The 255000-nt window shown below is 41.1% G+C and overlaps 5 protein-coding genes, 4 non-coding genes and 1 pseudogene across 10 annotated transcripts in view; 7 read left to right on the forward strand and 3 right to left on the reverse strand.

Moving 5' to 3' along the window:
* Positions 1 to 1481: 1481 nt before the first annotated feature.
* On the reverse strand, positions 1482 to 3117 carry LOC146328038 (uncharacterized; annotated as a pseudogene).
* A 14250-nt stretch (positions 3118 to 17367) lies between these two features.
* Positions 17368 to 22172, forward strand: LOC146328039 (sterile alpha motif domain-containing protein 3-like). The gene is made up of 4 exons (XM_084716331.1): positions 17368 to 17469; positions 17835 to 17993; positions 18841 to 18933; positions 21728 to 22172. The coding sequence occupies exons 1-4, from the start codon at positions 17368 to 17370 to the stop codon at positions 22049 to 22051; spliced, it is 678 nt and encodes a 225-aa protein (XP_084572457.1). The 3' UTR covers positions 22052 to 22172.
* Positions 22173 to 69732: 47560 nt separating this feature from the next.
* On the forward strand, positions 69733 to 198654 carry plekhg2 (pleckstrin homology domain containing, family G (with RhoGef domain) member 2). Its single transcript, XM_084716881.1, has 21 exons — positions 69733 to 70196; positions 93931 to 94008; positions 113142 to 113665; positions 126540 to 126640; positions 148718 to 148784; positions 151960 to 152006; positions 166060 to 166210; positions 168803 to 168934; positions 175051 to 175233; positions 175960 to 176052; positions 176141 to 176227; positions 177605 to 177638; positions 177836 to 177928; positions 181835 to 181936; positions 182343 to 182389; positions 184562 to 184711; positions 185399 to 185530; positions 187021 to 188995; positions 189777 to 190227; positions 191732 to 192586; positions 195485 to 198654. Exons 2-21 carry the CDS (start codon positions 93960 to 93962, stop codon positions 198105 to 198107), a joined length of 7896 nt encoding a protein of 2631 aa, XP_084573007.1. The 5' UTR covers positions 69733 to 70196; positions 93931 to 93959; the 3' UTR covers positions 198108 to 198654.
* On the forward strand, positions 78799 to 78890 carry trnar-ucu (transfer RNA arginine (anticodon UCU)). The gene is given in 2 exon segments: positions 78799 to 78835; positions 78855 to 78890. It is a non-coding gene; the product is annotated as a tRNA-Arg (tRNA).
* On the reverse strand, positions 88892 to 88963 carry trnae-uuc (transfer RNA glutamic acid (anticodon UUC)). The gene has a single exon. It is a non-coding gene; the product is annotated as a tRNA-Glu (tRNA).
* trnar-ucu (transfer RNA arginine (anticodon UCU)) lies at positions 91072 to 91163 on the forward strand. Its single transcript is given in 2 exon segments — positions 91072 to 91108; positions 91128 to 91163. It is a non-coding gene; the product is annotated as a tRNA-Arg (tRNA).
* trnar-ucu (transfer RNA arginine (anticodon UCU)) lies at positions 95605 to 95696 on the forward strand. The gene is given in 2 exon segments: positions 95605 to 95641; positions 95661 to 95696. It is a non-coding gene; the product is annotated as a tRNA-Arg (tRNA).
* Positions 198655 to 208782: 10128 nt separating the features above from the next.
* il15l (interleukin 15, like) lies at positions 208783 to 225557 on the forward strand. 2 transcript variants are annotated; one of them, XM_084716883.1, is made up of 5 exons: positions 208783 to 209600; positions 209745 to 210786; positions 220484 to 220531; positions 222552 to 222686; positions 225047 to 225557. In XM_084716883.1, the coding sequence occupies exons 2-5, from the start codon at positions 210646 to 210648 to the stop codon at positions 225182 to 225184; spliced, it is 462 nt and encodes a 153-aa protein (XP_084573009.1). In that variant the 5' UTR covers positions 208783 to 209600; positions 209745 to 210645; the 3' UTR covers positions 225185 to 225557. The 2 variants fall into 2 exon arrangements, 1 of the variants encoding a protein (XP_084573009.1); XR_014769967.1 differs by lacking the exons at positions 208783 to 209600; positions 209745 to 210786; positions 225047 to 225557 and having other exon boundaries at positions 220441 to 220531; positions 222555 to 222687.
* Positions 225558 to 242795: 17238 nt separating this feature from the next.
* Positions 242796 to 243516, reverse strand: triap1 (TP53 regulated inhibitor of apoptosis 1). The gene has a single exon (XM_084716332.1). It carries the CDS (start codon positions 243351 to 243353, stop codon positions 243129 to 243131), a length of 225 nt encoding a protein of 74 aa, XP_084572458.1. The 5' UTR covers positions 243354 to 243516; the 3' UTR covers positions 242796 to 243128.
* A 1031-nt stretch (positions 243517 to 244547) lies between these two features.
* Positions 244548 to 255000, forward strand: part of supt5h (SPT5 homolog, DSIF elongation factor subunit) — a 35014-nt gene continuing 24561 nt past the window's right edge. The window contains exons 1-7 of the mRNA XM_084716884.1: positions 244548 to 244576; positions 244788 to 244892; positions 246930 to 247086; positions 247231 to 247299; positions 250675 to 250680; positions 254076 to 254087; positions 254184 to 254253. Of these exons, the coding sequence (XP_084573010.1) occupies positions 244806 to 244892; positions 246930 to 247086; positions 247231 to 247299; positions 250675 to 250680; positions 254076 to 254087; positions 254184 to 254253 (401 nt within the window). The 5' untranslated portion in view covers positions 244548 to 244576; positions 244788 to 244805. The remainder of the gene's footprint in view (positions 244577 to 244787; positions 244893 to 246929; positions 247087 to 247230; positions 247300 to 250674; positions 250681 to 254075; positions 254088 to 254183; positions 254254 to 255000) is intronic.

Genomic DNA, 255000 nt, shown 5'->3' on the forward strand with positions numbered 1-255000 from the left:
TGTATAAGGGGCTTGGACCCTATTGGAGCATCGTGGAGACATCCCTGGTGTGAAGGGAGGTGGTAGCCTCGAAGACTCAGAGCAGCCGCACCATGAGGCTCAATCCCAATGCCAGCCGAACATACGCAGGCGCAGCGCGTCAGCCGGGAGCACAGTGTCCAGGCTGCCGCAACCAACCAGCGACGGTCACGTCTGACAGGAGAGCCAGCATAGCGCAACGGCATAAGAGGGAAGATCACTCCCTCGCGACCGGCCAAAGGTTCGATTGACAGTTATAGTGGAAAGAAAAAAGACACAAGCCCAGGGACAATACCTTAAGGAGGGCTTGGACCTCCGTCGAGGTATTGAGTAGGAGGGGCTCACGGGCCACGTACAGACTTGTACGGAATGAAGGGGGGTTTGCGTGGGCAAAAATCACAACAAGAGCCCCAGGAGGCCACGCCACGACCCAAGTCCCAAGTCGGCCGAACCTACATGCGGGAGCACGCCAGTAGGGAGCACTAGTGACGCCACTGTCGCAACCCTCCTCAAGGGTCACAAGCCTGACAAGGGGTTCAGCGCAGCAAAGCCCCCCAAGGGTAGGGCAGTCTTCGCCCACATGACAAGATAACCCCTTTGGGAACTGGGGACACTGCAATTCAACGGGCAAGAAGGGTCCTCCACTCATGCCCCTTCGTGGGCACCGTGCCCAACCAGGTTAGGAGAGCAACGAAACTCAAGCATCACGGGGCTTCCGGGGGATAAGACATACGCTGATCCACTCAGTGTGGCGCGCGTGCAGCCCCGGACATCTAAGGGCATCGCAGACCTGTTATTGCTCAATCTCGTGTGGCTGAACACCACTTGTCCCTCTAAGCAGTTGGACGCCGACCGCACGGGGCCGCGTAACTAGTTAGCATGCCGGAGTCTTGTTCGTTATCAGAATTAACCAGACAAATCGCTCCACCAACTAAGAACGGCCATGCACCACCACCCACAGAATCGAGAAGGCGCTATCAATCTGTCAATCCTTTCTGTGTCTGGGCCGGGTGAGGTTTCCCGTGTTGAGTCAAATTAAGCTGCAGGCTCCACTCCTGGTGGTGCCCTTCCGTCAATTCCTTTAAGTTTCAGCTTTGCAACCATACTCCCCCCGGAACCCAAAGACTTTGGTTTCCCGGGAGCTGCCCGGCGGGTCATGGGAATAACGCCACCGGATCGCTAGTTTGCATCATTTGTGGTTGGAACTACGACGGTATTTGATCGTCTTCAAGCCTCCGACTTTTGTTCTTGATTTAATGAAAACATTCTTGGCAAATGCGCTTGCTCGTTTGCATGTATTAGCTCTAGAATTGCCACAGTAACGGTAGAGCGACCAAAGGAACCATAACTGATTTAATGAGCCATTCTCAGTTTCACTGTACCGGCCGTGTGTACTTAGACTTGCATGGCTTAATCTTTGAGACAAGCATATGCTACTTTGGCAGGGATCAACGAGGTAGCCCTCAGGCACCAGCCCGCGCGGCAAGGCCGCTGGGACAGACGGGGCGTCTCAGCCTCGCTGCCCATGGGATTTTGGCCCGGCCCAGGATCGAACAAAAAGACCCCGGGGGGTGTGGGCTGTCGGAGGCGAACCCGCAAGGGCCGGAGGAGCCGTCCGCCCGAATGCCGGCGCAAAGGGCCGGCCGGTGGGGGCCCTCCGATGGCAGGTCACGTTTGCCAATCGGTTGGTGGGTCCTGTGGGGGTGGGAAAAGGGTTAGGTCTGGGAGAAGCGGCCAAGCGGAGACCCCCCGCCCACCAAGGCGAGGTCCCCGCTTTGTACCCCGGACCTGTCCCCATTAGTAACGTAAGCCGGTATTTCCCGAAAGCGGACGGTGAATTTCCTACCGTGTCTTGCCGCCGACGTCCCTGGGGGCGGGGAAAGGCCGCAGGCTCTCGCAGCCACCCGTCTGACAGGTCTTAGAGGGAAAAAACAAGAAAGGCAAAAATGACTCCCGGGCACGCTACCGTGGCAGGTAGCGTGCCCGGGAGTCTTTTTGTTCGATCCTGGGCCGTTGCTTTTTGAAGGCAGAGATGGACGCCCCTGCTCTGGTAGCGCTTGGTAGGTCATTCCACCAGCGTGGCACAACCCATGAAAAGAGTTTGGATTGTCTTGTGCAAGGTGCCGGGACGGCTTTCCTTTGATGACCGGAGTAGCAGAGGGGTAACAGGAGCTTTATTGAGAGCATTTAAGTAGGTAGGTGCAGAACCCTGCCTGCAGTACTCTGTAGGCTAGCATTAGTGACTTGAATTTGATGCGGGCAGCCAGGGGTAGCCAATGTAGCTCAATGAACAGAGGGGTGCCATGTGCTCTTTTCATCTGATTGTAGACCAGACGCGCCGCCACATTCTGGATCATCTGTAGCGGTTTCACAGCACAGGCCGGGAGGCCTGTTAGAAGTGCATTGCAGTAGTCGAGGCGAGAGATAACCATGGTTTGTATTAGCAGTTGGGCAGCGTGTTGGGTTAGGTATGGTCTGACCTTCCTGATATTGAATAAAGCAAAGCGGCAGGACCAGGTGACAGAGGCAACATGATCCTTAAAGGTCAGCTGGTCATCAATCATGACACCTAGATTTCTAGCTACTTTGGTAGGAGCAAGGGATAGGGAGTCAATTTTGATGCAGATGTTATGATGTATGTATGGTTGGCTTGGCAGGGAAAACCAGCAATTCGGTTTCTGAGAGGTTAAGCTGGAGATGATGGGCTCTCATCCATGCAGATATGTCAGAAAGACAATCTGAAATTCGTGCCGAGACAGTTGAGTCACCAGGTGGAAACGATAGATAGAGCTGGGAGTCATCAGCATAGCAGTGATATGAGAAGCCATGTGAGTGGATGATCTGGCCCAGCGAGGTGGTATATATGGTGAACAAGAGAGGGCCCAGCACGGATCCTTGGGGCACCACTGTGACAAGGTAGTGTGCAGATGTGTGACCTAGCCAGGGCACTTTGAACGACCGCCCTGTGAGGCAGGATTCAAACCAGGAGAGCGCTTTACAGGTGACGCCCCTGTTTGAGAGTATAGTTAGTAAGATACTGTGATTGACTGTGTCAAATGCTGCTGATAGATCAAGCAGAATGAGTACAGAGGACTTCATTGCTGCTCTGGCTTCCTTTAAGGCCTCAGTTACAGACAACAATGCTGTTTCAGTGGAATGGCCACTTTTAAAGCCAGATTGGTTGAGGTCAAGGCGGTTGTTTTGAGCGAGGAAATCTGTCACCTGTTTGAAGACTGCCCTTTCAATGGTCTTAGACAAGAACGGGAGGAGAGAGACGGGCCGATATTTCTCCATCTGAGTGGGAGGGAGCAAAGGTTTTTTGAGTAGCGGTGTTACCCGAGCCTGTTTGAATGCGGTAGGAAATGTTCCAGATGTCAGTGAAGCATTAATCACATGTGTGATTGCTGCTGTGACAGTGGGGGCTATGGATTGCAGGAGGTTGGTTGGAATAGGATCCAGGGGACATGTAGTAGGACGGCTACATGCAAGTAGTTTAGAAACCTCACTCTCTGTGAGAGGGGTAAATGAAGAAAAAGATGCACTAGGGCTTCTGCATGTTGAGTTGATTTGAATCGGCTCCGTAAACTGGCTGCTAATGGTAGCCACCTTGTCAGTAAAAAGTGAGGCAAATGTATCTGCTGTCAGGCTGGTTGCTGGTGGTGGCAGCGGAGGGTTGAGTAGAGTTTTAAAGGTTGAAAATAGTTTTCTGGTGTCAGTGGCAGTGTGAATTTTTTCATTGAAGAAGACCTTCTTTGCAGCAGTGACGCTGGATGAGAAGGATGCCAGTACTGACTGGAGTGTGTTCAAGTCGGACAAATCTTTTGTTTTGTGCCATTTTCTCTCAGCGGCTCTGAGGTTGGTGCGCAGCGACCGGAGGGTATCATTGAGCCAAGGGTGGGACTGGGAGGATCGAGCGGGTCTGGTGGATAGGGGACACAGCCTATACAGACAAGAGCTCAGTGTAGAGCACAAGGACTCAGTGGCATCATTAACCTCCAGAGAGGAAAAAGTGCTGGGTTGTGGAAGGGCGGAGGCTACAAGGGAGGAGAAGTGGGTGGGAGAGATGTTGCGGAGGTTACGGCGGAAGGATACCATGGGGGTTGGGGTAGGGGTTGGTTCAGGGAAGCATACCTTGAATTGAATGAAGTAGTGGTCAGATAGATGTAGCGGTGTAACAACCAGTGTATCTATGGCACAATTTCGGATGAGGATAAGATCAAGGTCTTTGCCAGCTTTGTGAGTAGGAGGACTGTGAACCCGTTGTAGCTCAAATGAGTGTATTAATGATAGGACGTCTGAGGAGCTTGGATTGTCCAAGTGTATATTCATGTCCCCGAGGACAACATGGGACAGTCATGCTCTGGGATTGATGAGAGTAATCTCGATCTAGTTCACCTAGAAAGTCTCCCATTTGCCCTGGTGGGCGATAAATAACGATCACATAGATTTTGACTGGGGCAGTTACCAGTATGGCATGGTATTCAAAAGAGTTGTATTTGACCAAGGGTACCAGTTGATTATATTTCCATTTCCTGGAAGGTAACAGGCCTGTCTCACCTCCTCGCCCAGATGAGCAAGAGGTATGGGAGACAGTGTAATTGGTTGAAAGTGCAGCCAGGGTAACATTGTTTTCAGGTTTAATCCAGGTCTCAGTGAGAGCCAGGATGTCAAGTGCTAGGTGGTTAGTATAACCAGCAATAAAGTCTGCTTTGTTCACTGCAGACTGGCAGTTCCACAGTCCTACAGAGAGGGTAGAGCCTGTGAGGGAGGTTTGCTTTAACGACCGGAGGTTAGCAAGATTGCGGTGCTGTTTGGTAACATAGAACCTTCTGCGTGAGCCGGAGATAACAGGAGTGGGGTAGAGACATTTTGACCCGCCAATTTTGAGTGAGAGGACTGCCCATCGAGAGACAAACAAAGGGAATGGGATTGCCAGTTCCACTCCTTAGTGTCTCTGATTGCTCTGATTGCCCAGCCGTTAAGGCAGTTTCACCCACTGATGGTTCTCAGGTGACCTGGTAACCCACCACAAGATTTCTCTAAGCAGAAAAAGCAGAAAACTACACTGCACACACTCTTTCAAGGCCCTTTCCTGTAGCTTCATTATACACTGTACAGTATAATACACAACTACACTCTGTAGTCTGGCTCATTATCCTGCCTACAGCAGCACATCTGATTGGTTAGAAGTCATGATCAATCAACAGACACACTGTCACAGACGGGGTGAGACAGAGCTGCACCGGTGAGCAGAGAGGAGCTGTGCAGAAGTTAAGACAGCTGATATCACCAAAGTTTCAAGGAACATCACAGTTTTATGATCTGTTTCTTTGGTGATAGCATAGTTACATCAATGAAAAAAAGTTATGGTCTGGATTTCACTCAAGGCGATGTGACGGCTTTTAAATCAGAGATGGGTGATCCATTGCTTAGCAGCGCTTACTACAGGGCACGTCAGGGCAGTGAGGGCAAGTCATGGCCAAAAATGTTGAACAGATAACATATTTAAAACAACATTGAACACAGAGTCCACGACAAGGGCAGTGATCAGTGTGTCAGTGCTCATTTGTGGGTAAGTGAATAGTGTCATGTATGTCTGTGTGTTACATGTGCAGCATCGTCATTATTGCATGTGTTTTCTTTTGGGCACTACCTGTTTGTGTCAGTGGTGTGTAGAAGGTAAGTCTGTATTTGCATAAGCATTGCGAGAATTGGGGCCGTGTTCGACTGAAATGGTCAAGTCGCACAATCTTTGACGGTTCGAGGGTTCTCTTTTAGACACAACTGTGTGCCTGTATGAAAGTAATGACAGCAGGCTGTTTGTGAAAACCACAATGTCATATGCACAGTTTTTCTGTACAGAAATACGCGTTGTGTGCGGCCAGTCAGGCATGGTTTGTGAGTAGTTTTGGCATTTGTATTTTGTTTTTAATCACACCGAGAGAACGGTGGCAGACGTGATTGGTTAGTGAACTATCTGGCCTTGTCACTGCTGTGCCAAGTTGTGAAAGTGTCACAGAAGCATAGTTTTTGGCGTTGTATGTTAGACTTGTATATGCTGCGGATAATTTTATTATACAGTATGTTTTAGTGCAGCAATGTCATTAACAAGCGTTTTATGTGGATTGTTGTAAGCAACGGTGTCATTATCATCAAGATGTGTGCATAGGCAGGGTTACGGTTGCTGTGAGAACTGGATCACGGGTGGATCAATATGATGGGAAGACGCAAAATGCGAGTTAGATGTCTGCGGTTTGCTTGTTTTACACTTTGTTATTGAAGAAAGTCAACAGTCCAGATACAGATAGGGAAAGTGAATCACACGTTTTTTTTTAAAATTTATTTAAGGTTCATTTGTAAAGGGACAAGTATGGAGCATAAATCAATGCCACACACCATAGCATTTATAGCCTAAGCTAATTTGCAATGCCCATCCCTCACTGGGCCTTAACATACAAAAGACTCAGCAACAAAACACAAGTAACAGTGCAGTACAAACAATGAGAAATACAGGACCAGATATGCACTCTCTTGTGGGACTGTTTGAGGACATTGAAGAGGCTAATAAAGTCTTGTTTCAGCAGTTCAGACCGCTGTTTTGTAATGTCGTTTGTACTGACATGTATGACGACCCTCAACCTCAGGGTAGGATTTTATTATGTCTGGGACTTTATCCTTGATGGTTTGTACAGTAGCACCTGGAAAAAAGACAGTATGAGCTCTGTGCACTCTCACATTCCGGATTATTGAGTTGCCAATAATGAGCGTTGATAGAGGAGGCTCCTTATTCGGCTGACGATCCCACTCCTCCGGACGCGGCCTTTATGCTGCCCGCTGCCACTCCAGCCACAGGCACTCGTACACCCACACCTGTTTCTGCTGCCGCTCCGGCCGCTGCTGCTGCTGCTCCGGCTCCGGCTACCAGCTCCACACAAGCCGCTACTATGGCTCTGGCCGCGGGTTCCACTCCACCCGCTGCTGTTGCCGCTACTCCGTTGATCGGCTCTACGCGGCCCGCTGCTGCCGCCCCAGCTGCTGGCTCCACTCCACCCGCCTTCCCTGAGGACCCCTGGCTTCGGCTCAGGGCTAGACCAAAAGCCCCAGTCAGCTCCGCTCTCTCACACTCGAATACCTGGGTTGTTGTCGGCGACCGCAAAAGGAGACGGGGTCTGTCGTTTCATGCTCCCATGGCCTGTAACATCCAGGTAAACAACTGCTATGACATCCTGGATTTACATGAATTTCCTCCACTGGCTGGGAACCCGCGGCCTCCTCCTTCACCTCCCATGACTTCAAATGAGTCCAGCGGATCTCCACCACTCCCAGCCTGCGTGATGAACATGCCAGGACGAACCAGTCGCCCCACGCCTCGCTGTGCACAGCCGAATTTCACCCCGGCTCAGCGGGGCTCTTCTTCGGCCCGTCCTCCACCATCCGCTCCCGTACACAGTCCCATACTGCACCACAAGCTGTGTCTCCTACCACCCCGGTCATCGGGGATTCAATTATGAGGCACGTCAGGAGATGATCAGTGAAGACATTCTTTTTTTCCTGGTGCCAAAGTGGCTGACATCCAGGCGAAAATCCCCGGTCTCCTGGCAAAGTATTGTAGCGCTAGGAATGTTGTCATCCACGTAGGATGAAATGACGTCTCCAACCAGACTTCTGAAATTTTATCTGAGGGATGGTATCCATCCTAGCAGGCTCGGTGCACGTATCTTAACGGACAACATATTTTACTCAGTTTTAAGTGCGCCCGCAGTTTGACTGTTGTCTACCGCATGCTCAGAGGACCAGGTGTGCTCGTCACAGGTCACTTCCGGTCAACAACCGCTGGCTGAGTTCTTCTCTGCAACACTATCATCATCCCTATCAGGTATTGGCTCACCAGCTGCCCCTTGTGCTCAGGTTGTCTCAAGACCATTACAGTCTCCTCTACTGGTATGCTTATCAAGGCCTTCCTCAGTTTCACAGATGTTAAAATCTGACCTCAGTGCTCCTCCAGAGTCACGTGTTTCTGAGGTGGCTGCAGCTCCATGTACTAATGTTAATATTCAGGTTAAAGCAGCTAAACCACAAAAAAGATTATTTCATCCTGGAAAAAATCTACTGTCACTCAACTTGGCAGAATTCAAGGTTTTAAAATTTGCCATCTAAACACTCGAAGTCTTGCCCCAAAAATTGACGAAATTAAGATTATGCTCATGCAAAAGCACATATAATGGCAATTTCAGAATCATGGTTAACCCCTACTATTCCTGATACTTTTCTCTCAATAGAAAATTACTATCTGTATCGGAGAGACCGACTTGACAAAACTGGTGGCGGGGTTGCCTTTTATGTGCATCAGAAATATGCACATTCCAGAACAAAAATTGAAATAGAGACATTGCAACTGGTTGTAAATCTTACATGTCAACAAGCAATTACAATTATTGTCACATATAAGCCTCCAAATGCAAATACAAGTACTTACTTATCGCAGCTCACTGATATCATAAAATCAGTGACATTAATATGACTGGAATGACGGCTCATCAAAACCATTGAAAGCTGCTGCAACAAAGTTCAGTCCTCGATCTCATCTTTACAAATCAACCATCTAAATATGTACTGTCTGGCATAATTCATACTGAAATATCAGACCACTCATTAATCTATGCCATTAGGAAAAACTGTAAAAACCCCCGAGAAGCCATACTTGTTGTTCTTTCTCAAAAATCCCAAACTCAAAACCATCTCAGTTTAATGCTGAAATTAATGATATTGATCAGAGCAATGAACTAACTTTCTAACTAACTAAAATCCAGAACAAATCCTGTCTCAACTCTATGAAAGAGTGGAGTCAGTACGTAAAAAATTTACTACTGCATAAAAGGTACAGTCGACAGAGTACATTACCATGGGTAAATTACGAAATTTTGCAATTATTAAACAGAAGGCACTTTCTCTTAAAATGTATAGATCATCAAAAACATTGGAAAATAAAACACATTTTATTGAGATCATAAATAATTGTATGACTGAACTACGTGAGGTTAAAGCTGCTTATTTCCAAAAACAAATTACTCAAGCTGCCTCTAAATCTAAAACACCGTGGCAGACACTTAAAGTCATTACTGGGGAAAATGAGAAAAAAAAGAGTGACAATATTCAAATCTATCTACAGGGAACTCTTGTCACTGAATGTGAAAAAATCTCAAGCGCTTTCAATGAATATTTTGTTTCATCTGTAAGAGAATTTGCATCAAATTTTGATACTCCCTCTTGTCCCCCATTGGTTTCTTCTCCTACCTTACATAATTTTTCATTGTCTGAGATTACACAAGCAGAATTGCTCAAACTACAGGCCAATATCAATTCTCCCAGTTTTATCTAAATTATTGGAAAAAATCCTCTGTAATCAATTAAGCAACCATCTTGAAAGTAATAACCTGCTCAGTGACTTCCAACATGGCTTCCATTCCACCCGATCAACCATGTCTGCATTATTATTTTTCACTGAACAAATACATACTTCACTCAACAAAGGTCATGTCACTGGAGCCATTTTCATTGATTTTTGTAAAGCATACATACAGTGAATCATCAGATTTTATTGCACAAACTTAGCTAATTTCAACTCTCTTCTTCTGTAGTAATGATGCTCTCTTCTTATTTGTCAAATAGGTCTCAGGTGGTTAGAATTGGTCATGTAACATCGTCCCCGTTAATGTGTGATATGGGAGTTCCACAGGGTAGCATCCTGGGTCCCTTACTCTTTCTACTGTACATCAATGATCTTCCCAATGTGTGTAAATACTCCAATTGTGTGCTATATGCCGATGACACTGTCATTTTCCATTCTGTCCCAGATCCTATTATTGTAAACTCTAAACTCTGCTCTGATCTTGGTATCCTACACGACTGGTTGAATGCTAACCATTTAACTATTAATGTCAAGAAAACATAATGTATGTACTTCCACTCACCACAGAAATCTATATTCATCTCAGAACCAATTCACTTTGCCAGTCATAAACTATCCACTACAGAAACCTATAAATATCTTGGAGTAGTTCTCGATTCACATCTCACTTACCGAAATCATGTTCATTATTTAACAAAGAAACTCAACCAGAAACTGTATATATATACCAAGATCAGACCATATCTTACCAATGTTGTCTCCAACACGTATCTTCATGCACTAATTCTCTCAACAATGTCTTACTGTCTCCCAATCTGGTCCCTCACCACAAAGGAAACCATTGAACCTATAACAAGACTGTACAATAGAGTTTATAAGATTCATGGTAAATTTCCCCTCTGGACTCACCACTGCACTGCACTTTCTCATTCTAATGCCTTGACCTTTCAGAACTATACAAATAATCAGGCTATGAAATTTTATCATTGGATTCAAAACATTAATACGTCTCCAACACTCACTGATCTGGTTCCAAGACACAACATAAGACAAGAACGCATCACCAGATCAGTCTCCCAAGCACCTATCCCAGTACCAGCTTACAAAAATAGTTACGGTCAGAGATCATTTTTTCACACATATACCCAACTCTGGAATGAGATACCATATCATATTAGAACAATAACCTCTGTTATACATTTTAAACAGACATATAAACACTATCTGATGGAAGGATACACTTGCAACCACTAACCTAACCCATAACGCGAGCATACTTCATTCAAGTCCCTGCCTCTTTAAATGTTTTATGTTGCTGTTTGTTTTGTTGACTGTTTTGTGATGTGTTTCTGTCTTTCATGTGCTGTAGAACAGGAACCTGCTGTAAACCAGTTTTAACTGGGTCAGGCTTGATTAATTGTAACTGATTTTTCGTTACTTTTAATCTTTTCCTGTATAATAAACAAATAAACAAACAAATAAATACCTGCTCCCAGGGCAGTAGGCGATTGAGAGTGATCAGGCTGTAGGTTCTTGTGAACCGGGAGGAAGGCCCCACCCGGCTTGTCTAGACCAGGTAATGCTCGTCTGTGTGGCGGGCGCACGGTGAAGTTTACAGGTGACCGAAATCGTGGGTTTGTTCTGGAAGATGGAGGCTCCATGTCCCCAGCCAGTGGAGGAAATTCCTGTAAATCGAGAACGTCATATCGATTTACTGCCTGGATGTCCTGGATTACAGAAGCATGGACAGGTGGGCAGGAGAATCTCCCCCTTTTTTCTGGTCACCAACAACAACCCAGGGCTGTGGATATGGCTCCGGTTGTATTGGAGTAGAGCTGACCGGGGCTTTGGGTTTAGCCCCGAGCCGGAGCCAGGCGTCCTGGGAGACGGCGACGGAGGCAGAGAGAGAAGCAGTGGCTGGAGCCGTAGCAGCGGGCGGAGTTGACGTTGTAGCCGGAGGTGTAGCAGTGCCAGGTAGATATGGAACAGTGGCAGCCAGATCTTCAGGAGTGATGACGGGGGCTTGTGCAGAGCCAAAGATGATAATGTCCACTTGCCTTTCCGCTTCTTGGAATTTGTACAGTGTGAGATTCTTTGCTCCAATTCAGCGATCTTCTGGTGAGGTGAGTGGAGTCATGGTTCCTTGAACCCGTGCTCAGCTTGTTTCTTTGGTAACTTACGATCCAAACATCCGATGGTTAAAATCCTTTATCCAGTTAAAAGATACTGCTAAAACGACCAGGGCCTAAAATGTGTATCGTTAAAAAGTAGCTTAAGAACCAGATAAAAGTTTGTTTTATGGGAGCTTGTCTGACTGACAATCACAGACGCCGACACATGCGCAGAGCAGTCAAGTGGCTACATGAACATGGCTTTAAAGGGTCTTTCCTCCTTCACATGGAACAGCAGCTGTGGTCAGCTTAGACTTGGTTTGTGTTAGTTGATTCCCACATGCGTGTGTATTGTTCGTGTGCGTAGGGGGAGCTGCATTGTCGGAGATGTTGCAGCTGTGTGATGTAAGTGTTGTAACCATTCAATATTAGGACCCAAAAATGAGCACAGCCTGGAGACAAAGAGGTTTAGACAGTTTATTCTGTACTCTCTTAATGGTGGTCCGAAGGTTTGGCTGAGATGGACAGGATTCAGGCTGCACAGGACTGAGATGAGGCTGGTAGGAGACTGGCATTCTGGCAGAGCTGGCTTGGAGGATCTGAAGCACAGGGAAAACAAAGAGTTACTGAGGTCCAGGAAAAACATCCAAAAAACACACCGACAAAATCTTCAACAGACTAGAGCCTAAATGTCTGTAGCACAAGGAGACTGAACAATCTGGCAGAGTCTCGAAGTCTGAGCCGGGGATATGTGATTAGTGGATTGGGTGCAAGTGAGCCTCTGCAGCTGCAGAGGATCAGATAGATGAGCAGGAGGAGGGAACAAAAGAGTCACATCCAGCAACACAGACAGAGACACAGACAAACATGACACACTAGGGAGAGGGAAAACAGGAAACACAAGGAAAGGAGAGACAAAGCCCAAACTCTAACAGTAAGTATTTGAATTGGTATTTTAATGTCCGCGTAATTTGGTCTGTCATAAGTTTTTTTTATGTGGAACAGCGTGTGTTTAGACGTAGTGTATTAATTGAATTATTTGAAATACTGGAGGAATGGTTTTAGTCATAAATAAGCTTTGAGCAATAATATGCGATTTTGGCAAAGTCATACTGTGGGTTGCATTGAACGTTCTGGCGTGCCAGTTTTGGGCCGTGGAGCGTAAGTGTGGTACTTTTGGTGTAAAGTGTAAGCAGGTTTGAGTTTTTTGTTTTGCGTGGAAGTATGTGTTGGCAATATCATTAATTGGATGCAGTAAGTGATGTGTCAACGTGTCCTTGGTGTTTCTTGAGAAGAGGAGTAGTATGTATCTTTACATGTGGGCAGATATTTAGACAGGTGTGCGTAATACAGTGTATTGTGTGGGATTGTGCACAGACAGTGTGTGCATGTGCTGCAGCGCAGTGAAAAGGGAGAGAGACAGAATGAAGTGTATGAATTGTGCGTATATCTGAATGAATTGGATAAAATGTTTGGAACGTGGAAGACGGGCACATGAGTAGTGTGTGCTACATTTTATTATGAGATTGTAAACAGTGGCGCGTTTTTCGGCAGAAGTGGGAGGCGGAGTTGTTGTGGTGTGGTCATGGCTACTGTAATGTGGTGTAAGGTTTTTTATGAATGAGTATGTGTTGTACATGGTTGTGTGTGATGTTACTGTTGGTGTGTAATGTGTGTTTACGGGCTTTGCAGGCAGATACAGATGAGGGGGAATTTTTGTCAAGGGTATTTTTAAAGCATGAGAAATTGCTTAGCAGGCAACTCGCAGGCGCGAAGTTGCATTAGGCATGTGTTTTAGCAGGTAAAGATTTATAGCAATTGCAGCTGAATGTTGTGATGTTTCAACAAAGCGTGAAAGCGTGGTAGTGCTAGTGGAAGACATGATTCGTTTGAATTTATAATGGTCAGTCTGTATTACAGTGTAGCAGGGAGAGGTAAAATAAACAAAGGTAGAAAAGGAGAAAGCAGGACAGCAGCAATAGTTATAATTAATAATTATTGCGGTGGGTTTGCAAAAGCAATGTATGTGTTTATAAAACTAATGCTGCAGTTGTGTACATGCACATGGGTGGAATATGTGGGTTAAAGTTGTGCACTGTAAGTTTCTTATGCTGGAAATGTATTTGATGAAGGTATAGTGACATATTTGAACTATTGTCGTGTTGTTAAAGTTGGGTGCAGTACTTTTTGTTGTGCAACGCTGAAGGCGGAAAACAAGCGTCTTAGGGAGCAGCTGGATGTCCTTCAGGCCTCTTTGCAGTTTGTTGATCTGTCATCACATTCCCTTTGATGACATCACAGCCACCTAACATTCTGATGTGTTCACTTGTGTGTGTGTGTGTGTGTGTGTGTGTGTGTGTGTGTGTGCAGACAAGTTATGGGGGTGCAGAGCCTGTAGAGACTCGATTGTGGTACCGTTGGATCCGGAATGTCCACAAATGTGGGTGCAGAGCTTGGTGATAACGACATGGTGCTAGGGTTATAGCCTAACACTGATGGCATCACAGAGACCATGCTAGATCAAAGCACAGGATCTGTGACGTCATCACATTCCCTTTGATGACATCACAGCCACCTAACATTCTCATGTGTTCACTTCTGTGTGTGTGTGTGTGTGTGTGTGTGTGTGTGTGCAGACAAGTTATGGGGGTGCAGAGCCTGTAGAGACTCTATGGTGGTACCTTTGGATCCGGAATGTCCGAAAATGGGGGTCCAGAGCCTGGTTTCAAGTCTGTATCACTTTCCCTTCAAAAGTTAATCCACAGAAACCCATCGAGGTATGCACCAGAGTCCTCGAGGTTCTGGTTGACCCACTTCCCGACCTCGTAGAGACTCGATGGTGGTACCGTTGGATCTGGAATGTCCGCAAATGTGGGTGCAGAGCTTGGTTTCAAGTCTCTATCACCTTCCCTTCAAAAGTTATCCCCCGAAAAACTGTTGAGGTATGATAATGACATGCATTGTAAATACTGATAGCTTCCCTGACGTACATACATTAGTTAAATTTAGTTAAAGTTAAGTTTACTCAGATATCAACAATAGGCACTCCTTACTAGTTTTACTTAAGTAATAATTAATTGCAGGGTGAATTATTCACTTTACTCATTGCTGCGAGTGATGGTGACTTAAAACTTCCAAGTAGCAACAATGGAAGCCATAACGTTACTTCACCAGTGAGAGGCAGCATTATACTAAACCGTGCTTAGTCTGCCGGAAAGAAGAAGAAGAAGAAGTTCGGTTCTACGCAGTGGCCAATTTTCACTTCACATCACGTGCCGAGGTCATGCCCCAGGCGCCGACTCGGCACAGGAGAGAAGGAGGAGAGGGTCTGGTAGAATTTGACAGCACCATATTGTCAAGAGATATTTTATGTTTTGAAGAATAATAAGGTAAGTTATCAAGCAAGCAATATTTGTGCCTGAAGTTGTTTCTGACTGCCGCCAATGATAGCTAGCTTTAGCTAACGTTTGCTAAACGTTGGTCAGCTAACACGTAGCTAACAGGCACATGTTTGGCGGTGGAGAATAATTTTTCCGCTCCGGTTCATCTGAAAACCTATTTTTACATTACCAAAAGGAGCGGGGAAAGCGCCTAAATTGAAATATTATGGTTAGTTTTGAGTTTCCATTGTCGACAGCGAACGCATCCTGGTTTTGTGTTTGAACTTAACAACACGGAAATTCCGAGTTACAAGTGAAGGCATCATGAACTGCGTTTGCTGAAAAAGCCTATACTGAAACAAGGTTTGTTGTAATGCACAGAGCCTGCAAAGTCAGTAAGTTAACTTATTTGTCACTAAAGCTGGTGGTGAATTGCAGACAATTGGACTCGAGTCATAGGGACTCGCAAATTTGACGACTTGCAACTCGACTCGGACTTGGAGGGTCAGAGACTCGAGACTCGACATGTTCAAGAGGTAACACTCAACCATACTACTGTCAGACATCATGGTGTTAAAAATGGGTGTCCACTGAGTGAAAATTTGAGACGCTTTCATGTGGTGGATGGGTTCCCACCTGACATTCTGCATGATTTTTTGGAGGGTATAGTACCAGCAGAACTGTCACTCTGTCTTCAGGATTTGATTGTCAAGAAGTATGTTACTTTGGACGCTTTGAATAAGGTTATCAGTTAGCAGTTTCCTTACACCTTTTCTGATAAAGCTGACCAACCACAGATCATTTGAAAGACCTTCAGCTCTAAGAGAACCATTGATGGAAATGGCCACGAAAATTGGTCTCTCCTGAGGCTGCTTCCACTGATGATAGGACACAATGTCCCTGAGGGAGACCCAGCATGGGAGATACTGATGCTTCTAAAAGATATGCTGGAGTTGGTGATGTCATCGTGCTTTACGGAAGAGTTAATCCATTTCCTGGAATGCAAAATCTCTGAACATAGAGAAGTACTGCAGAAAACTTTCCCAAACTAGTTTTTCAAAAAGGTTGTGCATGACACTCGGAACTTCAAGAATGTATCCCTCACCTTGGCTATAAGACACCAGAAGATGATTCTATTTAGATTCCTCGACATTCTTTAAGCCATCTTTGCAAATTGATAAAGTGAGGCCAGTTATGGTCACATCTTTCCCCAAAAACGTTCAGAGCTTGCTACATCAGCGAAACACTAAACAAAGTACAGTGCTGGTTGCATCCTCTGTATCTATTCATGGTGTTAAATACAGTGTAGACATGATCCTTTCAGTTGGCAGTTGCTCAGGGCTCCCAGAGTTCAGGCAAATAACTCACATTGTTGTCATCAACACAGAAATCATGTTTGTCTGCAGGCTTTTGAGCTCTTGGTATGTTGAACTGTCTCTGGCAGTAACAAATTTTTCTGAGCTAAATGATGTTTTCCCCTTATCCTCCTACCGAGTGAAAGGCAATGTGTATGTGACACTAAAGCGTTACATATTGTGTTGAATAACAGCATGTTGAATGGGTGCTAAAGTGATCTCCCTTTTTCTAGGACAATGGAAACCTATAAACTCGTCATAACTGAACAGGATATACGGAAAGTGTCACTGGATGGAAAACCAGAAACGGTTGATGAGCTGAAGATAAAAATCAAAGAAAAGTGCAAGCTGCAGTATGACTTCAGCATAATGTATGAAGACCCTGAGTTTGATAATGCCCTCTGCAATCTTGATGATATAGGTGACTTGCCAGCTACAAGAGTTACTGTGAAGGTCATTCCATTGCTGGAGTCTGCCTCCACCACTCTGTATCATCGGATGCCTCCATTGCCTCCGATGATACAGAGATTCTTTCCACACGCAGCTCATCATCATCAACAAGACAAGAAAAATGGCCAGAGTTAGATATTCCAAATTTCTTGGTTGATGTGGAATACCGACTGAGACAGGCTAATCTTGCGTGTCTACGAGACCAGACAAACCTGAATGCACCAAGAGACATGAAGCACAGTATTTTGGAAAAACTTGCTGAAACGATTTACAAGTTTGATGCCTATCCAAATGAAGAGCGGATCCATTCTGTGGCATTAGCGCTCATAAGCAAACATCCTTGTCTGAAGGAACCAGGCTCACCAGATGGGTGTTCTGGCTGGAAGAATAGCCTGAAATTCAAAATGGGAAACTATCGCACTAAACTGAGAAGAGCAGGGTGTATTTAAGTTGGAATAAATAGGGGGAAACAAGGTGCCCCAGAGATGGCATCAAGAGGCCTCAAAAGACCGAAAAGATATGAGGTAAATTACTTACCGGAATTCCCTGACGGACAGAATGAAGACAACCTAGAGACCCAAAGAAAGCTCCTGGTCGAAGAAATGAAAAAACAGAACCCCAGTGGAACTGTCATTGCATCAAAGATGGACCAGACCTTCTCACTACGGAGAAGGGAGATTGTGGAGGACGGACCTCCAGTGAAAATATTGAAGGAGCGGTGGCCAGCTCTTTTTACAGAGAGACAAGTAAGTACTGATTCATATGCTTTTTTTGTTTTCCACTGTGAAACTGTACATTAGTTTTAGGTTTGGGCCAGTGACCAGTGTGGTGGTGACCAGCTGCTATAAATTGAAAAATTTTTTATTAAAGTAAAAAATCTGTATTTCATGTTGAGCACAGCACAGCACAGCTGTAAGCAGCACCAGTGTGCTTTATATGCACTCGAGTTATTAATTATTGGGATTATTACTTAATAAGGTAAGTTCCATAGCTAGCTGTAGTAAAATCAAATTTTGCTATTTGGCAATTACATTGATGTGGACGGTTGGGAAGATATTATTGATTTCGCACTACTTCTCAAAAAAGTCTGTTTTTTCACTGTGTGTTGTAGGTGTTTGCAGAGTTCAACCGGATAGCCACCACAAATCTGCAGAATGAATTCTATGATGCCATGGACCGCTACACACCTCGCCTTGTCACAATTTTCAAGTCCAAGAAAGGAAGCATTGGAGAGACTTTGGCTGAGTTTGTACAGCAAATTGATCCAGGAGTAGGTATACTACAAGAAGGCATGGAACGATATGAAAATTTCATGTCACAATTATCCTGTCCAACATGACTGCAATTCACAATATTGTCATGATCATCATCAAAATATTCTTAAATTGCACTAAAACATGCTGGAATAAATTTAAACTTACATTTTGTAAGGAAACATTTTATTTGATCGCTTTAGCAAGTAATATTATAAACTTAATGAGTTAAAACAATATAAGTGAAAAGTTGAATCTTTGAAAAATGAAAAAGAATATATTACTATATTATGTAATATATTATTTGATTTTTGAAGACTGATGATCAATTGTCATGAAAAAAGCAGTATTAAATTTGAAAAAAAAAAATGCAAAATAGTAGTATTTTCACTAGTGGTCTCGGACTTCCCAACCCTACTGTATGCACATACATGCTTGCTGCAGAATAGCTGCTAATGGTATTGTAAGACAACACTGACTCTAACAAAAAGGGAGTTGGGGTAGGAGGCAATGGGACAGATAGTGTATACTATTTCCAGTATTACAAAAATTCATCAGTGTATTTATGCAGTATTTATAGAATTACAAAGTGTATAGATAATGACCCCTACAGAGCTTATGTTGCTACCTATATTGTTTTGGGTATTTTAAGTAGTGTTGGATATTTATAATAGTTTGTCAAAGAGCTGTTACCAGTTGCTGTACATAACACTATAGCCGTGGATTAATAGCTGTGTCTTAAAAATCATTTCTCTAATCAGTGTTTGCAGCAATGTCTCATGTACATTTTGACAAATGCTTCTGTACTGTAATGTTTGAATGTCGCATAATCTTGAACTTTATTTGTTCATTATCCACTTGTAGAAATCGGATGTGACAGCACTGCGCACCCTTGTCCTGCGAGGCCTCCCTGTTCTACTTGGTGATGACCCCAGTAACTTTTACCACACCTGTTCAGCAGACAATTGGACTCAAGTCATAGGGACTCGGACTCGAGTCGCAAATTTGACGACTTGCAACTTGACTCGGACTTGGAGGGTCAGAGACTCGAGACTCAACTCGACTTGAGAAAAGATGACTCCCCTCGACTTGAGACAAGATGACTGCCGCCCCCAACCCCCGCTCCGCAACGGGGAAACGACAAACAAGCCCCTCCCGCATCACTCTTTCACCTGACTGCTGCTCTCTCCTCTCTCTGCCTCCCCCCGCCCGCTTCGCCACGGTGCAACGAGCCCCTCCTTCACCTGATCACAGCGCTCTGCTCTCCTCCTCTCTCTGCCTCCTCTCTGACAGCATACTGAACAAAAAAAATACAATGTCAAAGTTTGATGGCCAAACCATTTGTGTGTGTTTGGGGGGGGTTCTTCACTATATTTAGTACGGGGGGGCTATTATGATAACTCAAATATTAGATTTTTTTTCCACAAATAGGCCTGTTTTGAAATATTTTAAATAATTACTCCATAATTTAATGAGGTCCCACCCATAGATATAGAAATAGAAGTATATAATTTCTTTATCTATGGTCCTGGCACCCCCTGCACCCTCCAACCTGGGCCCAGGAATGTAGCCTTTCCCCATCTACCTTGGTCTAAATGATCAAACATGTAATGTAAGAATAGATAAAATTAACAGTTTTATGCTTTAATCCATGCAGACTAGACTGCATGCTCTTTTTTGGATGAGGAACAATAGTGAGAGACTTGACTTGACATAATCTGCGACTTGACTTGACTTGACTCGACTCTACAACCTTGTGACTTGACTTGACTTGCCCATGACAAATAAACTTGGGACTTGCTTGAGACTTGGACCGAATTACTTGATACTTGCTTGGGACTCGGATTGGAGGGACTTGTGCAGTTGTCTGCTGTTCAGTAAGTTCTCCTAGTTACATCTTAAATTAGCACACAAAGTTGTGGGTGGATTTGCTTTATGTTTGCAATATCTTACTGAGAGTCAGATGAAAAGATTAATGCTGATTATATCCCTGTCAGTTTAGTACAGAGATGGGCATAACGTGCATGATAACTGTGACAGTTTAGTGCAGGCCAGCTGGATGAGGCTACCAACCTAGCTTCTGTGAAATGGAAGAAATACACCTTTCATCTCACAAACAGGGGCTTGCCTTGTGGTTCACCTGGTAGAGGTGCATCACATATCAAGGCTGAGTCCTAACTACAGCAGCCTAACTGTGATTTTTAGGGAGCCCTGTGCTGCATGTCACCATCTCTTTCCCCTGCCTTTCCTGTCTCTACTGTAGGGCTGCCCAAAGTGGGGCCTGTGGGCCAAGGCCCACTAGATGTTTTGAGTGAGACATTAATAAAGAAAAAATAAAAACAGTGGTCTATGCTGTTTTATTTGTTGAGTTTAAAATCATTATTATAAGATAAAAGTTCATCATGAGAGAAAGTCAAAATTGTGAAATTGAAAGTCAAAAGATCGGTCAAAAGAAAGTCAAAATGATGGTGATTAAAAAGTCAATGCAAGATAATGAGATATGAGATATATAGTCAACATTTACTTCATAATTTTGAATATGTTTTTCAAGGCTAAGTTTTAATTAATTTCTTTAATTGGTGGAAATGTGCTTTATTGTGTGTTTTTGAAGTACCTAACTTGAGTATTTCTATTGTCTCCTATTTTTTTACTTCTTTTCCACTACATATATTTGATAAATTTTATAACTAGTTACTTTGCAGAATTAGGTTATTCAGTGTTTATAGGCTATTACTTGTGACATGTAACCAATCAGATGTTGTTGTTTGTGGGACATTATGTAAGAGGATGCTGCATTAGTATGAGGGGTTGAAGTAACAAAAATTAAATGATAAAAGTTGATAAAAATGCATGTGAATTGAAAAGTACAGTGATAAACTGTTAATTGATTTGATAAAACTGATTGACATTTTATTTCGAACAGTATTTCTTTGATTATCAACTACTGCCTTTCATCATTCACACTGTGCTGATTTATCATTCACACCACCCAACGACATTTATCATTTACAGCAAGCAATTTTTGTTGCTTCTGTTTTTATTTTGTTTTTTGACTGGAAGTAACACAAATTGCTTGCATGATAAATGCAGTTGGGTGGTGTGAATGATAAAACATGGCTCTGTTCTCATCAAATCACGTTTTTAAATAATTCAGCTTTAAATGAATCAAATCACTTGATAATTTATCAATTCATTTTTCAGTTCACATGCATATTTTACCACCTCCATTTTTGTCATTTAATGTTTGGCTTTAATATATGAGGGGTGGAAGTAACAAAGTAGCACATTTTAAATGAATTTGTTCCATCAGCAATCCAAAGAATAAATAAATCGCTGATTCTGAGAAACAGAAAAATGTTGAATACTGGCCCCGATAATCAGCCAGGCCGATAATAGGTCTACTTCTACTCATAACACATAAGATAGACTAATAGCATCACTCATACAATGCTAAGCTTACTTGCCATACTGTGGTTTAGTATTGTGCATAAAATGTAGGAAATTTCTCTCCCTCATATATATCAGCTAGTACAAGCCAACGAAGAAAGTGAAGGAAATTGGTTGTAAGGAAGACTTTTGATACTTCATTTCTTCACTAGATGTGTGTGACCTGTTTGAAAAATGTTTAAGGCTGACTAATATTTATGAAACTGCTAAGTGCATTGCAGGCAGAACAGATTACTCGATGATAATTGATCATGCTCATCAACATTTCACTGTTGTAACTTTGTTTTTGTTTGGTTTTATACAGGTTTCTGACAGTGATGAGGCCTTGGCCCAAGTATCTGTTGAGGTGCTGACTGTTGTTGATGACGATGTACCGCTCTCTCCCACTAACCTCCACCTTGAGCCAGTGTCAACTGCCATCATTGTTGAGGGAGGTATGGTAATAGAAGATATCCAAAATCTACCTCAAGCACTTTGCCTCTTGTTTGGGCTGTCATATGCTCTACACTTGGACTATCCTAAAGCCATGAAAAACACTTTCAACTTCATTCAAAGAGTGATACGTGGGTTGGGACAGAACAAACTCCCACCAAAACTGCAAAGTCTCAAAAATCTCCTGTTGAGTTAGAGTGGTGGTTTGGTATTAGATCTCACTTGTTTATGACAGTGGATCTGGTCGATTTTTATTATGTTAACTAAATCAAGGTATTCCTTTCACATTGTCATGGGTTCATCACCAAGTTATGTCTACAGGCAGTGGTATTAATACATGCGAGATCCATTACCAAAGTCATTACTCTTTGATATTGTTAGGCTAACTGAATGAAGTCACTTTGCACTTGTCAGCTTGTTTGTTTAGAAAGTTTGGTATGTAAATTGTTATTACTATAACAGAGTTAATGAGTTAAGAAGTTCAACATTTGGCTACAAAATTGGAGGTTCTATTAAATTTTGGTTAACACTTTATTTGCATAGTCTGCCTACAGAGTTTAGAGTATGTATAACCTTTCAACTGCATATTACTTGAGATTCAACAATTCAATGGTGTGTAACCTTTATATGTAGGTGTTTAACATATTTATATGCATGACTATTCTGGAACATACAGGGTATGTCCAGTGATTTTTGTGAACTCACTGAACCTGTTAAAAATATTCTGTAAACTCTCTGTAGGTGGACTATCCAAATAAAGTATTCCCAAGTTTTAGTTTGATCCAAATGAGATGTCAGTTTATTGTCATTGCATAGTTTTTTAGTTCAATGGACCTGAAAAAGTCAATTTTGGTTGGGTTTACTTTTTATACACTGCTGATGGTGTACAGATGCCAGTATTTGCTATGGCACATTGTATTTTAAAAGAAAGTGTGCTTTGTGAGTTTTGAGATATGACATAAGCCAGCGATACTTTTGTGGTTTAACACTGTTTTCAGCCTTTTGTGCCTGTTCTTTATAGAACAAAGAAATAAAAAAGAAATTAAAATATGCACATTATTGAAATTTGAACTGTGTCACTATCATGATTCATCACATGTATCTGTAAATGTAATTATTTTGGGAAAATCAAACCTGTTTCATTAATAAGTAATGTATGTTTAAAGCACTTAAGTTATAAGTACAACTTACTTGGTCTTTTTAAGGCAATCGGTTTGCATGGTTTTAATAAGTAAATCAGAATTCTGTTCAAGTAAGTACGACAGAGACATTCTAAGTTGCAGGGCATGTCACATTAGTTAACCCGACTTAAATAAATAAGTTGTTTAGAATATAGTATGCAGTATATTTAAATTGAAATCATGTAGTTGTTTGAAATAGTAATTTTGAGTAGTCCATACTACATCAAGAGTATATCTTAATTAAATTTTCAAGTACTGTCTGCTGCGGTTGAAGTTAATTGAACTCAAATATTAGTGTACTATACTAAATAAGCAGTTGTTAGTACAACATACACCTACCTATTATACATTACTTAGTCATTTTAAGGCAATCGGCTTGCATGCTTTTTTTAAGTAAGGTTAACTACTTAGAATTTACAGTGTGGTAGTAGGGTTATAACCTAACACTGATGGCATCACAGAGCCCATGCTGGATCAAAGCACAGGATCTGTGACATCATCACATTCCTTTTGATGACATCACAGCCACCTAACATTCTGATGTGTTTTCACTTCTGTGTGTGTGTGTGTGCAGACAAGTTATGGGGGTGCAGAGCCTGTAGAGAGTCGATGGTGGTACCTTTGGATCCGGAATGTCCGAAAATGGGGGTCCAGAGCCTGGTTTCAAGTCTGTATCACTTTCCCTTCAAAAGTTAATCCACAGAAACCCATCGAAGTATGCACCAGAGTCCTCGAGGTTCTGGTTGTCCCACTTCCCGACCTCGTAGAGACTCGATGATGGTACCATTTGACCCAGAATGTCTGCAAATGGGGGTGCAGAGCTTGGTTTCAAGTCTCTACCACCATCCCTTCAAAAGTTATCCCCCGAAAACCTGTCAAGGTATGCACCAGAGTCCTCAAGGTTCTGGTTGACCCACTTCCCGACCTCGTAGAGACTCGATGGTGGTACCATTGGATCCGGAATGTCTGCAAATGTGGGCACAGAGCTTGGTTTCAAGTCTCTACCACCTTCTCTTCAAAAGTTATCCCCCGAAAACATGTCGAGGTATGATAATGACATGGTGGTAGGGTTATAACCTAACACTGAGTGTTTGGCCCGGGGATGGAGTTCAGGATGCAAGTCCCTGGTGGGCACCGTAGGTATTGTGGCAGGTGACGCCCGGCCCCCGTCACGTTGGGCGTGGGTGTCAGTCTCCTGATGGAGACCACCACCATCACCATCGTAGTCATGGGGTGGCCTTGACTGTACAAGATGAGTGCGGTGCCCCGGTGTGCAGGGCCAGGGGAGTCTGTGGTGGCCACCGTACGAGCCGGTCCAGGCGGGCTCTGGCCAGGGTAGGCCGTCGCAAAAGTCCATAGTGATGATATGGTCGGCCGTTCTGCCGGGCCGCCGCCACCGCCTCCCCGACAACAAAGCTGTCATTTGGTGGGCTTCTCCGGGCTGAGTCACATGGCGGGTGTCTGCTGCGTAACTTGGTAGGTCATGCGGAGCACACCAGTAGCCGACGTGAGGGGCCAGCGTTGCCCGTACTAGATGAGTGTTGTGCCCGGTGGTTGGAGGTTGCCCGTGCAAGATGCTGCTGGTCAGGATGGGGGAAGTATTCCTCCGCCCTACGAGGAATGGGGCGTACACGCTCCATCCACCCCGTGGACCCGTCCCTTCCCCGGTCCCTGAAGGGGCTGCAAGCCCACTGGCATTGTCCGCCACGCCGGACCAGCACCCACTCGTCCTCAAAAGCACCCATTAATGGGTATCAGCAATGTCCAATTTTGTAAAAATGTAAAAACTGTAAAAAATGCTGTTTACAGTTTCTGCCGCCATATTTATTATAATTTGTTAACGGAAACAGGTGGGAGTTAAATGTTTCGGCCTTGTGTCGGCCTTCCTCGGTCAGGTATGGCTGCTCTTAAGAGATGTTCACACTTTGGCATCCAGGCAAGAAATGAGCTCTCTCTAAGGCTCTGCCTCATATAACCTCTGTTTGACAATATATGTTTGCCATTTAGTAAGTTGATTAGAAGTTTACTTTTGTCTTTTTTGTTCTTGTAATTTTAACCTTGTATTCCCCAACAGAAATTAACCATACACTCAAAAAATGATTCCCCTAAAACATTTACAGGAAACCACATAAATTTTTGTATCCAAACAAATTATTGTAACCCTATAATGTCCAAAATCCATTAAAAACATTAATAGCCCAATTTTAATTTGGGTGATTATGAACTTACTTCCAATTATCATCAAATTACCTTAAACCTCATACCAAACAAATGTAATTAACCCCTTCATTGCCAAAATAAAATTGAAAAAATTATTATTAATTTTCAAATTTTAGTGATAGTGATTAGTTAATATAGTTAATATATTTGTCTTTTGCAGTCCTTCCAGTGGGGCCAGCAGGACCAAAATTGACACCTTACATGAGTAGGATGGCAGGTTTAAGCCACGCGTGGTTTCAAGTCTCTATCTCATTGTATGGCTAAAAATGCATCATATAAAAAACTATAAATAATAATTAAATAATAATAATATAATAATAATAATAATTAAATTTAAATAATAAAAAAAGAGATTAAATCACACTTCTCCCACAACTGGACATGGTTCTGTGACATTTTTTCAGTCAAATTCTGAAAAAAGACAGATAGAGGCACGGGACCTTGTCTCACACCCCAAAAGTGTCCCACAGTAAGGGGCTAGGAGCACATTTCAGGGCATTTGAACTGTCGATTGGGCCTGCTTGTGTGGGTCCATTTTGCAACACTGATACCACCTCTGACTCCTGAAGGAAGCCAGACAGAGTCACAGGACTTTGACCTACCCCCCATGTGTGGCCCTTCTAAATCCAACGATACCACCCTGGAGTCTCTATGACTTATGGTTCCAGAGATATCACCCATTTGTACAAACTATAGTAAGTGACTGGGTAGGCTCCTTGACCTCTTCACCCCTGAAATTGCCCTTGGAGATAGGGGTCTGACTTTGGCATATGTTGTAGGGCTCCCCGAGAGCTTCCGGGAACGGCCAGCCCTGTGTCCCTAGCCCCTTTCCTTCCCAAGTTATGGCCTCCCAAAGGCCAGGGGTCAAGAGATCAACCCCTGCGCAGTCTTTTTGGGTCCCATTCGGCCATACGGTGAGGTAGAGACTTGAAACCACCGCTGGCCGGAACTGCCCCTCCCCCCAATCCAGGGTGTCAATTTTGGTCCCACTGGCCCCACGGGAAGGGCTCCACAAGGGGGCCTCAGAGTCACTCGGCCTCTTACGCAGATTAAAAATTGGAATCCCCACCCCCATAGCTGCAGTCTTTTTGGGGCCTATTTGGCCATACAGTGAGGTAGAGACTTGGAACCACCTCTGGCTGAAGCCTGCCGCCCCACTGATCAAGCGTGTCAATTTTGGTCCTGCTGGCCCCACGGGTAGGGCCCCAGAAAGGGGCCCCTAGCGCCCCTCCAAAGTAGACTGAAAATTGAACCGTCCACTATATGAAAATGTGGAGGTGAAGTTACCTCCCACATCACCTGACGCGCTTGGGGTAGGAGGACACTGAGGGCACATTTGCGCCCACCTGATGGGGGGCTTTCAGGCGCACCACATCCCGTGCCTCTGCCCCCTTCCGTGGCAGAGTTTTCCCCAGAACGGCGCCACCTAGATAGTGCTGACATATGTGATAGAGCTCTCCGAGAGCTTTCCAACCGTCTTCGTCCCGCCGCCCTGGCTGCTTGTCTTCAAGAGATATGGCACTTAACGAGGCGAGAGATCTCAACCTTTGGCACCCTCTAGCTCGGGGCAGAAGGGGGCTGGAGCTCTGGTTCCAAGATTCCCTGGCTTGGCTCGTTGGGGCCTTTCCAACGAGGCCTGGCTTGTGGTTCTATGGTCAAGTATGGCCAAGTTGGCTTCTTCCCAAGTCGTCAAGCAGGAAGGCCTGAAAGGCTCTGTGTCCAAGAGGGCCTTGTGCTGCACGAAAGCTCAGTCGGGGGCAGGAAGGCAGAGCTTGGAGGTAGGGGTCTGATTTTCGCATATGTTGTAGGGCTCCTTGAGAGCTTTTGGGAACAGGGTTAGGGAAAGGGGAGAGTAAGGACTTGACCCTGCCTTCCCCACTCTCCACATTTGCTCTGAGTGCGGCAACATACTGGCTCACAGTCTCATCCACATGCTGAACTTGCTGCCTGAACGTGTGTCTTCTAGCCAACACCTTAACTCTGGGAATGAAGTGTTTTCAAATGCAGTCATGGCTTCTGCAAACGTACTTTGATCCGACAGTGTATAAAACAGCCGCTGTCCCTCCAGTGTATAAAACAGCCGCTGTCCCTCCAGTGTATTAAGACAGCGTAGCCTCTCGTTTCCCATGACATTTATCACAAGCATATAGTGAAATAGTTTCACCATGTTTCAAATGGTATCGGTGGCTCACCGGTCTAACGCAGGAAGGGCGGTGGAGCCGGAACTGAAACGCCAATCCTCAGCGCCAATTTGTTCTGTTTTCGGTTCACAGAGGAGACGTAGTAGCTTTTTAGGCACTTTATTAGCAGAACTGTACTCAACTACACATGCACTCCCTCTACCTCACATTACACACATCGGCACTTCTGGACGCATGTAAACACAACAAAGAAAATAAAATCGGGTTTGTTTTTTCCTTTAAAAATTGCTCCAAAGTCAAGAGGCTAAAATTCAGTTTATTTTATTATTTTTCTACTAAGTGAAGAGCAGGGAGGGAGGCCTGGAGCTGCCTGTGACCCAGGGCAGCGTCTCATGCCTGGGGAGAAATGCAGCTTGGGTTACTCATTTCATTCATTCAGAAGTCAACGATTGTTGTACTTTACTAGACTTGTCAGATAAAGACCTTATCGTCAGATGTGGTGGTGGTAAAATCACATTTACTCTGGAAAGGAAACAAGTTGTGTTTTGGGGGCACTTTGGTTAGCCTGTGTGATCTTTAAGCCTCTGAAAAATATCCAGAGACTCTAATATCACAGGCTGTAAGCCCCCACGCCACATCAAGGCAGTGCCCATGTGGAGGTAAAATAAAATGACAAACAATAACTAAAATAAAAAAAAATGAGAAAAACCACAGATGACAAACAATATATACACATAACAACAACAACAACAACAACAATAAAAAATCACACATTTAAATAAAAAAAATGTAAACAAAATCACATACAAAAAAAGCAGGGGCAGAAAAGGAACCACCAGATGTGGTGGTCAGCAGCAGAATGTGGGGCAGCTTCCTCTTCACTTGTACTCAACTGGGTAGAGAGAAAAACAATAATAAGGCATGACTGAGTTACATACTTTGGCATTAGGCAAAACCATTATGGTATCTTATTACACTAATCAATTATCTTCTCACTTCGGGGACGGGGGGCTTTTTCTCCCTGCTTCCTTCTTGCTGCTGGGGCTGCTGCATCGGGGCTTCCTCCCTGCCTCCTTTGTGCTGCTGCTGCTGGGGCTGCTGCGTCAGGGCTTTCTCCCTGCTTCCTTCTTGCTGCTGGGGCTGCTGCGTCAGGGCTTTCTCCCTGCTTCCTTCTTGCTGCTGGGGCTGCTGCGTCGGGGTTTCCTCCCTGCTTCCTTCGTGCTGCTGGACCTGGGGCTAACTGTCCACCACCGCTCTTGTTTTGAAACTAAACAGAAACAAATGCAAAATGGAACTGAGTGAAATCAGCTACATGTGCTGAGCAAAGACGGACTGAACCCTGACATGGACAAAGTGCGAGCCATACAAGAAATGCTTGAGCCAAGAGACAAAACAGACCTTCAGAGATTCACGGGCATGGTGCAGTACATGGCCAAGTTCATTCCAAACCTCAGAAGTATCTGCAGCACTCAGGAAGCTGCTGGAAGGAGAAACCACCTGGCATTGAGAGAGTGAACAACAAAAGAGCTTCACACGACTGAACAACAAAAGAGCTTCACATGACTGAAAGAGCTGGTGAGTAACACTCCAGTGTTTAAATATTATGATGTGGAGAAGCCTGTCACACTATCAGTTGATGCCAGTTCTTGTGGGTTGGGAGCAGTGATCCTACAAGAACAACAACCTGTAGCATATGGCTCAAGGACACTAACAGGATGCGAACAACGATATGCTCAAATAGAAAAAGAGCTGCGCGCAATCGTATATGGATGTGAAAAATTTCACCCATATCTCTGTGACAGACATGTTCAGGTTGAGTCAGATCACAAACCTTTGGAGACTATCTTTAAGAAGCCACTCCACAAAGCTCCTGCAAGGCTGCAGAAAATATTAACGAGGCTACAGAAATACAGCCTGCAGGTGACATACAAGCCTGGTAAGGAAATGCACATTGCGGATGCATTAAGCAGAGCCAGTTTGAAACACCAGACACAGGGCAGATGGAAGGATGAGTTGGATGCAAGCTATGTAATCCAACAGTTACCTGTTTTGGAAGAAAAGTGTCAGCAGTTCAAAAATGCAGCAAAAGAGGATGAGGAACTTAGTCTGGTCTGACAAGCAGTACAGGATAGATGGCCTGAGTCACGGAGCCAAGTTCCAAAAGACAATCCAAAAGTACTGGACTTTCAGAGAGGAGCTGACATATTCAGATGGATTATTGTTCAAAAACTCCAAATTGGTTGTTCCTACAAAAATGAGAGAGGAAATACTTGAAAATTGGGAATTGTGAAGTGTAAGGAATGTGCAAGAGACATTCTGTTTTGGCCAGGAATGGCAAAACATATTGAAGAAATTGTGCAGAAATGTGTGTTACAGGCCTCAAACTGAGGTCACCTGGTCCCAGAAGATAAATGCCCTGTTTTCACAGGAAAAGAAGAGACAGAAGTCATTCCGTGCGTTCTCCTTGGCAGGCTGGTAGCTGTCTTTTATTAAACAGATTTTTACTATTTTTCTCAGGTTTGAACTTAACTGTTTTTTTCGCTAACCATACTCCATAAACATGTCAAAAATCATCAAACTGTATCATGTTCCCAACAAGGGATGAAATCACAAAACACATTTGCTTTCACAGTTACATTTCCACTGGTTTTAACCAAAATAATCATGTTTTACTTGTGTTTTTAACACCTTGAAGCTCTTTATAGCCTCTCTACTGCCCTTATGAGCACATGCTATGAACGCAAACAAAAGTATAAGCAACGTGTCAGCATCCTCTTTTAACCTGACTCAACACTTCAGTATGAACATTCACATAACAGTCACAACAGTCAAAAGAAAATTAAAATAAATGCCCAGGAGCCCTACAAAACCGAGCGAAAACATTGTCAGTCCGCCATTTGGTGTGGTTGTTTTCTACAGAGGAAGCGCAGCTACTTCGCTTTTACACTTCTTCACAGTTTACATCATGATTTCTACCTCAAAACTTCACTTATACATCCAACAGGTTTTTAACAGTCCTTATACCTGAGTTGTGGTCTTTTAACACACTTTACTAACCTGTTTTCACAGGAAAAGAAGAGACAGAAGTCATTCCGTGTGTTCTCCATGGCAGGCTGGTAGCTGTCTGAGGAACGCCAGTCTGACGCCGCATACCACAACAAGCGCTCACACAAGGGGATACTCCCCCTTGTGGTGGAATTAGGGACCTACCCTCTAATACTCTCAGTAGAAAACACATCAAATTGGCTCATTATTTTCATATAAAAAAACACATAAAATATAATTCAAAATTTGTGACCATACACTTTTGTAGGCGTCTCACATGTGCATTGTGCAACAAACACAGAAACAACAATCCCAGAAAGCCCTTGATACCTCATCCAGTTCCTAACTAAAAGTTGGAATCGATCTGTTACTACAAGTAAACACATCATTACGGCACCTAAGTCTGTGTTTGCCAGACACGGTGTACCTGATGAACTGTTTTCTGACAATGGGACACAGCTGGTAAGTGCAGAAATGCGAGACTTTGCAAAAAGCTGAGAGTTCAAACACACTACATCGAGTCCAGAGTTTCCACAGTCAAACGGACGAGCCGAGAGAGCTACACAAACAGTAAAAAATCTGCTAAAAAACAAAAAAAAAGCTCAGGAAAGTCTCAGGGACCTATACATTGCTCTTTTAGAGTACAGAAACATGCCACTGGAAGGAGTAGGCTACTCCCCTGTGCAGCTCCTTATGGGAATGAGGCTGAATGAGGCACCTGTTAAAGCCAGAAGTGTACAGACATGTACGGAGCAGATTGGTGAACAGACAAAAGAAGCAGAAACGCTGCTTTGACTGTGGAACAAGGAAACTCCCTGTAGTGGGCATAGGAGAAAGAGAGAGAGCTAGACAGCAGAATCAATGGCAACTTGCTGTCATACTGAAGAAACACACACAGATCAGCCAAGGTCATACATTGTACAGACTGACAATGAGCAAATCAACAGAAGGAGCAGGAGACATTCTGAAAACCAAGGAAATGTCTAGTTCCCCACAACAAACACAACATGAAACTGTTGAAAGTGTTCATGATTTATTGCCCCTGATGGAGAACGGACAGCAGCCAGCAAGAACTCAAAAAGAACAGAGTGACTACCAAGAAAGCCACATGCCTGCAAAGCCTCCACTGCAAACACCAAAGTCATCAGTGGTAAAAGAGACTGTGAGCACTGATAGTTGTGAAAAAGTCTCACGTTTTGATGGACCTGTAAGAGTTCCTATTAGGTACCGGGAGAAATAGCAGAAACTGTTAAGGTCTATCCTGTTTATTGAGAAGAACTGAGTTAAAATAAAAAAAATCTAAAGACAGGAAGATGTCATGGATTATGTTGTAGTACTGGGGTCACCACTAGGTGGTGCTGTGAGATTACAAGTGCTGTGTGGTACATGTCGACGCTGCACTAGTCAACACTGTTCAGTCTGATTCAAGCAGTCTCCTCATTGAGTCTCATATGTTACAGCACCCACAATGATGACAATGTATGTTTAGAAAGCACTATTACAATAAGACACACTGGACAATGATGTGTAACTTGGATGAGACTTGACTAGTGTGACACCCTGGACATATTTCACTGGTATTATTTGTCACTAACTGGGCCACCCCCATTCATTTTTCTGATGAATTGTTATTGCTTGTGTGGACATGCACCTGATTTCAAGAGACCAGTGTAGTTGCTACTTTTCGCCCACAGGTGACAGTAGAAAGCTGGTAGCGCCGCTGTTTGCCCGGTAGTCATGACGATGGTTTTCACGGTCGAAGAGGAAAAAGGAGTGGCATGTGGCCAAAAAAGACACAGAGAACAGAAATGACACAGATGTAGGCTAGCCTTCACAATCACAACCACAATCAATCAAGGGAGCGAGGCAAGTTGTCGTCCTGGCCGGCCATTTGAATCTCTCGGAAGGAAGTGGCAGGGAAAGCCAGCCCAGTCCAAAGCACTGCCGCATCAATAGAGCCTGGCCGCCGTGGAGCCCGGGATCCACCTCGTCTTGTCCGGCCAATCACGTTGGCGTGACGGCACATCCTGCTTTGCATACTACAAACTGAATTACCACGGGTGGGACACTTGTTTTATTTATTTGTGTGTTTACAGGTGAGATAAACATGTTCACACACACACACACACAAAGGACACCGCTTCCCGGGCCCACAGGTAAGGCTGCCAGCTGGTTCTTTCCGTGCGCTCACTGCATTTGTGTTGTGTTGTAGGGCTGCTGCATGTGTGCTGCTGCTGCTGCTGTTGTTTTTTAATTGGTTTTAACTAGGTAAGTGCCCCAACCCCCCCCCCTCCCCCGGAGAGTGCATGACCTTGTGGCCACAAGCACACAAATGTGAATAACTGCAATTAGCTTATTGGAGTCGCTGCTGCTTTGTCTTTGCTCCACTCTGTCAGGTGTAGTAGTGTGTTTGTTGTGGTGTGTGTGTTTGTTGTGTGTGTATGTGTGTGTTTTCATTCAAAAGTTTTTTTTATAATTTTACAGAAACCAAAGTCAGAAGGAGGATGCTCCTTTGTGGGAAAGTCCTGAAACTGGTCTCCAAACACTTGAGGACATTTGAGGGTTGCCCGGGAAATCCGGGCCCTGAAGCGTGCGTCAGGTTTGAGATTTAATCAGTGTTATTTTTTTGCAGGGTTTGTAATTTGAGTTTTCACTAAGTTTCAAAGAGATTTCTTGACATTTATGTGTTGTTTAATGCAGCCTCTGCAGAGGCATTTGCAGGGCGAGCCCCGGCCTTGGCCTCGGCCCCAGGCCTGGACTCAGGCCCAGCCCCAGCAAAGGCCCTGACCTCAGCAGCAGCAGCAGCAGCAGCACCACCACCACCAGCAGTTTCAGCAGCAGCAAAATGCTTCCTCTGGGAAAAAGAAATTTAAGGAAAGAAGTAGCACCTGGTAGGGGTCATGACATCCATTAGTGACAGTCATATATACCAAAGTATTTAACTCAATATGTCTTATGATCTTCTTTCTTTCAGGAGAGCCAGAGGTTGGAGCAGCACCTGGAGGAGGAGCAGCAGCCGGAGGAGCCGCAGCATCAGGAAACCCAGGAACTCCAGCACACTGTAAACCCGGGTAAGTTGAGTTTACTTAAAACATTTTAGGAAACCGGTTGCCCTAGAAAAATTAAGTCATGTTTGATGAAAACTTGAGTGAATTTAACTTAAAAAAATGAGTGGATGACATTGACATTTTGAGTTCAATACACTTAATACCAAGTTTGTTTAACATAAAAACATTAGTAATATCAATTGCTTTGCATATTTATTCTACTTATGACTTTTAGCTGAATAAACACTGAGCTCCAAGTTGATTTACCTTTCATATTCCTTTGCCCAATTACTCCACTTAGTATCTGAAGAGTAAAATAAAATCTGTTTAATAAAAAAATAAACTACACAGCTAAAATAAATTAAGAAAATAAAACACAAACCACAGAAGTACATTCTTTTCATGTTTAATTAAACTTGTCTTTATCATGTTATCAAACCAAATAGGTTTGCAATCAAAAAATCTTATAGGACTCTTGAATCAAGATGGCATTAAACTGCAAAATCAATGCCAATGCTATACAACATAGTTAGCAATAGGAATTAAACTAGATAGAATAACACAAATCATAAACCAATCAGGATGGAATCAAATAGCAAAATCAGTGGCAATAAAAAAAACTTGCATATCAAACAGTGCCAACAGTAAACTTGGTATTTTTAAAGTGCAACATTACAAATAACCAAGCACTCAGATCCAGAGCAGTGGTATATGTGTTCAGACCCCAGATAGCTGATTCTTCAAAGATTGAATTTTGGGTTTCAGCTCACCTCTGCCCAGGTTGAGCATGACCTGTTGAATAAAGTGGAAGGTGCTTTTCATGCACTTGGGGTAATCCAAGTGCAAGGCATATATCAGTCCAAAAAGAACACAGAAAGCCTGTGGCAGGTTGGCCAGCTCCTCCATCACCACACTCCCTTCCAAGATGATCCTCACTCACAATGTTAATTTGTTTGTAATTTATAGTAAATAGTAGAATTTTTTTTTTTAATAGTAAATTCATATGAAATGGTCGTGTTGTGAATCAATAATGCAGATATTCAGAACAAATTCAGTTACTTAACGAGCAGGTTTTGAAGAACGCAGAGGGGTCATCCCCCAAGACGACTGGCAGTCCCCGAAGACAAAGGCACCTGATGTCTGTCATGCAAACAGTTAACATTTGACCAGTGATTTACTAACAATTAATGGCTGTCATCTTGAGTGAAAAAATACACAAAAAATATCCAATTAACATGGCAAGAGCAAAAAATTCCAATGCTGAAAAAGAGGAGCTTCGAATGTCTAAGCCACCTTTTCAACTGCCCACAACTCCTGGAGGTGAAATGTGTGGAGCAGATTCAAAATGTTGCTTTAACTGCTTTGGGGGGAAAACATATTCTTCACTGCACACTCTAACAAGTGAAAATATCAGTGTTAATACTTAAAATGTCATGTTCACTGCAAGACAGAGGTTATGTAAGGCAGGAGCTCCATTTGGAGCTCATTTGTCATTTGGACGCCGAGGAGTGAACATCGCTCAAGCCATACCTGACAGCTCTAGTTTTTAGTGTGCCTGGTGACGTGAGGAAGGCCTAGAGGAGGCCGAAACGTCATCTTTTTAGTTTTTCTTATTTTGGCACACCTTCCTTAGTTCTTTATACACACTTTTAGTTTACAAATTACAATTTATTTTTTTTCCTTTTTTTTTTTTTTTTTTACATTGTTTACATTTTCACAAAAAAAACAACAATGGACATTGCTGATACCCATTAATGGGTGCTTTTGAGGACGAGCGGGTGCTGGTCCGGCGTGGCGGACGACGCCAGCGAGCTCGCAGCTCCTTCAGGGACCGGGGAAGGGACGGGTCCACGGGGTGGATGGAGCGTGTACGCCCCGTCCCTTGCAGGGCGGAGAAATACTTCCCCCATCCTGACCAGCAGCATCTTGCATGGGCAACCTCCAACCACCGGGCACAACACTCATCTTGTACGGGCAACGCTGGCCCCTCATGTCGGCTACCGGTGTGCTCCACATGGCCTACCAAGTTACGCGGCAGACACCCGCAATGTGACCCAGCCCGGAGAAGCCCACCAAATGACAGCTTCGTTGTCGGGGAGGCGGCAGCGGCGGCCTGGCAGAACGGCCGACTGTATCATCACTATGGACTTTTGGACGGCCTCCCCTGGCCAGAGCCTGCCTGGACCGGGTCCTACGGTGCCCACCAGAGACTCCCCTGGCCCTGCACACCAGGGCGCCGCGCTCATCTTGTACGGGCAAGGCCACCCCATGACTACGGTGGTGGTGGTGATGGTCTCCATCAGGAGACCGACACCCACACCCAACGCCGACGGGGGCTGGGCGACACGTGCCACAATACCTACGGTGCCCACCAGGGACTTGCATCCTGAACTCCATCCCCGGGCCAAACACTCATCTTGTCCGGATAACCCCCCCCTCCCCAACGCCGGGCCTACGCCCAGGAGCCTGATCACTGAGGCAGACACCTCAGGCTTCGAGGCTACTGGGCAAACACCCGCCGGGCCTCCCCGGTGAAGGGCCAGCAGACACCAGCCACGAGGCCCGCTACCTAAGGGGACTCCCCCTGGACCTGCATCCCCGGCCCAACAGTCACCTGGGCTGGGCACCACACTCATCTTGTCCGGTCACCTCCAGGGACTTCCCCTTGACCTGCATCCCTGGCCAACAGCTCACCTGGCCAGGGCAAGGCAAGCAAGACGCCCGGCCTCCTCCAGGGCTGCCCCTGGAACTCCGTCCCCAGGCCAACAACTCACCTGACCCGGGCACAACACTCATCTCGTCCGGGGTATCTCGGGACTGATACTTGACAAACCACATGACTCTGACTCCAACTGACCACCCGCAAATCGTCAAAATATGACCACTCAATTCTATTTGGGCAAAGGACACACAGCGACAATTGATCATCCTCACCTGGGCCTCCCTCAGAGGAGGGTGTCTAGTGTTAATGGCCGAAACACCCAATGATTCTGAGGTCCACTACTGATGATGCGTCCTACATTTCGACAGTAATAAGAAATCTTCTTGTTATCCATGGGACCCAATTTTCTGGGTTTCCCACGATTCCCTGAAATTTATGCCTCCCTACACAACCACAACTGAACCGGAAAATCACTTACCGTATTCCCCACCTATAAGGAAATAAACCAACCCAAACTGGACTGACACAAACAATAGCTTGCATAAAAAACAATAAATAACAAAAAAACACAAAAAACGACACAACGTAAAAAACAATACCCACCCTATGACTAACTCTACATCTAACATCTCTGGTTTCTGTCCCCTCCTACCTTTCTTCCTCTTCCCTCTATTTCCCCTCCTTCTTTCCCTCCTTCTCTGTTCCTCTTGGCTGCACCCAATTTTCTATTAGCCCCTCCCCATACCCTCTCCCCTCTTATACCCTTTCTTATTCTTATCCTTAACCCAACCTTTTCTAATTCTCCTCTTTTCCCTTTCCCTTTTCTAATTCCCCTCTTTTTACACCCATCCTAATTCCTATCCTAAACTCGACCTCCTTCCACTCCCTTCTTATCACCCTTTTCTAATTCTAGGGGAGGTGGCCAGACAGGGGCCAGGCGACACCTGCCACAATACCTACGGTGCCCACCAGGGAATCCTGAACTCCATCCCCGGGCCAAATACTCATCTTGTCGGGAGAAGACCCAGCAGGACTCCACCTCGGTCCCCAGTGTACCTCAGTCCCATCACCACCACCACCACCAGCACCGCTCTGCTCCGGGGAACGTACTGCCAAAAGTCCCTGGGGCGTCCCCCCCCCACCCATAGTTTTTTTTTTTTTATATGTATATATTTTGTCTTCTTCTTCTTCTTCTTTGTTTAGGCCTTTAGGCCTAGGTAGCGACGGGTGCAAACTGGTGGGCTCCGGGTACGGCAGGGAAGGATGGGGTTGCTGGGGACCCTAGTGGGAACTGGAAATCGGGGAACTCTTGGCGGAAACCAGTTCCATCTCCATTACCCCAGCGGGCACCGGGAAACACTGGGGGAGCTTCTCGCCCTTCGGGGGGGGAGGGTTGGGGAGTCTCCCGGGAGGGGGGAGGAGGAGGGGGAGAGGGGGAGGGAGGGGGTAGAGGAGGTTAGGGAGTTAGTTACGGGAGGGGAGTGGGGGTTGCGTCGCTGTGGTTCCCTTCCTATTCCAAACTGGGCTAGTCATCGGACTGGTCCGGGGGAAGGCATCGTGATATTTTTCCTTCTCCTAACCCCTAACCCCTTAACCCTAACCCGAAGCCCGATCGTGGTTATCACCCCCTATCCTAACCCTTTTTATTCTGTTGTTGACATCATGGTGCTGCATTTGTGACTTTGCCTTGAAAGTTTCTTTTGCATTAACATTTTTTTTTCCCACAAAGTCCCAACTGTTTTTTTTGTTAAGTCAAAAAAATGAATAACAATAAAACAGAAACAGGAGAGAGCTCATTTCATGCTTGACTCTCGACCAGGCACTAACAGCAGAGTGAGTTCTGAGTGTGCGCTTATTGGCCGTTTTGGGGGGGGTTTAATTGAATACGCTGAGCACATCTCCACAGCTCAACACAAAGCCAAGTTTAAGAGTTTGTTGTTTAGAAATGTAAAGCCTCCTCCTCTGATGAAGATTCTGAGCGCAGAGACCATGAGTCAAATCCTGTAGAGAAACAAGCAGCTGAAGCAGCAGGAGAAGAAAGCTGAAAAAAAGAAGAAAAAGAAATTGAAGCAGCTAGCTGGGCAGAGGGTTACTTTTAGTCCTTAGGAGGTCCAAGACCCCACAGAGTCGGCTGTCGAGCTTGGCACCGGGCGTGCATACAGGGTCCTGAGTTGAGGCCCATGGACTCACATGTGGAAACAAGAACAGACTCTGAAACTGGGACCAGCCTCCTCCTCCCCTGGGACGGCAGGACCAGGCTCCTCCTCCCCTGGGACGGCAGGACCAGGCTCCTCCTCCCCTGGGACGGCGGGACCAGCCTCCTCCTGCCCTGGGACGGCGGGACCAAGCGGTGCTCTACGGTGCCCACCAAAGACTCCTCTGGCCCTGCATACTGGGGCGCCGCGCTCATCTTGTACGGACAAGGCCACCCCATGACTACGGTGATGGTGGTGATGGTCTCCATCAGGAGACCGACACCCTCGCCCAACGCTGACGGGGGCCAGGCGACACGTGCCACAATACCTACAGTGCCCACCAGGGACTTGCATCCTGAACCCCATCCCCGGGCCAAACACTCAAACACTCCGCATGACCTACCAAGTTACGCGGCAGACACCCGCCATGTGACCCAGCCCGGAGAAGCTTATCAAACGGCGGCTTCGTTGTCGGGGTGGCGGCGGCGGCGGCGGCACGGCCAACCATATCATCACTGGTTGTTGGGGGGGGCAGCGGCGGCCAGACGTGGCTCTAATAGCCATGGCTATATAGAACACCCACAACCTCCAAGGCATATGCGGAGCAGGAGCACAGCACCACCACAACGACCGCTGGTCGGCCCCGGGGAATGGCTGGACAAACATCCCCGGGGCCCCCGGGTGATCCTCCAGGGACTCCCCTGGACCTGCACCCATGGCCCAACAGTCACCCGGGCTGGGAAAAGGTGAGACTACATCACGACACTAACACCCAGCTATTGTTTATTTTATTTATTTATTTATTTATTTTGCTTGCTTGTTTGTCTGTTTGTTTGTTTTTTAAGAGGATAAAGGTTTTTTGGGGGTTTTTTTTCCCTTCCCTTAACCCAAAAGCACTTATATTTATTATTATTCTTTATTTGAGTATCTTTATTGATGCCTTGATGTCTCCATCAGGAGACCGACACCCACGCCCAACGCTGACGGGGGGTCCCCTGGGCGACACCTGCCACAATACCTACGGTGTGGGACCTGCATCCTGAACTCCATCCCCGGGCTGGGAAAAGGTGACACCCAGCAGGGCTCTCCCCCTCCTCTTTATCCTCCCTACCTACTCCTATTCCCCTCTATCCCTGTTCCTTGCCAGGATAGTCCTGATACTACCCAATTTTCTCTCACCCCGCTGTTCTTTTTTTCCCCTTCCCCTTCCCCCCTTCCCTTTTCGCATGCCACAGCAAGGCGAAAGGGCTGCCACAAACCAGGTGAAACAACACAATAGCAGCAGGCATAAAGACATTTTTTTCTTTATTTATGTATTTATTTATTTATTTTTTTTTCTTAAATCTGGGAGCCATATGGCTCCAACATTCAAATTATCTGGACTAATTTAATCTTTTGTGACTCTCTTTTCCCCGATAACCCCTCCCGTGGAGCTTCTCATCATTCTGGCCCTGGCCCTGGCTCTATCTGCCTGCCTTCAGGAGTGGTACAAGATTTGAAAAAGTGGCCTCCAGAAGCATGTGCGGTCCACTCCAAATGCTCTCAATCCTTCTCCTAACCACTTTCTGTAAGACACTTGTTGCCTGTGACACGTGACACAAATTCTCACTCTCCCATTTTATTTTATTTTGCCCTGCTTTTACCCCTTTAATCCTCTGTTCTTTTCTATTGCAGACCCTGTGGGCCGTATCTCGGGAAGTGGACGTGCTAGAGACTCGGCAAAGGTACCGTTGGATTCGGAAGGTCCACAAATAGGCGAGTAGAGCGGGGTTCCATCTTAATGCCGCTTTCCTATCAAATGTTATACCGGCTTGTCTGCTTGGCAACTTGGCCGTCCTGTCCCTGTTCTCCCCTTTTCTACGCCTGTCCTTGTGCTTTTGCCTAAACACAACCTCACTGACCTGCGCGAGCAAGTCTTTGGGCCTCTTTTCTACACCCATCCTTGTGCTTTTGCCTAAACCCAACCTCACCGACCCACAGACAGCCCGTAGACTACATTGTCAGAACCTGCTATAACACGCAGACTATAGCAACTTCTGACAGGGCCCCTAACTCCAGACTGCTGAGTAATTTTCTTTTGTACATTTTGTCCAAGCTGCCTGAGAAAACTTTGCTGTTTCTTTCCGGAAGTTTCTTTTCTGAAATTGTGCACTTTTCTATATTTAATTCTCACTCTGACTGTCAGAACCTGCTATAACAGGCAGATTATAGCAACTTCTGACATGGGCCCCTAACCCCAGAACGCAGGGTCCCAGAGGGCCGGGGGTGGCCTCTGCAGATTCGGAACGGGCCAAAACGGGGGGCCACGGCTTGCTTTCGAGTCTCTAGCGCCTTCCTTAGACACAGACAGCCCGTAGACTCCATTGTCAGAACCTGCTATAACACGCAGACTATAGCAACTTCTGACAGGAGTTAAAATTCCCATTCACTTGTATGTATGTTTGGCCATAACTCTAGAACCGTACCTCCTAGAGACTTGTGGGTGGTGCCGTTGGACTCAGGGTACACAAAAACAGGGGGTTAGGGCAAGGTTCCATGTCTCTATCTCACTTCCCTGAGTTCGGCAACAAGTTGCCGTCCCTGCTTTCACCCCTTTAATCTCACTCTCCCATTCACTTGTATGGGAATTTTATTTTGGCCATAACTCTGGAACCGTACCTCCTAGAGACTTGTGGGTGGTGCCGTTGGACTCGGGGTACACAAAAACAGGGGGTTAGGGCAAGGTTCCATGTCTCTATCTCATTGGACTTAGGAGTTATGGGTGTTACAATGTCCAAAAAACTACCTGTGGAACCATGTCCAATCGGAACAGAATGGCCTGAAACGTGCTCCTAACCACTTTCTGGAAGACATTTTTGGGCAGTGACACTTAGTGAAATTTTCACTCCTCCCATTCACTTGTATAGAAATTTTATTTTGGGCATAACTCAAGAACCATACATTGTAGAGACTCAACAAAGGTACCGTTGGACTCAGGGTATGCACAAATAGGTCATGGTCCCATGTCTCTATCTCACATGTTTGGCAACACCTTTTGAACAATAAGTCCTAGAGACTCGGGGGTGGTACCGTTGGACTCGGGGTACAGACAAATGGGGGAGTAGGTCATTGTCCCATGTCTCTATCTCGTTGGACTTAGGAGTTATGGGCGGTCCAATGTCCAAAAAACTACCTGTGGAACAGTCCAATCGACTCAGAATGGCCTGAAACGTGCTCCTAACCACTTTCTGGAAGACATTTTCGGCCTGTGACACTTAGTGAAATTTTCACTCCACTCATTGACTTATATGGGAAAAGGTTTTCGGTCCATAACTCGGGAACCGTACGTGATAGAGACTCGGGAGTGGGTTGTGTCCCACATAATTCGGCCACGCTGAACACGCCAGTCTTGGTCTTGTGTCTCTATGACCTTCCGTTCCCGAGATACGGCCAAAATAACTTTTTTTGGACAAGTTACGCCCACTTCCTGACGTCGTACGGCGATGCGACAGGTACCGATGGAAAGCCCGTCCCGGATAATAGGGGGGTAGGAGTTGGTTCCAAGTCTCTAACACTTATGGATCAAAAGTTATTTCAAGAAACGTACATGGATACACCCACTGCTCAGCTGCAATGCATTGTGGGTCTCAAAAAACATGGTTTTTTCCTTAATAACTTGGCTCAGGAATGTCAGATCTTCATAAGAAATACATTTTTGGATTCCTGGTGACCGGCCGGACGCGGTGACGTACATATCTCGAATTTCTCGAATTTCTTTCTGTTTCTTTTCATTGGATTTGTAAGCATGTGGCCCACCATATGCGTGCCAGTTCCAACACTGGCACTCACATGGATGCACATCCATGCCAGTTCCAACCCTGGCACTCATAAGCATGTGGCCCACCATGGAGTTCTAACACTGGCACTCATAATCTCCCACATGGATGCTCATCCATGACAGTTCCCACATGGGTGATCAACCTTGGTCATGCATGGTGCATGTGCCTGGCCATCCACAGATGGATGGTAATGCATGGCAAGATGCATCTGAGTTCCAGCACTGGAACTGATAGTCTCAGTAGATGGCTATTCATGGTCATCCGTGACCGAGGGGGGTGGATCCTTCATTCCGGCTTTGCCGAAGGAGGGAAAAAGCTTATACAATTGAAAATCACGCTTCCCGACCTCGTAGAGAGATGAAAGTGGCACTATTGAATTCGGAAGGCCTGCACATGGGGGGGTAGTTGAAGGTCCCATTGCTCTATCTCGCTCCGTTGAGGATGGGAAAAAAGTCCCATCGTGGTGATCATAACCTTTTGCCTAACCCTCTGAACCATATTCCTAACCCTAAATTGCTTACCCTAACCAAGGCCATTTCTAACCCTTGCCCTAAATAAATAAATAAATAAATTAGTAAATTAATTAATAAAGTTAATACATAGTTCATTAAAGGGTTAAAAAGAGTTCAATTCATAGTTAAAAAAAACAATTTTAGACAAATTGGGAGTCATAGGGTTAGATTAATACTACATTAAATTCTAATTGGCTATGTAAGGGTTAAAAATAGGGATAGCATAATTGATATTTGTAATCTGGTTCATTTCATTGTAGGATTTATTAAAACAAAAATTTGAATAAATTTATTTAAAATAACAATTCATGTTAATGTTAAAAACTTAATACTTTAAAAATAGTTAGTCAACATTGTTTAAAAAGACACATTCTATTGTTCAGTTTCTTTAAAAGAAAAAATAAGTTAAAAACTAATGTGGTTTTGGGAGGGTATAAATTGAGTTACATCCAGAGCTCTGTCACTTTGCCTTTGACTAGCGAACGAACAACATCTCCTGTGGAGCATTAGCAGCCTTACAAGTTTTTTTTGTGTGTGTGTGCCTAGGCCTGAGGAAGACCCTACTGGGGTCGAAACGTTGCCGCTTCGGCACACGATTTTTGTTTAAAACTAGTTGATTTTGTTTCATTTTTTTTATTAAAAAACAAGTTTATTTCATTCATTTCATTTTAGTTTATACATTATAATTCATACATTTCTTAATAAATAACAACTCGTATTATCACATATATAACAAAGGCAAAACCGGGCAATAAATAATACACAATAAAAAGACCCAAGATGGGTCGTTGGGATAACCATGGCTATCAGGCTATGGCTGGACAGTGGTGCGGTACGGGCAAGAGTGCCAGCGCTCCCGCCGACGCAACCAGGATTTGGGTCGCGGTTTTGACCAAGGGATGGACCGGGCACCGCCTGGCCCCTCTTCGGGGCGGGATCGTAACCTTTTGACTCCTGAAAACTAAAAGAACCAGAGTGGTGTTAGGTCCAAATCATATCACCAAGACCATCCGAGCAATCAAACGACGAAGTCATGCACCAGAGAAACTCATTTTTATTGTTGTCCTTTAGTGATCTGAGGGATGAGGAGGAAGGAAAAGACTGAAACAATATCTTCATCATGATGGTGAAACATTTATATTTAGCACTACAAACAGACAGCAACGAAACATGAGACGTTTCAAAATGTTTTTGAAGTATCAGTTGGTTCTAGAAAAAAATGTTAATATAAATAAGGAACAGGATTTCATTTTTGATCATGGGACACTGAGTCTAGTTGAAGGCTGGAGTACAGGGATGTAAAGGGAGTATCTTTTGTTTGTGTGTACAGACATGTTGTGTTTACATGCAGGTATGATCTGTTTGTCTGCAGAAATATTAATCAGTATGGTTTCTGAATGGGTGGATCCAGATATGTGCATTAATATTTGCATATTAATGTGTATGAATCAATCTAAAACGGTTTCTTAGAAGTAACGAAAATCTTAAGATACAACAGGAACCCTTTCTTTTTTTTAGATTTTTTTTACTATTCCTTCTTTCTTTTCTTTTTTCTTCTCCTGTATTTGTATGTACTCCTTTGACCCTGTGTAATAATAATAATAATAATAATAATAATGATGATGATGATGATGCAGATGATACTGTCATTTCTGTACATGATAAAGATGGACAAATTATCATCAGCAACGGCTAAATTTTACAACTGGCTCTCAGAGTCTTGTTTGACACTTGATGTGAGATAAACTGCTTTTATGCACAATTTTATAAGGAAAAGTCAACTAAATCATTCAGACTCACATTTTAAATAGCCATGAATTATCACTGACTCAGAGCTGATCTCTGACAAACACATGAAGTAGGTGTGTAAACCTTAAATTCAATCTGAGAAACTTTTATGTTTATCCAAAACCAGCGACTCATAGGTGCAAAAAGTGTACTCATCTCATACTGTATCACAAGCTCGAAAAACAACACTTGCACAAATTTTGAGGCAGTCAGTGAGAAATTTCACTATTTTATTTTTTTATTTATGGCACAGACAAATGCAGACTTCACAGGCTGTAAACAGCTGTGAACTGTCTGGAAACAGGGACGTCTGCAGGTGTTTACGTTGCAGAAAATCTGTATTTTCATGCACTGTTTTGTCATTTTGCAGTTTAAATGATTAATCAATTATCTGGGGGAAAAACTGGCAGAACTCCATCACTACACTACCTGTCTGTTGGCAGTAAATAAAAGGATGAGTAATATTTTTTTAAAGTTAAATGAGCACAAAACTGAAACAAAATCGGGGGAAATTGACAGTTACAAGTCTTGGTTTGTCCTCGATTCAGATCTAACTTTCTTGTCCCAAATTATCTTTTTTTTTAACCTGAGAAATGTAGGACCATTTATAAATCAAAATGATGCTCGTCTACCACTAACAAGTTACCAGGATTAAAATGTCATCTGTCTTTGCAGGAGCAGCGCTACCTCAGCTGCTCGTCTCTGAAAAAGGACATCAGCTTGCATTGGCACACCCTCACCGTGTTCCTCAACACGGCCCTGTTCCTGAACGCCTCCGCCGCCGTGCTCCTCTCCAGCAGTGTGACTCTCAAAAGACTCCTGGGCAGTCGCAACGACCCCAAACTCTGGGTGGATGCCAGGCGGGGAGCGTGGCAGCCATGGCATCGGCCTACATCCTCAGCTTCGTGCCGTACCACGTGGTCTGGACGCCGTACACGTTGGCCCAGACCGAAGGCATCACAGACTGTCAGACCAAGAGGCGTCTCTTCCTGGGGAAGGAGTAGATGCTGCTGCTGAGTGCGCTGCACCTCTGCTTTGACCCGCTGATCTACTACTACCTCTACATGCTGTTCAGACAGACGGTCTGCAGGATGTTCCCCTGCTGCAGAGACCAGATGGTCAGCGAGACGGAGGAGCAGGCTGCAGAGGAGATGATGCAACATACAACCTCTGAACAGCAGGAGGACGCTGCCTGACCACAGATATACTGTCTGCACAGCCAATCAAAACACAGTTTATTGCTAAAGACTGAAATAAAGAATCATGCAGAGACTGGACATGTAACCTAGCTTAGCACAAAGACTGGAAGGTAAAATACACTCCTCAACCCAACGCCTCATCTCCATGTTTAAAGATGGCTGAACTGAGAAGTAAAAATGCAAACCTCAAATATACTTGATTTAACGTGTCTTCTTTGTTAATTTTACTGTGTATTCTTCATGTAAACTGCATGTGTGATCCTTGTTTAGGGTTTGACAGCTGGGTTTTAGTTTCTGAGAATTTTTATATGTATAATCTTTCATTTAAATTGATTGACAGGTCTGTGAATACAGGAACTAACACGAGACAACATCTAAATCCAACTTATTCATGTTTGCTGATGCTGTTACAGGTTTTTTCATCTGTAATAAACATTAAAACTAGAGTGAAACACACCTGCTGCAGGTTCTTCTTGTAAAATCTGATGTAAAAACACAAACAACTGAATAAATAAATAAATACAGAGATGTAGGGTACAAATTAAGTGAATAATAGAGTTTTATGTGTAATTGTGTGTTTGGACCAGCAGATGACAGCAGCGATCAGTGTTCTCCATCAGTTACATTCATGCTGTCTTTTTACAATAAAAAAACTTTATTTATTAACTTTATGACAACATGATAATCAGACAGCTTTAGATTGTTTTTTGCTGTAGGGGGAGAATTTAACAAGGTGTCATTCAGATCATATTATTTCAATAAAACACAGATGCTTTGCCTGATTTGAAAAATATTTGTGTGTGTGTGTTTGTGTGTGTGTGTGTGTGTGTGTGTGTGTGTGTGTGTGTGTGTGTGTGTGTACTCCAAAGAGCCTGGACTCTTTTCAGTTTCCCTCTATCAAAGATAGGAACTGATTCAATTTAAGTTACTTAAATAAAATTCTACTTATTGATCGATTCCTCTATTGATTCCTGAGCTTCTGTCATCACCTAAAACAGATGAACTGAGAGAATATTTGTGCATTTGTGCTGTGCGGCAGTAATGATATTATAAGATGGTATATTGACCTCAGTAATGTGTTTGCTGCTCAGCTGTAATCCACAACACATTCTGGAAGTTAAACTCATCCTGCTAAGAAAGATGTTTCATCATATAGCTGCTGTTTCCATCCTGACAGTTTCTAGAGATTACAGACGACACTCTCATCATCTTTCTTCATGAGATGACCTTTATGTCTTCTTCATCTTTTCATATTGTGTTATTTCTTGTTACATCTTTTATCTCGTTTCCGTCTTGTTATGTCTTGTTTGGACTTCTACATCATTTTTGTCTTGTCGTCTTCGTATCATTATGTCTTTTTACATCTTTTTTAAAAATCTTGTACTGTCTTTTACATCATATTCATCTTTTTATACCTTTTATGTCATTTTGGTCTCGTTATGTATTGTTCTGTCATTTTCGTATTGTTACATGGTTTTGTCTAGTTGTGTCTTTTACGTCATTTTCGTCTTAAGTCTTTTTTACATCGTATTCATCTTCTTGGGTGTTTTTCCGAACATTTTCATCTCACATTAAAACTAAAGTGACAAGCCTGTTTTGAAAATGTGAGGAGCAGAAAGTTCAGATATTTGTTTGAAAATGCAGGGAGGAAAAGTAGAAAGTTGTCAGAAGAAGAAATACGCAAGTAAAGTGCGTGTTGGCATTGATGAAAGGAACTGATTAACTCAGCATAGCAGGCATAAAATACTGATGAATCTGACAATTTGGAACCAGTTCTCAACTGATCTGGTTCTCGATTCCAGTTCCTACTCAGGAGAGTTCTTAAACATTACATGCTGAGGATTTACCTGTAAAAACCCTCCAGAGTCCAGAGGCTGTTTTAGAGCAGTCAGTCCCACAGGTGAGTCACCGGGGATTTTATTTATATAAGCTGTACTGCTGATATAAATCTGACATTTGCTGAATTTCTTCAACAGTCTTTCAAAGTATTTAAAAAACTCAAAGAAAAACTCAAAGAAAAATATTCTCAATTAAGAAGCTGGAATCAGAGAATTAGGAGTTTTTTTCTTTAAAATAATCACTCAAAACAATAATACTGCTGAATTAATTTGGTTTTACAATGTCCACCTCCTTACAAATATGTGATGATATCACAGCGAAGTGTCAAACTGTGTCTCTGAGCTGCACACAGCTGACTACAGGATGGATCTGTGAACAGACCAGATACAAACAAACTAAAATGAATAAAATAAGAGGAGAAATACTGTTAGTATTTGACAGCAGAATCAAGGACCTCCTGATTCTTTCTGTGTGTAACCAGAGAGGATTTACAGGATTTACACCCACGCTCCTCTCAGACAGAATATTTTAAAAATGTAATGTTGGGCGTCGGGCTGAAACTGGGGTGAACAGTTGTCTGGAGATTCGGTAATGTAGGATGTGAAAATGTGAGGGGGAAGCTGAGGAGGAGCAGAAACTCTTTCTCTCAGTCACATCACCAACTCGAGCTCAGCAGCTGACAATTACAGGGAAATAACGGCTCACCCTTCAGTCCTTTTCTCTCTGGCAGGGTAACGTCACGGTCATGAACTGCAGAGTTAGTGTTTCATAGTTAGTGATAATGTGGTCATGTATGCAAATCCTTGCCAAAACCAGGGGTCAGCAACCTTTACTATATGAAGAGAACCATTTTTGGCCAAAAATGTGCAAACAAAATCTGTCTGGAGCCACAACTATTTTCCTCAGAGACTTCTTTTTTGGATTTGGACCCGTAGCTAGCCTGTAGAGACTGAAGACGAGCCACAGCTAAGTTTAGAGGAAAAGGTGCTGAGCTGTAGACGGAGGCTATGAGGTTAAAACTCTTTTTGTTTGTTTGTTTGATTGGTGTATAGACTGCACTTTTTAATGTAAGAATCACTTTAGACCTCCAACAATGATACTTGAAAATTAAAATGTTGAAAAAAAGTTACATTATTAATTTTCATTTCCATTAAATCCACATGGAGCCACTGGACAGAGGCAAAAGGGCCACGTGTGGCTCTGGATCTGCAGGTTGGACACCCCTGGTCTAAACCCATTGATTCCACAGGGTACAGCTCAGCTGCACCGTGGTTTTGTTCTGTCCTCACCACAGCTGCATCCGAAACAGTGAAGTGGTGCATTTTAGTCACCTGATTACGCTGACGTGCTCAGATTTTGTAACCTGACACAACGCATGGTTTATTACACAGAAACATCTGGGAGGTCATTCTTAGAAACGGTTTGGAAAAGGGTAGGCACTTACAAAGAACATTTGGTAAGTGATTGGATGAGCCATCTGTCAAGTCTAACAAGCACTCAACTCCAGCCAATCAGATCAAACTCTTGTCAAGGGTGGTTTTTGAGACAAGTTGTTTACATGGACGTCTCACTGTTGTCACACCTAAAACCACGCCCACAGCTGCCAGTAGTCCCTCTGAGGATGCTGATTGGCTGCACCTATTTTGGTGTGGACACAAATGGAACATTTGAAACCTGGAGAGAGAGATTCTCTGTGATCTCGTGAATCCAGCTGCCTCACAAGTTAACAGATGATGTTGATTTGGTCCTCTGTCTTTGCTTTGTGTGCTCCTGCCGTAGGTCAGTCGGCTATATAGTTATGTTATTTCTTTTTTGTTTGCTTTTATGATCATGAGTCTGCACAGAGTATTTTGAAAATTGACTGGATTCTCTGTACCATTTCTGTGTCTGCAGATTGATTGATGCAGCGTCCATCAAAAATAAACTTGGAGTGTATCTGAAGCAGAGCGAAGTGGCGAGCTGCTTCTGGGACGTGCTCCAGAGCTGATGGTGGAATTACGCTCCTCAAACAAGCTCACAGACATGATCACTGTAGCTATCTAGGCTAACATCCATGCTGTCGCTCTCCATGCTAATGATGTTGACCTATCTGGTTGCCATGGTGATGAATTACATCAAACTGCTGAGAAAAATCATGCACCTAGAATCAAGAGTTAACATGATCTGCAGTGAAGCTTTAACGTTGTTAAGTCGGGAACATTTTAAGAGTTTTGGAGGTGGTAACAAAAGTCAGGTGACCTTCGTCATCATGCTGATCTTTGTCATTGTTAACACTGTGAAGGAGGACATGAAAAGTAAAAAAGGTGTTGTGACGACACATGAAATGACCTAAAACATTGATGTGTTATTCATGAGCTTCTTAATGAGAGCAGACCGGGGTCTGCAGCTGCAGCTGTAAAGTCCACAGAGGTCCAGGATTTACAGGAGACATCAGGGAAGGATACAAAGCTGATGATGACAGATTAATCAGTCACACAGGGACATTTTCAGTGCAACTCCCTTCCAAAAATATTTTGGTATGATCTGCCCAAACAATTGTCAGCCAGTGTTCAGCTTTAAATACTTGGTGCAGCAGCAGCTGCTGCTGGTTTTTGGGAAGGTCAGCGAATCAAACATACCTCAGAGTCTTGGCCTGTCTGTCCCTGTAGAGGAGGGACCACAGATCTTAACTCTCAGATTCAAGGAGACACAGAAGACATGTTCCCATCCAAGTGTGTCGCAAACCTTTACTGAATTTGGTCAGAATCAGCGGAAGACTATGTGAATAAATGTTTGTTTCCATCCTCTGCAGTTAAATGACCATTAATCAGTCCCTCCAGGAAGTTGTGATGTTGTGATCACAACAATTCACACAGATTCAACCAACAGAACAGAGTGTGGTTCTGTTCTCCTGGAAACACATTGCCTTTGGTTGTAATGTGTTGTTGCAGCTTCCTTTTGCAATTTTAACCCTAAAAGCAGATTTACCAGTTTAATTCTTTTCTACATACTGGGTTCTAATAAGGTCAGAAAAAATATTTAAAGGAAAAATTGTTTACACTTCCAGTTTGTGAGCTCCGTTAATTCTTTATTGATTCACTGACTGATCATTAATTAATGCCCACAACACAAAAGGTGATAGGACCCAGAATAATGGACAAGCAGGGTGTTATTTTCCTCTCTGGGTGGAGCTAGGCTAGCACTTTCCCCTTCTATCTGGTCTTTATGCTAAGCTAGGCTACATAATCTCTATACTGGACTCACAGATGAAACTAAAATCTGACAACAAGGAAAAAAGACAAGAAAATTTCCCCCAAAATGTCAGACTGCTCCTTTAAAGGGTTGGCACATTATTTATCTTTGTTTTTTAGTTGTGGTTCTTTGTTATTTAAGTCTGAACAGTCAGTTTTTTGGAGCAGTGTGTACATTTCAGCATCAACATGTTATTTTCCCAAACTCTTTTCCTGACGCAGGTTTCTACATGATGACGTTCCATACAGACGCTGCAGGTCGATGGAGGACAGGACGTTATCACTCTCGTCTACGTCACGGCTCTTTGCTAACAGCTGAGTGGGAGTTTCCATTTGAAAACACCAGCAAAAGAACACAGACGGAGTCGCCCTTTAACTGATCCTGCACCTTCCTCCATGTTGGAGATGCAGCTTTAACAGAAAGCCTCTGTGCTGTGGTTCCTCCATGGTTTCCTTTTGGTTCTCGGTGTCATAGTTTCAGCTCAGCTGGCCGACCGAGAGCCGCTTCAGTCTCCCTGGACTCATCCAATAGGAAACATCTGGACTGAGTGTGTGTGTGAGTGTGTGTGAGTGTGTGAACACTCTGTGTCCTTGGTGTTGCAATAAAACACACAAGTCTAAAATTAGACCCTGAAGACTCTGATATTAGCTCACTTCCCAGATATGGAACTCAACAAACAAACACACACACACACACACACACACACACACACACACACACACACGGATTGAGTCAGCTGGGTTTATCTGTCCTGACACACAGATACCAGTCACTCCATCACTGACTTCATCTGAAAAAATTCTGAGAGAACGGAAGAAGAGAAATGTTGTAGTTTACATTCCTTTAAAGGTGCAGTACATAAGAATCTTAGTTTAAAATATTGAGAAAAATATTCCAGAAAAATATTCCTATCTACGTTAATATCCAAATAATTTACTTAATCTCTTAAAGAAGCGAGTTTGGAACGGGAAGGTCACTGGTTCATTCCCCCGACCAGCAGGATAAATCGGAGCAGGTAAAGTGAAAGGCACCACTTGCCCCTCCCTCATTACCACCACTGAAGTGCCCTTTAGCAAGATCCTGAACTCTAACTGGTCCAGTGCAGCTGCTCAGTGTCCGGCGGGTCACACTGGGTTTTGGAAGGCAGCTTCCAGGTGTGAACATGATGAAGGTGTTCCTGAAAAAGTGAACTGTCCTCTGAGTAAATAAAGGTTAAATAAAAGTTATTATTACTGCAGAGCTGAGTGTCACAGCTCAACATCTCACTGTCCTCTCTGGAAATCATTCAAGTTGTATTTATATTTATATTATTTATAGTGTGTTCTACTCTGTCTTTTTTCCTTTTCTATTTTCTCTCTTTCTGTCCATCCTTTTAATCTTTCTTTTCTCTTTGTGTATATATTAACAAATAGTTAGGTGAGCTGTGGAGGTGTTGAAACATGCATTTTTTAATCTTTGAACAGTCAGGCTAGCTGTTTCCCTCTGCTTCCAGTCTTTGTGCTAAGCTAAGCTAACAACAGACTCTGACATTAAGATCCATCTGAATATCTCACACTCAGGAAGAAAAAGACTAAACCTATTCCCCAAAATGTTGAACTGTTCCTTTATTTTGAGGCTTGTTTTCCTCCTCCTTCTTTCTTTCCTTCTTTCCAAATATTTTTTATTCATTCTTTTTTGTCCTCCCTCTGTTTCTCTTTCTTTCCTTTTTAAGTTCGACTGGTCACAAACTGCCACCAGACGACCCATTTATAGAGAGAGAGAGAGAGACGGAGGTCATCTGGTGTCGTGGGAACAGCTTGAAAAAACACAACACACACACACACACACACACACACACACACACACACACACACACACACTGCTCCATAACTGCTTTCAATTTTTTGACTCGAGGTCAGTCACATTTCAGTCCTGTCCTCCAACACACATCCTTTCTTTTCTCTTTCTTCTTCTCTCACCCTCTCCTCCTCCTCCTCCTCCTCCTCATCTGCCATATTTGTTTTTTTATCTTTATAGACCCTGGCATAGAATTTCATGACAACATTTCAATAATAATCTAGTTAAGCCCAGTTAAAAATGTAAGACCAAATAAATTTGTGAATATTCAGCTTCATTTGGCTCCAGGCTCCAACACACTTCTGTTTATGAATGAATGAAAACAAGAATAAATGCATCTCACAAACAGCTCGTGAGAAATGACTTTAAATCAGAGTGTCTTCTCCTCCACACAGTAACAGCAGCCAGATGTGCCCCGCTGGACCAATCAGCACCTTCCTTTCAAATGTGTTAAAAACAGGCACATGCACTGAAAATGATTTTCAGGATTGGTAAATCACAGTGTGTGTGCTAAATTAACTTATTTGCATTTTCTCCTCCCAGTATTTTACATCTTAGGGTAGAAATGCCACATATTGCATATTCATTAAGGCAAACGTACAGACACAACGTCTGATACAATATGTCCACTTTAAAATCAGCACACTGACGTGACAGAAATAAATCCAACAGAGCTTAAGAAGAAACAGAGTGACAGCAATGGAAAGAGAGAGAATGGAAAGAAATGTGAAGAGAGAGAGAGAGAGAGAGAGAGAGAGAAAGAGAAAGAGAGACAGAAGACAGAGGTCCACAGTGAATCAGAGGTTGTTTTCTATAAAGAGCCTGAGAAATATTAAACTGCTGAGATGGAAAATACTTTAGACTGTGTGTGTGTGTGTGTGTGTGTGTGTGTGTTGAGTACCCAGTTGTCTGACCCCTCTAACCGTCTGAATAAACCACAGAGAAAATAACAGACAGATATTTGATGGTCTGAGTCATCAGTCTACAGTTTCAGCAGATCTGGGACCTTCAGGATGAACTACCCCCTGAGAATCTGTTCAGCCCTGTGAGTCACTCACCTTGATGATGTCATGGAGGTGAGCTGGTCCTCAGTAACCACAGTGAGAATCTCCATCAGCTCACTTTTCCATTTATTCCTCCACCCACTGGACAAAATCAAGTATATCTACATCTTGTTGTTGACATTTTTAATGAAGAACAGAAGCACTAATGAAGCTCCACCACAGCTCCAACAGAGAAAATGATCAATAACGTTTGTTAATCTTAATAATGTTTGCATTCACAGCTGTGCTGAGATGTCAGTATGCAGATTACAGGTGGATGGAGCTGACAGACTTGGAGCATCTCAGGTGAGGAGAAGTGAATGTGTAGCATTTATTTAAAGGAAGAGGTGGAGTCAGGTGACCTTTCAGCTCATTGGGTGGATTGTTTTCTTGTGAATATGTCCAAAGTGTACAGGTGTTATTTACACCTGACTGAGATCTATACAGAGCAGGACTCAGTCACATTCATCCACATACAGATCATATACACCATGTAAAACATACAGAAGAACGGTGCTTCAGAGTGTAGAGCAGTGACAGAGCTGAGCTGCTGATTGTTGTGCTGCTTTATGATCATCCAACATTAGACACACACACACACACACACACACACACACACACACACACACACACACACACCTGCTGCTCTGTAATCTGGTCACATGTGATTAGAAGCTACGACCCAAAACGTTTAACAGGTCTGATCCTCTCAGCCAATCACCTCGCAGCTCACCTGGCTGCCACAGTAACAGCCAGTCCTGTCATTACTGTCTCACTGGTCGCTATGGTAACCAGTCTGGTAACCTGTCTGGTTTACAAGGTGATAAACAGGAGACCCAAACACACACAAATGGCTCAGCAAAGACCACCCAGGTGATGTGACATCACTCCAGGAGCTGTGAATCCAAACAGGAAGTGATGCAAACGAGTGAACATCAGATTGATCAAGTTCAAGGACGGATCAATACCGTCTGTGACCAGCACGTCAGAGGACAGAGTACAGAGGAGCGAGGACGGGAGGAATCAGAATGATCAGAATGGAACGCAGCTGCTGATTCTGGCCAGGAGTCGTTCTTCCTCAAAGAAAATCCTCAGCAGTTTATATTTCTGGTTCAGGTCCATAAACTTTAAAACCCACATCCTCTCATCCACAACACAGAGACACGTGCTCACAGAGTTTGTGTTGACCTGTGGAGGGACGTCTTTCATCCAGACTGTAGGAGGATCATCTGTCAGGTCTGTTTTTAAAACCATGAAAACATTTTAACATCTCAGGGAACTCTTTTCTGTTGGAAAGACATTTTAAAAATGACTGTGGTGATCAGTGAAAAGATCTTTAATTAAAGTGAAAGTTTTTTTTCACCAAGTGTTTGAAGACGTTGATTGAACGTTGTTCACATTTAGACCATGAACCACCAGGATTTGCAACAGTGACATATTTCATCTTCTGTGATGTGCACAGAACAGCCGAAGAAACTACATCCAGATTCATCACGTAAAGCCAGAAAAAAAAAAACATTTCCACACAAAGGACACAAACTGTGGTCAGCTGATGTTTCACCTGCTTGTCCAACACCCACAAAAACTGTTTGAGAAGACACTGAAAAACGGCTCACAGACGTGTCTCAGAAATGTTTGATTTTGGTTGAAAGTTAAAGTACAACTTCTTCATGTCATAAAAAGACAATCATGTAATTTGCAAGAAGTCTTTTTAATGTCACTGAAAAGACGATAGTTCAAGAGTGTCCATACGTCTGGTTGAGACGGACAGGTGACAAGACGTTTATTTCATACAGTTGTTTAAACACTAAATAAAAAACTTAAGGGTTCTGCAGCCTTTCTGTCACATGAGGCCGTTTGTGGCTGAAAAAGGACAAAAAGAAATCTGTCTGGAGCCGCAGCGATTAAATTTTCTCTTTTCCTCAGAGACTCTGAAGAAGTTTTGAAGAAAAGGCACTGAGCCGTAGACTCAGGCTGATGCACATTTTAGTTGATGAAACATTTCTTTTTTAAAAATTCTATTTAGTGTATTGGCTAGACAATTCTTTTATAATTTGAGAAAGTAGGAATCACTTGAAACCTACAACAACAAGTGCAAATTAAAATGTCTGTTTTATGTCAAAGTTACAGAGTTTAGACGAGCAGAAGAACCTCAGGTGGTTGTCAGCAGCACTCAACCAGTTTACTTCATATTTATGACATTTTTTATGAAACAGTAAATGATTTTTTGTCTTCATGTAGACAAGATTTTACCCACCAGTGAAATTTGTCTTTGGTTAAAAAACGGTCACACTGATCAACATCATCTCTCTTTCAACCTACAACTAAACAAATGATCAATATTATTGAATGAATTTGTATTTTGTGACACAGTGTCATGTTGTAACTGCATTTGAGGTGATTCAGAAAAGATTCAAAAGACATTTTAGATGTTTTCTACTAGAAATCAACACTGAAATTCCAGTTGCTGCTGAGTAGGATCATCCTCAACTTTATTATACAACACATTACAAACACAGGACGACACAACACGCTTCACATGAAGCAACAATACACACAACAATCCAAACAAATACAAGATAAAAATGCACATCAAGAAGTGTACAGTTACACAAAGTCAGTGCAAAATATACAAACATCAAGAACATACAAAACACACACACACACATACTGCTCATACACATATCAAAAATACACACATGCACACGTTAAAGGTACACACACACACACACACACACACACACACACACACACACACGGAATGTGTCAGGTTTTTAAGCTGGTTCAGTGTCGGGGGTCAGTCTCAGGTCCTGAGGGACGTGTTCCATTCAGGTCAGAGAAACAACAGGACGCCTCCTCAGCTTCAGTGTTTGTGTGAGGACTGTTTAAAGTCCGCCGTCTGTACACCTGAGAGTTCACCTGGTTTGTATGTTACCAGCTTGTCTTTAATGTACTGAAATGAAAGGCTGTTTAAGATTTTAGAAACCAGGAACAGAATCTTGAAGTCAGTTCTGGTTCTGACTGTCCTTGAATGTGATTGGCTGAAAAGTGTGGCGGCTGACTGATGACAGCGTCACTGACATTTGACTTTAAATGTCAAATAAAAATAAAACACATAAAAGAAAACTGACTTTTAAAACGCAAAAACATTTTCCTGAAACTTTTTGCCAGACAGAAGTTTCAACAAGAAGTTTATTTATTTCCTTTTTCACCACAGTGTTTTTGTTCCTTTATGTATTTGACACAATTTATTTATTCATTATTTCATAATGTCAAAAATGCTGCGGGTGTGGAGTGGCCTTCAGTTTCCCACAGAGGAACAACAAGCACTGTGTGTGTGTGTGTGTGTGTGTGTGTGTGTGTGTGTGTGTGTGTGTGTGTGTGTGTGTGTGTCTGTGTGTGTGTGTGTGTGCGTTCATTGTGTTGAGTCACTTGTGGTTACAGATGACTGGCACTGCAGGGGTCAGACTGTGCGTGTGTGTGTGTGTGTGTGTGTATGTGTGTGTGTTGCCTCCAGGCTGAAACAGTAGACATGAATAAAGACATAAACATGAGACATGAACACGCACTCTGTGTGACTTTAGTTACACACACACACACACACACACACACACACACACACACACACACACACACACACACACACACACACTTACCTCACTCTCCAGGGGCTGACTCAACAAAAACCCAGAGTCATTTTTTCTCATCTCACAAAGACGCACACACACACACACACAAACACACACACAGACACACACACACTCTTGCAGCAGCAGCTAACATATCTGTGTTATAAGACCACTGCCAGGAAGTTGACGTGTCTGTCAGGAATGTGAGCTCACACACACCAACACACACATTTGGTGTGTGTGTGTTAATCTGTTACTGATCTGTTATCAGTCAGTTATGAGCTGATCTCAGATCAGTGATGTTTTGTGATGTGATGATGGACCAAACACACACTCTTCTCTCTAATAAAGAAGAAGGAATGTTAGTGAAATGTAAAATGTAGCTAAAATATATCAAAAGTTTATTTTTACAAAAAAGGTAAAGATTATGTGAAGATGCTTTGCATTTAAACACATCAAGTAAACTTTATGCACTAGACCATTCATTCCCAAACACTGGGTCAATATTAAATATTGATATATTATAAATATTATAGTATTAAAATGTGTCTGCTGTTAGTGCTGAGAGGAGAAAACAAGAGCCTGTTGATTCTGCCTGAATGCATGAAGCAGGTTAAAATGTCTGACACTGTAAAAATGACAAAGTGGAGAAAACTCAAAATTTCAACTTACTTCAACAGATTTTTGAGTTTTGAGCCCAACTCAAATTCTTTAGTTTAAATACAAAGTTTTACCAGATAATAATGTTTTGTTGAGATCATTTACTTTTCTTCTTTCGATAAACTTCAATCTTCTCGTTTTCAGTTAAAAACCATTTAATTTTCAAGCATCCAAATAATGACAAATCTGTTCTTAGCTCACTGTGGATCATTTATGACACAGTTTGTCTAAAGAAGAAAAGTGACGCGCTTCTTCCAGACTGAGTCGCTCCTCTCCTGCAGCTCAGGTGTTTGATTGGTCTGACTGGAAACCACATGACCACGTATGAGGTCATCCACAGGCACGTGTGTGTGTGTGTGTGTGTGTGTGTGTGTGTGTGTGTGTGTGTGTGACGGTGTACAAACAACATGTTGGGACTTTAGGAGAAGTATGGAGGAGTTTTACGTTTTGTTTTTTCCCTGGTTGTTTTTTACATTTGAAAACTGGTCACCATTCACTTCTACTGTTTGTGAGATTCTGTTTTCCTGTGAAACTGCAGCAGTGTTTTATGGACTAAAAAAAACTAGACATGACCCTCAGTCAGCATGAGGGTGAGTAGAGAATGACTGAATTTTCTTTTTTAGATGAACTATCCCTTTAATGTAAATAAACAAACAGAGAGACAAGATCTCATGTGGAGCTCTTCTCATCAGCATGAGGGTTCAAAACAAATCACACTTTATTATTTAATTCATTTAAAGACATGGTTGAAATATTTCTAGAGTTCATTTCCGTGAAATAAAGGTTAATAAACCAGGTTTGTTCTGACCCGTAAAGGAAGCCGCAAGCGTCATGTTTCAGAGGTCAGGGTCGCTTCCTGTCGTCTTCCTGGTCATCGACCCGTCAGATTGAAGAGGTCAGAGGTCAGGGGTGGATGCCCTACATGCTGTGAGACAAGAGAGACGAGATGGAGGAAGAAGAGAGAATCAAGGTCAAAGAGAAGAGAAGAGAAAGAGACCCAATGATGGACGGGAGACAGAATGAGTCGTTCAAAAGATTCAGAGTCGCTTAACACTTTAAAATAAGTTAGAGGAGCAGAGCTAACATTAGCAGCTGACGAGTGAGCGACTGTTATCATGGTTAAAAGAGCAAACTAAAAAGTCTGTCATGTTTGTCATGTTTCACCGTGACAACAAGCAGACTTTTAATTTGAAATAACGAGTGGATTAGACATGTTGTTTCATTCAGCAGGAGGGGAGAAACAGAAAACCTGGACATGTTTCACCGACTGCAGCACAGGAGAGAAGGTTGCTAATGTTACTTATTAGATCAGACACAAAGTTTTGTTCTGACAACTCATAAATTGTAAATTATGTTTAATTTATAAACAACAAGACAACATAAACATCTCTCAGTTCTGCATGAGTCCAGGTTTAGGTGTGAATCTCTTGGATCCTCACAGTTCAGTCTGATGCTATAAAATGATTATCGATGAACTCGATGCATCAAAACTTTTTATTAGATCTTTTTATATGATGTTTTTTCTCATTATGTGTGTCACACTGGAGCCAAACGATGAAGGGCTGAAAACACGAGGCAGATAAATGAGAAGTCTTTTGACCGTAGAAGATACTCAGGCAGAAACGACAGGCCGAGGCTGAGTCGAGTTCACAGGAAAAAGATCAAACCCACTGAGGATGCACGAGGAAATAAGACCGGAGAACGTAGAACTCAAGAAACTGAAACGAACTGGCAACAGACAGGGACTGCACACACACGAGGGAGGAACAGGTGAAACCAATCAGGTCAAGGCAGGTAATCGCAGTCTGACCTTCAGGTAACACGGCAGCACCAGCACTCGCTTTTCCTGTTTCTTATCTTTAGCAGCTCATTTTTCTCGGCATCTGGGCTCTTCACCTGTGCTAACATACCCAGTCAGGGCTTAACAACTTATCTTGCTAAATCCCGATTTATCGTGCTAACCCTGTATGTCATAGTTATAACGTTAAGTGAGCTTACCTGAAGACTAGTCCTGGTTGACATGAAGTAGCCTCTCCGTCTCCAAAGCCTCTCAGTTCCGTTGACAGTGGCCCCAATTGGATAACGTGCAATGTATCGATCCACAGCCGACCTATCGCCGACTTTGAAATGGTGCGCATAATCCCGCCCTCTGGCAAACCGTGTCCCTGCTATGGGCCGATGCTTCTCCGATGTATTTACAGACGTCAGGAGGAGAATGCCGACGCACGATCTGAGGCTGACGTCGGCGAGACGTATGCGTGCTATCTGGGTAGGGGTCTCGTGCACGTGCACTCAAATACACACAGGTGGATCATTTACACAAGTTTCTGAAGTTACAAACGTTTGTGACGTGGCGTGTTCATACCAAGAAAAGTAAGAGAAATTTAAGACAAGTATGAAAATGTTCTTACATGAGGCCCACTGTGACCACAGCATATTTATAATAATCCAGAATTACTTAGTCAGTCTTTAGTTTTGTGAAATGTTTGAACTTGCAACAGACTAAAAATCTATGAGCAAAAATAAGACTAATTTAAAGTCTCTTTGTAAAACCTGCAGGTCCAGTTCAGGTCCAGTATTTACACGTCGTTTTGGATTCAGACATGAATTTTTCTAGTTTCCATCTGACACTGCTGCAGACAAACCTGCTGCTGTCTGTGAAAACAGGACAAGTCTCACACACACACATACACACACACACACACTGACATGAATAAAATTTCACAGTGGTTGCATGTTTGTGTTGTGTGACAGTGTGTGTGTTGTTCTGATCAGTTCTTATCAACAGGAAACTGTTGATCTTTACATTTTCTTCAGATGTCCTCATGGATCATCTGTCAGTGCCACAGTGTGAACCCAAAGACCCTGAACACACACACACACACACACACACACACACACACACACACACACACACACACACACACACACACACACAGTGACACAGTGTAATTACTGACACAGCTGATTGGTGTTAAACATGTCTGCCAGAAACCACACAGCTCAGATCCAACACTGCTCTCCTATTTTCATTTCTTTTCCTTTTCTTTTCTTTCTTCTCTCCATTTTCTTCCAGTTGTGTTTCTCTTCTCATTTTTCTCCTCTGTCTTGTTTTTTCCTCTTTTATTTCACAACAGCTCATAAAAATATACAGAATTTTGAATTGAGAGATTCTTTGTCCTGAGTCTGTTAGTCTGATATTTCAGCAAAATGTGTCCAAGAAAATTACTAAAACAGGAACATCATAAATATAAAGTGTTTTCAGACCTCAGGAACTTTTCTCCCCTGTTTCTATTGGTTCTGCACCACAGGAGCAATGAAGGATCATAGTTCTTAGAACACAGTTTTGAAGAACTGTTAATAACTGGGTGACCCGTCTCAAGGTCCGCTGCACTAATCGAGTCCCTGCTCTTCCTTTTCCCACGTTAATGAGTGTATTTCTGTCATCTATCATGTAGATATACCTGCTGTATTTCACCATCTGACCAATGTTTGCTGAGATGTAAGCTAGCTTTAGCCTCAGTCTGTTAGCATTAATGTTATATCATGTACACAGCTGTTAGCTAACTTTACATCAACACTTTCACAGGGTTCTTGTTTTAAAACGTGTCAGATGGAAACATTAAAACATCAGCTGGAGACTCTCAGCTGACTCAAGTCCAGTTAGCATTAGCTTTAGCATTAGCTTACATCAGTCAGCTACACTCATGAAATCTGCTTGTGAGTCATTATTTTAGCCACAAAATCCACCGTCATCAGCTAGAAATGAGAATCTGCTTTAGTTTCCTTCTCTAAAGAATCACAGAGCTCCTGTTTCAACAGTTACTCTCAGTTTACATGTTAAATCTGCTGCTGTTATCACTGTAAACTGAATACATGCAGAGTGAGGATGGACAGTTTGGCAGGCTTAGCAACAGTAACTAAGGAGGGCGGGGCTCTCGTGCTGCACAGATGCTGTTTGCAGTGATAATGGTGGCGATGTGATGAAGGACAGATGGCAGAAAATGCTTTGTGTGATTTTCTTTTCTTTTTGCCTTTTTTTTTGTTTTTTTGGATGAACTCAGACCTGTTTTTAATCTCCCACAGTTTGATCAGAACAACGTGGCGACTCACACGTAAACACAGACACTAATATAGCAGGAAGAGACCAGATGTTTGTTGATCTTTAGCTCCACCAATCATTTTTTCTCTGTGGCCTGTAGTGCTATTTTTATCCATCATGATTTTTTGATGTCTGCCTTCAAAACCAGTGTCTCTTTCCAAAAAAACATGTTCTGTTTGCCCAAAATAATCCACACACCTTGTCAGCAGAAGTTCCTATGTGAACGTAGGAACTACTCTCTGCAGTAGAATCTCAAAGAACTACTTTAGCATCTACCAGGACGACTTTCTTTCCACCAGAAAGAAAATAGTTCTATTATATTGGAGAGAAGTGAGACATCTCATTGCCAGAACTCTGCAACTCACACCAAAAAATGTTGATGGAGAAACAGCACAACAGGCCAGAGGGACAATATGTATTTTTGATTTTGGGGCGAACTGTCCCTTTAATGTCTTTGTGTTGCCACTGTGTGAATAGATTGTAATTTTCTTGTTTGCCAGTCGGTTGCTGGTCAGTCATGTGTGCCATGTGATGCTGATGTTTTGGCTGTTAGCTAGCTGGCTAACAGCAGCTACAGTTAACTGTCACTTTAGCCACAAATAAAGCTATCTGTCCATAAAGACGCTCCGTAAATCACTGACTTTTGAGGCAGAGAGTGATGCCAGTGATGCCAGGAGTCAAAGCCAGCCAGAAAACCACCACCACACCGCCACCACTGCCAAGCTAGCTGTTCCCCTCTGCTTCCAGTCTTTATGCTAAGCTAGGCTAACAAGAGTCTGACTGCAGCACAGTAATTAAACCTCTACATCTCTGACTGCACCCAGATTTTTCCTCGTGGTGTTGAGGCTCGTTCAGTCCAGAAACCACAATGCAACTGACATGTAGGTCACACACACACACACACACACACACACACACACACACACACACACACACACACACACACACACGAAACATACCACAGCTGTAAGTGCTTCTTGGCAAAGATACGGAGAGATTAGGACAAAATGGTCTGGCCAAAACCACACACACACACACACACACACACACACACACACACACACACACACACACACACACACTCTGTGAGTCTGTAATCAGCAGCAGGGTTGGAAAGCGTCTCTTCTCTTCTGCTAATTAAAGACCATAAAACGATCTGAGCAGATTTCTGATTTAATGAACAAAATCTGCTGTGTGTGTGTGAGAGACCGAATCGCTCCAGAAACCATTGACTGGATTCATCAGAGAGAGAGAAAACAATAACATCAGGCTGCTAATAACATTCAAACATCTGGAGCGAGCGACAGGTGAGCTGGAATCTGCAGCAGGCTGACGAGACAATGAGGTTCTGACCTGATTTTTCTCTGCAAAAAAGGTGCAAAAGGTGTCTCACCTGTTCTACACAGAAATGAACGAGGACGGGGTTTTGGTCTGACTGCAGCTTTAGACAATCTAATGATGCTCACCTGTCCTCACCTTCACTGATCCGTCAGAAGAAGAAGAAGAACGTCCTTCATCAGGGCCACATGGGGGAAATAATCCAGTGCAGTTTTTGTGGGAGAGGTGGATGCTTCCCTGAGCAGTTGGGGGTTTGATGTCTTGTAAGGTGAAGTGGCACCTCTGCAGCTACCAGGCCACTCTGTACTCTGGTCTGAGCTGGACCTGAACGAGCCACCATCTGGTCCCCGAGCCAAGACCTGACGGACTGAGCTCTGCTGCTTTTCTCTGTTTTAGATTCATCTTTCAACACAAAACTGCCCTCTGTGGTGTCATTTAAAGAAAGTAGCCTCAGGGATGAAAGTAGTGATGAAAGTGTACGTGAAATGAAAAAAAAAAGTGATAAATTGTCAATCGATTTGATAAAGTTGATTGACATTTTATGTGAACAGTGTTGCTCTGATAATCTGTTGTCTATCATTCATCATTCACAGGATTCACCTGACATTTATCATTTAAAATGAGAAAGTTTTGTTTTTCTGCTCAGAAAGTTAAACCACTGACTCACTGACCAGCTGATGAAGGTTTGACTCTCAGCTTTCAGTCAAAAAGATCGTGAGATCTACAAAGTTTCTGCAAAAAGTTTTTGTACGATGAATTCTCCCACTTCTCTCTCTGGATTTGTTGCTGCCAAAATGTCAAAATAAAAGCTCACAATCAAGGCAGGCCTCCAAAATGAGAGTCACAAAGGTCGATCAGTTCGTCAGTGGGCGGGGTTTGACATTTTGAGCAGAATAACAAAACTCTCTCACAGTAAATGAACAGAGGGACACTGTTCCAAATAAAATGTCACTCAAGTTTATCAATTTATTTTTAAATTCACATACATTTTAATCACTTAAGATAAGAGAAGATAAACCTTTATTAATCCCTGGAGGGAAATTCAAGTGCCACAGCAGCAACAGCAATGAGAGGCATATATGTTTCATATATGAGTAGGACTGAGTTTATTAATGAATGAATGTATGTTAGAAAATGTGCAAGAAGTTTAAAACTACGTAACAGACTCGTATTTTTATTTGTCAGCACTTCTACTTTTAGGGTCTGAGCACCAAATGGTCACATGGGTTGGCCACGCCCTCTAAACAGCAGCCGCACGTTTCACCCACACGCACAAAAGTTGATACACACACACGTGTCACACCGAGACACACAAAAAGTCTGTCAGACTCAGATCACAGTGAGCCATCTGGACCAGTTTGTCATCAAAAGTTATTAAAGTTATAAAGTGATTTAGCGCCTGTTGAGGGGTGTGGCCATGGCAGCGAATTCTGATGTCTCGCCATGAGACATGAAATTGCGTTAACTTTGGTGTAAATGATCTGATCTACACCAAACGTCACGTTTGATCAGAGTCCCACCCTGAACACAACAACAATCACTCACAGTCACAGCGCCACTTGGTAGAAACAGGAAGTGACATCAAACTCTTTCTGCAGTGTCCAGTCGACTTCCAGCAACGGTGCCGCGGCCCCCACAGGCCCCGGCGGACACTGGGGTGTGAGCGCCCATCCAGTGCTGTTTACAGCTTTAATTTTTCCATTTTTTTCTCACTTCTACACTTGAGGCAACTTTCCTTAAATGATAAATGACAGTTTGTGTTGTATGTGATTAAAGTTTTAAACGGATCAGCTTTAAAGGAACTGAATTACTTGACAGTTTATCTCTCATTTTTCATTTCACATGGATTTTAATCAGCTCAGTTTTTATTATTTAATTTTTGTGACTTCCACTCCGATATGTTCTGCTGGTCTGCATTAAAAAAAAAAACTGATGCAGCTCTCAAACATAAATGTCCTTTACAGGAGAGGACAGTCTATTTACTGTGACTCTCTGTGTCTCCTCCTCTGAACACGTCTGTCTTTTAAAAGCCACCTGCGCTCTTTAACACTTCGCGTCTTCCTGCTTTAAAACACACACACAAACACTCACACACACACATTTTCCTCCAGCTGATGACCTCTGACCTCTGACTTTCTCCTGATGTGTTTGTTCATCTCTCACACACTTACACATAAACACAAGCACATGCACAGACTCTCTCTCTCTCTATCTCTCACACACACACACACACACACACACACACACACACACATACACACACACACACACACACACAGGTTTGGAGGTTTGGGCGCGTCGTGCCGCCACGCTGCCGTCAGTTTCTCAGATAGCCTGTAATGAGGCGGCGAACAGAGCCAAGATGGCCGCCGCCGTGTCATTAGCAGTGGAAATGTGGTCGGTTATTAGAGATGGAATATCAACATGAGCCACGCTGACTTCATGAGACGCTGCGAGCTGATCCAGCACACAGGAAGCAGCCGAGACACGAGAGCAGAGACAACGGTTCACTGTGAATCCAGCAGGATCTGAAGAGAAGAAGAAGAAAAAGTCCTGATGGGCAGAATCTGTTGTTGAAGTGATCACAGCTGTCTGTAATGAGTCTGCAGGAGGAGACGGTCCTGGTGGACGTAAGGTTGATGCACCGTCTGATAGGTTTTTTTTTTTTTTTTTTATTAAGCTGGTTGAAGTGCAGAGATATTTATTAATATTGGTGATTGACCGATTATTATCCTGAAATTCAGTTGTTATTGTTGTTTGTACTCTGGGACTGTCAGGTCAACTGAGAGACACTTCTGTTGTCCTGAGTCCTCAACATTCAGTCCCCTTCCCTTCAGGGACAAATAAAGTTCAGCTTTGAATTTGATAGATGCAGAATATCATGTAACTATACAGCAGTGTCTCAGGTTCAGATCGGGCCGAGGATGTTTGAAGCGTCTCCATGACAACCTCCTGTAGAGAAGAAGACATGACAGCATGGCGGGAAAATTTCACTTTAATTAACAGCTGAAAGTGACATTCTGCCTCATGGAGCCTTCAGTTTTCTCCTCTCATTTTCTCACCTCAATTAAAAAAAAAAGTTCAAATCTACACAAAAATCACAAAAACTTGAATGCACTCTTTTAAAACAACGGAAATGCCAGGGGTCTCCAACCTGTGGCTCCGGAGCCACATGCAGCCTCTCCAGTGGCTCCCTGTGACTTTGACAAAAAAGTTACATAGAAATTAATTATTACTATTATTATAGTCATTTCTTGAACATTTTAATTTATTATTGTTGTAGGCCTAAAGAGATTCTTATTAGACACCAACTTTAAATAAAATGATTTATTTGATAAATAAAATATGCACCACATCTTCATCTACAGCTCGGTGTATTTCTTTCTAACTGTTGTCTGAGTCTTCAGTCTCCTTCAGCTCACTGTGACACCAAATACAGAAAAAAAAGAAAGAAAAGGTTTTGAGGAAAATATAGAATTAAATATAGAATTAACTGTATTAAATAACTTTTTTAAAACAATGTTTATTTATTATTTATTTCCTATTTCTAATAAGTGCTTTATATTGAGCACATCAACTGTTGGTCAGCCTTTCTGAATCACCGTGTGATGAACTGTGGGTTCATATTTTGTTGTCAGCATCTAAAACCTGATGTTTTACAGTGAAGCATGCAGGCTGCACACAGGCTGCAACAGTAGAAGAAGAACAACATTAACAACATGGATGTTCAGCACTGAGTGAATCAAGTTATAAAAGATTCAGTTCGTTATCTTTACCAATGAACGAAACCTTTCAGGGGGCCACATCTGGCCCCCGGGCCACATTTTGCCCAGGTCTGTTTTACACTGTTCTCATTTAATCATTTTTTCAGAGTAAAGGTTGCAGACGTGTGTTAGACCTTAAAACAAACAAACTCTGATGTGTTTCAGCAACCAGCCTTTTTTCAGGGAGTCAAATTTACAGAGTTTCAGAATTTAACAACTGAAAGTGAAATTATTCGTATATAAACATAATTTATATATTGATTCTGACACACCAGAAATCAACCAATCATCAACATCACCATCAAGTTTTTAGGTTATTGTTTGAGTTCTGACACACTGAACACACACACACACACACACACACACACACACACACACACACACACAGGAGGGTAATTGTTGGGAGGAAAGTGAGTTGAGGAATGTCTGACTTTGGAATAACTCTGTCAAGACCAGTGCCAGATCAACACCACTGTTTACCCTGCCTGTGTGTGTGAGTGTGTGTGTGTGTGTGTGTGTGTGTGTGTGTGTGTGTGTGTGTGTGTGTGTGTCTATATTTTTTAGTGTTCACACTTTCTTACATCTGCTCCTGTTTGTGTATGCATTCCATCAGTGTGTGTGCGTGTGTGTTTACCTCTGGTTGTGTTTGTCCAGTATAAAGCTCTAACTGGTCCAGACTGGTAAACTGGTTGCTTAGAAAGAACAGATGTGGTGAAGAATGTCGCTCTTTGTGTGTGTGTGTGTGTGTGTGTAAGGTTGACTTTAATGACTTTAAATGAATTTAAAGTGAAACTACAGGTGGATGTTTAACATGTTTTATATTCAGTCCCTCCAGGATTTTTTGTTGTTTGTTTTGTTTTGTTTTTTGGGGGATTGTTGCATCCTAAAAAGTTGTCTCAGGTCTAAACCGGATTAGCTTAGCTCTTAACCCGGCTCTCTTCCTGTGGTGATCGTGGTCCAGCTGGTCTGGCTCGGTGACCTGTCTCAAGGTCCGCTGCACTAATCGAGTCCCTGCTCTTCCTTTTCCCACGTTAATGAGTGTATTTCTATCATCTATCATGTAGATATACCTGCTGTATTTCACCATCTGACCAGTGTTTGCTGAGATGTAAGCTAGCTTTAGCCTCAGTCTGTTAGCATTAATGTTATATCATGTACACAGCTGTTAGCTAACTTTACATCAACACTTTCACAGGGTTCTTGTTTTAAAACGTGTCAGATGGAAACATTAAAACATCAGCTGGAGACTCTCAGTCGACTCAAGTCCAGTTAGCATTAGCTTTAGCATTAGCTTACATCGGTCAGCCATGATCATTAAAACCTCTTTGAACTGAACTGATGACAGCATCTGAAGCTGACTGACTTTTCCCTCTTGTTTTTTTTTTTTAATCTTGTACACATCATACACTTATAGCATGCAGATGTGTAGATGTCAGTGATGACTTTCATATCTCAATAAAAATTCATTATTAATCCAGGATACAAATCTTTAATGTTCTGGGGATGTGTGTGTGTTCAGGATCTTAATGAAGCTGAAGTTGAAAAGTGTGACAGTTTTTGCTTTTTAACAAGGTGAGTTTCCTTGAAATTTTCCACCTGTGGTTGCCATGTCAACTGCCTCTGTTTACTGTCTGTTTCTGCTCATTTGTGTGTGTGTGTGTGTGTGTGTGTGTGTGTGTGTGTCATCCAGTAGTCACAGATAAGACACATGTAAACACACTCTTCATATGACAAAAAGCCACATGAATCACAACCAAATCAGATCAAAAAGAAAATATTAGTTTTAGTGACCTGATTGGTTAAAGATTGGGTGCACCGCCCCCTGCATGGTCACTCGCTGCCATCAGTCTGAGTGAGTGAGTAAAATAAATTGTTAAATAAATATGGATAAAAGCAGCAGAAATTCATTATGAAATGAAGAAAAAAACTGTTTGCAAAAGTGAAAAGATGTTTGCAGAAAGAGCAGGAACACTTTATGTTTGTTTAAATCAACAAATGTCATGAGAAATGAAAAATGAAGCAGGTCTCTGTGAGATGTTTGTGGGCGGAGCAGAGCCTCAGTTTCACACAGGAGGTGAAGTTAAAAAACAGGGTTCACTGATGGAAAACAGCAGGGGCAGCACAGGTGTGGATAATCAGAGCAGGAAATGAAATGACACCTTAGTTACCAGAATAAATAAAGGAGGAGAAAGCCATTGGAAGGAACTGACGCTGATACCAGCAGCTGCTCTGCAAAGGAAAAAGGCAGGAACTTTTGAGTTTTAATCATTCTTGTGGCGTCCTTTGTCACGTGGACAAATATGTTCTCTGAGATGTGTTTTATTTTGGAGAAAATATGGGGTCGAAATCATGGCGTTGTCTCGAGGGAAACTGATGGTGGACAAACATGTAAAATATCTGAATTCCAGACTGAAGCTGCTTCTTAGAAAGAGTTCAGAGCAGCTGGACGCCTGTCAGAGGTCCGTCTCTCTCTCTCTCTCTCTCTCTCTCTCTCTCTCTCTCTCTCTCTCTCTCTCTCTCTCTCTCCCTCCCTCTCTCTCTGTGTCTCTGATGTTGTTTGGACCTCCCTCTGTCCCCTCTTCCTCCCCTCCTCCTCCTCCTCCTCCTCCTCCTCCCCCTCCTCCTCCTCCTGCAGCAGCAGCAGACGGGTCGAGTCGACTCTCCGCTGCTCGGAGCTCATCTCCAAACCACCAGATCACATCTTTAACCGGGGGACAGACCGTGTGAACTGTCCACAGAGTCCCTGGAAAACTTTACTTCTTCTCTGAAAAGTTTTTAAATGTTTGGACGCAGAGTTCACATGAAGACCTGAGGACAGATGTTGGATTGTGTCTCTCTTTTCTTGCGTTTTGGTGCGTAAAACTGTGAGTGGACGAACCGGAGGACATTTTTTGGACAAACAGAGCGGATTTAAGTAAGTGTGAGGAAAGTTCTCATCAGCTCGGAGTGTGTTTGATCCAATGCGTCCAGAGCGGCCGGTTGAACAGCAGGGACACCGGAGACAGACGGACAGAGGGACAGAGGACCAGCGGGTCTGCAGAGACTCACCGGCTGCTGGACATTCATGTCTCCGCTCCTCATCGGCACCGAGGTACTGTCATCACTGTGTTCACTTCCACCGGTAAAAGTCCATATCAGTTTCTTTACATTTCAAACATCATGAGAGCAGAGAACGTTTACAGCGGACTGTTCCTTTAAATCAAGACAAAACGTGATTGAAAAGGTAAATATGGAAAATAAATCACATTGAAAATAAAATGAAAGAGAAAAATAAAATGATAAAGAAACAAAAGAAGTAGACAAAAAAAAGTCTTCCCGGAAAGGATTTTCACAATAAAAGCCATAAACTGATCATTTTAAAGGGTCTCGTTCATCCTCCTGGTTTTTAGACATGTACACTGACTGTGAGCGCGCGTGCGTGCTTCCTGTCCCAAGTTAAGGGATGCGCGTGCATGTGCGCGTGCAAGTGATCCTTTATATCTCCTGGAAATGTGTAAGAGTGTGTGTGTGTGTGTGTGTGTGTGTGTGTGTGTGTGTGTGTGTGTGTTTCATGTTTGCGCAAGACAAGTGCTGTCTCCTCTGTGTAAAACTGCAGTTTATCAAACTACTCAACAAAAAGTACTGAAACATCTGAACTGCTCTGAAAAATGAAACTTGTAGGGATGAAACCAAAAACTCATGAAACGATGAAACCGCCATACAAAGTCCACAGTATCACGATATTAGAAACAAAGAAAAATGACAGCTTGAACAAATGTCCTTTATTAAATCATATGTCTGATGCTTATGAGTTTTTTGTCAGTATAAAGTTTTTCCTTTAAGTTAAAGTTCTTCCAAATAAAAGTAGCAGCCATGATGTTAGCATGAATTAGTATGAACTGTCTTTGGCGATGAATGTTTGAATTTTGTAGTATGATTGCAAAACAAAAAACAGTGCAGCTATCCTTTAAAAAGATAAAAATTACTCATAACATCATGGTTTATATCGTCACAGAGAGATTTTTTGATTGCAGTATCACAGTATTCTGTATATAGCTGCATAATTAATCGCAATAAAATCACAATATGACCAAGTGTAACATCCAAACCACAGAGCTGTGACCAAACCACAGTTTCTTTGAAAAAAGGCACAATGTGAGAAAATCTGATGATAATGAGTTTCAGTAGAGCTGCAGAGACGAGCTGACCTCCAGGTTTTGTTCTGCAGATGAACAGAAACATGTTTGTTTGGTTCAGACGCCACAAACTTTCACATAATCACAATTTTAATCCTTTTGTTTTCCGGTAAAAATGGCAGTTGTAATGCAAAACTGATAATTTCTGTTAATCTTATTGCATGTTGCAATTTCAGTCTCTAAAATAACAACATGACTTTTCACCAAATGGTGCAGCACTGTGTTATACCGACGTACCACTGAAGTGACACTGAATCATGTGACGGCGTGTTGTTGTGGTGAAATCAAGAAAATGCTACGTTTCATTTTGAATTTGTTCATTTGATCACAAACATCATGTGATTTTAGTCACATATCAGCTGATTGTGTTTAAATAATACCTGCGTCCAACGAGCTGAGGTGTTTGTGCCAAACTGTAGAATAAAATATTCTTATAAGTGACTACATGAGCCAAAGTAGTGAACTACTGAAAAAGTTACTGAGATCTGAATGTAGTTAAACTTCTAACTGTAGCTAAAGAAATGATTGAACTACATGTAACTCTGCATGTTATTATATATTTTATATTATTATGTCACTGTATGATTCTTCTGATTGTGGCCTTGTTATATACTTTAAAAAAAGAAAACTCCATAATTTCAAGGCAGTGTTTTAAGATTAAAGTCCAACTCAAATTCTTAATTCTACTGATATTTAGTTCAGCAAAACATTTTAATGTTTATTCAAAAACATAAGAGTTTGAGTTGAGCTCAAAACACACAAATCTTTTTCAGTATGATGCCTTGAAATTTAAAATTGTCTGATCTCCTGTTTTTTTTTTACAGTGTAAAGTTAACAGATCATAAAGTGTGTGTGTGTGTGTGACCTCGTGACCTCTCCTCACTTGAGAGAATGTGTATTATATTTACTGATCCACTGAGGATGGACGTCTTCGGTTCGAGCGACCTGCTGACCTCCCTGAACAAACATGTTGTGTCCTCTGGTCCCTGCTGGAGGCTGTAGTGAACATTACAGCCTGTAGGGGGCAGCAGCAGGGTTTTAACTCTGTTAGATGAGTTTAAATCAGGCTGAATTGATGTGATGTGGTCGCAGAACTGCTCAGTCATCTGTTTGAAAGCGTTTGAACATCTGCTCCTCTGGTGGTTTTCAGTCTTTATTTGCAGGCTTTCGGTCGGGTCGATCCGTGCTGCATGTCGAGACTTTGAGGAGAAGCTGATTGGTCTGTCTGTGAGCTGTGTCTCTGAGGACAGACAGACATGTTTTTAACTGCAGAAGGAGAGTGAGGGAGATAAGATGAGTGTGATCTCCCTCCTCGTCCTGTTTGCTCTCTCTCCGTCTCATCTTTCAAACTTTCTTTAAAAAACAAACTGACCACAGAGAAAAATGTGGAAGGAATGTCAGTGAGACGCACAGAGAGACGGAGACAGACAGAGACAGAGGGAGAAATCAGGAAGTGATTATAACACAGACAGATCTGTAATAAACATTTACACTTTTGATTAAAAGACTGAATCTGCAAACAAAAACATGGCAACATGTTCAAACCAGCAGTGAATATATCTGCTAACATCTACTGTGTGTGTGTGTGTGTGTGTGTGTGTGTGTGTGTGTGTGTGTGTGTGTGTGTATCACAGCCTGATAGAACGTAGAACTCATAGAACTGTGGTCCACAGATCAATGAGACACAATTAAAGTCTCAAGTCTTTGCTGTCTAGTCCCAAGTCAAGTCCCAAGTCCTAAACCGGGCTGCATGATTTGGATTGTTTTGACTGAAACTGTGATGTGTGATTTGATTATTATTCGATATAATCAGTTTTGCATCATAATTTTCATTTTCACTTAAAAAAGAAACCAATTAAATCATGATGACAAACAAACATGTTTTCTTTCATCCTGAGAACAAAGATTTTTATCTCATCTTACTGTAATGACTTAAAAAAAGCTATTCAGATCTGTGATTTGGATATTGAACTTTGTTATGTTATGATGTTATTGTGATTAATTGTGCAGCTCTAATCCTAAACTTGGAGTTTCAAGTCAGAAAAAGTCAAATGTGCCTCAACAGAGTCTCGACTCACTGTTCTTTGTGCAGCGTTAAATGTTGACTGAAGTTGGACGTTGTTGTGTCTCCGTCTGTAACCCACACGTTTTTCATACTGCACTTCATTTTTTGTAGTTTTTGCACATGAACAAAATGACCTTCAGTTTTAATTTTTTCCAACTGAAGCTCAGTAATGTAACGTTAGTTCTGCACGTAGACGGGACATCAGTGGACAGAGACACCGTTGGTTTGTGGACCACTGTTCTGAAGCCTGAAAGGTCGCCATCCTGATGTTTTGTGATCAGAGCATGCTCAGTACCGCTGAGAGCGAGGAGCTGGTGGGTGACCTGCTGCAGGAATTAATGGCGACCTGCGTGACTACATCTTTCTCTTATTACAACTAAACTGTCACTAAAATATGTTTGTGAAAGTGATAACTTGATTCCATGTGGTAACTTGATTCTTATTTGAGTGACAGTTTGATCTAATTTGATCAGCTGAGATTGACTTGTCAATCACGGGGTAGCTCCGCCCTAAAGTGTACTCCATTTTATAGTCTGACCCTCTGGATGCCAAAATCCTTTGAGCTGCAACCTGCATGCTGCTGAAAACAGTCCTCCACAAACACTGTTTCCTCCTGCTTGTTTGATTAAAAACTACAGCTGCAGCTGCAACCTTTATAAAGATGAATCTAAATGTCTGTGAGGTATTTTTAAAGATTCACATCTTCAGTAGGAACCAGTGAGCTTGAAGCTGAGAGCCACAGACAGGAAGTCAGAAAATACTGATAGACAAACAAGTGTGTTGTTTGTTTGAAGATTTGTTGACAGTAGTGTTGCTTTCGTCAACGAAATTTATGACGAAATATCGTCGTCAACGAACCTTTATCACGTGACGAAAACGAGACGAGACGAAACGTAAATGGTGGTTATGTGACGATAACTATAATAAAAATATATAATGCAATATTGTTGACGAATAAAAACGAGACGAAATGTGGTTTACAAAATAAAAACCCTGCTAAAATGTCTCTTCATTTTCGTTGACCAAAACGAGACGAGACGAAATAACTTTTTAATGTTCAGTCGCGTTTATTATTTTGCAGTGTTTCTGTTTCCTAGGCTGTGTGTCGCACTGCGCAGACGCAGGCGACGTCACTTCCAATCCCCACTCGCGGCATTATTTAGATGCAGCTGTGGTGGGATCATGGCCGGGCAGCCGCGGAGAAAACAAAGACATGATCTATGGACATACTTTGAGTACAAACAAGTGGAAAACAAAACGGAATGTGTTGTGGAAAAAGATGGGGAGAAATGCGGCCACAAAATAACGGGGAAAAACACGACAAGTTTATAAGGTAACAATATAAGAATAAGATAACCATGTTTGATTTGTGAAATGGGTTTGACTAAAAGAAAAATCTGGTTTTGTCTATACCAGGGGTCGCTAACAGGTGGACCGCGGTCCGAGTCTGGACCCAGACGCCGTCCTATACGGACCCGGACTTATAACCAATAAATTATTAAGAGATTTTAAAGACGCTTCTATTTTAACTGGCGCAACTTTTCTAGTGTTTCCGTCGCTGGTTTATCTGATCAGGAAACACACAGACCAACTGCAGAGAAGCTGCGTGTGGAGGAGACTGTTGTTAATGACGAGTTTATTACAACAGAAACTAATGTGATGGTTAATGACATCGACACCAACCAGATGCGCTTATAAAACGAAACAACTGTATAAGGAGGCCTAAACGTAAAACAGGAGAGTCTGTGTTTCTCTGTCAGAAACTTTGAGATCTTCTCACAGCAGAGTGAACAGGTGAAGGAGGAGAGGAGGGCAGACTGATCACTAATCAATCACTGATACTGTCGTCCTCTCGGACTGACTAAAAAAATAAAAATGACAAAGTTGGTGACAAACCAAACCTGGATGTCCACACAAATAAAGTCTTTGTGTGAAACACTGCAGAGTGTAACATCGTGCTGTTTACAGACAGTCTGCTGTCTGTAGTTTGACAGAGACAGAGGGTCGTGTCTAGAAGGGAACCCTAGACCCGCGAAAGATCGCGCGAATTTGATTATTTTAGTAGAAATAACTCGCGAGAGTTGTGCAAATAAAGAGTTACCTTCTAGACACGACCGAAAAAGGTGCGCAGCTCAAAAAAATAGAAAATCATGTCTCGGTGTCGATGTTTTTAATGTGGCGGGCCGCCATAAATAAAACACTATTCACTGATCACTGACCTGCTGTGATGGAAAAAATACTCACATTCTTTACTTAGGTATTTTTACATTGTGGTATTAGTGTTTTTACTTAGTTACTAAGTTAGACATTATGATGTTTTGGACCTTTGCTTTAGGAAATTTTCTCTAACTGGACCTCTTTGAATTTTAGTTGAATACCCCTGCTATACTGATTGGATTAAATAGAATTAGAATACTAAAAAGAGAGTAAAATACAATTTTCATTGACTAAAACTAGACTAAAATGTCATCAGTTTTCATTGACTAAAACTAGACGAAAATAGTCATGTGTTATTCTGACTAAAATAAGACTAAAATGCTCAGACTTTTAGTCGACTAAAACTTGACTAGACAAAAAAGAGTATGAAGGTGACTAAAACTAATAAAAACTAAAATGACAGTTTGACACAAAGACTAGACTAAAACTAAAATTAAAACAGGCTGCCAAAAACAACACTAGTTGACAGTAAGAAACACCAGAACACCAGAATTCTACTTTAATTGAACACTTTTATTCTGAAAGTTCAGGCAGGAAGTCAGAGAACATGATCCTCTTCTGACAGATGAGACAAAACTCTGTTTTTGGCTTCACACCAGAATGTTCAGGCATTTACACAACGAGCAGGATGTCAGTGAAGGCACCATCAGTGGTGACAGAGTCACTTGAACACATCAGTGTTTTATAGAAGATGCTGAAAAAAACTTCACAGTGACAGCAGATAATAGATGAATTATTAATAATGTGGTGGTGTGTTCAGGTTCCCCCTGAAGAGTGGGACATTTATTAGAAAAAGTTTTCATTTTAATGTCCACTAAAAGTTCAGAGCTGTCACAGTGAAAATCTGAAGCTGATTTCCAGACATGCAGTGACTAATCACACACCACTTAGCTGAAGGGTGTGTGTGTGTGTCTTGGCTTTATATTGTGTGTGTGTGTGTGTGTGTAGGCCGAATCATTTGGGATTTTCTGCATGTCAGCCAATAAGACCCTCCGAATACTGCCGAAGAAAAACACTAATATAATAATAATTGTCTGTCAGTGTGTGTGTGTGTGTGTGTGTGTGTGTGTGTGTGTGTGTGTGTTGGCAGGCAGATGACAGCTAAGTCCTTCTGAGCATCGATCTTACTAATAACACACTTAGTCAAGAGCAAACACACATGTCATGTCTAAACTGGGTCAAACTCACTTCCAACTGATGCAGTGTGTGTGTGTGTGTGTGTGTGTGTGTGTGTGTGTGTGTGTGTGTGTGTGTGTGTGCACGTGTGCGTGCGCATGCGTGTGTGTGATTTTTAAGTGTCTTTGATTGAGTTATTGCCTAATTATTGGCTGTAAATGAACAAAGAGTCAAAAAGACTCAAATAAGACACAATGTTTGTTGTTTGTTTGTAACAGAACAGATGAGTTTATTTGTGAGGACGCTGCTGGTATCAGTCCTGCCGCTGGTCGTTTGCTCCAGGCAGCATCACGGTGTCTGGATCTACATTTTCAAAATCCCCAGGAAACAACAAAAAATCCAACCTATACAATGAAAACAGCAAATTAGCACCTGGGATGCTAATGTTACAAACATAAACAAGCTAACAGCTGTTAGCTTTTCTTTTGCAGTGATGTAGACATTTTAATACCAGAGTTCACCTCCTGATGTTCCACCAGAACAAGTTCCCCCTCGACAGCAGCACCATCGTTGCTTCCTTGGCTTAGCTCCGCCCAAGACATTTGTGATTGGTTTAAAGAAATGCAAAGAAGGCAGTGTGTTTTTTCTTCTGTAGCAGAATGTCAGAACTGAGTGCTGTGGAGAGACGTCTGACTATGAGAGACTAAATGTACTGTGAAGAGCATGTGAGTCCACGTAGGGAGGATGACAGGGTGGTTGAACGGGTCAATCACAGGACTGAGACACATGAGACCGGGGTTAGGTTTGAGGAAATAGTTCATTCAACTCAAACAGTGATGTTTTCCAAACTCTAATCACCAAGTTTTGATGCTTAAATCAACCAAACTGTGGCCATCACCTGAAATGCATCTCGGCAAGTTTTATTTTGAAAGTCCAACTCAATGTTGCATATTGTATATTATTGCTAACTTTGTCTCACATAGTCAGACGTCTCTCCACAGGTCTGTCTCCACATACACAATCTGCTGTAGGGGGGAAAAAAACAATCACAAACGTCTTGGGCGGAGCTAAACCCAGGACGCAGCAATGGGGGTGTTGCTAAATAGTGTTGATGGGTAACTTGTTTTGGTGGAACATTTGAACTTCAGGAGGTGAGCTCTGGAGTTAAAATGACTACATCACGGGTGTTAGCTTGTCTATGTTTGTACCGTTAGCATCCCAGGTGCTAATTCTCATTATGCAGGTTGCAGCTCAGAGGCTGTTCATGTTTCCCAGGAACTCTGAAAATGTAGCTAGCAGATGCTGTGATGCTGCTTGAAACAAGCAACCGGTGCTACCTGCAGTGTGCACCTGGTGAGTCAGACTGTTGCTAAGTTAACGTGGAATGAGAACTTGTGTACTTTTCACGCAGAGTTGAAGCAAAAGGTTCTGGATTTGAGTCCTGAACTTCAGAGGGCAAACTTAAGGTTTTATCTTTAGTAATGCTTTCATGCCACGATCAGCCTTTTCTGCATTCCCCTGACATAAAACGCACTAAATTTGTTTTTTGGCATGTTTATTTGTTTATGGGAACCAAAAATTGAATTGAAACCACAGTTTGATCCAGTAAGCAGGACTGTCTCCTGTTTGCAGTGACTCTGTAATCCTCAGCAGAGGGATTCAATGATCAGAGAGTCCAAAAGAACCAGCTGAAAACTTTAGACAGGACCATAAATCATCTTCATTTAAAACCAGTTTAAACCAGTTTGAAACAAAGACGAATTGCAGAGAAACTCGGGGTCCTGAGCTCTGACTGTAGAGGGTCACAACTGGACTGAGAGGACAGGACGAGGGAGGGAAGAGCAAAGGGGAAAAGTTTGTCAGAATAATAAACATGAAGCAGAATTTTCAACATGGAGTCAGTTTGTTTGGAGCCTCCTCCTCCTCTTCCTCCTCCTCCTCTTTCTGTGTCATCCCTCCTTCTCTTTCACACCTCCTCTCCCTCCCTCTCCATCAGTCCAAACAAGCTCTTTTAAGTTCTTCCAAACAGGCTTCTACTCTGGTTCCTGCAGAGTTTCTTTTGTCTTGCTTGTTCTCTGCTTTCCCTTTCCTCTGTCCTCTCAGAGTCTGTCTCACAGTGAGGCTCTGTGGCGCAATGGACAGCGCATTGGACTTCTAGTTGTTCACAGGAGAAGTGACTCAAAGGTTGTGGGTTCGAGTCCCATCAGAGTCGATATTTATAATTCCTCATCAATCATATGAGGAAGATTCAGACTGCAGGATCTTAGTGTTTCTGCTGGAACGATCAGCTTTCTACAGTTCTGGTACAATTATTGATTTGACAACAAATGACATGTTTGTCACTTTTTGGAAACTGGATGCACAAAACGAACAAGAAATCTAATACATCATTCTTAAACGTAAAGAATAATCTGAATTTATTCCTTTGTGTTTCATTTTTTTATAGTCAGTCTGAAGTCTGAATCTCTTTCTATCAAGCAGTGGCTCTGTGGCACCACGGTCTTCTGGCTCCGTTGTAAAGAAGGCAGTCGAAGGTTGTGGGTTCGAGTCCCACCAGAGTCAGAGGAACACAGGGATGTATGTCTGTGTGCTCCACATGTTTAGACCTGCTGTGAATTCTTGTCTCAGAGAAGGCTGTTTTCTCACACAGAACAAGTTTAGAAATGAACATTAGTAATTCATATCCTCCTATTTCCAGATTGATCAGAGATGGAGCGTATGGATGTGCAAGACTGTGTCCTCTTGGACTTTAATCAACATCTTTAGACATTTTATGGACCAAACAACTAATTGATTAGTAGAAAAAATATTGCCAGTTTGATCTCTGGAAAAATAGGACATATGTCTGTGCACTCCGCTTGTTTTCACATTTCTGAACCTATTTTTAAATGGACAAAATTGTGATAATACTTTTTATTGGTACTACTTGATCTGTCCCAGTTCTCTAGAATGGACGTTCTATGCTGAGGACAGTTCACTTACCTTGGATGAAGGATTGTTATGACTGTTAACAAAAGATTAAACCTTGTGGGCTCTGTGGTGCAGTGGACCTCTAGATAAATACAAGAACTGATATTAAGAGTAAGACACAAACTGAAGCACTAAACATCCAGCAGGCTGATATGAACTACACTGGCTGTCCTCAGTACACAATCTGTATGTTTGAGGTTTTTTACCCTCGTCACTCTGCTCTGTTTCATCTCCACACAAGGAGCCATTGATTTCTGAGGCAGAGCAAGAAATCAAACGCACCCCAGCATCTCAACTATTTGGAAGCAGTTTTAATATCGAGCCAACGCAGGGTAATTATGGGATGTGGGAGGATCGTTTCCTCGGCGACCACTGTTTGTCGTTTATAATAATTAGTCTGACAATTTAGTGTAGTCTGAGGTCGGACAGAGGCTCTACTGTGTGTGTGTGTGTGTGTGTGTGTGTGTGTCAGGCGACAGATGTATACCGCAGTATTTCCGACCTCAGAGCAACACAGTAAACAACATAAACAGCACACACACACACAAATACATGGATACATACAGTAAATATACATGTTCATCACACACACACACACACACACACACACACACATCCAATTCTACATAGAACTACATGTACCAGAACTGAACTACAGAGACAGAACAGTGTTGTTTGTTGTTATTGTGTAGAGGAGACACAGTGAAGGACAGCGGACGGTGTGTTGGACTTGTAGTTGAACAGTGGAGAAGTGATTCAAAGGTTGTGGGTTCGAGTCCCACCAGAGTCTGACCTTATAGACATTGGAGCAAAGGAACAGGGAGTTGAAAGAGTGTTGTGTTTCATATTCAGCTGTTGCATTGCATTGTTTCCCAACCTGAGGTCTGAGTACCCTGGTGGGTCCTGTAGGGGCTGATAATTTTGTGTGTTTTCTTTAACCAGTAGTTGAAAATGGTAACACACACACTGTATAAAACATGGACACAGTGCTGGCTAACAAACAGCTGATTCAAACAGGTGAGTTATATAAAACTACAGTTATGAATGGGACAGTTGTTGCTATGGTGACCAGATGTCCTGAAAAATTCAGAACTGTTCTAAATTATCACCTGAATCCTGAATCCTGTCCTTCTCGTCCCAAAACTGAACCATTAAAGTAACAGAAAACACTGATCAATTCATTCATGTAGGATATAATCAGGTGGTGTCAGTTTGTAAAACATGTCCTGTTCATGTTAGTAAGATTTGTCAAGAGTATCAGTGATGTTTTCACTCCTGCCGACAGTTTTACAGACGTCTCTTTTGGGGCTCGTGGGGAATTTTTTGCTGCAGTACTACGAGTGGCCACTGGGAAAAACTGGTGCCAGAGTTGAGGGTCGGCAGCCCGCCTAGTTCCAACATGAGTCTCTGGTGCCAATACGTTTCAGCAGAGACACCAGTCCTTCTTCTTCTGTTGTATCTCTAACAGAAGAGCTTCTCCATGTGTGTTTGCTGCCCCCGGTGGTCGACACACAGCTGACGTCTGGGACCTGAATCATTTTAAACTCCTAAAGTTCTTTTTATAGTCTGGCTCTCATGTTCATGTTTTTAGTCATCAGTTTTGGTTAAAGTGTGTTTTCTGTTTCATTGTTGAGGTCTGAAGAAACAAAGCTCTCATGTGTTCGTTGTGTTTATGGTTTAAAAACCAGGTGTGTGTGGTTACAGTCGGTTCAGGTTGTGTGTGTGTGTGTGTGTGTGTGTTTGACACCTCCTGCTGTCTCTCTGTACATTCCCATCATGAATCACTGCCCCCCCACCCTCTATCATTCCAGTGTTCCCATAAAAACTCCTCGTCTCTGTCATTTTGTTTCTTTCCACTAATTTAAGACACACACACACACACACACACACACACACACACACACACACACACACACACACACACACACACACACCTTTCCTCCAGCAGCAGAGTACTTTGCTGTGTGTGTTATTAGTCAGAAAAAAACATAAATAGGCTGCATAGAGGGAATTTCCAAACACACACATACACACACACACACACACACACACACACTCACAGAGTGAGTTTCATCAGCAGATGACAGATTTAAAGTCTCATCTCAGTGGTTCAACTGTCCTCTGAGAGACTCGACTTCCCACAATACAACACAGGACAATAGAGGAGAATAAAATAGAAGACAGCAGAGTTAAAGGTTGTGTCTGTATTTACTCTGCAGGCGTATCTGAATGTCTCTTGTTTTTAAGGAGAAGTTTACGTGTTGAACTTTTCAGCCACAGCAGCTGCATAGCTGTAGGGACGATATCGTCCAGCTGTCGGTCCTCGTCTTTGGTCCTCATTGAAATATCTCAACAACGATTGGATGGATTGACATGAACTTTGTTATGCCAGTGGACTAGAACAGTGGTTCCTAAACTGGAGGGTGAGGACCCCCTGGGGACGTGCAGAGCCACAGCAGGGGGCACAGAAGAGCAGGGAAACGAAAAACTGAAACAAAGTAGAATGAATATCATCTCTGTTGGGGAAATAAACAAACAAGACTTTACTGTTTCTATTCCATTAAACTTTATTTCACAAAAATTAAACGTTTGAATCCTTTTTTATGAGTTCCTTCCCAGTTATTGTTAATAATTGTAAAAACTGTGGGTTGGGGGTGCAAACGTTTGCCATCTTCTGACAGGGGGGTGTGACAGTAAAACCATTGAAGTAGACCAACAGAACGAAGTCCAGCTCACCATCTGTCAGCTTTTTATTTCACCAAGTTCTTACCACCAACTAGAAACCACGCCCACTCTTACTTTTTTTACCCTCTACTGTCACTCGAGCTGCCGGTGTGTTGTCGGTTTGGTGCGTCTCGTACTGATGCTGCTGCCTCTGTCTCTGTCAGAGACATGGAGAGCTGATGGAGGCGGTGAGGCAGAAAGAGTCTGAGGGTCCCGTCAGTATAACCTCAGTGTCCACTCACTAATTCTAAGCAGACTGGAAACCTGAAACAGTCCATCTGTTTTTTTATTTATTTATTCAATTAGCATTCATAATACACCCTCAACAAATACACAGAAGATTTGCCCCAACAACAAACGTAATACGAGGGATGAAGCTAATTGAAAAGGTATAGGCTGAACTTTAACAAGGCGACTTCTTTAGCTACACGGTCTGAGTTATACCAGAAGTCTTCAGAAAAAATAAATAAAGAAGAAGAAAACAAGAAAAAAACAAAACAAAAATCAAATGCTCAGACATGTTACAAAAGTAAATAAAAAATAAGTAAAGTTCCATAACAATAATACAAGCAAACACAACCAAAAGTTACAGTATTTTCATTATTACTCTTCTTCATACCCAATTTATATATTTTTTTTATTTAGTTTTATACATATTTTTAAATGAGGAAAATGAACTGGACATTTTTAATTCATCCTCACAACTATTCCACAAGTTAACACCTCTAACAGAAACACATCTCTGCTTAACATTTGTTCTTGTCTTAGTTTTTTTGAAAAAACAGCCTCTGAGTCTAAAAGACGAACTTTTCTCATTAGATTATAAATCTGTAATCTTACTCAGGTCAAATTCCAGAAACATCCTCCTCATAAAAATTGTTCTTGTCCTGTTTTCACCCCTCGAACGGACCGGAAGTGGAATAAACTGGACTCCAAACAGTTTAACGCAGCAGTTGAGAGGACAGATTTTACTGTGCGCTGACAGACAGAGGTCAGAGGTCAGAGTGTCTCTGACTCACGCTTCATGTTTCCCTCAGGAGGAGTTTCACAACACTGTGTTTTTGTTTTTTTTTGTTTTTTTTTACCTCATTCTTCTTCTCTTACATAAGCTCTGATTGTGTCTGTCGTACTGACAGCTTCAGTCCTTTCATCCTCTGCCATTTCATTGTTGAGTCTAATTCATTAGTCTGGAGTTTAAACATTTTGCACAAACCAATTGTGTTGCTGCTCTCTGCCGACGTTCCCCTCCGGCCCTAATCCCCCTCAGAACGTTCCCTCTTTCTCTCTGCAGCTGTCACTGTCCAATAAAAAAGAGTCATAATCAACTGGTAACAAGTGCATTAATTAACCTTAACAAACACTGATTATTAAGGGATAAATGTCTTATTATCTCACAATAAACATGTTTATTATGCTTATTAACACTTATATAGTTTCATTGACACATACCAATGTAAATAAGTATCTTATGATGGCCTTATTACCTATGAACACGTATTACAAGCATCTTAATATAAAGTGTTACCAAAATATCATTTGTAATATCTGACACGTGAGAACTCAGTGGCTCAAAGGCTCATGGGAGATGTAGTTGTTGAAGGCTAAACATATTTTTAAGAGTGTGATGGTTTTTCTCATAATCTTCAGTTCTACACGCACACACAGGCTGATGTCACTGTGTGTGTGTGTGTGTGTGTGTGTGTGTGTGGAGCTGGTTGACACCATGAGCACAATGGAAACAGCAGTACAACAGAGTGGAGCTATTGTGTGTGTGTGTGTGTGTGTGTGTGTGTGTGTGTGTGTAAGAGACACACACAGTGAGACCACACACAGTGTAACTGGTCTACATAATGTAATGATGTGAATGTGTCAAAAATATCTGAGTGGAGTCACAGCAACAATTTATGAGTCTATCTTGTTATAACTTTGTTTAAGGAGAAAAATATCAAAGTGTGATTTGTAAACAGTAAAAGTCTTTTTCCTCAGAACTTTCTGAGTAAAGTAAAGTAACACTGGTTAGACACGGTGTCAGATTTTAGATGATAATCACTGTAAAACTTCCTGCTCATATTGTTTAACATTATGTTCTGTCAGTTCACACATGATAAATTCAACAGCTCACTAATTACTTTGATCATATATTAATCATTTAGAGCCATTTTTGATAAAAAAAACCTCCTTTTTATTTTTTATGAATTATATAAAAATGATTATAAGAATTTAAAGACTGTAACTTCTTTTACAAATTTCTTTGCAAAAAACACCAAAAAACATACAATACAATATACTACAATATACTACAATATAATACAATATACTACAACATAATACAATATAATACAATATACTACAATACAATACAATATAATACAATATACTACAATATACTACAATATACTACAACATAATACAATATACTACAATATACTACAACATAATACAATATAATACAATATACTACAATACAATACAATATAATACAATATACTACAATACAATACAATATAATACAACATACTACAATACAATACAATACAATACAATATACTACAATATACTACAATATACTACAATATACTACAACATAATACAACATAATACAATATAATACAATACAATACAATACAATATACTACAACATAATACAATATAATACAATATACTACAATACAATACAATATAATACAAAATACTACAATATACTACAATACAATACAATATACTACAACATAATACAATATACTACAATATAATACAATATACTACAATATATTACAACATAATACAATATAATACAATATACTACAATACAATACAATATAATACAATATAATACAATATACTACAATATAATACAATATACTACAATATACTACAATATAATACAATATAATACAATATACTACAACATAATACAATATAATACAATATACTACAATACAATACAATATAATACAATATAATACAATATACTACAATATAATACAATATACTACAACATAATACAATATAATACAATATACTACAACATAATACAATATAATACAATTTACTACAATACAATACAATATAATACAATATACTACAATATAATACAATATACTACAATATACTACAACATAATACAATATAATACAATATACTACAATACAATACAATATAATACAATATACTACAATACAATACAATATAATACAATATACTACAATATACTACAATATAATACAATATACTACAATATACTACAACATAATACAATATACTACAATATACTACAACATAATACAATATACTACAATATACTACAATACAATACAATATACTACAATATACTACAATACAATACAATATACTACAATATACTACAATACAATACAATATACTACAATATACTACAATACAATACAATATACTACAATATACTACAATACAATACAATATACTACAATATACTACAATACAATACAATATACTACAATATACTACAATACAATACAATATACTACAATATACTACAATACAATACAATATACTACAATATACTACAATACAATACAATATACTACAATATACTACAATATAATACAATATAATACAATATACTACAATATAATACAATATAATACAATATACTACAATATAATACAATATAATACAATATACTACAATATAATACAATATAATACAATATAATACAATATACTACAATATAATACAATATAATACAATATACTACAATATAATACAATATAATACAATATACTACAATATAATACAATATAATACAATACAATACAATATACTACAATATAATACAATATACTACAATATACTACAATATAATACAATACAATATACTACAATATAATACAATATACTACAATATACTACAATATACTACAACATAATACAATATACTACAATACAATACAATATACTACAATATAATACAATATAATACAATATACTACAATATAATACAATATAATACAATATACTACAATATAATACAATATGCATTGCAAATCTTTTTTTTAATGAAAGCTGCTGTGTTAGGCTGCAGTGATCTGTGTTAATAACCAGTCACACACGGCTTGCTGATCAAAACTGATGAGTTTAGAGCTGCAAGAATTTATCAGTCATTTGATTTATCGGTTATTAATTGACTATACATTAATTGGCAACTATTTTGATCAGTGATTAATTGTTTTTAGTATTTTTTAAAAGAAAAAATGTCCAAATTCTTCTCATTCTCATTTTTAGTATCATAGAAACTGGTTTCAGCAGATTGAAGCGCTGGTAAATCTTGTATGTGATCCATAACTTCTGACTGTGGTGGGACTCAAACCCACAACCTTTGACTCACTTCCTGTGTGTCCGTTGCTCTACAGAGCCTCTGTGATCAAAGCGTCTCCTGGACTCAGTTTGGAGAAGCAGCAGGAGAACCGATGTAGGAAGCTGAGTAACGTCCTGCTGTGGACAGGAACATCAGGAACACAGATTTGAGATCAGTCTCAGTTCAGGTTATATTTAGAACATTTCACCACTTTACCCTGCTGTGGAAACCAGTTTTAAAGACTAATATCAGTGTCACAGGAAACTGGAGCTGATGGTCAGCTGCTGACTCAGCATGTGACTCAGAGAGCTGATTTCAGCATTTCAAAGTTCACCACTGTCTTTAATTGTCTTGTTTTAAAGGTTGACTCTGGTTGGACTTAAACCTTTGAATCACGTCTCATGTGTTTAAGTCCATCGTGTGGTTCTTTGTTCTTCTGACCCTCTTCAGTTGGACTTTAGACTGTAGTTTTCATTAAGAGTGGCACCAGTGTGAGTCTGCATGTTTATTCACTTCATTTCATTTTTCATTGATTTATGAACCAGCAGCTCTGATATGATTTGCCTTACAAACAAAAAACAAGGGTTCAGTGTTTTTTCTTTTCATACAAGTGAAAGTGAAGCAGCTCAGAAATGAACTTCCTCTGTAGAAACAGCAGAGACGTAGTTATCAGTGTAATCTAATAATATTATAATTATAATTATATTATGTCAGAAACTTGTGAAAAATGTCTGTTACAGAGTTTCAGAGTTCATGATGATGTCTTTAAATGTCTAAACTCTTCACAACAATATATAATATATAATAATTTGATGTTAATGTGAGCGGCTGAAAGCATCATCTTATGACTTTTTTTCATGAAAACTACTTTAATGATCAATTGATTATCTCAACTGTTTATTTGCTCGACATAACATTTTTTTTCCCTGAGTCGTGGAAATGAGAGTTTACTATGAATTATTGTTTTTAAAATGCATTTTAAATATGAAACTTTCCACGTCCTGTTTGACCTGAAAGTCAGACAAACAGAAAAAAAACAGATGGACGTTTATTTACTGTATTTACACACAGACACACAACATGTTCATATGATGAGTGCAGTTTGTTGTGAGCAGCAGCCTGTGAGGCGACTCTTTGTCAGTGATGTCATATAAACATGAACCCCAATAGGAGCAGGAGAAATGTAAACACACACACACACACACATACACATACACACACACACACACACACACACACACACACACACACACACACACACACACACACACACACACACACACACTCAGTGGTTCCTGGCTGTGTGTTGTGATATTTTTCAGACTCGTTGAGGCTCATTAAGGAAAAACTTTGACTAATAATTGTAATTATTGTTTTAGATTTGCTCCTCAGAATCTGTAATTGCGGTCATCAATCTCTATTTTCTGTGATTTCTGTCTTCATGATGTGTTTGTTTGAACTCAGACACAATAGAATACAGGAGGCGGTGAGTCTGCTGGTTCTACTTTCACTGTTCTCTGATGGCCCGCAGCTCAAGTAGTTCTGGAGGAACGAGGTTCATCTCTGCTCTGTGTTCATATGTTTCCTCTGTGAAGCTCGACTCTGGTCACTTACTGTTTTGAGAAGTCCTCTGTGATGTCCACTGGACCACAGAGTCACATGATGATGTCACAGGTATAAGTCACATGGAGTGGGATGTTATTATAACCAGTCACTAAAGTTCAAGTATAAGTTCCCATGCTGGGAGTTGAACCGGGGCTGTCTGGGTGAAATATGAAATGAATATGGAACAGGGCTTTTCAGAGCCAGCTTAGCCTGAACTCAGCATTCATCATGTCACGCACTGAGTGATACCAACAGCAGCAGCTATTGTTCTAAGACAGTTATTTAAAGTTTCAGAAGTACAACATCATGTTTTTGCAGTTCAACAAGAAGTCCAAAGTGTTAGGAAGCCATATGTGAAACTAATCCAATCCTAGTCACTCTAGTCTGAGTTCAGCTGAATCATGTCATGTTTGGTGACGCTGTGCATCACCGACCACACGGTTTGACTCAGGGTTCTTATGATGATACTGAAGTACTGACTCTGGTAGGATTCAGACCTACAGTCTTTGAATCACTCTTGTGTGCTACAGACCGATAGTGTCATGTTCTGTCACCACTGAGTCAATAAGTTCCATAAGTTCCCATACCGGGAGTTGAACCCGGGCCGCCTGGGTGAAAACCAGGAATCCTGACCGCTAGACCATATGGGACCATATCATGGGTCGTGCAGAGTAAACGTGTTCATAATGCCTCCAGTAATATTTCTAATATCCCCAGTGTAAGAAACAAGCCTGGTTTAGTTACTCTGCATGATTTAGTACTGAAACACCCGTTTGATCAGATTTCTACTGAAGTTATTGAACAGAACGTAACTTTGTGATGGTCCAGTATCAAGTTCTATATCTCTCAACATATCTGCCCACTTTGGTCCTTTTATCACAAAACAACTGTAAGTTCTGGTTTCTGTTTCTGATGTTCGTCACAATAAAAGTCCATGTGTGTGTGGGACTCGGAGCAAAGAGAGGCTCTGCAGAACTTTCCTGAGAATCATCATTCAGCAGACTTTTATTGGAGACAGTTATCCTAAATTTAAACAATTATATGTTAAAAAACAAGGATCAAGTCAGAGCTAACTGACGGATTCATTAGACTTCCTGTTTATATCCACAAACTCCCCAGGTTCAGCGGTGGACAAGTGTCTTTGGAGGTTCAGTTGTCTCAGTTTTGTCTGACAGTGTTTGAAAACCTGAGCAGGAAAAAAGAACACTGATCATTTATTTCTGACACTTTATCGACCAAACAACTAAATGATAAGAGGAATAATTATTGTCAGATTGATCACTAGTTGAAAGGACATTGTTTGGACCTGTTCAACAAGATTGTGACAGGATCAATTAATTGATTTTCATTATTTTTTTCACTGTATGGACTAAACAACTCATTGATTATTTGAAAAATTGTTACCAGATTGATTACTTTTTTGAAAATCATGAACATGATGGACAGATTGACCAGAAATAAATTATTAATCTTGATGCATGTTATTGCAAACATATACACATGTTAAATGGCGACCCAAATAAAATCTCCTGTGACCCCCCTGTGGGTCCACGAGCCAGTGTTTGGAAATGACTGCTGCAGAGTTTGTCTTCTGCGCAGCTCAGTGGAGACAAACAGTCGGCTCAGCGGACTCCGGCTCCGGAGAAAGTGAAAGTATTCGATGGCTTTGTTTGGTCGCTGATGGCTGTCTGTCATTTATCACCGTGGCAACGAGATAGGGCTTCAACAACACACACACACACACACACACACACACACACACACACACACACACACACACACACACACACATACACACTGAGCCTGCTATTGTGATGTAAGTGAGAGTGTTGGTCTGCTGCCATCGTCACTCACTGAGGTGTGTGTGTGTGTGTGTGTGATGAGGTGTGTTTGAAGCGGATGCACCTGGAAATGGTAAAGAATTGGTAGGTGATGATGAGGTTGGCCAAATTACACACGCACACACACACACACACACACACACACACACACACACACACTTTCTGTTCTCTTAGCGTGGAGTGTTTAAGCACTGACGGATGATTCAGAAGAACACTCTTACTGCACATCTTGTGCTGCCTGGAGCATTTAAAGGGATAGTTCAGATTTAAAGGGGTGTTGTATTATGTGTGACAAAAACAGTCATTTTATCTCACAGAACACAGGAGTCGCTGGTCGACCGCTGCCTCCATCTGCTCGTTGGTTTGTATTATTGTGTGAATCTGGTGTTTTAAAGGGTTAGTTCAGATTCGCTGTAATCACACAAGAACACTTACAAACTAATCAGTCAAGGCAGCAGCTCCTTTACCACTTTCATGGTAAATGAGTGGTATTTGAAATTTCTTGGAAATTACCCCCAAATTTCATGGTAACCCATGTGATAATGTAATGATAAAACTTTGCTTTTGCTTTCAGCGTTCATTAATGTCCCCTGGTTTTCATCAGGGGGCATTAATCAACAGTTTGCTATTTCTAGTTTTTGTTGTTAATTATGAAGAAAATATGATATTAATGTTAACAAGGAAGCACATCTTCAGAAATAATGCACTTTCTTTCAGTAATTGAACTATTTGAAGGTCCTGACAATAATCAGTGACCCCAAGACATTTTGAGTTTGAGACCCCTGCTTTATGCCACTAAATGTTTTACACTTATTCTCCTTATTCTTTTATTGTCAGGGAATATTTGTCTGCACAAACATGTCAAAGACCAAATGTCATAAATTATCCATTCCACTACACACACACACTTCAACAGGGGCTCTGTGGCGCAATGGACAGCGCGTTGGACTTCTAGTTAACTTGTGAAGAGGTAATTCAAAGGTTGTGGGTTCGAGTCCCACCAGAGTCAGTCTTTACATAATGAATTGATTCATCCTTTACTGTTAAAATCTGTTAAAGGGATGGTTTGTAAAACACAACAACACCAGCATCCTCTGTTGTGTGATATGAAGTTACTCTTTCTGTGACTGTAGTTTGGTGGTTTTGTAGAGGGAGATATTTGTCTTCTATAACAGAAAAGTCTGTCTGACAGAAAGATAAAATGGGGAAATTATTCTAAATATACTGTACACTTAAAGTTATATTGATTTTTTTAAGTGAAAAGAAGAAATATGTTTTGCTGCTGGCCAACGCTGCACAATTAATCAAATATTATCAACATTACAATGGGGCCAAATGCAACATCCAAGTTACAGAACTGTGCATTTTTAATAAAGAAAAACTGTGTGGCTAAACATCATTATCATGCAGTGCTGCAGTGCTGCAGAGATGTCCTGGCTCTGATTTATAGATCCAACAGGACACTGAGATACGAACTTGCAGCAGATATGAGGTAGTTTGCTTGTTTGTTCTCCAGCGTGAGTTTAACCCACATAACACAGCTGCCAAGTTAAACTATGACTCTGCTGGGACTCAAACCCCAAACCTTTGAATCACTGCTCCTACGTGATCGACTAGAAGGCCAGCGTACAATCATTGTACCTCAGAGACTGACATGTCCATGTTGATATTCTCAGGAATTCCAGTTTCCCAGGAATCACATCGATATCAGATGATTTCATACCTCAGTGTTTGTCCATGGCCAGCCTAAGCAGTAGTGCATCCTTTATGTAGTGTGTGTGTGTGTGTGTGTGTGTGTGTGTGTGTGTCACAGAGCTGTAATCACTGTAAAGTAGTGAAATCTTCCCCTAATCTTAGTTTCACTTGCCTAAACCTAACTGTAGCCATATGTTAGCATATTTATCATTATTACAATATAATCACATAGTCACAAGTGCAGACAGTCACAGTGAGAACTGTGAAAATGTCAGTATGGGATGACCTTGTTCTTATAGAGTTCTGACTTAGTTTATTTTAGTGTATTTAATTAATAAAAGGACAGTGTGCAATCACACTGATCATTTACAAGAAATGAAAAGATGGTTGCACTAGGTTTACTGATCTGTAGTCCTGCACATAACAAGCAGATGCAATAAATAAAATTTAAAATGCCACACAGACTACAGTACATGCAGGTGCCTCACACAATAAGAACAGTAGGTACACACTGCACAGTACTGTAGACTTATAAGGTGAATGAGCTGTATAGTTGTGTTCCCACCACAGACAGCTCTTCTACCTGTGATTGGACGACCAGATATTCATGTTAATACGAGGTGTGAACATTTTTACATCACTGTGACGCCTTTAAAGATCAGCTCGAATCTGCAGCCTTTGAATGATCTCTCTTGTGTTCAACAAAAAGTCCAAGGCGTTATCCACTGTGCCACAGAGCCTCACACTTCCTGTATGTTGGTATGTCAAGTCATGTGGGCAAAAAACAAAAACACCTTCACTTCTCCAGGGACGTGCTGGGAAACAGATGAGATGTTTCTTGGTGTTGAGAAGCTGCAGCCTTTAATAACAGACACACTGTAACCTGAACTGTACATTTACTGCCACACTGACAACTGACTGCTGAGCTTTTCCTCTGCTCTGCTGCATTCACTGTCACTTTTCTGCACCCAATCACTCAACAGCACAATATGCATCACAGTATTTTAGAAAAGCTGCCATGAAATCTAATTCTTGCATTTCAGGCTGCAACAATCCCAAAACCAGCCTGTGAAGTCCTGAGGGGACTCTACATTGGTTGAAATTAGTTGGTTTTTGAGATATATTGTTAAACAGGTGCACAATCTGACCAGAGATTTGATCCAATCTGATCATCTTGACTTTAAGTTTAGCACTGACGTGTGAAAGGATTTGGAAGATTTGATCGAATCCTGAAGGAAAAAAGTTTATTGTTATTTTCTCATCCAACTTGATACTAGTGTATTTGTGAACTGCTTTACACTTTTAGTTTACTTTCTAATTAAATGTGTTTATTTACAGCTGCTGTTAAAAAGCAAAAGTAAGAAAATTCACTTAATGTTCCTTTAAAACTGGAAACTCAGATGAAGGAGAATCTGCAGGGATTTTAACCTGCAACCTGTTGACCTGCTCTGCATCTGGCTTCTATTACTGACACCCCCGACTGCCCTACACTACCCCCACCACCCTCACCCCCTCCACCCCCTCCACTCTCCCCCCTCCTCCCCACCTGACCCACATCTCTCCGTCAGTTGTTCAGCAGCTGCAGAAACTGCCTGGACGAGAACGGACTAATTGGGTCAATCTGTGTTACTGTATCAATGACTTTGTAGGAGGCTGTTGTCCTCCAGTGGACACACACACACACACACACACACACACACACACACACAGCAGTTAAGAGAGGAGAGCACATTCTTGTCTTGCAGCCAAACATTACACACGTCCTCGATCTTTTTACACAAGAAAAGAAAAGAGAGGATTCTTTTATGTGCACCTCCTCCTCCTCCTCCTCCTCCTCCTCCTCCTCCTCCTCCTCCTCCTCCTCCTCTTCTTCTTCTCTGCTGTTAAACAGAGACGTATTTAAGTGTTTCTCCCTCCTGTCTCTCCATGTTTGACGTCTCTCTGTGCCACTGCTGGGCTTTTATGTCCTCACTTTTAGAAAAAAGCAGCACTTAGAAGAAAACCATGCTGGGGTGCAGAGACAGAGTCGGTGTTCAAGTGGAGACTGATCAGAGTTTTCTCATCATTTTCTTCTCCTTCAGGTTTCTACTTCCTGTGACATCATCGCACCATGCCTGAGGGGTCACGGCGTGGCAGCCAGCGATCGCCTAGCAACACAGGTAAGAGTCGGGGCTTGTTGCTGTGTTGAAAAGGGAACTTTGTCACACTTTGAGGAACATTTTGTGCAGATTTTAGCTCATCATGTAGGACTGTCTTGTTAATGTGTCTCTCTGGAAGGACCGTCTTCTGTGGGTGGAGGTGGAGTCGACCAATCAGCAGCCAGACAAAATCGTTAATGAGCTGTGAATGTTTTCCTAACAACCAATCCCTGCTCTCCATTGTATGTCTGAGAGAGTCCTTTTCTGTTTTTGTCCTGAATGAATGAACTCGAATCCCCAACAGAAAGTCAGTATTTTATTACATGTTGACATCAAACACAAAATGTAAATGTTTGGTTGATAACTTTTTATTCATTCATGTAATTCATATCAATGTTTTGCTTACATGTGATTTGTAACATGACATCAGGTTGTAACAGTGAGTTGGTGTCCACACATATGAATTATTAGCATCAACCCTGATATCAGCTCGGTAAAACTTCAGTGCTTAAAGGAAATTCAAATGTTGTTTCCTCTTTGCTTGGAGCTCAGTCTGTAAGTAGTTGGTTTGGGAGTTTAATGGAAGCTGGTTCAAGTCTAGCGTGGCTCAAAGTATGGAGCCTGGACTGGTAGAGAGATCCCAGTTTCTCTGAGTGAGACACCAAACCTGTAAGGACTCAGGTGGCTGACTGTGTGCAGACCCCTCACTGACGTCCTCTTGGTGCATGTGTCTTTTGTTCTTTGCAACTTAAAAGCTCATGAACACAACGAAGAGCAGGTTTCCACCTTGGGAAACGGGGCAATCCAAGGAGCTCCTGAAGGTTTAATTCATGTGTCTCCATTCAACTTTGGTTTTTGGAGTCTTTCATATTTTTGGCTGTGGTTCACCTGTCTTCAGATCCTAAACTGCAGCTGTCCACCAGCAGACCTCAGAGAGACGAAGCTGAGCGAGCTGGTTGAGGACTTTGTCTCTTAGTCGTTCACTCAGTCAGTTGGAAAGGAAAGAAAGGAGTCACATGTCTTGACTTTAATATGTGAGGCTCTGTGGTGCAATGGACTTCTATATATCTATAGTTCAACTCTGGAGAGGTAATTCAAAGGTTGTGGGTTTGAGTCCCACCAGAGTCGATCTTTAGAAGTGACCTACAGATCCTGTTGACACCTGCTGGATCCTGATCTGATCACATGTTCACACCTGGTATCAGGATGCTGCTCACTGACTGTCTGTGATCAGACCTCAGGTCTGTGTTCTTGTTAACGGTAGCAGCCAGAACTCTGAGACAAACTGACTTCTTGAAAATGTAATGTACAACATTTAATACCAAATTTACAAGAATAATGAAGACTTTATTGAAGACATTGTTTCACAAAGTTTCTCCAAACTCAACAAATGAAAATAATGGGTAATTTTTTTGAAGAAGTCTGGAGACTTTCTCTACAGGAGACAAAATAAAGGCAGCAGCTTACAGAGTAAATTCAGTTAAATGTACGTTTCAGCACTCATTCCTTCACTAAAACAACTTTCATGTCATAGTCACGACTGCATTTTCTCTTTCTGACACAAATTCTGTTTTCCTGGAGTCACATGTCTCAGTATACATCAGTTTCTCACAGTGAGGCTCTGTGGTGCAATGGACAGCGTGTTGGACTTCTAGCTAAATACAAGAGAGGCAATTCAAAGGTTGTGGGTTCAAGTCCCACCAGAGTCAATCCTTTAAACACCCTGTTCACATGTGTGACAGGATAATCAGATCACAGGTGGAGAGCTCTGAGTATGTCAGTTCACACCTGGGACTAGAAAATATCTCCAGTCCTCACAGATTTCACTTCTGATAAATATCACGGTTTTTCATGATAATAAATTCAATATAATGTAGATTTCTACAGCACAGTGTCATGTTACAGTCACATGTGTTCACATACCAAATGTTTAATACTATGTGGTTCTGTGGTGCTTTGGACTGAACACAGCAGAGGCAGTTCAAAGGTGGTGGGTTTGAGTTGATCTTCAAAAGTTTCACACTGATTCAAAGAGGCTGTTCACACCTGTTACTAAAATGCATCTTGTGTGATCTGATCACAAACGGACGTCACTTCACAAGCAAATAAATACCTGTCTGGATACAATGTTAATGTATGTGTTTGAATTTACCCTGTGAGCCTCTGAAGTGGGCTGTTTTTAATTGCATCATTTCATTCCTTGTAAAAACACTGTGTCAGTTTGCAGGGACACTGCTGGACACTGACACTAAATTCATGAAAGAAGACGCATCACAATTACAGTAATCAGTAACCAATATTAGCTACTTCTGCCCCGTGTTCCTAAAAAAAACTCACAGAATTTTGTGAGTTGTTGATTTCCGAGAAAACTTTATAAAAGTTTGTGAAAAGCTGTCTGTGACAAATTCTAATCTGTGAAGTCTGACAAATACATGAAATGATTTTTTCTTTGTCCAAAAAACATTTGACATCTGCTGATAGCAAATCACCACTGGAGAAGCGTCTTCAGAACTGTCCATTTGTGATCAGATCACCTGTCAATGACACATGTCAATACCAGCTACAAGGTGACACCTGTAAAGATCCAGTCTGGTGGGACTCGAACCTACAACCTTTGAATCACCTCTCCTGTGTTCTGCTAAATATCAGAGAGTTCGCTCATCAGACATGTGACTCCTGGAAAACAGGATTTGTGTAAAAAAGAGAAAGCATTTAGCCACACCCAGTGGTCCAATTTCAAATTTGATTTCAGTAACACAGAAAATGAATATTTTTACATGTTTCACTGAGGTCGTATTAAACAGGCGTCCCTTTCTTTTAAACCTTCTCATAAAACCAGGAGTCTCACCAGAAAATCAGGAGAGTTGAAGAGTAAGAAAAGTACCAATCACCTTTTTGAAGTGGGTTTAGTTGCATTAAAAAAAAGTGATGATAGGATATTATTTGCACACTGAGGATGAAAAAAGTCCAAATGTTCAATCAGTGTCTTGAAATCATTGGTAAAACCAAACAAAACAAAAACTGACCTTTGAACTGATTCTGAGCATCTTTTCACCAGTGAACATGTAGGTTTTTTACACGTCTTTTTAATGGTAAAATGCTGACTGTGTTCCATGTATCTATGCATTGTTTGTTAAAGAAAATTCTGTGCATTATGCCTTTAATCAGCTGTTCAGTTACAGTCAGAAAGTGAGTTGTTGTTTGTTCCCATGAAGCCGGAGCTGAAAGTCATTTTAACCAGATTTATTTCAGTGTTTTGAGTCTCGGCTCAACTTTCTCCCTGAGCTGTGACTTCCTGTCACTAAACCAGAGCGAGGCCGAGAGAATGAACTGCTATTACACACACACATACGCGCGCACACACACACACACACACACACACACACACACACACACACACACACACACGCAGGGTCAGTAATGATGTGTAATTACACACAGCCACCATGCTGTTTAGTTGCTCTGCTGTTATATTGGCTTCCATAGTTAGAATTCACACACACACACACACACACACACACACACACACACACACACACACACAATCTGCACTGATTGTTGCGTTCATGCAGAATTGGCATGTAGGCACGCACACACACCAATATACTCTGAGTGCAGGAAGTTGGTTTGTGGTGATAAAGTGTAGCACTGAACAATGTTTCTGCTGTGACACACACACACACACACACACACACACACACACACACACAATAAAATGCCACAGCAGATCTGTTGATTATAACCATAGAAAAGAATGAAGCAGAAAATAGAGAGAACGCCCAAGATAAGACTGCAGAGAAACGGCAAGATGCACGATAGAATAGAACCAGAGAGGAAGAGGAGGAGGAGGAGGAAGGGGAGGAGGAGGAGGAAGAGGAGGAGGAGGAGGAGGAAGGGGAGGAGGAGGTGTCATATGTGATGAGGGGAAAGGGAGGAGAGCACCAGGACAGAGAGGAGAAGAAGGAGAAACAAGAGAAGACAATTATTTTTAGTTCTGGTTGTGTTTCTGGTCTGTGATTGGCTGGTTTCTGCTGTTATCACTGTGATAATAAACCGTCAGAAAGAAGAACATACATCTGTGTGCTCCACCTGTTTTCACGTGTTTGGACCTATTTTTCAATTGACAAGATTGTGACAGGATTCATTAATCAATGAAACACTTTGAGTAAATTTAATTGAAAAAGCCAAATTCTCTGATTTCAGTTTCTTAAATGTGAATATTTCCTGGTTTATTTCCTCCTCTCTGACAGGAAACTGAACATCTTTGAGTTGTGGACAAAACAAGACATTTGAGGACGTCATCTTGACTATCTGTCCCACGTCCAAAACTCATAAAAGGTGTTGCACTACTGTGCATTAAAAGACACATATAAAAGCCTTAAAAGATTTCATGTATGCCAACATATACTTGATTAAAAACAGCTTAAAGACGTGGCAGACATATGAATTCATCTCATGGAAAAAAGTTAAAGTTAAGGAAATTTGTAGACGATATAGAAATGATATAAAACCACCAGACTTTTAAAGACTCACTCAGTGAAATGAGTGTAAAAGCTGATGGATGTTTGAGTTCAAACAAAGAGATTTAAAATTAGCAGATTGTTTAAGGGAGTTCACTGATGACTGAATGTAAACACGAGGAAACTGTGTGTGTGTGTGTGTGTGTGTGTGTGTGTGTGTGTGTGTGTGTGTGTGTGTGTGTGTGTGTTTGGCACAGTGCTGTCAAGGGGTCAGGGGTCAGAGGTCATGTGGGCGCACACACACACACACACACACACACACACACACACACACACACACACGTTCCTGGTTGTGTTTCTGTGTTTAATTTCAGTTGATTCACTTCAGTTGTGCGTTGCAGGAAAATTAAGGAAAATTACGACATTTTGGGAAATTCAATTATTTCTGATAAAGTGAAATTAAATTACTCTCCAAAGCTCCATCAAAAGAGGAAAAATACGGGGCTGCCTGAGGGCTTTGAAGCTCTGACCCTGAAATACAACCTTTGCAGTTTAAATCTGTCAGGGTCATCTGCTGTCGACTCTCTAATGAAGACTTAAAATGACCCCAAAATACTTACAGTAGAAAACATGCAGCTGCTGTATGTCCAAAACTGAGTCCAGCAGTCCAGAGAAAGAGTTGGAGCCACAGACAGGATGTTAAACAGTTTGTAATCCTGTTTAATACACAATCTATGGTTGTAACGAGTTGTTTCCTCCTGCACACAGCAGAGACAGGCAGGCTGCAGGAGCTCTGCAGGAGCTCTGCAGGACGCATGCAGCATCATGAGTTGACGAGTCCTCCACTGTCAGCTGATCAGCTGCCTCACTGCTGCCAAACTCCATTCACATTTCAATTAATTTAACAGTTAAGAACATCAACTCCTTCTACAAGATTATTAATGATTTATTACGACTCATAAACAGACAATCCTAAACATGTTTCCTTCATCTCACATGAGGTCATTGTATGATTTATTACAGTAAATATATTACAGATTTCTCCTTAACAAAATATCAATAAACACATCCATCTTCTTATATGAGTTAAACAAGCGTCTTTTCCAGAATGTTTCTAAACTGACTGGGGTACCTGCAGACCCACACTTGGAAACCCTCCTGATTTTCCTGGAAGGCTCACATTTTTTTGGCCTCATTCATCCTGATTTATAACAAATTTTCACACCATTAAATTTTTAAGGAGTGTTTTAAATGAAAGGGGCTCATTTTCAGCACCTTAATTAACATACCATCGTAAAATATTCATCATCTGTTATTGTAATTATATTTAGAAATTGGGAAAAGTGAAAATTAAAATTTGACACAGTAAAACTAAATACTGTGAAAATATAATAATTGTTACTTACAAGTCAACTGCAGGCATCTATATGCAAAAGATGTATATGTTACTTATTATTTTCATTCTTTAAAAGTGACCAAAATGCAGGACAAAATGTTCAGAAACTCAAAATTTCCACCTGTTTTGGTCCCAGAATCCTCTCTGTTTTTCAGGTCTGCAGGTTGCCAAGTATGTGCAGACCTCAGAGGTATTTTCTAGGTACTTTCTTACCTCACAGACCCAATTTCTCAGGATTTTCTCAGTAAATATAGTGTTTTTTTAAAAGAAATCCTGATGGAACCAAACATCCAGCTCTGCCTGCTGTTTTAACAGATGGAACTATTTATTGATTAAGTTTGTGTTTGCCAGGGGAGCCAGTTTAAAGTAACACACAGAAGATGTTTGTTTGTTTAAGACTGTAATGAACCTGACATATGAATCTGTTTCAAACACATGAAGAGCTGCTGCTCTGGAAACTAAATTAGCAATAAAGGCAATCAGTCGCCTCAGTTGAAACATTTAAATAAAGAGAAATCTGGTCCATATTTCACTGTGAACACTTTTTAAAAATATGATTCTTAAACTCAAAGTTTCAGTTTTATCTAAAGAAGAAAAGTAAACTCAACAAAAGATCAGAGGTCGGCATTCAAACTTGATTTAATTTATTTCAAAACTTTGACTTTTGAGAGTTTGAGATTGATTCAAACTTCAAAATCAAGTGACTGCAGCTGATGAGTTTAATCAACTCTGTGCAGGTCAGAACTGATTCATTTAAGAATAAAAAAACAGTTATTTCCTGTTCAGTAAACTTCCTAACAATCAAAGCAGTAATTTTGTCTCTGGTCAGCTGTTTATGGTTTTTAATCAAAAGATGAGAATATTACAAAAAAATAACTACAACCTGAATATGTTCATCAAAACCACATCAGGACATGAATCAGTGTCTGAAAAACAGCAACATCAGCAGTTTGAGAGTTCAGAACCAGTTTTCAGAAACTTTTCCACCTTACAAACCAAACTCTGTGCTCCTCCTCCTCCTCCTCCTCCTCCTCCTCCTCCTCCTCCTCCTCCTCCTCCTCTTCCTCCTCCTCTGCCTCCCCCTCCTCCTCCTCTTCCTCCTCCTCCGCCTCCCCCTCTTCCTCCTCCTCCGCTTCCTCCTCTTCCTCCTCTTCCTCCTCCTCCTCCTCTTCTTCCTCTTCCTCTTTCTCCTCTTCCTCTTCCTCCTCCTCCTCCTCCTCCTCCTCCTCCTCCTCCTCCTCCTCCTCCTCTTCCTCTTCCTCTTCCTCCTCCTCCTCCTCCTCTTCCTCTTCCTCCTCCTCCTCTGGTCAAACAGTCTCTTCCTGTGTTTGTCTCAGTGTTTCTGATGTGGTCAGCTGATTGTCGCCTCAAATCAAACTCCTCTTCATCTTCCTCGCCACTCGTTCTGCCTCGTTGAGATTTTTGAATGTTGGTTCATGGTGTTGTTCTTCAGGCTGCTGAGTGATTTTCTGACTGGACGGCTGAAGGGCGGCCGCTCGATGTTTACTTTACTGTAAACTACAAACAGCTGAAAACCTGACAGAATCAGTGTTAAACTTTAGTGTGAATATAATATAATATAATATAATATAATATAATATAATATAATATAATATAATATAATATAATTGTGGAAAGAAATTGATGAGTTTCTCTCACTTTTATCCTAAAGTTGCATGTCTTTAACCTCTTATCTTCTTTTTTTTTTTTTTTAAACTTAGTCTTTTATTGTTGATTTTTTCATCCATATATTTGCATGTACAACAATCCACGTTCAAGACAAAACAAAATTGTAAAATAAAAATATAAAATACATGTTTGGGAGTCGCATCACCAGCAGTTCATCTTTTGTCTTAGTGTCTTAATCTATATCGGTTGTTTCTGTCTGTTGTCTTTGTCGCTGTTTTTAGCTTTGAATAATGTCCATTTCTCCCACTTTTCTTCCATCTGTGCTTGTTGTAGTCTCAGGCGATGTGTCAATTTTTCCATTGTGTAGATTTCTTCTACAATCCCAATCCACTGGTCTTGACTGGGAGGATCTTCTTTACCCCATTTCCTCGTAATAGCTTTCTTACCTGCTATCAACAGTATTTTGATCAAATACTTATCCCTTACTCTTATAGTCTCTTTAATAAAATTAAAATTACAGAAATATAGCACCATGTAGCTCATAGGAATGTCATACTCCAAAATCTTTTGTATAGTTTTGTGTACCATTTCCCAAAAGTTCTGTACTTTATAACATTTCCAAAATATGTGTGAGTGATCTGCACTCACTGCTCCACATTTCCTCCAGCATGTTAAGTCGGTACCCTTATACTTGCTCTTGACCTTGGGTGTAATAAAAAAACGAATTAAATTTTTCCAGGAAAATTCCCTCCATATCCGTGAATTGGTGGATGTCTGATGATTTTTCCATATATCTTGCCAATCCTCATCTGAGATTTTCACGTTAAACTCTGATTCCCATTTGTCTTTTATATACTTAGTTGAGTGTTTATACACCATCAATTTTTGGTATAGAGCAGATATGATTTTAATTTTTATTCCGTTGTATGAATTTATTATAATTTGAATCACACCATTCATTTCCATGGAGGGATCCACCCTGATTTCCTTTTTATAATAATCTCTTAATTGGAGGTACCTGTAGAACTCATGCTTATCTAAACCATATTTATCTTTCATGTTTTGGAAACTCTCCAGCTCCCCGTCCTTCTGTAAAGTGTACCATGCTGTGACTCCTTTGTTTATCCACTGTTTGAACCTTTTATCATACATTGCTGGTTTAAAATTACTGTCAAATGCTACCCATTTAAGCACATCTCTTTCTTTCTTTATCCTGTAGTTTTTCAGTACTCTGAACCATAATTCCAATGTAAACATTGTAATTGAATCCATACAATTTTTAATTTTCTTGTATGCATCCTCATCTCCAATTATGCTCTGAATTGGGTATCCTCCAAATTCTTTCTCCATGTCTTTCCACTTGGCTGTATAATCTGGTGTACACCAGCATACGATATGTCTTATCTGGGCAGCATAAAAATATTCTTTGAGTTTTGGGAGTCCCATACCCCCCTTATCCTTTGGTAGCTGGAGAGTTTCATACCTTACTCTAGGTTTCTTACCTCCCCAAATGAACCTTGATATTATCTTATCCCAGGTCACAAATTGTGTTTGGGGGACCTCTATAGGTAAGGACTGGAATAAATAAAGAAGTCTTGGTTGTACATTGATTTTAATAGTCTCAATTCTTGAATTGAGGTCTAGGGGCAGAGTAGACCATCTCTCAATGTCTTTTTGTATCTCCTCTTATCTTCTTTTTCAGTATGTTAAGGTTCAAACTAAAACTGGAGTGAGTTGCTCTGAAACTTGTTTCAGTAGTCAGTCTTTCCAGGATTTTGTGGATTTTTTGTGGATTGCTGCAACCTAACCCTAACCCTAACCTTGACCCTGGTTTCTAGCTGCTTTTGCAGCTTTTTCTAAAAATTTGCGATGCATTCTGCAATATTTGTAGGTGTTTTTGCAAAGAAACAAAAGCTCAAACTCAAAACCAACACAAAGTTTTAAAAAACAAAGGTGCACAGGGTGTTGATTGGTGTTAATAACTTTTCAGAAAAATAAATAAAAAAGAAATACAACAAAAGAGTAAATAATAAAACATTGAGTTGCTTTATTGAGACGTACATGTATGATTTTAACGTGGAGGACTGCTGTGATTGGTAGAACTCTGGGATCATCCGTCATTCTGATTTACAACACGGGCCTTTCACAGCACCACTCTCTTTTTATAGATATATATATATACAACTATAACTAAAGACAAGAACTGACAGAGAACAACATTCAGAAGCAAGTTCATTAAAGAATCAAAAACAACAAACAACAAAGAAGAGAAACAAAAACTTTTTTATTGTTTACACACAAGAAATAAATGAGAAAATTAAACCCCCAGGTTCTGTGGTGTTTTAATATAAATGTTGTCATGTTCCTCTGCATTCGGTTCCTCTGCACGTTCTCGTGTGTCACTTTGTTGTAAACAGCCTGTGATTTGTTCTTTTCTCAGAAACGTTTCGTGCTGAAGCTCCAACATGTTGCATCACCATCACAGAACACATAATGACAGCAGGAGCTGCTCTCTTATTACTGTAATCACACACACCCACACACACACACACACACACACACACACACACACACACACACACACACACACACACACACACACACACACACACTGGAATCTGCTCCACCTTATAGTTTCAGAGCTTGTATTTAAAGGGGAATTCCACCTTAAACATGCATTCACAGCTCACTCACTGCAGGAACAAAAAGACAGATCCAGATTCAGCTCATATTCTGTAATGAGACACCAGAATTTTGTCTCATTCAAACTTGTAACTGTCATCTTTACTGTTGGTGTTTTATAGATAAAAAGATGAATATTGATTGATTAAAATGACCATGGTCTAAACTTGAGTTAAAAAAAAAATTTCATGTTGAGAAAATTTTATTTTCTTCTTTAGATAAACTTTTAGAAACTCAAAAATAATGTATTTCAAAAACTTGTTCACAGTGAGCTGTGAACCTGAGTCATCATTATTTGGGTATTCGAAAATTAAATGGTTTTATTTGAAAATGTTCAAATATTAACCATTATTCCCTCCCACAACAACAAGTTTAATCATTTTTGGAGTTTCTAAAATTCAAAGATTGAAGTTTGTCTAAATAAGAAAAGTTAATTATCTCAATAAAAGATTCATTTGAGTTTTGCTCAAAACTCAAAAATGTATTAAAGTAAGCTACATTTTCATTTTTACAGTGTAGGATGTTTTATCTTGCTTCATAAATGAGACAGAATCAGTGTATTTAGGTGGAAATAACAGGCTTCTGTTTTTCCTCTCATCAGTAAAACAACATATTTTAAAGACTTGATAAATGCTGTACTGCATATCTAAATCTTAGATTTTCAGCCCCAGTGATGATGTTATCTCTGTGTATCTGTGACCGGAGCTCCCACAGGTCGTCCCTCTGTCTCTCTTAGTGTGTTTTGTGTTTTTCGGGTGGATGTCTGAGTCCCTCTAACTGTTACGTAACAGAGACAGAGTTCCTCCTGATGTGGAGTTAAAGGTTCATGTTCGTGTCAGACTTTACAGCACTGGAACATGAAAATAAGCAGGTGGCGTTGTGTTTGAAGTGTCTCCACGTGTCCGAGGACGGTGGAAGAACGTCCAGGTGTAAAAGACTACAGGAAAGATGAAGGAGTTCCTCAAGGAATGATCCTGGGTCCCCTCTAGTTAGATTGGACTGAAAATAACTAAGACCAAAGCTGCCGTGTTGGAACACGTGACACTCACTGAGGCCACCTGCTCACACATATTTAGTTTACACATCTCTGTCTATACGTTAATTTGCCATCAAACACACGCTGCTAACGGCTTCGCCAACTCACATCCCGAGGTAGACAGTTCAGCCTGGTGTAGGAACAGCGAGGGCAGACAAATGTTGGCTCCGCCCTCTGACTGCTGGACAAATCGTACTGCTTTATTTGAAAATGAATCAAAACTGACATCTCTAGTTTGAACAGACTCTTAATTTACCCAGAATGTCCAGGAAGTAAGCAGACAGAAAATTGTCGTGTGTTGTTTTGTCCGGCTGTTCTGTTCCACAGTCAGTGATGTGATGAGTCCAGGTCACAGAGTGATTTAATAGGAACGTGATGCGGCTTTAGGCCGAGCTTAAATACATTTTTGAGTCTGGACTGAAGATGTTTAACGACATGGAGGATTCATTTACACTGCAGAGCACTGAGTGTGTGTGTGTGTGTGTGCGTGTGTGTGTGTGTGTGTGTGTACACAAGAAAAAGGAACAGAATGAATTGTGCCAAACCACATCCTGTCCTCTCTCTCTCACTCTCTCTCTCTCTCTCTCTCTCTGGCACGCACACACGCACGCACGCACACACACACACACACACACACGTGTCCATGCTTGTGAGGACCCTCAGTTCCTGACACCTGATTTTATCTGTAATAATAAATCAAATCTAATCCTTCAAACAGCCTCTCAGCTCAGAGATATCTACAACTCAAACTGTGCATTATCAATAAAAAAAGACAGACAGACACACACACAGACACACACACAGACACACCATCAACAGCAGGAAATCAGACACGTTTCAGTCTGAATGTGACTGACAGACTTCAGTCAGTCTGTGATGGACAGACAGGATGTCAACTGACTGAGACACACACACACAGAAAAACATTACGAACTGTAAGTACGTCGACCTCATGTCTCTCTAATGTTTGTGTAGATTTCTGAGCTGCTGGTGTAAATGTGTTGCGATGGAGCCGATCAGTCTGATCTGGAGCACAGATTGATCAGCTGCTGCTGAGCTCTGAACCTTCAGTCAGGTTTCTGTTTGTCTGCTTAGCATTTCATCCTCACTGTTAATGTGTTTGAGCTGGTTATTTTAGCATTCAAAGGTTCACTGCTGTCTTTTGTCAGTAAATTATCTAAAGATCGACTCTGGTGGGACTCGAACCCACAACCTTTGAATCACTTCTTTAGAGCGCTGTCCATTGCGCCACAGAGCCTCTGTGAGGAGCAGAGAAACATATCACATCCTAAACCGGATGATTTATTATGTTTTTCTGTCTTGACATGTTTGTGGATTCAATGTGACTTCCCATAGACAAACATCAAGACTAACTGAATGGAAAATAAGGAAAAGCATTTAGTCACATAAACAAAGATGGAGAGAAAGATGATTCTGTCTGTCTTCTCACTGATACAGATGAGTTTATATGTTTTAAAGTGTAAGTCCAGAGTAACCCCTGCTGCCTGTGTTACTGTGTGACTTAATCTTTTACCAGAAACTTCTGTGTTCTGTGAGATAAAATTACTGTTTTTGAGAATGGAGTTTGGTTAGTTTGGAGCGAGTGATATTTAACTTATATAACTCAAGTTTTACATCAGAAAAGTCTGTCTGACAGGAAGGTAAAATAGTGGAAAATATTCTAAGTATAGTGAAAACTTAAAGGGATTTAATTTAAATCCATGTCCCTGTTGACCCTGTCCACAGCAGGACATTGTTTAACTTCCTACACTGGTTCTCCTGCTGCTTCTCTAAACTGGGTCGACCTCCATCTGCTGTACCTGCACCTCATAAGACCACACTTCAAAAAAAATCTGAACTCTCCCTTTATCTGATAATCGACATTTTCTGTGCTTGTTTTTTCTTCTCTGTCTCTCAGCTGTGGTTTGTGAACACAACATTTCTTTCTCAGCTGGTGACGATGATGATGATGATGATGATGATGATGATGATGATGATGATGATGTGGTGAGATCGGCACTCGCTGTTAATAACATGAGGATGAAGTCATGCTGGTTTTTGTCTTGGAGCAGAGCCACAGCTGATAAGAGGGAGGGATGAAGAGAAAAGTGTTTCGTGTAAAGTTTCACATGTTGCTGAAGTCTGAGATCAGTCTAAGCTGAAACTCTCTGTAACGTTCATATGAAGACTGCTGCATCTACGTCCCTTCATATCATTGAAGAAGACAGAAAGAACAAACCGAAACTTCATGAATGAGAGATTCTAAAGTCCAGTGAACAGACGCTGATTCATTAGTTTGTGTTCAGACAGAAAGTGCTGACTCGTCCGCCTGCTGCTCATCTCAAACCTCTCTGACTGTTTGTCTGATGTGCTCGTTTCTTCTGATTCAGTTCTGTGGTTCTGATTTACGTGTTCTGAGGACGTTTCGCTTTAAAAGCGACGTGTTTGGTGTCACCGTGTGTATCCACTGATCACTTCTCTTTGGAAGAAGGAACCAAACATTTCATCACCTGTTCTTTATGTTGGCTGATGTTTCTGTATCTGAAATGAAAGAGTTCATTAGAGAGACAGGATGTATGAATGAAGCCAGTGACACACACACACACACACACACACACACACACACACACACACACACACACACACACACACACTCTGACTCATACTCCCAACTGAGAACTGAAGCTTGTGTGAATGCCATGGCTAAATAAGGCTGTAACTGCTGCGTCTGTGTGTGTGTGTGTGTGTGTGTGTGTGTGTGTGTGTGTGTGTGTGTGTGTGTGTCAGGCTTCACCTCAGCTGTTTGTGTTTGAGAAAAAATAATAAACAAAACATCACAACTGAGACTGACTGCACAGACACAGTTTTCTTAATTTGTTCATCTGTTGTGAGTGCAGGGTGTGTTCGGAGTCCGGAGTGAACCAGTTCCTGCGTCCCACAGAGGTGTTGCTTGCAACATTCTCAAACATTCATCTGATTGTCTTCGCACTTGATGTCGCGCTCTATTGGCACTTCAGCAACACACCTGCAAAGTGTGAAGCTGATTAGACGAACCGTTCTCACAACATTCAGAGGCCTGGACTATCCTTAGCCTTGAGCTAACTTAGTCTCTTTTCACACACATTTTGTTAAGCCAGGCTTAAGCTAAGCACAGGCTAGATGATTGACGCTGCACTTCTTCTCACCCTGAGCTACATCGTTTGTTGGTGCACCGACTGATGTGAACATTTTTGAATGTTAAGTGAACACTCTGCTCTTTCAGCCCTGTTTCACACTGGCTTTTTTTTTTATCCCTGGGTTTAGTTGACTTTCAGGGGATAAGCCCACAAACTGTGGGCTAGCCATGCCCTGGAGCAGGGTCAGCTAGCCCCAGGCTAAAGTCAGGGTTAGCCCACTCTGGAATGTACAAGGATTGTGCTGGTGTGAAAGCTTTCTTAGCTCTAGGCTAACAGCTCCCTTTGCCTTAGGCTAAGTGCAGTGTGAAAAGCCCTCTAGTGGATGAATGGCATCAGATTTGTCACGGTCATCAACCAAATGTTGTTTTCAGGAGATGTGACATGTTTGTAATAAATGTCCTGCCCACAGCATTTGGAGTGGATATCATTGGAAACCGGTCTGTCCAGCCCCTTAAATTTGCAGATGTATTAGGAATTATTTTGTTAAATGCCTTCCTGACATTTTGACAATAACATGCATGATCCTTGAATTCGGGTTGTGGGCTGCCAGGTTTTGGTGACAGACGGATTTAAAATGTTTCATGGATGATCTGGCCACTTGGGTGACGTCAGATAAAAAAAAGAGTTTCCGAGGAGAAAGATGATATTGAAATACGGGAGAAACCTGTGAATAATGAGAGAGTTGGCAGCTCTTTGTCTGAAATCACCTTCTGAAAATGTCTGCTCACTGGCAGACTGGCTATCGTTAGCTTGTTTAGTTGCACGCAGCAGATTGTTTGGATAAAGAGCTGCTCGACAGCTCAGATGCCTCTCTGACTTTGAAACAAGCATCATGAGTTACCTGATCCGTTAAGGGTTGTTGAGTTCAATCTTTCAGTGACGTCCACTGAGATCCAACAAAATCTGTTGGTGGTTTTCCAAGTTCAACATCACATCTTGATGTGGAACAAAGAACAACAAGTCTTTAAACCACAGGTCTGTGCCACACTCACCATGTGGTCATACCACATGTATGAGGAGGCTAACTGCTTTGCAACACTGCTGCTGGCAGCTGTTAGAGACATTCCTGTAGGAACCTGAAGTATCAACGAAAAAGGAGAAAAAACGAGGGTCTTATGGGTGCATATAGGAAAATGTTCTCATTTAACACGCGGCGAGGAAATTCCTCCTGCCAGGATGTCTGGAATTCAAACACTAATGAAGTTTAAATACTTCTGCAGCTCCAACAGTCAGGACAGGTGTGCTGTTGTCTGAGTGGAAACTGGAAATGAGTTGATTATAGGCTCTCATGACATTATGATGAAGGGAAAAGATATAATTATATGTTTAAATATAAGTGAATGTGTTTTATGAGGGGTGGAAAATGAGAGGAAACTGCCAATCAGAGTCTTCCTATGGACTGTAAAGTCCTGTGGACAGTTGGACCAACAGGACTGGTCCTACGCTACGTTAGTTTTAACTTGGCATTCTAAGTCCAACCTAATATTAACTCTGTCTAAGCTTAAAGTGTCTTCTTGCTAAGATCAGGTGTAAATCTTATGCCTGGTCAAGAGCAGACGTAAAGTCAAAGTCTAGGCTAATTAATACAGATATTAATACAGTCATGAAGGCTCACAGAGACGAGTTATTCAACAGAACTGTGAGGAAAATGAAAGCAACACAGGTGGGAAATGAATTATGTGCAGTCAGAATTTACAAGAAGGCCCAAATAATTAAGCATGTCCTTCCTGTTTCCTACCTCAATGCAAGGAGAAATTGCTTTTTTTTTTCATATTTGATCCTCTAAATCGTTGCTGCAAAGTAGTCATGACTACTACAACGCACGCTGCTAGGCAACAGCCAAAGTCTTGTGGGCATTCACAGGAATGCACATTGATAAGACTGGGCAAAGTTAAGAGTAGGTTTAAGTCTGGTTGTGCAACTAACGTAAATTTCATTCTAAAGACTGGTCTTAACTAAAACTGACTTAGCAGTTAGGACCAGGCTTAGTAAAAACCAGGTGGTCCAACCTGCTCCTGGAAGCAGTCACAGGTTTGCTACCATCAGACCAAAACCAGAGGTGACCTGGGTGGATCAAATATTGTTTACCAAGAAATATTACAGCACATAACTTTCTCTAAAACCAAAACTGTTTGTACAAATTAACCAGATGTTTGTGAATTAATGAACTTTGGGCCCCAATTACACGTCTCATTTCAACTCTCTCATATCCTGATAAAGATGGAATTCAAAGGCCCTTTCATGCTTAACTAATTTGTTCTGGACCTTCTGACTTTCCAGTTTGATCCAAACCGGTATTGCAGGTGTGAACCTCCTCTGGACCACACACGGTCTGGACCAAACAGTCAAACCTTGGTCCAACAGAATGAGGTGGTCTCGGTCCAGATCAGATTGAACCATGGTTTAGTTTGTTCTGGGAAGTTCTGGCAGGCTATGATCAGAACTGGAAAAAGGAAAAACAAAGCATCAAAACAAAATACCCCACGTTTACACATGGGGAGAAGATGAGGAGATCAAGGACCCTATTTAGATGATCTGTAGAGCATCATCTCAAGTGTCTGGTCCAAGTGCGTTTAGGGCGTGTCCAACCCCACTTGTGCTGTTATATGGCACATAATCTGTGTGCTAAGTAAGGTGCGAGGGGTTGTATTTATTCTCTTAAGTAATCACAGGTGTGTTTTGGGCGTAATATGAATTAAACCAATCAGTCAGGTGCACCTGTGTGTGCATTGTGAAACCACCTGTGTAGGTGCATCTTTTATAATACGTCTTTTAAATGTCACTGTGTCTTTGACTTCAGAACAGGTTTCTGTTGGTCAGTGGTGCAACTGCTTTCTGTTGCCTCCAGATATCACTATGCCAACAAAACACCAGACCAACACGCCCACAGGTGTGAAAATGACAGTCGTGTCTGTCAGAAACTGACAGTGACAGTTGCTCTGCGCTGTGCGTTGGACTTTGCTGGATGTAAAATAGACCCCAAATGTTTAAGTGACATTTGATCAACTTTATATGTGTCAGTTAAAAGAAAATATTTTAAAATTCTGACACTTTTCTTTTAAAGACATGTTTTTGGGCTTTTTTGCCTTTAAAGGATAGGACAGCTGAAGAGCAGATAGGAAACAGGGTGAAGAGAGAGAGGGTGACACACAGTAAAGGGCCACAGGTGGGAGTTGAACCAGCAGCCGCTGCAGAGAACTGACAGCCTCAGTACGTGGGGTGGACGCTCTACCAACTGTGCTATAGGGCCGCCCTGAATTCTCACATTTTTCAATTATTACCCAAGAGGATGAGAGAGAGAGGAACTGAAGTGACATCAGATGAAGTGTGAACAGGCCCTGAGTCAGTTTCATTCACCCTCAGACTCAGACTGTTTGTGTCTGATGACAGAACATCTTTGTTCTCATCTGCATGTAAATCAGGGCAGAGATCTTTACAGGAGTGTTGATGAGCTTTAGACACTTTACAGTCGTCCACAGAGACAAACGCTGTGAGTGAAACAGCTCAGAGCTGATGTACTGAGCGGAACTGATTGGTTGAGGATGAACACTGATGTGCAGAGCTTAGAAAAAGAGGAAGAAGTGAAATGTGTCAATCAGTGGTGAACTGATGCTCTGCTCGGCTGCGCACACACTTCCTGTTTACTGTGAGGAAGACAGCTGCAGGTTCACATGACTTTAATTCAGTTTAATGATCAGAGAATCGTTTGACAGACCGGACGCTGCACGTTCTACTTGTTGGTTCTTTAAACAGAGCTGGACGACAGCTTGATTGACAGGTAGGTTCTGTAGTTACACCTTTAATCAGAGTCAGCTGTCAGGAGGGAAATCTACTGGACAGATAAGTTGATTGATTAATTGATGGACTGATTCCTTCACAGTTAGCGTGTTGGTCAGAACAGGAAGTAAACTGTGGTTGAAGTAAATGAGGATCTTTCATGGATGTTGAACTGAGGTCAGTAAAGACTGAGTCACTGTGACGCTGCACTCAGGGTCAGGAGGGTTACTGTAAAAATGTATTCTGATATAGTTACTGATTACCTGTTATAGTCAGTAACATAATCCAAGTATCACATTAGTAAAGTAATGTAACTTGATAACTTTCTGCTACCTTTGGATTACCTCTAATGTCAGCACTTTGTCTGTTAGCTAACATGACCTGCTGTATTCGGTCTGTGTAGTGAAAGTTAGTGTTTGGTCATGTAACTGTCATCTGATTCTGTCTTATTGTTTTGTAAAAGTAATGAAACACAGTTACAGTTTTTTAGTATCCTAATTATGTAATCTCATTACATGTAATCTGTTACTCCTTCTACTTTCATTATTGTTAATAAATCCAAAACAAGCAGATGAGGAGTTTTTTTTGGGGATGAGCTCAATACTGTCAGTACTCCATATATTTATTTGTTGAATGTAGTTTTAATTTTGACTGTGTCATCGACCCGTACGACAACATTTAAATGTGTTGATGAGTATGTGAGGGTCTGTGTGACGTAGACTGTTTTAGTGGAGCTCAGGTCGACACCATCAGTACCTTCAGTTCATCATGTGTGTATTGTACATAATCTCTGTGACTAGAATGAAAATATGTGTCTTTGAATTTTTGTCTTGTCTTTCTTTAGTGAGGTAAATGCGACTGTTTGGGGTTTTTACACACTGATATCAGATCAGTACTTAATGATGCAGATGCAGATGTGCAAAGTTCAGGTATCAGAATGCGAAGGAAATATTATTGGATGATGGACAACCTTTTTTTTCCTCTCTGTGTCTCCACAGCCGCCAAGCGTCCCTCCTCAGTCTCATCTCTGAGTGGGATTGTGGGTAGGATGATGTCGTCCAGCGATCGAGGAGCCTCGTCCTCCTCCTGCACCTCCGTCAACACCGTCTGCTCGGATGGCGAACGTCCCGCTTCCCTGTCCCTCTCCTCCTCCGCCTCCTCCGTCTCCCTACAGGAGGCTTCCCATTCCTCCTCCTCTTCCTCTTCCTCCTCCTCCTCATCTTCGTCTCTGCCGTACGGTGCCGTGCCGACATACAACGCCTCTTCATCATCATCATCGTCCTCCACGCCGAAGAGGAACGGCTCCGACATCAGCCTAGACCTCACTCCACTCATCACGCCGGGAAGAGGAGGCTGTGTCGCCAAGGTGACAGGTGGAGGTCACCCCCCTGATGGACACGCAGCCAATCCGTCGGCTGCGGCAGCGGCCACACCCAGACAGCTGTCGCGGCTGGAGCGCGTCGTGCTGGAGATCGTAGAGACAGAACAAGCCTACGTCAGAGATCTGAAGAGCATCGTGGAGGTAAGAACCTGACGAGTACTGAAACAGTGCTGTCTGACTCTTTTATGTCAGTGTTCTTCCTCAGAGAGTGACGGTGTGATTAGCCCTTTAATAAGAACCAACCACTAAATTCAATATGTTAAGGAAAAGTCCCACAGAACTTTTTCTGTTTAGGTTGAAACACCTACAGTTTTACACATGTCCAAAAAAAGATTAGTAGCAAAAATTTGAGTCTTCTCAACTTTGTCATCGTTCTACAACACTGATAAATTAAAATTAAAATAATTATTATTTATTTCTGTACAGTTTTTTTCACTCATGAGGCTCTGGAGTCCTCTGCATCAGCTCAAAATCACAAAACACATTTTGGCTCCAAGTGTCTGTTTCACTTTGCAGTAATGTTTTTTCCAGGATGGCAAAGGCCTGACCCACCCTACTCTGCCTCTGATTGGCTCACCCTAATGTTCTTACCCTAACCTGACCTCATCTCAGTCCTCATGCCTAAACATACCCAGAACCTACCAAACCCAGATGACCCAAACCAACGAAGGTATCGAGCACTGACCAATCAGAGTGAGAGCAGGCTGACTCATGAAAAGAAACCCTGTCTGATTGATGTTACTGGAGAGGGAGTGGCTAAAGGGTTAACAATAAGGCCAGACAGAGCGCCTGCACAAGGATGATGTATGACTTCAGCCTCTACTGTCGGCCATATTTGGTGAACAGTGTTTAATTTTAATGTAATGACTCAGAAAATTAAGATGTATCATAAAAATACCAAAATACACCAGAGGGGGACTTTAACACGAATCTAACAGGAATTCTGGACGTTCACACACTTCAACTCATTACCAACATGTCAGCAGTTGAAAGCCTCTGTGTGTGCTTGTGTGTGTGTGTGTGTGTGTTTGTGTGTGTGTGTGTGTGTGTGTGTGTGTGTGTGTGTGTGTGTGTGTGTGTGTGTGTGTAACCAAACCATGGCTTTCTTATTTATTTTGAGGTATTGGCCCTCATTAAATATACCTGTCAGCCAATCAAGATGCTGCTGTGGTGCACCCACATAAATAGAACACTACACAGCTGTGTGTGTGTGTGTGTGTGTGTGGAGGCCAGCAGCAGGTAAACTGGCCCAGAGGCATTCACACCTGGCCAGTAAATCTAGTCTACATCTAGCTCCTCCCCCAACACACACACACACACACACACACACACACACACCCCCCTCCGCCCACTATTGCACCACAGATAAACTTTTTCAGCACTGACTCTGGTTTTTCGAATCTTTGACATGTTTCGCTGTGTGTTTTTATTAATTTATTTTTAACTTGCACACATTTAAAACCACAATAAAATACAATGATAAAAGAAAAGTAACACATTTATGAGGCGAGGTCAGGAGGCCTTATGGAAGGGGCCTCCCCCTCTTTTAAGAAGAAACAAACAAACAAATAAAAACAATAATACTAATCAAAACTAACACAAACATAATTTAAGAAACAAAAACTGACAACAAAAATACAGAAAACAGAAAACCAGTCAATAAACAAAAGATCCAATGAAAAACATGTACCAATAACTAAAATAAATATGAAACAAATACCAACAGATGAATTTAAAGTCTGATTAGCTCAGTTGATCTGCTGCTCTGTGTCTTCATCATCCTCCTCTTCCTCTTTCTGTCTTTTAAATTCATCTCTTCTGGCTGAAAAGTCACTTTCTTCATGTTTGCAGTTTCTAGTAGACTTGCACCGATTTCAACTTTCTTAGCCGATTCCGATTTCCGATTTTTGAGGGGTCTGACCTACCGATTCCGATTTTGGCCGGTTCCGATTTTCAGTCTTTCTAAGAACTGTAATTGACAGCATTCACAAACATTTTTGCAACTTTTCTTGTAAATATGTTCATAATAAGACACTGACTATTAAATATTCATTTAATACTTTCTCCAAAATCATCCGGATTACAACCAGGCCTTATTATAATTTTATATTAAGATTATGAATTGGGTGAACGTAATCTCGCGAGATCATCTCGCGGGATTTCGTGGGACGCGATTTCACGTGATCTTTTGTGGAAGCAGATGTAAACAAACCGGAGACTAACGTGGTGCAACAGTTTGAAGTAAAACTTTGCCGTGAGAAAAACAAACACAGAAGTTAAAGGAGTCTGGATGAGAAAATGTCTGAGGAGAAACATCAACACAGGTTGTTTATTCTTCAGCCAGAACAGGAGGTGAGATTTGAACTGTCCCTCTGTGAACAGCAGTCTGCTGCTAGCTTGCTAGCATTAGCCTGAAGTGCGAGAGAGTTTACGGCTGTTTTGCGACATTGTCAGCTGCTCTGTCTCGTTGTAGACTGTCTGTCTTCTCTTTATCCTGTTCTTGGAATCTGTCGCTGACACCAGCTTCAAGCAGACGTGTGTCAGAGTGTGTAGCTGTTATCAGCGCTGTGTTGATATCATGGTCAGTTTGTCTGCTGCGCGCATGACGTGACCATCGTGCAGAACATGTGTGTGACAATGACGGGCACTGAACCGGATTTGTGACGCTGACCGGCCAGTCACCGGTCAAGGCCAGTCACGTGAAAACCGGCCCGATTCCGAGCATTGCCGATTAATCGGTGCAAGTCTAGTTTCTAGTTTGTCGTTTCTGCAGCAGAACTGTAGTACAGACTTCACTGTGGTCGGTATTTCACAGTGAGGAATGTCTCACTGGAAAAGTTTAAAGTTTTCTGTGGAGTTAAAAATTAAGGGAGTTTTGAATGAAGAATAGTTTTGACTTTACGTGAGAATTTGCTGATTTAGTTGTTTGATTGTGTGTAGTTCATCCATCATTGGTCCAGGTGCAGCAGGAGTCAGCCAGGCAGCGTGTTTGTGTGTGTGTGTGTGTGTGTGTGTGTGTGTGTGTGTGTGTGTGTGTGTGTGTGTGTGTGTGTGTGTGCATGTGTGTGTCTCCATCTGTCAGACTGGAGTGTGAAACATCCTTTTGAAGTAAAACAGAGAATTTACTGCTGCTTTCATCCTCTGCCATGACTCACACACACACACACACACACACACACACACACACACACACACACACACACACACACACACGTGGCCTGGCTGTCATCAGGTTTATCAGCTGTCTGTCAGTTTCTTCTCTCTGACCTTCCACAGAGGACGAACCTGCAGCTCTTTCTCTCATCACCACATCTTTCTTCTTCGTTGGTTAATCCCTCCAGACTGTCTGTCTGTTTTCATCCCCGCTCACAGGTTATTGTCAACATCACATGACCAGTATCATCCTGCTTTATTGATGCATCACTTGTCAAAAATCTGTTAAAAACTGCAGCAGAAAGTTCTGACTTCAGTGAAGACAGTTGACTGTTCAGTGTGAGAAATCCAATCTGTTTTCATGCCAGGTCATCGAATGCGAGGCTCTACTGAATATTTCAAAGCTTTGTTCAGAGCATCATGAGCAGGAGGTCTAAAAATGAAGACAGAATGAAGGCGTGGCTGGACATGTTTGTTATCTTGTGCTCGGTGAAATGAAGCGTCCTTTGGAGACAACCTGCTGTCTCCAAATATTTTGTGCTCTCACTCTTGAACTTCTCGAACCAGATCTGTCTCTTGGCATTAAAAGTCTTTTTTCTTTGTTTCCTCCTGGTAAATCCACCGTCATGCTGCTAACACTTGTGCTCTTGGCACACCTGCTTCTTAAAGGTGATGAGAGCCGACTTTCTGATTGGTTTATTAGATGCTTGGCTTAAACTCGTCCATGAATTAATCAGGACAGTTGTGCACAGCTGATAGGTGTATCCCACTGTGTGCTGGTGGTGCAAGGGGCAGGACAGGATACCCCTGCACCCCTGGCACAAAACTCGCATATATATGATATATGTGCGCTTATTGAGCTAACAGTTAGGTGTTAGAAATTGTCAAGATATTGTTGTCACGGAAACATCAGTTTTTTTATTTGTCACACATAAGTGCCCCTTCATTTTTCTGCCAAAGAAAAACACCACACAGACACCAAACCTGTCCATTTGATGACATCATAAAATGATCAACAACATGATGATCAACAAACATCAACAACAGACATTTGAAGATTTGTTCAAAAACCTCAATAGAAGCTTCAAATGTAAAAATTAAAGCCGGACGCCACCGGATGCCGCCGGACGCCGCTGGACACCAGGTTCTTCTTCCACAGGAAGAAGTTTGGTGTCACTTCCTGTCTTGTAGTTTTTGTACAAAATGATCTTTGCTATGATTTTTTCTCAGTAACGAGGCGTCAGTTCTTCATGGTTCTCTGCCTTCTGATTGGTTCAAACAGAGTGGATCTGATGAATTATGGCGACTTGCTGAGAATAAAAAGTGGTAACAGTTGGTTCAGGAAATGAACTGATTCATCGAGTCACACTTTTTAAAAACAGACTTTTTAATCTTTACATCTTAATCTTTAAGATTTTGACTCTAAAATTTACAAATTAGGACTCGAGTCCAAAACGCTGCAGAAATAGAAACTCTGTGTGTGTGCGCATGCGTGCATGTGTGTGTGTGCGTGTGTGTGTGTGTGTATGTGCGTGCGTGTGTGTGTGTGTGTGTGTATGTGCGTGCGTGTGTGTGTGTGTGTGTGTGTGTGTGTGTGTGTGTGTGTGTGTGTAATGTAAGCCTTCATTCCTGCTGCTCTCTGTATTTGAGGTTTTGCTGAAGTCTGGTTTTGATTGAGGCTACATGATGTCACGCTCACTGGGAATCTGAACCGACGACCATAATAGGCCTGCATGTGTGTGTGTATGAGTGTGTGTGTGTTTGGGAACAATAACATCTCAAACATGCAGAGAAAGAGGAAAAGAGTGAGAACAGCTCCTCTCTGTCACTGCAGACTCTTTCAGAGTAATTCTGAGCTCACTCCTCCACCTGGCTCCACTCCTTTCATTCATTTTCTACAAATGAAATCTTCTCGTCTCCGCTCGTCTCCGCTCATCTCCGCTCGTCTGCCTTGTCTCAGCAGCTCGCTGTCAAATTGCTGAAATAAGTGAAACCAAGTTAAAATAAGTGAAATAATTTTGCCTGATTGTGAGGTTTTCCTCGTAGTTTTCTGAGAGAGAAGAGTCGGTCATGGAGTGAACATGAGACGTTCGGTGCAGCAGGGATCCTGTTGTTGACCTGCAGCCAAGTGGGACAGGAAACCGAGGGGGAGGAGGAGGAGAGAGACGGGGGAGAAACAGATGACGGGGGGGAAGACGAGAAATCAGGAGGGGTCTGAAATCGAGAAAAGAAGAGGAGGTGGGATCAGCGTTGGATTGAAGGGAAATTGGGGGACGAAAAAGGGGGAAAGTATAAAAACAGAAAGAGGGAGGGAAGAAAAATGTGAAGTGGAGAAGAGAAGACTGGAGGAATAAAGAAAAGGAGAAGACAGCAGAAGATATGAGGAATAAGAAGGGAAAGACGAGGAGGATGAATGAATACCTACCAGCTGTTAGAATTACAAACAGCTGCCACAGATGCAATATCCAGTCTAAACACTAATAATTTAACAAACCACATCAATACAAAACTCTGTCATATAAACACTGTTATTAACAGTAATAACCCTTCATGCAGAGAGAATAAACCATCAGTATGTTCAAATAACAATATTAAATCAATGATTAATGACCGTCTGTTCTCACAAACAAGGATGAGACCATGAGACATGTCTGTCAACTTCAGCTTCTAACTTGAACTTGTTAGTGTTAGTTTTCTAAAAGTTCCAGTTGACTTTCTATTTAGAAAAAACTGGTGAAAATCCTTATTTTATCATTCAGTCCTTCCAGGATTTTAGAGGCTAACACCTAAACATATTGCAATATACACTACATGTCAAACATATTAGAACACCCCAGTTTTTTATTGAGAATTATGCAGTTTAATGTCTCATTGTACTTTGAAATGAAAGCATAGATTAAATAAACAATTGAAGTTAAAAAATAAATCATGGAATCAATTTATAAACCAAATGTTTTCTAAACTTTGGACTCATCAGTAGCCACCTCAGGCAGATAGAACAGCTGAACACACTCGTGACATTTTTTCTACAATGGAAATCAAATATTCTTCAGAAGGTTCTTCCCAACTCTGCTGCAGAAGTTCTCATAAATGTGTGGCTCTTGTTGATTGCTTTACTTTCACTCTTCTGTCCAGTTCATCCCAAACCAGCTCCATGGGGTTTAAGTCTGCAGACTGTGTTGATCCACTCCGTGTTTTCAAGCTTACCATCTCGTTCTTTTTTCTAAAGGTAGTTCAGGTACAGCTTGTTCTTATGTTTTGGGTCATTATCCTGCTGTAGGATGAATTCCTGACCTGTTAGGTTCATACCAGAGGTCACTGCATGGAGCTGCACAATGCTGTGTAGCCGTTTTGGTTCAGGTTGCCTCTCTCTCTCTGTACAAGTCACCGACCCTGGATCCAGTAAAACAGCTCCAGACCATCACACCTCCTCCTCCATGTTCAACAGTTGATGTCACACACTGAGGAAGCATCCTTTCTCCTACTCGACGGCGTACAAAAAAAAAAGTCCTGTGTGATGAACCGAAGATTTAAATTTTTGATTCATCAGTCCATAAGACCTTCTTCCAGTCTTCAGTAGTCCATTGTCAGTGTTTCATGGCCCAGGCAAACCTCCTTTTCTTATTCTGACGTCTTAACAATGACTTTCTTGCTGCAACTCGACCTGTCAAACCTGCAACTCGAAGTCTTCTCTTCACAGTTGAAACTGAGACTTGTTTACTCTGACCACATGAAGCTGTTGTCCTGTGAGCCGCCTATCACACAAGCTGTTGACTCTCAGAAACTTGTCCTCTGATTCTGTTGTGTCTCTGGATCTGCCAGACCTCTTCCTGTCAGTTTCCTCCAGTTTCTGAGTGACTTTTGATGGTGAAGGAACCTGTACTCACTGACACCTTGACTTTCTTCACTATTTCTCTGTAGGAAAGACCTACATTTGTAAGTGTTATGATGGTCTGTCTCTCTTCCATTGTTAATTGCCTTTTTCTCACCATTTTTATAACAACACACCATTTTCTGCAGTACAGTACTGTTCAAACACTGTTCATGAGGGTGTGGTTCCACAGTGTGTTCCAGCACTACTTTTATGCAGACAGAGGGGTTGTAAGGAATCAAGAAAAGTTGGGACACCTGTAGGAATCAGTAGCACCAACTTTCAAGACTTGATCAACCTCCATTGCTGCAGAACACCTTTCAGTTTTTAACACAGTTCTTGTTCCTGAAAAAGTATAATTCTGAAATGTACATTATTTTTCAGTTTTGGGTAGCTTTACCATTTTTTTAACCTCTGGCAGTTCAACACTGACCTTTGTACCATTTCAAGTTATTTATTGGACTTCAACTGCTTGAATGTCAATAAAAAACTGGAAAAATTGGGGTGTTCTGTAGTGTATGTTGCAATATTTTTAGAAAATCAAAGGCAACTTGTTGCAGGGAGAACAAAACTCCTCTCTGTTTGTCAGTGTTCTATCTAACCTCACCAAAAGTATGAATGAAGAAGTTCACCTGGAGGGGATATTTTTGGAGCTCAAACTCAAAACCAGCACAAAATGACAAAGTATAAAGAAATGTAAGTGCACAGAGCGTTGATAAATGTCAATAACAATGACAAACCTCTTTAGTAATCAAGACCTAAACAAACAAAACAAAACCCAACAACAACAAAAAACAACCACTAAATAATAATTAATAAAACACTGAGTGGGTTCACTGAGACGTACATGTAAGATTTTAGCGAGGGGCTGCTGGGATTGCTGGAACACACAGGGAACTACAATGATTGGTCAGATTTGTGGAAAAGTTGCAGTGATTGGACAAAATTGCAAAGATTTGTTGAATTTGTGTGAATTGTTGTATTTGCAGCATCACAACTTCCTGGAGGAAGTGGAGGGACTATATTGTTTCAGTCCCTCCAGGAAGTTTGGATCACAACAGTTCACACAAATTCAACCAATCATTATGAATTCTGCATAACCTTACAATATTATAAAATAAAATTTTGTCCAAACTTATTTTCACAAATTTTGACCAATCATTGTTGCTTCCCCTGAGTTCATCAGAGCAGCTGTCATAGTGATATATTGATTATGTATTTATTCTGCAGTGTTTATTAAGTGACTCACTGTAACCTGAACTGAACGTGTAATGCCACACTGACGGCTCAGTTTAACTTTCTGCTCCATGAGCATCATCATCATTATCATCATCATCATCATCATCATCATCATCATCATCATCATCACCTGCTGCTCACAGCACACACTCACATACTGTCCTGTTCCTTAAAGGAGCTACACTAACGACACCACACTTCAATAAAGTTCAGTAAAATATAATTATTAAGGTAATCCAGGTAAAACGCCATCCTGTGGGAATATGTTGCTTTGTCGCCATGATAAGAAAAAGTCCTACAGCCCAGACTGTGACTTTGACTCTCCTGTACCCAAACCAAACCTTGTCCACAGTGTAGTGATGGGAATTCCGGCTCTTTTTAGCGAGCTGGTTCTTTTGGCTCGGCTCCCTAAAAAGAGCCGGCTCTTTCAGCTCCCAAGTGGCTCCTCAGATTTTTTGTTGCTCAAATTAATTTATTACCCAAAATAATGTAAAATGAATTACTAATGTAAAAAACATACATTATATCAAATGTTTATTATTTATATGACTTTATTTATACACTCAATATACTCAACATGGAGGAGAGTAATACAATATTAAGCAGAGTGCTTAATTTTGACAACAAACACCACATATTATATTAATTACTAATTTTCTGTGTAATTGTAATATTTAACACTGGATATATTAGTCTTCTGTTGTGCAATGAAGTTTTAATCTGTCAACAAGCAGATATTTTGTCTGATAATAAAGATTATATATATGACTTATATATGACTTGGTTTTACAAGGCAGATAAAAGAACAGATGTTACATGTATCAGAAGGGGGATCACTTTATTTTAACTTCAGTCAGCAATCAAGAACGCACTTTATTTCTTCAGCTATGATCGTGGTCTGCAGACTACAGGTAACCTATTCTCTCTTAACTCTGTTGAAAATTGTCCAACTTGACTGTAGATTTTCGTCTCCACTTCCTGCTGCAGCTGCCTGATCTCGTCTACTTTCCAGGCGAGGCGCAGTTCATCTCAAACAAGTGTATTTTCTCACCTTTCAAGCGTGTTGTCTCTGTAGCGCATGTTCTCTCTTGTCTCCCTCCCACTTGCTTATGTGCTCACTGTGTTGTGTCTATAACCCCTCCCCTCCCCCTTCTACTCAGTGTGGACACACACACACACGCCACCAATCATGTGCGACTTTAACAGAAAAAAAGAGGAGAAAAAAAGCAAATCGGCTCCCAATCAAGAGCCGGTTCCCGTCGTTCACTTCAAAGAGCCGGCTCTAAGATCCGGATCGTTCGCGACCGACACATCACTACCACAGTGGTGTCCAATCAGAGGACACTGGTGTCTGATGTCACTGACTGATGATGTCATACTTATTGAGGAAAACAAATGACACATTTTAATGATAAAGTTTGAAGCACTAAGGATATAAATAAAGCATGACTACAAACGTACATTTAAATTTTAAGCCCCCCTCCCCCTCTGCCTCTCTGTGACCCAGATTCAAACAAAGACACGTCTCTCCTCCTCCTTTCTTTTCTTTCTCTGATCCATTGTTGTTTCATTCTTCTTGGCGTCTCTCCTTCTTTCTTTTCCTGAACAGACCGTTACACCTCTCTGACTCTTCCTCATTCCTCCTCCTTCTTTTTCCTGTTGAACTCTCATCTTTTACTCATCTCTGTTTCTTTAGTTTCCCTCCATCCATACCCTACAGTGTGTGTGTGTGTGTGTGTGTGTGTGTGTGTGTGTTTCCTGTTGCCTTTAAAAGCTGATGAATGTGGTCTCATTATACACACACACACACACACACACACACACACACACACACACACACACACACACACATTCTTGTATCAAATTTAGTAAAATGAAATGATGAAAGACAAAATGGGAGAGAAGATTTTTTTCTTGCAGTCAAACTGTGTAGAAAACAAATCTGATGAGAAACCTTCTCTGTAATAAATAAATTATCTCGTCGTCTCGATGACGTCTGGTGACGTCGTTTGGAGCCAGAGGTCTGTGCAGTAATGATTGGGGGTGGAGCCAACATATCAAGGTCCCGCCCATGCAGCTGGCCAAGTCAATGGCAAGCAAATCTCAGCTGTCAATCATGACATCATCAAATAACTAATGAAAACCAAACTGATCAGAAAAATGAAGACTCAAACAAACATCAGCGTGAAAAGAATGACCCACCTTTTGTTTTACTCTGTAAATTTAAAATAAGATTCTGTCTTCTGTCTTAACTGAACTTGATGTCCCAGTAGAGACGTCTTGGATGTGAAGTCGGACTGAAGCTGGTGAGCTGACCTCAGCCTCTCACAGATTATTTTCTCGTTCTCCTTGGACAAATTTCTGTCTCTTTTCGTCCAAACTGTCTGCGTGTCTCTGGCAGATTTTCCGTTCGTCTCAGAGGCTTCTGTTTGCTTCGTTCTGTCTGATGTGTTACTAATAAAACCGTGATGATGATGATGTGAAAGTTTCTTTGTGGTTTCTGGACTAAAAACTGTCTCCGTCTTCGCTATTATCTCATCCCTCACCCTCACTGTCCCCATGTCTCTCGCCCCTCACTCCAGTGTAATCTAATTACTGGCTACTACAGGAAATGACCTCATGCGGCCTGTGACAGGATTGGATGATGGATTTTAGTTTGTTAAAGTTTCCATTACAGCACCACTGACAGACTACAAACAGCGTTCTGTGCCGTGTTTGTGTGTACAGAGATTAGAGGTTGAAATATTATAAAGCTGCAACATCAGACCATGTTTCTGTTTATTAGCAGCAGTAAATACTGAGAGAGACCACTGTAAATATTAACACTGAGATACTAAATTCATGACATGACTGAGCTTTATGTAATTATCCTGAGGAAACAGGGATTTGCTCAAACTAAAAGCACAGACCGTCTGATGGTCTGTGTCTGACAGCGGTGCCATCAGGTGTTTGAGTTTTACCTCATCATCGAAACAAAAATGCAGCTAAACACATGAAAACATCCATGTACCCCAGTTTGTTGTGACTGCACGGACTCGCCCTAAAGGCTCTGATCAGCCATGCATGTGTGGAGCGCGTCCTCCAATCGAACTCCAGTAAACAGTATTAACACAAGTTACAGGCGTCCATGGTGTCTGCAGCTGTCTGTGCACACGTCCAGGGAGGTGGGGGAAGACTGACCCACTGCTCCTTTGTGTTGGAAGAAGACAGTTAAGGTGGTTCCAGATAGTGTTGTGCAATACACCGAAATGTCACGTTTTGATACCTTTGTGTTATTATTACTAGGGACGGTTGGTAATGACCTTTATTTTAAACAGGAAAGCAGGAACTTATGCGGCCGCAGAAACAAAGGAAACTGTTAATCCTTTAGGCTCAAAGCCCCCATACAGTGTCTCGAGGGAAGGCTCAGGGAATATTGAGCCACACCCGGAAGCAGGAACGAAGACAGGATCATGAGTCCTCAGAACCAGACAGTTCAATACAAAAACAGGCATCGGTACCTGAGAGGAGCTGGTTGGAAACTAGGTTGATGAATAGTGGAATCCAGAACCAGGAGGGCAGGCTGAAGAAGCGGCAGAATCGACGAGGGATGAGCAGATGGTAGTCGGGTCCAGAAGAAACTGCGATGACAGAAGGACACACCAAGCAGCCACAGGGACAGGCAGGCAGAAACCAGGAACATAGAGACAGATCTCATGGTCAGGGACAGAAGGCTGAGGTGAACATCCGGGAACCAGGCAAGGCAGGAGAGTCAGATGAACAGGGTAGGCAATCGGGAAAACAATCCAGGAAAAAAGGCTGGAGAGTCTTTCAGGGAATACAGAAGAACGATCTGGGAAGGCATGAGAGTGCTGAGAGTACAATGATTTAGCCTGAAAATACACTTATTACCTTTTATTGAATTCCTTCAGAGTCCTCACTGCAAACATTAGACATGACATGGAGACATGGAGCTAACATCTGCTCATACAGCCAGTCACCGTCACGAGACTCTGATCATCACAGTTAGTTTCTCTGCTCTTCATTGACTTCCTGTTTTTCTTCTTTGTTGTTTCCTGTTTGACTTCCTGTCTGATGCCAGCCTGAGCCCGGCGTCGCTGATGGCTCAGGTGGTTTCCTGTTCACACCTTCGATCTGACAGGTTTGATTCTATGAACGTTCTGGTATGTTAAGAGAGGCCGGATGCTGCATCTGAAGTTTGTTGCAGAAGTTAAAACTGCAGACAGAACGCAGACGTGTTAAAAGGCCTTCATGGCACATCAGAGCCTTCAGAAAAGAATATAAAGTCATAAAGACAAAAGTTTAATTAATGTGAAGAAACTTTGTCCTTTAGCTGTAGAGTGTTACTACATCAGTGTGGTCAAAGGAAAAGTTTATTTTGATAAGTCAGAATTCAGTTCAGTGACTGTGGCTTAAAGGAATCCCTGCTCAGTAACCATGGTAACTGATACCACTGAACTGACCTGCTCAGTAACCATGGTAACTGATACCACTGAACTGACCTGCTGTGTGGGAGGTTAACTGTCAAACTTCATTTATCTGTGTGTTAAAGACAGTTCTCTCAGGTCACATCACTTCTGTCTGTGCAGAAACACAAGTTTAGACCTTTTTCTTTGTGACCAAGCATGAATTTACATGTTTAGTTTCAAAGAGTGTATCGATTTAAAAAAAGTTAAAAATCATGTCTCACAAATTTTAGTGTCTCATGTCACTCATGACATCGTGCCTCTCTGTCACTATGTGTGTCTGCAGGATTATCTGGGCTGTATCATCGACTGCGGCACTCTGCCTCTGAAACCGGAGCAAGTCAGCGCTCTGTTCTGCAACATAGAGGACATCTACGAGTTCAACAGGTAACTCACCTGCTTTGTTGTTCACTAGTCTTTCATAGGCGGACCTTTCTCCATACGCTGTGTCAGCACTGGAGAAGAAAAGTCTGGTTGCACACATGATCATTCTGCCATAGGGAGAAAAAAAGACTTGTTTTGGTGGAACATTTGCATGTGAGAAGGAGAGCTGCGGCGTCAAAATGGCTAAAATCCCCACAAAAGAAAAGTTAATGGCTGCTAGTTCATTTGTGCTCGAGCATTCATGTCAATTTCTCTTCTGGACCAGAATAACTGAGTTCAAATTCATGCAGAATTTTTGCAGAATGAGTCAGTGTCTATTTATGAGTCAGAAAAATCATTAATAATATTGTAGAAGGAGTAGTTTGTTTCTAACTGTTAAATTGAGCAAAATCTGAATGGAGTTTGGCAGCAGAGAGGCTATTTTCAGAGCAGTGGTCCTTTGTTTTCAGGATAATGAGCATAACTTTACATTGGCAGACATCTGACAGAAGATTCACTTATTATTGTCAGTTTACCAGGTTATGTGCATCCTACGTTCCTGCAGAGCTCCTGCAGAGCTCCTGCAGAACATTTTCTTCTGATTTCATGGTTTAATTTCATTCTCTGTATCACAATTTGATTCAGAAAAAGGGTTATATATATTTTCAGGAGTGTGTCAGATGCTTCACTTGTGTTTGTAGTTCTCTGAGTTGTGACGCTGGTGCAGCGTCAGCAGTGATGGAGCTGAGCTGGAAGACAAAGCTGTTGATTAACTAGTTGATCTCTGTGGTCAGGAGCGACTGACAAAATGAGACTGTGGATACTCCTTCATCGTTTGCTTACAGAGCTTTTTGACATACAGCGAGCAAACAAACTCTAGGATGGAGGGTGAAAAAATGTCCAGATTTACTACGAGACATGTCACACAGACGTCACTTGTGATTTCTCACTCTGCAAACATTAAATGTCAAAGTTATTCATTCATAACATGTAATTTTCTTTAAGCTTTGTTAGAATATAATTGGGGAGAAATGTATGTTTACTAGCCTCACACCTAACACTCTTGAATTGATCTCACTGTCCCAGAAAAAATATCAATATTGGAGTAAAATCATGAGAGTCTCGCGCTGTCCTGTGTCAAGGCGTGCTCATATCATCCCAATCATTTGGTGTGAGCTGGTCCTAAAACTCTATCATTAGTCAGTCTTTGTCCCATCTTGACAATCCTAAAAAATGAAACATGTTTAATATTATCAGAAGTCTTGGCTCATGCAAACAGTGACGTTTAGTGACGTTTCCCTTGTGACAAGAGGACGCCACTCACTGGACCAGTCATAGTGAAACTTTCTGAAACTTTCTTTGTATGTGAACAATACATCATCCAAGGAAACTGAAAACTGAGAATTAATATATTGGGAAATAAACAGACATTTTTGCAAATCAAACAAGCGTGGGGACAAAAGAATCCAGCTGGAGTCTTGTAAATATTGACCCTGCAATATCTGCAGTCTTTGAGTCTGTGACTTAAAACTCTGTGACTTCTGACAAATTGTCTTTAGATGTCAGAGGGTGTCAGCCTTTTCTTCTTTTCAGAATTGGTCAGCATTATTTTGTAATTCCCAACAGCTCCCCTTTTCCTTCCAAACCTCACTCTTTTTGAGGATATCCTTTTAAAAGCTGTTCTGTGGATCATAAAAGATGCGCCTCTTCTCAGCCTCATAATTAGTCTCTCGTTGTCCCTGTTGACTGCTGACTGGAGGGGAAACTGGAATGTCAAGGACGTCATTATTGATTTTATCCAAAGAAAACAGTGTGCAAAACTCTTTCAGTCATCTTTGTTTCAAAATGATTCAGGGAAACGTAGTTGTATCTCCCAACAGCTCCTCTTTTCCTTTCCAAACCTCCTCCTTTTTGAGGATATCCTAATAAAAACTGTTCTGTGGATAAAAAAGGATGTAAAATAAGTCCCTCTTCTTCAAGTGTGAAGAACTGCAAAAATAGAACCAGGTGACACGTCACTGAAGCACAGAGCAGTTTAGGACGTCTTCATTGGTGTAAAACTGAAACAGTCTGATGTTTGCTTCCTAACTGACATGTGGAGGGAGTTCAGAGTAGATCCACCGCTCCTTTGCTTGAAAACATCCTCCTGGGCGCCTTCCTTTTCTGGTTTTCTCAGCACGTCCAACTGGATGGAGACACCGGGGTAGATCCAGAACATGCTGGAAGGATTACACATGTCATCTGGCTCGGGAACACCTCAGGATCTCCCAGGAGGAAACTGGAAAATGTTGATTAGAGGCAGGTCTGAATGGCCTTGCTTAGCCTGCTGCCACTGCGACTCAACGCAACATGAATAACTAACTGGCAGTCACAAGTTATGAAAAAATTATATTTGATACACTGAACTGAAAAAAGTCCTCTAAGCTGCAGCATTAGTACCAGGAAATTCATCGCTGTCCTTTGTTTGGACTCAGGATGTTGAAATGAAACAGACTGATCAGAGCTGACTGAGGGTTTTGTGAAGTCTTACGGTGGTTGTGTGTCAGTTGTCTCGTTCGTTTGTGCTGTGTTTTGCTAACATTACCTCTGAACTGTGCAGGATGTCATGTAGAACACCGATGGGTGTTGAACGTACACTCTGGGTCTGTCCTGAAATGCCTCCAAAACGTACATCAGAAGACGTTGAATCAACGGTTTGTGATGGACGTCAGTGATTCTGAGGTTCAGTCATGGTGGTTGTGTGAACAGGACATGCAGGATTTGACGCGGAGCATTAGCAGAATGAAAAACTCCAGCTCATCTGTTGAAATGAGAAAATCCTGCAGAAGATTTTTGGTGTATTTGAGTCTGGAAAATATCTTGTGGGTAACACATTTAGGCTCATGCAGACAGACAGACAGAGAGATAAGCTGTAGTGGAAACATTCAGATGAACTGAGCAAGGCACTGACGCTGCCAGGACCGCGGGTTTGATTCCCAGCGGGACGATTCCACGATAAAAAAAGTGCTGGGTTGGTGTTTTTTGGGGGGATGAAAGCTGCAGCAGCTGTTGAGCTCATATGACCGAACCAGATTCTTCAGGTTTTACAGAGCAGGAATGCCTCAGAAACACAGTGCCTGTTTCTGTGTCACGCTAGTTTGAGCGAGCAGCCGTCCCTGCTGGTATGTTCACATGAAGCCAAACCGCCCAGCTCTCTGCTCCGCTGCAGTGCATTATGGTTGTTTTTACAGATTCTGCAGGTCAGCTCAGAGATGGCAGAGTCCACGGCGTGAGATGTGCCTGTGGAGGACGTGTAAAATGATTTCACTGCTGCTCACATGTGACGTTAAAGGCTGAGTGGATGTGTTACTGTACGCTGTGTTTAATGTGTGAACAAGACGTCCCACTACCCGTTTAAGACTGGGATTAAACAGGATCTGTATTCAGACACGACATCTGGATAATAAACAATCCAGTCTTCCCTTTGAGTTTACACCTGGTGTCATTTATAATCATTCTTGTTTTCCTTATTGAGATCAGATCTCTGTCCTTCAGAGCGACAGTGGGTTATTTGCAGTGTGGTTCTATGCGGTTCTTCTCCACAGGCACTGTTTCTTAAATGATGTCAACAAAAGATAAATAGTTGTAAAACTTTTTTTTTTATTTTTAAGTTATCTCAACTATTTTAATTTTGCAGTGATGTCATAGTTGACTAGTTTTCTTTAACTTCTGTATGTTGATTTAAGCAACAATAACTGATGTAATGGTACAAAACAAAAGTATTAAACTATTGATTGATTTCTATTTGCCAAGAGTGATGCAAGGCAAGCTAACTGTTAGCAATAAGCTAACTGTGACCAAAGCTAAGCTGTGGTTGGTCAGTTGGCCAGGGTTCAGCTGAGCATTAGCGTTATTTAGAAACAGGAAGTGAGTTATTGTCATTGAACCAATGATCCAAATAAAATAAAGGAACATTCAGTCTCATTTGCTTCAGTCACTGACTGATGTCCAAGATGCTGAAGGCAGCTCACGAAAAAAAATCTACATTCAAACATAAACATGGGAGGTAATCAACCAGTTGAAAATCAGTCAGGTCTGCAACAGCCAATCAGAGGTGAAGCCCACCCACCAGAGACAGGAGGCTGTGGAAATCAAGCGCTCCCTGATTTTAAAATCCCTGAAGACGTTCGAGGAAAAGACAAAGAGAGAGAGGAAACAAGGGGAGGGTTTCTTTGAGAGCCTGGGAAGGAAGCTGTTAAAATATGACACACACACACACACACACACACACACACACACACACACACACACACACACACACACACACACATACACACACACACACACACACATAACCCTCCACCCTGCTGAGAGTCCTGTTTTCACACTTCACTTTCTTTGTGTTTGCTCCAACACACACAGGCGAACAATGTCACGAACACACACACACACACACACACACACACACACTAACTAACACAGTTTTCATTCCATCCAGGCTTCCTGCCCCTGGTTCTCATGGGAAATATTGTATGAGAGCGACAGAGAGGGCGAGTGAGACAGACAGAGTGTAAGGATCTCTCTCTCTCTCTCTCTCTCTCTCTCTCTCTCTGCAGGCAGTTAATTAGATTTTAGTTAATGGAGTTAATTAATTCTTAACGAGGTGAAGGTACAGAAATCCCCTCAGACGTCCTCGTCCTCGTCCTCGTCCTCTGCTCTGTATCTCTGCAGGTCGTTCAGAGTTTGACTCAAACATCTGACCTCCTTTCTCTCTCGCTGTCTTTGTCCCAGAAAGGAGAGAAAATAAGAAAACCCCCCTCTCACACACACACACACACACACACACACACACACACACACACACACACACACACACACGGTGCTGAGTGGTGTCATGTTGGAGCTATGCTGGATGATGTAGCCACTCTGGGCTTGTTATGTCTACACATCTGGTAATGTGTGTGTGTGTGTGTGTGTATGTGTGTGTGTATGTGTGTGTGTGTGTGTGTGTGTGTGTGTGTGTGTGTGTGTGTGTTACAGTAGGGAGTGAAGCCATGTGTAGTGTATTAACAACCAGTGCTGCCCCCGATAGTCGATTTAAATCATCAGTCAACTGAGATTCTTCAAGTTGAACGTGCTTTTTCTTCATCAGTCAGAGAGCATCACAGAATAAAACCAATAGAAAAAATGCACAGGAAGAATATTTACATGAGAAATACTTTTTATATTAGCTGGCACACCTATTTAACTCTTTCCCTGCCAGTGTTTTTTAATAAAGTTGCCAGCCAGCTCTGCTTCAGTTCTATGAAGATGTTCACATATCAAAAGAAAGAACGGTTTAGTTTCAGACACAAAAAACATTTTGTTCAAGCTTCATTCATTCTTTTTTTATAAGCACTTGAATGTTGGTTGGTTGCATCAAAAAATCCACTTTTCAGACCAAAAATGGAGAAATCTTGTGAGAGAGACTAATGGACTGTCTGACCTGACTTCTCTTTTTGTTCAACTGACAATTTTTTAGATTATTTTTTAGGGGCTTTTTGCCTTTATTTTGATAGAGACAGCTGAGGACATGACAGGAAAGGGTTGCAGAGAGAGAGGGGATGACATGCAGGCGGGAGTTGAACCGGCAGCCGCTGCAGAGGACTGACCGCCTCATGGTTTTTCATCCAGTCACAGTTATGATGTTATAAAGTTTGCATGAAACTTGATGATGATCTTTATCTCAGAGTGTAACAAAGCTGAGTGGAAATATAGTTCATTCAGAGACAAGACCTTCAAAAAGAGCAACAACAACAACAACGACAACAACAACTAGATGACATAAATGAACACAGTGTTCCTTGGTGGTTGTTCCAACACATTCATGTCCCAAAATGAAATTATTGTCATAAATGTGTAACAACTAGTGGACTAATGGACTGAACTCACGACTACTAGTGGGACAGGAAAAGTCAGACAGTCTCTCATCACCATCATCAGGGCTGTTTTCCCATGGTGCACTGGGCCAACAGTGGCTGAGTCAGACTGCTGATTGATGACCTGTGATCGGTGATGTCACACTCTCATGTATAGATGGGAGGGGCTCTAGTTTGTTTCTATTTTACTTTCTTTCCTCTGGACTTTACCACCCTCCTTTCTTTGTTTTCTTTTGTTCTATTTTTTCTTCTGTTCTTGATGTTTATTTTTCTTTATGATTTGTGTTCCTCTCTTTTCTCTGCGTGAGTTCTCTCATCTTCTCCTTCCTTGATGTGATTAAGGATCTGACCTTTGGCCTCTCAGAGCCAACCAGGGTTCACATGCCTGCTGCGTGATGTCATACAAACAGATATCCTCAGTGACATAATTCATTCCTTAGACTCTCACCTCAGCCTAAACCTGAGTCTAATCTTAAACCTGACACCAGCTTTGGAGCCTCAGACGGCTCTTTGAAGTTGTGACGATCGTCTGCATTTCTGACTGCTCGACAAATATAGAAGCACAGGACCACACTCCCCTCCAAACATCTGTTATGGGCCTGAATTTATCAAACGTCTCACTCAAACCTGATGTGACAGTTATTTATGAAGCTTTAACTCTCAGCAGCAGCAAATTATGATGATGCGTTTCAGTGATCTGACCAAAGTTTATTCAGGGAAAACTGATTGAACACAACAAAGTAACGAGTTCATGTACAGGCTAAAAGAAAAGACAGTATCTGATAATAACAATATCAGTGACAATAAAATGATTAAAAATCATTTTGAAGCAGTTTTGAATAGGGGGTCATAAAATCACCAGCTGACCCTTCGCTAAGCTCCACCTCCAAACAGTAACTGTCTAATCATAGCTTAGCAACCGTAACTAGGTCTCTCTCCATGTTGAAGGTATGGAGGAGGCTCTGAGAAAAGCAACGCTCAGTGAGTGGCATCTTTTTTGTCATAAAACACAAGAGCACATATGTGGTTAGTGGATTAAACTCTGTCTTCATCTGCTCTAACATAAGCTGCAAACGTTAGCATGTCTGGCTAACTAATGTTAGCTTACTCAGTCTGTTAGCATTAATGTTATATCATGTACGCAGCTGTTAGCTAACTTTACATCAACACTTTCACAGGGTTCTTGTTTTAAAACGTGTCAGATGGAAACATTAAAACATCAGCTGGAGACTCTCAGCTGACTCAAGTCCAGTTAGCATTAGCTTTAGCATTAGCTTACATCAGTCAGCTACACTCATGAAATCTGCTTGTGAGTCATTATTTTAGCCACAAAATCCACCGTCGTCAGCTAGAAATGAGAATCTGCTTTAGTTTCCTTCTCTAAAGAATCACAGAGCTCCTGTTTCAACAGTTACTCTCAGTTTACATGTTAAATCTGCTGCTGTTATCACTGTAAACTGAATACATGCAGAGTGAGGATGGACAGTTTGGCAGACTTAGCAACAGTAACTAAGGAGGGCGGGGCTTATCGAAGGGTGAATTGCTAAATTCCTCCACAAGTGTCACTCTGCTGTATTAACTGTCAGATGTAGATTGAGCTGCTCACACTCTGCTGCCACCTAGAGGTTGAAATCAGCAGCGTTCAGATGAATGTTGAGAAGACAAAGCCGCTGGTCGATCTCTGTCTTTTTGTCTTCAGGGTCGATTTGAGCTCTTTCATGACTAATCACATGATTACAGCACCGCCACCTCGCTCAGAGCCATAAATCAAACACGTCTGAGGCATCTGTTAATCTTTGGCACTCAGGTGTGTAATTACAGCTCGATACTCACTGTCAATTATACAGAAGACAGACAGCAGTAAATGTTGTGTGATTTATTGTGTAATTTATCGAGTGATTTAGACGTGTGGGTGTGCAGGGTGGTCTGCTGCTGGCATCACACCGCACATGAAACATCTTAACTTCTTTCCTTTACTTTGATTTCGAGGCAGGAATAATTTCACTGAGAGACTCAACATTTCATGTTTAATCATGACCCTGTGAGGCAGAGCTGTCATAAATCATTTATTTACAGTACAAAAAAAGGAGAAGGTGCTGTTTAGACGTTTGCACAAAGTTGAAGCTTTGAGACTTTAGCTCTTCCCCCACCAGTGTTTTTTTTTAAGCTGCCAGCCAGCACCAGCATTTTTGACAAAATCCACTGATTTTCATCACTTCATATTATATGTATGAAGTCACGTTAGCTGTGTGTGTCCCGCAGATGAGCACCAACGTTTTCATGCTAGATAAAACCATCACATATCACACCATCTTCTTCTGCTGCTGCTGCTCAATTTCTGGTGTTTCTCTTCTTCTTTGAGTGACAGTTTTTCGTCAGCAAAGGAGCAAAGGAGGAAGTCAGCTGACACAGTCAGCGTAGGGAAGAGACAGGGGTGGATGGATGGGTGGGTCACCTAGGAGATGGCTGTCCGTGTCCCATGTGAAACCACTTACATAGATTTTTTTTTGTGCTTTTTACTTATTGTAACATATTTATTTAAAGCCAAACCGTGATCTAAACCCAACCAAACTGTGAGCGTTTCACAGGAACAAGGTCTGGCACTGTAGTTGCTGGTTCTCTTCATCTGGAGGTGTGGTGCTATTTGTTTAGGTACTGAAGTTCATGTGCACGCTTCAGTTGTATCAGAGTATTTAAGTGAATTGCCAAGTACCTGGCATTGAAAAAACTTTGTTCATGACGTCTTACAAGACGTGCTCTGTAAGTACATGAAGCACTGAAATAATTGTCCCCCATCCTGAACTCCTGTGGTGCGTGCATAAGTGCACGCATGTGCATGAACATGCAGTCTACTTAAGTGGTCCAGTTTGGGGGTTTGAAAATATGGCCACCCCACCCCAACCATCATGCCGTGTTGGATGTTATCAGCAAACAAACTCTTCTGTCATTAAGGTATGAGGACGTCTTGGTTAAAGGCTCTCAGGGACTTTGACTCACTGCAGAGAGGAAGACGTACAACATCAAGATAATCTTCAACAACCCCAGACTTTCTTTTGATCAACTCCTCGCTGTAACACTGAGGCTGAGTGCTTGAGCCACATGATCAGAGTAACTAAAACCTTAAAGTATCTTCAACTGTCTCCAGATTTGAAGGTGATATTAAAGGATTTAAGTGAATTCTTATAATGCTGATTTCCAGTCTATAATAAATGATAATATGTCACCTCAAAAAGACCTTAACTGAACTTCAACGTCTCAGTGTTTCTGATTTATTCGTGGTTCATCTCACCTCACTGATAGTGGGAACTTAAATCACATTGTATGGCTGTAAATGAATCATTACAGTCAAGAGGCAGAGATAACCTGCTCACCCTGCGGTGTTGGTGTTGGATCAGCCGTGACGGCTCTGCTAATAATCTGCTGTCAGAGATCCTGTTGTATCAAAGCACTTCCTGTTTCATCCTGAGCCACTACTTCGTCATTTCCCACCTCAGACACACCTGAGGCAGGATGGCAGCAGGTTGATCTTGGCTCGGCTGCTGACTCTAATTGCAGATTCGCCCTGATGAAAGGAAGAAAACTGGCTCCAGAAGTTGAACTGAAGCTTTCTGCTGTGGATCTGCAGCAACTGACAAAAATATGATGATTGTGTATAAATATAAAACAATGATTCGGATGAGTCAGTTCATTGAGACGTGCATGTACATAACATTCGTGCTGTTTGCTATGATTGGTGGAAGTTGTGGGATGGGCTGCGATAAAGCGTCAAATTTGCAGAAAAGTTGTGATGAAGTGATTTCAGGCTCGTGCAGAATTAATGGGGATTAGTTGAATTTGCGTTAATTACAATTACAACATCGCACCTTCCTGGAGGGACTGTTTATCACGTCAAAAATGTTTTGTAAATTTGATCCCAATACTTTAAATGAGAAAATATCTGGAGAGGATTTAATGTAAAGTGTATGGCTCCAATGTGCTGTTTGAACCAGTTAACACATGATGTCTGTCACCCCTCCACTCTGTCATGGTGGATGTCATGGTTTGGTAATTCTTGGTTGTTGATATGTCTTTCTGCAGTAAAGCTGAACAATAACAGATTAAAGGAGAAAAGCAGTGATGTAAAGTATACCCATAAAGCAAGTAAATATAATTTCATTCACTCTCTGTTCTTCCACTGGAGGATTATTATAGGAGAAAGCCGCCACCTGCTTCATGGCTGCGTGACACGGTGTCTTTCTGGGGAATTGGAAAAGACAAAATTTTAAAATTCATGTCAGTTTTGTGATGATTCCAATAAAATATGTATACTTTTAAAAAAGGACATGCTACTTCTGCAAATGTATGTGGAAAATGTGCTTAAAGTATTCAAAGTAAAGTTACTCAGTGCAGAAAAATGGCCTCTGAGACAATTATAGTTTTATATAATATCTGATCTCATCATGACTGATGCTTTAATGTGTCAAACCTCACAGGGCCGAGGCAGCTTTTATTTATTTCTTCAAATGTTCCTTTTCTCTCTTTTTATCATCAGTTTTCTCTTATATAACTCTAACGCTCCTCCTCCTCCTCCTCCTCCTCCATCTATCATCGGTGCAGTTAGGCAGAATATCTCAGATGCCTCACAGTCAGCTGCTGTTTATCACTCTGTTAAAGAGTCGATGTGTTCTGTGTGACGATGAAAACCAGACGACGGCCCCACTGTGTTTGGTTTGGCCACAGAGGAGGAGGAGGAGGAGGAGGAGGAGGAGGAGGAGGAGGAGGAGGAGGAGGAGGGCACAGCTCGGGTTGTTCAGGGTCTGGGGGGGTCAGGGGGGTCACGTGGGGTCAGGGCTAGGTTTATTTATTTAGCAGCTAAAACCGCTGAGAAAAGATGTGAGATGATGAAATGTGATGTGCAGCTGAGGCGTGAAGGCTCAGAGCCATTTCAAAATAAAGGTAAAAACAAAGTCAGTGACCTAAGAGAAAAAAATATTCACATTTTTAATCACAAGTTAAAAAAAATGCAATCAGATCAGGAGGGAAAGCAGCTGTACAAAGTCTGCTGTAAACTATTTGAGTGACATGAGCAGGAGCCAATCAGAAACAGGGATTAAGATGAACAAATGAGCTTTGTTTGGCAGCCAGGCCGAACAAATCAGACAGGAAATGTGAAAAAAAACAAACTGGAAATCTCTTTCAACCATTTAGCTAAACTGGAAAATTATATATATCAATATCAATATATCAATATAAATGAATTGACTTCATATTATACTTTTATGATCCAGAATGAAAAAACACTATAAAGAAGAAAGTTTTCCTCTTCTGCTTTTTTTAGTTCTTTATCTCCATTGACAGAAAAGTTTTTTCACTGCAGGCGGGAAAAGGTTGTGTTGTCTCTTTCTCACTTTTTCTTTTCAATAATTTAAGAATTCAACATTATATTGTTTTTAAGATAAAAGATATTAGACTATTTTGTTTGAATTAAAGTTGAAATAAAATAATAATAATTAAATAAAAGTTTTTTTTCTTTTTCAAATTAAAGCTGGTATTCAAATAATTGCCAAAGAATGAGTCTGATAAAGGAAACGTTTGACCAGTTTTATGTTTTAAATCAAAAGTCAAAATCAAAAGCTTTAATGTTTCATTGACTTTACCGTAAAAGTAGTGATGCACCGATCGACCAGCCAGAGACCAGAACAGGGCGGTTTTCAGCGTGACCTGACAAGTGACTCTCTGCTCAGCATCACATATCCAGTTCTTAAAATTCACATTCACACGCATGCTCTGCACGATGGTCACGTCACGTGTGCAGTGACACAGACGGGAACATCACAGCCACAACAGCACCGATCACACAGTTGAATTCAGTGATCAAATAACTACATGTGATTAGTCAGAACTGGTGAAACTAAATGCAGCAGAAACTGTTAATATAGATTCACAAATTCACTGCAACAATATCAACAAATGTCATGTTGCTTTTATACATAAAACTGCATTTGTTCATTTCAGCCTGCTGCATTTCTCTGATATTCGGTCTGATTTCACAGTTAATCATCAAAATAATCAGTAAATTATTCTACGAGAAAAATGAGAAACAATTTGAAAAAGTCCAGTTCAAACTAACATTCAGCCTTTTTACATCATGAACCATGAACAGCGAAACATATGGAGCCTTTAGAGGGTCGACTTGTTGAACATTTCTTCATCTGTATGATGAACATTGAATATTTGCCTGCTCATGTATGTGTTGAGGACATTTAAAGACCTCTGTGCAGCTGATATTTCCCCACCGAGCAGCTGAACTGCAGCAGTAAAATGAAGTGTTGCAGCAAAACTTCTGGAACAATCTCTGAGAAGTTCACGTTTTGTTTTTCACTTCCTGGAACAGATTTTTGTTGCTAGGCAGAAACACCGGCCAAATGTCTTGATGACTATCTGAAAAGTGCAGCTCACTAAACAATATGTCAGGAAACAGAGGAGCTGCCGGAGCCTCGCTGACTTCAATACTGCTAAATATATTTGACATGACATCAGAGTGTAAAACGGAGCGGGCGTTAAAAAAAAAAGTGACGAGCGTGAGAGTGAGGAGGAAATCCAAACATGAGGAGAGTTTAAAGAGGATCATAAATCTGGAGAGGAGAGGAGGAGAGGAAACAAGAGGAGGAAACCATCAGTGTTAGCGTGCTCTCACACCCAACCTGTTTGGTTCGTCCTGCTGGGTCAAACCCTGGTGTGGCCCCAAAAACTGGACCAGGTCCCACCTTTCAAAACAGACTCGGGTGCAATCACAATTTAAGATTTTTTAGCAGTTTAACTCTTGCTAAAATCACAAATCTGCTGTCTGCTGATTGTGAAATCTGTTTAAGAAGCAATTTTACATGATTGTGATATTAAACAGAATGGGAAATCTGAGATAATTATTCTTGTTTACATTAGAATTACATCATTATTCTGTGATTTTCATGTATCAAACAGATAATTTAGAAAGTCTGTAGAATCTGATGTGTAGGTCAGGACAAGATGAGGAGATGAGGAGAGAAGATGAGGAGATGAGGAGAGATGAGGACAGGAGATGAGAAGAAAAGATGAGGAGATGAGGAGAGATGAGGAGAGAGGAGGAGATGAGGAGATGAGGAGACAAGATGAGGAGATGAGGAGAGAGGAGATGAGGAGATGAGGAGACAAGATGAGGAGATGAGGAGAGATGAGGATTAAGGAGCTATACTGTCAGGAGTTGAAATGGTTCTTAATATGGATGCACTAATACCACTTTTTTTGAGCCCGAGTACAAGTACAAGTACTTACATTTGGGTACTTGCTGATACCGAGTACTGATACATCATGAACTTCATAATTCCATTAAAGTTCTTACAGTAACTTTTAAAACATATTTTATTTTCATTAGATGGTCTTTTCTAAAGTGTAACCATGGTTACTGTACACATTACAGTTTTAGGTTATTTGTAGTAAGTTACTTTACTGATTTTGTGTTCCTTATTAAGCTGCAGTTTACTGTGATATATTTCAGTATAAAAATTTCACAACATTATTGTGGACTTGCAGAATTAAGTTTACTATTATAAATGGTGTTATACATGATAATTATTTAATTAATACCTTTTATATGTTTACTTGTATCGAACGGCTACTTTTCGTGACATGGTATCGGGTGTGGGGTATCGGAGTAGTTTTATGAGTACGAGTATGTGAGTACAGTATTGGATGGATACCTGATGCTGGTATCAGTTCTCCTCCAGGTGGAACTGGAACATCCTTCATGATGGTGGAGGGGAAACAACTTCCAGGTCGATGGAGGAGAGAGAAGACTAGGAGGCAGAATTCAATGCAGTGAAAAGCAGCCATATTTTGTCACTGGGAATGATTCGATGGATTCTCACATGTGTAGCGAAAACTAACCAAAAAATATACTTATTACCTTTTATTAAATTCCTTCAAAGTTACAGGTCAATATAGTGGTAAGTTCCACATTTAAGTTCCTTCAGTGTCTTCAGTATATACATTATATCTGGACAGATGTGGATATAAACTGCTACTTAAACATAAAGTGGCTGGTGGAGGCGTACGAGCGAGAGGCGGTAATTCTAGTTTCTTTTTTAGATCTCGATCCTCAACTTAAAGTCCCAGTTTGCACCAAGTTTCCAGCATGAATGGATGTAAATAATACATGCAGTTAGAAGACAGTCAGGAGATTAAATTAGAGATATGTGAGGTTTGTTTCCTCGCCAACACACACACACACACACACACGCACACACACGCACACACACACAATCATACCACATATGAGGTTACACTGCTGAACTCTCACTGCATTCTCAGTTAACAAGCTGAAATCAAGTCTCTCATTATCACTCTCTCTCTCTCTCTCTCTCTCTCTCTCTCTCTCTCTCTCTCTCTCTCTCTCTCTCTCCTCTGGCGTCAGGCCTCATTTTGTGGCCGGCGGACATCATTAGTGGGGGATTGTGGGAGAGGAAGAGGGAATTCTGGGTGTTTTTCTTTTTGTTTTTTCATGGAGTGACCACAGGGGGGGTGGGGGCAGGAGGCCATGCTGGTAGAGAGACAATGACTGGCTGTGAGAGAAAGAGAGAGAGAGAAGCCATGTTACAGTTAAAACAGTTTAATATGAAGGACAAAAAGGAGACGGACTGACTGACTGACTGACAGAGGACAGAGGGTCAGAGAGAAGACATCAGTAAACAGACAGAGAAAAACTTACAGCTGATAATTAGAAGCAGCAGGAAAACATATTTTACTGTGGGAATAAAGTCAAACATTTAGAAGAAGAGACACAGTAAGAAATAAGAAAACCAAAACCAGAAAAGAGAGCTGCTGAAGGACCTCATCAGAGTTTCTGTTTTGTCTTTTAATGTCATTTCACTAAATAATCAATCCATAAATTTGAGGTTTATGGTGCTGTGATCATTTATACACAGTACTTGTATAAAGAATGTGTTTTTTCTTACCACCGTGACAAAGCATCATATTCCTGTGGTATTTTACCACGACTACCAAAATAATTACTTTTTTCATTGTAGGTTTAGGTATTTAAGTTTGGAGTAATAAAACAGTGTGCGATGTGTGAAGTGTGTGTGTGTGTGTGTGTGTGTGTGTGTGTGTGTGATACAAGTGAAGGCGAGTGAGCAGCAGGCTGGTGCTTCTGTTGGACTCAGACTTCCATCTCCCAGAGCGGTGTGGATGTTGATATGGCTATAAATCCTCTGCAACTCCCCGTTAAGCACACTGATGCACATTGGGTTGGGTGACGTTGACCATGGCACCAGGTCTGACCTGAGGTTGGTTGATGAGATCCCAGCTGGGAACTCTGGCATGAGCCCCGCCCAGCAGTCTGGTATCTGGCCTTGATCTGCCAAACATGACTCCAGCCCATGCAGGAAGGTGAACAGGGAGGAAAGGCTTTGACGGTCACCCAACAGTTTTCCAGCACTGCTGCGAAACACAGTAACACCTGGTGCGACTCCTGGTGTATCACACTGTGAGTCGGGTACTGTAGCCCTGTGTGGTTTAGATTTGCTCTGGCTGAGATTTTTGGGAGATGGCAGAACTTCATAGGCAGCCAGGAAGGTGAAGCTCACTCTGAATGTCTCCATCTCCCCTAGCCAGAGATCTTCCTCTCCTCCACTGCTTCTCATCTCATCCAGGGCCCTCATGCACCACCGGCCTGCATCTCTGACATGGAGGTGCCTTGTTCCAGCTTGGTATGCTGACTTTAAGGCCTGGGCTGCCACGCCCCTGCTGTACCTGACCCACGATGTGCAGGTGTATGTTCCCTTCTGATGGGGTCCATGATAGACATTTTAACTTCCCTCCATGCTTTTTTACAGTCATTCTTTTATTGTCATGATGTCTGCCTCCTCTGAATTGTTATTGGAGTGTTGGACTTCATAGAGATCAGTTTGGTTGAACGTTGGCTGCAAATCCTGCCAAGAAATCAAACCAGTTTGTTTCACACTGTCCGCTGAAAATAATGGCCTTCTTCTGTTTTCCATTTGGTTCAATGTTGAACAATAGGTTTCCTGTTTAGCAGAAAATTTCTTGCATGAACATCACTCGGCAAACCTGTGAGAAATTACAGCATAAATTACATGCATACAGCATATGTAAACAGCATGAATGTCTGGAGCTCTGAGCCAAGCTACTGACCTTGTTTCTGAAAGAGAGCCTGTGGTGTTAACAGGTTTCAGACACTCAGGGGCGAAGAAAGTCACTCAACACATGAATGAGTCTGAAAATGAAACATAAGAGAGAAAACCAGAAAAAAAAAACTTGAGTCGAGTGCTTCAGTGAAGGCAGAAAATGAGAAAAGTGAAATGACTCTAGTCGAGCCGAACTGTTTTATGAATGTTTCTTTCCTCCTGGAAGGTACAGTGATGATGAGCAGAGGTGACGCTGCAGCTGTTCTCTGTCTGCTGCATCACTCATTTTAATTTCCTTTTTAATCACTGCTCATTGAAGAAGCGATGACTCACACTCAGCACATAAAGCACCGTGAAAACTTTATATTCAGCCATCAAGAAGATAAACGCCAGAAACACCAGAACTGTGTTCATGTGCCTTTATTTCATGAGAGCAGTGTTGCAGAAATACTGAACGACTGCCAGACTAAGGAGGAGGAAATACAGTGTAATCTGTACTGCTGCAGTTGGTGTTTCTTATTTGTTACCATCTATCCTGGTTCCTACTCCGGTCACAGGGTTTCTAATGCTAGATTTTAGTTTCTGTCTCAGAATAAACAGGCTTTGGCTTCTTCTTAGGCTCTAAAGTGGGTCTGTTCAGTTCTTACTTTGAGGCCAAATAACTTCGGTCATGGACAAATGTCCTCCATCTTACTCGTTGGTTGGCGATTCTTTCACCATCTCCCCAGTTGAACCCACTCCCAGACGTTTCTGCCTGGACAGCTCTTCTCCAGCTGTTCCTGGGTCAGCCTCTTTCCCTTGTTCCTTGGGGGTTGCATGTCAGGACTTGTCGGTGATGTTTGTGGCAGGTTGTCTAGAGTTTGTCCAATCCAACTCCACTTTCTCCATCAAAAATCACTAAGTCTGTGGGATCCTGGCTAGTTCTTTTCCAAAGGTCCACATTGCTTACTCTGTTTCTCCACCAGATGTGTAGTGTTCTCCTGAGGCAGCTGTTAGTGGATGTTTACAGCCAGTTTATTGTGTGTTTTGTTGTTCTCCATGTCTCTTATCCCTCTTCTTCACATTAAGGTCAAAGATGCATTTTTTGGGGATCGATTTGAGATGTTTTGAGCTCCAGATCTTCCTAATTGACCCTTCGCTTAGCTCCACCTCCAAACAGCAACTGTCCAGTCATAGCTTAGCAACTGTAACTAGGTCTCTCTCCATGTTGAAGGTATGGAGGAGGCTCTGAGAAGAGCGACGCTCAGAAAGTGGCATTTTTTGTCATAAAACACAAGAGCACATATGTGGTTAGTGGATTAAACTCTGTCTTCATCTGCTCTAACATAAGCTGCAAACGTTAGCATGTCTGGCTAACTAATGTTAGCTTACTCAGTCTGTTAGCATTAATGTTATATCATGTACGCAGCTGTTAGCTAACTTTACATCAACACTTTCACAGGGTTCTTGTTTTAAAACGTGTCAGATGGAAACATTAAAACATCAGCTGGAGACTAGACAGCTGGTCTATCAAGCTTGGTCCATTTCTCTCCATGTTGAAGGTGTGCAGGAGGCTCTGAGAAGAATGAGTCTCAGCTTTTCATCAATCTGGAAGGTGGCGTCCTTTTTGTCATCTCTCAAAGACGTGAGACACGAGAGCACATGTGTGGTTAGTGGATCAAATTCTGTCTTCATCTGCTCTGACATAAGCTGCAAATGTTAGCATGTCCAGCTAACTAATGTTAGCTGACTAGCTGCAATAACTTTACCTCCAGACAAACTTGTTAGATCCACTGCATCTGCATTTGTTCTGTGGGGGTTTGAGGAGGAGGATGTGGGCTGATGAAGAATCAAAGTGGGTCGATGATGATGCATCTCTCTCTGGCTCACTGTCTCAGGTCTAAACTGGGTTAGCTTAGCTGTTATCCCAGCTCTCTTCCTGTGGTGATCGTGGTCCAGCAGGTCTGGCTCGGTGACCCGTCTTAAGGTCCGCTGCACTAATCGAGTCCCTGCTCTTCCTTTTCCCACGTTAATGAGTGTATTTCTGTCATCTATCATGTAGATATACCTGCTGTATTTCACCATCTGACCAATGTTTGCTGAGATGTAAGCTAGCTTTAGCCTCAGTCTGTTAGCATTAATGTTATATCATGTACACAGCTGTTAGCTAACTTTACATAAACACTTTCACAGGGTTCTTGTTTTAAAACGTGTCAGATGGAAACATCAGCTGGAGACTCTCAGCTGACTCAAGTCCAGTTAGCATTAGCTTTAGCATTAGCTTACATCAGTCAGCTACACTCATGAAATCTGCTTGTGAGTCTTTATTTTAGCCACAAAATCCACTGTCGTCAGCTAGAAATGAGAATCTGCTTTAGTTTCCTTCTCTAAAGAATCACAGAGCTCCTGTTTCAACAGTTACTCTCAGTTTACATGTTAAATCTGCTGCTGTTATCACTGTAAACTGAATAAATGTGACAGGCATAGCAACAGTAACTAAGGAGTGCGGTACTTATCAAAGGGTCAGTTGATCCTGTTCCTGTCCTGTCCACAACGCTGCGTAGGTATGTGAAAGTCTGCATCCTCTCAGTGCTGTGCATGAGAACAGGGTTGCTGGTGTTGGTGTGGATCTTCATCACCTCTGTCTTTGCTGAATTTGGTGTAAGACCAAGTTTTGTCACAGCTTGTGAGAGTCCGTCCATCTTCTCCTACATTTGTATCAGCGTGAGTGGAAGGAGTGCCGTGTCGCCTGTAATGTCAGGGTCATCAGGCTGAAATCGGCTTTTTTCCCTTCTTTTCTTTCTTCATCATAATCCAGTCAACTGTCAGGAGGAACAGCTTGATTTTGACCCAAATACCTTTTCTTCTCCAGACTCAAGCAGGACTGCTGCTATTCTTTGGTTCCCACCACAAGGCTAGACAGGACTAGCTTGAACTAATGTGGTGTCATGACAGACGATGCAGAGCAGATGCAGTTCAACAATTTAATGATCAAAACCTCGGGGTACACAGCCTAACTGAAGAGTGACGCAGGCAAGGGAAAAACCAGGAAACAGTCCAATATAGACAATTAATTCCAAAGTCCAGAAAAAACATAAAGCGAGGTCCAAAACAAGCAGGTAACAGGTCTCTGATACAGTAGATCAACAGAGTACCGATACAAAGGCTGGAAAGCAACGATGTGATGCACATGGCAGAGAACAAAGGAAGTAGAGCGGTATACCAGGTAACCAGATTCAGAGAGTAACGCATCAGTCAGTAAATTACACACAACGAAGGAAGAACAGCTGAACAAACTAATAAACCCAACAACCAACATCAAACATTTTGAGCTGCAACAATTAATCTATTATTAATCAACTGTTAAATTAAACTGCATTTAACTTTACTTTTGTATTTGTAATTTAAAAAGTTTAAATTCTCTGATTTCACCTTCTTAAATGTGAATATTTTCTGGTTTCTTTATTTCTCTCTTACAGTAAACTGAGTATTTTCAAGTCGTAGACACGGATGTGAGGTGTCCCTCTCAGGTCAGGGTATGAAGAGCAGGAAAGTCTGTGTATGAAGGAGGTGGAGGTTGGTGGATGGATTAGTCAAAGAAACAAAGTAGTTTTTGTGTCTTTATTTTAAAAGTCTACCAGTATGTTGCAAAACATGCAGAACTGACACCGCATCATGGTGGGCCAATGACCAGGCTGCCATATTTGATGAGTTAGCATACTGGAAAGCAGGGAAGCTGTGAAGGCATCTGATAGCGAGGTGGAGCGTGGCAGGTCTGTGAAGTGGAGGAAAGTACACGGCCTGGGAGAAGATTAGTAGAGAGATAACTGTCTGCCCTCCACAAGACAGTTATCCTCACTAACCAGGAAGTGAGCAGCTGTTACAGATGTTGCTGTGATGAACCTGAAGAGAGGAACATTATGACCCATGTGAGACTCTCTCTGCAGTGAGGTCAGAGGTCAGAGCTGTAACCCTGCTCAGGGTTCAGGGTTCAGAAACATCCAGTCTGGGTCAAAGCACTGAAAATCAATGAATAAAAGTTGACTTGTCGAAGGTTTTCTGAGGATACTGATGTTTCAGAGTTTCAAACAAGCACACACTGACTACTATCACACATGCGTGTATTTAAAAAGATGATTGGATTTGGACTTGTTCTTGTGTATAAATATCTTTTTTGTGTAGTCTTGGCTGAAACAGATGGATGGATGAATACGAGAGGATGAAGATGGAGGTGTGTGTGTGTGTGTGTGTGTGTGTGTGTGTGTGTGTGTGTGTGTGTGTGTGTAGCAGCAGTGTTCGGTGTTTGGGACTTGGCAGGATGGAGGGATGATGATGAGGATGGATTGTGGGAACGGAGCGAGAGTTTTCAGGATGAATGTCTGCCAGCTGTAACAGTCTGCAGGTCCTGGAGTCAGTTTAGTGTCACACTAACCCTCATCAACTCTTGCAGACTGTTCCCACTGTGACTGAACTACAATAAGATTCTTACTTATTATTTTCCATTGCTCCCAGCGTAGTAAACTGGCTGTGAACCAGAGTTTTGCTAAAACTCTGTGGGAGAAATATGTGCTGTCTGTGCTATCTGTGAGCTCCAGGCTGTAGGGCTGTAGCATGAACTGGATCCTGCAGGTCCTGCAAGACCCAATGAAAACCCAACTATCACTGCGTGGAACTCATCTGGGTCATTTTTAACGTTAATCTGAGGCCAAAGATAGTTGTGGCATGACACACTGATGCCCGACATGTTCAACACCATGAAAGGTTGAATCGAGGGCAGTTGGACTGAAAAATGTTCTGTGACTCATCCAAGGGGCTTCTTCTTGGTGAGAACTGAAGGAGAATTTTGGATGAGAGGCAAAATGTTTCCTAGGATCTATAACTGAGTCCAGCTGCCCTCAATTCAACCTTTCTCGGATAACCATGACCCAGATGTCTGAGAATCTTTCATTCAGTACTTGAACAGCCCAAAGACTTTAAGAGCAACACAGACGAAGAAACTGTAACGTTAATGTGGCTCAGTCACATCTTACAGATACCCTTGCCAATTAATAATGTCAATGATGTTCACGTCTGTGCAGAACTGTAATGTAGGCCAGGGGATGTCACACTTTTTCATGTCAAAGACCCCCATAGAAGATGCACAGTAGACCTCAGAAACTTTATTTGGATTTTGCCTGAAGGAATCCCTTTTTATTTTTTATGTTTGGTAGTAATAAAGCTTCTAGATCAAACTAGGATCACTATAAATAACAAACAATTACCGTTCCCTTGTTGTGGTAAAGAAACTTGAACTGTCAGTTGTCAGTGTGTCAATTAACAAACGCTGCAGCTTCTCAACACTGAGAAAAGTCTCATCTGTTGTTTCTCAACTGCTGGAATAGTGGCACAGGAAAGGCTAATGTTAAGCTAATGCTAAAGCTAGTATTGAACCTTTACAACTTGGTGTTCCTTTAAGAAGCTTGGTAATCCAGCCTTGAACTGCAGCATCTTTTTGAGATATGGTCAAATAAATCTGTGATGATAAATCCATTTATGGTCAATATACAGTCAATAATTTATGGTGAAACTATTGAAATAGAAGCAGAGTGCATGGCAGGTAAATTTATTTCCTCAGTTCTTTGGTGAATTTGACACACACACAAAAAAAATCTAAACTCAAGGTTGACCTGAGTATGATGCCAGCTCCATTAAGAAATGGTTTTCCTGTACGGTGTGGAAGAACTTGAGCGTTCTGCACAGAGCTCTGCACCTGCGGGATGAACTGGAACACCGACTGAGAGGCAGACCTGATCACCAGCACCACCGCTGGACCTCACTGATGCTCTGGAGTCTGGACAGGAGCAAATCACCTGCAGCAGGTTCAACATCTGCAGACTGGAGGGACCCAGCAGAGTGGAGTGTTAGAGCAGCTTGGTGTTGGATGCACATGATTTAACTCCCACATACAGCTGCAGTGTTCAGGTGTCTACATACCTGTGGCCATGTCGCTGTGATCTTACAGCAGGTGATCCTGACTGACTGCTCAAAGAAAATCCACTCAAACTCGTCTGTTTGTGTCTCCTCAGTGACCTGCTGGAGGATCTAGAGAGGAGTCCTCACGCTGCAGCCATCGCAGAGTGCTTCGTAGAGAGGGTGAGTACAGTACAGCTATGTTAACATGTGTGTGTGTGTGTGTGTGTGTGTGTGTGTGTGTGAGAGAGAGGGAGAGAGAGAAAGAGAGAGAGAGAGAGAGAGGGGCTGTTAGTTGACAGGAAACATGACACCATGAACCCCACACACCCTGTAAACCAGCAGCAGAACTGGACCCTCCATTCACTGCAGCACACAGCAGCTACTGCTGCTGATCAGACCAACACCCGACAAAGACATGCTGACTGTGTGTGTGTGTGTGTGTGTGTGTGTGTGTGTGTGTGTGTGTGTGACAGTGGTGATATTGTTCTCAGAGACGTACAGTATGAAAATGTTTTCTGAGCAGCTGCAGGCCTCAGGAAATGAACAGCACGCCACTTTGAACAACATTTCATGTGTCGTGTCGACGCATTTTAAGCTTTTCATTTGTCATTCAAGGCTGTTTAGTCCGGAGCATTTTAAGAGTCGTGGCATCACGTCTGAACTGAATCAATTCAAATAGACAAATATTTAAATCAAATAATTTTTCATGTCAACTTACATGTTGGCAAGAAGTTATTTCATTTTTTATTTTTTGAGTTTATTAAACTCACAGTTTTTGATTAATCCATGAGGGAAATAAAATCCCTAAAACACAAATATTTGATATTTTTATTTGAGTTGGCTCAATCAGTGATTTTAATTTAACTCCAATCATGTAACAGTAACTCCAAATATTTAACCACTGATAAACTTCAACTTTTGACTTTATGAACTCAAGAAAATTGTGGCTTCTGATTGGTTCAATATTTCTGAGTACTGCTACATATTCAGGTTTATTGTGTTCTTTACTTTAATATACGTTTGCAGGTTCCTGTATATTTGTGCTGTCTTTACACCAAACTTTCATATTTCGAGTTTTCTGTATTTTTTGTAGTTAAAGAAGTGTATCTGTAGGTTCAGGGTTTTTGTTCAGACTGAAGCTGAGCTGTTTCAGACCAGTGTACATTAGATTAAACTGTTAGAGGCGAGCAGAGTTATTTAAAGAGCAGAGTCTGTTCTTCTCTCTGACCTCCTGACTCACTGATGGACTCACAGGAAGTGACAGGAAAATAAAATTAAAAGGCTGAACTTTGTCATTTCTTGAGATAAATGACTAACTGTGCTGTAAATGTTCCCTAATACATAAATCAAATTAATGGAGAAACTAAAACCAGCTACAGGACGTCATGTATAAGATTGTTGCTCATATTAACTTTAACTGGACCTTGAAGCCTTCTGGGAGATGAAGCACTTCTGAGTCTTTCCTATACGTTGAACTATTATTAACTGCACAGTTATGAGAAGACATAAGACTTATTGATGAGTCTGATAATAATATCACATATTTTAAATGGTGTTTTTCATTGATTTTGATGAATTTGTTCACACTGAAATCACAGTGTCTGTTTTTTAGACTGGTTTGGGCCATAAGTTAAAATTTTCCAACCAGGACACCGTCAGCCATTCAGTCGGTGATTGGTGATAGATTCGTCCCCTCGCCTCCCGCCTCCTCGCGTCCTCTCGAGTCTCAGCTGAGAGATGTGTGCAAGTTCACTATGTTACGTCCACTGTGTACTTCAGACGGAGACAAAGACTTCTTTATTATCCTTTGACTGGGAGTGAGGACACAAGATCAAAAAACTGCATGCATAAAAAACAGACAAGCAAAAGTAGACAAACAGGAAAAACAGACATGTCACCTGAACATATAAAATACAGAATACAATAAAAACTATGTCTGACCGATTTTGAAAAAAATATGTAACTATGATTATTTTGACATTGCAACTGAAATATAATTTGTGATATTAAAGAAAAGGATCATTTTTACATCATTATGCTCATTTTCAGTGGACAACACATTAAAACGATGATGGTGTGTTTTTTTTTTCAGGGATCTGAACTAAACAAAGATGTTTTTTGAAGTCTAGAGACAGACGTGCTGGACAGGACGCCTCTGCAGCTCCACAATATTTCATTTAAAATACTATTCTGACACATTTCACCTTTAACAAATATTGCAGTGAACCAGATTGTGATTTTGATAAAATTTTGATTAATTGTTCAGCCTTAGTCCTACTGCACTTGTACTTCGAATCTACAGCTTGAGGGAGGAGTCACAGACTCATCAAAGAGAGGGTAGTTTTTGCCGTCTATCATGGACCTGCTCCTGCAGAGAACCTGCTGCTTAAAAACAGTCACCAAGCAGGTCTGTGGGACACAGATCATCCTGTCAACCACCTGAACGATGTGCTGCAGGTGATTTTCATCTCTGATGCTCAGGTTACCAGACCAGACAATCAGAGAGGACTGAGTCAGTAACTGACTTATAAAACAAGGACATCATTTTCCTGTTTATGTTCAAAAAACCTTCAGTTTTTCTAAGAAAATACAAACGCTGATGTCCGTTCCTGCAGACTGAATCAGAATTAACATCAAATTTCAAGACATTATCAGTTTTTGTTCCAAGATGTTTGTAGTGTTCAACAAATTCAGTGCCAGTTCCTTTGACTTGTCTGAGATGGTGGGTGGGACTTTAAAATCAGATGTCCTGCATCTTTGAGGTCGTCCTGTATTTGCACATACAAAGATGAAACACGTCAAAAAAATCACAGCAAGCACCTTTACACACCAGCAGCACCTCCCAAACGCACGTTCACTGTGTCCAGTAAACAAAATAAACATGTCAAGAAAGTAAACATTCTCACACATTTTTCCTTTTAAACAGAAAAATACAACCGTACACCTTCCGAAATCATATTTCTCAGTTTTACTGAGCTAAGACGAGCTTCATTGGCTCATTAACTCCTCGATAAACACGTCATTCAAACTCGACAGAAAAACATAAAACTCACCAAAACGGAGTTTGTTTGTTTGTCTTTGTCTGACTGTGCAGGCTGCTTTCCTCTCACTCCTCACCCAGCTCACTGCACTCTGCTCTGGCTCAGTGGGCGTGTCCTGTGCTCAGTGGGCGTGTCCTGTGCTGCTGGATGGAGCAGCTGTCACTCTGCAGACCGTTACATTTGCAAAACAGTATGACAAATTTCACCCCAGCGACGACAGATTCAGCCCATCGTTGAGGGGAATCGCCCGACGCTTCGATGAATTGATCTGTCTGTTTTTCCAACATTAACTTTGTTCTCTTGTCCTTTTTCAGAGTGAAGCCTTTGACATCTACACACTCTACTGCATGAACTACCCAAAGTGAGTAAAGTTCAGTTCAGTTCAGACTCTTATTTCCCACTGGGACTCTGTTGACATGCTGTCATGTTCACGTATCATCTGCTGGGTTGGGAGGGAAATTTGGTTCTCAGGTTCCTTCTCTTTTTGTTCTTGTGTTTTGTAGTTTCTGCTCATGCTCAGGGTTAGTGTTTGGAGTTGGGGTCATGTTCTGTAGCTACACAGAGGTACAGAACATGACTGTGGTGAGAAGCTCATTTTTAAGCATCACTGGACAAAAAATCCATGATAACCTTTCAGCATAATGGTCTGAAAGGAAACAGGACTTGTGCTCCGCCTCTTGGCTTTTCAGGCTTTTATCCATCCTGTGACGAGAGACTTTGACCAATCACAGGTCATTTCAGGGCTGGCTCCTGTTGGCTGCTGTGCAAATGCAGATGTGCTTACAGATGGTGAAATCCTGATTCACTGATGGAAAATCCTCCACAAAATCGTGCAACTTGTGATAAATGTCCATTAACTCCTTTGCCTACGACAGTGTTTAGTGCAGAACGTGTGAGTGAACACATCCTGGCTGCACACAGAGCTTCAGGTTCCTTGAGTTTTAGCCGTTCTGACTGCGACTGTGACTCATAGAGACACACACATCACCTGTGAGCGGCTGTGTGAGCTGCTGATGTGGTATAAAGAGGGACAATGTCTGCTAATGGAGGAGGTGGGGTGGACAAACTCAGGACCTTCACCCAGGAGACAGAGGTTCATGTCTCATGTGAATCCATTATGATGTAAATGTTGTAAGTTAAATTAAAAAATGGTAAAGTACATAATGTCATGTATGTCACATGAGTTTTGTCTTGTGAGTTGCTTCAGTGGCAGCATGTGACAGATGCAACGTAGTTGTTTTAATCCTAAACATGGTTTTATTCTAAAACTAACCAAACTGCAACCATTTCACAACATTAACCACAACTTCAAAAGGATTTTTGTCACTAAACAGTACCTTGTGCACCTGCACTATAAAAATTAAAACGTTGATAAAAAAAAAAACTCCCATTTCCCCCTCTGCCTGCATGCATTGCTGGCTCCGATGTTTGAAGAATTTGCTCATCACTCCCCTTTTATCTCTGTGTAACTTCACCTGCGGGGAGTGATGAAGTCAGAGCCTAGACGCCGAACTTAAGTCACGTTCTGCTGTCAACTACCGAAGTGATTCAAGTTTATCTAAAGAAGAAAAATAAATTATCTCAACCATAAATTATAGGTTAGCAAAAAAAGTTTCAGTTGGGCTTAAAACTCAAAAATCTATTGCAGTGTGTTGCCTTGAAATTTTAAGTCGTCTCAACTATTTCTTTACAGTGTGTATCAGACACAGAGATCATGACCCCCCAGATGTATTTTGTGACCATCTGGCAGGGTCCAACCCTTATGTTTGGAACCACTGGACTAAACAACCAAACTTCCAGGGGCCACTGCAGTGCACCGACTCTTCATCATCAATGATCTAATAATCTTCATACTTTAAGCAGTTTATGAGAGCATTTTCACGTGGTGGTCCTGATGTCGACATTGCGCTCCGAAGCGTCAACACAAACAGACATCAGTGAGACGCTTTTCTTCTTGTTCCTGATAAATGGACTGTCCTCAAACAGACGGACAGCGAGGACGTGTGAAGCGTCTGTTTTATGACCAGAGTAAATGTGTTTTAGTAGAAACATAAAAAGAAGTAAAATAGAATCAGAGTGAAGACAGAGGAGGAGCTGAGAGCCGAGAGAGATCCAACACACACACACACACACACACACACACACACACACACACACACACACACACACACACACACACACACACAGTGAAGCCAAACATCTGTCAGACAGTTTGATGACGCTCTCTCCCTCTCCGTGTGTGTGTGTGTGTGTGTGTGTGTGTGTGTGTGTGTGTGTGTGTGTGTGTGTGTGTGTGTGCGTGTGTGTATTTTATGGATCTTTTGTCATAAAACCAAAGTTTTGGTTTTGATTTTGACACAAAGTCGTGAATTTTTGAATTTGGAACCTCGATTGTTTTCGTGAGAAACAAAATGAAAACAGTCACATGTCAGTTTTTATTTTCTTCAGATTCTGATTGTTGTAAAATATAACATTAATAAGGACAGTTTGTAGAAAGAAAACTTCTGAACCAAAAACAATAAACTTAATAAGTGAAAAATAAAAGTAATAAAATAAAAATAAAAGTGAGCGTGTTGTTCTCTGTATATCAGACGTATCAGTGCTGATTCTCTGATCTCGTGGTCATGTGATTCACACTGATGTGATATTTGCACACTGTAAAAAAAATAGTTAAGACAACTTGCTATTCACATGTGTCTGTTTATTTGTTTAGTATTGTTAATATGAATAATTTATTTAGTTAATAAAATAAAAAGTCTGTCTGAAGCTGCAACCATTAAATTCTCTCTTTTCCGTGAAGATTTGTTTGATTTGGCGTCGACAGTGAGATTATGAGCTAAGACTCCAGAAGACGAGCCGCTGTCAAAATATAAAGGAAAAGGCCGTAGATGTCGGCTATGACACATATTGTCGTTGATGAAATATTAAAAGTTTTTTTTAAAATTTGGTGTAAAGGCTACATATTTTTACAGTTAAAGAATGTGAAAGTCACTGTAAAAAAAACTTAAACATTTAAGGCAATGCACTGCAATAGATTTTTGAGTTTTGAGCCCAACTCAAACTCTTAAGTCTTGAAACAAACTTTACAGATTTTTTTTTTTTTTTTTACAATTCTGTACACACAACTTTGAAACCAGGGTTAATTTTGTCAAAACACTACACACAATTCACACAACCACACACACACACACACACACTGTCACACACACACACACACACACACACACACACACACACACACACACACACACACACACACACACACACATCAGATCCTTTGTAAAATCACTGTACTTACTCACTTCATTCAGAGCTGAACTAAAATAAATAAAAACTTTGTCACCATACAGCACACAAGCCTTTAGTTATTTTCTGAGGCAGTTAGACACTGATGTGTCACACTGATGTGTCACACTGATGTCCTCTTTGACGATCGACAAAAGGCCATCAATATAATTTGACACCTTTGACACACTTTGATAACCGCTGTGTGTCACAGCTGACACTGCACAGCTCTTATTCTCAGTGAAATGTTGGTATTTATTTTCACAATCCAGCCCGGTGTGGTTTCCTCATGGACACACACAGATGGTTATTATGATGTGGAGCTCTGGTGAGCGGTGAAGTTGAGCTTAAGTTACCAAAAGTCAGTTCCAGCAGCTAAATATGGTCACACTCAGGATAAAAATATTAAAAACCGGATGGAGTTCAGCGCTGCCTCTTTTGGAGAAGCTTAAATTTTCCTTATTTTCAGTTCTGGAGAAGATCCAAATGTCAAAAAAAAAAAATGAAGAACAGTATTTTCAGACAACCATCCATTTCAAAAACTAGACACATTAAACATGAAAAATGTGGTTTATGATTTGTTCTACCTCTTATAGGTGCATCTCAAACACTAAAGCCTTTTTGGGGGCATTTGTTTCTCAGCTACAGTCAGACTGGTCAGATCCTCCACTGAGAAAGACTTTAGAGAAGCAGTTGGTGGTAGGACGTGAACGTGGAGGTGTGTCATAGTGCTGACTGTAAAATAAAGATGGACGCTGCCTCTTCACTTCCTCCCACTGCATAGAGGGCCGCCATCTTACATTGGTGACATCATGTAGAGCCAGAGTCTGTGCAGTAGTGATCAGGGTGTGATCTGTGGTATTGAGGTCCCTCCCACAGACCTGACTCAATCATGAGCAGAGCTCAGCTGTCAATCATGATATGAAACCCCCTTTTTGTAGTAACAAATAACTAATAAACACCAAACTGATGAGAAAAATGAACATCTGAACAAACATCAGCATGATAAGAACTGCCTAAAATGACAGAAACCATCTTTGGGAAACATTTATTTGACATGTCCTTTGAGTTTTTAGTTTGGCCTGCACCCCATCTGCTAACATGGAGGGGGCGGGGCTTATGACCTATACTGCAACCAGCCACCAGGGGGCCATTCAGTTTTTGTCATCTGACTGGACAGCAGGACAGACCTACAACGAAGAAGAGTAGCAAAAGATGTGACTTTTCAAATGTGGACTGGTGTCATCGTACTAAATGTGCAGTTGTGATTGGATTGGTGGTGAAGATCCCTCTGAATGGACGGGGGTTGAGACGAATCTGCCAGAAGAAGTGAGCTCTGCAGATTCGTCTAGTTTCCGGGCTACAACAACATATTAATACAGCAAAATAATACGCTCATTAGTGAGTGATGGAGAAGAGATGTTCTGCAGTAGAAAAGTCTGAAACAGTTTTGCTGGCAGCTGCAAAATAAAGTCCAGTTGATTCAGAAAGACAAAAACGTGTTTGTGTTAGTGACCGCACGCCCCATCAAAGCTCTCTTTAAAAGTCTTCTTGTTTTCTAAATGTTGCTGTTGTACGAGCTTGAAACTTGTCTGCTGACAAGCAGCTGAGCTGTTTTGTTTTTTTTTTGTTTGTTTTCAGGACAGATGTGGAGCAGTTGTGTGTCTGTTTCTCTCTGTCTTCAGCCTCTTTGTCTCATTCTGTTTGTCTTTTATTCTCTGCAGAGAGAATCGCTGCTAATCTCACACTCCATCTCCTCTCCATCAATCTGACACACACATGTTTGACCTGACTGGACTGCTGCCCAGATGTGCATGTGTGTGTGTTTCTACATCTCTCTGCATGTTAATGCACTTAAATCATTCCATGCATATACATTAAATGCCTTCATCCATACATGCCCGTGTGTGTGTGTGTGTTTTAATGCCTTGAGTGGGTTAGTTTCCAGCGTCTGTCCTTCAGTCGACCCCTCCTTCACCTCGCTCCACTCGCTGCTCTCTGCCTGTCGCCTCCTTGAAGCTCCATTAAACTCCAATAAAAATAAGTAGGTCAAATACTTTCAGACCACCAATCTGAACCTCAGAGAGTCAGTCCGTCTCCAGCGCTCTGTGCTGCATCGCTGGCAGACTTCACACGTCCAAACTCTTCTGTGTGTTGGGCAGGAGTTTTTGGTGACACTTCATTTGAAGGAGTGACACAACACCTGACATTAACATGGAGTCTTTAAATATTTGTGATCATTGACATTTGGTCGATTAAGTAATTTTTAATGCAAAGCTGACATTATTTGAGGTGTCTTTGTTATGAGAACATTAACATTGAACCTACTAAAAAGAGTTTTAACTCTTTATCAAACAGTCTAAAGTTAACTTTAGATGCCTCTCAATGACCTACGTAAGCAAACGAGAGCATCAGAGAGAAGATTGGCTGTTTATATAGAGTTATTATTAATTCCTGCCACCGCATCCACATGTAGACCGGAAGAGCTTATGTTTACATTTTCCCAGGAAAAGATACAGTGAATTTCATGTTAACCAGTTAAAAAGAAGTAGGGGAGATGTTTTTTTCTAGATAATTGTATTTTTGAAGTTGTATTTAGTGGTTATTACAGTGGACACACTACCACTTTTGTCCACAGCGGGTTCCAAAATCAACACAATATTAAAGGTCCTTTTAACAGCTTTAATCAAGACAACACAACCTGCCAGAAACATGCTGCTGCAAACCTTATTATCAGAAACTATTCAGCTTTATATATTAACATGATATTAAACTATCATATGTGGTTGGTGTCGTGAATATTTTCCTTGATATCAACTGAAGTGGTACCATTTGGACTCAAAGATTATAAGGATGCTAGTTTGACAGAGTACAGTGGTTTACTGAGCTTTAGCTAGATTTATGTGTTGCTAGTATTAGCCTAACTTGTAACTGATCTTTAGCTGGCATTAGCTAGTTAGCTGGGTTAGCCAGCAGCTACATATTCTATTAGCTGACTCAGTCCCTGGGGGCGAAAAGCCAAACCTGCTGAGGTGCAGTTCTGTTTCTTTAAGTACCAGAGCACAGCTATCATGCACATGTGCATCGATCAAATATTGACTGTATCAGTAATTTCATCATGTTCAGAACATCACGTTACACATCAACTCTCTCTCTCTCTCTCTCTCTCTCTCTCTCTCTCTCTCTCTCTCTCTCTCTCTCTCTCTCACACACTTTTCTCATCTATATAATAAACAGCTGGAAAAAGACGACTCTCTGGGTAAAAACTGACCTCTGTCTGATTGGGGTGTACGCTTTAGTGATGATTGGATGTTCAAGCACTTAAAAAAACAGATCATTATTGTTTCCTCACTTGGAGAAGAAGAGATGGAGCTTTGTTCTGGTCTGCTCCCGCTGCATTACACCCAGGCAAACTAGGGATTCACCAGTCTTGCAAGATTGTGCTCCCTCTGGTTAGTAATCTTAATAAGGAGCACTTTTGGAGAAAATATAAAAGTTATTTAATAGTCAATGTTTTATTCTAAACATACAATTCAATCTTACATTAAAGAGAAGTCACAATCTATTATAGAGTCAACCTGTCAGATCCTCAATAAATCGAACATCAGAACTGGCCAAGAAAATTGCAGTCGGTCTCTGTGTTCACTGGGAGGTGGTGTTGTCTTGATTAAAGTGTACATGTGTTCCTTTAAAACAGAGTCACACTGAGACAGTAATGTGATCAGCAGAGGAGAAGACAGTTGGTCTCTGCTCTACATTTTTCCGCTGTGATCCGCTGGGTCAGATTTGGAGGGAAATCTGCTCGATTGCAGGTTTGTGAACTCCAGAGTTCCACTGGGAACTCGAGTTGAGGGTCTTTGTTTGGTTTGTTCTCCTGCGTCAGAGGAGAAATAACAAAATGGCTCCAGGAATGCAGCTTCTCTGCCATCTGTAGTCGCCAACAGTAGAATTAAAGTGCTTTAAAGAGATCTCCTACTTTCACAGATATCATAACAATTTGTATCAGTGTAATGCATCATGAAATAGGCAGCCATTAAAATGACATTAACAGACGTGGATGTACTCTCAGTAGGTAGATCCAGAGGGAGGATTGAGACAGATGCTGAGTTAATTTATGCTGCTAAGCTCCACTTGGATGCGAGTGCTGTTTGTAATGCAGTAGAGCCGGGGTGTATGTGTGTGTGTGTGTGTGTGTGGTGTGTGTGTGTGCTGTGGAGGCTAGGCGGGGGTGACGTCTTTGAGCCAAGTTTTAACAGTACAGGGAAACTTTCCAGTAATGGTCAGACTCAACACGCATGAAAGTGGAAGTTTATCTCAGCATGCAGGTTATTGAGTTTATAACAGATACTAAATGGAAAATGTTCACAGCCGTCTTGGGCCGAGATTATTGGTTGTACAACCTGACTCTTCATCCCTCTTCCTTGCTTCTGCATTGCAGGAATCTGCATCCTGCCAACAGAATCACCAAAACAAAATGGAGGAAAGCCTTGAACAATTATTGTGACCAAAATATGAGCAAATGTTGGTTCTCATGATATAAGGAACACGAGGAAATGTCAAATATTTATGTAATCATGAGCAGCAAATCTCAGAAATTAAGCAGCAAAAGAAGGACGTCACAGAAAAAAAAGCCAAATATTTTGTTTACAACATGATTTTCACTGTCCACTTCTGGTTATCAAGGTTGTGGTTATAAGTTTGAAAATGCAGCATGCATCTTCACAGAGATCAGAGGCTTGTCTGATATGAAAAAGTCAAGTTTGAATGCCTCCATGAAGCATTTGAATCAGATTAAAATTGTTTAAACCATTTCTGGAGGAGCTTTGAGTCTCATTCTAACCAGATGTTGAAAAAATTGTATGTGTATCCATCTTTCCGGGACACATATGATCATACATCCCTGATGACAGAGCAGTGGTCTATATAGTGACAACATAACATGATCCCATACGGACACGTACACGGACATTATAGACTCTTTGAAATAAAGGCTCTGAAGGGCATTGAAGTTTTACTCAGAACAGTTTGCTTCAGAAGAAAAAAGAAAGGGTATAAAATAAAAAGTATAAATGGAGCTCTGCTTCTTTTAAGAACAAAACAGTTTGGATTCATTGATGGACAAAAAAATGACAAGGCAAGCCAGTGATATTGTTCTCTGCATGTTCCTGTTATTTGAAGCAGTGCGCCAATACAGAACTTGGCTCTGTGACTTCAGTTTAGTTCTTCCTCCAAACAGATGTCTCACTGCTGCACTTTGGCTCAAGAAAGTTGATGAGCAGCAGAGACAATGATTGAACATTAAATTGGACATGATTTACTGTTAACAACAGAAGAATGTCCTTCTTGTCTTTATTCTTCTGATGATTTGATCTCTGTTTGAAGGGCCAATCCAGACAGAGGTTACATGTTAGCCTGCCTCAAGGGTCAGAAAGACCAGGCGAGGTTGAGGAAGGCCCAAGACAAAAATGAGAAAACTAAAAACAACTGGCAGATCAAAGCACAATACAGTCCAATAAAACTAGTTCTTGGGTTAAGACCTCTGTCTTGTAATATGTTCAAGAAAGGGTCTTTGAAAAGACTTACTGACTTTCAAGAAATTATGTCATTTAGTCATTTTAAAGCAAAGTGGGGAAACTGATACGAACCTCTTCAGGATAAACCTTTTTGGTTTGACCATACCAAACATAAGGACTTGTTATGTGGTTAGAACCTACCAAAAGCAGTGCATTGAAGGACAACCGGTCAACCAGTGACAGGGTCATTGATGTTGGTTGAAAACAAGGGCTGGCTCATCTGGTCTGAGCTGTAGCACGTAGCCCCAGACTGATCTGCAGACTGATGCTGACTGTCCACAGTTGAAAACTCCTACAGTGGCGACGTTAGGCAACAGAAGTGGACCAGCAATGAAAGAAGGTGGCCTTGTGTTGACAAGGTGTTGACTTGGCTCCCAAATTATCCAGACCTCGGTCTGATCAAGCATCTGTTGGATATGCTGGAACTACAAGCCTGGTCCATGGAGTTTACGGGACTAAAGGATCTGCTGCTGACGTCTGTGATTGGATGGATCAGAGCTATTTTTGGACTCAAGGGGGAAAAACTTAGGTCTGGGAAAAATGCAGCCAAGGGGTGACTGAAACTTTAAACAACTTCAATGAGTTGAAGTCTAGCAGTGGTAGAACCAATCCAACACCTAAAACTTTGCCCAAAGCACATCCAAAATCTCCACACCAGTATCCATGTGAGAGAGGAAACACCGGCAAAAAGTTTAGTCATAAGGCAATAAATAGGGCATCATATTGAAGTGAGTCTGCTGTCAGTGTTTTCTGACATTGTGGGTGATTCGTGGGTGACTTTGGAAAAGTAATTTGGATACCTGGAAAGTACTTTTTGTAAATGCAAACAAAGCTTCAAGGTAAATGGAAGAGGAAAGTAGAGAGTGGAGGAGGTTAATAGTAGTTTGAGTGGCTGTGCAGACTGCAGGCTGGTGTTATGTTACCTCTGATTGGTGGAGATGAATTCAGGCTCCTGGGAGCAGTTGTAATTATCTACAGTCTGTGAGAATATGGAGGCAGAGATGAAAACTGCCTTCAATTTGTTGACTAACAGAGCAGCGCTGTGTGTATCACATATCTGTGCACAGAGCATGAATACTACATGAAGTGAATACATAAGAAATGAACAAATTAAAACCTCTCATATGCTGCTGGAAAACAACACAGAGGTGAGTTTAATGTACAGGAAATCTCATTTTCTGAAGAGATGGGAATCTCTCCAAGCTTAGTTTCTAGGAAACTGTCTCTGGTGGACATTTTTCATGTCATCCATATGCTTTAAATACTTCACACAGAGGTCAGTGTTTATCTGAGGCTGCAGTCAGTTTCCTTCAGTCTGGTTTTGTCTAAGATCACAGATTACAGCTTTACTTCACTGCTGTTTAAGGCTGTTTTCACACCTGCACTTTTTAGTCCAGTTAAAGTCCAGTTGGTGCTGTTCATTTGGGCTGGTGTGAACAGTAATTGCACTTGAATGTGGATTGAAAAACATCACAATGAGACCCTTGAGGGGAGGTGGTCCCAGTCCAGTCCCAAAAAAAACTCTGGAGTGGTTTGTTTGTGGGAACGTGATCCGACCTCAATCAGTCCCAACTACCAGGTGCAAGGTTCAGGTAAACGGCTGTCTAATATGTTGACAGTTACCATGTGGTTTAACATCCTCACATGGTTTGTCTTCATGTGTTTTGGGTTCTTTGGGTTCTTCTCTGTGTGAAAAGAACCCAAAGTAACTGGAAAACAAGTTTACGATCCATGAACTGATTGGGAGCATACACAAAACACAATGTACTGACTTTTTTAGTATTAAACTAAAATCACTGTCTTTCTGTAACAAACAAAACAAACTAAAGCCGTGTTCTCAGATCACATGTAGCAGACAACAGGTAGCCTGGGGACCAGACAAATATGTGAGCTCATGTTTCATTTGCTCTGGCAGATATGTTTGGCTTCCCTCCCATTTAAGCAGATTTCCACCCTTCCTGGATCTGTTTGGGCCAATCACAACTGTTTATTTAATATTTGGTAGGTTTTATACTATGACTGACAATGCAGCAGGCTCACAAAACTCAAATTAGGCAGAACTGATCAAATACCATTCAAAATTCTGATACAACTTTGCCTGACTCTCGCCTCAAATGTTGTCTGAAACACACTATAGTGTACTGTTTAGGTGTAATTTGAGAAAGTTTGTGACCAGGCCGCCATTTTTGTCCTGCTTGAAAACAGACCAAGCACCACTTCATTGGTTTACTGAAATGCATCTTCAGGCATTAGACTCGACTGGTTGATGAAGTGCCTTGAAAATCAAAAATGAACAGCAAAACTTCAGCTAATTCACATTTGTGAGCTAGATGTCAGGCTACCCAACAGGAGAATGTGCGTGTCAGGTGCTTTCTCACCTGCTGGAGATACCTGGTTTGGTTTAAGTGAGGGTTGGTGCCCAGGTAGAGCTTTCAGCAGGGAGGACATGACAGGGCTAGTGACTCAACTGTTTTTACCTTATATCATTACTATGTGTATTTGAATGTATTTACATATCAACAAAAGAGTGTGAAACAATGCTGTTGTCATCAACATGGCTGATCGTTCACTATGAATTCTCTGGACAATGACCTGCTGTCTTCACACATGGACTCGATGGGACATTACATGAAGTTTGTAGAAGGGAGGTGGGAGGTTAAAGTGTGTTTAATGTCTGGTCCAACTCATACAGACATTTATCTTCCTCCAGGTGATGTCTAGATAGGTTCAGGGTTGCAGTGCATCAGTGTTCAGGTTCATGGTATTTTGATGTGACATGTATGTTCAGTATGTTCAGTAAGATTTTCCAATATCTGTGCATATTTCCTGATGAAAGACAAAACGTTTTGCCATAGCATGTCTCTCAGAGTATATTTGCTGTTCAACATTGGGCATATTTAAATATAATTTCCAGGACAGGATTGTGTATTAATTTTAGGTTCTACAGATCTAGAGATAAACTTTGTTTTGGGGTTTGTTTCTGCTCCTGTTGAACACATCAGTGATGAGTCTGTAGAAGATATTACTGCTGTTCTGAATTCCTGGACTCCCTCCTGTGATTAACGTCTATCTGGAGGAAAAGAGCCTCCTCATTCCTCTCTGCCCCCATCGTTACCTTGACCTCCTTCCTCCTGTCCACCAACCCTCCTCCCCTTTTTTCATCCCTCTTTTTTCAGATTTCCCCTCTCTGCTGCTCTCTCGTCGCTCTTTCCTATCTCACCACCGTCCAAGATTCTTTGGCTTCATGCTGTGATGAATGTTTGTCAGTCGACTTCAACAGCTGAGGAGTCTCCTCTGTCCTCCATCACCTCCTCTCACCACCACCTCCTTCTACACCATCTGGACAACTTTTCGTCTTCCTATTCTTCAGCTCCCATTCCTTCAAAATTTGTGGAAGGAGAGGTGATATTTTGGCTGGATGTTGCAACGTTAGACGAAAAGTTTGCATAAAGGTTTCATCTTCTGGAGATTGTGAATATTAAAAGATGGTTTCTAAGAAGTTCACCCATTCGTTTCTGAGATACAGCATCTTCGGCCAAAGTGGCGATCCAAGCAAAACCTGTGCCAGAACAACGCAGCCCCTCATAATCTCCATCATTCCTCTCCTACGTCTCTTTCTCCTCTATCATCAAGACATCCTCAAACTTTCTCGTCTTCAGATTTTTTCTGTCTTTTGATGAATCTTTGTCTTCATCTTCTCTCTTACTCTGTCTTTGTCTTCTTCGATTACACCCTTTCTTTGTTCTAATTGTGCTGAATACTTGTGAAACTTGACAACCACCTCATTCTGCAGACCTCCCTTCATCATTTTGGCTCTTTCTCCCATCTCTTCAGCTTCTTTCTTCCCTAAACTCGCAATGAATGTGGATGTTTGTCAAAGCTCCAAACAGCTGTGGAGTCCTTCTCCTCCTTCATAATCTCCTCCATCTGTCTTTTTCTTCCTCCTCCATCTCCATCATTTCTTCACCTCCTCTTCCATCCCTTCGTGCCCAGATATATGTTTGTCAGAGGATTTCAGAGTGGACGAATTCCTTCTCACCTCCTGCTGCTCCATCATCTTCTGGACCTCCTCCACCCCGATTTCTCTCCTTCATCTCATCTTATTATTAAATTTTACTCCCTCTGCCATCGTGTAGTGATAAATGATCATCAGAGGAGTCGACGGCTGAACTCTCTCCCTCTCTTGATGATTGTAATCTTACCTGGATATCCATCACCCTTTCTTTTGGTGTGTTAGATTGTGGTTCTCACATTCTTATTGAATCTTGAATCATATTCTTGTCACATTGTTTAACTGAGAAAAGAAACCAAAATGCTGCGAACCTTAAAAAAAAAGCAAAATTTACAACAGATTTGGCCCATAAATAGTCATTTTTCATGAATTAGGAGGTGTTCCCATAGTTTGTACTTTTGTTCCTGGTGAGCAAATACCCGTTCAGAACAACAGTCGATGTAGACAGCAGAAATACGCCAGTCAAGTTTGCATGCTTGCACATGTTGGCCTGTTGCCCTTAAATTCATCAATGGATGCGAGGGTATCTCATGTAAGATCTTTTTGTAGATTGTTCCACGCCCAGGGTGCATAGCAGGAAAATTCAGTTTTCCTCAGATTTGTCGAAACCAGTGGTTTATTAAAAAGCTATTGGAGGAGTGTAGCTGATAACTGCAGAGCTGTCACAGACAAGGGAACAAAGGGAGGCTGGAAGTTTTCCCATTATTGCTTTATAGATGAAAATATACCAGTGTTGTTGTCTGCGAGTGGTCAGTGATGTCCAGCCCACCAAATCATAAAAAATGCAGTGGTGAATGAGGGGCTTTGCATTTGTAATCAAGTGTAAAGCTGCATGGTTCACTGCATCAAGGCTATGTAAGATGGAGGAGGCTGCATGCATATATAATCAATCACAGACAGAAATGTAGGACTGAGAGTAAATCAAGATTTATTTCTAAAATAAAAGCCAGTCCTCACTTCAAGCTTCCTAACTAGAGCAGCAATATGTGCAGCAAATGAAAGCTTGTCATCTATCCATGGATGAGGGAACTTTCTCTATTGATTTACTGTCAGACGTGAAAATGCAAAAATCATCAAGCAGTTGTGAGCAAACTTTTGAGAAGACATTAACTCAGAATGTAAATGTGTTTTTGCTTGAATGTCTTTACCCAGATCATTTCTAAAAACAGAAAAAAACTTAGGCCCCATAATGCAATGCTGAGGATTGATACCAATGTGATTATTGATTCTTTATGGATTCTTGAGCTGGCTGTAGCACAGGTCTGTCTGACATCATGTAAAATGTGTTTTGTTTTCATTCAAGTTTTCTTATTTAAAGACAGAATCTATCAGACATGGGGAGCAGCAGCGCTCATGGTGTTTAACATCAGTTTAACATCATTGTTTTGCAATGTGAAGGAAAAAACATGTCGGCATCAATAAAAGGGACTGATAAGCTTGGAGGCATAGAAATGTGATGGATCAGAAAATGACTGAATGATTGAGTTATTCACTACACAAAATATCCCTGTCCCCCTTCTCCCCCGTCCTCTCTCTCTCCGCAGCTCGGTGGCGGTTCTGAGGGAATGTATGAAAAACAAAAGTCTGGTTCGATTCTTCCAGGAGAGACAGACGACCCTGAACCATTCTTTACCTCTGGAGACGTACCTGCTCAAACCAGTGCAGAGGATCCTCAAATACCACCTGCTATTACAGGTAACACTCAAATACTAACAAATACTGCATGTAGTACTTCAGATGCCCCCCAGCTGCTCATGGCATTGCTGTCAGTACTACATAAAGTACCTAAATACCCTCTGATACAACAGGTAATATCTCAAATAGAAACATTTATATTCACTGAGGCTGAAAAGTCTCTCAGAGCTCATAGATCTTTATAAACCTTCGTTTGGTTTCCAGGCAACACGTCTGTTTACTGTCAGCAAACAGAGTTTTTGGCTAAAGTTGCACAGCAGTAAAGTTTTTCCTGGTCTCAGTGAGAGACGGAGGACAGCTGAGGACACGGACCCCTCAGAGCGTCACCTCTTTGATTTCAAAGATGAACGGCCACAGCGTGTGTCCCACATGTGGACTTTGTCGTATGTCATGTCAGCAGCTCACATCTGCACTGTCATCAGAGCCAACAGCCAATAAAACAAGGACGAGACTGTGACATCATCATGTCAGTTCAGGGCCAGTGAAGAGAGTTGGATTTAAATGTGGAAGTTCAACACAGTCTAGTGGCAGTTCATTAAATAGTCACAAACCTAGCAAATTTAGCTTTTTTCCCCTTTAACCCCAACAATAACTTTCAAAGTTATTTACTATCCATCATCACTGTCATTCATCAGACTTTCAAAATAAAACTCACTGAGAAACATTTCAGGTCACAGTCGCAGTTTGGTTTCACTAAAACTGTGTGGTTTGATTGAGGAAAAGATCATGGTTTGAGTTAAAATAACTACTTACTTAAACAATCAACACATCGTGTCTTCAGTTTGAGTCCTGCATGTGTTACATTAAATGTCATGAGTTTTTCACAAACTAATGTGATACAGGATTGGACAGTTGAAAGCATGACAGTCTTCACAGCCACCTGACACAGATCATATACACGTGTGGGTCTACTGGATCTACTGCTGCCGTGTTTGAGGAGGTGACACCTCCACAGTACTGATGGACAGGAGAGAATCTGATAGGATAATCTGACAGGGGAGCAGTGATGCCTCAACCAAAGGTGGAGAAAAACAAAAATCCACAAAGAGGTCCACAGATGAAAATATGTCAGTACGCCACACTATGTTTTGGCCAGTAAATGAACAGATATAGATGTGGGTGGTGATCAGAAGCTTGAGTGGACATCCAAAAGAAAGTGGTTAATTTTTTCCTTTAAAACACTTTTACTTCACTTAGACAGTCAATATGAAAGGATCAAGAGCAAACAGTGACATTGAATCATGTATACTTGGCAGGGCCCCATCTTTAGGGCCCCTGGGACTCTTTACTGGGCGGCTCTGTGGGGCCTGGAGCCAATCCATTTATAATCATAGTAAAATATAGAATTATATCTGTAATAAATTCCAGCCCTGACTCAAACTATCAGTCACAATCTACAGATGTCTTAACACAACTGTCTGAAGATGTTCAGCTGACTGTCTCATCCTTAAAACACAAAACACACACGTCCAAGGACACAGATAGGAACAATACACACACACACACACACACACACACACACACACACACACACACACACACACAGCTTTTCCCAATAAACTTGTTGAGTTCTAGTCCAAGCCCACCTCTGAGAGGAGAGAGGATGATGAAACAGAGAGAAACACACACACACACACACACACACACACACACACACACACACACACACACACACACACACACACTGCTCTTTGTTCTCTGCTGTTTGCTCTGCATCATGTGTTGTGTTGTTGTTCTCTGTCTGCAGTGGCCAGTTTAAACACTGGTCAAATGTGTTTGGAGCGGTGCAGGGATTTTCCCATAATCCTCTGCTGGTCCTGCTTCAGTTGTTTCTGTGATGAGCTGCTGTGTCAGCTACTGAGCCTCTTACATTGTTTAATTTTTCTTTTTATTCATTACTTGAGGGCAGCGTTTCTAGAACATTGGACAGAAATGATGTGTGAGACATAAACTTATACATTATAAATGTTTTGTCTTCTGCAAGACCTCAATTATAATCTGCAAATTTTACTTTTCTAAACTTTTTTCACCAAAAGGTGCAAAAGAACTCCTGCACAGTGTCTAACTCACAATATAAGATTTATTTGCAATGTTTCGGTACCAGACCTTCATCAGGTTTCAATGGGAAGCCGTCTTAAATGGGGAGAGGTTGTAGATCCGCAAGCAATCATCTAAAAAAAGGGACAAAATTATCAATGGATTATTAAAGACACTACAGTATCCAGAGAGAAAGTTAGAAAAATAAGGGTAGCAAAAGAAAAAAAATATTATAAAAAATGTACATAAAATGTCAGTCTGACAAAATCAGATCTGGTAACATTTTCTTCACACTCGAAGGCTGGTTACTGTTCACATATCGACCACTAGAGGGTCTGCAAACTGTAATTCAGTTAGAAATTAAATAATTATTTTTAGCCTAAATCTTCACTGTAGATCTTTAGCACTGTCTGAACTGTGTGTGTGTGGTGTGACAGCATGTTGGAGCTTTAGGAGACTTGGATTACAGCAGACAGGCAGTGTGGAGGCATTTGATTTTTCTCCATTTGAAAACTGGTCACCATTCACTTACTGAAGTACTTCGTTTCATCTCAGGAACTTTCAAAGCACTTTGACAAGAGCGACCCTGGATATGAGGTTGTTGAGGACGCCATCATCACCATGACAGCGGTCGCCTGGTACATCAATGACATGAAGAGGAAACAGGACCACGCAGTACGACTGCAGGTAAACACACACACATTATATTAGCACATGAAATAACTTCTGTGATCTTTGTAAAGAAAATATCTTTGAGCATTCATATTTATTTATGTTTATACATGTCAGCATTAACATTATGATACATCACTAAGATGTTGCTCTGCGATTCTACATTAAAAAATAAATGTGAATGTGAATGTGAATCATCAGTAAATCATCACTGATGTCAGTTTTTCACTCAAGATGAGCTTCAGTCTGTCTGGAATTATATTTGTCTAAAACTGGGTTGCTAATACTGTCCTACAAAAAAAAGGGCAGGTCCTGTTTTCACAACCTATTTCTCAAATGACAGGTGACAGGATTAACTAATGAGTTTTCATTATTTTCTGACACTTTTGGACCAAACAACTAATTGCTTAGTGGAACAATTATTGTCAGATTGATTTTCACCAACTGATCAGTGTACCTTTTCCCATACACACACACACATCAATAGAAGCTTCTGTGTTGCACTGCAGGCTTCAGATTTAAAAATCCAACACAACAGAACCAGCAGTATTTATATGCATCTATTTATTTCTTTAGTATTATTATTATTATTATTATTATTATTATTATTATTATTATTATTATTATTATTATTAATAATAATAATAGTTTCTTTCTTAATAAAATATTGTCCTCTGACGGAATTTTTTTTCCAGCTCAGTCTACATAATGACCAAATGATGCATGATGCATGATATTCATGTTTTTGTATTAATACAGCAGGATCATTTACATCAGCGTCACTCTGAGAGTTTACATCAGTGAGGATGTTTTAGATCACAGCAGACAACAAACTGCACACAGACACACATCGAGGAGATGAAGAGGAGAGACAGAGTCTGGACTCTTCATCATGACTTACAATAATGCAGCACTGAGACAAATGTTTTATGAGGAGACGAGTGTCTGTTCCTGAGACAGAGACTCTAGTCTGCAGTGTATAAACCACAGAACTGTACAGTAACATCACGATTCATCATCAAACACAGTTTTTACTTGACACACATGTTCCCTCTCCCTCCCTCCTCTCTGCTGCCGCTCTCTTCTCCTTTGCAGTTATGATTAATTGGTGTGAAGTAATCAAGCATTTAAAAGTAAACAAATCAGACTTGGAGTTAAAAATCTCACACCACATCAGTGCACAGTAACATGGTCAAGTTGGCACATCTGTCCATATTCACACGCTGCCTCCCTCCCTCCCTCTCTCTCTACTGCGGGACGTTTTTTTTCTTTTACCTGGTCTCAGGTGGAGCTACAGCTCCATCAGCACTCACTCCTCACATCCATGCCTTTTTTATTCCATTTCACTTTCACCAAGCACAAACTGCGGTGGCAGAAAAAAAGCTCTGGCTATTCATTCATTCGACTCTCCAAAATCAAAACAAGTTCGGAGTGCGAGTATCAAGGCAGTTTGACACATGTCAAAGTGCTTTCAGTGCGTCTTCTGTCATCTAAAACGATGGTTGTACTTCGTCAGATGTCTTTAGTGCATTTTGGCCTTTACAGTCTGTTATACAGAGCAACCGTCTGCTATAAAAACAAAAAGAGACCTGAGAATGCTGTAATTGACCAATTAGAATTGAGTATTCAGCAAAGCTATGTAACACTATACAAATGCAATTACTGTCACTAATTACATGTGATCAAGTATTTTGGCATTCAAATCTATATTTTTAATTTATCCAAGAATCCTGTATTATAAACACATACGGCTTGAAAATTGGAGAGTCCTGATGATTTAATTGTAGATGTTGGATATTGAAACAACACGACATGAGACTGTGTTTTCTTTAAAAACAGAATAAAGAATAAGATGATATTTATCTTATTTTGAAATAAATCCTATAAAATGATTGGAATAAACAATGTTTTAGAGTGTTTCTCAGTACGGTCTGACTTCACCTGTCTGTGGCTTTCAGCTCCAAGCCCACTGGTTAAAATAGAAGACATAAATCAAGATTTGCTGTCTTCTCAATAAAGCTGAACGCTTTGTTTCCAGTGCTTCCTCCAGTCCTGATGACACTTAGATCAGAATTTAACCTGGAGAATTTCAAACTGCCACAGAAGTAGAGAGAGGTCTCCAACATGTTTTAGTTTATTCAGCTTTTCTCTGCACAGTGTTCCGACTTTACTTTGAGCTGTTTTCTTTGCTCCCTGACTCGGTGTGAAGACTCAAGCAGCTAACAGACCTGCAGCTTTTCCTCTTCTCGTAAAGAGACGGGTGGCTGGAGGTCGACTGCTCGACCTTTAGGTGTCAAACTCTACAACTGCTGCATTCCTCCACTTCCCCGACACGTGTTCACATCATTACACACACAGGAACATGTTATTAACTTGTTCCATCACACATGGACGTGTTACAGACCTGACTGTGTGTGTGTGTGTGTGTCTGTCTGTGTGTGGACTCCGTCTCGTCTCCAGCTGGGTTTTAACATGTCTCCTGTCTTTTCTGCTGTTTCTCTGCTTCAGCCTTTGTTCTGTGACGCTCTGTTCTTCCCCTGATTCTGCTCTTTCAGTCATTTCAGTTTGTGCTGAACAATTAATCAAAAGTTTTATTGAAAATCACATTAAGGCTTACTGCAGTTTTCAAGTTAAAGGTGAATTGTGTGTCAAAATACCGTTTTAAATTCAATATTCTGGTGCTGCAGAGATGTTCATCTTATTCGTAAAGCTACTACGAGAAGTTTTTAACTGGTTATAAAATAGTCTCAATTTAATACTGATGTCTCTTTATGACCTACACAAGTTAACGAGATCATCCTCGAGGAGGCTGGATGTTTTTATATAATTGTTCTAGTCTATAAGTCTGTCTTTATATTTTTCCAAGCGGAATGAGATTTTTATTCAGATGATTTTTAATTTCAAAGTGATATTTTGTGGTTATTATGGTAGAAACACAGCTGATTTTGTGCACGGAGGCCTCCAAAATCAACAGAAACATGAAGGTTCCTCATATGAGCTTGAAGAAAGCATCTTTGTTTGGTACAGGTCCCTGCTAAATCATTCAAGGAAAATTAGAATATTTTAAAATGATAATTCCCTCTAATATCGCAAATCTTATTGCAATATCTGTCAAAATAATCACAATTAGATATTTTTTTCAAAGTTGTTCATGCGTAATTTTAGTTCATTTCAGTTACGAATTCTAAATGTTCCAACCAATAATCAGCTGTATTATGTAACTGTCAGTTTTGTGATGTTTTATCTGGAGTATCACTTTATGAAATCTTTATGATCTGATTTAAATCACATTACTATGAATGGATGTGACTCATGTTATACCTGCATTCATATGAAAACTATTTGAGGGACTGTGATGAAGTGTAGGGTATTATTGTTTACATCAACATATTTTAATTATCACTTTAATAATGCCTGAAAAGTTGAACCCAACAAAATTCTGTCCAAAACTGACCTCATTTGCATATTTCAGCCAAAGCCTGACATTTTTCTCAACAAACTTCCCTCTGTGCACCAAACATGAGGACTTTTCAGAGACGGGGACGATACATACAGGAACTGGGATAAACTGGGGAGCAAAATGAGAATAAATAAATAAATATAGTCCAGAGAAAGATAGTTGACTGTTGAGCCTCATTGCCAGGTCACCTCTTTGAGTTGGTCGCTCAGACCGAGATGGCAGCACTTTCTCTGAATCAGTCCTGATATAGTGAGGATTTAAGTCACATGACTGATCGGCTGTTTGGCTCTATAACACATCCATGATGTTCTCCAGACAGACCTGATGGAACCTTCCTCACATTAATACATGAAACTAACAGAAATGTCTGATTTCCATCCTGTTTTCTACTTTGTTTTTCACCATTTAAGCTTCAGCTGACACTTAAATTACAACATCTTGTTGTGCCCTCTTCTTCTGCAACGGTGTAATGGTTTTCTGACTGGAGTCTGGCGCCACCTGCTGCTTTCTTGATGAACCAACTCCTCATACTCACATTTACGTTTTCTTTTGAGGATTTACTTGAAATTCTGTTCAAATTTGCAATGTGCTTGGATGAAAACAGCTTTTGAGTCTTCCATATGTTTCATTTGGCATTCTGAATCTAAAAAGATCAAAGCTGCCAGTACACTTTCCTACTGACGCTGTCATTAGGTCTGTGTCGGTGATTAGAAATTCAAATGAAGTACAGACCTGTAGGACAGGACATTGGTGGTCTGTAACTTTTGGTGCAGTTTGAATGCTACACAATAAAATCCAGTAATCCAGTTAACAAACTATCTTTTGTCTCAGACTGACAGCTTTGTGTACTTTTCCACATCTCTCTCAGGTCAAAGGTCATCTCCACAGCTGCCTGTCGTACAGCAGAGAAGCCGACTAATTCACAAACTGAAAATTCAAATATCAGGGTCGTGTGTTTAGGAAAAGTTTGACAGCTGTTCAGAGTTTCATGAGTTTAAACTTTAACCTCTGAAGGTTGACAGAGCAGGAAGTGCACAGGTGTTGACCTGTCTTCAGCTGGGACTGCAGGTGAAACGTTCACGCTGGCCCACATGGAGGAGGCTTCAGATGGTTTCAAGAAGCGTTTTATTTTTCACAAAAATTCCTTCCTGTTTGTGTCTTAGTCGTTCCTGTCGGGGAGATCTGAACCTGAACTAACCCCCAGTAGTACTCTGTATGATTCTTTTTGTTGACCTTGTCACCTGTGTTACTCCAGGAAAAATACTCACCACTGTAGGGAACAGGACCTGCTGGTTCTCCTTCATTAGAACAACTGGTGTCCTGCAAGAACAAGTCATACAGATTTGCTCACGTCGGATTGATTTTAACACGAGTCTCCAGGGAGCCGCTCAGAAATGTCTGCAGGAGATCCTGTTTAAAACAATCTAAAATAAAAACCGTAACAGCTAAAGCATTTGTTCAGGATTCTGTCTGTCCTGTCATCATGTTGCACACCTGTGATGACATCATTACATTACCTGCGGTGTGAAACTCACGGTGGAGCCAGAGGAGAAACTCAATGGGAGTTATTGAGAGATATTCAGAGTCAGTAGTTTTGAGCTGAGCTTAGTTTTTTTAGCTTGGTTGAACAGATTTTAGAGATATGAAAGTAAGCAAAGACACGCTCATATTTATTGGATAAAAGACAGGTAAAAACAACAGGTTAAAGTTTTATATTTTTTCAGTTATGAAGCTATTGTAATATTTTTATCAATTATTATGCTTCGACTTATATAATCTTTTATCTTAGGTTGTGCAGATTGTACGAATATGAAGCATGTGAAAATAATCTAGAGAATGACATCACAATAAGCAAAAATACAAATCATTTTCATTTATGTTGTTGTAGGTCTGTGAAAAAGATGAGACGACTCATCTTTTTTTATTTTTTGAGTTTCAACCCAGTTCAACTCTTTCAGAAAAAAAAAAAAATCTTTTGTTTAGGTAATTCGCTTTTCCTCTCTAGATAAACTTCAGTCTAAATCTAAAACGTAGGGTAAATTTATTAAAGTGCAAGTGACCGATAGTTAAAATTGTAATATTTTTAATTTAAAACATTTAATTTTTAAAGACAAATCAGGTTCACGACTCACTGTGACGTTTTTCTGAAATTCATCACTTTTTTTTAGTTTCTAAAACTCAAAGATTCAAGTTTATATAAACAAGAAAAGTAAATTACCTCAATCTCAGATTACATGTTGGCAAAACTTGCCACAGTTTTACAGTGTAAAGTGATTCTTACATTTACACCAAATTAAAAAAAAAAAGTTTTAATATTTTGTCAGCTAAAATGCGCGTCAGAACCTGCGTGGCTCGGCGCCTTTTTGAATTTCTTTTCTTTTTTTGACCAAATGGCTCTTTTAAGGTTGCAGACCCCTGATCTAGAAGTGGACATTTCAGTAGTTACCTCAAGTACCTTTTGACGGTCTAAAGAAACAACGTGAAGGCCTCAGTGATCGGACTGATTTATGTGCAGTTCTTTAAAGGTTCCTGCTGGTTTAAAGAAGTCTAAGGTCGTTTTTGACCAGTAGAACCCTTTTTATGAAATATTTCCACTTCAGTGCACAGATCTGTAGAGTTTGTTCTCTGATGAGTGTCTGATTTTTGACCTTTGACCTGCTCCTGCTCACAGGAGATCGAGTCCCTGCTGGTGAACTGGACGGGGCCGGACCTCAGCGGGTTTGGAGAGCTGGTTCTAGAAGGTTCCTTCAAGGTCCACAGAGTGAAGAAGGAGAGAGCATTCTTCCTGTTTGATAAGATGCTGCTGATCGCCAAGAAGAGGCTGGAACAGTTCGTCTACAGCACGCACATATTTGTACGTCTTTTTATTTGTTTTTATGGACGTTTTGCTTTAAACAGTTGGACTGACGCTGACTGACCCATGGACGGACTGTGAGACATCAGGACCTGGGCAAAGACATGTCAAATGTCCCCCGTCCCTCCTTTATAGGAGCACAGTCAGACTGAATGAGACACATTGTCTCTGTAGTTGTATTTTCTATTTGTGGCAGTTTTGTGTCTTTCTGTTGTCTTTTTTGTCCCCTTGCATTAGTTTTATGTCCTTTTTTAGGTAGTTTTTTGTCTCCTTGTGATAATTTTGTCTCTCTGTTGTCTTGTTATAGTCTTGCGTCTCTTTGTGGGAGTGTTGTTTCTGTCTTTTGTCCATTTACGTCCCTTTGTGGTTGTTTTGTCTCCTTGTGATAGTTGTCTCTCTGTCTTTTCGTCATATTGTATATCTGTAGTCATTTTGTGTCTTTTTGTGGTCTTTGTAGTTGTATGATTGAAAAAATCAAAAAGAATCTTTTATATTTCTGTAACGTACCGTTAACCTGCCTTTTGAGCTGCTCCGTCACTTCTGCACATTTTTTCTCATGGGTGTCCCTCCGTCTCTCTGTCCCTCTGTCTCTCTGTCTCTGTGTCCCTCCGTCTCTCTGTCCCTCTGTCTCTCTGTCTCTGTGTCCCTCTGTCTCTCTGTCTGTCTGTCTCTCTGTCTCTCTGTCTCCCTGTCCCTCTGTCTCTCTGTCCTTCTGTCTGTCTGCAGTGTTGTAATCTGCTGCTGGTGGAGACTCTGAAGGACCCTCTGTGCTTCAGAGTGTCGGATCAGACGATTCCCAAACAGCAGCACGTCGTCCAGGTGAGTGAAGTTACCTGCACATTAAGTCAGGTGACGTCTGAGAGTCCACGATTACAGGTTTAATACTTTTTTTGTATCATGACTGCAGACAAAGAACCAGGAGGAGAAGAGACTGTGGGTTCACTACCTCAAGAGACTGATCGTAGAAAACCATCCTGCTTCACTCCCACAGAAGGTAAGAAGACAAGAAGGACTGGAGTACAGTGAAAGTACTTAGTTACTTTCCACCACTGAGTAGCTGAGTAACTTTTATTAACAGTAGTACTGGTTGTAGTAGAAGAACTGGCAGTTGTCAGTTGGACATCAGCAGTCATCTGTTGGTCTTTGCTGCAACCTGCTGGTCATTCACACAAACTTCACTGCAATGAAAAGACTGCATCAGTCAGAGGGGAGACCTGGGGCCTGTACTATGAAGCAGGTTCAACATACCCAGGGTCTCTTTTGATCTGGCTTAACTAAACCTAAGAAAGGCAGTCACATTAGGGCATGAAGGTTATCGAACGTTATCAGCTCAGCAAGTTTCCCAATTTAGACAGCACATTCACATAAATGGGGAGGAATTTGCAGCATCTGACCAATCACAGCGTGGACGGCATTTTACACATGAAGAGCAAACTATCATATCAGACAAATAAGGAATAAATGGGCTGTTATAACCATCATAATCCAGACTAAAGGCAACACAGAAGCACGAAAGACTGCTGACCAATATATACGTGTGTGTGTGTGTGTGTGTGTGTGTGTGTGTGTGTGTGTGTGTGTGTGTGTGTGTGTGTATACACACACACACATATATATGTATATAAACAATGTCTATTTCTTTATTTTATTATTATTATTTTTGTTTTTTTTCATTTTATATATTAACATTATGCTTGACATTGTAAATTATATTGCTATTCATCACACATAACAGGATCTTCAATATATATTTCATTAGAAAAAAACACGCCGACTGAATAATAATGATCAGAATACATGTATATATTTTATATTCTATAGAGATCTGTCACTTACATACACACACTAAAATATATATTTAAACTCACTTTAAATAAGTATTCTGATGCACTTATTAATAACCTGTTAAAAAGTGTGATCCAAGTATCAAAATATTAAAGTAATGCTGCAACTAAAGGTTATTGTCATCGTTCATTTATTGGTTGATTATTTTCAAGGTCATGAGAAATGAGACAAACAAGAGACAGTTAAATGTCCTTATATCACCATACCCCGGTGACTGGAATAACGAGGTGCAACCAGCTAATTCTGGAGGCACAGGTGGTTTGATAAGTGAGATGCAGGTGAGTTTGGGAAAGAGCGCTGTGGTGAAAGTTCTGACCAATAGCACCTCCTTTAAATGTATTAGCGACCTCTCGAGTCATCACTTTCACTCTAAATATGACACGGGTCTCCCCTCAGTTCCTTCTTTGTTGTTCTTTCTTATTTCTGTTCCAGTCTGATGGGTTTTTAGGATTTTGGAGGAAATATTTACTTCCTGTCTGTTATCATCAAGTTTAACTGACGTGAGAAAATTTTATGTTGTTCCCAGGCGAGGCAGGTCCTGGGAGACAACTTCTGTCAGTGTGAGTTCTCTCTCTTACACACACACGCACGCACGCACACACACACACACACACACACACTGCATTTCTATTGTAATAGATCTTTCTTCTTTCCAGTTTTAATCATAAGATTTTTGCCATTTATGATAAATAACTGAACTCTGAACAGCTGGTTTGAGCATCTGCTAGATGTAGTGACATCACTTCCTGTATTTCAGCTCCTCAGTTTGACCAGGATAACCTGAAGAAGTCCTCCACGCCGTCACGACTGGGCGACATCCATGGCTATCACAGAGGCAGACGTCAGTCAGGTCAGGGTTAGTCATCTTTTTACTCCAAACAGGAAATCTGACACATCAGACAGAATCAAGCCGTTTCACCAACGTCTGGGAGATTTATAAATAGATGAATGAATTTATTTCAAACATAAAGTGAAAATAAAAAAACAGACATGACAAGACCTGCAAGCAGGTTTTAACAGGATCTAAACAGGTTGTGAAAGAGAGAAAAATTTTAAACATTTTGGTTCAATAACTTCTGTGGCATTCATCAGTACTTTGGTACTCCCCATTTGTTCTTAGATAAGATCAAAATTTAAAGGTGTACTTCATCCTCAAACTCTGCTGGAGTTTCACTGGAAAACAGCATAGAACCTCCCAAACAACGGAAGTGAATGGTGACCAGTTTTCTAACAGAAAACAACCAAAACACACCTCCAAGATAAGAATCTACAGTGAAGATTCAGGATAAAAACATGGTGTAAATAACATTTTTTTGGTCAGCTTGGCATGCTGGGACTTTAGGAGACTTGGATCACAGCAGACGAGCAGCATGGACGAGTTTTATGTTTTTATTCTGTTGTCTTTTGGTTGAAAACTGGTCACCATTTGCTTCCATTGTTTGGGAGATTGTGCACCACTGTTTTCCTGTGAAACTCCGGCAGAGTTTTGAGGACTAAAATAGAGCTGCAGTGATTAATTGATTAACCATTTTGATAATCAATTAATCGGTTTTAGTCATTTTCCGAAGAAAAAAAAGTCCAAATTCTCTGATTTCAGCTTCTTAAATGTCTTAAATGTTAAATATCTAAAATATCTAATGAGTGTTTGGTGATAGGTCTCTCACACGTCAGTCCACTGCTGAACCAGTATTCAGGCTGAAGAAAACTGTGGTTCTCACAGTCGTCTTTTCTTTGTCTTTTGAGAAATAAATCAGATTCTTATTTTGAGCTCATTCAAGCCTCCCCCTGTGGACGATCTTTTGCTGAGCTCACAGATGCCTCAGACGTTTCTCCTTGACGACCGTACGGAGCAACAAGACTTCAGTTTGACCACTGAGACACTAAGTTTAATTTTAGATCTCACTGCAGTGAGGCTAAATTTAAAGATCTTTACTTTGGCTCAAATTAGTCTCAGGCTGAGACGAGACAAAGGCTACTTCTCAGGAACCGAATTTAACAAGTACGAGAAAATGATCAAAGCTCATTTACGTCAAAGAGATACAGGCTAGACAAAGCTGAGAGCTCATTTTAAACTTTTGAACCATCAAATCCATCTGCAGGTCCTCACTGCTGTCAGTTTCCTGGCCCTCTAAAGAGAGTTGGGTAATAAGTTATAAGTCATTCAGTTTCCACATTGCAGCTCAGCAGAACAGATAAATCCATTGTACTTCATCTCCAAACCTGTTTCCCTTCCTCAATAAAACAAAAATCCATTAAATATCTGGATGATAAGACGTGATGCACAGAACCTTGAACACGTTGACCGAGGTGAGAGCACTGAAACCTCTGCAGCAACGCTCCGATGCACTCATCCATGTCTATGATGAGTTTAACATGAACTGTCACAGTCGTCGGTCTGTGCACTTCCAGACACTCAGGTGAGAGAACAGACAGACAGATTGATAAATCTCCTGTAATCTCCCCTCAGTGCTCTGTGGCAGAACGAACAGAAGGTTAAGAAAACATTCCTGCATGAGGCTCATTCTTACTGACTGTCCAAGAATAGTTTTGATCATTTATTTGGACAAACATGGGTCAGTGATGTGGCGTCCATATTTCTGTCTGAGTTCATTATTTGAATTAAAAATATTTCATGACAGATTTCACTTTATTCTATAAAACCTGTTTCAATACATTTAAATGATATATTTTTTATGTTTTAGCTTCTCAAATCCTGAACATGTGTGGACTAAGAAGACTATTAAAACTTTCTGAACTCTTTATGATTTTATTTAGTATGTAGTTATTATATAGTATTTCATTCCACTTGCTCTGCATTTCACCTTTTAAAATCTTGGATTAATTTGGATTATTGCATTTGGACATTTGACTTTGTTTCACTGCAGCGTGGTCCAGGTGTTTTGCAAGTTTTCATAATTATTTTTCTGTATATGTATATACATATTTTTATTGAGCAATTAAATTTTCATTTGTGCATTCAAGGCACATTTTAATGACCATTATAATTGTGCTTGTGGCAGTGAAATTAAATAATGTAGTAGGCACAAAGGTAATATTAAGTAAGGTACTGAAAATCTGTACTCAAGTACAAGTACTGTTACATCGCTAAAATATTACTCAATGACAAGTAAAAGTACTGGTGTTAGCAATATACTTAAGTAAAAGTACAAAGCACAAAAAACTACTCAGAGTATTTGTTACCAATAGTTGAAAACAAATCAGTTGATCATTAATCAATAAGTTCCTAAACACGTTTTCCACCTCATTTTCTGTTCTCATCCTCTTTTTTTTTTTAATTTAAGTCGAAGAATGTCTGCAAACGGCTCCGTCAGACAAACAGTGTCAGATGAGGTGCAGTTACTCTCACGTCTATTGATTAAATATCCATGGATACATTTTTAATTGGTGAAATTCTTAACAGCAATTAATCGATTAATGCTAAACGTGTGCTCCCGCAGCATTTTGTTGTTTTTCATTTGTATGTCTTTGTTTTCATTGGTCCATTTGTGATCAGATCACCTGATTGGCTACAAAAATGCAGATGAAAGGATTGGATATTAATTCAAATTGTACTCAGGACTCAACTGTGATTTTAAAAGTAACCAAGTAGATTACATCTTGCAGTGCATACATGAGTACAAGTAAAAGTACAGACTTGAAAATCTACCCATAAAAGTACAAGTACCCCAAAAAAACAGTAATTTGAGTATTTGTAATTAGTTACTTCCAGCCCTGAGTAATAATAAACAAAGTGCAGAACATCTGATACAAAAAAGACAAATAAACAAAAGAAATAAAATGAAGAATAAGAGTGAGTTGACCAGGATCCCCCTCCACTCTCTGCTCACAGAGATGCTTCACTCTTCAGCTCTCAGCTGTTGTGTAGTGTGTGTTAGAATATGGACTCCTGGAGCTGCAACATATAATATGAGGGCTGTCCAGGTTTGTCAGGGCATATCTTTTCCTTTCCACACAGGAACAGTTGGACTCTCCCATAAAATGAGAATGAATTTCTTTGCTGGTAGAGGCAGTGTCGTGTTTAATCTGCTAAAGCTTTCAGACATGATATGAATGATTCTGGCTCGATCAGAATAACCCTCAGACCTCAGACATAATGTCACCGACATCAGTCCAAAAACACTGAACCTTTGGACACAAAGCAGAACTATGAGGACGGGTCGCCACAGAAGACTGGCATTCATCACACATAGATGACACCTCTGGGTTTATGTTATTGAGCTTCTCCTTCAAGTAATGGAGCCTCTGTATAATTTTAAATTAGATGAGAAAATGTTTTGAATTCATAATTATTTTTCTGTCTTTAAATGTCAAATTGAATGCTGAAATATTAAATACTTGGTCACTAGTCTGAAATAATCTTAAATTAATGTAAATGCAAACACAACCACAAAATAATAATAACCACAAATAGACATAAAGACACTCTAAAGGACACTTGCCAAAGGTTTAACTAAAAATCTGAATATTTCTTTTAATATTTGGTTGCACCACCTGACATTTTTTGGTTGTTGAAGTTAAAAATCAAGTCAAAACTGAATTTAAATACTTGAAAACATTACTGAACAAATGCAATTTGTTAAAAACATTGTTCCAAACTCCTGAAAATTCCTTTTTCGAGGCTTTATTTGTCATTGGCCGATGCATCTGCACTAGAACCAGAGACTGGCGTCAGTCCAGTGAGTCAGCAGGTCCTCTAACATGACTGAGGGTCTCTTCACTGTGTTTGTCCCTGCAGAGCCCCCAGAGCTGCTGCTGTACACACCTGAGAAGTCCAGGAAGAGTTTACCACTGCTGCTGGAGGGAAACCTGCCGTACAGACGCACCAGGAGACAGTCAGGTAGACACAGACAGCTGCTGAAAGTGTCCACATTATCACAGCATGGAGACATCACAGTTGCTCAGAGTCAACACAACCCATTAAAAGACCTTCTATTCTTTCTTTGGTATCAGTTGAAGTGACACAGTGCCAAGTAGTACTGAAAGTTCTCCAGTCAAAGGTTTCCTGCATTCAGTCCTTTTTGTGGACAGATCTAGAGAAGAATGATTTGTTTATTTAGGTTCATTTCATTCAGTTCATTTGATTGAGTATTTTTTTCTTGCTCTTGACAAGAAAAGCTCCTTGATATCCCAGCCACAGTGTATCTTATTGACATACGTTCACATCGTGTAATAATCAAAATATTTCACAATAAAGTGGTGCAGCAGAGCCAGCAGGTTGAATAAAATCTTTATTTCTCTTCCAGCTCCGGCCAAAGACATTGAAGCAGCGTTTCATCCCAATGGTGAGAAAGTTTATTCACACTTATCAGGCATCTTTCTTCAAAAACTAAAAGGACAAACTGGTGAAACAGCTTTCATCAACCAGCAGCAACTGACAGCAGCTGCTGTCAATGATTTACTTACAAGGGACAGTAAAGGAAACCAAACAAGTCTTAGTCATTCCCAAACACTGGGACGCAACCCACAGGTGGGTCACCGGAGATTTTATTTAGGTCCCCAGATAAAAGTCATAATTATTGGATAAAAAAGTCTAAATTTTAACTTTTTATGACGAGTATCTGAACTTGTTTTGCAAAAGAAATCAGACAGTAACAAAACAAAACAGTAGTTGGGTTGTGGTATGACTTGATTCTAATCTCAGTGGCTTTTTCATTGGTTAAAGGACATTTAACCCCAAAATCAAAAATACATGTTTGCCACATGTTTGTGAAAATAATTTAATGATAGCCTGTGAACATGGGAGGAGGAGGCAGGGTTAGTGAGAATGACTAGAGAAATTACAACAAATTGCTGATTTGTGTAAGAACAGTGTTATTAAATGTGATTTGCTGGTATTGTCTGGACCTGAATGATATTTCTGTCAGTGTGAGTGCAGGGCTTGGCTCTGAACTGTTCTAACAAGTCATAAAAGATGGTGATTCATTTGTTTTCAGTCAGGATGCCAAGTGAAGTAAAAAAAAAACCTGATAACATCTCTGTCTGCCCCCCCTCCATGTGTCACGCTCTTGTTCCTCTCTTCCGCCTCCACCGACTATTTCTCACCATCTGGCTAATCCTGCAGCTTTGAAGGTAAGATGATGTTTCAGCACTTTCATCCTCCACTGACCGTGCGAGGAATGAGTGGGGTCATGTTGGGTGAAGCACCAGCTGACTGCTACCTGATTTTTTTCAGATTTCTCGTGTATTTCATGGCTGTCTCCAGCAGGACCATTTCTTTCCTAACAATGCAATATAGTGAAGGTCTGTGTTAAGTAGCAGATCCACCATTCAGTATCCCCCCTACTGTTAAAAATAAGTCACTGTCCAGAGATCAGCAGGGAAGCTTTATTTCATCACACGTCACCTCACTACGTCACTCATATGAGCAGTGCCAGTAGCACGCTGGGATATTTTATATATCGTTGTATATATTTAGTTCAGTATTATTCAGTATTATTTATTACGTTTTTTTGCTAACATTTAAAATAATAATTTGTTTTAGAGATTTGTTTGTTTTGTATGTTTGACTGGCACAGGTCCAGTTTGGGGTGCAAGAACAGGACCATCAGTGTCATATGTTGCACCCTCTTTTGCACCATTATTGAAATTTGAATATTAAATGTTAAGCAAATGATAAAAGGTCTGGTGCACATACTGGCGGTCTTCATTCGCACATCTGAAGCAGCTGCACTGGACATGATAACAACAGCAAACAGAAAGATTTAGCTCAGGAAATGTCCAATATGTCTGGATGGTTCAGAGAGTCAGAGCATGAACACACACCACCACAAATCTGCACCCAAGCACAGATTAGTCTGATTCTCCATCTGATAATAACAATCAAAATAAAATTTGAGAAATGGATTCAGTGATGATCACAGCGGGACGATAATTCTGATGTGTCTTACCTCTTCCATGGTCACATAGTTTAGTAATTAATGTTACACAGCAGTGTTTGTACAGTGAGAGACGAGCCTGATAATCAGACGTCTCCTTCATAAAAAGCAGAATATGGAGTTATAAAGGACCAGCCTGATGTGTGCAGAGGTCTGTGTGGTTATACTGCAGCAGCCTGATGCTGTTTTTAGGTGATTTAATGAAGTTAAACACAGTAAGCAGTAATGATTTTCAAATGACTACAAATTTAGTTATTGTACTGTGCAGAAGTTGTATACACTGTAAAGCTATGGACTGCTCTAGGGGACATTACATGATTGGGCGTGTTTTCCAGGTGTTTGCATTTGTTTTCTGCCACCATCTGTATCCGTAAAAGAACCTAAGGAACACCAAGTTTCTCTGCTGCACCTCATTGACTCATTTGTGGCAGTTTGTCAGAAGCTTTTCATTGAGAGAAATTAAAAAGGAACTGGATTTAGGAAGGGACTGAGCTGGGAGTCTGTTTATCACATTCAGACAGATACAACAGCAAGGTGAAAAAGTGTCCTTGTTTTCATGTTGACTGTTTGGTGTGATGTTCTTGCAGCAGGCGGGCAGCGAGGGTGAACTGTGCCAGGCAGACAGTCTGGGCTCAGCAGGCAGCAGCAGCACACTCGCATCCTCCGTCATCGAGGTGGAGGCCGAAAGGCCCGAACCAGACCCAACGCCACAGCTGCGACTAAACCACGAGGAAGAGGTATTTCACTTTGACAGGGAGATTACATTAGATATATTACAATTAGATTATATGAGACATTGGAGGACATTAGATGAGACATGCTGTGACTTGACTAGATTATATTATATTAGATTAAATCACATTAGATTGGATTGGAGTGACATAATGTTTGATTAGAGTCAGTTAGATTATTAGGCTGGTATACAGAGATATACATTCGAAAATTGGATTCAAAAATTATCAGGGAAGTAATAAACTTGAACTTATTTGACATAGGGACATTTTCATACTTTCTTTGGTCTGGACTTTCTGACTTTCCAGTTTGATCCAAACCAAAAACTCAGGTGGAAAATGTTACCTGGACTATGGTCCCTGTCACACAGCCAACCCTGATCCAGTTCAGTTCAAGTTAAGTTTGGTTTCAGTGCAAAATACTTTTATGTGGTGGTCTGGTGTTTTTGGACGTCTTACATAATGTTCTGGCAAGTCAGAGCTGGAAAAAGGAAAAACAACTCATTACATGCACAGAGAGAGGAGGAGATCAAATGTTTGACATTTGACCCACCAGCTTTTTAAATGGTTGTAAAAAAAAAAAAACACAAAATCACAGACAGTTTTCAAAGAAGAGAAGAGATGGCAACTGAATTGAACTGAAAACATACCGACATATCTTAGTGTTTATTCTTATCATTCTGTTTGGATGAGGAGGAAGATGAAGAGGAGGAGTTGACTCCCCTCAGCCCTCCTCCCACCCTTTCCATCACCGAGGAGATCATGGAGTTTATCAACCAGAGCAGAGCCAGAGAAGGACTCACCGCCATCAGCACTGACACAACGGTTAGAACACACTCTACTCTACTCTACTCTACTCTACTCTACTCTACTCTACTCTACTCTACTCTACTCTGTTTAATGTAAAAGACTCACACAGTGTAAAGCTCTACAGGCTGTCATGTACTTTAAACACCAACATGTATTGTCAAGTCCACACAACAACTATTACAACAGCATTGGCAAACAATATCATTAGGATCAGTTTCACAGCAATTTGATGAACACTGACAGCCAATCAAAATCCACCTGAATTTTACAGGGTGTAGCCACACAACAGTTATATAATGCAACAGACTACAAATTACAAATATAAAACTAATTTTACCTGAGAGCAGAGCTGGTCCTGACCCCCATGAGGCACTAAGCAAAATTCTATGGGCCTCTCTTAACTGACTGGGGAGCCATGTACCTACCACACAGTCACAGCTCACAACCCAGTGCTTCCACTACAGTCCTCCCTCTGTTAAACCAGTTGGCTCCATCTGTCAGTCAAAGAATAAGTAGATCTATACAGAACAGAATGAGGAACATGAATGATGACACCTGCTTTGAAATGAAGGGGAGGCGGGGCTCTTACGTACCTCGCAGGGTCCTATACAACTAGTGTAGTGTGTGTATAGGGCTGAGCAGCTCTGCCTGAGACATACTGTCAAGTCTTTGCCACATACAGTCTTCACCACTGATTGTCCTGTTTTTATCTGTCTTCCCTGTGGTGCCACACATCAACAGTGTCCTATTGACTATAGAAGCTGAGGAAACAGGAAAACGTTGAGTCTTTTGACCAGTGATAATTCAAAAATGTGTGTACACTGGTGAATTAATCAATAATACACATTTAAGAGTAAAATAAAGAGTACTACATATTTCAGCCATTTATATTATTGATTATCTGTAGAGTATAGGCCTCAAAACCTGTATCTCTGAGTGATTATCCCTGTTTTATGCTCTTGCAGCTCATTTAATGCCTCATTATCAAAGTTGTTAAAATGTAATTTATTATCTTTTAACAAGAGCAAATTTTATCAGCCTTAAAAATCTATATTTTCTAAAACAAAATTGCCCAAAAATAAAATAAGCATTAAACAATAACAACAATTTAATCTTCATTTTGGATTTTTAATACAAATTCTGAAAATATTTTTGAATGTTGGCATAAAGTCACATGACCTGAGTAAGGGTCATACAAGGATGGAGTCTGGAGGTCATTATACGGGGAGCATGAATGGACATGAACCATTAGCATTCATTCTCTCTGGACCATAAACTGGCCAATAATTATCAAGATATCTTGGTCCAAGTCAAAGTACTGGACAGACCAACAAACACCCAAATATACATTTTTCTGTATTTTCTTGTTGTGAAGCTTCGTTGAAGCTGTGCCACACCTTTATTGATCAAAATAATGAAACCCACAAAACTGTTAAATATTTAGTACTACTATTATCTACTACTATTAATCATGCCAGAGTAATTATGGCCTTCTTTTCCTCCAGGAGCAGGTCTTGGATCAGCCTAAAGGAAGTCCGGCTCCACCTGACCAGACCAACTTCACCTGCCCACTGCCCCCAGTCACCTGCCCCTCAAGCCCAGAGCAAAGTCCCACAATGCAACAGGAGCAGCAAAGAGCAGATTTGGAGAGCAACAGCACCCTTCAAAGTCAGACCACCAGCTCTGGAGAGGAAAATGGACTTGAAGATGAGACAATCACAAATCAAGTCAAAGAAATTCCAGATGCAACCACTCAAGTGAAAAAACAAGAAAAGGATGATGGAGAGCCACAAGGAGAGAAAGAAGAGAGAGGAGAGAAGAAAACAAATGAAGAAGGAGAAAGAGAGAGCGTCATCCCTGCCCTGACATCAGATCTTCATCCTTCCATCCCAGCAGAGGAACGAAGTGAGAACAGCAGCAGTTGTCTCTTAGCCAGAGAAGAGGTGAACATTGAAGCCACCAGATCCTCTCCAAATCCAGATTTCCATCACCCGCTCCAGAAACGCCAGCCACCAACAAGAGGCTCCCACCTCACGAAACGTGACAAGAAGATCATAGAAAAGATCAGAAGTTATTATGAGGCAGCAGCCGAGGCCGAAGAGGATGAGCCAGAGGAGGAAGAGGAACAGCGAGAAGGACTGGCAGCAAGAAGGAGAAACAGTTTCTCACAAATCCCATCTGGCTTAGTGAAGGAGTCGGTGTCACGCTTTGATGTAGGTGGACACCAGGGGGAGCCAGAGAGTGGGCAGTCCAAATATGAAAGAACTGAGGAGACTGATCGAGAGAAAGAGCCTTGCTCCTCAACTGCTGGTTCCTTATCTTCCCCTACTCCACTTCCAGCAGATTCAGAGAACAATGGACAGGCAGAAAAACCAATCAGCTCCCTGGATTTTCATGCAGACAGCCCAATCAAGTCACCAGTCTCTACACGCATGCAGGACGAGGACAACCCAAAACAAGTGGGTCTGAAACTGCAGGCAAATCCAGACAAGCCTGTTGGAAAAGAGGCTGAGATGCAGGAAAGAAATGAAAGGGTCTGCAGTGAATCATTGGATGAAGGACTGGAGGACAAGCAGGAGGGGGAGACAAATGTTGTGGTGACTGGACAGCAAGGAGATGGCCCATCTATTACCAAACAGTATAAGTGCAGAGAAGAAACAACCAAAACCAGTGCTGGAAACCAAGCTGTGGTTAATGGACATGAACCTAACCAAACACGCCAGGCAGAACCAAATGGAAGCCACACAGAACCATTTAGAGAACCTCAAAAACTGGCAGAACAATCTCAAAAAACTGGGACCAAAACTCAGTCCTCTTGGACTAGAACCAAACAAAGAGATCTGGGTAAGAACAGCAAGAACCTTGATGGACTTCCAAGTCAGATAAAAATGGGTCGATGGTCTCACCACTCCAGAATTGTCACTGCGAACCGGGCCTTGTTTGAGAGCATGGGATCAGACGTAGCAGGTATTGGATTATTTGAGGCCAGTCCTGTGGTAGACCCCTTGCTAATGGAAAACTCAGAGCGTATTCTGAGCAAGGTCCAAACCCTGGCCCAGATGTACAGTGCCAAAGCCAGCACTATGAAGGTCCCATTACATCAGAAACGGGCCAGCAGTGTACGGAACCCATCATGGGACTCAGGAAGACTATCTGGACACTCAACTCAGACACAAACTAAACAGGTTCAGTCTCAGACCACAACTGAGTACCGACAGCAAGCACAACAACGAACGGAAAACAGTCAATCGGAGACCAAACATGGAACTCAAACTCACTCAGACTCCAAAGTCATCACACAAACTAGGCAGCAATCACAGATCCAAACTAAAAGCCAGATGTGGAGTCAGGCACAGACACATTACCAAGTTCAAAGCCAGACCAAGACCTTCAGCCAATACCAGACCCAAACCATGAGCCGGGAGGACCAATCGATCCAAGAGGAGAGGAGGATAAAAAGGGCAGAGAGCCTGACATGTGGTAGGTTGACCCTCTTCAATAAATTGAGATTCAGTAATCTGGGCCTCCAGATAATTCTCTCTAGACCAGACCTGTAATTTTATGGCTTTAGGGGCATGTCCACTTGGCCTTTGATGTTGTCATTTTTTTGATGGCACAACAGCCAAATGCCAGGGCAGCAAGGCCACAGAGCAAACAGTCCCCCAGGATTTCTCACAGTGCTCCTGATGGCCAGCCCAGCTATTGTTTCTTGTCTTCTTTGTTTGCTAATTCCTCAAACTTCCTTAGCTCAGTCGAAGTTCACTGAGTCACACCTTTGCAGCACTGGCACCTCAAGATAAGTTTGATTAAGTCTCCCATTTGGCCCGTGCTAGATTTTCATCAAACTGTCGCTATAAATAGCTCAGTCCTGCAGCTGTTCATACCAGGCTGGAAATCCAAACCACCACTGGGTATGTGATATTGCCCCAAGAAGAACTGGCAATCTCAACAAAAGACACTGGTGTCTAAAAAAACATATTGACAGGAAAGAGGCAGAGGAGAATCAGCTGGGCAGTGTGGGCGGGACATCAAGGACACTGTGGCCGCAGGGCAGATAATATTTTGATTTGTATAGGGCCAAACTTATGGGGCACAGCGGCTATGGCCAATGTGAAACTCCTGTTCTGGACCAAAGTACTGGACCATCAGACAAGCTGCCATTGCCATCCTTAAGAGCCATGCTGCTGCATGTCTAACAACTCATTTCTTTATTTTCAATTATTATCCATTACTGATGTATTTCTTCTCTGTTGTTCTCTAGATTTCCAGGAGACAGTGACGTCCCCCTGCGAACCTCTGCTGTTTGGTCATGTGTTTGTCAAAGAGCAGCTAATCCCAGCCTGCCACCACCAGACAAATGGATTCACTCTCTCAAGACCCAGGGACTTCATCTCTGCCTTGACCAAAGAAAGAGACTGTAGATCAGATGATACCATGCTTGGGGACAATCCATCCAATCAGGCCCAGGTTAACAGCTGTAACTCGGGGTATACCTTCACTGACACATCCATGGCTTCTGCAGCATCAAGCCATCCGCTCAGAACACAAGAAGAACATGAAGAACATAGCCCCTTGACGTCAACCAAGACCTTGGATTGTCGAGTCACAGAGTTCAGGGACGATCGCTCTACTTCTTTCACAGGGAGAGATGAAGGTTTTAATCAAAACAAGGAGGTTTATTCAGATACTGAAGAGGCAGAGAAAACAAAAGGGTGAGTGGACAATATTTACAGAAATTGTGAATGATTGGTTGTGAATGATAAAACAGCAGAATGAGCTCAAAGTAAAGAGGGAAGTGAACACCTGACATTAAAATGTGTCTGTGATCCAGTGAGCACAGCTCTATGTATGACAGATCAAACCTGGTATTGGAATGCATCGCCACGTGAGTCTTGAATGACCATTTACGATTGATTCTCACTTCCATGCTCTATATGGAGATAAAGACATACATTTCTAGGACAATGTTTTTTACATAAAGAAAGAAAAAACTAATGTATAACATTTGCCAAAGTTGCAAAAAGAATTAGCTGTAGACAGTGTTTCACAAAGTTTGCAACATTGTAAGGATTTATAAAGTCCTAACAAAGGTTTGGTTATTGCTTATTGTTTTTATAAAATTTGATTGTCATTAAAATGTTGTCTCCTATGAAATTAACTGAAACAGTGTGTTCAAACTGCTGTGAGTACAGAGTAGGTAACGACTGTTTTTTTAAAGGGAGTTATATAATAGAGCATTGTGGTGACTGTTGAAACAAATAGTGTTCTGACATCTGCTGCTAATCTTGGAGGCCAAAAAGCTATTTTCACCACACTGAACCAAACTGAAATCAGACAGCTTTGTGTAGACTTATGGGATACCATCCAACTGACTCAAGACCCTCTGTGGCCATCTGAGGACACTCTGCTGAAAGAATATATTCACATGCAGCTTGGATCACCTCTGAATGTGATCTGAGACAGACAATGTCAGTGCATCTTGTGTGAATTCACACCTGTACTCAGAGCTGTCCACTTGTGATTGTATAACCCAGGATACAAGTTAATACCAGATGTGAACAGGGAATTCACTGTGAGCATTATCCTACACCCTACTAGAATGACCTGTATTTCATAGTAGTTGAGTATTTGGAGAGCTTAATGGTGAAATCAGTACAAAGTGGCTGAAAAACTATTCTGTAGAAGTTGAGGTGGGATACGCTGGTGGCAGCCACCGTGGCTATGTGTGATTGGATGATAGACCTGACCAAATAATGAATCTTTATTTAATCTTTCTAACAAGACTGTATTTTTCCAAACCTTTACAAAGACATACGCTGGTAAAAAGTAAAATTGGCGAGAGAGAGAGACCCTAACTTGGTGTTGGGAAAATGTAAACAAGACAGGATTTGGCAGGTTTCCCATTCTCAGGGTTTTATGGAACCAGCAAGTGGTACCCATTTAGATGAAATTATACTTTCCATGTGCACAACTATGAAAGGGACCACTAGGGTCCATGTGATGGAAATTTTGTCATCAGAGGGTGAGTGTGTGTGTAGACATCCATGTACCCCCCATTTGTTGTTGTGACCACGCTTCTCTGTGAGGCCACTATGCTACTACAAGCTATGGACTACAGCAGTGATTGTGTGTAAGTCGGAATCTTACGCATTAACTCTGTCAGACTGGTCTTATATTGTAAAGACATTCTTTGTTTCTCTTCCTGGTTCTCTGCAGCTCACAGCTGAGTGATGGATGCCCGGTTTACTCGGTCAGAGAAGACTCAACATCTGTAAACATCATTATTCATCCAGCACACTCTGAGCCAAGCCTCTGTGCTCATAGCATAACACAATGGGACATTTCCAAAGATGGAGATGAGCAGGACAAATATAAGCAGGATTTACCAGCTGCACAAGATATGCAAGATAAACATATACCAGAATGCAGAATTTCCACGAACAAAGATCAATTTAGCAAAACTGTGCAGAATGTTTCTGCAGGGTCTGAATACTTGGTTTGCACGGGACCAGTTGTTGGAGAGACATCCCCAAGAGAGCTGGTACTGCTGGTAGCATCTACACAGAGCCAGACTCACATGGGAGTGGCTGGAGATCAGACCCATGAGGGAACACTGCCGGAGGGAGGTGCCACAACCCTAGGGGCCTCTGGAGGCCCGAAGAAAGATGAGCCCCAAAGTGAGCAGATGAAGTTAAATGAGACAAAGAATTCATCACAAACAAGGACGATTCTACAAGGTTCAACAGTGATCTTTACAGAAGAGCCAGCTTTGTTCTCAGGAGAACTGAGTCAGCCTTCACATGTGACTTTTGACTCTGCGGAGGTTACTGGTCAGACACTGACAAAAACTCCAGTGGATCACAAAGCAAGAGGACGTGTAGCACCGAGCCCACATTCATGGGCTCAGAACTCCGAACCAAATCTTACCCAAACCCGCCCTCCATCGGTGCCATCTGCAGACTTTCTACCCACATTCACCAGTCAGAGACCGCCAGACCTGCCCACTACAATGGGTAAACAGGCTCTGTCTAACACCAAGAATGTCAACATCACCTCTCCATATGAACATAGGTAAGTTAAAACACAATAAGTTTGGAAAAAGTAGCAAAATTGTTAAAAGCCATGACCTAAAACAGCTTAACAGCTTTTTACTGTCGAGGCGCAGAAAGTAGATGGGTCTTACTAATTTGCAGAATCTCCTTAGTCTACATAAACCTGATCCTAAACCCTGGTTTCAGCGTATCCCTAAAACACAACCCTGCCTTGGCATAAGAGTCTGTTTGGTGACCACTTGTGATCAGATCTCACTAAACCCACCCGCTAATAATCATGTAGGCTACATCATTTGTTTGCAAAGACCAAATCTGCTGTTTTTAACCTGAATTTGATGAATTTATATTGAGTTTATCAAACCACAAGTTAGGCAAGAATTGGGTTAAAAAAATGAAGGATGCTGCTGCAAAGGATTGTTTCGGGGGCTGGTGCCTCACAGACTACTGTACAAAAACACAACTTTATAACTTTATTCACTTATTTTCATGAATTTGGATCATATATTCTGAAGAAAATATTTTCTGCTCTTCTAATGTCCCCTGGCTGCTCTGCCTCAACTTTTGGACAGCTAGAGCAGCTGGTCCAAGGATCTGAGCGTTCTGGGGTCGGAAAGCGGGCAGAGGAGCTCAGATATGGACAGGGGCACCAGGACGTCAAGCTTTAAAAACATTAAGAAAGCAGAGGATGTTGGTTATGGGTCAGTGTGAACAAGGAGGGATTAGCATTTGTTCTATAAAAGACAGTTGGTCATATCTGTCCCAGACCACCTAGGCAAGTGGTCTGAGTGATCACAGCAGACATTGGTGGTCATTTAAAGACCATTCGCCCAAGACAAATGTAATATCCAGTCTAAACAGGCTCTAAGATTGACTCCAGCCCAGACATGTTTAAAACAAACAGCTCAGTCTATTTTTTTGTTCTTCAGGCTCCAGTGCAAACTTGTGCTCATTCACATGTTGCCCCCCTTTTTCCTTGTTTTTCTTTTGATAAAGCAAAGAAACCTACGACCATTTAACAAGACCATGACTTGATTGGTTTTGTGATGAAACAAATGGAAAGGTGGAATTAGGCCAAGTGTGTCTCTCTGGGCATAAAAGCTGTTGTGGACTGTGAGCACTTTGTTACAACACAGTGTGGAATGTCACGCTGGCTTGTTATCAGTAGGAAATTTGCCTACAGCAACATCACTTACACATAAACAAATAATTCTGGTAACCCTTTCTATGAAGGTCATGTCTTTATGGCACCACAAGCATATACGTAAGACATTATAATGAATTCATTCGGCTTTATAAATGTGTGTCATTGTGATTGACAACTTATATCAGTATTTATAAACCAATAAGTGGTAGACATAATGCATTTAAGTTCAGCATTCATAATGCTTTATACCTACCTTTATAGGTATTATTAAACGTATGTTACTGCTAATTTATGGCATGACTTTGTGAGCTTAAAGTGACAGCACAATATAAGGTTATCAGCAATTGTATGATGTTTATAAGACATTATTCTCTTTCAGAAACTTAGAATTTATAATCCGTTATGATGCCTTAGTGCTCTATGTGTCTTTATAACTGGTCAAAGTTGTGGTTGTTATAATGTGCCGCTATGTAATCCAGGGTTACTTACTTACTTAATCCTCTTTGTTATGTTCGCTGCTTTCAATTCTAAGGGCACATTTTCTTCAAAGTTGTTTTTGCCTCCCTTGTTTTCCTGTTTCCAGGTGGAGTCCATCTCAGGACAATTTCAGGAATGCAGTCCTGGTCCAGTCAAAGGACATGTCCAAGAAATTGCAGCCATTGCTGTTAAATTTCCATTCCCACATTGCGTCAGTTTGTGATTTTGTACATCTTCATTGGATATCTTTTCTGACCACAAGATGCTAAAAGAAGCCATTCAGCAAAATTGATTTATTTAACATTTCTGTTATACAGTAGGATCTTGATTTTTCATGTAATCCAGGATGTGTCTTTCAAATACTGGAGGTATAAAGCATTATGAATGCTGAGCTTATAATACATTATGTCCACCACTTATAATACTTTATATGAGTTGTGATGCATGACTATAAACATTTCTAAAGAGTAGGGCTGGATATGGTTGGATGCAGGTTTGACTGGAGAAGTTTTGATACTATTTGGTACTGGGTTATTGAGCATCCTAGACCTAGACTAGGAGCCCTAGACCTTCATAATAAGTACAACCATGACATCACAACATACTAATTCAATAAGTAATGGAGGAGTTTAGAATAATAGGTAACATTTTAAACGTGTCAATGACACCTGTGTCATGCACCTGATGTAGTGGCACATTTTTTCATCATGATGTTCACCATTTAGTGCTGCATTTGGCATCCTCCTTACCTTGGTACTTTCCTAGGGGATTTTTAATTAGACCAATTTGATCTGACATTCAATCTGACATGCATTCCTGACAAGTGTCACACCACAGGTCAGCTGTCCTTTTTTAAAAAGCATGTGACTACACCACACGAACCTAAGGGAAGTAGATTTTTGATATGAATAAGGCCAAGGCCAAATAACAAGAACGCCTGATACACGGGTATGTTTGGATGTGAGTTGAAATGATAAAAGAGGGAAGAGGCTCACAGAAGCCTCAAAAATGGTATATAATAGAGTGGTTTGAGCTCCTTTCTTCAGTCTAACCCCGGATTTGACTCATGCTTGTTGATTTTTCTACACCAGAGAGATCAATAAACTTCGTATGGCAGAACTTGTTGCTCCTTGAGTGATTCTTCCAGATTCTTCCTGATTTTTTTCTGATTCTTCCTTTGATGATGGTCTGAACTTTGAAAATAAGAGTAATAACTGTTTTTTTTAATAAGGCTAATAAGGTGTTGTGGCACTAATCCCAGTTCTTTTTTAATCTGTGATTCTCTCTCTGTTCCAGGGAAACAGAGCAGCAGGGCTCACAATCCCCCATTGCCCTGCCCGTTTCCAGCCTCCCTTCAGGCTGCCACCCAACTTCCACACAATTCGTGGAGACAACCAGCCTGGTGGATAGACCTAAACCAGATATTGCCACTCATGACCAGGACACGGACCTGAGCACAGCTCCCTCAGCCTTCAGACCCAGTGTCAGACACAGCTCCCCTTCCCCTGTCAGAGCTCTCTCTTCCTCCTCCTACTCTTCCGTCCAAGCACTCCCCCCCTCCTCACCGTTCAAGATGGTTCCCACATCTTCCCCCACCCCTGTATCTGCTGAAGATACCTCCCTGAACACTGCCTCCAGGGCTCTTCCCTGTTTCTCTCCAACCCCCTCCTCTGGGAGGAGTACTTCAATTCAGGTTCCCCCTGCCGCCTCTCCTACACCCTCCTCTGCTTTCTTTTCTGAGAGATCTTCATCCATAAGAGCAGGTCCTCCCTCCTCCCCTACACTGTCTTCTTCTCTTTGCTCTCCTCCATGCTCTTCTCCCATAGCTTCTTCCTCTGCATTCACCAAATCTTTAGCTGCGTCCTGTATCAGCCAGTCTATCAGTCAGAGTATGGCAAGAAAGACCAGTGCCCTGCAGCAAACCCCACCAGTAAACCAAAGCTCCTCCTCCCATCTACGACGGCGCTCCCCTTCACCTAAACTCCACCCTACTCAGCAAGGCTCCAGTACGCCTGCATATGCCCAGCTTGGGTGCACTAAAGATGGGTACCAACACCCAAGGTGTCCACCATCCTCTCTCTGGTCTTCCTGCCCGTCTTCTCCATCTCCCACGCAGTCATCTCCTCCCTCTCTTTCCCAACGCTCTCCCTCCCCATCTATGAGTCTGGCCCATCATCAGCCTCCCCACTCTTCTTCTCCCTCTCCTCGGCCCTCATTCCTTCACTCCAAAAATGACTCATCAAAGAATGCAAACAACAACAACAATAACAATGTAAGTAGTACCAGCAACTGTAACATTAACCATGCCATCGGCAATGGGAGTTGGTCAGTAGGTCCACAGAAGGCACAACTAGCTAATGGTAGTGCTAACATGATGCAACAAACCCATGATCCTCTTTGGTCGGGGTCACACAACCGTGTTGCTCGGCCTTTTTCTGCATCTGAACCCAGCTCACGAGTTCAGTCCCCATTGCCCTCTCCAACCCCTGCCTCATTTACTCGCCTCTGCTCCCCACCTCCTCAACATAATTACTCCTCCCCCATGGCAAACAAACCCCCCCACTCAGGTAGGAGCACACGGGCAGGAAGTGCAAGTTCCCACAACCCACTAGGACTCACTTTAGAGCTACCCAGGACCTCTTCAGCAAGTTCAGCATTTAGCCAGTATTCGTCATGTGTGAGCCCTCGGATCCTTTCACCGCCTCCCATTGGCGTGTCAGTGAATGCTTGGACAAATAATGTTGCAACACCTCAACCTAGAAACCCTAGATATGCTTCCTCCTCTCCCTCTCCCTCTCCCTCTCCTTCTTTTTCTTCCCTATTAGGCTCACCAGCACTAGAGAATGCCTCTTTCCCTACTTCCTCATCTTCTTTGGTTCCACTGCGTAGTTCTAGATCCTCCTCCCCTTCTGCTTCCTGTCCTCCCACATCACAAACAACCTCCCAAAACCTCCGGAGATCCTTCTCCTCCAACCTGGCTGACACACCCTCAAGCCCAGCCCGGAGCAACCCTAGTGGACTGCGCCGCTCTTGGGCAGAAAGCAGCAGGAGATCCCTTGGTTTTAGTGGCAGTGGCAGAGGATCCTTTGACCAGCATGAGTCCTGTCCAACCAGCCCAAGGAGTGGATGGTCCTCATACGGTGGCTCACCATCCTGCCTCAGCCCTCGAGCTGGGCTTCAGTCCCCAATATCACAGAGCAGGCTTACCCCAGGGAAAGGCACCCTGGGTGGGCAGCACTTCACCAGTGTGCCCTGGCCAGACGTGCGAGAGCTTTCAAACAAATATAAGGGAACTGAAAGCCTTGATACAAGTGCTACTTCCACCATCACCGCCTCCTCTCCTTACCCTCTCTCCTCCCTCTCTCAAACCCTCAGCTCCTCTCCTGCTCCATCAGACAGCCAGACAGAATGGGGAGACCCAGAGATAGAGGAGGGTAATTGTCGTAGCCAGCTGATCTGCGCCTATGTTGCACGGCCTTCCCGTGAACAAAATCTCTCCACCTCATGCATGGTTCTCTCCTCCTCAGGCATGACTTCCCCTCCACTTGTCCCCCACCAGCAACATAACTACCAATTCCACGTTAAACCCCAGCCTCAGGATCAAATTGCCACCACAACACCTCCTATACCCTCAGTTCCCTCCCCCTTGCCCTCAAGCTCATCACCACTACCCTTTGCCCATCCATCTTCAACTAAGCAGGGGAACCAGAAGACCAGTTATGCCACCACAGTAAACCTCAAGATCGCTGGAAGTGGCCGGATAACTTCCTTCAGCACTGCTCAGGTCAGCCTGACCCAAACCCTGCAGGGTGGAACCAGTGCTGGTGGACCAGGGCAGGGGCAGGTGACAAGAAGAGTGAGCATCAATGGACTTTCACACTTGCCTTCCCCTCTTCCTCAGAACTGTAACAGGCTATGAAAGACAGATGAAAGTCTTTCTTTCCTGGCATTGCAAGAGAAAAAAAGGCCAAAAGAGAAGGTGACAGGAAGAAAAAGAAAACGCATTAGAAAAGACTTGTGAATTACCCATAGCGCCGAGACACAAAGGAATCATCAGAGGTTGTTGTGTCACTGCTGGTTTCCAGTCAGGATTCAGTGGTCCACACCTCCAGGTATGTTCCCTGGCTCATCACAAACTTTTTTTCCCTGCAACACCACAAGTCCTTCATGTAAAATATGATATTTATCAGATGGCAAAGCATGGCGTACTTCGATTTAGGAATAAGGTCACATCTGAGGGACCTAACCCTAACCCTACTCCTGCAGCGTGATGGGATCTGTTTGAGGTCACATGTAATGCAAACTACCAAGTGAATCTTGGCGGCTTCTGGAAAAATTTTTTACCCAGGCATTACACGGATAACCTGTCAAGAATGAAAATTCTACCTGCACATGGCTCGTGCTTTTCAAGCTGGGCTAATGACACTGAATGGAATTTATTCTTATTTTGTAAAAAGAAAAGAAATAGAAATAGAAATGAATCACTTAGCTGTGATGTGGCTGGATGAGCACCCAAAACCCTGAATGTCCACAGATTACACTTTTTTGGACTCTTTCTTTGTGATGACTTCTTGGAGGAACAATTCAGCTTAGACACGTTTGTAATAGGAAGTCAAAGTAGTACCTTTTAGCATTTAATGAGCTGGAGTACATCCATTTTTGCCAATCCTGCAAACATGTGTTGAAGGTCCAGCATCCAACCAGTGCTGTATGCAATCACAGTTCCTTAATGTATTGTTATTTTGTTGTTATTTTGTTGTTCCTCTATTTTTTTAATATTCTGTTGAACAAACATCAGTGTCTGGCTATCTGAAGCCAGTGTTTAAGGTTAACTGTGGTTATTAATAATCTTCTTTTTAACCATTTTATTATTCATTTTTATTTTATTGTTTATTTATGAAGTTAGTCTTATTCTCTGTGGCACTTATTATCCTTAAAGTAATGTTGGTATTTTGCACAGTGTTCTCAGCTCTCGGGTGAATGCATCAAATGTGTGTGTGTGTGTGTGTGTGTGTGTGTGTGTGTGTGTGAAATGACGTGTCTGGGAAAGTTCTCCTTTAACTTCAGACCAAGCCAATATCTGTGTGTTTTTAGTTCTGTGTTTGTTCCCATATCAATATACTCGGTCGGTTGGACTTTACGCTCTCCACTGTTGTCAGTGTCCTTCAGAAACCTAATATCTTGACCTTTACCAGGTTTTCAGAAAGTCAGCTGGCTGGAAAATTTTCCATGACGTTCTGGCCTGTTCTCACTCCCAGCACATCCAATATAGTAGTCTGGTCAGTGCCTCTGTGCTTCAAACTGATGCTAAAGGTACTTAGTTAGCATCATTTCTGGATGCACCCCTCGAGGGTCATGTTTTAACATATTGACCAACCCTCTTGATTTTCCCAGTGGACTCCAGCTTTTCATTGCCCTGTGCCAATTTCCTCCCTGCTGCATTCTTCAGCAGGCATCCGTTTGCCAAAAAATATGTACTTATTATTTTGTTACCACAATGCGGGTGCTTGAATCTCCACCTGCTTTGGTTTTGAATTTTTTTTAGGTCTCGAAATTGGTAAGTATGTGTTTTAACTCGTTCCCCGCCAGCCAACACCAAACTTCACCAAAATTGTTAACAAAATTCATTGATTTCTTAATTCCTACAGAATATTCACTTCTATGAATATGTTAACATGGAATATATCAGAGATAGATCTTTCTGGTTTCAGGCTGCGGCGTGACCCCTAGCAGCTGCAGTGCACGCTGCCTCACTCTGTGCCTGGGCTCACAGTGTTTCTGTCCTGCAGATCTGCAGCTGAGCACCGATGTTTTCATGTTGCATAACATCATCATCGTCTTCTACTGGTCATTCTGGCGGTTCTCCTCTTCTTTGAGTGACAAATTTTTGTCAGATGATCCATCACACATTCAAAATGTGTGCTCCCTGTTGAAAGAAGACACTGTTCAAACTGTTCATTCACAAAGACCACATCTCAGAACATACTTCAGTGATGCAAAATAAGGAAAAAAATAAAGAGGAGACACAAATGTGTTGCTGATTATACCCCAGACTTAAAAATATTTAAGAAATACAACTTGTTGAAGATGGATTTTTAAAATCCAAATTTATGGAGTTTGTTTTCCTCCCAATTTTTAAATTCAATAGAGAACATTCCTTTAAACAAATATAAATATATAAAGCTGTAAAACTGTGGTGCCACACAACATTTGGTGGTGGAATTAGAGATGTGTGTTATCTGCAGGGCACTGCTGACAAACTGGAGAGAACATAATGTTTTATGGGAGCTGGTGAAAAGGGAAATATGAATTAGATCTTCATCCAGTAATCCTCACAGAGTTGATGAGATGTTTGGAAAATAAAGGTATGTGGTGCAAAATCAAAATGAATTGACTCTTGCTTTTGATTGTAGTCTATTTATCCACTGTGTCCAACAACTAAAGGCTCAGTAACACCTCCTTTGCACATGAAAATCTGTTTCTACCCATTGTTATCCATGAGCCCTGCATTTTGCATTGGTTGCTAAGCAATACATCCACCAGAGGGTGCCACTAAGAGTCAAAAGCTTCTGACAACAAATAGTGCAGTGCTGGAGGAAGTTTTTATGTCTTATAAAACCAGGTAAAAGCAGAGGCAGTGTTTCAAACAGCGGTGGACATTAAATACATCACAACAGGTTTTTTTTCCCATTAAGGTTACCAGTGACATAAATTGACATTATACTTTTGAATTGTTATGCAACCAAGCCAGCGACAGCTGTGGCTGCAGGCATAATGTTTTCAGGTTGTCCATCCACCCGTACGTCTATATGTCCATCTGTCCCATATGTTATCTGCTATGACTTCAAATTTGGTACAAACGTCCACTTGGACTCAAGGATGAACTGATTAGACTTTGTTGGTCAAAGGTCGCTGCGACCTCAAGATGGTCCCATTTTAGCAAACGTGATATCTCAGGGACACCTGGGGGGACTTTGAACTGACGAGATTTTGGTAGTAAAAGACCAGAAAGGTCACTGTGAAACACATTTTTGGCTATAAGCAGGTCAAGAATTCATACGTTAATTATGACAGAATTTCACACAGATATCAACAGGATAAAATAATGAGGTGATGATATTTTATATCCAAAATGTTGCAGCCAATCCCTGCAAGCCTTCTTCATTAAAAAAAAAAAAAGAAATGAACTGTACTCCCTTGTTATCATTTTAGGGTACTGGTATTGTAATTTTTTATAATGATATCTCTACTGGACAGAATGAATGTAAACTGGAACTTGACTGGTTGTTGGAGGTGGACAACATGAGGTGAAAATTACAGTTAAAACTTTTTTGTCCCCAGGAAGACAGTGACATGGCCCACCCTACTCTGCCTCTGATTGGCTTACCCCAATATTCTTACCCTAACCCTAGCCAATCTCAACCCTAATACCCAAACCTAATACCCAATCAGAGAGGGAAAAACTTTGAGTATGGGCAGAGGGTTATGTCTGTATCTGCAGCAAACAGTAAACTTTATTTGTAACTGACTACATGCTCATTTCGTTCACCTTTGTCATTTGTTTTATCTTGTTTATCTCCACACCCTGGCGACCAGATTACTACAGACCTCTGTCACATATTATACTACTAAACCATTATACGTCACAAACCACACTTGGTATGAGGTTTGACAGTGTTTCAGTGAGACCGCTCTGGCATGGATCAGACAGAGTCAATAAAACCTGATCCAAACCAGCAGCGTTTCTTAGGAACTTGTTTTCTGAACTCAATGTTTGTCACGAGCTGTGCAGAGTGAATGTTTAATCTTACTGATAAGTGAGACTCAGTTTCAGTTTTAGTTTTAAACCTGACATGCAGACTTTGACCCAAGTTTCCACCTGCTGAGCTGCAGTTCAGTCTGCGGCTGTTCTCTTCACTGGAACGCTCTCAAGGTAACTCCTCGCCTCCATTTCTTACATCAGATGCTGGTTTTAACTTCTAAGCTGTTCCACAGACAAACAAAATATGCATATTAAATAAAAAATCCTCAAGGGCCTGATAACATTAAGCAGAGGTGTAACAACACCACAAACAGTTCACAGTCATGCTAGCAGCTCTGTCAGGCTATACTCACAGTGACAATGCTAAAATGCTGATGTTTAGAAGGTATAGCTAGTGTTTACCAGGTTTACCATCCTAGTTTAGCACTAGAGCTTTCTAAATAAGCTTAAGTACCTAAGTAATTTAATAATTAGTTGAACTTTTAAGTCATTTTTCAAGCAAAAAAAATGTGTAACATTTACTGTTTCAAACCTCTTCAAGCTAAAATATGCTACATTTCTACATCAAAAACACAAGCTTATCCTAAATGTTTCCAACAAGGTGACAAAAAATAAAGTTGCCTTTTTCCTTTGTAGGGTGGAATAGACCCTAAGAACAGATAAATCATCGGCAGGGTCATTTTTCATATTGAATCTTTTAGAGAGACCACATCTGTGGTCTTTTTAATTATGACAAATGATTCAAGTAATCCAATTTTCCATTTTCTCCTACACTTCACATGAAATTCAGCATTTCTTGTTACTGAAATGCATTCTCCTGAAAAACATCACCATCCCTTGGGAGGAACATTTTCCACAGATGTTATTAAACAGTCGGAGTTTGTTAAACACATTTGAGCCTGCCAGTATTTTGTTTGGTCAAAGCATCAATCATTACTAAGGCCATTAATGAAATATGTTAAGTGACAGATTACATGTAACATGATTATGTAATCAGGATAAAGAAAAAGAAAGAAAAAAAAAAAACAATTTATTGTCCATTGGTTGCACATTTCAACAACACTGTGGTCTGAGTGAAACCAGCTAATCTGACAGGTCATTATCACAGCTTCCAGTAAAAATATACTTTCACTGGGTGGAACAGCAGTGCAATTCAGTCACAGTTCTACCTTCATCTGTGAAAATTCTGTCATCATGCAAGAACTCAACATCTGATTGAAGAAAACATTTACAGGAAACATCAACTTCTAACGTCAGCTACATAGAAAATTGGCTAACTAGCTTCAGAACTAACTAGCTTCTAGCTTCACAGACCATTGGCTAATGTTAGCTTCACAGACCATTGGCTAATGTTAGCTACACAGACCATCGGCTAACGTTAGCTACACAGACCATCGGCTAACGTTAGCTACACAGACCATCGGCTAACGTTAGCTACACAGACCATTGGCTAACACTGGCTACACAGACCATTGGCTAACATTAACTACACAGACCAGCCGCTGACGTTAGCTACATAGACTATCGGCTAACATTAGCTACACAGACCATCGGCTAACGTTAGCTACACAGACCATCGGCTAACGTTAGCTACACAGACTAGCCGCTGACGTTAGCTACATAGACCATCACCTAACACTGGCTATACAGACCATTGGCTAACATTAACTACACAGACCAGCTGCTGACGTTAGCTACATAGACCATCGGCTAAGACTGACTACACAGACCATCGGCTAACATTAGCTACACAGACCAGCCGCAGACGTTAGCTACACATCTGATTGAAGAAAACATTTACAGGAAACATCAACTTCTAACGTCAGCTACATAGAAAATCGGCTAACGTTAGTTTCACAGACCATTGGCTAATGTTAGCTTCACATTGGCTTAAGTTAACTACACAGAAAAGCGGCTAATATTAGCTACACAGACAAACCACTAACATTAGCTACACAGACCATTGGCTAACGTTAGCTACACAGACCATCAGCTAATGTTAGCTACACAGACTAGCCATTATCATTAACTACACAGACCGTTGGCTAACGTTAGCTACACAGACCATCAGCTAATGTTAGCTAGCTACACAGACCATCGGCTAACATTAGCTACACAGACCGTCAGCTAAGGTTAGCTACACAGACAAGCCGCTAACATTAGCTACACAGACCATCGGCTAACATTAGCTACACAGACCATTGGCTAACGTAAGCTACACAGACCATCGGCTAACATTAGCTACACAGACCAGCCGCTAACATTAACTACACAGACCATCGGCTAACGTTAGCTACACAGACCATCAGCTAACATTAGCTACACAGACCAGCCACTATCATTAACTACACAGACCATCGGCTAATGTTAGCTACACAGACCATCAGCTAACGTTAGCTACACAGACAAGCCACTATCATTAGCTACACAGACCATCAGCTAATGTTAGCTAGCTACACAGACCATCAGCTAATGTTAGCTACACAGACCAGCCGCTAACATTAGCTACACAGACCATTGGCTAACATTAGCTACACAGACCAGCCACTATCATTAACTACACAGACCATCGGCTAATGTTAGCTACACAGACCATCAGCTAACGTTAGCTACACAGACCAGCCGCTAACATTAGCTACACAGACCATCGGCTAACGATAGCTACACAGACCATCAGCTAACGTTAGCTACACAGACAAGCCGCTAACATTAGCTACACAGACCATTGGCTAACATTAACTACACAGACCAGCCGCTGACGTTAGCTACATAGACTATCGGCTAACATTAGCTACACAGACCATCGGCTAATGTTAGCTACACAGACCATCGGCTAATGTTAGCTACACAGACTAGCCGCTGACGTTAGCTACATAGACCATCACCTAACACTGGCTATACAGACCATTGGCTAACATTAACTACACAGACCAGCCGCTGACGTTAGCTACATAGACCATCGGCTAAGACTGACTACACAGACCATCGGCTAACATTAGCTACACAGACCAGCCGCAGACGTTAGCTACACAGACCATTGGCTTAAGTTAACTACACAGAAAAGCGGCTAATATTAGCTACACAGACAAGCCACTAACATTAGCTACACAGACCATTGGCTAACGTTAGCTACACAGACCATCACCTAATGTTAGCTACACAGACTAGCCATTATCATTAACTACACAGACCGTTGGCTAACGTTAGCTACACAGACCATCAGCTAATGTTAGCTAGCTACACAGACCATCGGCTAACATTAGCTACACAGACCGTCAGCTAAGGTTAGCTACACAGACAAGCCGCTAACATTAGCTACACAGACCATCGGCTAACATTAGCTACACAGACCATTGGCTAACGTAAGCTACACAGACCATCGGCTAACATTAGCTACACAGACCAGCCGCTAACATTAACTACACAGACCATCAGCTAACGTTAGCTACACAGACCATCAGCTAACATTAGCTACACAGACCAGCCACTATCATTAACTACACAGACCATCGGCTAATGTTAGCTACACAGACCATCAGCTAATGTTAGCTACACAGACAAGCCACTATCATTAGCTACACAGACCATCAGCTAATGTTAGCTAGCTACACAGACCATCAGCTAATGTTAGCTACACAGACCAGCCGCTAACATTAGCTACACAGACCATTGGCTAACATTAGCTACACAGACCAGCCACTATCATTAACTACACAGACCATCGGCTAATGTTAGCTACACAGACCATCAGCTAACGTTAGCTACACAGACCAGCCGCTAACATTAGCTACACAGACCATCGGCTAACGATAGCTACACAGACCATCAGCTAACGTTAGCTACACAGACAAGCCGCTAACATTAGCTACACAGACCATCGGCTAACATTAGCTACACAGACCATTGGCTAACGTTAGCTACACAGACCATCGGCTAACATTAGCTACACAGACCATCAGCTAACATTAGTTACACAGACAAGGCGCTATCATTAGCTACACAGACCATCGGCTAACGTTAGCTTCATAGACCATCAGCTAATGTTAGCTAGCTACACAGACCATCAGCTAACATTAGCTACACAGACCGTCGGCTAACGTTAGCTACACAGACAAGCCGCTAACATTAGCTACTCAGACCATGGGCTAACGTTAGCTACATAGACTAGCCACTATCATTAACTACACAGACCGTCGGCTAATGTTAGCTACACAGACCATCAGCTAACGTTAGCTACACAGACCAATAGAATCTGAATCTGATGTGGCACGTTCCTACAAGCCCTTTATATGAGAAAATAAGAGAAATTTAAGATGAGAATATGAAATGCTCTTAATGTTACAGGTAGAACCTAATGGTAGCTAAATAGAAATCCAGTTAGCTAGCCGCCCTGTCAGTACTACTACTACCAAAAAATATTTTGATGGGTAAAAACACAACCCCAGAATAAGTTCATGGCTGTTTAACTGATGTCTGAATGTGAAGTGTGAATAGTATATTTCACAAAGTGCATTCAAATGTGCATAATTACTGTTATTGAGCTGAATGTGCGTTTGTGTATAACAAAGCAAGGAATATCTGGACAAACAGTTGATGAACTTAAGAAGAGAGTACAGACTCCCTGACTTACATTTTCTTGAGTCAAATCAGATTCGGTCGTCCCATACGAATATTTCACAATTCGTCCCTATTTTTTTACAGTGCAGTGCACCACACTTACTTCCTATATGAGCCAACATGAGTGTGTTTTACCAGTTAGACTCATGTTTTAATGCCTTTTTTAGTCATCAGTGATGTGAAAGACCTGCTGTCCAGAGTCACCTGTGCTCTTAACCCAGATGATCAAAAACCCAACCAGAACAACACGATCCTCTAAAACTCTGTTAGACCTAATCTTTACAAATAAAACAGACTGCATATGTAAAACTTATAACCCAATCACAGTCATATGAGACCACAATCTCACATTGGTATCACGAAAGCTGTCTAAAATGCGGCACAGAAACCAAAATAACTTTTAAGAGTTGAGTCACACTTCATTTATTCTGAAGAAACAGAAAATGAGGTAGAAAATTAGATAAAATGAATCAACTGGGAAAGAACAACCTCTGGGGCAACTTGTGAACAGGCTGTAAACCTGCTGTGGTTCAACAAGAGGTTATGGCACTTAATGAAAGAAAGAGATGCCGCCCTCAAAAAATCCTTAAAATCTGGACTGGAAAATGATCGGCTGATTTTTAAAAGCCTCAGAAACAAAGTAATGGGAAGCTTAGGAAGACCAAAGCATTATGGAAGTGCATTGATCAACTATCAGGAAGGAAGCGAACAAGGAGTGAACCCATAGAGCTCCATGTGAACCGTTCTAACAGCTCAGCCACCACCTCAGAAACACAGGCCACACCGAAGGAGGATTATTTTATCAACTCTGTTTTAGAATGAAGCCTCCCCCTCTATAAAAACGCAGTCTATGGTTTTAACAAACAAAACTGTTGAACTCCAGAGTGAACGATACTTGGGGACTCGACCCTGTTTTTCTAAAAAAATTTAAGGAATTTCTAACCACCCCATCATGTGTATTGTCAACCAATCCTTGAGGAATGTATGTTTCCGTCCTCCCTAAAGTCAGCTATTGTAACACCGATATTTAAATCAGGTGACCTACAAGAAACCAGCAGCTACAGGCCCATCAGTATATTCCCTGCCACCTCTAAGATTACTGAAAAACATGCCACCAAGCAGCCAATTGTACACCTCAACAATGAAAATCTGTTACAGTTTCAGGGCAAACCATTCCACCGAAACTGCATGCTTCTCCTTCCTCAAGGTCATCAAAGCTTGTCTTGACAAAGGAGGAATGGTAGGCGTGGTTTTCTTGGATCTCTTTAAGGCTTTTGTTACAGTTAACCACTCTGTGCTTCTGCCCAAACTTTCAAATGTTAAATTCTCTGCCAATGCTCTTAAATGGTTTCAGTCATATCTTACTGATCGCGTTCAGTGTGTAAGGATCAAAGACAAAGCATCTCCCCTGAGAACTGGCACTCAGGACTCCCACAAGGGTCAGTCCTGGGACCCCTGCTCTTCAACATGTACATCAACACATCAACAACCTGCCTTCCATATGGAGGAAGTGGAGACCTTGACGTACGCTGACAACACAGTTATTTTTACACATGGGAAAGATGCTTAAACGGTTGTGGCTAAATTATCTGCAACAATAGAAAAAGTACCAGAGTGGTTTTAATCTATCCTGCCTTACAGTGAGCAGGTACTTCTCAAACAAACGAAATCAAAGTGAACGTCCTAACATCTCTGTGGGTGGTCAAAGGATACAAACTACTGATGAGTAGAAATATCGAGGTGTAATCCTAGACTTCTCTTTGACCTTTAAAAACATATTAAAAATACATATCGCGTCCTTAAGAATAATGTTGCAAACTTTCATCACATCAGAAACTCTTTATCACCTGAAGCTGCTGAAGTCATATCTGAATGTCCTGATCTTGTCCTGCGTTCTGTTCTGTGTATCATCTTGGTCTCAGGCTAACAGGACCACTTCAAATCCAGTTAGATCACTTTATAACCAAGCTCTGAAAGTTCTAGGTAAAGAAAACACGACAGCATCATCACTGACTTACTCGAGAAATATAAAATGTTAAGCTCTGATAACTTTCAGACGTTCATTTAGTTACTCTAAAAAAACAGTACAAATTAGTAGTTTCTCCTGTGATGTTAGGTAGATGTTAGAAGTTACCCCAGCAGGTACAGACATGTTATCTGTTACCCTTGTGGATACATGTGCTGCTAACTTTGCCATTGATAATGTAGTAAATGTATATTTATTACTGTCATTTATATTGTGCAGCCCGTACCAACTATTTTCACTGTGTAAGGCAGAGACATCGGTAACTTGGTCACTTAAAAATATAATAATTGTATTTCATATTTTATACTGTATTCTGACCGTGCAGTATGTACTTATGTTTTTTTTTGTTTATTTATTATGAACGGCACCTGCACTGGTCACCTGGTCACTTTATGAGGTAGTTATTGTGTATTTCATATTGTTTTTTCTGCTGGGCAGTGTGTTCTTACTGCATCTACTATGGTAGGCTCCTGGATTTACTGTAGTCTGTATTGTACCTTGAATTCTTCTTTGTTGCATTTCTCTGTGCAGGACTACAGATGGAAATTATGGTTTCATTTTTCCTGTAACTGATCGATGTCATTGAACATTTTCCTCTTATAAATCAAATAAGTAAACTAAGCTGTCAGATGATCTGGTTTCAGTCTGACCACAGTGGCGTTATTAGATTCATAAAGTGTTGTAATGTGTGTGCACTGCACATGGTGTGTATTATCAAATTGTATTCCTGCTAAATTATTCCCATTTTTACTAAATGTAACTGTAATCTGGTCATGTCTTTTTCTCTATAGCTGCAATGGATTACAGTAACTTTTTTGTACACCATCCTGTCACATGCAATCGATTACTCCCCAAGTCTGATTGCCTGGACATAAACTACATAGAAGTTTTAAATTCTTCTTCCTTTGGGGCTGACTGTAAATAATACATTTGGTACGTGAATAATGATGTTTTATCTGTTCAAACAGATGTTACTGAGGGAAAGAAGAAGCACATTAATGTAACAGGTGATTACAAACTTTTGAATTATTGTTTCTATTATAATACTCATGTTGAAACCACTGAGCATTCTCTGAGTGTTAGTCATTTTCCTCAGGCAGCGGTGTGACTCATCGTTACCTCTGTTCTCCTAAAATTTCACTCACTAACAGATCAGATGACAGGAGGAGCCACTGACTGGTTTATGTGAAGCTTTAACGGGGAAACTACTCATCCAGAAAATGAGGAGGGAGACGTGGAGAAGTCAAAAAGCGCTCAAGAGGAAGAGGAGGGAGGAGGAAACTGTCTGAGAGAGGAGGTGGAGCTGATCCGCCTCCATTCCCTAGAGATAAAGGAAGACGAGGAGGAGGAAGAGGAGGAGTGGGAGGACTGAGAAAGTGAAAACAGGAGTGCGAGACAGGGGAAAGTGACAGAAGGGAGAGGAGGCAGGAAGGAGAGGCTAAGGGGAGCTGCTGTAAACCACGTGGAGGTGAACCTCAGCGGCTCCTGCAGAGAGAAGACAGACAGCTGGTGGAGGGAAACTCTCTTCTTCTTCTTTTTCCTCCACTCTTCTGAGACTTACTGTACAATTTTGGACTTTTTCTTGTCAGACAAACATATTTTCCTGAAACATTGAGATAAGCTGTCAAGTCTTTGATGCAACCTGGTTTTTGGACAGATTGCAGCTATTTTCTTTTATTGGTATTTTTGAAGTACTTTTGGTGCAGAACTCCTCCCTACCACATATAAGCTTTTTGAAAGTTTAAGTCTTTGCTTTTGCTGATCTCTCTTCTCCAGCTGCAGTCTGGAAGCCAGTGCCTTGCGCTAAGGCACCTCAGCAGTCTCTGAAGGCTGAAGAACAAGAATCTGTAAACCGTCCAGACTGTCTCAGCTGGTCTGGGAGTCGACTCTTGCTGGACTACAGGAACGTCAGCTTGTTGCTCAGTGGAACTTCTAACATTGCAGCTGAATCCTGAAGATCCCAGAGGGAACATCGAGGCTTGTTTTTTTAAAGATGTAGCAGAGTGGAGAGGGTTATGATGTGACGCAGATGATGGTTTTGCTGCCTGGGCCATGCTGAGAGGGAGGCCAGCTCTCGTGAGTGTGCGTCTGTGTTTCATCTGTCTGCTCGCCATGACACCGCAATCAGCCGCCAGATGCCACAGTATAGACGTCATCAAAAACATCGAGACGCTCATCAATGACACTGGCTTGGTATGACTTTCATCTTTTGTCCTTTATTATTGAGAAATCACTGTCTCACACATACTACTACTACTACTGATAATAATAATAATTATTATTATAATAATATTAAACTTATTTATACATTTATTTATATTTATATTTATACAGCACCTTGTAACAAAACAGAGTTACAAGGTGCTTCACAAGTTAAAGTAGGAAAAATAAAAACACAATTTAAGAGCACATCATATGCAGAAAAAACAGACATAAGAAAACAAGAAAATTCAGCACATTAACTGAGTGCTGGTGGCTTTAAAAGAATGGGAAGAGGAACTACAGAAGCTGAGAACTAAAAGAAATATTTGAACTCATGGTAACAGCTGGGTTTTGTTTGGGTTTTATTCCAAAATATGTGTTTTTAAAAACAGAAGCATAAAATGAAAAGTGATGACACTAAACAACAGCTTTTTTATTCACTAAAGCAAAATTTGAAATTCAGGGCAACAACAAATCGATCTGTGCAATAACTATTGAGTAAAAATCACAGCACTGCTGGTACCTGACTTTTCCTAGAATATTTTTTAAATGGACAAAAAACACAAGGGAAATGTTTCATTTTGACCTGTTTCAGCTGCAGGCGGTCAAACTGACCCCACAGAAACTGCCCCTGTTATACTCATACTTTTTACACATTTGTCGATGTTTGGTTGATGTTTGGTTGCTTAGAGACTATCATTGTCTCTGTCAACAAAACTTCACAAATGGTCTCCATTTACAATTTGCCAGCTTAAAAATACAAAGATCAATTAGTCTCAGTTAAAAGTAACGTTGTAACCCTTTTTTCGCAGCACCTGTAACTCACTGAATTTTTGTGCTGAACCTCTCAAATGTTGAAACAAAGAAGCTTTATTTACTAAATCTTTTTGTGATGGTTCCAGGTGGAATTTTGTTCTTATTAATGTTAAAATAACATGTTTATAATCTTATAAAATAAGATTATTATGTCTCTCTCCGAGTGATTCTAGATAAATAGATGAATCTAATATCTGAATCAGATCTCCGATGGTTATTATCCTGTGAATATATGAAATTATTACTGTTTACTACATGTGATGGCTGCATATTGATTCATATTTAATTTTACAAAATTTACAATATTTACATTTTGGTGATATACTTAGGGCCTGATTTACTAAAGGTTTGCGTGTGTAAAAACATGCTTAAACTTGTTGTGTAAACTGATGTGCTAACAGCAGCTTGCACATCTCCGCCCCCAGCGCGCTCCTCTGCTCCAGCGCGCTTCTCCAGCAGCTTGTGCGCCAACTGGACTCAGAGACCTCACCACTGTCTGTCCCCCGTCTTTCATCCCGCTTATCAGGGCATTTATGTCCCTTATCAGACCAGATACAGGCTGACAAGCTGCCTGGCGGGAGACAATGGCGAGAGTGTCCCCCCTGAGCGCTCAGGCTTCAGGGGACACAGCTCACACACCCGCAAAATGCACACCAACCAAAACGTGCAGTATGTTATAATGCATGTGCAGTTTATCATTCTGTATTTGGGATGTGAGTAAATCAGGCCCTCAGGCTCATATTTATCATGACAGAAACAGAGTCTGGAGGTTAAAGGTCAAAATTACGCCTTCTGCCACTTCTAGTGTTAATTCACATCATAAATAAAATCTAACTGAACGACAAAAAGTTAAAGGGATAATTCACCCCAAAATAAAAAATTCCACTGTCCTGTAGAGCTATTTCTCCATGTAGATCATTTTGTTGTGAGTTGCAGAGTTTTGGAGACACCAGCTGTAGAGATGTCTTCCTTCTGTGCAGTAAAACAGTTTCTCTCTCCAGAAATCAGATAATCCACAGACTCTGTTGTTAGCAGGTTCATGTAGGAACTACTGTATCTAAGAAAGTAGTTCCAGTAGATTCTATTGCAGAAAGAAAGTATTTCCCACACGAAACTGCTCACAATGAGGTCTGTGGATTATTTTGAGCAGCTGGGTCATGATTTCTGAAAAGAGGCGCTGCTGTTTAGTTTTTTCTTCTTTTCTTCTTTTTGGCGCTGTGAGCACCACAGGACCAGTGACATATAGTTACTGGTCTATACTGGAGAGACAGCAGACATCTCTACAACTGATATCTCCAAAACTCTGCAACTCACAACAAAACTGTCTAGCACAGCAAAGTAAGTTCCAACAGCAAAATAAATTAAAACTCTCAAAAGTGTCAAGCCTTTGCAGAAATATGGTCATGTTTTCTGACCTGAGGAGCGGCTGCAGTCATCTCCACATCGTAGATGTAAATGTCACGTCATTATGACAAGTCACAAAAAGTGACTGACATCTGTGCTTCTCGTCTCTCGGTTAACGGAAACACGCTGCCGACCGAGGAGCTCATCATGGGATCACATGAGCAGCTGAGCATGCTGCATCCCTCCAGATGCTTCCTCTCTTTTCACACAAAACAATGTCTCAACTCAGAATTTTAACTGTGTCTCACTGCCAGAGAGCAGCTGCTTCCAAACTGTACAGCTCGTCTGATGTAATCCAAGTTTCCTAAAACCCCAACATGCTGTTCACTTGTACACACACTGTCACACTGCACACACAACACACAAGGATCTACAGTGAAGGTTCGGGCTAAAACATGGTGTGAATCTTTCAAGTCAACTTGGGCCCCTTTTCCCAGAGCCTTCGTAGCGCTACGTGTGTCGTAAGTTGTATTTTAAGGTCTCCCAACTGTGGGAAACAGCCCGTAACCTTAAGGGAGACCTTAAAATACAACTTACGACACACGTAGTGCTACGAAGGCTCTGGGAAACAGGGCCCTGGTCAATATTTTATTTATTAATTTATTTTTTATTTTTAGAATTTTTTAAATTTGAATCTTAATTTGTTTCTGTTTGGGTGTTTTTCTGTTCTGCCTTGTATCAAAATTTAGATGTGAGGCTAAAGGCTTCAAGAGTCTAGACGTTTTTGGTTCAGACACCCTAAAAGTGCTTGAATGTGACTCTAAAAACGCTGTACGAACCTGTTTTATTGAGCCTGGTGGTGTCCTCAGCTCATCTTAACCGAAGGCAGCAAAGTACTTTACGAGCTGTCAAACTGCTGCATCAACTGACGACAAATTCATTATGAATTTTCAGAATATGAGCTGTGATTAAAGATACAGAATAAATTGGTTGGGACAGTTGCTTCACTGCTGTGGCACGCAGGGATGAAGAGGACTGTCAGTCAAGTCAGATCTTGCCTCACCTGGGTGACAATATTCAAAGAAAGACTCATTTTTATGGAAAGAGTGTTTTTTAATGTTCTTTTATCCTCCAGTGATTCAGGGTTGCAGTTGCATAAAGTGAGAGGAAGTACAGACAATTGAAACAAAAAATAGCAGCAGAGATATCCTGAGTTAAAGTCCCTAACATGGGTCAACTTTCAAGAACAGTACAGCCCAACCCTTTCAGTGGAATGTCCCTTTAATTCATTTAACTCAGCCGTGTCTTTGCAAAAACACGTGAGTGTTTTATAATGACAATTTACAACCATGACAGTCCACAGGGCATCTGAGGCTGGTACCAGGGAGGCAGTGACGTGAGACAGGTGCAGGTGAACACCTGTACACTTAAAAAATTAAGAATCAATTACTGATAGTCAAGAAACACTTTTACATAATAATTGAACATAATTAGATGCAGTGCAGGATTTATTTTACACACAGAATCATTTAAGCTTTAGCTTTTAAATTGTTGGATGTTTGACCCACAGACCTGCTTTCATCCCTTCATCACATACTGAGGTGTTGTCCCGTCACTGTGCGTCTCATACAGACACACAACACACACACAACACAAACACACACACAACACAAACACACACACAACACAAACACAACACAAACACACACACAACACAAACACAACACAAACACACACGGACAACACAAACACAAACACAACACAAACACAACACAAACACACACACAACACAAACACACACAGACAACTCAAACACACACACAACAAACACAACACAAACACAACACAAACACACACAAAACACAACACAAACACACACACAACACAAACACAACACACAACACAAACACACACACAACACAAACACACACACAACACAAACACAACACGAACAACACAAACATAACACAAACACACACACAACACAAACACAACACAACACAACACAAACGCAACACAAACACAACACAAACGCAAACACAAACACAAACACAAACACAACACAAACACAACACAACACAAACACACACACAACACAAACACAACACAAACACACGCACAACACAAACACACGAACAACACAAACACAAACACAACACAACGCAAACACACACACAACACAAACACAACACAAACACACACACAACACAAACACACTAACAACACAAACACAAACACAACACAAACACAACACAACACAAACACACACACACAACACAAACACACACACAACACAAACACAACACAAACACACACACAACACAGACACAACACAAACAACACAAACATAACACAAACACACACACAACACAAACACAACACAACACAACACAAACGCAACACAAACACAACACAAACGCAAACACAACACAAACACAAACACAACACAAACACAACACCACACAAACACACACACAACACAAACACAACACAAAGACACACACAACACAAACACACGAACAACACAAACACAAACACAACACAAACACAACACAACACAAACACACACACAACACAAACACAACACAACACAACACAACACAAACACACACACAACACAAACACAACACAAACACACACGGACAACACAAACACAACACAAACACAACACAAACACACACACAACACAAACACACGAACAACACAAACACACAAACAACACAAACACACACAACACAAACACACAAACAACACAAACACACGAACAACACAAACACACACACAACACAAACACAACACAACACAAACACAACACAAAAACAAAAACAAACACAACACAACACAAACACAACACAACACAAACACAACACAACACAAACACACACACAACACAAACATAACACAAACACAACACAACACAAACACACACACAACACAAACACAACACAACACAAACACAACACAACACAAACACACACACAACACAAACACAACACAAACACAAACACAACACAACACAAACACACACACAACACAAACACAACACAAACACAACACAACACAACACAAACACAACACAACACAACACAAACACACACACAACACAAACACAACACAAACACAACACAACACAAACACATACACAACACAAACACAACACAAACACAAACACAAACACAACACAAACACAAACACAACACAAACACAACACAACACAAACACAACACAACACAACACAACACAAACACACACACAACACAAACACAACACAAACACAACACAAACACATACACAACACAAACACAACACAAACACACACACAACACAAACACAACACAAACACAACACAACACAAACACATACACAACACAAACACAACACAAACACAACACAAACACAACACAAACACAAACACAAACACAACACAAACACAACACAACACAACACAACACAAACACACACACAACACAAACACAACACAACACAAACACAAACACATACACAACACAAACACAACACAACACAAACACAACACAAACACACACACAGAAACACAAACACAACACAAACACAACACAAACACACACAGAAACACAAACACAACACAAACACAAACACAAACACAACACAAACACAAACACAACACAACACAAACACAAACACAAACACAACACAAACACAACACAAACACAACACAACACAAACACACACACAACACAAACACACACACGACACAAACACAACACAAACACAACACAAACACAACACAACACAAACACATACACAACACAAACACAACACAAACACATACACAACACATACACAACACAAACACAACACAACACAAACACAACACAAACACACACAGAAACACAAACACAACACAAACACAAACACAACACAAACACAACACAACACAACACAACACAACACAAACACACACACAACACAATCACAACACAAACACAACACAACACAAACACATACACAACACAAACACAACACAAACACAAACACAAACACAACACAAACACAACACAACACAAACACAACACAAACACAAACACAACACAAACACAAACACAACACAACACAAAACACAACACAAACACAAACACAAACACATACACAACACAACACAACACAACACAACACAAACACAACACAAACGTGGTTAAGAAAGAGGGATGAATGATTTTGAAAAAGTATCTAATTGTGACTATTTTGACCGATGTTGTAATCGTGATATGATCTGTGACATTAGAGGTAATGATTGTTTTTTTTACATCATTATTCTTATTTTGATTGAAAATAAAAGACTGTTTTTGTTGTGTAGGAATCTGTACCAAATAAAGATGTGTAGGACAGGACGTCTCTGCCTCACCACATTCATTCAATTGAACATTTTTTGCCACATTTCGCCTTTAACAAATTTTGCACCTCCTGTGATTTGAAAATTACAGAAAGCCGTATAGTGATTCTGATAAATCGTGCAGCCCTACTGAGGCTTCATTATATCTCCAGGCAAAGACCATGTCTGTGGTTACATTACATACTTAACATTATGTACTTTACGTGATGAAGCAACTCACAAGATGAAAGCCTTGGGACCTGTTACTTAAAAAGGTTTTCCACAGGACACAAACCTCAGTCTCCTGGGTGAAAGTAGTGTGTTTGTTTGAGCCATGCATCAACCCCATCTTCTCCATACATGGGCTTCTGTCTACAAACTTCTTAAACTACAGTGACAGCTTTTCAATCACTTTCAGCCTTTAACCTCCTTATCTGACCACAGAGTCAGACACATTTTTCACTTGCACATAACAGAACATGACAGAAATGCTTTTTATCAGAACTTGTCTCTCATCCCAGCTGCATAAACATGACCTGAAGCCTTTATTTAGGCTTGGACAATACATGTATAAATGAGAGATTGGTGCCCAGTAAAAAGGCACAGAAAATGCATTTTACCCACATTTTGTAACCTAAGTGGAGCAGAGTGCACTCCAGAGCCAAAGAGCAAACTGTACAGTTACTGCCACTAGACAACTTCACAGCTAAAATTAAATCCTTCTGCTCTGACTGCCAACACCTGTCTGCTCTGAGTACAGTCACCAGCGTTCTCTTTTTTTCTTCATCTCTTCATCCTCACACACTGCAGCACTTATGCACCATGTTGACAGAATAACAGATCAGGAATATTCATATACATGGAAAGAAAACTGCACAGAAAGTCTGGCTGATCTTTTGCTGCTGAAGCTTTGAAATGCATGGACAGGATGGGCACTATATAGACTGACGCTTGTATGATACTGATGAGACATTTCCTGTCCAAACAAGTGGTTATGGGTACCATTCATATCTGTATGAGTTACCGAGGAGCAGTGACAAAATATCGGCATTTGACACCTGCCAGATAGAGCACATAGAAAAATAAAACCCTGCTCGTGCTCACAAAGTCGTCATGACTGACAACCAACCAACCTTCAAGGCCCACGTTGCCTCAGTTGCTTGGTTGTGTCGATTTGCCCCCCTGTTTAGCATCAGACAGATCAGACCCTAACTGTCTGAGCATGCAGCACAGCTCCAAGTTCAGACTCGTAATATCACACATCGACTACTGCAGCTCCTCACTGGCAGACACGTTCAAACCTCTGCAAATGATCCACAACGCGGCGGCTCGTCTGGATTTTAAACCAGCCCAAAACACGTCACGTCACCTCATGTGTCTTTTGCATCTGCATGAGACTAATATGTCAGTATTTGATGACCTGGGAAGAAAATGTGCTGCAGTCCCCACCATAAATATAAATACGTAGCCACCACTTGGGTTTTTGGATAGTATGTTAATGTCACTGCATTAACAGGCCAGTCTTGACAAATACAACAAACGGGGGAGCTGCGGGTTTTCAAGATAAAAAGCACTATGTCTAAATTTGTCAGCTAATTTCAGATAGAGTTTTTTTATTCTCAAAGGTATCCATGTAGATCATAAACCCTTGAATCTACTGTAGCATCTGGTGCTTTTTATCGTGCAGCTCCCTTCATTGCCTGTATTTGTTCACAGGTTACCATTTCATGTTGAAAAAGTTGCTGGGTAAACAGCACCATTCATTTTCAGTCTCTGTAGCAGGGCTGCACAATTAATTGATATTTCATTGAAATCGCAGTATGGCTTTCTGCAGTTTTCAAATTGAATATATGAAAATATTTGTCAAAGACAAAATGTGTTTTAAATGTTTAAATGAATGAATGATTTGAGGCAGAGACGCCCCGTCCTACACATCAGATTCTACAGAATTAAAAATAACATCTTCAGTTGGTACAGATTCCTGCAAAAAAAATCATCACACCATAGTCATTTTAACATGTTTTTCAATCAAAATAAGAATAATGATGAGGTTATCATTGATGCTGCTTAGCAGGCTGATGTTGAAATAAAAAGGCAGGAAAGATAAAACTTATTTTAAATTACATTTCAGTACTCTTTTTATGTATTTATATTTGAATGATGTACTATTGTGGTAGTATTCTATAGTTTTTAGTACTTTATTTAATTTTAAAATCATATTTCTGACATTTCTCCCAGTACCGCTAGAGGGAGCTTGTGTACCACAGTTTGAGAATGTAGCTTTTCATTCTCAGGACAGGTGCGCCTCATTGAGACATCAGATTTAGCACACATTGACAGAGCCAGAGAGGACAGCAGAGGGACAACACAACACAGGGGACACACTAGTTCAGTGTTTCCCAATCATCTGGTCACGAGGACTCACTGCCCTGCAGTTTTTAGATGTTTCTCTGCTCCAACTCACCTGATTGAAAGGTTCAGGTTGTTATCAGGCTTCTGCAGAGGCTTGATGAGGAGCTGATCCTTTGAATCAGGTGTCCTGGGGGGTGGACTACGAAGCAAGCTCAACACAGCCAGGCTTTCTTTGCATGATCTGGATCGACAAAGCCTAAAACCTCAATCAGAGATAACGGGGATCACGATGGTGGTTATCAACTCACTTTGTTAATCCAGGCTTTCGTCTTCAAACTCTGTGCGCGCTCACATAAAAGGGGCGTTTGTTGCATCATTTGACTCTTCTTCCGCATGAAATGAAGCGATAGAGCCACTTAAGTCAGAATCATCAAGTTGGTATAATCATGAGCTGTGGAAAACATACAAATACAATACGGCAAAAAGCAACACTGTTGCTGCAAATAAATAGAATAAATAGAGCGCGCACAGAGTCTGAAGATGAAAGCCTGGATTAACAAAGTGAGTTGATAACCACCATCGTGATCCCCGTTATCTCTGATTGTTATTTTATGCTTTGTCAATCCAGATCTGCAAAGAAAGCCTGGCTGTGTTGAGATTGCTTCGTAGTACACCCCCCAGGAGGTTCTGCTCCAGATGGACTGGTTGATGACTTATCGAAGTTTTCCATTGATTAACGTCTTTACTGATGATTGTCCTGTTGTTCTCTGTGCAGGTGGAGTCATTGTGCACATGTTGAGCTGCTAACTTTCTCTTTGTCCTCAGAATAGTTTGGACTGCAGACTGTACACGCCAACCATCGAACACTTCGAGGTACGAGCTTCCTTACAGTGACTGAGCACATTTACTCATTTATTTGTGTTGCCACAAACAACAAAAGAATATAGAACAAATTCTGCAAATATAAGATCTGTATCTGCAGTGCAGCTTTTGTAAAGCATTTAAAATATGTATAGTGTTTTACTTACAAGAGGAAAAAATGAAAGCCTGTTAATTCCACATAAATGTTCTTGTCTCATTTATGAGGGAGGCTACAGTGTCCTGTGCTCCTGATAGAGGAACTAAAACAAGGTGATAGCCCAGTTATATTTAAGGCATGTCTTATGTTTTAAATCACATAACACCAAGACAATTAGGTGATGCAGAAAGGCCAGTAAAAATGACCAAGAATATTAATTTATGCACAAATTAACTCTTAACTGACTTCATTACCTTTATTACTTTATTAACTTTATTGATGAGGCTCATTGTGAAGTGGGTCATGTTGATTTGTCATTTTTAAAAAGTGGATCCCCAGAAAATTGGTTTGGGAAACACTGTCAGAGAGGCTGTATGAACATCGTAAGGCTACTATTTCAAAGAACAGGCCTAATCAGAGCAGATAAAATTAAAAGATTTTCAAAAGTCACAAAATCACAGGCAACATTTTTTCTGCTTCTCATACACACCCCTTCAAGTATCACACATCACATAATTAAAATAAGAAACTGTTATTATTCGGTTCAGAAACTTGTGTGAGAAATAAAGAGACTTTAGCTCCCCCAAAATTGGACACAAACTTGTGGTGCAGTTTGCTGAACAGTATCGTCTCAGTGTGGTATTAGAACTGAAGTAAAGGATCTGAATACTTCTTCCACCAGATCGGAGTCATGATTCACTCTTGTTTATCTTATCCTGATATCTGATGTCTACTTTACACTCACGCACACAAAGACAAAGGTCCTCAGCTGGTTAATGCCCTCAATGAAACATTAACAGGTGAACGAAGAGACACATGAACCCACCATCACGTCATGAAACTGTAAAGGGATAATTCCCTCAGAAATTAAAATTCAGTCATTTTCTACTCACCCTCATGCTTACTGGAGGTCAGGTTTAGTTTTTTAGTCCAGGCTGGACTGCTGGAGTTTCACAGGAAAACAGTGTTGCAGAATCTCCCAAACAATGGAAGTGAATGGTGACCAAAAAAACAACCACAAAATACCTCACACTCCTCATCTGGTGTAATCCAAGTCGCTCAAAGCCCCAAAGTGCAGTTCACTTGTGCACACACACTGTAAAACCACACGGTTTGTGAACGTGGCTCCAAGCTAAGGACCTACAGTGAAGATTCAGGAGACTTGGATTACAACAGACGAACAGGATGGAGGCATTTTAGAGTTTTTTGGTTGTTTCTTTACATTTGAAAACTGGTCCCCATTCACTTAAATTGTCTGGGAGATTCTGCAACACTGTTTTCCTGTTTTGTTGACAAAAAAACTAACTGGTCGACAGGAGCCTAAATGCAATTCATGTTATTTATGTTGTTAAATAGGTGGGTAATAAATAATTTCATTTATAAAACAGTTAAAAACAACAGGCATTTAAGTTAGCTGCTTTATAAGGAATTGGAGGGCATATTTACAGGTATTTGCAGGTCATATGTGCAATAATGTAATAAAGTATGGTGCTTCCAAGTAGCTGTGCACCTTTAATGACCTACATTGGTGGTCCTGTGAGCGGGGAGTTTTGGGCTTGACCTGAGGGCGGGCAGTCAGAAAAAATGCAGCTAGTTTACCTCTAATATCCTTTGTTGGAGATTACCGCCATCTTGTCTTTACATTGATAAGTGTATTGTGCTCTGGCTACCACTAGATGGCACAAAAGAGTATCTATTAACAAGGTCTTAAGAATAAAGTGCAGCAAGTCCAAAATGTACCGTCTCAGGACAATGGAAAAATCATTTGACTGTGAAATAACACTTTAATAACTGGTCCAAATTGTACCACTCTTCATAACACAGTTAAAATAGACACATGGCCTCACCTCTCTGTCTCTGTCTCTCTCTCTCCAGCAGAAATGCCCCAGCTCCACGATGAACTGTTTTGCTGATGAAATTAAAGTCCTCACCGAGGAGTGGGAGAACTTTCCTTATCGCCGTTTGAGGTTGAACTTCAGGCTGAAAATACTTTCCAAGAATTTAAACCAGGTAAGGTAACCTTAACCAGCCTGTTATTGACCCTTTGCCAAGCCCCACCCTCCTTAGTTACTGTTTCTACGCCCATCAAGCTGCCCATTCTCTCACTGCACATACAGTGCCACAGTGATAATGGTGGCAGATTCAACATCGCAGTTAAGTTGAAACATGAGGTCTTTTGTTCCACAGAGAAGTCAAAAAAGCAGAAATGGATTGGGGGGGTGATTTGATGGTGTGGTGAGGAGTAGGGATTCATATTTTCAAGAAAGTGACACTTTCTGTCCTAGTTTGCCAGTTCCAAACCTGACCACATCAATGTTTCATCTGGTGGTAATAATTATTGAGGCAGAAGAACACCATCAACATTACAATGAATGTCCATATACACTGTGCATGGTGCATGGAGCTTGACCTTCACCACAGCTGGGATGATGAAAATTTATTGCATGTAATTTGTCACTGTCTGACTGAACAGCCTCATGGAAGTCATATTTTACTTTTTTTTTTTTTTTTTTATCTTTTAAGCTAACAACATTTGTTAAAACAAGTCATTTTGTCTTTTCAAAATCATGACATTGAGCTGAAACAGATTCCACATTCTGTTGGCATTCAGAGGCTGTTGCTGGCTCACATCGTGCGCACTGCAATATTCAGCATAGTCTGCTGAAGTTCACTTAAGTTCACTCAAAGTTAAAAAGCAAAACTCTAAAAAGCTCTCCCTCATTTGGTGTGAGACTTCAGATGGATTCCTGAGGAGATTTTAGCCATTTTTCTTCAATGAGGCGCCTTTTGTCACAGCCAACTGCTGAAGGTAAATCCATCACAGTATTTCGCAGCACAAGTCTTTTGGATTAAGTATAAATCCTGTGTTCTTGTGCTTTTTGGGCTTCACTTGGAATTTTGTCTGAGATTCTAAACTCAGTCCAGCACATTTTATCCCTCCGCAGGGCGCACAATTTACATCTTCATTGTTTAATATTTTGAAGTATTTTCACATAAAAGCTGCTGTCAGACATCATGTTGTGTGTCTAATTCAGATGGTGGAGACACAAGTTACTGTATTAAGTGATCAGAGGTGCTTGAATTCATGGACCTTTTTGTGCTTGTTAAGCAGTTAATTAAAGCGCTTGGGGCACTCAGTTAGTAAAACATAAGAGCAACAAAACGCACGCTACCCAGCGTGTAAATTAAATCTTAAGAATAATATAGCAGTATGCTGTGACTTTATTTCTAGTACTTTCCAATGCCAATTAATTTTTTTAGTCTATGTCAATTTTAGAACTGCAGTTCTTCCTGCTTTGCCTCAATATCGTGGGGGTCATTGCGCCTCCAATTTCAATTTCAGTTCTAATACCCCCCTGTAGATAGTAGCTTTGGATATATGTATACAATAGGTGACCGAAACACAGGAAAAAGAAGCACAGGGACCCAGCCAGACCAGCCAGACCACAACTGTCCCAGGAAGAGAGATGGGATAAGGGCTAAGTTATCCCCACTGAGACCTGAGAAAGCGAGCCAGACGTGCATCGTTGTTGGTCTTCTTTGATTCTTCATCAGCCCACGTCCTCCTCCTCAAACCCCCACAGAACAAATGCAGATGCAGTGGTATCAAACAGGTTTATCTGGAGGTAAAGTTACTGCATCTAATAAGTTAGTGTTAGTTAGCCAGACATGCTAACATCTGCAGTGTACATAAGAGCAGATAAAGACAAAGTTTAACTTCAAAAAGACACCACCATCCAGACTCATGAAACAGTGAGTTTCTCTTGTCTGACAGCCTCAACCGCCTCAACATGTGGAGAAATGCTAAGCTTGACAGGCCTGCAGCTCCCTAGATACAGTTACTGCTTTATTATTGAACCGTTGTTCATCAGACGGGGTCAGTGAAGGTTCAGTTACTTTGAGCATATTATAGAAGGAAATCACTGAAAAATGTTTGCATTGAACAAGCAGGAAGATATCTCACAAGGGGAAAGTATAGCTGTGACTGTAGCCACATGTGATGTGCATCATCCAACATTGCAGCGCCACATGTTGGAAGCTAAACATACTGCAAACATAGAAGCAGGTCTCTATGCAACATGAATGTAATGGTCTTGTGCCAGTATGGTGGCAACATCAGGCAACAACTGTCCAATCAGAGCTGAGTATGTGAGGTTCCCTTTTTTTGTTATTGGGACACTGAAAACTTTTCAACCAAGTGTTTTACTATATTGTTGAGAGGATTATGAAAGTGTTGGGTGAAGGTCAAGTTGTGAGAAGTTCAACAGCTCTGCTCCAGCAGTTCCTGAGGTGTTTTTGTCACAGTGTTCCTTTGACTAATAATCTCTCTCTCTCTCTCTCTCTCTCTCTGTCATTCTTCTCGTCCACAGACGGAGTCAGAGTGTCTTCAGTGTGAAGTCTTTGAAGAGAAAACAGCACAAGAGTTCCTTGGAAACCTTATTTCGACTCTTGAGAAGATGAACTCTATGAACTGCCCCCAAAAGGAAAAGAGACGTTCCTCTTCATGAACATTTCATGACATGAGAGCAAATAAAGTACACTATGCATGATGTCTGAGCATCAGTGGTACTTAATTCACAGTGGGAGGGAAGATGGTTTCCGATGTGCAAGGCAGAGACAAACACACAGAGAAGGCTTACACAGTCACGAGGCTGCTGTTATTTCACTGTGCCAGGTACATATTGAATCAACATTTCATAGCTTCTGCAGCTCAGACAACATAAAGTACAGATCTCAGCTGAATCCACATGGTTTTGATGAGCGACTCAATATTATTCTGAGCTGAAAAAAAGGGATCAAACCGCAACTTTAAACACAGAAGAACACCCAGTGAGAGTCAGACTTTCTCCACGTTTACAGCCTTGAGATCCTGACCTTTTGTAGTTTTCATGCCTTCAGATGACTTGGATGTAACTCTCCATGCATCTATGGCAAATAAGTCCCCGCCTCTTTCTCTACCTACAGCCAATGAACATCAAGTGGGAATGTGGGAGTAATTCAGCCATAGTGTCCATGTTTGAACAGGAAACCACAGATCAGATTTTCTGAATGCTATATTAGCAAACGGCCTTTATCATGACACTTTCACCATGAACAAGCCCAAAGTTGTGAAGTTTTCTGTCAGAATTATCGCAACCCATCCATCATGATCCAATTCAGCAGCTTACTTCACTGACAGACTGTTCTGAGAAACATTTTCTGGATTTTTCTTCATCCTTCATCAGTCTTTTAAAATTGTCTGTCAGTGTTTCTGGCATTAATCATCATGTAACTTGGCAGGCTACGGCTGGCTGACATTATGTGGCACACTTCAGATCTGTTAAAATAAATAAAACACAGAGAACTCACAGCTCTCTGTGTTGAAGAAAAATGGATGGAACAGCATCCTGCTTCAAAGTTGTTGGGTAAAATCTTCAAAACAGGTCTCAGATAATCCCAAGTTGTCTGTGGATGTTTGGTTGGAGCATTATTTCTCCCAATAAACCACTGCCATTCTCTTGGACTTTCAAGCTCCACACTTCTAAAACACATATCTGCCATCGTTTTGAAAGCACTGACAAGGTTCCCGGAAAAACTGGAAAACAGCTGTTCAATTTTCCAGTGCAGGACAAAATTATTGAAAATGAGTGAAAACACTACATGTTTTGGAAAATCTTCTGAAAACATGTCTCTTCTCTTATTTTCCTTTAGATAAGAATGAAATAGTCTACTAGGCTACCTGCCCGAGTCCCCAAAACAGATAAAACTGTCATTGTGTTCAGGATCATATTAATGTTCAAATGGTTATTCATGGTCAAAAGTATTTTGAATAAGCTGTTCTCAGTTATGTAGAGGAAATGCGAACACACCCCGAAGTCAACATATGTTAGCACATACTGGTCAGATGATATTATAAATAGTCTGACTTTTTGTACTTGTGAGCCTTTTTGGTGAGGTTACTTACAACACTCGGTTCTGTTCTCCCTGGAACGAGTTGCCTTTGATTGCAATGAAATTTATATTTTAAAAAATCATGCTTACAAATGTTTGCAATTTTCACATGTTCCTGCAATTTCATTGCAAATAAAGCCTAAAATATGCAACATGGATTGCAGTTTCTTTAGAAAAGCCACTGCGAAATCAAAACTCTTAGGCTGCGACAATCCAAAAAACAGCCCACGACATCCTGGAGGGACTGAATGTAGTCATTTTAATAGCAGAGGTCACTATTTTTCTTTTTTTTTTTTAGCAGCACTGTTGTTGCATCCTGGGCTTAGTTCTGCCCATGATGTTTGTGATTGGCTTAAAGAAATGCAAACAAGGGCATTTTTCTGTAAAATGTGTATATATGGAGCCAGAACTTTGTCCAGCGCTGAGAGCTGAGGAGAGACATCTGGCTGTGCATGTTAAGTGGCCCAGACTCTGAATAATGTGAATTACATTATCCTTCAAATGTAGCCATTCTTAAGAACTGTAACTTATGACATGTTTAGGCTTGCTTTAATTTTTTTTTCTAAATTTGCTCTGTGTCAGAAAACAGCCTTTAATGTGACTTAATTCTTCACCTTATTTTACTGTTTAGTCACAAACTACTTTAACATCTTCTTTTCTCTTCTCCTCACACACCTCTGCTCTCTGTCCATTTCCCTCTCCCCGTTTGTCTGATATGTGTGTGTAAGATGAAAGGTTTACTGAGGTCTGGAAACGTGACGATTGGTGGCTCCACCAGACAGTTTATCAGTTTTTCAAGTAGCTGTTAGGGTCTTTCAGTCCAGGTGATAGGATGATGGAAGGGAACCCCATTGCATTTTCCTTTCATCATTTTTGTCTTTGCCTCTCAATGTTCAGTCTGCTGCATATCTGGGGGGTTTATAGAGGGGCAGTTGATGCAGGAGAAATCTCTAATATGCTGCCTATAGAAGCTTCAGAGGCTCATTATAGCTCTCAGCTTCCCTGCAGTGTGTGATCTTTTCTCTTTTAGAGCCCTGCAGTGTTATCAGCCATGTCTATCTTACTGCCCCAAAAGTGACAAAAAGTTGTATAAAAGTAGCAACACAAATGTAAAATGGGTGTGTACGAGTGGCAAACTATCAGGAATGCAAATATGAGATTTATATCAGAGTTTTGTGAGTCAACGTATATCATGCTTCACCTAATAATCCACTATAAACTAACCACCTGCATCCTGCCAGGGAATGAATTGTGTGAGTGTGCAGAAGAACATCATTTTAATATTAATCAACATTATAATGAACATGCTGCTCTGCAGGCTGCGTGCAGCTTAGGATGAAATCCAAGTTCAATCTGTGACCTGTCACTGTCTGACTGAACAGCCTCAAGGAAGTAATATCATACAATTCTTCTTATCTTAAGCTAACAACATTTGTTAAAACAAGTCATTTGGTGTTTTCAAAGTCATGTTATTGAGCTGAAACAGATTCCACATTCTGTTCATGTTTGGAGGCTGCTGTTGAGCGCAGTAGATGGCTCGCACTGTGCGCGCTTCAATTTTCAAAAAAGTAGGTTTAACAAAGTTAATGATCCCTGAAAGCTCAAAAGTAAAACTCTATGTGAAAATATATAAGCTATTATTAATAAGTAAGTAAGTATCATTATCGATATTGGCAGCTCTGACCCATAAATTATTTCAAAGCTAAATTTTGTGGTATTGGCCACCCCTACTATGCATTCAAAGGATTCATGCATCATTCATCAAACTTAATTCTAACTTTGAAATGTATATTTCAGTATGTAAAGTTTAGGCTATAATTGTCACTAGCCAAGCTGTAGGTGTACTTAGTTACAAGTGTTCAGACAGAAATTGTTTATAAAATTCAAAAGAAAAAAGTGATGCCAATGCCTGGCTTCTCCTCTGTTTTGGAAAAGCATGGAAAGGATTGGCTCCATTAGTACACTGCAGTTCCAAGGCTAAGTCACAGCTCTGACTGATTATTATGCTCATGATTTATTTAAAAAAAAATATATAAAACATCAGTCTTCTCTAATAGTTCCACAGATTTGAAGAACATCAAGATAATTTGTTAGAACAGACATAATAATACCCATGAGGTTACCAAGGTTTATTAATAACAAAGTGTCTGTTTTATTTAACTTTCTACTTCATCTCACAGTTCCGCTGGCCAGCTGAACTCCCAGTTCTCCAGCTGATGGGAAGAAACAGCTAAATGTGTTGATGATTGTTCTAAAGAAATATTAGTGGTCTGATTTCTGTGGAATATTATTTACCCAGCTGAGATAGTAATCATCATCATCAATCGTCCCCGTTTCAACTCAAAAATCTGTCATGATTTTTGAACGTAGTTGTGCTCCTGGAGCTCTTTCTCTGATCACACCAAGATTCTCCCAAACATCCAACTTATCCTTCCATGATGTATTTTCCACAATTTGGTGGCTGATTAGACTTGATGTGATGTATAAGACTATTACTATTATAGGTGAGTCAATAATAAGGCACGTCAGGAGAAGGTCCGCTGAGACATACTGTTTCCCAGGTGCTAAGGTAGTGGACATCATGTGCGAGATTCCCAGCCTCTTAGCAAAGCACACCTGTGCTAAAATGTCATCATCCACGTCGGCTGCAACAACGTCTCTGACCAAACCTCTGAAATATTAAAACAAGATTTTAGCAAGCTTCTCCACTTGCTGAATGGCTGTGGAAAGCGTGTTTTTATCTCCAATCCCATACCTCCATTTGGCCGAAGTGTCGGTCGTTTTAGCCGGATTCTGCTTGCACGGTGCACAACATGGTTTTTATTGACAATTTTAACCTCTTCTGGAACTGTCAGTCTTTTTATCAAAAGGACTGCATCCACCTGAGCAGGCTGGGTGCTCGTATTTTAAAGCACAACATTTTCCATTCAGTTCTTAATGCTCACACTGTTTGACTGTATCCCGCCACAGGTGACCAAAGAGGCTCTGTCTCGACACTGGTCACTTTTGGTCAGGCTGACTTCTTTGCTGCCCCGCCCTCATCATCACTCAATCAAGGTACAGGCTTGATAGCTCCCCCTTGTGCCCAGATGCACTCTATGCCGATTGTTCTAATTTTAGGTCAGAGATCACAGTATAGGTGCAGGGCATGTACACAGAACAGTTTCAGACATCCAAATAATATCGTTACTGTGCCTCGCCAAATTCAATCACAGCCAGTACCAGCCACAACTAACATGGCCTTACTTAATGTCAGATCACTCACCACAAAGTCCTTTACAATATATGATTTAATCTCCGACGTGTGTCTTGACTTCATATTTCTTGTTGAGACATGGCTTAGCTCTGATGGTGCTGCTGTCCTTATTGAAACTTGTCCACCAAACTACAGCTTCTTCCACTCAGAGAGAACAAAAGAGGGGGTGTGATTGCTGTTGTTTTTTCAAACAACTTCAGCTGTGCAAGAGTTAACTTTGGTGATTTTTCCTCATTTGAGTACATTGCATTTACTGTAAAGGCCAAGCCAGTGATACTCATTCTAACAGTATACCAGGTTTTCTCTCTGAGTTTTCAGAACTTTTGTCTCTCATTATCACAAACTACGATAGAATCATTGTAAATGGTGATATTAATATTCATGTCAATAACTCATCTGACCCAAAGACCAAACAATTCCTTAATATCTTGGACAGCCTTGAACTTAAACAGCATGTTACTGCCCCCACCCATAAGCATGGTAACACACTGGATCTAGTTATTTCCAGGGGAATCTCTGTTACTGATCTATCGGTGTGTGATATAAATGTGTCCGATCACTACTGTGTATATTTTAATATCTCATTGAACACCATAAGACATCATTTTAAAACCACAATTAAGAGAAGAAATTTAAGTAACGCTGTAAAGTTACAATTTGCTGAGCTTGCAAACTCCCTAGATGAAGATATTTTTAATCATCCTATAGATGCAATGGTAGATGCATTCAATAGTCATTTGACTGACACACTGAATAAAGTAGCCCCTATGAAAACTATAAAACGTTCTCACAATAAACCAAGGCCCTGGATGAATAAAGATATTCGTGCATTAAAGCAGTCATGCAGGAAAGCTGAAAGAACCTGGAGAAAAACGAAGCTAGAGGTACACCACAAGATCCTTAGAGAAAAAAAAAATATTGTATAATAAAAATGTCTGCACACAGAGACAGATCCATTTCTCAAAGACCATTGATGAGAATAGTGGAAACTCTAGAGTCCTATTCTCAACCATCAGTAGACTTCTACACCAGCTTCCCTCTGGCCCCATGGAGGCTTCTGCCCAGAGATGTGATGAATTTGCTGTCTTTTTTAAAAACAGAGTCACCTTGATCAGGTTGGGCATTAGCAGTACAGATGATAAACTTTGTGACACACCCCATGGCTGCTCCCCTGTCTTTAGCTGTTTTGCTAGTGTTTCCCATACTGACCTTCTTAACGTTGTTACTGGCACATCACCCTCCAGTTGCAGTCTTGATCCTGTCCCAAGCTAACTCTTCAAGAACATATACAATCGCTTGTATCCCTCCATATTAAAGATAATTAATACTTCACTTCAAACAGGCATCTTTCCCAATGTCTTTAAGACAGCAGAAGTGAAGCCTCTACTGAAGAAGGCAAATCTTGATGCAGACAATATCAGTAATTATAGGCCAATATCTAACCTGCCTTTTATGAGTAAAATCCTGGAGGAAGTAGTTTTTAATCAACTCAACAACTTTCTCAATGAGAACAATATGTTTGAGCAGTTTCAATCTGGTTTTAGGTCCAACCATAGCACAGAAACAGCTCTAATCAAAATAGTGAATGACCTCAGACGAGCTACTGTCTTGAATCAAGTGTCAGTCCTCATCCTCTTGGACCTCAGCATTTGACACCATTGATCATTCAATACTAATCAATCGTCTTGAAAGATGGGTTGGTCTTTCTGGCAGTGCTTTAGACTGGTTTCGGTCTTATTTAACTGGTAGGAGTTTTTATGTCAGTATGGGTGATCATGTCTCTGCAAAACACCATCTACCCTTTGGTATCGCACATGGAAGCTGTCTTGGTCCCCTGTTTTTTTTCTTATGCTCCCATTAGGGTCACATTATTAACAAATTCAGCATCAATTTCCATAGCTACGCTGATGATACCCAATTGTATATTTCTGTTGAGCCAACCAACCCAAATGCCCTTCCCTCTCTGATTGCCTGCCTAGAAGCAATAAACCATTGGATGAATTACAGTCTTTTGAAACTGAATGAAGATAAAACAGAAATACTGCTGCTAGGGCCAAAATGCAAGAGAGAGGCAGTTTTTAACACGCTTTTTAAACTCACAAAATCACAAGTTGCTAGTCTTGGTGTCATCTTGAACTCTGACTTAAGCTTTGAAACCCACATTAGCAAAGTGACCAAGGCAGCCTTCTTTCACCTAGGAATGTTGCCAAAGTCATGCCTTTTTAAGGAAAGCAGGATGCAGAGATATTAGTACATGTTTTTATCACTAGCAGGTTGGACTACTGCACCGCACTGCTTACCGGCCTACCAAAGAGACTGACTGGAAAACTTCAGTTAGTCCAAAACTCTGCTGCTAGACTTTTAACAAGGACAAGGAAAAGAGAGCACATTACTCCTGTTTTAGTTTCCCTGCACCATTTCTTTTAGAACCTTAAAATCATTTCTTTTAGAATTGATTTTAAGGTTCTTTTACTCACATATAAAGCTCTTAACAATATAGCACCTTCATACATCTCTGACCTTTTAATTCCATATCAATCAACAAGAGCACTCCAGTCTGCCGACGCTGTTCCTAAGGTAGCCCACAAAACAAGTGGGGAAACTGCTTTTAGCTCCTCTGCTCCAAGAGTCTGGAACACTCTACCCAGTTACTACCCAGTCTACCCAGTTACCTCAGACATGAGAGCTCTGTTGGCACTTTTAAAACTCAACTGAAAACCTACTTGTTCAGCAAGCCTTTAGTTAATGTAATAGATTTCTACCCTGGTCTGTCATCTTTTTTACTATCTGCATTTGCCCGCTTATTTATTAGACCTTATATTACTAAGAATCATTTTTTATTTTTCATTTATTCATTTACTTCTTCTTATTTTTTACCTCTTTCTTTGTGATCCTCCATTATGTCTTTTAATGCCTGTTTTTAATTTTTTACTCTGACTTTATGTTATTATTGTGATTCTATGTCAGGGGTCGCGTTAACCGAATATTTTCCGTTGTTGACCGGTTTTTTAAAACGGTGACGGAAAAATCTGAAGGTCATCTGTCATTTTGACAGGTTGCAATTCACACCCCTGACCACTTGGTGGCGAGTGAGCATATTAATTAGCTATTAGGTGTGTTCGAGATGAACTGCGCCTCGCCTGGAGAGTAGACGAGATCAGGCGGCCACAGCAGGAGGTGGAGACAAAAAGCTGCAGTCAAGTCGGACAGTTTTCAACAGACTTACGAGAGAGTAGAGGAAGAGACAAGAACATCCTGTTAGATCACCTGTAGGTTACCTGTAGTCTGCAGATCATGATCATAGCTGAAGAAATAAAGTGTGTTCTTGATCGTTGATTAAAGTTAAAATAGAAGAGATCCTCCTTTTGACGCATCTGTTCTTTTATCTGCCTTGTAAAGAACTAAACTGTTCTTTTGATAATTCATATATATATATAACCTTTATTATTATCAGACACAAAATATCTGCTTGCTGATAGATTAAAACTTCACTACACAACAGAAGACTGATATGTCCAGCATTAAATGTTACAATTACACAGAAAACTAGTATTTTATTTTGTTGTCAAAATTATGAGCCAATCAGAGCCTGTCAGCTTGTCAATCAGGTAACAGCCAGGCGTTTGCAGTTGGTGGAGAGCAGCTGCGGCATCTGCCTCTACAAACTGCGACCGCCTCGATCTCATGAGGTTATCGTTGCCCACATGTGCAAGTCGGGATGAAGTCGGGACACAAATGTAACCAGCATGCACTGTGGGGGGATCACCGCTGATCGATTCTGCGCAGACCTGGATCATCTCGAACGCACCTAGTGTCACGGCAGCTGAGTGTCAGCAGCTGAAGTTTCTTCAAAAAGCCCAGTAGTGGTGTTGATAAAAGAGGTACGGTGTGGATTCTCTGTTCAGCTTGTTTGGACTGAATATTAATTAAAAATAAATGAAAGGTAAATGCTATTGAATATGTAATTATTATCATTTTAAAAATTAAAGTGACAGGTAAAAATAGATTATGACGGGATTTTTATGACCCTGTCAGTCAAAATGACAGACAATGAAAAAGTCTAGCGCAACCTCTGTTCTATGTATTTCTGTCGTCTGTATTTGCCTATGTTGTCATTTTTAATGCCACACTGTAAAGCACTTTCAGTTGCATGTTATGTATGAAAGGTGCTATATAAATAAAGTTATTATTATTATTATTATTATTACTGTATTAGCAGGTTTGAATATCACAAATACTGCACATCAATTTTATTTCTGATTTCTGCACCATAATACCATCTCATTCTACTGTATGTGTTATATTATTGTTCTCCCCCACTGCCCCACCTACAGTTACCCCCTGCACACTGAGTTATAGAAATAAACCAGAGTACCCAGGGAGGATAACTGATAACTGTTAAATGCCCGTAGGTGTGAATGTGAGTGTGAGTGGTTGTTTGTCTCTCTGTGTCAGCCCTGTGATGAACTGGCAACTTGTCAAGGGTGCATCCTGCCTTTCACTCCAGAACCCCGGTGACCTGTTAAGGATAATGGATGGATGGAAATATGTTTTTTTTACCAGTTACACAATTTCCCAGCAGATACCTGCAGGTACCTGCTGCAGACTGAAGTGATTATAAAGGAAACTGTCTCTGTGCTCTGCACTATATCTAACATTCATACAGTTGACGTTACACAACAGTTGCTGACTATGTTGTGTGACTCATTTGTAGAAGCTGATGCAGGTAACTGGACCTCGGCTCTCTCAGTCCTGTTTCCTTTGTTGATTTTGATGAAGGCCCAGTTTGGTTAACTACAGGTTTTTAGGGATTCCCTGATGCACGTTTGTTCTTTTGTCCTTCCCGTCTGTTCTTGTTGTCATGTTCTGTGCTCGGTGATAGAGGGTTCTGATGACACCCAGTTTGTGTTCCAGTTGACAGTGTGAGTCAAAGAGGAGATATTGGTCTCTGTGTGTGGGTTTCCTGTAAACACTGATGTTGAAGCTTCTGTCCTTTTCAATGTACACTGCACAATCCATGAAGGACCGACTGTAGCCTCTGCCTCTTTGTGTCCACTGCATTGATATGGTCCATGAAGGTTTCAACCTCCTGCATCTTTTACCCAGGTATCATCCACATACCTGAACCAGTGCCTGGGAGTTGTTCCTGTGAAGGAGTGCAGGGATCTGCTCTCTACTTCTTCCAAATAGAGCTTAGTTACTACTGGAGACACAGGCGAGCCCATAGCACAGCCATGTTTCTGCCTGTAGAAACCTGAACTGAACTGAAGGTGAAGCAGGGTGCATGTGTGGTCTGTTGTGAGGTTAGTCCTGCTGGACAACGTGTTGTTGTTTCCTTACTGTTGTAACCACTTCTGAGGTGGGAATGCATGTAAAGAGTGAATGATTGAATGTGAATGAGTGTGTGAATGCACCCCTTCATCCCTCCCTTCAAACCCCTCATCCTTTTCTTCAAATCCTTCATCCCTCTCCTTCACCCCTTCATCCTTCTGCATGTGTCCCTCATCCTGTCCGTCCCAAATCCCGTCACTGCCTTTCATACTGAACTGGAATGGTGTGTGGTCTTTTGTTAGTGAACTGTAACTTGGATGAGGTCTTTTTTAGTGAAGCTGTATTTTACAGCACATGTGGAAATCCAACAGCTGGATGACAGATGAGCGTCCACATAAATCTGTTCTCACAACACGAATGATTTAAACACTGTTGCAATAACAGATTATTTTTCATGTGTCCATAACACAATAAATGACAAAAAAAACAAAACAAAAAAACAGAACAAGATACTATCCAGCAGTGGAAGAAATGGATAAACACAAGGGGAAAAAAGTATTAACAAATTTAGTAAAAGATCAATTTTTTTGTTTGAGATTTTCCAAAAATTAAGACAGAAACAATAAGTAAACTTAGAGATTTACAAATGCATATTCCAACAAAACAAAACAAAACAAACACAGCAAATCAAAAATATACTAAATTAACATTTCATTGTGGTTTCCTCATTGTCAAACGCTCAGCAAAGACCTTGGTTGGTGATTTTCAAGATATTTAATAAAATGTCCCCATATTTTAAAAAACTTCTGTATTTTCCCTCTGGTGGCATAAGTCATCTTGGCTAAGCAGCTAGAAATCTCTTTAAACCAGAGTCCAGCTGTAGGTGCTTCTGTGCTCTTCCAGGCCACTGCAATACAGTGTTTAACCTGAAGTGAGCACCTGTCAGTTTTAACATTGGTGGAGGTAGCCCAAGAATAAACAGTTGAGGGCAGATGGGTAACCTAACAGAGAAAATACCAGAAATACTTTGTATGACCTCCTCCCAGAATTTTAGAATTTTGGGGCAGCTCCAAAGGCAGTGGAATAATGTACCTTCTTCTAGAATAATGTACCTTCTTCTTCTTCATCTACTCTGGCAGACGGTGCACGTTTGAGTTTTCCAGAATGAGAAATATGTATTTAATGAATAATATGATAATATAATATAACATAATATATATTTGTAATGCAGCTAAACTGATGTTTCCATGTTGCATATGAATACCTCTCTCTTGACTTTTTATCAAACTCTGCACTTGAGCTCCACAAAATATAAACACACCAACTGTTCCTCACATAATGTAACTAATGATGCGCAAAACATGGCTTTTGTTACTAAAACTGCTATTTGCATTGTTATGACAAAAATCAACTGATTTACAGCCAAAAGAATCACAGCAGGTGAAATATTTTCAGTGACAGTATGAACTGTGGTTGAAGCCGGTGACAAATTATTGATCGTTTATTATTGACCTCTCAACAAAAAATCAATACTCAGACATTTTTATATCTGTATCGCTTAGTTGTTGTTGTTGTTACTAGTGAAACTAGTGTTTCTGGCCTTCTGTCATTTTGAGAAAATTATGTTGCACTTACAACGACTGGCCAGTAGGTAGCAGCGTATGAGATGGTGCAGTGGTGTCCAGTGTGGTGACTGATGTGCGACTATACCATCCAAACCCAGCATATTCTAGGAAATAGCTTTTTTATTGGCTGTCCACTGTAGTAACAGCTCAGGCTGCACAATTAATTCAAATTTTATCAAAATCACAATATGGGTTTTTACAATTTTAAAACTGCAGGAAGTGCAATTGTGTCTTTAAACTTTTAAATTAATGATTGTGGTGAGACAGAGACGTCCTGTCCTACACATCAGATTCTACAGACTTTAAAACATAATTTGGTACAGATTCCTGCAAAAAAAAGAAAGAAAAAGAAACACCATTGTCCATATTATTTTCCATTGAAAATAAGAATAATGTTGTAATTCGAGCTCAGTAGATTTAAAACACTCACATTGTGGTTACAGTTTTTCACCTGTGACGGTCCAGCGTTGATTGTTTGACATAATAAACGTGACTTAAAGGGATAGTTCAGGTTTTTTGGAGTTGGGTTTCAGTGCAGGAACAGGGACCCTGTTAGCAGAAGAAGACAGAAGTCCTAGCACTGGAACTGTCCATTGTACTGTTGCAGACCTCAGTGTTTCTCAGTCTTTTTATGTTGCGTACCACCTTTGAAAATATTGAGCTCTCCAAGTTCCACCTTTCCACTTCATCCTTCACAAGCACTTCTGCTCAGGTCATGGTTGTTTTCAACACAGCTGCTTGAAACATTCTCCTCCTGCTGTTACACTTATTCATCTTCTCTCATTTGTCTCATGCAGGCATAGAGCCAAGGAACATCACATTAGAAGAAAGAAAATGTGTGTGTGTGTGTAGTTTGTTTACTCAGGATGGAGATAAAAGGTCAGTGAACAACAAGAGGCTCCACTGAAGTGACAGGATGCAGCAGGTTTCTTGGCAGCTCAAACATAAATACCTGCAGGCTCTCTGTTGAATCACAGCATCACTTTCTTCTGACTGTTGATGATAAATGATTCAGACTTCAGTTCATGACTTTTGCAGCTCTTATGTCTGTCTCACATTAATTTAAACGTCTTTCTATCTTTTCAACATTGCACACTTCAACAAGCTCTGTGACCGTTTCACTGAAAAAAAAAAGACTGAGTGTCAAAGTATAGGCTAGTTTTATTTCTAAAGCTTGGAAATTTTAGTAAACGAGACTAAATAATACACATACAAGATCAGTTTGTTTGATGTTTGTAAACCTGTTTGAGTGAAATGCTACATGATATCAGGTTACAGACTCCACATCTTAGTATTTTTCTGTTGTTGGACACAATGTAGTCCATCTTGTCGGCACATAAAGCACATTAGAATAATGATAATAGTGGCATATTTTAAAGTTTGTCTAATTTCCACCTCATTTGATAGACTCATGTCAGAAAAATACTGGACCTCAAATTCAAAAGGAGCGATGATGTATATTAATTGAATAACTAATCACTGTCAACCCTTCACTGAACTGGACAATCAGTATTTTGACTTCAAATTCAGACTCATACGTGGCTGATAAAGTGAACAAATAGTACAAAATGGCAGAATAACACCATTAGAGGATTCAAAGAGGTAAAGTTAACAGCAGTGATGCAGACATCACTTTTAACATGAAGAAACATCTAGAAAATCTATCCTAAGTGACTCCTACTAACAGAAACATCTTCCATGTGTTGATAATCCTCATATATCAGCTTGGGTGCTGACAGGAAGTAAACAGGACGTGATGCTGCTGTCTCTCTGCTGCAGCTGGACGCAATGCTGCTGTCTCTCTGCTGCAGCTGCAGGAGGACGCGATGCTGCTGTCTCTCTGCTGCAGCTGCAGGAGGACGCGATGCTGCTGTCTCTCTGCTGCTGCTGCAGGAGGAGGACAGGTCCCGGGTGCAACAGTTCATAGCGATGTGTCGACATGCATTGTGCAAATCCACACATTTTCATAATCAATTACATCAATTATTTTGGTGAATCGCCCCAGTCCTAGTTTTAAGTCACAGTCGGGCCTGATGTCTTCTGTGCCTTTAATCTTGGGGCAAAGATTAACTTCATAAATGATGGCAAAAACTTCATAAACTGCTGCTGCTGGAACACAATTTCACTGACACTGTTTTTATAAAAATAGGATTATCTGAGCGAATTATGTGAAGAGCAGTCACGTTTCCAGGCCTTATACTCTGACCCCTGCTTCATCCTCCACTGAATTAGCTGTTTAGCTGATCAGCTAAATTATATTAAAACATGCATACAACCCCACTAACACCATCCCTGTCACAAAAACACCAAAAAACTACATCTGAAAAATTCAAAACCGGTGTGTCTTTCTAAATTTCATGGCACAGTTGCTCAACATCATCCACAGACTTTGTTGTGAGGAGTTTCATGTTGGGACTTCTTTATTTTCTAGTAGAAAGAAACTACTTTTTTTTAATAAACTGGGTCATGAGTTTTGGAAATTTTTCACGTGTGCTTTTGGGGTCTTTGAGCACCTTGAACCACATGCCATTTGGAGTCATTATATTGGAGAGAAAAACTTTGCAACTGAAACCAAAAAAATGTTCATAGATAAATAGCTCAACAGACCAGGGGAAAATATATGTAAATTTGATTTTGGAGTTGATTGTCCCTTTGAAATTACTGAGTAGGTCATGTGCAGACAAAGGACACCATGCTTTTCACTGTCTGTCACTGCAGCAGCAGCAGCAGTGTGTTCAGTCACTCCTTCATCGACTGAACAATAAAAAAAAAATGTATTGAAATCACAATAAAATCTACTGTTCTACTGCAGTTTTCAAAACAAATATTTGCTAAAAAGAAAATGTATGTCAAAATATTATTTTAAAGGGATAGTTCAACCAGAAAGGAAAATGTGTCTTTAGCTCCTCATCCTTGTGCTGATTTGAAGGTCGGGTTTAGTTTTTTAGTCGACAAAACTCTGCTGGAGTTTCACAGGAAAACAGAATCTCCAAAACAATGGAAGTGAATGGTGACCAGTTTTCAAACGTAAAAAAACAACTGGAGGAAAATGATCTTTTTCTCCAGTATCACAAAAAATAAACACAATTAAAATATCAACTAAAATAATTGCAATCAGCCGGCGTTGTAACATGATTAAATGACGTTTTGTTGTACGGGTGTCTTTGCTTTTCTGCTCCTCTGGAACATAAATGATCACATCAGTCACTCACTGACTGATCAGATGCTTGCAGCTGCTTGTTCAGTTCAAACTCTGGTTATGACAACAAGTCTCTTCCTAAATTTACTGCTGACATTTGACAGCTGTTGTCTACCTGGAGCTGTACGTCTTTGAGACATTTTGACATACCAGTTGTATGGCCTCGTGCCAAACTGCTGTTAACAGTGTCAAATAAAATCTAGGATGTGTAGCGTCAGATCATTTTAGTTGAGAAGTTACATAATACAACAAATGAATGACATGTTGTCTTCACTGTCTGTAGAAGTGTGTTGATCATAACTACATACCAACACTGAGGAGGAAGACGACCTGCTGTTTGTGGTGTATTACAGCTGATCAGAGGAGGAAACAGCAGAACTACAGATACTTGTGTGAAAGAAAGACTCAAGTAAAAGTAGAAGTACTGATTTAACTTGTTTACTGCAGTAAAAGTGAAAAAGTTCAGGCTCTGAAATGTCCTCAACTGAACTGAACCGTTTCTCCACCAGAGTCTCCGTCTGTCATCAGTTTCTCATGACGCTGTTCTCATCTTGTTTTATCGTTTTCGTACCTTACATTGTTTTTGTTTTGCATCATTTTCATTTCCATCTCTCGGATCATTTTAGACCCCTGCTGTGCACTGGAGGGGTATGGATGGGTAAAATGAAAATAAAGATTTATGATGATCAAAAACAAGTTCCTTGACGAATTCCTGGGATCCTTAGTGATGAAATTAATTTATTTCAAAGATAAAAATATAAAAACTCAGCTAGACATCAAAGCAGAAGACCAAATGAGAAAATGAATTGGATGCAGACGGATAGATTAATAGATGGATAAATATTACTACAAGCCAGAGGGAAAATGTGTATTTCAGATTTTTTGAGTGTCCCTGTAAGTCTGGAGACGATACAGTCGAAAGATGAAACCAGTTGAAACAAACAGTTCATTTATCTTCTTTCTTATTTATCCTGCAGCCATCATCTTTCATTTGATTCTGAATTATGAGGCACTTTGTAAAGTGTGTTTCAATATGAGCTCTATAGATTAATCACTGATTGATTACTGATTATTGATAAAGATGACTGATGGTTCTGTCTGCTTCAAGTCTCATAACATGTCATTATTCTGATCGTCTCCTGATATTTTCATATTTCAGATGATAAATTATCAGTTTATTTCAACCTGATCAGAGTTGATGATTGTTTGATCAGTGGAACAGTTTGAACAGTGTGTTCTTGTAAAGCTGTTTGATAAGTTATCAACTATTACAGTTACACAGAAGATCAATATTTTATACAACATGTGGTGTTTGTTGTCAAAGCTAACAAACCAATCGGAGCCATCTGCAGTCGGTGGAGAGCAGCTGTGGCGCCTGGCTCTGAGAACTGCAGCCACCGTGATCTTGTGAGGTTATTGTTGCCCCCATGTTCATGACATCAGAGCGAGTCAGGTTCAAGTCGGACACAAATCTACCCAGCATGCACTGCGCAGCGATCGTGGCTGATGGATTCTGAGCAGGGCTGGCTCTGCATCCAGTCACATTTTACGGTGCACAAGACAAGACACGTTCTTCTGGCTATTCTGACCCACAATCCTTTGTGATGCCTGTAAAAGCAAGAGGGTCAAAGTTCAAGGCACATTAGGGGCACAGTTAATCTGAAAACATCACAACATGTGATTGAACGGCACGTTTCCACAAAACGGTGTGCAGCGGGCTCTGAGATATGTTTTCTCTTGTTTGGTGGCTGTGCCAGACGTGTTACCCAATCAGCAGCAACACGTATGCAAACGCCGCTGTATTAAAGAGGCGTCGTGGTGACGTGCACTTGTGTATTCAACAGTTTTGCTACTGTTTGTTGGAACAGAAAGCGGCCTCGCAGTGTTCGAGGTGATCCAGCTGAGCTGCTGTGGAGATTTGTTTGACTTGATCCCGACTTGCTCTGACATCAGGGCTGAACGATTTTGAAAAAATATCTAACTGCAATTATTTTGACTGACATTGCGATTGCGATGTGATTTGTGATATAAGAAGTAATGATCATTTTTATGAAGACTCAAAAAACAGCACTCGCATCCAAAAATGATAATTACATTTTCTTTTGTATTGTTCCTTTTAATGATGAAACCTATATTTAATGAAATGTCTGTTCAAAATCCAGAAATGTTCTGGTGCTCTGATGATGTCAGAATGGATTGACTGTTTAATTTTAATGTTTAGAACTTGGCCAATTTCGTTTCTAAAGTTTGGAAAAAGCATCAAGAAAAGTTATTTAATTAACATTAATTGTGAGCCATGTTGTGTTCTTGTTTTGTTTGGTTTTGTTTTTCTGGTTTCTGGTCTGTTTTATATAAATAATGGTGTCTTGTAAGCCTGTTTGGGCTGGACACTTGTTGGTGCATGACACAAAAATAAAAAATTCATTCATTCATTCATTCATATATGTTTAGCATTTTTAATGTAGGTAGATCATTCTGACTCTGTCTTTTTAAAAGTAGCTCGTAAGCCGAAAAAAGTGTGGGAACCTCTGCTCAAATCGATTGATCGATTATCAAAACAGTACTTCTACTTTTACACAAGTATCTGTACTTGTACATCAGAGGTAATTCTGGTCCTGGTATTGAAACAACCACAAACAAAATGTCACATCAGACTCAATGTTCATAATTTATTCATCTAGTTGTTATTTTTAGTTTATCTGTTAATCTTTTAGTTTATAAAACGTCTGAAAATAGAGAAACAGTCCATCACAATGTCCCAGAGTCCAACCCCCCAAAACACTCAATTTGCTGTTAAAACACAGAAAAGCGGCAGTTCTTGATCCATAAATGACTTAAACAATTAATCAAACAGTTGTAGAAATAATTTCCTGACTGATTAATGGATTACTTGTTTCAGTCCAGTGACATTCTTCATGTTAAATAAACTGACAAACAGAAGCAGCAGGTGTAACAATAAAAAAAACTTAAATGAAACAGAATAAATCCTCCGCCCTGGATCATTTCTGTGTTGTTGTTTTCAGCAGAAACTCGCCCAGTGTTCACGGTCTGGTTCCTCATCCCGTTGCAGCACCAGCTCTGCCTCTGCGCATGCTCAGTTGGCCTCGTGGCCACCGTCCTCGGCCAGTCCGGGGTATTGATCTTCAGTACTAGTGATCAGTTATCGACGATCAGCTCTCGGGCTTGTCCTTGTTGGGGCCCATGAACTCCACCCCGTCGATCGGGATCTCCTTCTCCTTGATGGCCTTCTGGACGCACCGCTGGTACTTCCTGAACGTCTCGGTGCACGGGTCTCCGCTCCGGTCCCCCTTCAGGAACTTCTCAGCGAACCAGCGGTTGAAGCACTGGTCGTACTCCCGCTTCAGGTCGGTGCAGGCCTCCCCGACGCTGTTCATGTCCGACAGGCGGCCTCAAAAAAGCCCAAACACACGACGAGGGGATGAAAACTGGAGTCTGACTTCAAGTGTTTCCAGCGGCGGAAGCGGCTCTGTGTGTGTCAACATGCACTCTGCGTGACTCTCCTTGAACCGCGTCATGTGATTGGCTGGTGTGAGAGCGTCGTCGAACGTTCTAGCGTCACAATGTGTCAGAGATATTATGTTGAGTGTAATGATCACTCTGAGTGATTCCCGAGGACTCAGTCTTGTTTTGTGTGTTTTAATTCAGATTGTTAGTTTTTTTTTTTTTTTTTTTGCTCTACGGACAACATTTGACATTTTTTCATCCTTTTTCTCAACTTTAATATATGGATATATTTTTTGCTCTATTTGTGTTTTTTATTATTATATTTTTAATATAATATTAATATTAATATTATTTATAATTATCAGAGTTAGTTAAAGTTAATTGATTCAGTGCCTTGAGATCATTTTGACAATAAAATTTATTTTTAAACAGAAAAATATCCTGCCTCTTTTTCATATCTTTACAAGTTTTAACCACTTTCGAGGTTAAAACTTGTGTGAAAAAATGTGTGTTCATGTATATATTTTATATTCTCAACATTCTATTCTCTATAGAAAAATAAAATATATTGGAGTATTTTAAACCCTAATATTATATATCTTTGTACACACATAAATGTGGGTATCCAACCTGGCTGTGTTCACTGCATGGAAAGTATGTTGTAATGTTCACAGAGAAACATAAATACAGAAATTAAATGCTTGAATGAATAAATGAGTAAAAAAGAAAAACAAATTGCTCACTACAGTTGTGTCATTTTGCTCCCATGCCATAAAACTGATCAGTATCATATTATACAGTAAAGAGTTAAGATGTTTTTCATGTTATAACAAGATATTTCATGTTATTATCAAAACTTATCGCGTTATAACGATAACAATATACTATTTATCCTGTTATAATGTGCCAAGGTACGTAAAATGTTAAATTACAAAGTTAATGCATTAAATGCAAAGTTTTAAGAAATAGAGGCGGAGTGACGCCTCTTACTCTTTTGACCCAGCCACTGTTCAACTCTCGCGAGACATATGTGCGGAAATCTCGCGGCTCTGCCAAGAAGACGTGAGAGGCATCAGAGTAATCGAAGTTAAGCTGATATTAACATTTACTGACTAGTTAATAGGATCTTAATCCACGGCGGGAGTTTAAACGGGTGAGTAACAGCCACGGAGCTGATTGATTAACATCTGACTTTTGCTGTTTCAGAGATATTTGTGACATTACATCGATGCTAACGCCATTAGCATGCCGTCCTAGGCCGTCCTGATTGTTATGGCCGCCTGGCTGTTCCGGTGCTGTTAGCTTCATGTGAGCAGCTCAGCTCTGATTCAAACTGAGAACGCTGAGTTTTGTGTAATTTACAGTCTGCACAGAGAAACAAGATGTCTGACAGCGAGGACAGCGACTTCTCCGACAACCAGAGTGAGCGCAGCAGCGACGGAGAGGCCGAGGAGGTGGAGGAGAATGAGGTAAGCTAACCGCTAGCTTATGATGCTAAGTACACAGTGGATCCAGGTAAACACTGAGGCTGAGTGCGTCTGTGTGCACAGATCGAATTCAGGATTAAAGACCTGAAAATAACACCACAGTAACATCACCTAGAATAGCATTCAGACATATTACAGAAAGGACATGGAGACAAGTGTGGATTTCTCAGGGCTTCCTTCATGATGATGATGATGATGGAGGAGCCAATCAGTGGGAAGAAATATCTATCGGGGGTTTCCGGGGTCATGACCTCCAGAGAAACGTTTTAGCCTTGTTAGCCATGATTGTGAACATGGAATGAATGATTGTAAAGCAGAAGACAGACATATCTATAGAATGTCTGTAGAAGTTACGTGAAATTATCACAGTGGAAACTTGGCCAATAGAAGAAATATTTGGAGATAGAAAAGAAATAACTGGCTTGATATTTCTGCTCTATAGCCAAAGTCTCCTTACTAATTAATCAAATACGACTAGTAGGGATGACAACAAGTAATCAGTCAATTAATCGGTTGTTAAGAATGTGATCAATCGTGTACAATTTAATTGATCTGCTATCAAATAAATATCTGAAAAATATATGTTTTTTAGGCAACATTTACTACTTCCATCAGCACCAGAAGAAAACGTGAAGTGCAGATCCACGTCAGAAACGTGCACTGCAATGTAATGAATGAATTGTCGACAATTAACTTTGTTGGCAACTAATTTTGTCATTGATTTTTGTGGTTTTGTTAAAATTTCACTACTGTGACAGGTTTTGCAGTAATATTGCATGTGGGTGCAGGACTGACACAGAGGCTGGCGTGTTTCTCTGTTCTCATCATCGCTTTGGTTGTAAAATGTGCAGCACAGTGATTCACAGCCTGAAATTCACTTCAACTTCAATCAAACCTATTTATCATTATTGTAATTGTTATTATTATTATGTTCATAACCTTTTTTTAAACTGGAATATAGTAGCCAGTTGGATTTCAGTGAGTCGCCTGTTTGGCTGGCAGCCGACATGTATGAAAAGCTCCACTGTGGCCGTCTATAAAGGGGATTAAACTGCTGAAATTAGCACCGCTGGTCGAGTAGCAAAAACATCATTCAGCATGTTATTACAGAAAGGAGAACACTGTGGACCTGATTAATAATTGGTTTTGTTGTGATAAATAGTAGGGATGTTCCTGGTGACTAATTTCCCTGTCGATTAAACGCAAAATTTAATTTAGACTAGTCTAACACTAAGAAAACCTTCAGAAAGCAGTTAAAAATTAACAGAACTTATTAATTTATAATGTTAAACACTGTCCAAAAAAAATACTGTGTGTATTAAGAGTCATTTGAAGCCGTTAGTCAAAGTCTGTAATCACCAAATCGTACTTTAAATGCAGCTGAGATGCGCGCTACTTTGCACTGTGCAATACAAACCTTACACATTAATTACAAAACATGACAACAACTCACTAAACGCTTCACCTTTTCAGACCAAAGAGGGTCACAGTGTCTGCAGGTAAAGGATACAGAGCTAACGTTAGCTGCAGCCTGACACACAGTGTGGCTAACGTTAGCTGCCAGCCTGACACACAGTGTGGCTAACGTTAGCTGCTACCCTGACACACAGTGTGGCTAACGTTAGCTGCAGCCTGACACGCAGTGTGGCTAACGTTAGCAGTGCTAGCAGCAGCAGCTCCGCTTGCAGGTTTATGTCTGTGTCTGTGTTTAATGTGGTCATGTTTCTCCAGTCGACTGAATATATATCAGATTATTCTGTCACAGTCCACATTCAACATTATTTTAGTTTTCCAGATTAAAACACTGTCAAACTGCGCTGGTTTTACGAGCTGCCGTCTGTCTGAGTTTGCTGATATAAACATCCGAGGTTGCCAGGGTGATCGGGGCACATGTGCTGGCGAGAGAGGCTGCCGTCTGACAGAGCCGCAGCCCTCACTAGTGGCAGGCGGCTGCATAAAATCTGAGAGGGTGGGGACATTTAATCGTATAGTCGACTAATTGCGTGTATCCCTAATCAGGAGGAGCCGGCCAGCCCCGTGGGCAGCGACAAGGTAGCAGAAGAGGAGGGGGAGGACCTGGAGGATGAGGAGGAGTATGACGAAGAGGAGGAAGAGGACGATGACGATCGTCCCAGGAAGAAGCCGAGACACGGAGGGTTCATCCTGGACGAAGCCGGTTTGTCACCTCCTTTAAAATGACGCTCCTCTTTCTATTTCTGTCTCCGTCTCGCTCGACTTTTCCTGAAGACACCTGTCACTTTTCAGAGATTAAAAGCAGCTTCTGATACTTTTGTCTTCTGTTTGTGTTCCCTCTGGCCAGATGTGGACGATGAGTATGAGGACGAGGAGGATCAGTGGGAGGAAGGAGCTGAAGATATTCTGGAGAAAGGTGAGGAACTAAACCTGTTCATCACAGATGCAGATTTTTCATATTCTACTTTTCAGATGTGTTTTTTTTTACCACTGTGATGAGACACACAGTCATGAAATAAGAGTTTGTTGGTTTTGGTGTTTAAAACTAAGGATACATGATAATATCAGCTGGTAAAGGCTTTAAAATGAAACATCAGTATGGGCTGGAAATATCTGCTGATATGCTGAAGCTTTAATTATATGACATCAGAAACACAAACCGTTTTATTGCCAAGTAGGTTTTCACTTGTTGGCATGTTGGTGCAGAACTACAAACATGGTGCTAAAAATATAGATAAAGATTAAGGCAACTACTGACTGTTAAAACAGCATAAATAGATAAGTAAATAATAAACACTGACATGTGAAAAAACAAAAATATACAAAACGTTAAAAACAATATTTACAAATGTCGGTGATCATGAGTGTGTCTGCTGTCTGGACACGTTTTTTTTTTTTTTTGAAGCATCTGAAACGGACATCAAAGTTACTATTAGCAGTGTTAGCAGCAGCAGCTCCGCCTGCAAGTTTATGTCTGTGTCTGTGCTTAATGTGGTCACGTTTCTCCAGTCAACTGAATATATATCAGCTTATTCTGTCACAGTCTACATTCATCTGTCCGACTTTGCTGATGTAAACATCCGGTGTTGCCACGGTGATCGGTTCATACGCGCTGGGTGAGAGGAGCTGCTGTCTGACAGAGATGCAGCCCCGACTAGAGGCAACAGATAACTGGCATCATGCATGAATGAAATATTGATAAATATTTAAAATATTTTATTTTTAAAAATTTTAAACTACTAGTATTTCTGGTGCCGACTAGTGTGTGTGGGGACGTTTAATTGCATAGTCGTCCCCGCCATGTGATGGTAACCATACTTTGAAGGGGTCATGCTTTTACCTGTCTGGACATGGAAAAAAAACATGATACAATCCTTATGACAGTAAAATGGTCTGTTTAAAGACGATCAACTGCAGTAATTCTTTTCTCAGTAGAAGAAAATGTGGGTAAGAACACTGCTGCATGAAAAAAAAATACCGTCAAATACCATGAAACCAATATGAGTTTTAAAAAAAAGGTGATATGAAAATTTTGTCATACCGCCCAGCTCTAGTATGATCCAATATTCCAAACTTCCAAACAATGTCAAAGGTCAAATCAGAGGTCAGGATTAAGATAAGATAAAATAAGATAAGATGAACTTTATTGATTCCACACCGGGGAAATTCACTTGTCACAGCAGCTCAGCAGTACAAATAGAAAGTGACAATAAGTACTTAAAAATATTAAGATAAAAAGAAGAAAGATATGTATGTACATATCAGTTTAAAAATATAAAATCTAAGAAATATAAAATTTAAAGTATTAAGTACAGGACTGTACACACAGACTATTTACAATATATACACCTTCCACTGTAAACTTGTTGCCTTGAAGAGGCAGATTGCACAAAGGGTATGATAGATTGCACTAAATATTAGTGTTAGCAGCAAGAGATTTAACAAGTGAGAGATTTAACAAAGTGAGCATGTATCTCACATATATCTAATATGTAAAAAGATATAAAATTGACACATACACGATTATTTTCCTCGACAACAAGAAAACTTTGAAGTTGTTTTTCTCAGTTGTGCTCTGTGAGGTTCCTGCAGGACAGAATATATCGACATCAGCTGTTGAAAAACACAAACGAATCACACAGAGAACAGCCTGTTTTCCACAGCGCGCTGCTCTGTTTTTGTTGGTTCAGTTCATTTCAAGTCAGTTAAAATGTGAACATGCTGAAATGGGAACAAGAAAAATGGTTGACGCAGAGACTCCCTCTTATCAGATCAGTCCACAACTGAACAAATAAATAACTTGACTTTCACAAGTGTGAAATTAGACATAACAACTCTGGATTAAATACTTGAAGCCAGTTTCTAATTGCGACAAGTAAATTTTCATGTTGCTCTGATGTGAACTGAAGTCTCCCATCAGAGGAGAATGAATTCAAACAGCTGAAATTTTCTTTGGCGATGAAACAAACCTGCCTCATTTGTAATTAATGGGCTAAAACTGGAGATTGGAGCAGTCGTTTGAGTTCAGTCTGTCTCTAAACTGCTTACAGTCTGATTGGACCATCCGTCACACACAAACTTTTATTTATAGCTGTGACCACGCAGTCCTGATGTGAACTCAGTGTAGAAAAGTCTCAGCGCTCGATTCATTTCAGTAAAAAATGACTCTCATCAGAGAGTCGGTCCCTCTGCCTGAGGGCTGATGTCAGAGGTCAAACAGTGTGATTACACCTCAACAAACTGTTGTCAGATGTTTCACTTGGCCAGAACTTAGATTTGATATATGAAGTTTAAATTTTACCAAGCAATTATTGGTTTTATCAGATTAACGAATTTTTCAGATAAATTCTCTGTGATCATTATAAAATAAATACTTGTGTGTTATATAGTCATAAATACAGATCAATATGTGTGATCAGGTGGCCTCAGACTGATGACAAACTTGACTGAATTTGTCCACCTTTCTCATAGCAGACATGTTGACTTGTCACAGTAACACATCTAACATGAATGTTGGCTCCGTTCCATTTAGGTGCATCAGTTAATCATGACATTTAGTTAGCATGTATCCTACCAGAATAAAAGCATGATAAATAAATGTTATTTATGTCAAAATATCTGCTGTGATTAAAGTCTGTTCACACCTTTTTTCAGACGAATTTGCCTCGTCAGAAACCAAAATATTCAGAGTTCAATTTCAAATCTGTAAAAGTTTTAAAATGTTTTGAATTTCTGGAAGGGATGAATTAAGTTCGATCTGCAAAACTGATAAATCGATGATCAAAACAGTTGCAGATTGGTTTAGTAATCAGTTAACAATTGATTAATTGCTGCGACTCATCGTCATAGATTTAAAACTGTGAAAAGAGAACAATGTGCTGCACTGGGTAAAAAAATGTTAATGGAAGAGGAAAAGTCAGATAAGTGCACGCCTCATCAGTGAAGAAGCTGTTTCTGACTTTTTACAGGCAATTCAATATAATGACTCAAACTTTTGGCTAACACTTGAACGGTTAAGTGATTTTTATCTGCCCTGTAATTTTGTGACTTCACATTCATGGAAATAAAAAAAAAATGTGTTGGCTGTTACAGCTGCATCACGTTACTGTTTCCCAAAAACCCAGAAACTGTATTCAGTCTTGTTGTTTAGATTCATTTCCATTACGTAACACGGTTTGTTTTTAGTAATCTGAAAAATGAGAATCCAGGTGTGTTTCTGAACATGAGTGTTGTCTGACTGAACTCTCTCTGTCTTATTGGTGTTCCTCTCTGTCATGCATGTCCTCTTCAGTTAACGGTAATTCTACTCCAGTTACTCTCCTGCTCTGATGTCTCCATTTATATATATATCCATGTGTATCTCAAGCAAATGGAGCGCCAGTCTCATCCATTTGATTAAAAATCCATGTCCCAGAATGTATTAACCCCACCTCATCTCAGCACAGCTGTATGTGAGCGTGTAGCTTCATGTGAGGAAGCACTGAGGGCAAATCCATCATTGGCTAAAAAGCAACAACTCACTTTGACAAAGTCCAGACACACACAGTTACTGCTGACGACATTTCATTGGCTACGAAAACAACTTTTACTTCTAGTAATTACTTGTAGCTGCCATGATTTCTGATGGAAGTCAGCCTGCTCCAACACCTCTTTAACAAATGTAGATTTTAATGGTTTTATTTTTGGATAGAGTCATTTTGATGATATTTGATCTCTTTAATCTGGAGCAAATCCAGCCACATGAATGAAAACTCACAAATCACTTTGTTTAGTTCAGTTTAATTCTGCATGCAGAGGTTTGACGTTCAGCTGAAGAATTTTTACACACGGTTCCAGTCATTGATCTGAAATGTTGTAAGAACCAAGTGTGATCATTTGCCTGACCCTGCTACCTGGTAGAAGATTGCTGTTTTTCTTTCAAACTAACAGATGTGGTTGAAGCTTTTCATGTGGCACATGGTAATGCACACTGTCACTAAAGGCAGAGGAACAGTAGAACCAAAATCACAAGTGGTGTGTTGGCGGTAGAGATAAATGTACAGTTAGTGACAGATCAGACATGTTTTGACACCTCGTCTGTTTCCAGACCCCTGTCCACATCTCAAGGCCCCTTTCCACCAAATTAGCTCAGGTTCTTGAACCGGTTCTGTGTTTTAGTGAATCAGCTCCTGTTTCCAGCAGTTTTGAGCAGAACGTTTGCAATTAAGGATCATCAAGAACAGAGGGCTTTGCACAATCCACAACAACTGGACACGCTCACCTGCTGTTTGTAAAGTTGGTTCCAGCTAGGACACATGTAATCACAAAAACTCCAAGCCACTCTCTTTTAGAGCTATTAAAATGCTTTTATTGTCACAACATGATCATGGTCAACCTTAAGACCACATGATCATGCCGTCTCACTAAAGGCATTTCAGTGTTTTAAAGGAGAGCGCCCTGGAGTTTTTTTTATGATTTCTGAGTAAAAGTTTATCCTAGTCACCAAATTTAAACAAAAAAGTTTTAAATATTTCATCAACTAAAATGTGTATGACATAGCATGCATCCATGGTTCAATTTCTTTTCCTCTAAATTTTGTTGGTGGATAGTCTTGAGCGTCCGCAGACCTCCCTATGGATGCCAAATCCCTCCCAAAGAAAGAGACGTCTTCAGGTGGAAATATAGAAATAATTGTGGCTCCAGATGGAATTTTCTCCTGTTTTTTTGGACTAAAGGCTCTTTGGAGAGTAAAGGTTGCAGACCTCTGACCTTAAGTATGAGCCTGCAGGGGGCGTATCATATTCTACTGACACATCCTTCATTACAGTGCTTCCACTCAAAACTCAGAGAATCCTGAATGGAACCAGTCCAAGAACCAGAGTTCATTTGGTGGAGTCCGACTCCCAGAATAAGAATGGATATAGACGTTCCTCCTGTTGACATGACAAACATTAAGTCTGGTGATAATCTGTACGTTTCCTTGTCAACAAATTCCCTGAAAAGTCCATCTCGACACCGACTGTAATCACTTACTGTGTGTGTGTGTGCGTGTGTGCGTGTGTGTGTGTGTGTGTGTGTGTGTGTGTGTGTGTGTGTGTGTGTGTGTGTGTGTGTGTGTGCGCGCATCTGTGTGTGTGTGCGTGCGTGTGTGTGTGTGCGTCTGTGTGTGTGTGTGTGTGTGTGTGTGTGTGTCACAGCCTGATGCATCTTCTTCTTCTCTGCTCCATTGTTGTCCAAAAACTGTTAAAACCACATCAGTGAGCTACACTGTTGTTCCTTCATTACCATGAAAACACACACTGTAGTTTATTTTGGTCCGATACACTCCGTCCTGCTGCCATACTCACTATAGCACCAAATGTGGATTAATACGCAGCTGAAAATATAACAAATGCACAGCGTTGTCCTGTTTAAGAGATGTTTTAAACACAAACTATATATTTCTGAGTAGAGCTGCATGATTTGGTATAAAAAAAAAAAATCAGATTATTTTGACTGAAATTGTGATACTACATACGATTAGTGGGAAAGATCAGTTTTGCATCACATAGTTCATGTTCACTGAAAAAAATTATTATGGTGTGATATTTATTGAGGTTTCCACCAAACAAAAATGTTTTATCTGTAGAACAAGATTTTCATCTGTGCTTTTTTGATTTGGTTATTGCACTTGGCCAGATTGCAGTGAATCATGTAGCCCTGTTTCTGAGGAATGTTTAAAGATTTATGACTTCGCTATGAACCAGTGAGCTTGGAGCCGAGAGCCACAGACAGGAAGTCAGACAGGATTGAGAGATGTACTAACACATCTTTTCATGAGATTTGTTCATCAGAAATATAGTGTATGTCTTGTGTTTCCTGGAATAGTGACCAGAGCCTGCAGAAGGTACCAGGCCTTTATTTGAGGCAGGCTTGTATTAGTCAGGGAGTCAGACAGATTAAAAACGGTGTTTATGTGGATCTTTTCATGGGATTTGTTGACAATCAGGAAAATTAAATAAAAACTAAAACATGAAAAACTACAAACTCCTAAACAGCGGTGACGCTGGTCGAGGATCTGCTGTCGTGCTGGAGTTGAGTTTTGGTTCTACTGTTCTGTCCCCTTAAACACATTGAACCCTCACTGGCCTCATGCTTCTCTGTGCTCGACAGTCACCATTAATCTGTTTGTTTTTCTGTTGTTTTTTTCTCCCATCATGCTTTGTGTTGCTGCTGCCTGCCTGACTCTGCTCCTGTGTGCTCTCCCCTGATGACAATGTCTTCTGTCCTCCTCACCTCTTCATCCTCCTCCTCCTCTCTCCCTCTTTACTGCTGCTATGCCATGATCCTATCGTTTTGTTCTTCTCTTCTTTTTTAATTTTTTGCCTGTTCTTCCATTCTCTTTTTATGTTTCCCCCAATCCTGTTTCCTCCTCCCTTCTTTTTTCTCTTCATACTGTTGTTTTTTCTTCTCTGTCTTCTTCCTTTTATTATTTGTTTGTTTTCTTGCATTTCTTCTTCTCATCTCTCTCCCTCTTCCTCTTCTTCTACTCGTCCGCACTCACTCCAACTTTGCTTTATTAACTCTCCTTTCACTTCTTTGTCCTTTCTCCTTTTCCTTGATCTTTTCTTTCTTTTATGTCTTTATCACATCTCTGTGCACTTGCTCTTCCTCCTATCTCCTTTTTTTCCTCCTCCTCCTCTCATCTGTCTGTCACTGGTTGGTCCTGAGCAGAGGAGGCTGAAGGTAAGTCTGTTCTCTGTCAGTGGTCACAATCATCATTCATTATTTCATCTAAATGAATTTATTTCAGTATAATGACCCCTTGTCTCTCCCTGTCAGTGTCTAACATGGACCATGTGGTTCTGGATGAAGATCATTCAGGATCCAGAAGGCTGCAGAACCTCTGGAGGTAATAGATACTTCACTTTGATCTGTATTTAGTCCACACACCAGTAAAACAATACCCATAAAGCATTTTTACTTGACGTTTTATATAAACACACACAGAGTGTTTCTTCAGAAATTTGGAAGCAGAACAGTTTGTCATGTGTTGGTTTTAGGTGCAAGGTTCTCAGGAAAGCTGAAAGCACTGGTGTCGTGTACAAGAGTTGAAAAGATTTTCTGTTTCCACATTCATCAAACTAAAAAAAAAAATGTCTGATTTCCATTGGGGTTGCGCTGCTCGTTAACATTTTCCACCTGGCCACCATCTGTGATACATTGGTGACCTCCTCCCATCTGCTTGAGTCTGATTTGATTTGATTCACTACATATCAAAAAACATCATCAAAACATATATGAATAATAAGATAACAATTACTGATTACAATTTGGAATTGAAGTAATTCCAGAACATTAAGTCCTGTTTTTTTTCAGTAGAGCTCTCACACGGAGAGGTAATATGAAAAGAAAAGAAGAAAAAAATGAAATAAATACAGAGATAATGTAAAGAAAAACAACAATAACAGAAAAATGTGTTTGTGTAAAAAGTTCTCCATCTTTTTCCTTTTTAAATAGAAAAATACAACCGTTCATCCTCTGAATTTAAGTCTCTCTTTTAACGAAGGAAGACGAGCTTAACTCTTCGTAAAACACACTTCATTCAAACGTGACAGAAAAACATGTAAAACTCACCAAGACTGTCTTTGTTAATCTG

Source organism: Lutjanus erythropterus, chromosome 4 (assembly GCF_056507025.1).
Source record: "Lutjanus erythropterus isolate fLutEry1 chromosome 4, fLutEry1.hap2, whole genome shotgun sequence".
Classification (NCBI taxonomy): domain Eukaryota; kingdom Metazoa; phylum Chordata; class Actinopteri; order Lutjaniformes; family Lutjanidae; genus Lutjanus; species Lutjanus erythropterus.

Bases quoted from the DNA above. Each gene is read 5' to 3' on its own strand.
- LOC146328039 (XM_084716331.1), top strand. From the start codon at position 17,368: ATGGACCAGACCTTCTCACTACGGAGAAGGGAGATTGTGGAGGACGGA. The intron at 17,470-17,834 runs GTAAGTACTGAT...TGTGTGTTGTAG, and splicing joins CTCTTTTTACAGAGAGACAA to GTGTTTGCAGAGTTCAACCG. The intron at 17,994-18,840 runs GTAGGTATACTA...ATCCACTTGTAG, and splicing joins TACAGCAAATTGATCCAGGA to AAATCGGATGTGACAGCACT.
- plekhg2 (XM_084716881.1), top strand. From the start codon at position 93,960: ATGCCTGAGGGGTCACGGCGTGGCAGCCAGCGATCGCCTAGCAACACA. The intron at 113,666-126,539 runs GTAAGAACCTGA...GTGTGTCTGCAG, and splicing joins ATCTGAAGAGCATCGTGGAG to GATTATCTGGGCTGTATCAT. The intron at 168,935-175,050 runs GTAAACACACAC...TCCTGCTCACAG, and splicing joins ACCACGCAGTACGACTGCAG to GAGATCGAGTCCCTGCTGGT.
- il15l (XM_084716883.1), top strand. From the start codon at position 210,646: ATGCTGAGAGGGAGGCCAGCTCTCGTGAGTGTGCGTCTGTGTTTCATC. The intron at 220,532-222,551 runs GTACGAGCTTCC...CTCTCTCTCCAG, and splicing joins CAACCATCGAACACTTCGAG to CAGAAATGCCCCAGCTCCAC. The intron at 222,687-225,046 runs GTAAGGTAACCT...TCTCGTCCACAG, and splicing joins TTTCCAAGAATTTAAACCAG to ACGGAGTCAGAGTGTCTTCA.
- triap1 (XM_084716332.1), bottom strand. From the start codon at position 243,353: ATGAACAGCGTCGGGGAGGCCTGCACCGACCTGAAGCGGGAGTACGAC.